Source organism: Dromiciops gliroides, chromosome 1 (genome assembly GCF_019393635.1).
Source record: "Dromiciops gliroides isolate mDroGli1 chromosome 1, mDroGli1.pri, whole genome shotgun sequence".
Lineage (NCBI taxonomy): Eukaryota > Metazoa > Chordata > Mammalia > Microbiotheria > Microbiotheriidae > Dromiciops > Dromiciops gliroides.
Genome location: NC_057861.1, coordinates 254,426,895 through 254,715,252, shown reverse-complemented (window position 1 = coordinate 254,715,252; position 288,358 = coordinate 254,426,895). Strand labels below are relative to the sequence as shown.

At 37.4% G+C, this 288,358-nt stretch overlaps 2 protein-coding genes, 2 non-coding genes and 1 pseudogene across 4 annotated transcripts; 3 read left to right on the top strand and 2 right to left on the bottom strand.

The window, feature by feature from the left end:
• The first annotated feature begins 29,935 nt into the window (after positions 1–29,935).
• On the top strand, positions 29,936–30,751 carry LOC122736499 (annotated as a pseudogene).
• An 18,382-nt stretch (positions 30,752–49,133) lies between these two features.
• Positions 49,134–49,206, bottom strand: TRNAA-AGC. The gene has a single exon. It is a non-coding gene; the product is annotated as a tRNA-Ala (tRNA).
• Positions 49,207–57,948: 8,742 nt separating this feature from the next.
• TRNAA-AGC lies at positions 57,949–58,021 on the top strand. Its single transcript has one exon. It is a non-coding gene; the product is annotated as a tRNA-Ala (tRNA).
• A 6,248-nt stretch (positions 58,022–64,269) lies between these two features.
• On the bottom strand, positions 64,270–98,338 carry MCM4 (minichromosome maintenance complex component 4). The gene is made up of 17 exons (XM_043975230.1): positions 98,242–98,338; positions 97,924–98,030; positions 91,145–91,309; positions 89,572–89,735; positions 88,971–89,072; positions 88,255–88,350; positions 88,041–88,136; positions 85,713–85,851; positions 83,154–83,374; positions 82,500–82,620; positions 81,264–81,523; positions 78,336–78,701; positions 77,871–77,998; positions 76,507–76,714; positions 68,339–68,567; positions 64,942–65,075; positions 64,270–64,601 (listed from the first exon to the last, which is right to left on the bottom strand). The coding sequence occupies exons 2-17, from the start codon at positions 97,994–97,996 to the stop codon at positions 64,509–64,511; spliced, it is 2,595 nt and encodes an 864-aa protein (XP_043831165.1). The 5' UTR covers positions 97,997–98,030; positions 98,242–98,338; the 3' UTR covers positions 64,270–64,508.
• Positions 98,339–99,092: 754 nt separating this feature from the next.
• On the top strand, positions 99,093–273,884 carry PRKDC (protein kinase, DNA-activated, catalytic subunit). Its single transcript, XM_043967385.1, has 86 exons — positions 99,093–99,311; positions 106,166–106,242; positions 106,344–106,436; positions 107,034–107,108; positions 108,301–108,409; positions 109,474–109,586; positions 109,678–109,777; positions 112,274–112,329; positions 112,425–112,455; positions 113,172–113,329; positions 116,117–116,263; positions 116,685–116,849; positions 117,546–117,714; positions 118,276–118,325; positions 120,605–120,733; positions 121,768–121,920; positions 124,040–124,155; positions 124,601–124,760; positions 128,511–128,597; positions 130,001–130,120; positions 130,398–130,554; positions 134,925–135,031; positions 136,074–136,164; positions 136,944–137,107; positions 138,152–138,304; positions 141,163–141,270; positions 142,157–142,383; positions 147,700–147,794; positions 150,966–151,065; positions 152,785–152,918; positions 159,590–159,844; positions 162,474–162,697; positions 163,780–163,988; positions 168,293–168,425; positions 170,108–170,266; positions 174,368–174,571; positions 175,561–175,746; positions 176,291–176,395; positions 177,143–177,310; positions 179,080–179,207; positions 181,388–181,592; positions 182,440–182,618; positions 184,522–184,690; positions 185,006–185,071; positions 187,542–187,614; positions 188,889–189,037; positions 189,841–189,978; positions 190,365–190,484; positions 191,684–191,827; positions 192,515–192,666; positions 193,743–193,874; positions 198,865–198,976; positions 205,097–205,221; positions 205,314–205,463; positions 206,644–206,817; positions 208,004–208,102; positions 210,277–210,484; positions 211,314–211,503; positions 212,248–212,463; positions 216,626–216,738; positions 219,831–219,962; positions 221,095–221,274; positions 224,175–224,383; positions 226,614–226,752; positions 232,290–232,478; positions 233,168–233,392; positions 234,219–234,327; positions 235,573–235,684; positions 238,451–238,646; positions 246,191–246,365; positions 247,362–247,555; positions 249,986–250,166; positions 250,889–251,049; positions 254,545–254,756; positions 255,959–256,046; positions 256,525–256,668; positions 257,886–258,090; positions 259,667–259,734; positions 262,738–262,958; positions 263,444–263,536; positions 267,967–268,056; positions 271,013–271,084; positions 271,163–271,364; positions 271,559–271,747; positions 272,642–272,781; positions 273,661–273,884. Exons 1-86 carry the CDS (start codon positions 99,152–99,154, stop codon positions 273,863–273,865), a joined length of 12,420 nt encoding a protein of 4,139 aa, XP_043823320.1. The 5' UTR covers positions 99,093–99,151; the 3' UTR covers positions 273,866–273,884.
• The last annotated feature ends 14,474 nt before the right edge of the window (positions 273,885–288,358 follow it).

Genomic DNA, 288,358 nt, shown 5'->3' with positions numbered 1-288,358 from the left:
AATTACTAGCTGTATGACCCTAGGCAAGTCACTTAACCCCAATTGCCTCACCAAAAAAAAAAAGAAAGAAAGAAACTAGGTTCATAGTTTTTGTTGTTGTTATTAATGTTTTACAAATGTATGTATGCTTTAAAGAGTGATATCAACAAATTAGGGAATCATAGGAAATGTACCTGTCAAATCAATGAATAAGGAAAGAGTTTATTATCAAACAAGAGATAGAAAGGATGGCAGGAAATAATATGGATAATTTTGATTATATAAAATTAAAAAGGGTTTGCACAAACAAAACTAATGCAGCCAAAATAAGGAGGAAAAAAAACAGGAGATGGAGTTGTTAAGGGCTAAAATTCTAGCTAAACTGTCTAAAATATCTAATGAGTGGTCGCCAATAAATTATAAGCTTTAGCAAGAGTTAGACTTTTAAGCATTTATTAAGGAGAATAAGAATTTGGTAAAGAGAGAGAAAAAGGCCTAGATTTCTATCTATTAAAGGGAGAGCACATTTCTAGCTCCCTTCTCCACCAGAGTCCAGAGGAAAAGAGAGCGAGACGGAGCGCCAGTCTCTTCCTTCCTCCTCCCACTAGCCCGCTTCACTTCCTGACTCCTGGTCTTGCCCTCAAAGACCTTCCCTTCATGGGCAGAACTCCTCTACAGTAAGTATCCAGCAGGTGGCGTTATTCCAATCGTTACAGTCCCCCCTGTTGTTCCTCAAGAAACAAAATGTTTCCTTGACGGAACAGTAAAAACAATATGATAACTATTGCTAACTAATAATATGTGAACAACAATATAGAAAAGGAAGAGAGGAAAGTTTTGTCCAGAGGGGCGATTTTTTTTGTCCTCATGAACCGACGCTTTGACATTAGTCTTGCAAAGGGAGGGCCTCTGCAGAGAATACACGTTACAGATGGTGTATATTATAACAGAAAGAGAAAAAACACAACAAAAACAACAAATCAAAACTGTTCATTTAAAGTCTCTGAAAGTCTTTTCTCAGATGTCCTCTAGGTGTAGTCGTGGAATGGAAGTCTTTTCAGGGGTTGATGTGTGGATGCTGGTAATCAGCCAGGAATCTTTCCTACAAAATTGAGCTTAACACAACTTTAAAATAGCTTTGTCAATAATCAAATCAAACAATGAAAGTTCTCAAAAACATGTCTAAGGGAATTCAGAATCTTAGTTGTTACACATGAAACATATAATAAAACAAAAATTGAACCATTCTTTAAAATTATAATATTACTATAGTCCCCCCCTTATGGAGGGTAATTGAGAAGACAATTGCTGCGATATTAATTATTAAAAATAATTTTTTATCTTTGTTTCATCACTTTTTGCATCATCTGCCTAATTATCCTCATGCCATTATGAGAAATTTAAAAATCTAACATAATTGGTAACAGGTGTCAAGGCCAAATTCAACACTGTATTTATCATGACACCTGAGATAATTATGGGGGTTACCATAAAAGAACAGAGAAATGATGGGATATGAGCATTCCCACACTTGAGCAACATGTACTGCCCATACAGTATGCCAAGCTTAAAATAGGTGGATGGAATATATGTCCATGCCACCGAACATATTGGAAGAAACTGAGTCAAACTTAATCAGATGCATGGGATTGAGATGTCCATGGCATCAGGCATATAGGAGGGAGCATAGAAGCCAGGTGTAGGAGTGAGATGGGTGGGATGAATACTTCCAGCCATCTGTACAATATTGTGGGGAAAAAGAGAATAAAATATTAAACCAAGAGAATCCAACCTCAACATTTGTCAAAAGCCGTTCCCTCGGCCATACCTTGACTTCATGCATGTCTCCCCTCATGTGACAGTTCAGTGTCTGCTCTTGCATGTATTCCTCTTGTGATTGGATGGCATCTTGGCCAGCTGGCATCTGATAACTCAGAATAAAGGCAATTAATGTCTTAAATGATAAGTTCCCATAATCCAAGTCTCATATGGATTTAAAATTGAGGATAATAAATGATTGCAAAAAATGTGAATACATCTTGACTCAAAATATAATATATAATTATGCAACAATTTCAAATAATACCCTTTTTTTTACTTAGTATACAATTACTTTTGTGAAAAATCAGAACATACTTAAATACAAGTTAAAGCACAACAGAATCTCAAAGAACTTTTTTTTTTTTGAAAAAAGAAAACTTTTACAAATGTTCCCCTCTTTTTCTTTTTTTGGGAATATGCTTATCAAAAATAATACTTCTAGAATCAATTTACACTTACCATGGCAACCAATTTGCCAGGGAAATGCTTTAAAGAGTTTGATCAAATAATCAGTTGAGGAAAAAAAAATAACAAAAACAAACAACTCAGAATATGGGAGCACAATACTCCTAGAATTAACATTGTATTATGAAATCAAAACCATGTTTCAAAATTAGATAGATGAATGAATAGAAGAAAATACACGTGGAATAATAAAAGACAATGAAATTCAAACTAGGGAAATCTAAATGAATATGAATTTAATAGTAATAAGAGTACTAGAAAATATAAACTTGATCACATGACTATAAAAAGCTTTTACAAATATTCTCCTTGTTTTAAAAACTAAGTATAAGACACAATCTCAAAAGCATGAAAATCTCTATGAAAATAAACCCATACCATTAATTTCAAAATGTATATGTAATAGCAAAGAAATCCTATGTAACCTCTGAACTGATACTATTAATAATCTGAGTGAATTTAGAACACTTTTGATTCCGATATCTAAAATCCCCAATACTCATATCAATACCTTGCTGCTTACTTCTACATTTCTGTAAAATATATACCCTTCCATGGCAAAAGAAGCGGAGTCTTGAACTATGGTGATTGTCATTCTTATTCAGCTTAAGTTTTTCTTCTTTAACCCCTCTATATTGTCTGTCAGTCTTTTCACCATACAAATGCTTTATAAGATTACTAATTAAAGACAAAAGCAGGTTAGCAAAATTATGAACAAAACGGGCATATGTGGAATTTAAAGAGTTTTCTAAGATTGTCTCAAAAGCACAGCCAGGCCGGGGAAGGGCTGAGCCTGAAGCTGCAAATGCAGGTAGAAAAAGTTGAGCATGCGCACCAGATCTCTGGACTTCCCAGGCAGGGGAAGCTATGGGCTTGGCCATGGGAGGAGTAGAGGGTGGGGTCTGGAGAGGAGGGGAGGGACCAGAGCAATTTGAATCAGACTTGATTTTGAACTCAGGCCTGGATTCCTCTTCCCCCACTTTGCCTCCAGGTGCTAGGGGATTAAAAGCTTCTAGAGGGTGGGTCATTGCCTCCAGGCATGCAAAATTAGAGCAACAATTAGTGTTAGAACTGGGAAAAGCTGCAGGAATCTCTTCAGGTTTCTCTGAAAAAGCATGGTTGGGAGAGGGAGAGATATTTCCTTGTGTGAGTAAGTTGCTGGCTCTTTTAACAAAAAGAAAAAGAAAAATAGAAAATCCACAAAAACAAAGCATTAACATGATCTTATCTCCCATTTGTCTGGTTAAACAGACTAAAATAAAAAATAGGGTAATTAGGGAGTTTAAAAGGTCCATTCGAAAAAATTTAAAGGAAAACACAGCCAGTACACCAGTACTTAGCAGTTAAAGGGAGAGGGAGGGGAAATTTCTTACCCAACCAGTAGATCAGAAGAAGACTGAGGTTTAGCTTTCCTCTTCGTGGTCAGCCATCTGTTAAGGGCTAAAATTCTAGCTAAACTGTCTAAAATATCTAATGAGTGGTCGCCAATAAATTATAAGCTTTAGCAAGAGTTAGACTTTTAAGCATTTATTAAGGAGAATAAGAATTTGGTAAAGAGAGAGAAAAAGGCCTAGATTTCTATCTATTAAAGGGAGAGCACATTTCTAGCTCCCTTCTCCACCAGAGTCCAGAGGAAAAGAGAGCGAGACGGAGCGCCAGTCTCTTCCTTCCTCCTCCCACTAGCCCGCGTCACTTCCTGACTCCTGGTCTTGCCCTCAAAGACCTTCCCTTCATGGGCAGAACTCCTCTACAGTAAGTATCCAGCAGGTGGCGTTATTCCAATCGTTACAGAGTACAGTAAATTTCTCTGATAAAAGCCCTTTTTCTCAAATAATATAAGGAACTGAGGCCAAATTTATAAAAATACAAGCTATTTCCCATTTGATAAATGATCAAAGGATATGAACAGGCACTTTCCAGAGAATAAACCAAAGCTATCAACAGTCACATGAAAAAATGCTCTAATCACTAGTAATTAGAGAAATGCAAATTAGAACAATTCTGAGATACTATGTCACAACTACCATATTGGCTAACATGACAGAAAAAGAATATGACAAATCCTGAAGAGGATGTGGAAAAATTGGGACATTAATGCATTAATGCATGTTGTTGGTGGAGTTGTGAACTGGTTTAACCATTCTGTAGTACAATTTGGAACTAAGCCCAAAGGGCTATAAAATGGTGCCTGCCCTTTGATCTAGCAATGCAACTACTAGGTCTCTATCCCAAAGAGATCAAAGAAAAAGAAAAAGGACCTATTGGTACAAAAAAAATATGTATAGCAGCTCTTTTTGTGGTGGCAAAGAATTGGAAATTAATGGGATATTCATCAGTTGGGGAATGACTGAACAAGTTGTGGTAAAATGCTATTGTGCTATAGAAAATAACAAGCAGGGGGCAGCTAGGTGGCACAGTGGGTAGAGCACTGGCGCTGGAGTCAGGAGTACCTGAATTCATATCCAGCCTCAGACACTTGACACTTACTAGCTGTGTGACCCTGGGCAAGTCACTTAACCCCAATTGCCTCACCAAAAAATAAATAAATAAATACATGAATGAATGAATGAATGAGTGGATAAATAAATAACAAGCAGGATAGTTTCAGAAAAACCTGGAAAGATTTAATGAACTGGTACAAAGTAAAGTGAACAGAACCAGGAGATCATTGTGCACCATAACAGCAATGTCATAATGATGATCAACTGTGAAAGACTTAACTACTCTAATCAAGACAGAGATCCAAGACAATTCCAAAGGGCACATGATAAAAAAAAAATGCTATATCCACTTCCAAAGAGAACTAATGAACTCTGAATGCAGATCGAAGCATACTTTTTTACTTTATTTTTCTTTGATTTTGTGTGTTTTCTTTTGCAAGATGGCTAATATGGAAATACGTTTTCATGATTTTACATGTATAATCAATATATTGCTTGCCTTCTCAATGAGTGGGGAGAAGCAGAAAGGAGGGAGATAATTTGGAACTCAAAATTTTTTTAAATGAATGTTAAATAATTGTTACATATAATTAGGAAATATTTAATGAAAATAAAATATATTTTAAAGTCCCTGTTTAATATGTGTATGTATATACATATGTGTGTATATGTATGTGTGTATTCCTGCTGAGTCACCCCTTTGCTTTTCAACAGTGGATGTATTCAACACCTACTACACCTATCTTGACTTCTAACTACTTTTTCTGTTGTTAAACTACCCTAATAATTCATCCATCTGCCTAAACTACCTCTTATTGTCTATTACTGGGACATTCCAGAGGTCTTCATAAGTTGCTTCCATTTTCTTATATCCCACTCACTTCTCAACTAATTGTAACTTGGCTTCTGTCCTCAACAGTGACTTAAAATTCTCTTCCCAAAATGAGCAACAATCATTTCATTGCTAAATCTCCTCCCCCACCTTTTTTTTCTTTCAGAGTCTAGGACATAATTTGGAAGCCATTTTTTTTCTCAGTACAAATAGTTCCATGCCAGATAAATTGATTCAAGTTAACATTACATGACAAAGTGTCCTTGTTTTATTTTGGTTTATTACTAAAGTAGCATTGTATTCTGAAATAACTGGTGAAATTAAATATAATTGCATTGAAATGTACTATATTAGTGTTGAAGTCACTTCGTTGAACTCTTATACATTGCATATTTGTGTACTGGGTGAATAGTTGCCATAGTAATTCAGTTATGGGAGAACTAGAACAGGTAGGCTTTGACCCTTAATGAGGATGTTTGGTTGGGGAAATATCTATTAATTGGGATTGGGATAATGACAGTCATGATTTTGAAAAGACCATACCATGCTGTGGACATTTTGGGGGAGTTTCACATTAGTCATTCTGTAAAGAAGACAAAATGATAGTTGTACTGTGTGAATAGTCTTAAAATTGAATCATTTCAATATTCCTACACAGATAATTGTTGAGAGGGCTTCTTAGAAACTAGTTATTAAACCCTGGATTGCCAACAAGGAGCTAATAAACAAGTTCAAAGTTTTCATGATGAAAGCTGAATGGATTGAGGACAATATAAGGGATCTACTGAGGAAAGCAATGCCATCCTCAAAATGCTGTGACATGGCCACAACTTTTTATGCAGCTGGTGACACAGTGACAAATAGCAGCAGCAGGTGTTACCTGGTAACCATCTGTAATCAGTGTCCCAGTGGCAGACCCTTAGCCTACCAATGCTTTTACAAAGTACCCTGGGACTCTGTGAAAATCTGTTGTATTTTTCAGGGCGATGGGAGGTATCCATGATTTCTATCCATAAGTGAACAATAAGGACAATGTTTCAAAATGGTGGTCAAAGAGAGAAAGAAGGTAGAAGAGTCATAAACTTGAACTCATAAACTTGATCCCAGGACATCTAATGTACAAGAGTGCTGGAAGACAAACTAGTAAGTAGAACCACCCCTCCAGAAGGGAAAAAGATTTTGAGATGAGGTCAAGGCAGCCTATTTTGGAAGCAGTCCAAATTTTGTACAGCCAAAGAAGCCAAGGTGTTTTCTGTTAAAAACTGTGAGGTAGATGAGTACAGGCATGTGGTATGCACAGAAGAGAATACAGAATAGGTTTGTCAGAAACCTAGTGTTTAATAAATTGCTTGTTGATCCAAGGTACCACTTCACACCCATCAAATTAGCTAACATAACAAAAGAGAAAAATAACATGCTGGAAGAGTGTGGGAAAATGGGTATATTAATATAATTGTACTGTTGGTGGAGCTATAAAGTATTCCAACCATTCTGGAGAACAACTTGGAACTATTCACAAAGAGATATAAAACTGTTCATATCCTTTGACCCAGAAATGCCACTACTAGGTCTGTGCCCTAAAGAGATCAAAGGAAAAGGAATTATATGTACAAAAATATTTACAGCAGCTCTTTGTGGTGGCAAAAAAAAATTGGAAATTAAGGAGACGCCCAATTGAGGAATGGCTAAACAAGCTGTGGTTTATGATTGTGATGGAATGTTATTGTGCTATAAGAAATGGCAAAGTGGATGGTTTTAGAAAAACCTGGGAAGACTTACATGAACTGATGAAAAGTGAAGTGAACAGAATCAGGAGACCATTGTACAGAGTAACAATATTGTAATGATAATCAACTGTGAATGACTTAGCTACTCTGATCAATACAATGATCCACAACAATTCCAGAGGACTCATAATGAAAAATGCTAGTCACCTCCAGAGAGAGTATTGATAAATTTAATGCAGATTGAAGCATACTTTTTTCACTTTTTTTCTTCCTTTTATTTGCAACATGACTAATTTGGAAATGTTTTATTTGAAAAAAAAATGTTTGTGACTGGCTGACAATTTAATTGGACTGATATTAAGCAATTGTAATCTGAGCCATGACTCAGACATCTGAAAGCAGGGAAATGATTGGAGCCCTAGGTTGGGCTTTAGGTTCTTTGATCTAAAGATCTACCTGCTGGGGCAGCTAGGTGGCACAGTACACCGGCCCTGGATTCAGGAGGACCTAAGTTCAAATCCAGCCTCAGACACTTGACAATTACTAGTTGTGTGACCCTGGGCAAGTCACTTAACCCCCATTGCCCCACCCCACCCCCCCAAAAAAGATCTACCTGCCAACTCAACTCTCCCCTAAATACTTCAATAAATAGTGTTCCCATCCAGTCGAGCAGCTAGGTGGCTCCAGTGAATGGAGCACTGGCCCTGGAGTTCAAACCTAAGTTCAAATCTGACCTCAGACACTTGACACTTACTAGCTGTGTGACCTTGGGCAAGTCACTTAGCCCCAATTGCCTCATCAAAAAAAGGGGGGGCAGCTAGGTGGAGCAGTGGCTAGAGCACTGGCCCTGGATTCAGGAGGACCTGAGTTCAAATCCGACCTCAGACACTTGACACTTACTAGCAAGTCATGTAACCCTCATTTGCCCTCCAAAAAAAAAAAAATAGTGATCCCATCTGCTATCTATGACTTAGCATCCAAAAGATGCCTACCAAGAGATCCAGGGTAATAAGATCAGAAATTCAGTCTAGAAAGAGAGACATGCTATAAAAAGCTGGAGTTGCTAGCCCATATGACCTCTAGAAAAAGGGACTGGATGTGATTCTAAGTCAGTAGATGAAGATGGCTATTTTATCACAAAGGGCAGAGCTGGCCATCATCTGTACAAAATTTGCTTCAGCCAAATTAACTATGACAGAGAGAATGGATCAAAGGATTCAGTAAGATTCTGAGAACTAAAGCCATCAACATCTCTAGGCAAATGAAGATAATTATTGTCAAGGCATGAAGGACAACCTGAAGCCCAGCAAATAAATTATTGGAGGACAGACAAGGGAGGATCTGTCTTATCCAGAGAGCCAGAAATTAAGGACAGTACCTCTTCAGGTTCATGGCCAGATAATGTAGGGTGAGGGAGATGACTGTAAATTCCTTGTAAACAGGCAATCCAGTAGAGGGAGTTATCTGGAGTAGTAGTGGGAAAGGATAGTAAAAAGATCATCTCCCACACACAGGGCACCTATGCCTGAAAGTAAGGCTTGAAGAAACACTTCTAGTCTCCTAAATAAGAAGTGTAATTATTCTAAAAAGTGTAAGGAATGGAAAATGTCTATTGTCCATATACATAGTTTTAATATAACATGATATATGCATTTCCAAATTGAAACCATGATAAATCCACAGAGCTTATGGGGAAAATAGTTATGTAGCAATTGGAGTGATGCCACCTGCTGGAGAGTTACAGTAGGAAAGCTCTGCCATGAGGAGAAGGCTTCTGAGGGCAAGCCATGCAGCTTAGAAGGTCAGTTCCTTGGCGTCAGGAAGTGATGCTTGCTTGTGGGTACTGTCTATCAAAGCTATCAGCCAAGGAGCAGCTAGGTGGTGCAGTGGATAGAGCACTGGCCCTGGATTCAGGAGGACCTGAGTTCAAATCTGACCTCAGACACCTGACACTAGCTGTGTGACCCTGGGCAAGTCACTTAACCCCAATTGCCTCACCAAAAAAAAAAAAAAAAAGCTATCAGCCAATTAGCTTGGAGCTCTGGGGGGGGGGGGATGTTCCCAGCTTCACAAGAGGCTTGTGGGACAAAGAAGGGGCGAGGCTCGCTCTCTCACTCTCTTTCGTGAGGACCTCAGGGAGAAGTGGAACAGGAGATGCTGGCTCCCTGAGATAGACAGCCGAATCTAAGCCTCTTTCTCTCTTCACCAAATTCTTATTCTCCTTAATAAATGATTAAAAACCTAAACTCTTAAAATTAAAAAAAAAAAAATTAAGGGGCAGCTAGGTGGCACAGTGGATAGAGCACCAGCCCTGGAGTCAGGAGTACCTGAGTTCAAATCCGGCCTCAGACACTTAACACTTACTAGCTGTGTGACCCTGGGCAAGTCACTTAACCCCAATTGCCTCACTAAAAAATTTTTTTAAAAAAATCTAAACTCTTGCTAAAGCTTATAATTTATTGGCGACCTCTCATTAGATATTTTAGACAGTATAGCTAGATAGCAACTTTACAGTTATATATAGAAAAGGGGGCACAACACTCCAAAACTTTGTCAGTGACAAAAAAAATACAGGAATCTAATAAATAGTAGCAGTTTTATACATGTTAAATGGTTAAGAAATTAACAAATACTATAATAAATAGTAGCCCTACCTGTTATCTCATCTGTGGCCTCAGGCTGCTGTTCAGTTTAAGAATCAGACTATAAAAGCAAATTAGGGGGCGGCTAGATAGCACAGTGGATAAAGCACCGGCCCTGAATTCAGGAGTACCTGAGTTCAAATCTGGCCTCGGACACTTGACACTTCCTAGCTGTATAACCCCTGGCAAGTCACTTAACCCCCATTGCCCCACCAAAAAAAAAAAAAAAGCAAATTAGGCAAGCCACAATTCTAGGAGGTGAGGTGGCTATGGTAGAAAGGGGTGGGGATAGGGGTGGATATGGTACAAACAAGCTCTCCTCCACCCACAGCTCATATTGCACCAAAAGAAACAATAAATATGAAACTACCTTGACAAGGATCTGAAGTTTGCTCTTGGAAGTGAACATCAGAAGGGTTGCAGCTTATGAGCTATTGTTTTTGGTTTTTGTTTGTTTTTTTTTAGTGAGGTAATTGGGGTTAAGTGACTTGCCCAGGGTCACACAGCTAGTAAGTGTTAAGTGTCTGAGGCCGGATTTGAACTCAGGTACTCCTGACTCCAGGGCTGGTGCTCTATCCACTGCGCCACCAGCTGCCCCGCTTGTGAGTTATTGTAAAGTGGTGCAGTTTTCTACATTCTCACTGTTTAAACTGGAAATTCAGGTTATGTTCAAAAAACAAGAGACAGATGAGCATGAGGATGAGGATGACTACAGAGAATTATGGGAAGAATCAAGAAAACAGTACACACAATGACTACAGCATTGTAAATGGAAAATACAACAAAATCAAAACAAAACCCAATGCTGTGAAATCATAATAACCAACTTGGCCCCAAAGAAGACATATGACAAAGAACCCTTCCCTTTTCTGCAGAGGTGGAGTACTATGAATGTGGAACACTACATCTAATATCAATTTTTTAATGCGTTCATGAGTTTTGCTTAACTATTTGTTCTCTTTTTTATTATTTATTTTAAGATATGGCTTCCAGGAGAAAAGGAAGAAGGTATGCATTGCTTCCCCCTTGGTGTACAAAGTTCTACCTACTATAGTAGGAGATATATAGCCCATACGATATGAGATAAATTATTATTAAATAACCAATTATTGGGAAGATCCAGGGGTTTTCCCCTTTCTATCTCCTCATTCTCTTTCTGGGTCAAGTCAGCAGCTGAAGGACATTGCTGATAATGAGATTGGATTAACTGTCTCTTCATTCTTGTTCAGACCCCAGCGAAGTGGGGAAGCCCATTGTGTTCTACTCAGGCTTGACAGGGGAGCAGATTCTTTGTCTAAATGGCCAAAGGTGGGAGTGGTCTGGGAGATGGAAAATTCAAAATCCTCCTCAAAGGCTCTCTTTCCAAGGCTAGGGCAAAAGACAGAGGTCTAGGCCAAGACTAATCCATCCCTAAGTAATTCTTTCTTGAGGGTATCTCTCCATTGCCAAAGCTTGAATTCTCTTGGTTCTAACTTGTTGGATGGTTTCACGTAGGCCCCCAAGGGTGTAAATAAGTCCTTCGTCCAATCTGAATATACTTCCTATTCCACTTAGGTAAATACCCAGGCCTTGTTCACATCTAATGAACAGTCAGGACATGTTGCATACTCTTTGACCCAGACATATACAAAAATATTTCTAGCAGATCTTTTTGTGGTAGCAAAGAATTGGAAATTGAGGGGATGCCCATCAACTGGAGAATAGCTGAACAAAATGTGGTATATAAATGTAATGGAATACAATTGTGCTATAAGAAATGATGAGCAAGCAGATTTCAGAAAAACCTGGAAAGATTTACATGAACTAATGCTGAGTGAAGTGAGCAGAACCAGGCGAACATTGTATACAGTAACCACAACATTGTGTGATGATCAGCTGTGATAGACTTGGCTCTTCTCAGGAATACAATGATCCAGGACTCATGATGGAAAATGCTTTCCAAATCCAGAAAAATAACTTTGGATTCTGAATGCAGATTGAACCATACTATTTTTACTTTTTTTTTTCTTTCTTGAGGTTTTCCCCTTTTGCTCTGATTTTTCTTTCACAATATGACTAATGTGGAAATATGTTTAACATGATTGTATATATATAACATATCAGATTGGTTGCTGTCTTGTGGAGGGGGGAGGGAAGGAAGGGAAGGAGAAAAATTTGGAACTCAAAATCTTATAAAAACAGATGTTGAAAACTATCTTTGCATTTAATTGGAAGAAAATACTATTAAGATTTTTTAAAATGAATGTAGTGTCTTAATTATAGGACTTTATTTTTCACTTAGTATTATATTTTAAGTAAATGCCCCCCCCTTTTTTTTAGTGAGGCAATTGGGGTTAAGTGACTTGCCCAGGGTCACACAGCTAGTACTTGTTAAGTGTCTGAGGCCGGATTTGAACTCAGGTACTCCTGATTCCAAGGCCGGTGCTCTATCCACTGTGCCACCTAGCTGCCCCCCCCCCTTATTTTTTAATGGTGTTACATGAATTATTCTATCTTGGTCACATGTCAGATTCATTATAAAAATGAGTAACAGTTTTGAATAGATCCAAATGATGGTAGTCACTTAGTAGCATCACTCCCAAGGTCTAGTTGCTACATGAAAGAGTTCATGACAAGGCTCCCAATTTCTAGAACCAGGAAATGAAACTCAGTACAGGACAGAGCAAGGGGGGTGGGGGTGGGGGGACTCGGGAATTGTTCTTGAAAGTCTCAGACCCAATCACAGAAAAGTGGCTTATTATGAGGTATCAAACTAACTATAAAATTTAGGTCAAGTCAGGTGAACCCTTATGAAGTACAAACAGGTTCTGTGAGAGAGCAACCCCATTGAACAAGCAAAAATTAGATACAACTTTGTAAGGCTTTAAATAGCTAAACCCTAAGGGGAAAAAATGAGAGTTCAAGGGAATATGAGTTTAAGAATGCTTTATAGAGGAGTCTCTTTCAATGAGGAAAAAAGATTTCTCTCTCTGCCTTTAGTCATGGTGTTCGTCATAGTGTCGTTTTTTTTTTTGTTTTCTTTTGTTTTTTTTAGTGAGGCAGTTGGGGTTAAGTGACTTGCCCAGGATCACACAGCTAGTGTCAAGTGTCTGAGGCCGGATTTGAACTCAGGTCCTTCTGAATCCAGGGCCGGTGCTTTCTCCAGGGCACCACCTAGCTGCCCCCTGTCGTCATAGTGTCTTGCAGAGAATTGCCCAAAGGAAGACATCCCACCTAGCACTTTGACAGATTTAGAGGCACAGTTGAGGGAACAGAGTTACACACTCCACACAAATACAGATACAGAAAAATAGTCACTTGAGGGAAGAAACAACTTCAATTAATAGAATCCTTGACATCAAAGAAGAAAGTGAGATATGGACTCAGAAAGCTAGCCCTGTCTACTGAATGAATATTGAACTGTGAAGATGAGCAGACCCAAGGGACTGAGTTGAGCAACCTGATCAGCAGAGTTGCTGTACCTAAGGGGAACAGCATCAGGACTTTATGAAAAGAGAAAGGACTTCTCAACCTTTAATAGTGGGAGCCGTAAGTTGCCCTTGCCACATGTGTATCCTACAGCTATACTTCAGTACCATTGTACTCTTAAATTGGAATCCACTTTTCCCATGGATGCTTTGCATCTTTTATGGGAGAGTATACCCCACCTTTGGGGGTTGGGAGAAATGTTTTATAGCTATTCTTTTTTTACTATCCCATATTAGTAACTCCCTTTGCTAAAAGTTAATTGTATCTACTGGATACTTTTTACTAGGAAACATACTGTCGAGGGGCTTGTAAATTATCATTTTGAGTAGCTACTCATAGGGTCCTCTGAACCTAAAGTAGTAATTACCTCTAAGAGACCCAAACTGCCAGTACAACTATAAGCTGGGGGAGTAACCCAGAGGAAATGCCACATTTGTAGCATTAAGCCAATTCTGGGATACATGTAAATTATCTGGAAATTTTTCTTTCTTTCTTTCTTTCTTTTTTTTGGAAAATTTTTATATTTATTTTTCCAATTGCTTGTAAAAACAATTTTCAACATTTTTCAAAATTCAGAGGTCCAGATTCTCTCCTTCTCTTCCTCCCCCTGCCTTGTGAAGGCAAGCAATTTGATATAGATTATATATCTTCAGTCATGAAAGACATATTTCTATATTAGTCATGTTGCAAAAGAAAATAGACCAAATTTTTAAAAAAAGAAAAGTGTTGGTATTTTTTTGAAGTGTGTTTCAATCTTCATTCAGACTCCATTGGTTCTTTCTCTGGAGGTGGATACTATTTTTCATCATAAGTCCTTCAGAATTGTCTTGGATCATTGTATTACTGCAAATGGTTAAGTCATTCACAGTTGATCATCATACAATGTTGTTACAATGTTCTCCTCATTCTGCTCATTTCATTTGTATCAGTTCATGTAAATCTTCCCAGGTTTCTCTGAAACCATCCTCCTCATCATTTTTTATAAAGCACAATAGTATTTCACCACAATCATATACCACAACTTGTTCAGCCATTCCCCAATTGATGGGCATGTTCTCAATTTCCAATTCTTTGCCACCACAAAAAGACTTGCTATAAATATTTTTGTACAAATGGCTCCTTTTCCTTCTTCCTTGATCTCTTTGGGATGCAGACCTAGTAATGGTATTACTGGGTCAAAGGGTAGTTACATTTTTATAACTCATTGGCCATAGTTCCAAATTGCTCTTCAGAATGATTGGATCAGTTCACAACAGTTCACAACCAACAATATATTAGTGGCTCAATATCCACTCCAAGTGGCATGAAGTAGCATCTCAGAATTGTTTTAATTCACGTTTCTCCATTCAATAGTGATTTTGAGCATTTTTTCATATGACTATAGATAGCTTTGATTTCTTCATCTGAAAACTGCCCGTTCTTATCCTTTTTTCACTAATTTAATTGGAGAATGTCTTATATTTTTATGAATTTGACTCAGTTCTCTATATAGTTGAGAAATGGGGCCTTTATCAGAGATACTTCTTGCAAAAAAAAAAAGGTTTTTTTCAATTTTATGTTTTTCTTTTAATTTTGGTTGCATTTGTTTTGTTGGCGCAAACATCTTTTAAATGTCATATAATCAGAATTATCCACTTTACATTTTGTAATGTACTCTTTATCTTGTTTGGTCCTGAGTTCTTCCTAATCCATAGATCTGACATGTGAAATACTCCATGATCCCCTGATTTGCTTATGATATCACCCTTTAAATCTAAACCATGTACCTATTTTGACCTTATCTTGGTATTTGGTGTGAAATGTTGATCTATATATACTTCCTGCTAAACTGCTTTCCAGTTTTCCCAGCAATTTTTGTCACCATAGTTCTTGTCCCAAAAGCTTGGATCTTTGCCTTTATTAAATACTAAACATTAGATTACTATGATCATTTACTACTGTGTATTGTGTACCTAATCTATTCCACTGATCCACTGCTTTATTTCTGAGCCAGTAACAGATTGTTTTAATGATTACTGCTTCGTAATTACATTTGAGATCTAATATGGCTAAACCACATTTCTTCACATTTTTTCATCGATTCTCTTGATATCCTTAACCTTTTGTTCTTCCCAGTGAGTTTTATTATTTTTTTTCTAGCTCTATAAAATAAATTTTTGGTAGTTTGATTGGAATAGCACTGAATAAATAGATTACTTTGGGATGAATTGTCATTTTTATTATATTGGCTTGGTCTATCCATGAGCAATTAATATTTTTTCAATTGTTTAGATCTGACTTTGTGTAAAAAGTGTTTTGTAATTGTGTTCATATAGTTCCTGGGTTTATCTTGGCAGGTAGATTCCCAAGTGTTTTATATTGTCCACAGTTATTTTAAATAGAATTTCTCTTTCTATCTCTTGCTGCTAGACTTTGTTGGCAATATATAGAAATGCTGATAATTTATATGGGTTTATTTTGTATCCTGCAACTTTGCTGAATGATTAAGTAGTTTTTTGGTTGATTCTCTAGGATCCTCTAAGTATACCATCATATCATCTGCAAAGAGTGATAGTTTTGTTTCCTCATTGCCTGTTCTAATTCCTTCAATTTCTTTTTCTTTTCATTGCTATAGCTAACATTTCGAGTACAATATTGAGTAATAGAGGTGTTGATAGGCAACCTTGCTTCATCCCTGATCTTTTTGGCAAGGCTTCTAGCTTATCTCTCTTACAGATAAGGCTTGCTGTGGTTTTACATATATTCTACTTATCATTTTAAGGAAAGCTCCATTTATTCCTGTGCTCTCTAGTGTTTTTAATAAGAATGGGTGTTGTATTTTGTCAAAGGCCTTTTCTCTGTCTATTAAGATAATCATATGATTTCTTTTGGTTTCGTCACTGATATGGTCAATTATGCTGACAGTTTTCCTAATATTGAACCAGCCCTGCATTTTTTGGTATAAATCCTACCTGGTCATAGTGGATGATCTTTGTGATATGTTGCTGTAAACTCCTTGCTAGCATTTTATTTAAATGTTTGCATCAATATTCATTAGGAACATTGGTCTATAATTTTCTCTCTGCTTGGCTTTTACTGGTTTAGGTATCAGCACCATATTTGTGCCATAAAAAGGAATTTGGTAGGACTTCTTTGCCTATTTTCCCAGATAGTTTATGTAGCATTGGTATTAATTGTTCTTTAAATGTTTTGTAGAATTTGCTCATGAATGCATCTGGCCCTGGGGATTTTTTTAGGAAATTCATTGATTTGGTTGTTCAATTTCAAGTATTCTATTTCTTCTGGTGATCTGGGTAATTTATATTTTTGTAGATATTCATCCATTTAACTTAGATTGTCAAATTTATTGACATATAGTCAGACCAAGTAGCTTCTAACAATTCTTTTAATTTCCTCTTGATTGGTGGCAAATTTACACCTTTCATTTTTATACATAATTTGGTTTTCTTCTTTCCTTTTTTTAAATCAAATTAACCAAAGTTTTATCCATTTTATTGGGTTGGGGTTTTTTTGTTTAAACAGCTTCTAGTTTTATTTATTAGTTCAATGGTTTTCTTACTTTCAATGTTATTAATCTCTCCTTTGATTTTCAGGATTTCCAATTTTGTGTTTAAATGCAAATTTTAAATTTGTTCTTTTTTTAGGTTTTTTTTTTTAGTTGCATGTTCAATTTATTGTTTTGCTTTTTCTCTATTTTATTGATAGAAGCAATTAGAGATATAAATTTTCCTCTAAGTCCCACTTTGGCTGCATCCCATAAAATTTGGTATGTTGTCTCATCATTCTCTTTAATAAAATTATTGGTTGTTTCTATGATTTGTTGTTTGCCCATTCATTCACTAGGATTGGATTATTTAGTTTCAAATGAATTTTCATCTCTATTTCCATTTCCCTTTATTGAATGTAATTTTATTGCATTATGGTCTGAAAAAGATGCATTTAATATTTCTGTTTCTCTGCATTTGACTGTGAGTTTTTTATGCCCTAATCCATGATCATGTCATGTACTACTGGAAAAAAAAAATTCATTTCTTTTCCCATTCAGTTTTCTCCAGAGGCCTATCATAATCTAACTTTTCTAAAATTCTATTCATCTCCTTAAATTCATTCTTGTTTATTTTATTTCTATTTTTAAATTTTAATTTATTTATTTTAATTATTTTTCCAATTACATGTAAAGATATTTTTTGAGTTCCAGATTTTTCTCCCATCCTCCCTTCCCCCACCCAGAACAGCAAGCAGTTTGATATGTAATACATTACAATCATGTTATACATATTTCCACATTAATCATGTTGTAAGAGAAGAATCAGGACAAAAGGGAAAAAATGCAAGAAAGAATAAACAAGCAGGGGCCGCCAGGTGGTGCAGTGGATAAAGCACCGGCCATGGATTCAGGAGTACTTGAGTTCAAATACGGCCTCAGACACTTGACACTTACTAGCTCTGTGACCCTGGGCAAGTCACTTAACCCCCATTGCCCTGCAGAAAAGAAAAAAAGAAAAAAGAAAGAATAAACAAGAACAATAACAAAAAAGTAACAACAAAAGTGAAAATAGCATACTTCAAACTTCATTCAGATTCCATAGTTCTTTCTTTGAATGTGGAGAGCATTTTCTACCATAAGTCTTTTGGCATTGTCTTGGATCAGTGCATTGCTAAGAAGAGTTAAGTCTATCACAGTTGATCATCACACAATGTTGTTGATACTGTGTACAATGTTCTCTTGGTTCTGCTCATTTCACTCAGCATCAATTCATGTAAGTCCAGGTTTTTCTGAAATCCATCTGTATCATTTCTTATAGCACAATGGTATTCCATTATATTCATATACCACAACTTGCTTATCCATTCCCCAATTGATAGGCATCCCCTCAGTTTCCAATTCTTTGCTACCACAGAAAGAGCAGCTATAAATATTGTTGTACATGTAGGACCTTTTCCCTTTTTTATGATCTCTTTGGGATACAGACCTGGTAGTGGTATTGCTGGGTCAAAGGGTATACACGGTTTTATAGCCTTTGGGGCTTGGTTCCAAATTGCTCTCCATCTTGTTTATTTTTAAAGATTTCCTTTTTAACATAAACAGTGTCTGGGATCTAAAGTAGTACAGGATTCAACTATGTTTCAATATACAGATGCCCAAAGAACATAGATATGACATATGAGGGTTTGATCTCCTAACCAGAAGAGAGTCAACCATTTAAGCCCTAGCTTCTTAAACTGTAGGTCATGACCCCATAAGAGGTAGCATAACTAAATGTAGGGATTGAGAAAAATTTGGCAACAGGAAAAGATTATGTATACCTATTTATATACCTATATACCTAGGGTTGCATAAAATTTTTTTGAGCAAAAATGAGTCACAAGTGGAAAAAGTTTAAGAAGCCTTGGTCTAAGCCACACAGAACAAACAGAGAAATACAAAGAAATACTAGACAACCATAGCTGAACTTATCAGTACTCCACTATGAAGAAACTGTGAGATTTTTCTCCCATACTTTCACAATGAAAGTCACCAAATATCAGCTAATTTTATGTCTGTATAACTGCGATGTTCTGTAGTGCTAACCCAACCTAAATACTCTCTCTCTTTTGAAACCAAGATATGAATAGAGCTAAGTTCATCTCCAGTGCCTTGGCCCTAGCTGGGTTTCACAACTTAGGTACATATTGTGAACAATGCTGTAGAGTTTTCCTGCTCATTGTTCTTACAGCCTCACTGGCTCAACTCCTATCTGTTGATCTAAACCTACTGATTATGAGACACAGATTTGGATCATAGATTATAGATTTGGAGTTAGAATCATAATCAAAGTATCATTTCACAGATGAGAAAAACAGTCTAGAGCAGTTAACTGAATTCCCAAACTCACACAAGGAGTAAGTAGCAGACCTAGAATTTTTTTTTTTTTTTAGTGAGGCAATTGGGGTTAAGTGACTTGCCCAGGGTCACACAGCTAGTAAGTGTTAAGTGTCTGAGGCCGGATTTGAACTCAGGTACTCCTGACTCCAGGGCTGGTGCTCTATCCACTGCGCCACCTAGCTGCCCCGCAGACCTAGAATTTAAACACAGGTCTTCTGACTCTAAATTCAGCACTCCTTCCTGCATACTAGGATTTTCCTTTCTAGGCTTTCTCAAAAAACAGAAATAAAATAGAAAAGAGAGCAAGAGGCTAAAAAGTCATGTTTAACAAAAAAATTGAAACAGAGATACTATACTACAAAGAGGGAAGGGGACACTGAAAATACAATTTTTTGTCCCCAAGATGTTTGGAAGTCATTACTGCCAAAACTTTTTAGATTTGGTCCAGGGCTAATTTCCCCTACAAAAATATAATTACTATAATGAACTCTGGCATCAGACAACATAGACATTCAATCAAAAGCTACCACTCCTGGGGGCAGCTAGGTGGCACAAGTGGATAAACCACCAGCCCTGGAGTCAGGAGGACCTGAGTTCAAATCCGGCCTCAGACACTTAACACTTACTAGCTGTGTGACCCTGGGCAAGTCACTTAACCCCAATTGCCTCACACACACAAAAAAAAGCTACCACTCCTTATAAGGTCAGAGAATGTTCAATGTTTGAGAACACATAGGTCTGTCAAATTTAAAGCCATTCATTTTTTTGGCCCAGAGTGAATTATTTTGAGTTACTACAAAGTGTCTAAATGTATTTCTAAAATAGTAACCGTATTTGGGAGGAGGCCATGGGATGTAATAGCACCATTTTGGGATTCATAATTCCTCTGTGTATAAAGTTTGAGAACAAGGTCAAGGGCAGGACAAGGTCATGCCCTGCTACTCCTTTGACCTCTACTGTTCAGTACACTGAAGAAATTTAAATCCCTACTACCATCTCTCTTTAGTTATGGTAGAATTGCTTTATTGAATATTTTCAAAATAAATTCTGTAGGCCTTCCTTACTATGAAAGGAAGTATATAAGTTAGGAAGTGTGGTCAGGAGGGAAGAGAAATTAAGTTATTTTCCATTTTAGAGATCAGGAGACCAGAGAGTCATATAACCTCAGAAATTCAAGGGACCTCCAAGGTTTGTAAACCTTAAAGCATCATGTAAATATCAGCAATGGTTATTAAGTCAAATTAGCCTTTTTGGCTGCACTGTGCTTCATATGAGCATGTAAACCCCTAAAATATACCCTCCCCTTTTTTCATGCCAATTGCTGTTTAGCAATGTGTCCCTTCTATATTTGTGTAGGACTTTGCATTTTTTCCTATTGATTTTCATTTTATTAGCCTATCATCATGGACCTATCATAGCCTGATAAGCTGCCTAAGGAGGAAAGTAATAACCGTATTCAAGTGTTTGAAGGACAAGCATGTGGAAAAGGGATTAGATTTTTGTTTCTACTTTACCCTATACAGCAAAACTAGGAACAATGGGCAGAAGAAAGTTTCAATTCAATATAAGGAAAGACTTCTAACAATTAGAGCTATCCAAAAGCAATATAGGCCACCTTTGGATATAATAGATTTCTCCTCAATAAAGGTCTTTAAACAGAGCCTGAATGATTTCTTTTCTGGTTTTTTGCTACCTGGGATTCTTGTCCAAGTATAAAATGGACTAAAAGGCCTCTGAGGGCCTTTGAACTCTTATATTTTCTGTAATTATAGATTACAATTCAGCCATCTAGTCTGTTAGCTATCCTTCTCAGTTTTGTGTCACCTAGATATCTGATAAGCAAGTCATCTATGGATCTAGATCTAAGTCACTGATAAAAATGTTGAAAAGAAAAGGGTCAAATAAATCCCTGTAGCACTCCACTAAGTAACTCCCTCCAGGATCACGTCAATCCATTAATCACTACTCTTTAGGTTGTTCAACCATTTCAGAATCAAGTTAATAGTATTACCATTCAGCCATTCTCTCTCTGCTTTGTCTACAAGGTTATCAAAAGAAAATGTATCAAATGCCTGGCTGACATCTAGGCATACTTGTCTCTATTATTCCATTTATCCACCAGTTGTAGTAACCCATCATTAAACCCTCTACTCTCATCAGAAATATTCTTTTTGCTTTGAAGCAGTTATAGTGCTTAAAAGATGTATAAAGGAGCAGTTAGGTGGCGCAGTGGATAGAGCACTGGCCCTGGAGTCAGGAGTACCTGAGTTCAAATCCAGCCTCAGACACTTAACACTTACTAGCTCTGTGACCCTGGGCAAGTCACTTAACCCCCATTGCTCCGCAAAAAAAAAAAAAAAAAAATGTATAGACATGGCCTACACAGGGTCCTCCTACTATTAGATCTTACTTCAGAAGCTGCCCAGGTTTTATACTTGTTTATCATTTCTTGGAAGCTTCACACCTCTCTGGCCCTCTGGATTGTTTTTAAATTTGAGGGTTGGGGCCGCTAGGTGGCGAAGTGGATAAAGCACTGGCCCTGGATTCAGGAGGACCTGAGTTCAAATCTGACCTCAGACACTTGACACTTTTTAGCTGTGTGACCCTAGGCAAGTCACTTAACCCTCATTGCCCTGCAAAAAAAATTTTTTTTAATTAAAAAAAAATTTTTAATAAATTTGAGGGTGATTGATTGGATTCCTGGAATTTGGAAAACTCTCTGTCTATATTTTACAAAGTTGGCCTTGTTTCTGTGGGATTTACAAATCAATCTCCTTTTGGATTTTACAAAGTTGATCTTTTCCCCCTAGGATTTATAGTTTCCGCAGAAGTCTGTCTTGCCAAAAAGAATGAATTTGGGTCAAAATCACACAAAATAGAAAAAAGACTTACCAGTCCTAACCTCTCTGCTGACTTCCACTTTCACATCTCAAACTACCTATCAGACATCTCAAACCGAATATCCAGCAGAAATCTTAAACTTAGCATGTCCAAAATTGAACTCATTATTTTTCCCTCCCTAACTCTTCCCCCTTCCTGTTACTGTGGAGGGTACCATCATTCTCCCAATCACCCAGGCTCACAATTTAAGTATCATCCTGGATTCTTCACTATTTCTTACCCCACCCCACTCCTATATGTAATTGGTTGCTAAGGCCTGTCGATTTCACCTTTGCAACATCTCTTGAATATATCCCCTTCTCTCCTCTGAGATTACCACCACCCTGGTATAGGCTCCCATCTACTCACACCTAGACCATTGCAATAGCCTGCTGGTTGGTCTTCCCTACAACAAGTCTTCCCCTCTCTAAGCCATCCTCTACTCAGCCACCAAAGTGATTTTTCTTTTTTCTTTTTCTTTCTTTTTTTTTTTTTTTGCAGGGCAATGGGGGTTAAGTGACTTGCCCAGGGTCACACAGCTTAGTAAGTGTCAAGTGTCTGAGGCCGGATTTGAACTCGGGTACTCCTGAATCCAGGGCCGGTGCTTTATCTACTGTGCCACCTAGCCACCCCCAAAGTGATTTTTCTAAAGCATGGGTACAATCATGTCAACCCCATACTCAATAAACTCCAGTGTCTCCATCACCTCAAGGTTCAAATTCAAAATCCTCTGTTTAGCTTTTAATGCCCTTCATAATCTGACCCTTTCCAGTCTTACACCTTATATACTCCCTCAAGAACTCCTCCAAGTGCTCTGATCCTGTGACACTAGCCTCCTTCCTCTTCCTCTCACAAGATACTCCATCTCTGACTCCAAGCATTTTCACTGGTTGTCCTCCGTGCCTGGAATGTTTTCCCTCCTCATGTCTACCTCCTGGCTTCTTTCAAGTCGAAGCCAAAATTCCACCTCCTACATGAAACCTTTCCTGATCTCCCCTTAATTATAGTGCCTTCCTTCTATTGACTATTTCCTATTCATCCTGTATATAGCTTGTTTGTATGTATTTGTCTGCATATTGTCTCCCACATTAGATTGCAGGATTCTCCTTTGCCTTTCTTTGTATCCTCTTCTTTCCTTTAGGCCTTTTGGTAATGAGTATGAAGATGAATCTGAAAAAGGGGGAGCCTACCAAGACATGGTGTGCTGATGTATCTGAGGACTCTCATAATGAAACAACAATCACCTATTGCCTCCTGTTATGAACAAGGAAGATCAAATGGGGGGGGAGGAGGTATCCTGGCTGAATTCAGTTTTGAGTGAGGTCTAATTTTATTTTACATTACAACTTTGGCTAGGTATGTATGTTGGTGCATGCATGTGAACCTCACTTCTGATAAGTTTGTCTGAAAGGGATGTGATATAAATTGGGAGAAGTACTTGAAAATTTGATGTGGAAAAAAGGAGTGAACCTAGGCAGGTCACTTAATCTCTGTTTGCCTCAGTCTCCTCAATTGCAAAATGAGTATAATAACAATACCTACCTTGCAGGGTTGTTGTGAGGAAAATATGAGATAATATTTGTAAAGCACAGCACAGTGACTGGCACATAGTAGGTGCATTATAAACACTTATCCCCTTCCCTTAATTCAACATTCTCTGTCAACCCCAAAACTCTGATATCCAGACTTTTGTTCAGGACTAGTAGCATTACAGACTAGTAGAGAATGATGACTTGAAGAAAGTTCAAAATGGATTCTGTTCTGATTCTCCTAAGATTGTGTATCTGGGGCAGCTAGGTGGCGCAGTGGATAAAGCACCAGCCCTGGATTCAGGAGTTCAAATACAGCTTCAGACACTTGACACTAGCTGTGTGACCCTGGGCAAGTCATTTAACCCTCATTGCCCCAGAAAAAAAAAAAAAGAAAGAAAGGAAAGAAAGAAAAAGATTGTGTGTCTGATGAATCACAGAAATACATTATTGTAGAAATGGATAAAAACAAGAATAATTCCTAATGTCAATTAAAATATTCTCTTTTTTAATAGGAAGGAAGGAAGGAAGGAAATAAGGAAGGAAGGAAGAGAGGGGGAAGAAGGGAGGGAGGGAAGGGAGGAAGGGAGGAAGGAAGGGAGGGAGGAAGGAAGGGAAGAAGGGAGGAAGGGAGGAAGGGAGGGAGGGAGGGAGGGAGGGAGGAAGGGAGGAAGGGAGGAAGGGAGGAAGGGAGGAAGGGAGGAAGGGAGGAAGGGAGGAAGGGAGGAAGGGAGGAAGGGAGGAAGGAAGGAAGGAAGGAAGGAAGGAAGGAAGGAAGGAAGGAAGGAAGGAAGGAAGGAAGGAAGGAAGGAAGGAAGGAAGGAAGGAAATTTTTGACACCTTGCCACCCTGGAGGGAAATCTTTTCCCTTAGGCCTTGCTTTCCTGATTGGTGACTTCCTCCTATTTTGCAAAGAATCCCAGCCTGAATCTCACTCTGATCTTCTACTTCTCCTCTCCTCGGGTCTAACACTTTATAAAATGCTATCCAAATGTAAGTTATTATTAATGGTTATTATTACTATTCAAAAAAGCATAAAAGGCAGGAAGAGAAACTTGTGAATATATGAAGATGAGTTTTCAACATGTTGAGTATGAGATCCTGGCAGGATTTCCATGTGGAAATGCTTGTCCAGTGGATACTTAAGAAGTCTGAAGTGCTGGGAAGTGAGGTGGGTGGGCCAATATAGGCAATTTAGAAGATATTTGCATAGAGATGATAATTGAACCAATGAAAATTAATGAGATCATTTAAGGAGAGATTATGGCAAAGAGAAGGCCAAAGATAAAACACTAGGCAATGTATACATTTAAGGGAGCAGGAGAAAAAAGATATCAGTAAGAGAAACAAAGAAGGTAAGAGGTACCTCCTACCTGAAAGAATCAAAAAGGTAGGAGGAGGGGGCAGCTAGGTGGCTAAAGCACCGGCCCGGGATTCAGGAGTACCTGAGTTCAAATCCAGTCTCAGACACTTGACACTTACTAGCTGTGTGACCCTGGGCAAGTCACTTAACCCCCATTGCCCTGCAAAAAAAAACCCAAAAACAAAAAGGTAGGAGAACCACGGAAATTTTTTTTTTCCTTTTCTTTTCTTCTTTTTAGTGAGGCAATTGGGGTTAAGTGACTTGCCCAGGGTCACACAGCTAGTAAGTGTTAAGTGTCTGAGGCCAGATTTGAACTCAGGTGCTCCTGACTCCAGGGCCGGTTCGCTATCCACTGCTCTATCTATCTAGCTGCCCCTTAATATATTTTCACAGAAGTCAAGAAAGGAAAGAGTTTCAAGATGGAAGCAGTGGTCACTTATGTCAGATATTATGAAGATGTTGTGGGAATGTAGTGGGACCCCAAGAAACCTAAAGATCCTAACCCCCACGACCCTGGTAGGCTGATAAGCAATACCAAGATCTGCAAGATGATATGCAGGATATGGATAGATGCTACTTATCCTACTGATACCCCATTATTCAAAGATCCCCTCCTAGTTATCTTACCCTTTCCAGTTTCTTATTGCTTTGTAATTTCCTCCCCTTTGTTTTGTAAACATACAAATGACCAGGTCTCTCCCTCAACTGGGAAGGCTTTACATAGTGATCTGTCCTCTGGCCATATATTCCTCTCTTCTAATAAATCTTTTTATTTTACAGGATTGGTGATGAGCCTCCAATTCTTTGGGTGAGCTACCCCACCCCCCCATCCAGGTCACAAGTCCCCACAACAAAGAGGTCACAAAGGATAGGGGCTGAAGCCATTAAATATGGCAAGTAGGTCTAAGAAACTCTAAGAAAGCAGTTTCAGTAGAGTAGTGGGGGGAGGGGGGAAATGGGAGGGCAGTGTAAAAGTAAAAATATGAGATAAGATTAGGGTATTTTTTTTTGTGGAGCAATTTAGGTTAAGGGACTTGCCCAGGGTCACACAGCTAGTAGGTGTCAAATGTCTGAGGCTAGATTTGAACTCAAGTCCTCCTGAATCCAGAGCAGTGCCTTATCCACTACACCACCTAGGTGCCCTGCTAGGGTATTTTTGTGTGTGTGTGTTTTGTTTTTGTTTTTTTGAGGGGTAATGGGGGTTAAGTTACTTGCCCAGGATCACACAGCTAGTAGGTGTTGTGGTAAAAAAAAATGAGTTTTTTAACAGTCAGTTAGGATAACTGAAAGACGCCAGTTTTTTGAAGGACCACCCTTTCGGGGAAGAGACCAATGGCATGAGCTATGCACACCAGTGCGCCTGCTGCACATGTCAGACTGCCTACTATGCACTCGACTTCCAGGGTGTGAGCTTAAAAGACAAGGAGAGAACGGAAGTGGGGCTTTTTTTCCTGCTCTGCTGGTCTCCTGACTGCCCTGCACAGACGGTCTCTCTCTCTCCAAAGGTGGCCTTCGGTTTTGGTGAGTTTTTATAAGGAATATAGACTAAGCTTAGACTTAAAACGATTTGTATTATGTTTCTACTTTCCTATCCTTCTAATCAACATCACCTTGTGACTACCATAACAATAAAAGGTCTATCTAGAAAACCAAAAGCTTCTTCCATTTACTAGTCTGGGAGATAAATTTAGGGAAAGGTTAAGTAGGGGAGATTTATGATCTAATATCCAATTTTAAATCTCACAGTGTCAAGTCTCTGAGGCCGCATTTGAACTCAGGTACTCCTGAGTCCAGGGCCAGTGCTTTATCCACTGCACCACCTAGCTGCCCCTAGGGTATTTTTTGATTGCTAAGTTTAGCAGTGAAAGAAAAGAAGGAAAGAAGACAATAGTTTGAGGGAATGCCTTAGCTGAAATAAAAAATTTTTAGGCTAGGGGAGATCCAAGAATATTTGTAGGCAGAGAGAAAGAAAGGAATCTCATTCTAATTTAAGCATTTAAGACATTGGCAACTGAACATTTTCAAGGCATAATGAATTATAAGGTGTAGCTGTATTAATAGGTAATTGAAGTTAAAGGTCATTAGATAAAGGTCATTAGAATTTAGGAGAATCAGCAATATGAATATCACATTCATCCAAGGTGATGACGGGATAGGGTAGAGAAGACTGTGAACTAGGCACTGAAATAAGTAAGAAAGAGTGTCTTGGAGATCAGTAGAAGACAGTGACAAAGATAGGAAGAGAGTATAGTTCGTTTTTTGTGAACTTTGGGAGTGATGTGGCTTTTGGATTAAATTAGCTATTTTTTATACTTTCCCTTCTTCGCACAAAAGGGAAGATCCCTAATAGTCCAAGCGATTACTAAGAATATGAGTAAAACATTAAAAGCTCACCTGTGATAAATAGATTTCTTTATTATTTGATAATCAGCCTGGGATCTTAAAATGGGTGAATTAATTCAGTCAAGAACATTTAAGTAGATGAATTCCAAATCAGCACAGTGCATATTCTGGGATGGAAGATGCAAATCTCTTCTGGGGAAAAGGGAAGAGGGTAGCATGCTGTGACATGGACTCTAGGTCTGGAGATAATCATGACCATGACCACAACCATAACTAAAACAGGGTCATTGGAGCCTCGGCCTAGGGTACAGATACCCAAGAAGCATGCTTCTCCCCTGTGGTACTTTCTTGGTCGGCTATGTGCTTCACAATCCTCTGTGGGCCCTGCACAACACAGCACCACCTCTGAAGGTCCCTCTCATCTCCCGTGGCCTTCCTTTTCCCACCCCCATACCTTCCATCTGCCACCTTTATCACTTCTGCTTTCTCATAGGGGTTGAGAGATCATTAACTCTAATGGAATCCATGACTAGATTCACTGGGGGACGGGGCCTTTTAACAGAGCAATTTCAGTGAACCAAATAGAATTCACCTGGGGTACCAGACTTCCTACAGCTCTGACAATGGGAACCAATTTGGACCCAGAGAACTTTAGTTAGAGAAGAGCTCAACAAGTCTAGGTGCCTCCTACTCACATAGTGATATGCCAAGTAGTTTCTTTTATTCGTACTCTGAACTACCTGCAGCCTCTTTCTTTATATTTCTGCAGACTGCTCTTCTTTGTGAATAAGCACTACAGAGCATTCTCATGTAGCCAATTGTGCTTGGCAGCAGAGGTAAGAAAGAGGGGAAAGAGACTAAAATTGAGCACTCATGTACAGTGACAGGAGAAGAAGGAGAAAAGGTAATTACGGATTAAGTGTGGCAAATTTTCTGAACCTAGAGAGTCAGGAGATTTATGGATCAATAAGGTCGGACTCCATAACTCAGATATCAGTAAAGTTTAGACGACAGAAAAAGAAGGAAACCTCTTAGACCAAGACCTGACTCTAGTTCCCTGAATTCTCTGAGAAGTACCTGAGACCATGGGAAACTGCCATCCTCAACAAGGTCTATGGAATGAATTTCAAAAGAGTAGTAGTAGTCATCATGGTGTAACAATTACTAGAAGTCAAAGTTGGGGGTAAAGCATATATTGGACCCCTTTCCCTCACTTTATGAGTGAGGGAGAATTGAAGAAATAGATTCCATTATGAGAGAAGTCAAATTATCATGGAAGGACAGAATTCAGTTAGATTAGGAAGCCCAGTGGGCACCCTGTGCAAAAATGGAAATTTGTTCATGATAGAAAAGGCGTTACACAAATCCAGTTCTAAGGGGGCAGCTAGGTGGCACAGTGGATAGAGCACCAGCCTTGGATTCAGGAGTTCAAATCTGACCTGACACTTGACACTAGCTGTGTGACCCTGAGCAAGTCACTTAACCCTTGTTGCCCTGACCCCCCCCCAAAAAAAAATCAGTGCTCATAAGTGTGAAATATTTTTGAATTGACTGGGCCTAATTTGGGGGGTCTGATGCTATGGATGACTAAACTGGGGACTTTTGACTATTTGGCTACCTGACTTCGTTTAATTTAATATGGGCCGTTTATAAAGTTCCACCACACTGCTCCCAAACTGATAGACTAAAGATTAAGAAGCCTCTTAACCAAATAATCAAAGCAGAGTTTATTTATGAGTTACTATTTAAAATTAGGAATACAGGGAAATAAAGTGTACAACCTGACTGCTTTCCTGTGGTCTCTTTCCACTGCCATCTGTTTCACACCTGCTGCTCTTTGAACTTCTTGAATACAATAAGGGCCTTAGCCGCCTCCGGCCTCAGGGCACGTTATGCTTTCCCTGGTTTGTATTAAGGCCTGTAACCTGTCAGACCCAGCTCTCCTTTTCTGAACCGAACTCTCCTCCGTCCTTGTCCAGGCTCCCCTCTAGTCAGCTTCTCTCCTAGTCCGCCCCCCTCCCTTTTTTAGTCTGTCTCCTTCCAGTCTCCTTCCTCCTCTCTCTCCACTCAAATCTCGGGGCTTTCTTCGCCCCCACAGACCAAGCTAATCCACCAGCCAGAGCTGCAGCTGGGGGGGAGGGGGGTGCTCTCTAGCCTTATGCCTCCGCACAGGCCATCCGGGATCCTTCAGATAGCTCCGCTCAGGTCGGAGCTAGGGGCTTTTTTTTTCCCCCCAGCTGTCTGACCTGGCGTCTTGTATAGCCCATGGGGCTTTTTCACTCAGCTGAAGCTGAGGAGGAGGGGGAGAGACCCTGAGGGCCTAAGGCTTTCTAATCTCAGCCTAAAGGTAGGGTCCCCAAATCAAAATAAATTTCCACATAAGTAAAGGATTAATAGAAAGTTGGAGATAAGGGTCCAGAAGCTAAGTTGTATAGGGATGAAAGCACAGGAGGAAATAGCAGCAAGAGAGATTCCCACCTAGAATATATATACATAAAGGGGTATGTCTGTGGACAGATTTAATATTCCCAAAACTCTTTAAAAGGAAGAGACTGGACCTACAGTGACCACAGGAGAAGATGGCGGCTCCCGGTGTGTCTGGGATGGTCCAGCAGGTATGACGCTTCACTACTTCAGTGGGCAGACCATTTGCCAAACTCATCAGGCCTCCAATTCAAGTATATGGTCTAGAAGGTCGATATGCCACTGCTCTTTATTCTGCTGCATCTAAGCAGAATAAATTGGATGTGGTAAAAAAGGAGTTACTCAGTAACAAAACTTTTGAAAGAACCCAAAACGATTGCTTCTATTATGGTTTTTTGTTGTTGCTGTTGTTGTTTTTTTGGCAGGGCAATGGGGGCTAAGTGACTTGCCCAGGGTCACACAGCTAGTAAGTGTCAAGTGTCCAAGGCCAGATTTGAACTCAGGTACTCCTGAATCCAGGGCCAGTGCTTTATCCACTGCGCCACCTAGCTACCCCGATTGCTTCTATTATGAATCCCCATATAAAGCGTTCTGTTAAGGTAAAAACCCTAAATGACATAATTGCAATAAAGAAGTTTTCTCCCATCATAATCAACCTCATGAAAGTGCTTGCTGAAAAGGGTCGCTTAAACCCAGGAGTCATTTCAGCATTTTCTACCATGATGAGTGTGCATCGTGGGGAAGTACAATGCTCAGTTACTACTGCATCTACTTTAGATGACGCAACTCTTTCAGAATTAAAAACAGTCCTGAACAGCTTCTTAAGTAAAGGCCAAGTTCTGAAAATGGAGGTTAAGACTGATCCTTCAATCATGGGAGGAATGATTGTTCATATTGGAGAGAAATATGTTGATAGGTCTGCAAGAACCAAGATCCAGAAGCTAAGCAGGATTATGAAGGAAGCTGTTTGAAAGTAGCATTTTTCTACAGTTCATCAATGAAACTTCAAAAAATTGTGGAAACAATAAAGTACTTGGAAATTTCAAAAAAAAAAAAAGAAAGAAAGAGACTTCCTAATTCGGGAGAATTCTTTGGATTGTGGAACCCACAGCTCAGGGCCTTTAAGCTCTGGGCTCATACAGCCTATGCTTGATTATATATGTAAGGGGCTACCCCTTACATATATCTTTGACTGCAATTTTCCTGACCAAGAGTTTATTCTGGTAAGTCTCAGAATATGGCTTGTATCTATGCTTCCAAAAAATGTGGGTACTAGAATCTCTAGCTCCTTTACAAGTACTTAATGTAACAGTGTATTAATCAAGTATGGAACAGCCTTTATTTCACCCCCATGTAAAATAGAAAGGGTTCAAGGAACCCATAAATAAATGCAGAAAATACTCACAATGATGCATAAACAATTGATACAATTCTCCTCCTTCTCCAGTGGGTCACACTTTTCCATGATGTTCTCAAGTCCTCCAGACTTAGTGACACCCTATGAGTTATATTACCTTGAGACAGTCAAACTTGAGGTCACTAAATAAGCAACCCACACATTCCGGTTAGTCCCACTTCACTACAGGTTTCTACCTCATCAGGATTTGCATGGCCTTCTTTATTGTTTGAACTCCCCTCAGAGGGAAACTGAACTTGGAGTTGCTAGACAAGCAGCCCCTAACATTCTGGGGAGTTGTGTCTGTCCAAAAGTTTCTTGGTTTCTTGGTTTCTTTCTTTCTTTCTTTTTTTTGCAGGGCAAAGAGGATTAAGTGACTTGCCCAGGATCACACAGCTAGTAAGTGTCAAGTATCTGAGGCCAGATTTGAACTCAGGTCCTCCTGAATCCAGGGCCAGTGCTTTATCCACTGCACCACCTAGCTGACCCCCTGTCCAAAGGTTTCTACAGTTACCCCACCCACCCACACCTACCCTAGTTTGGACTCCTCTCTAAAGGGTGCTAAACTTTGTGCTTCTATTCAGAAAATGCCCTAGCATTCTCCTGAATTCCTCCCTGGATTCCCCTATCAGGGAAACACACTTGGGACTGTAAAATAGAAAACCCTTTTCCCATGAGATCTGTATCTTTAGCACATAATGGAGTGGAAAGTTCAAATCCCTTGCACTTTCATAACATTACTTTAGACTTTTTCCACTGCTTCTTCATTGATTATTTATCCTTGGGAAAAATCATTATTTATCTCCTATATTAATAACCAAGACTGAGTGATCAGTCACATCTCCCAGACCCTCATTAGAACAAGCCCACCTCTCATTATAATATTCATTCTCTCAATACCTGTTAACCAATCAGAGTTTATCGTCACCCTCAGAAATACCCACTATTCCAAGGGCATATCAGCATTGAGTGGGTCCCATGCTGGGGTCTTTGGCATCTGAGAGTGCTACTGACCCTTTTATTAATTATTGCTGATATGATTAATTACCCAAAACCCATGTCTCTCAATTTTGTTATACATCACATCTTCTTTTACCAAGAGACATACTGCTCTCAAAATTCCCCAGGATCCCTGAACTCTCAAACTTGAACTTACTCATTAGGCAAAAACCAAGGTCAGAGTTGTTAAAGAAATCCCCCTTCTCTGACTAGACGGTTGCATTCTGGGAAGATATTATCTAGGAAACCACCCCTTTCCTCCAACTAGGAGTAGGCTCAAACATGACCTTATCCACAAATTTAACACATGTTGGTAAAACATGTCTGCCTCTGTCACAAGGAAGTCATTAATAACTCTTGGCAGGTGGTTAGGGAGAAAACAATACTATAATCTTGGGATATCTCTGAATGAAAGGTGGAAAAGAAAAGGGCAAAAAAAAAAATGCCACTGAGTCCTTGATGATTTCCTTTTATAGGTCAGCACAAATAATTGTCCCTGCCCAAAGATTCTATCCATCTAAGAGTCTGAGCCAACAAATGAGCCTTCTAGAAAGCCTCAAATAGTGAAATTCAGGAGTTTTGGTTAGAGAATACCTCTAGTTTAAATAGTTGTTTTAGTTAGAAAACAGCTTAGGAGGCAGCTAGGTGGTACAGTAGATAGAGCACTGGCCCTGATGTTGGGAGGACCTAAGTTCAAATTTCACCTCAGACACTTAATAGCTGTGTGACCCTGGGCAAGTCACTTAATCCCAATTGCCTTTAAAAAAAAAAAAAAGGAAAGAAAATAGCTCAGAGAGAGCCATTACATATAGCAACAGAGGTGGCAGCAGCACTACAACTGAGCTGCATGGCCAAGATGTGTGACTTCATGGAGGACCAGACTGCAGGGTTCAAGGAGGCCTTCTAGCTGTTTGAACAAATGGGGAATGGAAAGATCTTATACAGCCAGTGTGGGGATGTGATGTGGGCCCTGGGCCAGAACCCCACCAATGCTGAGGTACTCAAGGTCTTAAGGAATCCCAAGAGTGATGAGATGAATTGAAGGTGCTGGACTTTGAGCATTTTCTGCCAGCACTGTAGACCGTAGCAAAGAATAAGGACCAGGGCACTTATGAAAACTATGTAGAGGGGCAGCTAGGTGGCACAGTGGATAAAGCACGGGCTCTGGATTCAGGAGACCCTGAGTTCAAATCCTGCCTCAGACACTTAACACTTACCAGCTGTGTGACCCTGGGCAAGTCACTTAACCCCAATTGCCTCACCCCCAAAAAAAAAAGTGGCAAAAAAAAACAGCATAGAGGGGCTTCAGGTGTTTGATAAGGAAGGGAATGATACAGTCATGGGGGCTGAAATATGGCACACCCTGATCATTCTCTCTGGGTGAGAAGATGATAGAGGAAGAAGTGGAAGTGTTGGTGGCAGGGCATGAGGACAGCAACAATTTGTATCAACTATGAAGAGCTAGGCCCAATGGTGCTGAATGACTGAAAACAAAAGTCCCCTTTCCACAAAGAATTCCCTAACTTTCTCAGTGTGAAAATGATCCTCTTGTGCCTAAAGAAACTAACTACATTGTCAGGGTTACCAACATCCTTCCTTCCCACCTGCTTTCTGCTTTCACCAAATAAATTTGCTAACTGCTCCTGAAAAAGAAAAGAAAGAAAGGCGGGGGGAGAGGAAAGAAGGAAGGAAGGAAGGAAGGAAGGAAGGAAGGAAGGAAGGAAGGAAGGAAGGAAGGAAGGAAGGAAGGAAGGAAGGAAGGAAGAAGGAGAGAGAAAGAAGAAACTCAGACATTTGAGTACTACTATACTATAAGCTAGTTTCCTTTAGATGTACTCTCATTTACTTGCAGCCTTCTTTTTGACATTTCTGTATGCTATTTTCCTTTATGACAAAACACTAGAAAATGTACTCAGATGGTGTGGTATGTTTGGCAACAGGGATAAGAAGGGAAAGATGAAGGCATCAATATGCAGTGGCAGTAGTGAAAGGAGGAAAGGTCTTTCAGGAGGTATCAATGAAAAATCCCAACCAGTCAATTAATTTTGGGTCAACCCCAGTGACTATTACTTACTTAGATATCTTTAGCTCTCTCAATAAGGTGCCAGTGATCATGACCAGGGAAGATCCAGGACCAGGATCATAGGGAGAGGTTTCTCAAAACAGTCCCAAAGCCTCACTATTCTGGAAATTCAATAAGTAGATCAGGGAACTCCCTTAATGCCTGCAACTACATTTCCCAGAAGGATGTGTGCAAGTCTGCCATGTGGAAATATCACCCAGGAAAGAGTTGAGGTAAAAATACAACCAGCCGGCAGTTGAAAAGAAGCTACCAGAGGCACTTGGGAGTGGGAATACATGGATGGTGATATATCTGAGAGGTGTGGGTGTTGGCAGGTGGGGCAAGAGAGACAAAACAAATTCTGCAACATGCAGAATACAAGTTGTGAGAATCAGGTTGATACAGCAGAGATGGTAGAGATAGAAGAGATACAAGTGCCAGGGATAGCATGAACCTAGCCTGGATATTCTTAGGATTTTAGTTTCTGAACGGTCAATGCTCTCTGCTGTACTAAAAAGGGAAGTGACTAAATAAGGAATGATACAGGCACTAATTTCTCAAACCCTGCCATGCATGAATAATCTGACTCTAACCCTCTTCCACTGTTCTGGGAAGACAAAGAACTAGCTCCTCTTTTGTTGTACTGGGGAGATAATAGATGTCCTGATGAATCAGGTCTATGGATTGTCCATCTAGCTACCTATTATGGTCAGGATATTAGCTGTTCTTTATCCATTTTTTCTGTGTACATAGTTAGGCCAAATTCATTTGATTGATTATAGATCTCATTTGAAAGGTTTACGTCTTACTTGATATTAATAATCAGAGAGTTGTCAAACAAAGAGCTCTGTTGTTATGTCTTTGTATGATTTAAAAGTACGCATAAGAACCAAGCCTTAAAGGCATCATTGTTTAGTCTTCTGAACCAAAAGCTTTTTTTGTAATTAAAAAAAATAAATAAACACAGTGGGATCTTTCATTCCCTGTACCTTTTAGTCAGTTATGAGGCTGTAAAGACATGGTCCACTGTAGAATATGCAGACTATTTTTGCAAAAGCCTGTCTACTCCCTTCTCAAACCTCAACAAAAGGTGTCAGCAAATTGTTCTCATAATGATTTACAGAGATAGAAATTGTGTCATGGGTCAGTAGATTATTGATTTTTTCCAACTTTTTGGTGATAAAATATGAAGTTTTTTCTAAGCACTTGGTATCCTCTCCCTTTCATAAATTTTGAGAAAGGATCCCTCAATACCCTCAGAATTGCATCACCTTCAACAAAGGTGTTAGAACTGTATCTATCTACTCCCTTAATTATTATTAGTCACGGGGAAATAATTTTTAGCATCAGGCTGTGATCCTAATTGCTATTCATTAATAAGGAGTGTCCAAAGCTTGAACTTTTTTTCCCACCAAATGCCAGTTCTGCAATGAACGTATGTAACAAATAGCAAGTAGACCTATTTTTTTTATGGTGGGGCTGGGCCCTGGGAACTTTTTTTTTTGTGGGGCAATGAGGGTTAAGTGACTTGCCCAGGGTCACACAGCTAGTAAGTGTCAAGTGTCTGAGGCCGGATTTGAACTCAGGTCCTCCTGAATCCAGAGCCAGTGCTTTATCTACTTCACCACCTAGCTGCCCCGCAAGTAGACCTATTTATCCAAGTCAGTAGCAAAACAGAAATCAGACAAAGTATATATAGGAGAATATATATGAGATAATACACAGAGTAAATGAGCTCCCCCCATAAGGAGCAAGGTAATTCAGTTCAACCAAGAGACAGAGTCTCAGATCTCACCTAAGAGGAAATACCCTCAAGCCTCTTGTATAGTAAACTAGTCATAGCGATGTGATTGAGGTTGCTGTCTCTTCTACATGTCAGCTTCTTCCCAGAGTCTTTCTTCCTTTATGGACGTGTAGAGAGTGTTTTCTCTCTTGACGCTGGATGCCAGAAAACCAGAATAATTCCTCTCCAAAACTCTCTCCAATTACCCCTCTCATAGGTGTAGAGCACTGAGTAATCAGTTTCTACCTGTGAGGAGCATGTCATGCAAATGACCCTTTGAGCCACTGGTTTCACATGTGTTTTGCATAATATGCAGAGTGGAATAAAGACTGTCTTGGGGGGGGGCAGCTAGGTGTCGAAGTGGATAGAGCACCAGCCCTGGAGTCAGGAGTACCTGAGTTCAAATCCGGCCTCAGACACTTAACATTCGCTAGCTGTGTGACCCTGGGCAAGTCACTTAACCCCAACTGCCTCACTAAAAAAAAAAAAAGACTGTCTTTTACTCAACATATGTGTGTATACCTTGAGTGTTTGTATGGGATCTGAAATCCCTTTTACCCACATTTTGAAGAGCCATACATGAACAACAAAATTGGAAAATTTTCCTAGATTAAATTCTTAGTGGGCTTATAACAGACAAAACAATTGTTAGTTTTAGGGTTAGATTCCTAATCTGTTTTTAATCCTTCTAAACCTAAAGCTTGGAGCCCTGGATGAGGGGTTACAGATAATTTGTAAAATCCTCAATCTAATATTTAAGGATCTCCACAATCTGGCTCCTAGCTGCCTTTCCAGTAGCAATTCATATTATTCCTCTACATGTACTCTTTGTTCCAGTCAAACTTGCATGCTAGATGTTTTGCATACATGGCATTTCATCTCTAGCTAGCTGGTTAACTAGCATTTATACAGTGCTTTAAGGTTTGCAAAGTACTTTACAAATATCTCATTTTATCCTCACCAACTCTGGGAGGTACATGCTATTATTCTACCCATTTTATAGAAGAGGAAACAGAGGTACACAGGTTAAGTACCCAGGGTGTACTTATCAAATTTGCTAATGACACAAACCTAGGAGTAATAGCTAACACCATGGGTGATAGAGTCAAGATCCAAGAAGATATTGATAGGCCAGAACTTAGGGCAAATAAAATAGGATAAATGTAAAGTCTTGAATTTTGATTCAAAGAGTCTTTGAATCAGTCTATCGGTATTGAAGAAGTAGATGGAAATTAGTGGATCAAGAATTGGACAGGAGGAGTTTGAGCAGGATTGTACTCTAAGAAATGCACAATTCTTTCAATGATCTCAAACTTTGAAAGCTCATCTACATAACTTTAATAATACTGTGTAATTACCAATCAAGGAAGTATGTGATCTCAGAAAAAGATTCAAATCACAGAAAATCCAGAGGGCACTTGCTGGATATAAGCAGGCTGCAGCATTTTATCATCACTGACTTGTGTGAAAGAATTGATATAAAAGACATCGATGAGGAAATATAGGTCATGAAAAGGAAGTAAGTTGATCATGTTGTGAAAATGTGCTGTTGTCATCAGTATATTATCAGCTCCTTGTCCACAGAAGCTAAATATTACAGTAAAAGAATTGCAACTTAGGGCTCAACCATTAGCAAACTTTGGTGCAGGTACTCCTTTCATTTTGCCATGCACAAGATCCCTGGAGAGATGGGCTCAAACTTAGAGAGGATATATGTTCTAAGAGTGGCTCAAAGTGCTTGGTTATTAGAATTCCTTTTTTCTCTTCATGGAGTCTTCATGAAGTCCCTGTTAGATGTAGCTATTTACCCTTCTCTAAAGTTTAGTGAACTAGTAGAATTCTGAAGATTCCTTTCTTTGGCATGTCTCTCAGCAAATAATGTAAACACCGTCTTTATCCTTTGCTACACCACTATTAATGCAGATGGGAAATCCGAATCTTCTAAACTTTCAAAGTTCATAAGGTCATCCTCTGATCAGTTGGAGGTGTGTAGGAGAAGAGGAAAAAAATCCTACAAACTCTTCTTCCAAGGGAAATTTCCTGGACTATCAGTCAGTCAATAAACATTTATTAAGCACTGCTATATGCTAAGCACTGGGGATACAAATAGGAAAAAGGAGTTTATAAACTAATGCGGTAAAGACAACACACAAAAGAAAGCTGAAAGGGGTAAGAGTAGAAGATACTCAGCTTAGGTGTATGCCTAAAGGAGAACAGTCAGCCATGTGGGAAAGGAACAGATGGCTGGTCTGGGCTCCGCCTTAAATGGAGGCTTTGGGAAGAGCTCTTCAGTCTGTCCCATCCCCATTCCAATCAGAGGGTACGGTGAGAGATGGGTCCCAAAATTAATACAATCCAGCAGGATGGTAATATTCCTATTGGTGAGGTTCCTGGGGGCATGATGGAGAGAAGTTCCAAAATGCAGCTGGGTATCAGACTGGTCCATGGTTTGAAAGTTCCTGCTGGAAATCCAGAGGAGTGGCTGATTCTTTCAAATATTCCCAATAAATTTCCTACATTTCATCTTATTTCATTCACACTTTATTCCAACAAAATTGATTAAGGACTCATTCATGCCTAGTTTCTATTTTTTTTATTAGATGTCTTAGATGTGATTATCAGTCTGGGGGCATAGGACACTTACCTCCTTGCACAAGTATTTTTACAAATTCTCCAAAGAAAATTCACCCAATAGAGAATTTAGAATTCAAGGTTTTAAAGATAAATGTTAAAAATTGTTTTGGGGGCAGCTAGGTGGCTCAGTGGATAGAAGACCCGCCCTGGAGTCAGGAGGACCTGAGTTCAAATGCAGCCTCAGACACTTAACACTGACTAGCTGTGTGACCCTGGGCAAGTCACTTAACCCCAATTGCCTCACTAAAAAAAAGAAAAGAAAAGAAAAAGAAAGAAAAGTTGTTTTTTACATGTAATTGGGCGGGCAGCTAGGTGGCGCAGTGGATAGAGCACCAGCCCTGGAGTCAGGAGTACCTGAGTTCAAATCCAGCCTCAGACACTTAACACTTACTAGCTGTGTGACCCTGGGCAAGTCACTTAACCCCAATTGCCTCACTAAAAAAAAAAAGCAATTACATGTAATTGGGGCTAGGGGCAGCTAGGTGGTGCAGTGGATAAAGCACTGGCCCTCGATTCAGTAGGGCCTCAGTTCAAATCCAGCCTCAGACACTTGACACTTACTAGCTGTGTGACTCTGGGCAGAACACAGAATAAATATAAAGTCTTAAATTTTGATTCAAAGAGTCTTTGAATCAATCTATCAGTATTGGAGAAGTAGATGGAAATTAGTGGATCAAGAATTGGACAGGAGGAGTTTGAGCAGGATTGCACTCTGAGAAATGCACAATTTTTGTTTTGTAAACATACAAAAGACCCTCATTCCTCCGACAAAAAAAATAAAATAAAATAAAAGACTGGAAAGAGAGGACAGACCAGGTTATGGGAGTTTTAAATATGAAACAGAGAAGTTTCTGTTTTAACCTAGAGGCAACAGAGAACCATTAGAATTTGTTGAGCAGTGGAATGACAATCGAGTAGAGAAAGTCTAATCTTCACTTAAGGAAAATCACAGCAGTTGTGCAGAGAAGGCTTAGGAAAGGGAGAAGCTGTACAGAGTTGAGGCAAGATCGATTAGGAGGTCTTCGCAGGAGTCTGAGAGGTAAGAACAGCTTGAAGTAAAATGAGGCAATTCACAGATTTTTTTTTAAATGCTTTCTAAACCTTGACGGGCTGCAAAAATAGGAGTTATCATTACTATTACTTTTTTGTGGGGCAATGAGGGTTAAGTGACTTGCCCAGGGTCACACAGCTAGTAAGTGTCAAGTGTCTGAGGCCAGATTTGAACTCAGGTCCTCCTGAATCCAAGACCGCTGCTTTATCCACTGCACCATCTAGCTGCCCCCACTATTACTTTTAATAAGTAAATATTATTTATTTTTATCACTGATAGAAATTTTATCAGAATCTACTTGCATTTCCTTGACCTTACAGTAAAAAGAAGACTGGCTCTGTAGTCAAAGGATCTGGGTTCAAATTCTACCTGTGACTTTACCTTGTGACTTTGGACAAGTCACCTAGCCTCCTGAGCCTCAGTTTCCCCATATGTAAAATGAAGGGGTCAGGCTAACTGGTCTCTGATGTCTCTTCCAGTTCTAGTCTTAGCAAGGTATTTTTCAATACTTTTTTTGGAATGAAATATATTTTGTTGCAATGATGTTAAAAGCCACTAGGAGGAGCATTTTGATAACTTTAGATTTTTTTAGTTGTAGTCCTGGCATCACATGTTCTGTTTCAGACTGGGATTCATATGCCAGAACGAAAAATTCAACCTAAAAAATTTTCAGTTCATCCAATTAATTACCCAAGAATGGTTTGCAATTCTCTGAAATGTACTGATTTTCTTAAAAAGGAGTATATTTGTCATTTGTCCTGCATATGATACACTGCATTTTATGAATGGCATATTATAACACTGTTAGCTGAAAATGTTTCTCTTTAGTTAAGTTCTTGTTTGGCTCAGTCTATTTAACCTTGAATATACCCATTTTATAAATAGCTTCTTAACTTGATAATTGATTTTCCCCCTCATTTTTGTACTCCTATAGTAGTACTTTGAGCCCACCTCCCCCACCCCCATTTACAATAGGAATCTGGGTTACTGTGACTGTGTTCTTTTCTTCCTGACTATCTGACCATTCTTTCTTAGTCCTCTTGGCTATATCTTCATGCATTCCTTGTAACCACGAGTGTACCTCATGGCTCTCTTCCAAAACCCTCTGCTTTTTTTTTTTTTCTATTCTATCTCACTTAGTGATCTCATTCCACATTCCTATGGTTTCAGTTACCATCTCTAAGCAGATGATTCCCACATGCATATATCTAGCCCCACTCTCTCTCCTGAATCCTAATCTCTCATAATAAACTGCTTATTGGACATCTTGAACCATGAATAGTTGCTGTCTGTAAGGTGGCTAAGATTCTAGCTAGGTTGTCTAAAAATCTAATGAGTGGTCATCAATAAATTAGAAGCTTTAGCAAGAGTTTAGACTTAAGCATTTATTAAGGAGAGAGAGAGAAAGAGAGAGAGAGAACCTTGCCCCTTCTTCGTCCCACAAGCAAACCGGAAACATCACTCACACACACACACACACACACACACACTCCTCCAAGCTAATTGGCTGGTAGCTTTGATTGACAGCACCCACGAGCAAACGTCACTTCCTGACACCAAGGAACTGACTTCCCAAGCCACATGACTTGCCCTCAGACCCCTTCTCCTCATGGCGGAGCTTTCCTGCAGTATCTCTCCAGCAGGGGGCATCATTCCAATTCTTACAACCAGATGGCCTATAGACATCTCACACTGAACATATTCAAATTAGAATTCGTTATATTTTCCCCAAAACTCATTCTTTTTCTCTACTTTCCCAGTAATGTGAAGAACCACCAGTCAGACCACCATTCCAGTATCCCACTTTTGCAACACATCATCTTTGATTTCTCCTTCTCACTCACTGTAAACAGCCAATTAGTTGTCAAATCTTGTTTCTCTTTACATATTTATAAGAGGGCAGCTAGGTGGCACACCACTATGTGCACAGGGCCTGGAGTCAGGAAGATCTGAGTTCAAATTTTACCTCAGATACTAGCTGTGTGACCTTGGGCAAGTCACTTAACCCTTTTGCCTCAGTTTTCTCATCTGTTAAATAAGCTAGAGAAGGAAATGACAAGCCACTCTAATATCTTTGTGAAGAAAATCCCAAATGGGGTTACAGAGAGTCAGACATGACTGAACACCACCACCACCACCACAACATTTAAAAAATAAATCCCCTTCTTTCCACTCACACAGCCACTACAGGACCTCTTCACCTCTAACTTCCACTAGTGCAATAACCCCTATTCGATCTCCCTACCTCATACTACTCCAATTCATTCTTCTACACAAACACCAACATAATTTTCCTAAAGTAAAAGTCTGATCATGACATCCCCCCCCTAGTCAATAAACTCTAGTGGCTACTTTTGGAATAAAATAGAAATTCCTCAGTTTGGCATTTAAAAACTATTCAAAATCTGACACCATTCAACCTTTTCCAGTCTTCTTCCACATTACTCCCCTTTGTATACACTATATAATATGACCATACTGGCCTATTTACCACCCCTCAGAGAGGATATTCAGCCATGTTTTGCACTAGCTGTCTCCCCTTCATGGAATGCTCTCACTCTTAAATCTTGTAAACTCCCTAATTTCCTTCAAGACTCAGCTCAAACACTACCTTCTGGGGGCCTTTCCTGGTTCCCCACTCCAGCTGCTAGCATGTTCCCCTCAAAAGTTACCAATGTGTATCTTCTATATATCTATATGTGTTTGCATTGTAATTGCATTAGAATAGTAAACACCTTGAGAGTCTATTTGCCTTCAGTCATTGCCCATAGCACTAGTATGAAGTATAGAATAAAGAATCCTGGTCAGAATGTTGTGGAAATGTAGTGTGACCCCAAGAAACCTAAGGAACCCAACTCCCAAGGAATCCTTAAACTTTCCCAAAGGGAAAAATATCTCTGTCTCCCACCTCAGGAAGGGGTGTTGCCTAGCAGGACCCTGGTAGGCTGATAAGCAATACCAAGGTCTGCAAGATGATATGCAGGGGGCAGCTAGGTGGTGCAGTGGATAAAGTACTGGCCCTGGATTCAGGAGGACCTGAGTTCAAATCTGGCCTCAAACACTTGACACTTACTAGCTGTGTGACCCTGGGCAAGTCACTTAACCCTCATTGCCCCACCAAAAAAAAAACAAAAAACAGAAAGAAAAAAAAGATGATATGCAGGATATGGATGGATGCTGAATATCCTACTGATACCCCATTATTCAAGGATCCCCTCTTAGTTATCTTGCCCTTCCCAGTTTTTACATTTCCTCCTGCTTTATAATTTTCTCCCCTTTGTTTTGTAAACATACAAAAGACCGGGCCTTCTCTCACTCAGGTGGGACAGTTTCCCATAGTGATCTGTTCCCCTGCCATATATTCCTCTCTCCTAATAAATCTCTTTTTATTTTACAAGATTTATGATGAGCTTCCAATTCTCTGGGAGAGCCAGTCCCCTGATCCAGGTCACAAGTCCCTCCAACAAGACCAGGTTTTAAATCATAACTCTAAAACAATCTTTAACACATACTACAGACAAATCACCTTCACTTACCTGAGCCTGAAGAGAGGGTTAAGTTTTAGATGATTGGTGACAGTGACTGTAGAACAATATGCTTTTGCCAAAGTATTTTCCTCGTCAGTTACATCCTCTTTACTGATAAACAAATCTTTTCTTAAAAAGCCTTGGAGAATGCGGGCATCGATCCCACTACCTCTCACATGCGAAGCGAGCGCTCTACTATTTGAGCTAATTCCCCATGCCACTAAGAGACATAAGCACACAGAACTCACAGTGTTAGATATTTACAGCCATCATGATTCAGGCTCAGGAAGAACCAAAGAACAATCTACAGTTCTACACACAATGATTATTTGAGAACCTGCTATACTACAAAATAGGAAGAAATAGCCCAAGTGCTAAATTACTTCCTTATCATGGAAGGGGTGGTAAAGTGAATGCAATATTCTCCTATTTTAATTTTTACTAATAAAGTACTATTAATTTTAGATTTATACTAATATAAACATACCTTATTATCAAAAGCATTCTAAAAGAATATCTGAATGTGTTGCTGGGCTAAATGCTAACTTGTTTTCAATAGACAGTGTTTGCCCACTGAATAGATAATAACATAGTAATTTACTTTAGGTATTAAGCTGTAAATAGACTTTGTATTATAGTGGAAAGTATGCCATACCTGCTATAAAACTTCTAGTGTTCAAATATTTTCTGTACTGTTGGAATCCCAATCTAACTTCCAGTGAAACACTTAGTCTGTAAAACTAACATTGATTTTAGTAGGTATTTTGTGAATTTATAGCCATTAATCAATCAGCAAATATTTATTAACTACTGTGTACCTTGACCTGTGCTTTGGTTTTATATGTATGTTTAACATCTAAATTGTGGCCGCCTTAAATTAGAAGCTTTAGCACCAGTCCTTGAGCATTAAACATTTATTAAAGCATACAGATATTCCCATGGAGTTCAGAAAGTTAAGAAAAAAGCCTATTTAGCCTAGAGTTCTAGCCTGGTCTGGTTCTTCCTCAAGTCCTCTGCCACAAGCCTGCTTCAATCAGGAACTCTCTCCAGCAAACTGATTGTGGAAGCTTTTTATAGGTCTGGAACAGAGGCGGTCCTTACACACTGCTTCAAGCTGATTGGTTGGCATCATCCAAATCCATTGGTTCTGAAGGTGTTCTGAAGGTGTGATTACAATCCAGTTAATTTGAAGTGGGCTAATCAGCAGTTAATCACTCTCACTTGATTTAATCAGTCTAGATTAATCTCCAGGTGGGTCTTTGAGTATCTGCTAAATCTCATTATTTCATCACTATACACACACACACATACACACATAAATATATGTGTGTGTGTATATATACATACATATGTACAGTGAGAAAATAATTATTAATAATGGATTTCTTGGGGGACCCAGAGTACAGTCCTTTCTCCCCCCCCCCCCCCTCCCCAAGCCAGAAACTCCTGTTCTCCTAGTCTGGGACAAACCCAAGGAAACAAAAGAAATGGAGATAGACTAACTCAGTGAAGGATTGATAGGATCAAACCACACCTACATACCTTTGCCCTTCATCTTTTACATTCTTCTACCTGATGTCTTCTGTAGAGTTCATTTTCATGTAGACCACCCTCAAGTCCTATCAGCCAATGGAACTGAATGATGCTAACCAATTGACTTTGATCAATGTATAATGACTGGCCTCTGTCAAGAGAAGATAAAAATTGGAAGAGGCCAGGAGTTCTCTCTCTTGGCTCTCCCTCTTAGGACAGTGGAGGTTTTGTAGGTCTTCCGAACTCTCTTTGAGACCACATGATGTCTCTCTGAGAGACAGCATGGATCTTATAATTTTAATTAATGCTTACTAGTTGTGTGACCCTGGGCAAGGCACTTTACCCTCATTGCGCTGCAAAAAAAAAATGCTTACTGCCAAAACTGGTGCAATAGCAATTAATTTTAAAAACACAGTTTTAGCCTAATTTTTAAAAACACTATATAGACATAGATATCATATACATCATACACATATACAAAACACTATATATATGAAAAAATGTTTTTAATAAAATTACTAAGATTGATTTTTTTCCTAATAGGTTTATATCCCTGGCACAAATCTAAGGTAACCAAAGCATACCCTTTTTATACGTTACTATAGTTTTTTTGCTAATATTTTATTTATAAGTTTTTAATTGATATTTATTGTCAATATTAATCTACAGTGCTCTTTCTCTGCTTTATCCTTCCCTGATTTTGGCATTAGGTACATACACGTCTCATAAAAAATTTTGATAGAATGCCTTCTTTCTCAATTATTGAATATTGTGACATAGGAAACAGGTATTTTTGTAACATAGGTATCAATAGCTTTTCAGACATTTGGCAGAATTCACTTACAAATATGCCAGGACATAGTTTCTTCTCTATCCCCACCTTCAGCACTTCCAATTGGAAGTTCCTCTTGTTTTAATTCCACTTTTTACAATCGAGCAATTTAAGATCTTTTTTTGTTTGTTTCATTAATTTCATTGTTTTACATTTTTGTAGGGAATCATTTCCTTTCAATTCTCAGTTTTGCTAGCATATAATCATAAATACTAGGTTATGATTAGTCTTCCCTCCCTTGTGAATTAATTGTGTTCATTTTTTAAATTTTGGTATTACAGCATTTCTTTTTTTCTCCTTTTTTAATTAATGAGGGACTGAACAATAATGCCAGTCCTTATTGGCCATCTTCAGCGATGTATGTTTCTTAGGAACCTGTAGTCCGTTATTTCATTGTCAAGCAGTGGGAAGTATCTTTAATCCTTGGTCCTCTGGAATCTAAGTGATCTACTTTGGCTACATCCTAAAAGTTTTGGTATATTATCTCATCTTGTTATTCTCTATGATGAAATTATAGATTGTTTCCATTTTTTGGACCCACCCATTCTTTAAGGTTAAGATATTGAGTATCCATTTGTTTGAATACAATCTTCAAAGAAGGGGCAACTAAGTGGTATGGTATATAGAGTGTTGGGGGCAGCTAGGTGGCACAGTGGATAGAGCACCGGCCCTGGAGTCAGGAGTACCTAAGTTCAAATCTGGCCTCAGACATTTACCACTTACTAGCTGTGTGACCCTGGGCAAGTCACTTAACCCCAATTGCCTCACAAAAAATCAAAACAAAAAAAAAACAAAAAAAAAAAAATAGAGTGTTGGGCCTGGAGTCAGGAAGACTTCTCTTCCTAAATTCAAATCAGGCCTCAGACACTAACTAGTTGTGTGATCCTGGGCAAATTACTTAATCCTGTTGGCCTCAATTTCTTCACCTGTAAAATGAGAAGATGCCAAACCACTATCTCCAGTATATCTGCCAAGAAAACCTAAATGGGGTCTCAAAGATTTGGACACAACTGAAAATGACTGAAGTGAATCTTCAAAGATCCTTTATTGATTAGCATTTTTATTGGGTTGTGGTCAGTAAAGAATTGTTTAATATTTCTATTTTTCTGCATTTATATATGTGGTTTTCATGCTCTAGCAGAGTCAAGTTATGTAAAAATGCTATGAATAGCTGAGAAATATATATGCTACTTTCTATTCCCATTTTATCATTGCCAGGGATCTGTCATAGCTGACATTTCTTAGATCCTATTAAATATCATTCATTTCATTTTTATTGATTTATTTTTGTTAGAATGATCTGAGAGGGGTACATGGAACTAATCACATTATTTCTTGTGCTTTATACTGCAGTCAGACTGGATTTCTGGTTGTTAGTCCAATATGTCCCCACACTTCCCCACTTTGGGGATTTTCATTGTGCTGTTCTCTCTGCCTGGAATACCTTCCTTCTCCTTCCAAGATCCCTTGAACTCAGAGGGTACTTTGCAGCTCATCCATGACACATATTTCTTGTATTATAGTTGTTGTTGCTCTTGTCTTACCTCTCCTACTTGATTGTAAGTTCCTAGAGAAAAGTGTCATCTTTGAAACCCTACAGAATTTAGCATAATGCCATGTACTGTATATATAGGAGGCATTTAATAAATGTTGACAGATAGATAAATCTATATGGGACAGCCAAAACTCCTTCTGTGGAGATAGAAAATATTTCAATATCAATGCCCATATTAAGAAATGATAGGGGGGCAGCTAGGTGGCACAGTGGACAGCGCACCAGCCCTGGAGTCAGGAGGACCTGAGTTCAAATCTGGCCTCAGACACTTGACACTTACTAACTGTGTGACTCTGGTCAAGTCACTTAACCCCAAATGCCTTACCAAAAAAAAAAAAAAGATGATAGGTTAGATAACATATCTTTCTTGAGCAATGCTTCATAGCTCAAGAGTGAGAATAGAGAAAGGTGACAGGTTTATCTAGGGGAGGTGCCAATAATACAGATTGGCATGGGCAGGGGCAAAGCAAGGTGATAGCTATGGCATAAGGTCAAGAATTCTGGGTTTCTAACAAGAGCCTTGTGGAAATGGAGTCTAGGATAGCTAGGAAGAGACTACCCTATAAATAATGAAGTTGCTATACATAAATGTGAGTTGTCAATATCACCATTTAAAAGCAGCAGGATTTTTGTTACTGTTCTTATCTATCCTTTCTTGCCTTTTTCCCCCTTTTGTTCTGACTCTTTTCTTACAACATGACTAATAAGGATATATGTTTAACATGATTGTAATGTATAACCCATATCAAACTGCTTGCTATCCTTGGGATGGGAGGGGGGAGAGAAAGGAGGGTAGGAGAAAAATTTGGAACTTAAAAAATACGTTTATATGTATGTATATGCTGAGGATGAAGAGCAGGTTGAGTAGGAATAGGGGGCAGGGTGAAAGGAATGGAAGGTAAGCAGAAAATATTCAAAGGGATTTTGATATTTAGAAAATGGCCCTTCCCGGATCTGATTCACTGTGCTTAGCACCATGCTTGGTATTTATTAAACAACTGCTAGTTGATTGACTATTCTACTCACTTTTCTCAATTTAGAATGGAGGATGTAGGGGTCAGCTAGGTGGCAGCTAGGTGGCGCAGTGGATAGAGCACCGGCCCTGGATTCAGGAGGACCTGAGTTCAAATCCAGCCTCAGACAATTTACACTTACTAGTTGTGTGACCCTACGCAAGTCACTTAACCCCAATTGCCTCACCAAAAAAAAAAAAAAAAAAAAGAATGGAGGATGTAGAAAGAAATCCTATTACCAACCCTCTCCCTTTATAGAATACTGACACAACGATTTTCTTGATACCTGGGAAAGAAAGAAAGTGAGCTTTCCCTGCTCCTGTTTCCTTTCACTTTTGCGCCAATTTGCCCTGTTCCTATTCATTCCCCAGTTAAAAGAGACAATATTTGTAAAGTGCTTCACAGAATACCAGGCATACATTAGGTACTTAATAAATGCTTGTTTCCATCCTCTTTGACTTCCCTTTCCCCAAATCCCTAGAACAGCTCTTGCTCTTTCTGACTTTGTGGAGAACACCTCAACCATCCTGTTATGAAAGTGCAACTGTATAAATTTAGGTAATAAGCGTGACATCATTATTTTTAAAAAGAACTTAAAAGTACTAAATGCAAATGTAAAAAATACAAAATGCCAGAGGTGCATGGGCAACTGAACACACGTTCAGAAAACCACACTAAAGTATATTAGTTAAGTGTTCTCTTTTCTTTCACAGACATGACTTAAAGTTCTGATGGCCATCTGGAAGATGGAGTTTTAGCCAGGAAATTAATGGGGATGGGGGTCGAGAGAATTGCTAAAATGTCCGAAATCACCTTGTTTCTGCTTTGGGCAATTCAGTCCTGAAAGAAAATGGAAAAATTTGCTAGAAGTGAATGCGAAAGCAGCCAAAGCCAAAGCAGGGGGTAGGGAAATGAAATTAATTTTTAAAATTCTGTTTTCCCACTTCCTTACTTAACCACAAAACACTTGGAGAATGCGGGCATCGATCCCGCTACCTCTCGCATGCTAAGCGAGCGCTCTACCATTTGAGCTAATTCCCCTTCCCGAAAAGTTTGAAAACTGACTTAAACCTCACAGCTTCCTTACCGCCCAGCAGGGGCGGCAGCATGATAGTAATAGATTTCATATGCATTCTTGCTGACTCATTCCACCACTCCGCTCCTCTCTCGCGCTGACTCACAACTGGCTATCAACTCTCCAGCGAGGGGAAAGGAAGAGCTGGAGGAGGGGGAGGAAAGCAGGGGACAGGGGAGAGAGCGGGGCTGGAACTTGTACTTTTCACATTTATGACCTTCCCTTCCCTATCCTTCCCAAAGACAGAATACATGATTCTGCTCATTAAAGTATCTAGGTGTAAAATCACCAGAGATGTATATTCTTCTTCATCTTCTTTTAAATCTCTATAGAGGAAAGCCTTGGGTACTACTATTTTGAATTCACCTGGGTCAAATTAAGAAACAACCCCAGGGGTAGCTAGGTGGTGCAGTGGATAGAGCACCGGCCCTGGATTCAGGAGGACCTGAGTTCAAATCCAACCTTGGACACAACATGAGCTGTGTGAGCTGGGCAAGTCACTTAACTCCAATTGCCTCACGCAAAAAAAGAAAGAACCCCAAACTTAAAAGTGGAATGCAATAAATGAATGGTCTCATCCCAAAAAGATAAAAAGACCTATTTGTACAAAAATTTTTATAGCAGCTCTTTTTGTGGTGGCTAGAAATGGAAATTAAAGGAATGCCCATTAATTGGGGAATGGCTATACTTTAGCCATTGGTGATGGAATTGTATTGTGCTGTAAGAAATGACAAGCAGGATGACTTCAGAAAGGCCTGGAAAGACATGTTTGAAATGATGTATAGTGAAGTGGGCAGAACCAAGAGAATGTTGCACACAGTGAAAGCAATATTGTTTGATGAAGAACTGTGAATGACTTGACTATTCTCAACAACACAGTGATCCAAGACTATCCCAAAGGACTATCAATGAAACATACTATCCACCTCCAAAGAAAGAACTGATATTGATGGAACAGACTGAAGCATGCTATTTTTCACTTTATTTCATTATTTTCTTTTAATCAAGTTTTCTTGTGCAAAATGACAATTATGGTAATGTTTTACATAATCATACATGTATAACCCATATCTGATTTTTTGCTGCCTTGGGAGGGGAAGTGGAGGGAGGGAAAGAGGGATAAAAATTGGAACCCAAAACCATAAATAAAAAATGTTTATTACAAAAAAAATGAATGGTTTCATGCTCTTTTGTGCTTTTATGTCCTAACTTCTTAAACTGTGGGTCGCGAGCCCATCTCAGAACTGAATGTGGGGGTCGAGAAAAACTTGGCAGCAGTAAAAGGTTATGTATACCTATTTTATATACCTAAATACCCGGGGTTGTGAAAGTTTTCTCAGGGAAAAAAAGGTCCCGAGTGGAAAAAGTTTCAGAAACACTGCTATATATGAAGAGCAAGTCTCCAAGCCAACTCAAAAATACCTCTAAGGCTTTCGACTTCAGCTACTCATGGCAACATTGAACCCATTGAACCCACATAGTAGGTAACCTTTGGGAGAGAGAGAATGAACTTCCTGCCCCTTTCCTCTATGATGGCTTGGTGCTACTGTTCAAGCAGTTTCTAGAGATGTCAGACAATTTGTATTCTAACCCCCGGTTATTATTCCTCCATTCCCTCCAACCTTCAGGGATCTCATATAATGAGGCCTCCCCAGGATCACCAGAGGCTCTCAGAACAGCCTCTCTCCACTTTGACATGATGCCTCTCAGGAAAAGTAGATCTAAAAGAAATACCACCACCTATTTTAATACTAAAGAACTTGTGAGTAAAATGGAAAATCCTGGAGAACTCGGGCATGAGCCCTCCTACCTCTCATGTGTTAAATGAGCACTCTACTATCTCAACTAATAATTCCCCTTCTTGAAAAAGTGGAGAAAACTGAAAATTCATAGTTTTACTGGCTCCCAGCTAGCTTTGTCTACTGCTCTCGAGGGCAGCCTATGACTTTAATTATTTATCACTTTTTCACTCTAGTAATTTTTCACTTTGTATAACTAGCCGGTCCATCTTCAGGCTTGGGACACTTTTTCATTCATTCACTCCATTGATCAACAGGTATTTATGAAGCACATGCTATGTGGCAGGTCCTGTGGTAGACTGCAGGTACAAACACAAAATGATAGCTCTTTCCTCAAAGACCTGGCATTCTAATGAAGCTATATAACATGGACACATGAGTACAGTACTTTGAAAATTAAGACAGCCGGGGTTGGCTTTCAAGTAAAGAATATCTGAGTTCATGCCTGTGATATTTCCTGGAATGTGTGATCTTGGGCAAGACATTTAGCTTCTCAAATGTTAAGCAACTCTCTAAGACAAAGTAGTAGAAGTGCCAATCAGCATTGGTAGAGAGAATTTCCTCACCTGGGAATTCCCTATACCAACAAAATCATAGGTGCAGTCCCTATCCCTGTGTGTAAAATGCATATTTTTTCCTGATGCAGATATGTTTTCATCAACATAGGAAATCCCTGATTAGGACTTTTCCTCACCAATGCAGATCAGTACATTCTTTGCAGTTTAAAGTCTAAGGGAATTAAAGTCAAGTCAAATTAAGGCAACAACCACATATTAAGCCCCTACTATATGCTAGGCACAATCATGTACAAACAAAATGGCTGTGCATACATACATATGTGTGTGTATCTGAGTGTGTGTATACAGAGAGAGAGAGAGAGAACCAACAGAGGGAAGGTATTATTAGTATCAAGGCATTTGGGAAAATCTTCCTGTAATGTGGGATTTTAGTTAAGACTTGGAAGAAGCCAGAGAAGTCAGGAAACAGAGATGAGGAGTGAGAGAATTCCAGGTATGGAAATGAAAATGCATAGTCAGAAGATGAAGTATCTGGGGGTTTTTTTGTTTGTTTTTTTGGGGGGTTTTTTTGGTGAGGCAAGTGGGGTTAAGTGACTAGCCTAGGGTCACACAGCTAGTAAGTGTTAAGTGTCTGAGGCCGGATTTGAACTCAGGTCCTCCTGACTCCAGGGCCGGTGCTCTATCCACTGTGCCACCTAGCTACCCCGAAGTGGCTTCTTTGAGGAACATTAAGAAATCCAGTGTCATTAGACTATAGAGTCTGGGGTAGGGGAAGTAAGTTATAAGACTGGAAAGTTAGGAGGACCAAGTTATGAAGAGCTTTGAATGCTAGAACATTTTATATTTCATGCTGGAGGTGATAAGAAAGGAAATGGAGTTTATTGAATGGTGGTTGGTGGATTGACATGGTCAGACCTGTGCTATAGAAAGATCATTTAGACATTTGAGTAGGGGATGAACTGGAGTGGGGAGAGACTTGAAGTAGGGAGACCAAACATAAGGCTATTACAATATACCAGCTATGAGGGAATGAGGGTGGCAGACTGGGCAACAGATTGGTTATTGGGGGTAAGAGAGAATAAGGAGTCAAGGTTTTGAGGCTAGGAGAATGATGGTGCTTTTGATGGTAACAGGAAAGATAGAAAGAGAGGGCTTGAAGGGAAAACTAATGAGTTGTTTTTGACATGTTGAGTTTTAGATGTCTATGAGACTTCCAATTCGAGATATCCAATAAGCAGCTGAATATTTGAGTTCGGAGGTTAGGGCTGGATAAGTAGATTTGAGAGTCATCAGCAAAGAGATGATAATTGAATATATGAGAGCTATTGAGATCATCAAGTGAAATGGTATAGAGGGAGAAGAGAAGAGGGCTCAGGACAGGGCCTTGGTGAACACCTACCCTTAGCAAATGTGACCCGGATGAAGATTCAGAAAAGGAAACTAGGAAGAAATAATAGGTTCAGAAGTCTGACCAGGATGCTTATACAGATAGGTGAAGTAGAATGGATTACAGTCAGGAAAACCTAGAGAGGATAGAGTATCAAGGATAATGGGGGGTTATTGATATTGTCAGAGGCTGCAGGGTTCAAGTAGATTGAGGATTGAGAAAAAGCTATTAGTTTTTTGGGTTTTTTCCAAGCAGGCCATTAGAATTGGCACTTAAGAGATTATTGGTAACTTTAGGTTGTCGTTTTTTTTTTTTTTGCAAGGCAGTAGGGATTAAGTGACTTGCCCAGGGTCACACAGCTAGTGTCAAGTGTCTGAGGCTGCATTAGAACTCAGGTCCTCCTGAATCCAGGGCCAGTGCTCTATCCACTGTGCCACCTAGCTGCCCCCATATTGGTAACTTTAGAAGGAGTATTTTCAGTTGAATGATGAAGTTGAAAGCCAGACTGCAAAGAGTTAACAAGAAAGTAAGTAGAAAGGAATTGGAGACATCCATTGTAGCTGACCTTCTCAAGGAGTTTGGCTACAAAAGGAAGAAGATATTGTTAATTCTGAAAAATAAAGTAATGAATTGCTCACACAAGTTATATGCAAAAAGCTTTCTTTATTCTATTGAGGAGGGAAAACTAGATATGCAGGCCAGAGTCTGGTCTAGGACTGAGGAAACCAAAGGCATTGCCATTGAGGCTAAACCTTGAAACATATAGATGTGACAAGATGAAGAATCAAGCAGCAAGATATAATAGCAGCAGTGAGGTGTAACAGCAGCAGTGTGGCAAGTTTGTCTAGTGACACAAAGTCTGTGCATAGCAGGGTTTCATGACCATGGTGTGGTTCCTACAGGTGTTTGCCCAAGCTCAAGGGACCACCTAGGGCTGGTTTGAGCCTGTTCTGTGGTTTAACTGCCACAGAGTTCATCCAGAGGGTGAGTATTTTTTTTTTAGTGAGGCAATGGGGGTTAAGTGACTTGCCCAGGGTCACACAGTTAGTATCAAGTGTCTGGGGCTAAATTTGAACTCAGGTCCTCCTGAATCCAAGGCCAGTGCTTTATTCACTGTGCCACCTAGCTGCCCCCGAAAGGTAGATCTTAGCAAGCTGTGCTCAGGGAACCTGACCCTGCTAGCAAACATGTTGATTGGGAGAGTAAATCTTGATACATAGGCATGGGGACCATATGTGAAAAGGTATGGAGAAGGAAGATGGAATGACTATAAGAAATACTAGAATGTCTATTTGACTGGACCGCATTGTGTGAAGGGGAGTAATGTGTAATAAACCTGGAAGGACATGCTGGAGACATGTTGTAAAGAGCTCCTTTAAATGCTGAATAATAACTGATATAGTTTGTATTTGATCCTAGAGGCAATAGGGAATCACTGGTATTTATTGGGCAAGGGAGTGACTGGGTCCAACTTGTGTTTTAGGAATATCACTGGCAGCTGTGTGAAGGATGAATTGGAAAAGAGAAAGCCTTGAGGCAGGGAGATTCATTTTGAAGGCTGTTGCAATAGTCCAGACAAGAATTGATGAAGACCTGAACTAGAGTGGTACCTTTTCATTCACATCTTGAATTGCCCCCTTCTTTATCAATGCAATTGTCTTAAGGAGTCATCTCTCAATAAATATTACTTAAATATTCACTTGAGTGACATACAGGTCATCCCAAAAACCTTAGTAGAGTTTTGCTAGTAACCTTTAGCTAGTAAAAACAAAACAAAACAAAACAGGGTGGGGGAGGGCAGCTAGATGGTGCAGTGGTAAAGCACTGGCCCTGCATTTAGGAGGACCTGAGTTCAAACCCAGTCTCAGACACTTGACACTTACTAGCTGTGTGACCCTGGGTAAGTCACTTAACCCTCATTGCCCTGCAAAAAACCAAAAGAAAACACTAAAAAACCATCAACAGTACAAAACTTAAACCACACTAAGAACCAAGACTTTTGGGACATCCTGTATAATCACAGAATTGGAATGGACCTCAGAAATCATTTAGTCACCTTGTTTTATAAATGAGGAAATTGATGCATAGGGAGGTGATTTGCTGAAGTTTACAGGTCACCTTAAGTCAGTACTTAAGCCCAGGTTTCTTTATTGGAAAATGCCAGGCTTTTTCTACTACAGGCATGCAAACTTCTTTCAAGGATCCCAGGATCAAGAAATCTGTGACAGGAGCAGCTAGGTGGTGCAGTGGATAGAGCACCAGCCCTGGAGTCAGGAGGACCTGAGTTCAAATCTCAAATCTGGCCTCAGACACTTAATACTTACTAGCTGTGTGACTCTGGGCAAGTCACTTAACCCCAATTGCCTCACCAAAAAAAAAAAAAGAAAAGAAAAGAAAGAAAAAGAAATCTGTGACAGCCTCAAAGAACAAGCTCCCTGGAGTGGAGTAGCCACTGATGTGGACAAAGAGGCTGCTTGCTCAGGGACCCATCTTTTGGAGCCTTCAGAGCTGGGAGTGGAAGTGGGCTTACATTGATAAAGAATTTGAGGAATAATGTAATGAAAAGAACGCTGGATTTGGAGTCAGAAGAATGAGTCTGAAATCTAGTTCTCTGATTTACTATTTTTGAGACATTAGGAAAACCATTTAAATATCTCTATGCCTCAGTTTAAGAAAACTTATGTGTAAAATGAAGGAGTTGGTTTATACCCTTCTACTCTAAATCTTTTCAATCAACCTCTGAGGTTGACTTCTGGCTGGCTTCACTGAATAGAACTCATCAATCCTTTTGCTTTCACTTATTTAAACCATGTTTGAGATTTCACCTCTTCCATAAAGCCTTCTTTCACAAAATGAAAGCAATTTAGTGAATTCTCCGTCTGCCCCTCCATTGAAATATGTAATTGTAATGATTGGAATGATGCCACCTACTGAGACTTGCTGTGGGAAAGCTCTGCCATGAGGAGAATGCCTCAGAGGGCAAGGCCATGTGGCTTTTCCTTGGCGTCAGTAAATGACGTTTGTTCATGGGTGCTGTCTATCAAGGCTACCAGTCAATCAACTTGAGGAGCCTCCTATTTTCTGGGAGGAGACAGGAAGGAGGAGAGAGAGCCTGCCCGGAGAGCTCTAGCTCTTTTGGGTTCCTGACTTGATGGTGGTGGTGGCGGCAGAGGACTTCACAGGAAATTTGAGGAAAGATAGGAATGCCAGGCTGTTGGAATTCTGTTCTCAATCTTTTTCTTTCTATTTTTCAATAAACCCTTAAAAACCTAAACTCGTTTTATCAGTGATTTTAGTCAGTTTCCCCCAAAACTGGGGGGAACAGATTAGAATCCACATTTAAAATCTTAAATTACACATAATTCCTTTGAATTCCCAGACTTCCCACCTTTGTAGATTTAAATGTTTGTTATTTATCTGCTTATTTAATTCCTGTGTTGCTTGTTCTTGGGCATGTACTCAGGTATTATTATGTATTAGGGTATAAGATTACTAGGTAGAGAGAGGGGCACATTTGTCACCTGATTCAATAAATGTTTGTTAAGCATTTAGTATGAGTTATGGCTTTGACATAATGAGTCTAATTTTCATGTAAGGTTTGTGAATTCAATGCTTGATCAAGTCTTTGTTAAGGAGCTTAATTTTTGTGTTTGTCTCTGAAGCCCAACACAGGGCCTGGAACATAATAGGTGCTTCAGAAATGCTTGTTGGTCAATTGAGTGAATGAGTGAAAAAGTGTCCCAAGCCTGAAGAAGGACCAGCTAGTTATACAAAGTGAAAAATAGCTACAGCAGAAAAGTGACTAACAATTAAAGGCATAGCCTGTCCTCCGGAGTAGTAAATAAACCCTGGTGGGGGCCAGTAAAACTGTGAGTTTTCTGTTGTTTCTCCACCTTTTCAAGAAGGGGAATTATTATTTTTAGTGAGGCACTTGGGGTTAAGTGACTTGCTCAGGGTCACACAGCTGGTAAGTGTCAAGTGTCTGAGACTGCATTTGAACTCAGGTCCTCCTGAATCCAGGGCCAGTGCTCTATTCACTGTGCCACCTAGCTGCCCCAAGAAGAGGAATTATTAATCGAGATGGTAGAGTGCTCATTTAACATGTGAGAGGGGTGTGTGTGTGTGGGGGGGGCTTATTCCTGAGTTCTCCAGGATTTTCCTTTTTGCTCTCCAGTTCTTTGGTATTAAAATAGGTAGTGGTATTGGTGGCATGGGTGGTGCAGTGAATAGAGCACTGGCCTTGGAGTAAAGACCTGAGTACAAATCTCACCTCAGACATTTATTAACTGTGTGACCCTGGGCAAGTCCAATTTTCTCAAAAACATGTGGGGCCATTTCCACTCCTCCAGTCACTTTGCACAGTCTTCTCTCACTTCAATTCACTACAAGTTATGACATCACCCTGATGTCATGGTCCTCTTTGAGAACAAAGAACAAACAACATTTCCTGAGATAGAGGCTGTCCTGAGAGCCTCAAAGACTTCTGTTCTGGTCGGGCTTCTGAAAAATACTGTCTCTATGACCTTGTTCAAGTCCCAATATATGAGATCCTTGAAAGGGGGTTAGGAGGGAACTAGAATGTGACCTGGTAATTTTACACCTTGATAATTTAATGAGCAGAATCACATAGTCTGCCCTTGGTAAGGATGTAGAGGGGAAGGGAGAAAATGTGAAAAATACAAGTCTCAGCCCTGCTTCTCCTCCCTTTCCATCCCCACCCCATTGCCCATCCTCTTCTCCCCCTTTCCACCCCCCTGCACTCCATTCCTTTTTTCTCCTTCCTCCCCTCCCTTTCCTTTACTCCCTTATTTCTTCCTCCTTCTAACTCTTTTTCCTCCCTTTCTCCCTCCCCTCCCGCAGTGGTCACACAGATTAGCCAGCTGTGAGTCAGCCAGTGAGAATGAGTCAGCAAGAATGCATCTGAAATGTGCTGGTGGTTTCACTCAGCAAACCGCCCCTGCTGGGCAGCAGTGAGTTTGAGTCGGTTTCAAAGTTTTTCGGGGAGGGGAATTAGCTCAAATGGTAGAGCGCTCGCTTAGCATGCGAGAGGTAGCGGGATCGATGCCCGCATTCTCCAAGCGTTTTCTTGGTTGGGGCGGAGGAACTTTTCTTAAAAGTGGAATTTTGGGAAGGAAGGGACTATAATTAAGTGGGATCAGGAAAGGCACTCAGGTAAAGTCCCAGATTTGAGAAGGGAGAGAATTCCAGTTCTGAAAATGAAAATTCATGGAAAGGGTAGAGTTTCTTGTTGGAGCAGCCACTAGGAGGCCAGTGTCAGTAGTAAACTGTGAGTAGGCTAGCCGCCCACGTTATGACAAACTTTGAATGACAAATAGAGGATTTTACATTTGATCCTGGAGATGAGACAGTAAGGTGCTAAAGGACTCATTCCTCATTTAAAGCCCAGTCCTTGTGAAGGACAGGGCTGATGATGAGATTGGTCTAACCCTCGGGGAACATTCTTTTGGAACCCCCACCCTTCTGGGAGAGTTTATTTTTGATTAAAGTGAATCTAATCTAGGTGAATTATGGCCCTAAGAAGCATTAGAGTCATGATCTTGAAATTCCCCATTGTTCAACTTGAGTGGGCAGGTCTCATGATCACTTACCTTGATCATATTCTCAGCCAGAGGAACTGAAGACTATTAGCCCACCTCATCATTAATGTGTCTACCCCCTCTTTGAACCCCAACCAGTCAGGGTTAATTTCTGCCTGCTGGGGACACCCACTTTTCCAAAGGTATTTAAACATCCGATGATCTCAATGATTCATCTTTGGTTAAAAAAACCACTGGCCATCAATTTATTATTTACTAGCCTAATTAATAAATTACCCAGAAACTCTCTTAGACTTTTTATTCATCACAACACCCTACCAAATTCACTTCCAAATGCAACATATAGCTTAGAGATGATGAGTATTTAATAGATGGTTTGTATGAATCAGTATTACAGTTGGGTAATGGTTCTCTCTGTGATAATGGTTTGTTTCTGGTACAACTTATTGGCTGAGTTCTTCAGGATATTTTGAGTTCTGTATTTGTGCTGTTTCCTTGCATAATCTACATTAATGGATAAGTCTGGACTCCTTAGGATAACCTTTTTTTTTTTTTTTAAGTGAGGCAATTGGGGTTAAGTGACTTGCCCAAGGTCACACAGCTAGTAAGGGTTAAGTGTCTGAGGTCATATTTGAACTCAGGTACTCCTGACTCCAGGGCCAGTGCTCGATCCACTGAGCCACCTAACTGCCCCAGGATAACCTTTTTGTAGTTTCTGGTGACAATGACCCAGTCCTGAATTGCCATCATAAACTCCTGTTTCCACAAACAAATGCACAGGACTCTGACATTTGTTTAACATTATTTTATCGACATATTATTAGATAAATTCATGTATATATTATCCATAAGGGCCTTTTGATTTAACTCTTGGATTTTAGTCATTCATTTAATCTGGAGTTAAACCACCTTAAGTTACAGTATTTAATAAAAATGTAAATTTTACAGAAACAATGTAAAATCCAATGGTGTATATCTTTACTATTGCTTGGTAAAATGATGTGTTTATTCCTAAAGTATTTATGTATATTTTTTTGACCTGTTTGTCATGTGCCCTAATATCTATTAGTCCCCTTCCTCCAATAGGGAAGAAGAGGTTCTAAGTCCCAAAAGAGGAAGGGCTAATATAACAAGAAGGAGAAAACAAATGAGGTGTAATGGGGAGATAGAGCATGTGTGGATCAGCTTGTGAAGATGGTATCCTCATATGGAGAACATTAGGGAGCTGCTTCCAGGAGAATCACATTGACTTGGAGAATGCATGGACATGCTGTAACTGGTTTTGGTTGGCCTACCACGTGGTTGGGAGGAGCCTTTTTCAATTGGCTGTATAACTGGAACCATTGACTTTAAAAAAACCAAAACACTTTCTTTTTTGTTATATTTTAGTTTCTAAACTGTCTCCCTCCCTCTCTCCCCACTCTGAACTAGAGAAGGACACCATTTGACAGGTATATATGTATATACATGTGAAAAATTATACAATGCATACTTCTGTTGATTTGTTCTTCCTCTGGAGGTGTATAGCATGTTCCTTTGTAGTTGGTTTGAATACTTATAATACTCAGAATAGTTTAGTTGTTTAGTTTTTCTTCAAGCAATATTGCTGTAACTGTATCCAACTTGGTTCTTCTTATCTCTTCATTATTTCATGCAAGTCTTTCCATGTTTTTCTTTTTTTTTTTTTGCAGGGCAATTGGGGTTAAGTGACTTGCCCAGGGTCACACAGCTAGTAAGTGTTAAGTGTCTGAGGTCGGATTTGAACTCAGGTACTCCTGACTCCAGGGCCAGTGCTCTATCCACTGTGCCACCTAGCTGCCCCCTGGACTATGAACTTTAAAAAAAGTCTGAATAAGGTTTGGTCCTCTTTCTCTAAGAAGAAATACATAGACTAGAATAATTTAAATTTTAAAAATTGTTTCTTTCAGTTTTATGCCCAAAATACAGAACACAGAGTTTTCTTCCATATAAGTTAATTTAATAAAGACCACTTGGAAATGCAGTTACTGGTATACATATGTAACAGAAAAATTGTTGATGTGACTGAAAACTGTTAATACCAAATGTAGTGTTTCCTGCCTCTCCCTTAAATGATTCTAGTAATGTCAGAATTTCAGTGTCCTTGCATTCCTATTCTTAAAATAGTTTACTCTTGATTAAGTTGAGCTGAACCACATCCTAAATTCCCACCTTGTGATTTTACCTTGTAAAGGAACCTAGCTTGAGCAGGATCTCAGCTCTTATCCTGTTCATTGAGATATATGGAAGGTTACTAACAAGAGATTTTCTTCAAAGTCTTATGGGATTATTTTGTCTTTTGCTTGCATGCATGGATATGTGTGTTATAGTATTTATTGAAATATATAGGAAATGTGCCTCATGGGGCTTTAAAGCAGAAGAACTGTTTTAGGTACCATATTCTCCTGTAGGTTGCTCTTTCGTGTTCCCATCTCTTAAATATACTTTTAAAATATTTTATTGTAAAGTTATGAAATTTGACAATAAGTAACTATAGCAACATCAAGGCTATATTTCCTTCCAACTCCTTTAAAAAACCCATTTGGCAGCAGATGGTTGAATTTCCTTCTCTAAAGCAGCAAGACTTACAAAGGAACAGTGGAGAGTCATAATTATTTGCAGAATTGCCCATTAGACATAAACAATATTTTATAATAATTATTTTTTCCCTATCTTGCTCAGGCTAGAATTATAGCAGTCACACTTAGGCCCAATCCTACTGCTCTTGATTGGTACAGACACTTGCATATGATCCATTTCCAACCTTGGTCAGTTCACTACTCCTGGGCATGGGGACTTTTCATATTGGTGCCAGACTTAATGGGGATACCTGATCTACGTTAGCCTTAATGTACCTCAGAACTGGGCATCTAGGTGGTACAGTGCATAGAGTGCCAGGCCTGGAGTCAGGAAGATTCATCTTCCTGAGTTCAAATCTGGCCTCAGCCACTTACTATCTGAGTAACCCTGTTTGCCTCAAGTTTCCTCATCTGTAAAATGAACTGGAGAAGGAAATGGCAAACCACTCCAGTGTCTTTGCCAAGAAAACTCCAAATGGGGTCATGAAGAGTTGGACTCAACTGAACAACAAAACCTCAGAACTCCCAAGTTCAAATGATCTCCCAGCCTCAGCATCCTTACAAGGAAGGAAACATTAAGCACCTAATGTATACTAGACACTTTGCTAAGTGCTTTATAATTATTATCTTATTTGATCATTTTACAATTGAGAAAATTGCAGCAGACAGAGGTTAAGTAGCTTGCCCAGGGTCACACAGGTGTCTAAGGTAAGATGTGTACTCAGATCTTAACTCCATACCTTGTGTTCTAGTCACTGCGCTACTTAGTTAACACAGTTCCTGGCTTTTCCTTCTATTTCCTAGGGGGGACCAACACGGCTACTTGCTTTGGCTTTTCTCTGTCTCCTCCTTGCAGTCTCCAACAGAGTTTGGTTTCAACCCCTAATGTGGCTCCTGTGACCTAATTTAGATGTTGGAAGTGAAGCTGCTTTCAGAACTCTTGTGAATTACCCAATCTCCTGCCTTGGCTCCTAGTGTTAAGGCATACATACACTGCCTACTCTGTTTCTTTTTCCCAAGAGGCCAGGTACGGGATCCTGTTGGCTTCCTGGAGTTTATGATGGCTTTTGGTTCCTGAAAATGACCTTTTTCTGAGTTGCCCTCTGGTTTCTGACCATCATCTTGTGCAGTTCTGTTCTGAAATGAAGAGGCAGTTGCTGTGTCTACTTGGTCCTTGATCACTGTTCCTTTTGATTTTTGCTAAAAGGGGGCTAGGGGTGAGAAAGGGGTTGGGCTCTGGGTGATAAATTTCTTAGGTATTAAAACTCTGATCCTTACAGAGAAGTTACCCATAAACTTCCAAATAATGGAGCAGTTCCTCATTAATTGTGTGGACAAAGCTCAAAAAAGCCCCCACCTTTCTCTGAAATGGTTTTTCTCAAAGGAGAGAAAAAAAAACAGCTCAGAATTTGATGTTAAAGAGCATTTGAAAAGCTTCCCTTCTGATAATTGTTTTTACATGTAATTGGGAAAAAAAGATAAAAATAACAATGCCAAATATTCTATGAATATTCAATAAATTCTTGCTGGCTGGCCAGACAAAATAAAAATTTTTGAAAATTAAAAAATATAAGCTTTGGGGCAGCTAGGTGGCGCAGTGGATAGAGCACCAGCCCTGGATTCAGGAGTATCTGAGTTCAAATCCGGCCTCAGATACTTAACACTTACTAGCTGTGTGACCCATGGCAAGTCACTTAACCCCAATTTGCCTTACAAAAAAACCCCAATTTTTCTGTTCCTTAAAACCCTTCACAATCTATCAAGACTTTCCAGACGTTTTATACAGTTTATGTTTCAGCAATATTGGTGTAATTGATGTCATCCCATACCTCTTAGTATTCTGAGCAGCTGGTAGTGTTGCAGATAAAATACTACTTTTGAATTCAGGAAGACCTATTCAAATCTTACCTCAAATACTTGCTGGCTGTCAGATTATTTTTTTTCCCCCAGGGCAATAAGGGTTAAGTGACTTGCCCAGGGTCACACAGCTAGTTAAATGTCAAGTGTCTGAGGCCGGATTTGAACTCAGGTACTCCTGAATCCAGGGCCAGTGCTTTATCTACTGCGCCACCTAACTGCCCTGGCTATCAGATTCTAGGCAAGTCACTTCATCTTTCTTAGCCTTAGTTTCCTAATTTGTAAAATGGGGAATGATAACACCCAGCACATAAGGTTGTTGTACTTCCCCTATCCCCAACCATATAGTATCATATAAATGCTAGCTACTGTAATTCTTCATATTAATTTTTTATGGTACAGTAATACCCCATAGTTATATATCCCAATTTGTTTGGCTATTTCCCAAATGTCCTTTGTTTTTACATGCCATTTTTGAATAAAGTCACCCTGCCTCTTAGTATGAACATTCCCTTGAGAAGCAAAAAATAAAAACACATTACCTATAGTGATATTATTTGACAACCTATGCAATTTTATAACCCCATAGGCCCGATTAGCAGAAGCAATTATTTTCTTCTATGTTCTCTGGGATTTACACTGATTATTACAACTGCTCAGTTCAGCTTCTTTAAAGGGTTTTTTTTTTTTTTTTTGCAGGGCAATGAGGGTTAAGTGACTTATCCAGGGTCACACAGCTAACGAATGTCAAGTGTCTGAGGCCGGATTTGAACTCAGGTCTTCCTGACTCCAGGGCTGGTGCTTTATCCACTGTGCCACCTAACTGCCCTTAAAGGGTTCTTTTAATCTATACTGTAGTACTGTGTACATCCTTTTCTGGTTCTGATTCTTTAACCATATAGAATTCTTCAAAGCTCCCTGTTTCTCTGAATTCCTCTTGGTTACTACCTTGCTACATAATAAAATACCCTACATTTGTATACAATTTCATTTATCCACTCCAGAGCTGATGTTGCAATCACTTTGTTTCCAGTTCTTTGCTGCTGCAAAGAGTATTGATATATATGTGGTTACAGAGAGTTAAGAGGCAATGCATGGTCAGTCTATGTGTGTCCTAGTGCCTTTGAGACATTAAAAAAAAAGGGAAGGCCTTCAGCATATTGATGGATCATCTATTGAAGATTAATGGAAAAATATGAACAAGACCTTCACAGTATGAGGACATGTCAAAGGGATTGTATTAAAGTTTATATAAAGCACAACCTCTAGTAGGACCCATACTAAAAAAGATCAATTTCAAAAGTATAGTGTACAAAGGAAAACTTTTATTTAAAGCATTTCTAATGAACAGAGTTCATTATAAAAATGGATTCCTAATTAACATTTGAAAAACAGATTAGGGCTTAGTACTCTTAGAAATTAGCTATTTACACTGATGGCAGTGCTATTAGCTGACTAGCAAATAATGAAGGAATACCAGTAGTTTTAACTAAAGAATCAAGTGAAACATCTGTGTAGAAAAGCAGAACATAAGTGTCCATATCTTATTTCTTCAGAGTAATCGAACAGTCTTCCCAGTCACTGTCAAGAAGTCATCATCAGCCAAAGCACGTAGAGCTTCTTCAAACATATCTTTAGTAATAGCCTGGGGGAAGTAGAAAATAAGTATTTTCTAAGTCTAAAAACATACAGCCAATCTTACACATAACTGACAAAAATATGTCAAATTTCCAGCTAATTTATCATCCAACAGCATTTATCTTTAGAATTAAATTAACTTTAAGGAGCTGGTTTACAGTTTTTAACATTTTAAACTATTTCTATTAAATATAATTTTTTAAAGAAGTCCTTTTATTTATAGAGCATTTTTGTATTTTAGATTGTCACCAAATTTACTCTTTCCTATTAAATTTTACTACTGAATATGTCTAGCTTTAGAAAAAAAGAAATAAAAATAGAAGTTCCAAAATATGTGAAACACTCACTATGTCAGATTGTCCTCGAATATCTTCAAAGAGTTGCTGGTATTTTAGAGCTGGGGTTTTGCCCTTTGATTGAATAAGCTTCTTCAAAGCCTCAGCTAATTCTTCTTTTCTTTTTCGAGATGTGGCACTCATTCCTAAAGAGAAAACAAAAATGAAAGAAAACCTAGAATTATCTTTTAAATAGAAAAACATAATTTTTAAACTTTTTAAAGTGTAGAGTACACAAACACAAGATAGAGAAAAATTAAATGACTTGCTTAAGGTCACACAACTAATTAGCACCTAAACTGGGACTACACTGCTACTAACAGACATGAAAAGTAATTTCTTTCTTGTTCCTCTAACTTATCCACAATATAACTTTTTATATTTAGATGATGTGTCCATTTGGAACTTATCTTGGTATATGGTTTGCATGTTGGCCTAACTCTAAGTTTTGCCAGACAACAGTCCAGTTTTCTCAGAAAATTTTGGCCAAATACTAAGTCTGTATCTTAGCAGCTTTCACCTACATAATTCTGCCTCCTCAAAGGTTGTAATATAATTAATAGTTAAGGATTAAGGAAAACTATTTGTACTCTTACTTAACTTCCAAAGGCTTGTTTCCTCATTTGTAAAATGAGATTGGACTTTCAGGTTATGTTCCTATGACCTCATTGGCTCAAAATAAAATTAAAAAACTGTTACTCTTATACCATATGTTCCTTTATCTGTGTCCTATTCATTTGACTGTGTTGGCATCAGTTGATCCCAAATTAAACGTCATTCTTTTGTCACTGACCATAAACTTAACATTAACTTTCTCTGCCCAAAGCTTCTACCCCCACCCTAGACCTAACTTCTCTGAATTTCTGCCTGCCTGGATCATACTCAGATGTTTCCCCTACTTTAGAGTAGTCAATAAAAGAGTAACTAAATGAAAAATGAAAAGATCTATAATATCAAGATAAATAATGAAAAAAGGTAGGGACAGTGGGGTATTAGTACTTGTAGACCTCAAACTATATTATAAATCAACAGTCATCAAAACCATTTGGTATTGGTTAAGAAAAAAATAATGGTTGTTCAACGGAATAGACTAAACAAGGGTGAATTGAAACAACAGAACTAAAAAACTCAGTTTTTCATAAACATAAATTACTTAAGAATTGCCCATTTAATAAAAACTGGCAGTCAGACAGAAAAGGGGCTTAGACTAGTCCTATATCCCACAATGCATTCTAAATGGATGTGACCTTAATATTAAAGATCATGCTATTAAAAAAATGAGAGAAATGGAACATATACCTTTCATCACTATGGGTAAGAGAAATACTATTAACTGAACAAAGAAGAGAGACAATTACAGAAGAAAAAAGACATAACTGATTACATGAAAACAAAAAGCTTCTGCACAAACACAATTAAGGGAAGTGGTCAAACGGAAAAAAATAAGTTTTACCAAATTTCTCTGATGAGGGTTTGATGTATAAGACAGGCCCTGACAGTGCCCCCCCCCACCCCAATAGATGGGTTATTTTGATTCTGGCAATAGTAGGAAAGTTTCTACCATCTAACTGTTCAATATATCCAGCTCCTCTAGTTCCACGTGTAACAGGGAAGAGAATACATTTATTAGAGGTGGAGCACATCTGTAATCCCTGAAACTGAAGAATGCCAAGGCTGGTGGATCACTTGAGCTATGAGAAAATTAACTGGGTGTCTGTACCAAATCTGACACCAATACGGTAAGTCCCTGGAAAAAAAGGGTCACCAAACCAATTAAGGACCATTGAACCAGTCCAGATTGAGAAAATGGATGTTAAAGTTTCCATGCCAAGCAGCATTAGCATTAGGACTGTGACTGGCCACTTTCCACTAGCTTTGGCGAGTTAAGGAGATCTAGTTTCAAAAAAACCAAACCAAAACAAAAAACCAAAATCTACACACAGCTTTCCCAAACATTCACATTAAGATTGTTCCTTTCCTAGACTATATTTCCTCACTCAATTTTCCGTTTTCTATGATGTTTAAAATGCAGTCTAGGGGCAGCTAGGTGGCACAGTGGATAGAGCACCGGCCCTGGAGTCAGGAGTACCTGGGTTCAAATCCGGCCTCAGACACTTAATACTTACTAGCTGTGTGACCCTGGGCAAGTCACTTAACCCCAATTGCCTCACTAAAAAACAAACAAACAACAAAAAAAATAAAATGCAGTCTAAGGCTGAACAAGTTGTGATATATGAATGTAATGGAATTCTATTGTGCTGTGAGAAACAATGAACAGGAGTTCAGAGAAGCCTGGAAGGACTTGCATGAACTGATGAGTGAGATGAACAGAACCAGAAGAACATTATACACAGTATTATCAACATTATGTGTTGATAAACTGTGATAGACTAGATTCTTCTCACCAATACAATGCTACAAGAAAATTCCAGGGGACTCAGAATGGAAAAGGCTCTCCAAATCCAGAAAAAAAAAAAAAAAAGAACTATGGAATATGGATGCTGATTGAGCCATACTATTTCTTTTGTTTTCAGTGCTGCTGTTTTTCTATTTTAAGGTTTTTCCTTATTGCTCTGATTCTTCTCTTATAGTATGACTGATGCAGAAATATGTTTAATGTTGTTATGTATGTGCATATATACATATATGTATATGTGTATATATGTATTTGTGTGTGCATACACACACACACACACAAATAATATAACCTATATAGGATTGCCTGCTGTTTGGGGGAGGGAGAAAAATTTGAAATTGGAAATCTTATGTAAATAAATGATGAAAGCTATCTCTACATGTAACTGGAAAATAATAAAATAATTTTATTAAAAAAAAAAATAGGGGCAGCTAGATGGCGCAGTGGATAGAGCACCGGCCCTGGAGTCAGGAGTACCTGAGTTCAAATCTGGCCTCAGACACTTAACACTTACTAGCTGTGATCCTGGGCAAGTCACTTAACCCCAATTGCCTCACTTAAAAAAAAAAAAAAAAAAAGGGAGTCTAAGCAGCTCCTGAATGTGTATGTATGTATTGCATTTCAAAATATGAATGACTTGTAGATTCTATGCAGTTTCAATAACCTATGCATTTGCACCATGCTAATGCTGACAGTGCAATGCACTGTTTAACAAATGTATTCATCCTCCTTTAAAATAAGTTTTTTGTTTTGTTTGATGTTTTGTGTTTTTTTTTTGGTGGGGCAATGAGTGACTTGCCCAAGGTCACACAGCTAGTAAGTGTCAAGTGTCTGAGGCCATATTTGAACTCAGGTTCTCCTGAATCCAGGCCCGGTGCTTTATCTACTGCGCCACCTAGCTGCCCCCTAAAATAAATTTTTTAAAAAAACATGAAGGATCAATTATTCGCCCATTAAATAAATTAAGATTTTTGTCATATATAAACTACAAACCTGTAGTGAGAATAGATATGTCCACAATGCCAGTCCTTGGGTCAGTAGCGGACTGTTTAAGTGCCTCACGATGGAGGCGTTTTGCTTCTTCAACATCAATTGCTTCAACTTTGTTTGAAAATCGCACTTTGGCGTGAGCTTCTGATAAACGTATCAATGACTCCAGCTGTCGGGGATATGCAGAAACCATTCCTCTGCCACTTCCAATCTTCCTCATGTCTACATATGCCTAGTTTGAGGAGAATGTAAAGAAAAAAAAGACCTTGATTATACCTATAAGACTAGACACCAATACAAATTTTTCTACATGAATCATGCTTTTTGCTTCCTTATTAAGTGAAAAGTGGCCCTGGGCCTGGGGGGAGTGCTCTCCCACATTGGAAGAGCTCAAGACATAGTTCTAGGGGCAGAATATGCTGGTTTTCAGTAACCAGTCAGGCTAAGGATAGAGAAAGGCTTAAGCATTGGGGTGTGTGTGTGTGTGTATGTGTGTGTGTGTGTGTGTGTGTGTGTGTGTGTGTGTGTGTGTGTGTATGTGTGTGTGTGTGTGCAGAAGGAGGTAGAGGGAGAGTCACACCGGCACTTTAGGAAGAGAAATTTGACATCTGAGTGGAGGATGATTCATTGGAGTGTGGAGAAACTTGAGGCGCCAAGCCGAGGTGAAGAAGGCCTATACCAGGACAGTGGTGGTGTCAGAGAAGAGAAAGGACTATATATGAGAGATTTACTCTGGTAAAATTGACAGAACTTGGCAACAGATTAGATATGGGGGGTGGGGAAAGAGTGAGGGATTGGGGATGATGCCAGGGTTTCAAGGCTGGGAGGATGGTGACGCCCTCAATAGTTAACAGGAAACACAGGAAGAAGGGCGTGAGGGATAATGAGTTCCATTTTGGACATGTTGAGTTAGAGACATCTACTTTGAGAGACGTCCCATAGGCAGTTGGAGATGGGAGTCTGGAGGATGGGAAAGGGGGGCTGGATAAATAGAGAAGTATCAGTATAGAGTGATAATTGAGTTGAAGGGAGCTGATGAGCTCACCAAGAGAAATATTACAATACCGACAGGGACACCCATCGCTAGTGGACGTGAGTCAAAGGACAGAATGGCCAGAAGACAACCAGGATAGAGTAGTGTCACAGAAACCTAGAGAGAAAAGAGTATCAAGAAGAAGGGAGTGACTGAAAATGTCACAGGCTGAAGAATGAGAATTAAAAAAAAAAATTTAGCAACTTTGGAGAGAGCAGTTTTCAGTTGAGTGATGAGGAACGCATACTGTATAGTTAAGAAAATGGTGAGAGGAAAGGAAAGTGATATTAAGGAGCTGGTTTCATTGTTCTTTCAAAGGCACAAATATTATTCCATGGGACAGTTGGCAATCTGATTAAAAGCACTGTACTTTGATGGTCTGGAAATTCAACTTGGAATCAAATAAAAATCCCATCTTTTTAACACCAAAATTGCTCTAGTGATAGATAGTACAAGGTTAGACTGGTTATTGTAAAACCAAGAGTGTTATCAGAATTGCAATTAAAGCTTTTCCAATATAGTAGAACATACTAGAGCATGTGTGTGCACCACTGGCACAGCTTTCAAGAACCCAGTGTCATCTACATGGCAGAGTAGGAATTTGAATGATAAAATTGTGGGTGGCCCCAGAGAGCAATGGAGAGGTGTATGGCAGGAATACTACTGGAGAAAGAAATGGCACACCACTTCAGTATCTTTGCCAAGAAAACCTCACACATGGTCACAAAGAGTTGGATGACTAAAAAAAATGGTTGACACAAAGAGGGCATAGCATATCACCAACAAGGACTTACATTTGATAAACAGCAAAAGAGGTATCTATCATCCAGGACGTGAGAGGCTGAAAAAGGGGGGCTGGTTTATATAGTAAAAATAAGACTAACAGTCAGACAAGGTGAATGCTTCCCTGGTACCCATGCAATGTTAAACAAATGAACAAACACCAGAGGACAGTTTCCAGTATGTTGGGTGGAAAAATTTATGGGCAGATATGGAAAAGAATTGTCAAGATAAGAAGGCACAGTTGGGCTGTGATCTACACTGTAAAGGGAGTTCCTACATCTATAAGATCAAGTACTGAAGAATCTATTTAAATGACTAAAATCCTTAATGTGTAGCAAAGGCTCTTGAAAAGTTCCACTTGAGAACCTATCTTAAAAATAAAAAGTGTTGAACTCTTCTAGTGGATATATTTTCATTCTTTCTTTATAGTTGGTTAAATTTCTGTCATAGTGCATTTATTTTTTATTTATTTTTCAGATTTTTTTTTTTAATGTATAAGGTATTTTATTTTTTCTGTTACATGTAAAGATAGTTCTCAACTTTTGTTTATACAAGCTTTACAATTTCAGATTTTTCTCCCTCCCTCCCCTCCCTCCACCCTCCCCTAGACAGCAGGTAATCTGATATAGGTTATATCTATATATCTCTATACATATATAGATATATACACACACACATATATATACACATAATAACATTAATCCTATTTCTGCATTAATCCTGTTACAAGAGAAAAAATCAGAGCAGTGATGCAAAACCTCAAAATAGAAAAAAAAACCAAGAGCACCCAAAACAAAAGAAATAATATGGTTCAATCAGCATCTATACTCCACAGTTCTTTCTTTCTTTTTTTTTCTTGGATTTGGAGATCCTCTTCTATCATGAGTTCCCTGGAACTCTTCTGTACCATTGCATTGGTGAGAAGAATATAGTCCATCACAGTAGGTCAACACTCAATGTTGATGATACTGTGTACAATGTTCTTCTGGTTCTGCTCATCTCACTCATCATCAGCTCACGTAAGACCCTCCAGGTTTCTCTGAACTCTTCCTGCTCATCATTTCTTACAGCACAATAGTATTCCATTGTATTCATATACCACAACTTGTCCAGCCATTCCCCAATTGATGGGCACCCCCTCAACTTCCCAATTCCTTGCTAGAAAGTAAAGAGCAGCTATAAATATTTCTGTACATGTGGGTCCCTTTCCCCCTTCCATGATTTCTTTGGGCAAAAGACCTAAAAGTGGGATTGCTGGGTCAAAGGGTATGCACAGCTTTATCGCCCTTTGGGCATAATTCCAAATTGCTCTCCAGAATGGTTGGATCAGCTCACAGCTCCACCAACAATGCATTAGTGTTCCAATTTTCCCACAGCCTCTCCAACATTTATTATCTTCCTTTTTTGTCATTTTAGCCAATCTGATAGGTGTCAGGTGGTACCTCAGAGTTGTTTTAATTTGCATCTCTCTAATCATTAGAGATTTAGAGCATTTTTTCATATGGGAATAGATAGCTTTGTTTTCTTCATCAGAAAACTGCCTGTTCATATCCTTTGACCATTTCTCAATTGGGGAATGACTTGGATTCTTATAAATTTGATTTAATTCCCTATATATTTTAGAGATGAGGCCTTTATCAGAAGCACTGGCCTCAAAAATTGTTTCCCAGTTTTCTGCCTCCCTTCCAATTTTGGATGCATTGCTTCTGTTTGTACAAACATTTTTTAATTTAATATAATCAAAATCATCCATTTTGCATTTTATAATATGCTCTATCTCTTGTTTGGTCAAAAACTGTTCTCCTTTCCAAAGATCTGATAGGTAGACTATTCCTTTCTCTCCTAATTTACCTATGGTATCACCTCTTATGTCTAAATCGTGTATCCATTTTGACCTTATTTTAGTATAAGGTGTAAGATGTTGGTCTATGCCTAATTTCTGCCATACTATCTTCCAGTTTTCCCAGCAGTTTTTGTCAAATACTGAGTTCCTATCCCAGAAGCTGGAGTCTTTGGGTTTATCAAACACTACATTACTAGTGTCATTTACTACTGTATTTCCTGAGCCTAGCCTATTCCATTGATCTACCACTCTATTTTTTTAGCCAGTACCAGATAGTTTTGATGACTGCCGCTTTATAGTAAAGCTCCAGGTTTGGTACCGCTAACCCACCTTCCTGTGAATTTTTTTTCATTATTTCCCTGGATATTCTTGATTTTTTGTTTTTCCAGATGAATTTTGTTATTATTTTTTCTAGCTGTATAAAATAATTTTTAGGTAGTCTGATTGGTATGGCACTGAATAAGTAAATTAATTTAGGCAGTATTGTCATTTTTACTATATTAGCTCTGCCTATCCATGAGCAATTGATATCTTTCCAATTATTCAGAGCTGATTTGATTTGTGTGAAGAGTGTTTGGTAGTTGTGTTCATAGAGTTCCTGGGTTTGTCTTGGCAAGTAGACTCCCAAGTATTTTATATTATCTACCATTACTTTAAATGGAATTTCTCTTTCTATCTCTTGCTGCTGGACTTTGGTGGTCATGTATAGAAATGCTGATGATTTATGTGGATTTATTTTATATCCTGCTACTTTGCTAAAGTTGTTAATTGTTTCAAGTAATTTTTGACTTGATTCTCGAGGATTCCTTAAGTATACCATCATATCATCTGCAAAGAGTGATAGTTTTGTTTCTTCCTTGCCTATTCTAATTCCTTTAATTCCTTTCTCTTCTCTGATTGCTAAAGCTAACATTTCTAGGACAATATTAAATAATAGGGGTGATAATGGACATCCCTGTTTCACCCCTGATCTTATTGGGAAGGCCTCTAATTTATCTCCATTGCATATAATACTTGCTGATGGCTTTAGGTAGATACTGTTTATTATTCTAAGGAAAGCTCCCCCTATTCCTAAACTCTCTAGTGTTTCTATTAGGAATGGGTGCTGTACTTTGTCAAAAGCTTTCTCTGCATCTATTGAGATAAGCATATGGGGGCAGCTAGGTGGCACAGTAGATAGAGCACTGGCCCTGGATTCAGGAGGACCTGAGTTCAAATCCAGCCTCAGACACTTAACACTTACTAGCTGTGTGACCCTGGGCAAGTCACTTAACCCCAATTGCCTCACCAAAAAAAAAAGAGAGCTAAGCATATGATTTTGGTTGGTTTTCTTATTGATGTGGTTGATTATGTTAATAGTTTTCCTAATGTTGAACCAGCCCTGCATTCCTGGTATAAATCCCACCTGGTCATAGTGTATTATCCTGGTGATCACTTGCTGTAATCTCCTTGCTAATATCTTATTTAAGATTTTAGCATCAATATTCATTAGGGAAATTGGTCTATAATTTTCTTTCTCTGTTTTTGCTTTGCCTGGTTTTGGTATCACCACCATATTTGTGTCATAAAACCAATTTGGTAGAACTCCTTCTTCACCTATTTTTCCAAATAATTTGTATAATATTGGAATTAATTGTTCTTAAATGTTTGGTAAAATTCACCCGTAAACCCATCTGGCCCTGGGGATTTTTTCTTAGGGAGTTCATTAATAGCTTGTTCAATTTCTTTTTCTAATATGGGTTTATTTAAGGATTTTATTTCCTCTTCAGTTAACCTGGGCAGTTTATATTTTTGTAAATATTCATCCATTTCATTTAGATTGTCAAATTTATTGGCATACAGTTGGGCAAAATATTTCCTAATTATTGCTTTAATTTCCACTTCATTGGTGGTAACATCACCCTTTTCATTTTTGATACTGGTAATTTGGTTCTCTTCTTTCTTTTTTTTAATCAGATTAACCAATATTTTATTGGTTTTTTCATAAAACCAGCTCTTAGTTTTATTGATTAATTCAATCTTATTAATTTCTCCTTTAATTTTCAGGATCTCTAATTTAGTGTCTAATTGGGGATTTCTAATTTGTTCTTTTTCTAGCTTTTTAAGTTGCATGCCCAATTCATTAATCTCCTCTTTCTCTTTCTTATTCATGTAAGCATTTAGAGCTATAAATTTTCCCCTAAGCACTGCTTTGGCTGCATCCCATAGATTTTGGTATGTTGTCTCATTATTGTCATTCTCTTGGATAAAGTTATTGATTGTTTCTATGATTTCTTGTTTGGCCCATTCATTCTTTAGAATGAAATTATTTAGTTTCCAATTGATTTTCATTCTACTTTTCCCTGGCTCTTTCTTACATGTAATTTTTATTGCATCATGATCTGAGAAGGATGCATTTACTATTTCTGCCTTTCTACATTTGACTATGATGTTTTTGTACCCTAATACATGGTCAATTTTTGAAAATGTGCCATGTACTGCTGAGAAAAAGGTATGTTCCTTTCTATCCCCATTCAATTTTCTCCAGACATCTATCATGTCTAACTTTTCTAGTAATCTATTCACCTCTTTCACTTCTTTCTTACTTATTTTTTGGCTAGATTTATCTAATTTTGAGAGGGGGAGATTCAGATCCCCCACTAGTATAGTATTACTGTCTAATTCCTCTTGTAACTCATTTAACTTCTCCTCTAAGAACTTGGATGCTATACCACTTGGCGCATACATATTTAATATTGATATTACTTCATTATCTATAGTACCTTTAAGTAAGATGTAATTTCCTTCCTTATCTCTTTTAATGAGATCTATTTTTGCCTGCACTTTGTCTGAGATAAGGATTGCTACCCCTGCCTTTTTTACTTTAGCTGAGGCATAATATATTCTGCTCCAGCCTTTTACCATAGTGCATTTATTAAGATCCCGAGGGAGATTGGTAAAAATTACTACACAAATACAGAAACAGAAGGATGCCAGAGTGTACTTGCAAAACACTACTGGAAATTAATTTTATCACTGTCTTCCTTGGTTATGCATGCAACAGTTAAGTGTAAGGTTATTATATAAGTTATACAACTTAATTCTGTAGAAGGATGTCGATATTCACCATCCAACTGGATAGCCACCTTCTAACAGGTTTTCTCCTTGCTGCCCACTCCCATTACAAATCTATCTTTATATTATATTAAATATGTTATAGATTATATTATATTAGATCTACATCTGCTACTCCCCAGCCCTACTTTCTTGCCTCCTTTTGCATATTTTCCCTGCCACCCTCCCCCACTAAATTATAAATTCCTTGAGGGGAGGGACTGCTTTTTAAATTAACCGTATCTGCAGAACTTAGCACAGTGCCCAGCACATAGCAGGCACTTGAAAAATGTTTATTGGATTGGATTATCACTCCTTCCCTTCAATGGATCACTAATGCCTGAATAAAGGGTCATTTTATTTATTTATTTATTTGTGTGGGGGCAATGGGGGTTAAGTGACTTGCCCAGGGTCACACAGCCAGTAAGTGTCAAGTGTCTGAGGCCGGATTTGAACTCAGGAACTCCTGAAGCCAGGGCCAGTGCTTTATCCACTGTGCCACCTAGCTGCCCCTTAAAGGGTCATTTAAAAAAAAAAAAACATTCCAAGCTTTTCACAATAACACTACCCTAATCTTTTATATATTATCTGATACTACTCCCACCTAAAATGTGCTCTACACTCCAGCCAAACTAAGCTGCTCAACAACTCCCATACTTTCCCACCATTGTAACTTTTCTCACCTTGTTTCCTATACTACTTAAAATTCTCACCCATACTAAAAATATGCCCAATTCAAATGCCTCCAGCAAGCCCTGCTCTTGGGTGCTGGTCTTATTACATATAAAACTGTATCTCACATCCTTTTTATTAAACCACAAGTTTCATGACAACAGAGACTGAGTCTTATCTAACTACTAAAAAATAATTAATAGCTCCTTACTACCCTCAGAATAAAATCCAACTCACTCATTTTATAGATGAGGAAACAGGCCCAATGTAGTTAAATGACTTTCACCAGGGTCCCATAGGTAGTAAGTGGCGGAGCTCAGGACTGAAACCAGATCTTCTGACTCCAAATCCAGTGTTCCTCTCACTCCAGTGCCAAAGCACTCTACCTTTTTTTACTTGCCTTTATCACATTTGGTGTCATACTTCATTGAGTATTTATTTCCCCCGCACTGGATGGAAGAGCTTTTTGAGGCATTATTTTCTTTGAGTCTTCCTTAGCATCTAGTATATGGTAAACATTCAACACATACAGTGAGGCAATTGGGGTTAAGTGACTTGCCCAGGGTCACACAGCTAGTAAGTGTTAAGTGTCTGAGGCCGGATTTGAACTCAGGTACTCCTGACTCCAGGGCCAGTGCTCTAATCCACTGCGCCACCTAGCTGCCCTACATATTTGTAATGAAAAAACAATCAAACACAAACAAACAAACCAACCTCTTTTCAGACTCCAAATAGTCAATGTATTACCTCAATTAAGGCCTGGCTTGCTTCTTCACTTAGTCTAGGAGTAATAGAGCTGTGAGCATATGCGATGTAGTCCTTCAGGACCGCCATATCCATGAACTCCTCTTCTACTTGCGCTTCACTCTGGTAGTACAGAGAGACCAAATGGTGGGCAAGGCGCCGGTCATAGGCTTCGTCTTGAGGGTCCAGCATGAGGAAAATCAAATCAAATCTAAAGAGGGTCAAACAAAAATATCTTTTGGATTCTTTTGTTCATCAACACCCACTAACAGGAAGATGCTTTTTTTTTTTTTTAGTGAGGCAATTGGGGTTAAGTGACTTGCCCAGGGTCACACAGCCAGTAAGTGTTAAGTGTCTGAGGCTGAACTTGAACTCAGGTACTCCTGACTCCAGGGCCAGTGCTCTATCCACTGCGTCACCTAGCTGCCCCAAGAAGATGCTTTTAAAAGTTCTTGCTCTTCATTTGTTTTAGGCATGCCTATTAAAATTGGCGATGGAGTCTGTCTGCCACTAAGGAGGCAAGCTGTTATAATTAGGCTCTACTGGGCCTTCAGCATACATTCTGGCCTCCAACTAGCTCCTAAGATTTCATATTCAAGAAATGCTGGTTAGTCAGTCATGCAACAGAGCTAGAAAGTAAACTTTCCCCTGAAATGACATGTTACTATATTACAGACAACAGAAAGATTTAAGTAACAGACACATGAATGTATGTATACAAATTTTTTTCCCCCTCAGTAATGCTTATTTTTTCCCCTCCTGCCCCCTCCCCTTGAAGGGAAGAAAAACAAATATGCATAGTTAAATAAAACAAATCCCAGTGTCAAGCCAAATTAATTCCCATCACGCCTCAAACCAGATTCATTCTGTATCTGAGTCTATCACCTCTACTGTCAGAAGGTGGATAACATAGGAAAATATATTCAACTGTCAAAGGAAAAACATTTATAGCCTAAAATTCATCTATTAATTGTACAAATACTTTTGGCTGGCATGAGAGAAAATGTAGGCTATATAAATATTCATTCTATACTAGAGCATACTTATATTACAGGAAGTCTTAATATTATTTTAAGACTAATGGAGGGGCAGCTAGGTGGTGCAGTGGATAGAGCACTGGCCCTGGAGTCAGGAGGATCTGAGTTCAAATCTGACCTCAGACACTTAACACTTACTAGCTGAACCCTAGGCAAGTCACTTAACCCCAATTGCCTCACCAAAAATAAAACAAAAAACAAAAGACTAATGGAGAATGTTTTAGTTAATGTAAGAAAAAATATTCACTTTAGAAAAAAGGATTTAGCATAGTATTAGAAGCAGCATGTTATATAGTGTATTTTCTAGCATATAAACATCTTTGACAATACCTTGATAATAAAGTATGGGGAAGTTGAATATTTTCAATGGTAGTTTTCTTAGGATTCCATTGGGACTCTATAGGATTAGCAGCTGCTAAGATAGAAGTTCGAGCATTCAGCTGACAAATAATTCCAGCCTGCAAAAAGAAAATAAGTGTGAGTAGAGTCTCACTTATCATGCTGTCTTCAGGACAAGTACTGACTTTTAGGTGACTGAACCATGTTCTCTACAAAAAGGAGGCACATAAAGTAAACAAGAGGCCTCTATAGAAAACATTCAGAAATTTGCCCCAAACCAAATATATTTGGAAATGTTGAGTTTCATCTATAAACGTATGTAATGTAGCTACAAAAATTCATTACTATTTCTGATTGGAGTCAAAAGGAAAAGTTGTACCCAGAGACATTTGTTTCATGTACACAATGATCTACATTTCCTACTGTATTCATTACAGCAGACAGTGGAAGCCATACCTTAGCAATTGAGAGAGTCTGTTGTTCCATTACTTCATGAAGTACTGATCTTGTACTTTCATTCATCTTGTCAAATTCATCAATACAACAAATACCATTGTCACTCAAGACCAGGGCACCTGTCTGTAAGACCAGCTGTCTTGTTTCTGGGTCTTTCATGACATATGCAGTAAGACCAACGGCACTAGAGCCTTTCCCAGATGTGTACTGTCCTCGGGGAACAAGGTTGTAGACATATTGTAGCAGCTGGGACTTACTGGTCCCAGGATCCCCACACAGAAGGATATTGATCTCAGCACGGAATTTGCCCCTTCCAGTGTGACTAAAATCCTTTCTCGTTCCTCCAAACAGCTGAAGCAAAATACCCTAGAGAGAATGTGAGTGAGTATTATTGAGATTTAAATAAAGTACTTGGTTGAATTTTATTATTTTCAGTTACAAAATATCTTATCTTTCACTCATGAGAAGGCAAGAAAAACAAAACCCATTACAAATATACGTAGTCATGCAAAACAAATTTCTGCACTAACCATGGTCTCTCCCCATCCTCCCAAAAAGGCAAGAAAAAGAAGAAAATCTGTTATAGTCTGAATGTTGACTATCAGTTCTCTCTGGAGGTAGGTAGCATGTTTCAACATGAGTCCTTTGGAATTGTGGCAGATTATTGTTTTGATCAGATTCCCAAATCTTTCATAGTTAAGTATCTTTACAATACTGCTTGCTGTATAAATTGTTCTCCTACTTCTGCACACTTCACTTTGCATCAGTTCCCACAAGTCTACTAAGATTGTTCTGAAACCACCCCCTTCATCATTTCTTTTTTTCTCCCCTAATGCAACAAACGTTTATTTTATTTTTTCCAGTTACATGTAAGGGTAGTTTTCAACCCATTATCATTTCTTACAGCACAATAGTGTTCTAATTGCATTCACATATCATAACCTATCATTCCCCAACTGATGGACATTCTCTTTTTCCAATTTTTGCCACCACAAGAAGAGTTGCTATATTTTTATATGTATGTTCTTTCCCTTTTTTTTGATCTTTGTGGTACAGATCTAGTAGCAGTATTAGTGGATCAAAGGGTATACACAGTTTAATAGTTTTTGGGGCTACAGTTCCATATTACTCTATAGAATGGTCAGACTAGTTCACAACTCCAACAGTGATGCATCTGTTCTCCCACATCCCTTCCAATATTTTGTCATTTTCCTTTTTTTGGTCATTTTAGCCAAGCTGATGGGTGTGAAGTGGTAAACTCAGTTATTTTAATTTGCATTTATCTTACTATTAGTCAATTAGAGCATTTTTTCATGTATATATTAATAAGCTAGATTTCTTTGTCTGAAAACTGTCTATTCATAGCCTTTGACCATTTGTCAATTGGGAAATGACTGTTTATTCTTATAAATTCATATCAGTTTCCTATCTTTTTTTTTTTAAGTTTCCTATCTATCTTTAAAAAATGAGACCTTCAACAGAGAAACTTGCTGTAAAGATTTTTTGCCCTAGTTTCCTACTTTCTTCTTCATTGATTTTCTTTGCAAAAACTTTTTAATTTTATGGAATTAAAATTATCCATTTTACTTTCTGTAAGCCTATCTCTTATCTGGTTATGAACTATCATTCCCTTATCTATAGATTTGACTGGTAATTTGCTTATGATATATCACCTTTTATGTTTAAACCACGCACACATTTTTGTTTGTTTGTTTGTTTTATTTTTTTAGTGAGGGAATTGGGGTTAAGTGACTTGCCCAGGGTCACACAGCTAGTAAGTGTTGTGTCAAGTGTCTGGGGCCGGATTTGAACTCAGGAACTCCTGAATCCAGGGCCGGTGCTTCATCCACTGCGCCACCTAGCTGCCCCCCACGCACACATTTTGAACTTATATTAGGTCATGGTATGAGATTTTGGTCCATGCCTAGTTTCTGACAAACTACTCTCCAGTTTTCCCAACGATTTTTCTCAAATAGCGAATTGTTTCAATAGTTGAAATCTTTGGATTTATCAAACATTACATTACTGTGGCTCATTTGTTTCTGTAAGTTGTGTACCTCATTTGGTCCACTGATCAACATCTATTTCTTACATAGTACCAAATTGTTTTGACAATTATAGTTTTGTAGTGAATTTGAGATTAGCTAGTTCCCCTTTCCTATATTTTTAAATTTCCTTTGATATTCTTAACCGTTACCAGATGAATTTTGTTATTATTTTTTACTAATTCGGTAAAATAATTCTCTGGATGTTTGATTTATATAGCATTGAATAAGCAAAATAATTTAGATAATAATTTTTATTATATTGGCTCAGCCTACCCATAAACAATAAATATTTCTCCGGTTATTTAAATCTGTATTTATGTAAAGAGTGTTTTTTAATTGTTTTTATATGTGAACTTTCTCATCATAAAGCTGATAAAGATCCAGGAAAAAGACTCAAGGAGAGATAGCATCAGTGATAGAACACAGCCTAGTACATTATTTTCCCGTGTCTATAAAGATTCAATTTTTTCTTATAAGCATGAGAACAGGTAATCTTAAAGCTATCTTCTAAGTATTTTGCTAAATTTAGGTAATGGTTATCTCTCACCTCACAATAAAAACCAATATTTGCAGGATATCTCACCAAAAATTTGATGAATTAGTATTTTTGTAGCTCGTACACTTTACGTAGCTAGATGGCACAGCTGACAGAGCATTGGACCTGAATTCAAATCTAGCCTAGGACACTAAGTAGCTGTGTGTACCTGGGCAGGTCACCGTACCTGTCTGCTTAAGTTTCCTCAACTGTAAAATGGTCTATTTATAATAGCTCTTACCTCTCCCACACTTGTTGTGAAGCACTTTGGAAACCTCAAAGCACTATTTAGTGTCTATTATTATTATAATAATTCTCAATTCTAAGTTTAAAGTCCCTATATACCTTTTTGATATCTTCATGTTCATAAATGCTTGGAGCCAAGGCTGAAGAAAGTCTCTCATAAATGTCTGGCTTCCTGGAAAGCTCCTTCAGCATTTCCACGCGATTCTCTGAAAAAAGTTTCTGTTCAGCTTCTTCATCAAGACCATGAAGGCGTTTGGCATCAGTCTTACGATAGTGAATGACGTCAATGTGGGTCTTATAGACAGATTTGACGCTGCTCATCCTTGGATTGACTCGAACAGGAACAGCTCTATAGATCCCTGAGGAGAAGCCCCAACAGAATATTAGACAAAAAATCAACATGCATGTTCCTCTGTATATACCTCGACCTACAACCCCCTTCCCTCAATACACATTTGATGAGACAGATTGTACCTGGCAGATCATTTAAGCTACAATTAAAAAGGGAGCTGATGTGTTTGAAGATCAAGACCAACACCTTTCCCTCTTCTTTCCTTAACTGCCTGCAACACCATTCTCATCCTTAGTTCTCTTGGAATCAATGTAAGCTGACAGCCTTGTACATTTAATCCAAGAGAATTAAGGATGAGAATGGTGTCACAGGCAGTTAAGTGATGGCAGGATGTCATCCAAGTTGTCTGATTCATTTCAAACTCCCCTTCCTGGACCAAAGAGCTGTCAAGATCCCTTCCTCCCACAATCAATGTCACTGTGGTATTTTACTGGCTAGCACAAATAATGTCCCCCACCCCCACCCCCACAAGCATCAGTGTAAAGAACACTAGACTAGCCTGGGAGTCAAGAGTAATGGCCTTGTCACTAATTAGCTGTGTAATCTAGGATAAGCCACCTCACTGCCTTTTCTGGAATGGGGCACCCAGAACTGAACAAAATACTCCTGGACTTGATCTGGGCAGGACAGCTGGACCACCTACCTTGGTTTGGATACTGTACACCCATGAATGTAGACTAAATGTTACCTTTCATTGCACTGGATACAGAACTTTGAGTCCATTACCACCCCACCCACACCCCTTTAAAAAAAAACAAAACAAGGAGAGAGACATATCTCTGATCTGGTACTGATTTAAAAAAAAAAAGTCCAAGTGTAGAGATTTACATTTGTTCCTATTGAATGTCATATTATTAGATAGAACCCATCATTCTAGCTTGTTAAATATAGTTTTTATGAATCCTCATTCTGCCTTCCCATTCATAACTGAACTACCCAGATATTTTACTGGTTGTGTTAGTACAAAAGTACATCCCTCTCACCTGTAACATTCACCCTATCACCAGGCTGAACCTTATCAACGAGGTCATTGTGAGCAAAGAGAACTACAGTGTGAGGAGTCTGTCCCGCTGGCATATCCTCAGGAGACTCCTGCAGTTTGATCTAATAAGAGAACACTGAAAATTAATATGTTAATTTTAAGCAAAATTTAAATGAATTATTTCCTTACTCTTAACAGAATAGAGACGGACAGAAGAAAACCAAACTTCCTAAATAGTAAGTGGAAAAATATTCTGTAACCCAAATCCATATTTTAAAAAACCAACACAAAATTAAACCTTTTCATTGCTCTATAAGAATTATAAAATATGAAAGTGAATCAAAATTCCAAAAATTAAAAAGGAATTTTGTTATGACAGTAATGATTGAACAGTGATTGAAAATATACTATTTCAACCACTTAAAAATACTACAATTTTGGGAAATTACATGAGAAAGCATTTATAGTTCTCTGTTAATATTCAAAACTCTTTAGAATTTTTTACTCCACCCAGATCAAAATAAAGTACAACCTCAGAAAAGGAATAATTCTGGGTCAAGACAACCAACTGCCACGGAGGGCAGAGGATTGGGGGTGGGGGGTTGTTTGTCAGGGTCAGAGTAAGTAAGCCAAGCTAACTAAGGCTACAACATACCATCTGTTTGTCAGAAAACATGGAGCGATTGTGGATCAGTGCCATGCTGTGTTTCGTGTTACAGTGCTTGCATACGGAAGGTTCAGCAATCCGGCCACGATCAATTTCAACTCTTGTGGTAAAGGCGCAAACCTGACACTGGAAAAATGCTTCTTGCATCTCTGGAATTAACTGGGATGATCTGATTACCATGCCACTGATGGTAATTAGCTGATCAATATCTATAATGAGGGGAAAGAAATACACCACTGTCTAATTATTATGGTCCTTTATTCCACTTCCTCTCTGGGGGCCCAGGATGCTTTCTCCTTGCACCTCCATCTCTTAGAATCTTGAGTGTCTTTTAAAGCTTAGTTTAAATGGCACCATAATTTCCCTCAACTGCTAGTGGTGTCCTCCCCAAAATTACCTTGTGATTATTTTGTATGTACTTTTATATACTTCATTTTTATGTTTGTATTCTTAGTGCCTAACTCAAAGTCAGGGCTTAATAATTAATGCTGAATAATTGATGTGTATGGGATTGATCAGATTTTCATCTATGAAGAGCTAAAATAAAGGAGGTAGCAGAAGATTAGGAAGTACTCTTCCTGGATTCTACTTCTGAGATCCATTTAAGCAAATTATAAAATTCTAAAAACCAGATACTCCTTCCTGCATTATTTAGATATGAAAAGGCCTTTTCAACTTTGTCAGGACCTAGCCAATCCTACTTCCTACAATGACACCTGTGCAGAGATTAGGGCTTTCCTATGTCTAGGTTAGATTTTATTTTCTGAGGCACATTCTAACATATGAATATTCTATTTGGAACAGCCCCAGCCTTCACTGTTTTGTCTGAATCTGACTCTACTCTTGCGTTCATATGTGTAGATGTCTATAACTCATGTTACCCTTTGTCTTTTCATTTTTTGCTTCCATCCCTTACCCCAAACATTCCTGGTTATCCCTTCCTTAATTTACTCTGCTTTATTAGTCAACCAATCACCCTAGTTTTCCTTTTTTTTCTACATTTAATATGACTTTATTTTGCCAAACACACCAATACTTTGATCATTCACATTATCTTCAAATTCATTCCACTCTCACCCACCTTACTGCTCTATTGTTTCTCCCTGACTCTACTTTGGTCAAACTCTCCTGTATTCTGAATTTTTCTTGAAATAACTGAAAACTCGGTCTGCCCCCGTAGACAATGTTAACACCTGGCTGCCCTTTCCCATGAAATTCTTCCATGTCACCTACTTCATCAAGTTATATTCTCATTTCTCTTCTTTCTTTTTCTTTTTTTTGGAGGCAATTGGGACTTGCCCAGAGTCACACAGTTAGTAACTTCCCGAGGCCACAATTGAACTCAGGTTCTCCTGATTCCAGGGCCTATCTATCCACCGTGCCACCCAGCTTCACCTCACCTATTTATATTCTACCAGTCTTCATCATTGTTCCAATATCTAAATAGCTTCTAGTACAAAAAACAGGAGAAAGCCCTTGGTCTGGCATTCAAAGCCTTCAACAGTCTGGTCTCAATTCATCTTTGTAGCCTTCTCTTCAAACACTCAATTTCCTGAATGGTACCATCCAGCCCAAACCACTTCCTTTACCCTCATCCATAATGCTTGCTTTTCTTCTCCCTGTCTGTTCTAATTCTGGCTACTTCTCAAGGTCCAGCTAATATCCTATCTATAATATGAAGCCATTCCAAGCTTTCAGAGAACTCTCTTCTTCCTCTGAGTGGCTGTAGGTAGACACATGTACAGCTTGTGTATCAGCCATATCATCTCAGCTGTTCAGGGACATCTTTTACCATTTATTATTTTTCACTGTAAAGAGTTTTAGCATTTGCACCAGGAGGCCTGGGTCTGAATCTCACATTAAGCCACTTGCTACATGTGTGACCTCTGGCAAATCCAAAACTTCTTTGGACCTTTGTTTCCTCATCTGGAAAATGAAGGGGTTGGACCACATGACCTCTGAAGGCCCCTTCCAGCTTTAGCTTCTTGTATCGTTATTTAACTTTCATATTTTTAGTTTTTCTCCCCAACTATATTAGAAACTGTATATTTTACATGTTTGTTATGCTCCACAGTATAGAAATATTTTGTACAATGCTTGGTACATAGGTGGCTCAACAATTACTTCTTGACTTGTTTTCATTTGGGTGAGTTTTCTTCACTTAACCCCTACTACCCTGCAAAAAAACCAAACCAAACCAAAACAACAACAAAAAAACCTCAAAGACGGGGCAGCTAGGTGACACAGTGGATAAAGCACCAGCCCTGGATTCAGGAGGACCTGAGTTCAAATCCGGCCTCAGACACTTGACACTTACTAGCTGTGTGACCCTGGGCAAATCAGTTAACACTCATTGCCCAGCCCAAAAAACCAAAAAACCTCAAAGAGAAGAATTTCTGGTTCATCTTAGGATGAGGTTGAACCAAAATACTTAGAAAATCAGCACAAAACTCAATTAGGAAATGGTAATATTATTTGATGATTTTTTACCAAAATGTCTCATTTATTTTCTGTTAGAAGTACACTTTCCAATTATGAAAATGTTACCTTCTGGGTTTAGGTTTCTCATGTTCCTAGTCTTCACTGCATTGAATGGTCGGACTTGAATCTGATGTTCCAATATTGAGTCAGGATAACGATCAAAGAAGATTTCATTGACAGCCATATCAAATGTTGGGATAACTTCCTAAACGAAATGGGAAAAAAAAAAGTCTCTTACAAACACAAAAATGTATTTACATCTATTTTCAAGTAGTATACACAATTGAAAATTTCATGTTAATAGGCTGTGTCACGATTAATAAGTATACAATGGATTGGTGATCTTAATGTGATTTCTTCAAAGGCACAAAATGAAACCAATCTATACCTTCACTGGGAGTGTTGCCTATGCTCTCCTATAAATCCTTCATGGTAAATCTACCCAGCGAATTGTAAATGTTCTTTTTGGCACGATTCTGTGAGGGTCAGCACACACTTGGGTAGTATACTAATCATCATTTGCTCGTTACACAGCCATACCTTATATATTTTTTTAATCATAAAAGTATTTTATTATTTTCCAGTTACATGTAGAGATAGTTTTCAACATTTGTTTATATAAGATTTCCAATTTCAAATTTTTCTCCCTCCCCCCCACCTCCCCTAGACAGCAGGTAATCTGATATAGGTTATATACCAAAGGACTCATGATGGAACCATACTATTTCTTTTGTTTTTCTTTTTTGAGGTTTTTCCTTTTTGCTCTGATTCTTCTCTTATAACATGACTAATGCAGAAATATGTTAAATGTTATTTTATACACACACACACACACACACACACATCTCCTATATCAGATTAACTGCTGTCTAGAGGAGGGGGGAGGGAGAAAAATTTGAAATTGGAAATCTTATATAAACAAATGTTGAAAACTATCTCTACATGTAACTGGAAAATAATAAAATACTTTTATTAAAAAAAAAAAAAAGATTTGCCACAACACTTTCTCTTACATGTGTTGTTGAACTGATTTTACAAGCAATCTATTTAAATATTAAGAAAGGATAATACACTGCTCAGAAACACATATAAACAATATCAGACTCTGTCACATCCAAAAGAAAAAAACAACAGAAATATTGCAGAATTAAAATATTAATACGAAAAAAGGGAAAGAAATTAATATGGTTCAATCAGCCTCCATATCCCACAGTTCTTCCTCCCCCCCCCCCCCGCCCCATTTGGAGAGCCTTTTCCATCATGAGTCCTTTGGAACTTTCTTGTACCATTGTTTGGTGAGAAGAATCCAGTCTATCACAGTTGATCAACACATGATGTTGATGATACTGTGTATAATGTTCTGGTTCTGCTCATCTCACTCATCATCAGTTCATGCAAGTCCTTCCAGGTTCCAACCTTATTTTCTAATTATGTTTCCTGGATGATGAACTTACTCACAACCACTATCTCTCTCTCTCCATTGCTTTTTGTCATTTGCAATTTCAATTCTTTGAAGATTATGCTTTTCCATGAATCTTAGCCATATACATTCAATGGAAGAATTATTAATGTTCTCAAAATGCAACCAAGGTTCCCTCTCTTCAGTTCTGAATTGAGCTCACTGACCATTTACAGTGCTTATCCAAGAGTTTTCTGTCAGTCTCTCTCACACACACACACAACACGTGTGCGCATGTGAGATATATGTATCAGAAACATGTCATTCCATATATATTTCATTCCAGGTATGGGGATATCTTGAGCACTCAGAACAGCATAGGATATGTTTGTTTAGGGGGGCAGTGAGTATAAAAGTCTGGTTAGAGAAAAGACAATGTGGTGGGAAGTGAAGAGGAACTAGGCATGTACTATTTTTTCTAAGAAGTTTGCTAAAGGGGATAAAAACACATCTGATTAGAAATAGTCAATTAGAGGAGTAGATGGGGCCTCATATGAAGGCACATTAAGAGTGGCAAGATGTGACTAAGAAGCAAGAGAAAATAAAGTAACTCAAAAAATACAGCAAACAGCAGCCATTTAGAGTAGGAGTTAATAAATAGCCTCACATATTTCAAGAGCCTGAGGGAATCACTCTTTGAGCAATAATTTATATTACAGTGACATTCTGAAATCACCAAAAAGAAAACTAAAATATGTGTGATATGATTTAAGAACATAATAAAGTAGGTAATACATTTTGGAAAAATTTGTCTTCAATTATTACAAAGACATTTAAAGTTCTGATACCTAAAAACAAATAAAAAAGCACTTAAGAAAATTTATTTGAGAAAGCTATTTAATTAATTTCCTGGAGTTTCTATTAAGTGTGGCTTTAATATGGACCACATAGGAGCAAAACCAAATTCACTTTAAAATAATTTCTTTCTTTCTTACCTGTGGGTAGGAGATAAGTTGTCTGTACAAATTTTTGTCAAATGATTTCAGATGTTCGCAATTTACATTTAAAAATGGTTCCCCAATAACATTGATCTACAAGAATAAAAATGAAAGATAAACAATTACTCACTTAAGCTAAAGTATAATACATAAAATTTTTGCTTGTAAGAAAAAAAACAAAACAAAAACCACCCCCCAAACCTCTGATTACCTCTGCAAGTCGCTGCATGTATAAAGGCTCATTGAGATCTATGCCTATATTCTCTTCTTCTGAGGCCAAGGGGTCAATAAAACGTTGAAGAAATCGCTGAACAATGGGGAAAATATGAAAGAAAATTAACCCAGTATAATTTGAGTAATGAGCATCCCTTAGGTATGTTTTAGGCAGTGTCAATACTTTGCTCATTATAATAAAAAAAAATTTTTTTTTTGGACTTGAGATTTTATTAGCATAAAGAGCTCTCCATGAGAAATTCTCTCTACCAATAAAGATGATACCTGTTCTCAGACTTAAGAGAGGTGCCTAGGACACTAGGAGATTAACTGACTTGCCCACTCGTGGTCACGTAGTCATTTTATATCAGTTGTGGGACTTGACCCCAGGTCTAACTCTCTCTCTACTATACCATGCTGTCTCTCATCAACTTTGTTCTTTCTTTACAGAATAAGCAAATATTAGCAACAAGTAACAGTCCATTTTCTTCATCTCCTGCAAATTAGCACATCTCAATAATGTTAAACCCTCTATGATATGGTGTTTTCCTTAGGTTTGAATGCCATTCAGAAACTTACAGAATTATAGAATTTAGAGCTCAAAGGGACTTTAGTTTGACTGCCACATATTGCCTGTTACTTTCTTATAATGCTTTTAGAGACTAAAGTGTCAAAATGTTCCAAAAATATAGATATTGAACTCAAATAGCTCACCTGAAAGTGTTCTTTGCATGTAGCTACATTTACATCTGTTCCCCAAATCACAAGTTTTTGGCCAAGAGACTGTTCACTTGCAACTGCGTCTTCTGCAGCTGGCTGTTGGAAAGAAAACAAATCCCTCAGGTCTCTTTAGCAATAACTAACACATGGCATCTCTTCTTTTTAAATATTTTGTTTTAAAAATATTTTAATTTATTTTGTTAGATATCTCCCAATTTCATGTAAAAAATTTAAATCTTGAGTTTCAAATTCTCTCCCTCCCTCTCCATCCTTCCCCAACACATTTAGAAGATAAACAAAACATACTTCCATATTAGCCACATTGCAAAAGAAACCACATCCAAGAAACAATCAAGCAAACAAAAAACAAGAAAAGTAAAGAAAGTGAAAAAAATACGCTTCAATTTGCATGCAGAGTTCATCAGATCTCTCTTTGGAGGTACACAGCATTTTTCATCATGTATGGAATTTGGAATTGTCTTGATCATAGTAGTGAAGTCTTTCAAAGTTTATTGTTGTTAAAATATTGCTGTTACTGCAAACATGGCATCTTCTCTAAATTAACCAATGAGAAAAGTAGGATTGAGACACCTACCCCATCAGAGTGCAGATCTACTTGACGACCCTTGCGTGCAGATCCAAGATCAGGTCTCTGCCTCACTGGTGTTCCCCGAACACCACTCCTTGGAGTTCCTTCTACTCGTGAACTGGGAGTACCATATGTCAAGGGTGAACTGAGATCAAATTCAAGAGGAATAGCTACAGAAATCAAAGTAAGTTTTACAATGAGAACTTTAGATAGTAGCATGTCTAAATTGAAAATTAAAAAGTACCATATGTTGAAGGACAATGAAAAGCCCTTAGATTAGGAATTTATTTTGACTCAGGCTATTCTAAGTTTTAGAGGTAATAAATATTTCCATAAAATGACTGATTACCTTTTCAGTAGGCAGTCTTAATTTGTCATAATTCAGCTCTGTACTCAGATCTACTGAGAAGTTTTGGATTGCAGAAGCAAATAGGTCTCAAAACTGAAGGAAAAAGCACTAAAAATGAAGTTCTAGATCTTTACTGTGAAATCACATCATGTTCTTAACGAGCATACAAAGTAATGGTACTGTCTTCTTTGGCCAGAGTTTCATGATAGAGTATTTTTTTGTCAGATAGGATGGTTTCATTTATCATCTTTATCAATAAACACAATTACTTTTTTTTTTTAAGTGAGGCAATTGGGGTTAAGTGACTTGCCCAGGGTCACACAGCTAGTAAGTGTTAAGTGTCTGAGGCCGGATTTTGAACTCAGGTACTCCTGACTCCAGGGCTGGTGCTTTATCCACTGTGCCACCTAGCTGCCCCCCACAATTACTTTTAAATAAAATTATATTTGAGAGATTCATCTTCTCGAAATTCAGAAAGAACAAAATTTAAAGGTAAAATTAGGCAACGTCAAGCGACAATACAGAATCGAGCAAAGTTAAAAGTCAAGGTTCTGTCAGAAATAGTTTATCTTAAAAAACCCTAGACATTTGGAATGGTATTTATACATATACATACTGCTCATCAGATAACAAATACAGACTTTCCTTCACTTTGCCACATACACTGTGGCAAAAAAAAAAGAACCCCTAAAGCTCCCAACCATGTAAGTGTGGCTATAGTATCAACCATTATCTGTTTAGGCCAAAGGCCACATCAAAAAAGAAAGCCCAGGGCAGCTAGGTGGCGCAGGGGATAAAGCACTGGCCTTGGATTCAGATTCAGGAGGACCTGAGTTCAAATCTAGCCTCAGACACTTGACACTTAACTAGCTGTGTGACCTTGGGCAAGTTGCTTAACCCTCATTGCCCTGCCAAAACAAACAAACAAAAAGAAAGCCCAACTATCTAGCCACCTCTTCAATTGATTGTGAGCTTCAACTATGGCTTTCTTTTCCATCATCTCAGAAAGAGTTAAAATGTCCAATTTTCTGTGCTAATCTCCTCTGTTCTATTGGTGGGAAAGGCATGAAATCAGAAAAGTGAGACCACTAAGAACCTAGTAGGTATTTTAATGTTTTTGATTACCGTGACTACTTCAAATATCGATAAACTAGTAACTAATGGCTGAGTCATTCCCAGAATGACCCTCCTGCTGCTTAGGCTAAAATGCAATTCCTTGAGGAATCCTACCTGAAGAACGAAACGGGGGTGGGCTGGAAAACAAGGCATCCTGTGTAGCAGGACTCTGCATATCAGCCCCAGGAGAGGTGGGCATAGGCTGTAACTCTCCCGTGGATGTGGAATCTTCCCGTCGGCGCCTCTGAGATGGAGAGGACTTGGCATTCTCGCTGCGAGCTTTGACACAAAAAGAGAAAGATAAAATGACTCTCCACTTTCAAGTACAAAGTATAAAGATGTGTATTTGTGTGTGTGTAGAAATGGATAAGATCTGCTTTTAAAATGCAAATCTATGAAAAGGCCCCAGGATTTTTAATCACTGAGCAAACTTACATTAATGAAGATTGCAACCTTGCTCCTCAAAGAAAGCAATTTGTCTCTCTGCTTTTTCATTGGCCGTCGCCCATGCCAAAGATGTTCTTCTTCCTACCTGATAAAATTCCTGGTTTCCTTTAAAACTCAGCCTAAGGGGCATTTCATGGAAGAGACCTATTCTTGTGTCCCATCTACCCCATCCCACCTTCAATTCCCCTTGTTCCTAGTCTAAGACTCTCTTCCATTTACTTGGTTTATTTTTTATGTATTTTAGTTATGTGTTATCTTTCCTGTTAGAATGTAGGCATGTAATTTCCTTGGGGGCAAAGGCTGTTTTTCCTTTTTCTTTTTTGTATCCCCCGTTTTAGTATGATGTCTGGCTCAGGATAAGTTCCTAATAAAGGCATTTGAATTTATTGTAGTTATTCTGCACATATTTGTATATGTACCGGTAGTCTCCCCAATCAAAATGCAAACTCTGAGAACAGCTATTTCTTTTTTTATCCCCAGTACCTAGCACATAGTAGACACCTAATAAAATTACTACTCATCGATTCATTTATAACATCATATTAGCGTTGCTTAAGGGCTCAGAGAGGTATGATATGGCTTAAAGTCATAGAGCTAGTTAAGTAGGCTTGATCTTAAATCTTCTTGACTTCAAACTTCAACACTGCATCCTCCAGCTCCATCTCTCTAAAATAAATAGACAAATAACTACAAAGTTGGAATTTTATTTATTATTTAATTGGTATATTTTCTGTTGTATCCTTAGTATGCATTCCATTTCTGATGTCTTAGAATTCCTCTTCAGTAGAAGAAATAATTAGATAAGAAGACCTAGGAATGGGGGCAGCTAGGTGGCGCAGTGGATAAAGCACCGGCCCTGGATTCAGAAGGATCTGAGTTCAAATTTGACCGTAGACACTTGACACTAGCTGTGTGACGCTGGGCAAGTCACTTGACCCTCACTGCCCCGCAAAAACAAAACAAAACAAACAAAAAAAGACCTAGGACTCTGATATCATGAGCCTATAATCTTGTACAGTTTTTAAATTGCTTCTGAATATAAGTACAAAATGCCACCCGAAAAAATACTTGCTGCTCATTATCTTCAATTCAAAGAGCCATAAGAAAATATACCTGTGACCTCTCCAGAGTTTCAGACTTGTACCTCCAGCTGCCTTCAGGGAATTTCTACCTACAAATCCTACTTCATTTATCCTAAACTGAGATGTTCTTTTCACATAAACCTGCTATTTCTTCTCTCTATATGGCAATGACATTTACTTAATCTCCCATTTAAAAATTCTTAGTTTTTCTCTTTGGATACGAGAGAAAAGTCAGTTACCAAACCCTGTTAATTTTCTTTTTGTGCTCTTCAAACGCACTTCCTGGTTACTAAGAGTCAAGATATTCCAAGAGGACAGCTTCTTCCTCATGGGGTAACTGGATCCCCACAGCAACCTGGCTTTAGACAGATGCTACCACTCTCCTGACATGACACTCTCAACTCACTTGGCTTCTATCATACTGCCCCTCTTCTACCTCTTTGATTAAAGACTCCTGCTGGATTAAAATCCAACAAACATTTATTAAAAGCCTACGTGAGGGGGCAGCTAGATGGCACAGTGGTGAAGCACCGGCCCTGGATTCAGGAGTACCTGGGTTCAAATCCGGCCTCAGACACTTGACACTTAGTAGCTGTGTGACCCTGGGCAAGTCACTTAACCCTCATTGCCTTGCAAAAAAAAAAAAAAAAAGCCTACGTGAAGGGGCAGCTAGGTGGCACAGTGGACAAAGCACTGGCCCTGGATTCAGGAGGATCTGAGTACAAATCTGGCCTCAGACACTTGACACTTACTAGCTGTGTGACCCTGGGCAAGTCACTTAACCCTCATTGCCTAGCATAAAAACCAACCAAACCAAAAAAAAAAAAAAAAAACAAAAAACCCAATAAACCAAACGACAACAACAAAAAACGAAAATGAAAACAAAAAACCCCACAAGTACTAAAAGTCTATGTGAGGAGGCAGTTAGGTGGCACAGTGGATAAAGCACCAACCCTGGATTCAGGAGGACCTGAGTTCAAATCCAGTCCCAGACACTTGACACTTATGAGCTGTGTGACCCTGGGCAAGTCACTTAACCCTCATTGCCCCGCCCCCTTACCCCCAACCCCCCGAAAGCCTATGTGCCATGCCATGGATACCAAAAAAAGAAAAAAGGAAACAAGAACAACAAAAACAGCTGGTGTCCTCAAACTTTCAGTATGCTGTCTCCCAAGTGTGAGTCCTCTCACCCCTCCCCCTCAGGAAGATCCTGTCCTGGAACTTCTTGTTTGGTGAGCTCATCGGTCCTCATGTGTTCCATTATCTTTTGTGTGTGTGTGTGTGTGTGTGTGTGTGTGTGTGTGTCAATTGGGGTTAAGTGTCTTGCCCAGGGTCATACAGCTCGTAAGTGTCAAGGGTCTGAGGCTGAATTTGAACTCAGGTCCTCCTGAATCCAAGGCCGGTGCTCTATTCACTGTGCCACCTAGCTGCCCTTGTTCCATTATCTTTTACAGATGACTCCCACATCTATACACCTAGCCCTAATTTCTCTCTCCTGAACTTTTGTGCTTCTCGAATGTGGCATATCCATAAAAGAAAAGTACCTATGCTCCAAACCCTTTCATTCCCCAGCTTTCCTTTCATCTGTGGAGGGTACCTCCTTCCTTCTGTTCACCCAAAATTACAAGATCAGAGTCTTCCTAGGAGGCAGGTAGGTGGCACAGTGGTCAGTGACAGGCCTCAGATACCTGCTAGCTGTGTGACCCTGTATAACCCTGTTGGCCTCACTTTCCTCATCCGTAAAATGAGCTGGAAAAGGAAATGGCAAACCCCTAGAGTATCTTTGCCAAGAAAATCCCAAATGGGATCACAAAAAGTCAAGCACAACTGAAATAAGTAAACAAAAACAAAAAACCAGCAGTCACTTAACCTCTATCTGCCTCAAGTTTCAATTATAATATGGAAAACATAGGCACTTAATGCTTATCATCCTTCTCTTCCCCAAACAAATTTTCATATTGCTGACAGAGCAACCTTTTTTAAAAATACATTCTCCCCCCCCCATTACATTTATTTATTTATTTATTTATTTAAAGTGAGGCAATTGGGGTTAAGTGACTTGCCCAGGGTCATACAGCTAGTAAGTGTTAAGTGTCTGAGGCCAGATTTGAACTCAGGTCCTCCTGACTCCAGGGCCGGTGCTCTATCCACTGCGCCACCTAGCTGTCCTTTATTAGGGTTTTTGTGGGACAATGGGGGTTGCCCAGGGTCACAAAACTAGTAAGTGTCAAGTGTCTGGATTTGAACTCAGATCCTCCTGAATTTACGGTCAATGCTTTATTCACTGTGCCACCTAGCTGCCCCATATTTCCTTTCAAAAACCTTAAGTGGTTCATAGCACTTTGCACAGTATCTGGCACACAGTAAGAACTCAATAAATGTTCCCTTTTTGGCCCACTTAATAAATGTCAAACTCCTTTGGTATTCAAGTCCTGCCATAGTCAGTATCACCCAATGTTTCCAGTCTTATGACATACTACTTCCCTTCATGCATCCATGTGGTCTCTGCAGATGGAATGTAAGCTCTTTGAGGGATAGAGATGGTTTCATTTGTGTCTTTGTACAAAAGAGTGTCTAGCACAGTGCCTGACAACATCACAGGTACTTCCATAGGCCCCTTCCCAACGTACCCAATGGTTTCCTCGTTTTGTTCCCTTTGCTCACATTGTTTTCTCAGTCCAGAGTTTTCTCCCCTCTCATTATCTGTTGATTTTCTGCCCATCTTCTCCATGAAGACATTTCCTGATTCTTTCTTTTGGTAATAACTTTTCTAGGAGTTCTTGACCTGGAGGCTGTTAACTTATTCAATATTTTGATGATTGTAGTTAAATATAATTAGTTTCTGTCATCATTGTGTATATTTTATTTTATGAAGTTCAAAAGATTACTATGAGGAATCCATAAGCTTCAGACTGATATAAAGAACTCCTGCCTTAGGATTTCATATGGTACTTTCTTTAGCCTTCTTTTATGCAGTTATCCCTCTGTTATAGTAATCCTAGTCTTATCTGCCACCTAGCATAAATAACAATGAACAGGGAAAATATTTTATCTCCTATACTTCTCAAGTTATTTCTGATAACTGAATTTCAATAGAATCAATTTCCTTTCTATTTAGTTTAATGCATTTTAAAAGATTATTACGAAAATGGTTCCATGGGATTCATCAGGCTCAAAGGGGGTCTGTGTTCCCCAAAATGTTAAAAACACTTGGAACCTCACAAGATTCTTAATTTAGCCTTTTCTTTCTTTTTTTTCCTGGCATGTATTCTCTAATATTTTTTCCTCAATCACATGTAAACACAAATTCTTAGCATTCATTTTTTTAAATTTCATGTTCCAAATTCTCTCCCATTGTCCTTTGATAGAGATTATAAATGTACGATCATGCAAAGCATTTCCATATTAGCCATGTTGCAAAAGAGAATGCAGACAAAAATAGAATTAAAAAAGATGTGTTTCAATCTGCATTCAGATGCCTTCAGTTCTTTCTCTGAAAGTGGATAAAATTTTTCATTCTAAATCCTTTGGAATTGTCTTAGATCACTGTATTGCTCAGAATAGCGGTCATTCACAGTTGATCATTATACAGTATTGTTATTACAACTGTTGTGTACAGTGTTCTTCTGGTTCTGCTCACTTCACTTTGCACCAACTCATGTCTTCCCAGGTTTTTCTTAAGCATCCTGCTTGTCATTTCTTATAGTGTAATATTCCATCACAATCATATACTGAAATTCGTTCAGCTATTCCCTAGTTGATGGGCAGCCCCATAATTTCCAATTCTTGGCCACCACTATATTTTTGTAGCACAGGTCCTTTTCATTTTTCTTTGTTATCTTTGGAGTACAGACATAATAGTGGCTACTAGCTGTGTCACCTTGGGCAAGTCACTTAACCCTCATTTCCCCGCAAAAGAAAAAAGGACACAATAGTGGTATTGCTTTGTCAAATGGTATATACAATTTAAAACTCTTTGACCATTGTTCCAAACTGCTCTCCAGATGATGGGATAAGTTCACAACTCTACCAAAGTGCATTAGTGTCTCAATTTTTCTACATCCCTTCCAATATTTGTATTTTCCTTTTCTGTCACATTAGTTGACCCGTATTTCTCTAATCAATGACTTGGAGCATTTTTTTCATATGACTATCGTTAGCTTTGATTTTCTCTTAAAACGGGCAGTTTTAAAATTTAGCATTGGAAATTTAGGGGATGCTTATCAATTGGGGAATCACTGAACCAGCTGGGGTATGACCATGATGTCATGTTGTTCAGTCATTTTCAGTTATACCCAACTCTTCATGACCCCATTTGGGGTTTCCTTGTGGAAGATAATGAAGTGGACTGACACTTCCTTCTCCACTTCATTTTAAAGATGAGGAAGCTAAAGGCCAACAGGGTTAAGTGACTTTAGCTGGTTCACAGAACCAAGTGTCTGAGGCCACATTTGAACTCAGGGAGATAGATAAGTTTTCCTGACTCTAGGCCTGGTAATCTATCCACTTGGTCACCTAGCTGCCCAACAAAAGAGACCTGTGTTTCTGCCCCATTTTGAACAGGGGACCTTTCCTGTGTTAGGCAAAGGTGATATACATGGAAACATCCTGTGATGGAACACTACTGTGCTATAAGAAATGACAACGCTTACATGAACTGATGCAAAGTGAAATGAGCAAAACCAGGAGAACTCTGAACACAGTAAAAGCAACATTATGCGATGATCAACCCTGAAGGACTTTGCTACTCTCAGCAATACAATGATCTAAGGCAATTCCAAAGGACTTATGATGAAAAATGCCATCCACTTCTAGAGAAAGAATTGATGTTGTTTGTCTAAATGCGGATTGAAGCATACTTTTTTTTTAGCCAATCTCTACCGTTGCACTTTTTAAAAAAATTTTTTTGAAGTATACTTTCTAAAACTTTATTTTCCAGCGGGTTTTGGTCAGCAGTTTCTTTTGCAACATGGCTAATAAAGTTTTGCATGACTTCACATATATAATCTATAATCAAGGAAAGGGAGAGGAGTTAAATGTAAAAAAAAAATTGTTGCATTTAACTAAAAACCAAGAATCAGTCTGGAAATTTAAGATCTGAGCTCCAGCTCTGGCAAGCAGCAGGCATCTAATTAAAAAAACAACAACACTAAACTGAATTGAAAAGTAATCCCTGCCTTTAATCAAAAACTGGCTCGGTCTGCAAAGTCCGGGTCTATATATGGGACCATACAAAAAAGCAAAACCCCAACGCAGTGGCTCAGGACTCTTTTCTTCCTTACTCGATAAAGCTGTTGGGGGTGGGGAGGGTGCAAGAGGCCGGAACCCGGAGGTGGGGGAGGGGAGACCACGGTCCAAACTTACGCGTGGAAGGGTTGCTGGCCCGGCCGCGCCGGCTGCTTCGGCGGCTAGGGGTCGAGGCGGGAGACGAGGACATGATGAAGAGCGGCCAAGCTCGGAGGGGGATTCACCTGCCGCGAGGGAGGAGGCCAAAGGTCAGGGCTGAGAGACAGACTAGGAGCACACCCGACCCGGCCCCGCCGCGGGAAGCCGCCCTCGCCGCCCACTCCCGGCCTCTAATCCCTTTCTCTCTAAGTTAGTTTCCACTCTCCACCTTCTTAGCTTCACTGGACTTAAATAAGAACCCGACGCCCGCCATCCTTCAAAACACTGGCGGCTTACCTGGCTGGCGAGGACCCCAACACCAGAAGACGCCGGATCCCGACAATATTTCGCGGGAAACTGCGGCCCCGCCCCTAAGGGTTCCCGCCAATCTTCGCAGTCACCCTTTGTTTTTTTTAAAAAAAAGGTACTTCCGGGAGGTACCACTAAGCATAAGAATAGGGGAAATCAATTTACCTCTTTATGCAAACAGTAGGGCATCCGAACTAAACTTTGGCAAATCCCCCCTCCATATTGCTCAGATGGTTTCATCTCAATTTGACCCCGGTTTCGCGGGAATACGAGCGGCTCGGAGCAGACCATTCTCCTATCCAAGGGTTGGATTTTTATTTTGTGTACATACAAATCCGTTTCCTTCAATATAGGAAGAGTGAGTTTTTGGAGGAAAATTTTCTGGCATGACTATTATTTTTTTGTTTCCACTTTATGTCTAAAAATGAATAGATACAGATGCAATTCCATAATCCTCCATCCATAAATGCCCCTTTGAAATTTCAATAGTTGAGTCCAAAATTGCTCTCTTGGATTTAGTTTCATTCTTCCCTGGACCGTACCACTAAGGGTTCTCCCGTTGTGTTGCTTAAATTTCTCTACTCAACAAAACGTATTCCTCTTATTTTCTTAACCTTACTGCTGTCACTATCTTGTTTCAGAGTTTAATCTGGACACCATCTTCAAATTCTCCTTAATTTTCTTGTTCGCGTTACCCTTCCCAATTCGGCCCTTATTCCCTCTCCCCCCTTCCCGCCCGAGAAAAAGGTTACGTCCGACGTCTCAGCCAGTCCTCTCCTCCCCTCGCCGGGTCGTTGCCTCCCTTCCGCTTCGTGATTGGCTCGACCCGAGGTCGTGTTGTGTTGTCGCTCGGCACCCCCGGCTTCTTCTTCTCCGTAGCGGTGGCGGCAGCGGCAGCATGGCCGGCTCCGGCGGCAGCGGGGGGCTGCAGGGCCACCTGCTGCAGTTGCAGGAGCTTCTGTCTGGCGGAGACCCGGGCAGCGCCGCGCTGGCCGCCTACCACCTCATCCGCTCCGTGGGCCAGGAGGGCGTGCTCTGCACCAGCCCCGCCGTTCTGGGTGGGTCCCTGAAGCTTCCGGCCATAGGGCTCCTTGGGCCGGCAGCGAGAGAACATCCCTTCCCCTTTCCCTTCCAGTTCCCCCGCTGGGCCCCGGCCTTAGGGAAGGGCCCGTCCAGCCGGACTCCGGAGAAGGGGTTTCGAGGAGTGTGGATTCCCCCAAAGGCACGTGGGGAACCTGCCCCCCTTTGGCCCCCAGGCCTTGTGTCACTCCCGGACCTCAAGTTTAACTCCTCTTCTCTGTGTCTCAGTGTCTCTGTTTACTAGTGGTTAACCCTGAAGCATCTATTGCTTGGGCAACATTTATCTCTCGTGACCTTTAGGGAAAAAAAAGTCTTTGTGTTTTTAGTTTCCCCCCCTTGAGATACTGGTCATCTATTTGTTCTTTGTTATCGGGGGCAAATTAAAGAATCTTAACTTTGTGGTTAGCACGAATTAGTAAGCGCTTGGCTCATAGTAGGCGCTTTATAAATGATTGCTCCCAAGAAGTGACGTTACTTCTAGGAAGCGGTTCTAAGAAGATTGTTCCTAAGACGTAGAATCTTAGGACCATAGTTCTACAGATGAAAGGGAACTCAGAGATTATCTATCTTCCCCCCCCCCCCTTTTTTCCGTTTCAGGACCTGTCATTTCATTGGTATGGGAAACAACTACCAGTGAATGTGGGCATGTACTGTTGATTTGAGTGAATCAGATGAATATTTATTAAGCTTATTATGTGCCAGGTACATGCTAAACTCTGGGGATCCATAGAAAGCCCCCGCCCCCAAACCCCAACACTTAGGGTTCTTTTTTACCAAGGAATTTACAATCCAGTGGGGGAGACACATGCAAACGACTATATCCAAGTAAGAGAGCAATGCACGGTAGAGGGAAGATAATTTCAAAAAGGAAGTCATTGGACCTCAAGGTGGGGGAACCTGTAAAGACCTCTTAAAGAAGTTGGGATTTGAGCTGACCCTTGATGAAAGCCAGATTGCAGCGGTGGTTAGGGAGAGCATTCCTGGCTTGGGAGGTGTCAGGAGATGATGTGTCCGAAGTGATGGAGGCCAGTCCCTTAGGATTGGACTGTAGAATACAGGGAGTGAAGTAAATTTTAAGAACAGGCCAGGTTGTGAAGGGCTTTAAAAGCCAAAGAGCGTTTTATTTATTTTTTTAAATTTTTTTTTTTTTAGTGTGGCAATTGGGGTTAAGTGACTTGCCCAGGGTCACACAGCTAGTAAGTGTTAAGTGTCTGAGGCCGGATTTGAACTCAGGTAACTCCTGACTCCAGGGCCGGTGCTCTATCCACTGTGCCACCTAGCTGCCCCGCGTTTTATATTTGATTCTGGAGGTACCACACTTCACCACTTTCATTTTACAAAAGCCTAAAATAAGGTCAGGGGGATTAATTAACTTGCCCAAGTGTACAGCAGGCAATAAGGGAAGATTTGGGGTTTGAACCCCAGGTTTAATGATTCTAAAGCCAGTGTTCTTTCTACTGTACAGGGCTGTGTATGGAGCAGTGATGTCTAGTTCTAGTTTTTCTGATTTGGCACTGTCTCCAATGATCTCAGTTGATGTGATGCAATTTTCCAGAAAACAAGATTTTTAAAATTCATGGTAATTCATTATAATTGAATAAATATGCCAGACAGCACTTTTTTTTTTTTAAATCTTGGTGGGGTAGGAGGTGGGAACTAGGGAGAATGATAGTGCTTTAAAAAAATCAAGATAGGATGAAGGAAATATTCCTCCCTCCCCCCCCATTATCTTTTTTGGGGGGGGGCAATGAGGGTTAAGTGACTTGCCCACCATCACACAGCTATTGTCAAGTGTCTGAGACCATATTTGAACTCCGGTCCTCCTGAATCCAGGGACAGTGCTTTATCCACTTCGCCACCTAGCTGCCCCCTCTCCATTATCTTTATCTTTAAACAGATACATTTGCCAAAGTTTTTTTTGGTGAACCTACTAAAACTTTTAGTGTTTATGGGATGAGAAAAAAAAGTTTTGTTCTTTTAACTTTTTTGTCTACTATACTAGTATAAGACTATTGTCAGTTTGCCATTGTAATAATTTTGCACTAGCTTATTTGGAAACATTTATATTTTGGTCCATCAAAGGACGAAAGTCACTGAACATTTCCATTTAAAAACAACTGGGTTCAAAAAAAATTAAATTAAAAAAACAAACAAACAAACAACTGGGTTCAAGGCTTGGGCTTAAATCTGTTGCTGACACAGAGTGATTGTGAATCTGGGCAAGTCACTTAATCACTTGGTGCCACGGGCAACTCTTGCAGAGTAGTTGATATTCTTGGATTTAAAGAGAAAATAACTTCATTGGAAGCTCCCAGCAGACACTCATGAAATCACAGTCCAGTCGGTTCTTAGGGAAAAGCAACAATGTGGACTAGGTATTAATACTGTTATGTGGATTTAGAACTGTTGAAAGGCTAGACCCAAGGAATACTCATTCATGCACGTCGACTTGACCTGAAAGACTATCCCAAGGAATCTATATTTGGTCTTGTGCCATTAAATGTTTTTAACATTGAATTGGATAAAAGGTATGGAAGGTATGCTTATCGAATTTGCAGATCATACAGAGCTAAATGGAGCACCTAACAAATTCAGTGACAGAAGGAAGATCCGAAAAAGTCTTGACAGGTTAGAACATTGGGCAAAATTGAATAAGAGATAATTTTTTTAAAAAAATCAGTTTCATAACCCTTTTGAAATCAATTCTACCCCCCCCTTTCCAGGATCCAATATAAAATCCTCTTAATGGCTTTTGAAACCGTATGTAACCTGGTCTCCTACCTTTTCAGTTTTCTTATACTTACTCCCCTCCACATACTGTGCAATCCAGTGACATTGGCCTCCTTGTTGTTCCCCAAAGAAGGTACCCCATCTTCTGACCCTGGTCGTTTTTACTGCTGTCCCCTCACGCCTGCAATTCTCTCCCTCTGCATCTATCTCCAGGCTTCCCTGACTTCTTTCAAGTGCCAATTAAAATCCCATCATCTTGGAGAAGTCTTTCCTGTTTCCCCTTAATGTTTGTGCCTTCTCTCTCTTGATTATCTCCAGTTTATCCTGAATATATCTGTTTGTACAGGAAGTTTCGTTTGTATGATGTTTTCTCCTCTGGATTGTGAACTCCTTGAGAGTAGAGGACCCTGGGGTTATTGGTTTATTTGTTTTGCTTTTGTCTTTATTTCCAGAGCTTTGTACAACTGTTAAGCACTAAGTGCCTCATAAATGCTTCTTGTCATTTGGGGAGAAGTGTGTTTAGACTGTAGTAAGTCTTAAAAAGATTTGGAGGTTTTAGTGTACTGCTGAATATGAGTAAGCAGTGTCATATAGCAAGGGAAAAGGCTGATGTGATCTTAATTTGCTGTGTTGAGATGCCTAATCTCTACTAATAGGGAGGTCAGACCATATCTGGAGGCTATGTACTACTCCCGTGCCCCACTTTGGGAAGGTAATGAATTGGGAGAGTGTTCTGAGGAGGGTGGTGAAGGGCCTAGTGTTTGTGCCACATGAGGATTGGGTAAAGGAACTTGGAATGTTTAGCTTGGAGAAGGAATGGTTGTTTTCAAGTGTTTGAAGTGCTGCTATATTAAAGGGAGATTGGACTTCATTATTCTGCTTGACCCTAGAAGGAAGAATTAGAAACAAGGGAGTTAGAGTTGTAGAGGGGAATTTATGCTTGCTGGAAAAAACAGACTCATAATTAGAAAAATCCAAAAGTAGGTTAAGTTGCTTGAGATCTTCAAGAAAAGGCTGTATGACTACTTGTCAGGCATGTGGTGGAAAACATTCTCTTCAGCTGTAGGTTGGACTGCATGGCTGTCAAGATCCCTTTTAAAACAGATTCTGTGGTTTTCATTAAGATGCTTCATTAACAACAGAATCCTGTGCTTTAAAAGAGTACACTATTAGGTAGAAAAAATTAACTTCAGGTCTCAAAATTGAAAAAAAGAACATTATTTTATATTCGTAGAACATATTTACTAGCAAAGTTGTTTCATGCTTATATCTTGCTTGTACATTGTTATACATCAGTGAAATCCCAAGAATAACTAAAGGGTTAGAGAATTGGAGTAATGAAAATGATACTTTGTTGCACTTGAGATTGAATCTGGGAAATTTAATAATTGTCCTTGGTCTTGAAAAGGGATAAGACATTCTGCTCAACTATTCGTGTTTACAGGGGAAGAGATTTAATTTAGCTATAAGGAATTGCTTGTCATGGTTGTTAAAATGAGAGTACCAAGGCACTGCAAGGTTGTGGAACTTGTTTCTCTAGAGAATTGTAGCCTGATTTTGGCATAGTTCTACTTGGAAGAAGGGAGCTGGACTTTTAAATAAATGGCCTCTTCAGGTCCAGTTTTATTTTTTTAGTATTTTCTTATACCTACACATCAAAGCTACTGCTTCATTAAGATTTTAAGGAACTGAGAGATTGACTGATATGATTTCACATGTAAAGTTAATAGTGTAGCTGATCAGCTGTTAGTATATATTGTCAATTGAATTGAATAAATGTTTGCTAAGATAAATGGGCAGGGTTTTGTGCTGAGTCAGTGGGGATCCAAACTAAACACAACCCTTGTCTTCAAGGAGCTTACTCTCATTGGTGGGGAGATGTGGCTGGGTAAGGTATACACAAATAAGTGAAAGATAGTTTGGTAAGGCCAAAGAATGAACCTAAGACAGTACTGTAAGACCCCAAGGAAAGAATTAGGAGCAAGTGGTAGAAGTTACTTAAAGACAGCTTTGGGCTTGATGGAAGGAAATTCTAACAATTTTAGTTATTCAAATTATCCATCCCGAGGACTAGGCTGCCTTTAGAGGTGGTGGTTTCCCCTTCATTGGAGGTCTGTAGTCTTTTAATATTTACTGAATAAATAAGTTCAGCATTATATATTATAGACATTGTGCCATAGGTGGCCTTCAAAGTAGATGGTAAGGACACCTGCCAGATAGAACTATTACCTTGAACAATTTTCCCTCCTTATAGTTTGTTAAAGGAACATACTTTAAATAGTTTCCCGTGTTTAATAAAATTTAAGAACTTCACTTTAAAGTGTATTTGAATATAAAAACTGTGATATGTAAATTAAGAGACAACCAAAGTAATGTTGAATGCATGTTTAAAAAAAAACTGTATTTGTGCCTTTAGAGGCAATGGGATGGACAGGCTAGTAAGTGCCCAGCCTTGAGGCCAAGAAGACCTGAGTTCATGTTTTGCCTATGATGTAATACCAGCTGTATGACCCTGGACTTCTCACTTAACCTCCTAAATGTTGTAGATAGTTTTCTAAGACTACCAAGTGCAGAGAAGTTCAGAGATTGTAAGTTACAAAGTGCTGACTCTCTTTTTTTAGGAGTTTTCTCCCTGGGAGTTCTTTTTTTTTTTTTTTTTTTAGTGAGGCAATTGGGGGGTTAAGTGACTTGCCTAGGGTCACACAGCTTGTAAGTGTTAAGTGTCTGAGGCCGGATTTGAACTCAGGTACTCCTGACTCCAGGGCCGGTGCTCTATCCACTGCGCCACCTAGCTGCCCCTACCCTGGGAGTTCTTCTGTACTAATGAAATATCTAAACCAGTCTTTACCTCATCTCTATCCAGATTTGTGTTTTACCTGAAGTTAGCAAACTTTTTTACATTCTTTAGGCAGAAGTAAGAACAATATATGATTATGTGTCTTATTTTTATGTGATATATACAGATATATCGTGTATGTCATGATGCTGCACATTTCTTTGGAGTGCTCACCTTGCGTTTTGGAGAAGACTTGATGTGTTTAATCAAACCTGTTTGACATTTTCCATTCCTAGTGTCCCAGGGTGTCTCCAGTGATTGTACTGAAATTTTTGCACATTCTTTAGAAAATCAAGAAAGCAAAAAAAAAAATTCTTTAAAATTGAATAAGTATAAAGTACATTTAATTTCTTCCTTTTGTCATCATTGTATAGCAGCCTTAGTTTGAGTTTATATTAGGTTTTTTGTTTTGTTTTGTTTTTCAACTCAACTTTATTTTCAGCTCTGAATTCTCTTCCTTCTCCCTTTTTATCCCTTATTGATAAAACGAGGAAAACAAAAACTATTACAAGCATGTATAGTCAGTCAAAATGAATTCCCAAATTAGCCATGTCTAAAAAAAATGCTCCAAGTCCATCAGTGCTCTCTCTGAAGTCTTTTGGAATCATGGTTGATCAAAGTTCCTCAGACTTTCAAAGTTGTTTGTCTCTACAGTATCATTGTTGTTATATAATTTGTTTTCCTGGTTCTGCTCATTTTACTTTGTATGAATTCATTTAAGTTTCAGGTTTTTCTGAAACTTTGCTTTAGATCATTTCTTATAGCACAGTAGGGTCCATTGTATTCATATACCATAACTTGTCCATCCTTTCTACAATTGATGGGAACTCCCATGGTTTCCAATTCCTTGCTACCATGAAAAAAGCTGCTATAAATATTTTTTTCACATAAGTCCTTTTTCTTTTTGAGGTGAAGACTTAGTATTGGTACTTGTTGGGTCAGAGGGTAAGCACAGGTTAATAGCTTTTTGGGCATAGCCCAAATTGCTTTACAGATTGTCTGAGTCACTTCATAGCTCCACCAGCTATATAATAATGTTTTCCCACAGCTCCTCTAGTACTTGTCCTTGATTTTACATTAACCTCCTAAATTTAGAACTAAACAAATTCATCTCTGTAATCAGATCACGAAAATATTAAGCAGTTTGACCAAGATTGTTTTTTTAGTTCTTTCTAACTTTTTTTTAATGCTAACATGCTTCTGCATGTGTGATTTACAAAGTGCTTCCTAGGAATTTTCTTAACCACTTATTTGTTCTTTGTGCAGCCTTAGAGACTTCCTTAATTTTTTCCAAGGAGTTTGGTTTACTTGTATTTATTCGAAAATCTCTAAGCATCGAAGAAGTAAGTTAAATACATTTTTGCCTTCTTTGTATTTTTCTCTATATTGGAAAAGCTCTTAGTTTTCCACTGTAAAATAAATACAGATATCCTTTTTATTATAGTTTCGGGATTGCAGAGAAGAAGCCTTAAAATTTTTATGCGTTTTTTTAGAAAAAATTGGCCAGAAAATTGAGCCTTATTCTCTTGGAATTAAGGTAAGAAAAAAAAAATTTGGTTGAAATTTGCTTTTTGTTTTAAATTATTTTGTTTTCTAAAAAACTAGAACATAAGTTGTTTTTGCTACATTTTTGTTTTTCTTTTTGGGAAATTTCCTCACTTACATATCATTTTATTAAAAATTCAATAACCATGCTATTTTTTAGAGTTTTAAAATTCATTATTTTTGTAATTGAGGATATTTTGAATATAATTTTATGCATAGATGATATATAGATATTTATATGTATGTACACACATCTATTTCTATGTACACACGTGTTTTAAAAATCCTACTAATATGCTTTTGTTCTTTGGCTAGATCACAAAATAATCTGAAAGAAAAGTACATAATGATTTCTCTAATAGGTCAGACCCATCTTTCACTATTTTGTTTTTCAATGGCACCAAGGAACATGTTGTGGTTGTCTGATGTGGGCTTCGTGTTCTGGATTTGAAAATACAGTTTTTTAATTGTTAAAAGTATATTCATGATGTATGTTCACGTTACTTTTCCTTATGATCTAATTTGAGTCATTACTGAATCTTGATTCTTCCAGCTTGTTGATGGTTTTGGTGTCTCATTTTAAACCTAGAGCTTGTGTACCAGTGTTTACACAAAAGATAAAGCTGCAAAATGTAAGATTCCAGCCTTGGAGCTTCTTATTGAGGTAATCCTTTTGTTTGTAAGGGTATTAATTTTATGTCATGTCTATAATTTATGAAGTAGAAAATTTGTGGATTTTTTGTTTGGGTCAGAGGGGTGGGGAGAGCATTGTGATATTGCAACTCTAATGAAAGTTCAATTCAGAAAACATCTCTATTCTCTGAGCTACCATTCCTTAGCACCTGGATAACTTGTCTTCCAATATTTTCCTTAGGGCAGCAGAAATAGGAGTAGAGCTCTTAGTGGAGTAGAGGGAACAAAAAAGGGAATGCATTGAATATTACTTCATTTATTTTTCTTAACCTCCCTGTAGGTGAAAGGTTGATTTAATATGCCTGGGAGTTCCAAAAATTACCCGTTTATTTCATTGTGATCTTTGAGGATCATAGAATTGGAACTAGTTAAGTTTCTCAGAGGTCATCAAATCTAGTCCTTTAATTTTATGGGTGAAGAAACTTGAGCCACTGCCAGAGAGGTTGTGACTTGTTGAAAGTCACATACCTAGTAAGAGGCAGAGACAGAATTTGAACTCAGGTCTTTAATTCCAAATCCAGTACTCTTCCCATGACTGTCTCTCTGAATTCAAGCAGTTGGAGTTCTGGGGGGAGGGGGGTGGTCTGCTCTACTTTGGTTTTAGATATTTGAACCTAATAAGCACTTAAGAAATATTTTTTAATTAGTTGAATTACCATCGAATGCATACTCAAGTAGGTAGATAGTTTCAGGACTCTTCTAGGGTAGTAGCTATATTCTTATCTTCATTTTACAGATATGGAGACTGAGGCTCAAGTAGATTAAGTACCAGAGTAGTGCCAAATAGCACTGAATTTAGAATCAGAGGATCTTGTTTTGAAATCTAGCTTTGCTACTAATTACCTTTGTCACTTTGGGTGAGTCACTTAACAAAGCTAAGCCTCAGTTTCTTTATAAGATTTAGAGTAAGTTGGTCTAGGTGACCCCTAAGGTGTCTTCCAGCTCTCTGCATTTGTGATCCTGGAATTCTCCTAGTGTCACCCAGCTAGTAAAGAACAAGTCAAACATAAATAACTCCAAATCAAGTGCTCTTTCTATGATATCATCCTGTATGCCTATTTCCTCCTTAGAGCCACACTGGTCTTTACCACTTAACTAAATTGTGGTATCTACTTTTAATTCCCTGTTCTTTTCTTTAAAAGTGCTATTTTATGTATTTTCAGTTGCTCAAAACTTTGCGAAGTTCTAGACATATGGAAGAATTCCAACTTGGAGAACTCTTTAACAAATTCTATGGAGAACTTGCTTTGAAAACAAAAATAGCAGATACAGGTGAGAGACTTCTTTCTTTCTTTCTGTCTGTCTGGTTTTTTTTTGTTTGGTTTTTTTTTTTTTTTTTTGCGGGGCAATGGGGGTTAAGTGACTTGCCCAGAGTCACACAGCTAGTAAGTATCAAGTGTCTGAGGTAGGATTTGAACTCAAGTCCTCCTGAATCCAGGGCCCATGCTTTATCCACTGCACCACCTAGCTACCCCCGAGAGATCTTTTTCTACTGAGTTTAATATACTTTAATTAGCTCTAGTAACCATTATCAAGATATATATGTTTAGGTGTATTAATATACAAATATATAAACATACATATATACACACATACACATATGTATACACATACACCTATACATATATATTTCTTATATATATATATATATATATATATATAGTGTGTGTGTGTGTGTATGTGTGTGTGTAGCAATGAGGGTTAAGTGATTTGCCCAGGGTCACACAGCTAGTGTCAAGTGTCTGAGGCCGGATTTGAACTCAGGTCCTCCTGAATTCAAGGCCAATGCTTTATCCACTGCACCATCTAGCTGCCTGCATGAATTTTATTTTTTAAAAATCTCTGGGAAAAAAAATTTTAAATCTCTGTTCGTTTTGAGCAAAACAGGTATATAAAATAAGAAAGTTATTAAGGAATAATTATTTACTTTTTAATTGTTCTTTGGGATATGTTAACTAAGGATTCTTTTAACAGACTTTTTAGGACTTTTAAAATATAATTTTTCCCCCTCTAAAATTGATCTATTGTGTCAAGCTAAGTGTGCTTGTATGTCTTTTTTTTTTTTTTTTAAGTGAGGCAATTGGGGTTAAGTGACTTGCCCAGAGTCACACAGCTAGTAAGTGTTAAGTGTCTGAGGCCGGATTTGAACTCAGGTACTCCTGACTCCAGGGCCGGTGCTCTATCCACTGCGCCACCTAGCTGCTCCCTTGTATGTCTTATTGTAGTTTGATTATTAGGGTAAAACTGAATTTATTTTTCAACTCATTTCTTCATATTTATACATTTTTGTTACTAATTTATTTAAATGTGCTTCTATTTAAAATTTTGTTTTTCAGTATTAGAAAAGGTATATGAGCTCTTGGGAGTCTTAGGGGAAGTACATCCTAGTGTTATGGTGAACAACTCAGAAAAACTCTTCCGTGCTTTCTTGGGTGAATTAAAAACCCAGGTAAGACATGGCATACCTTAAAATTTGAGCAGCCCTTTTTTAAAAAACATGGTTGTATTATCATACTCTGCTTTTAAAATCTTGCTTCTAGATGACATCAGCAACCAGAGAGCCCAAACTCCCTGTGGTAGCAGGATGCCTGAAGGGATTGTCTTCACTTATGTATAATTTCACCAAATCCATGGATGAAGGTATGTCATTCAGTGGAACATTAGTTAAGTCAGTACTATGTCCAAGGGGCTGAAGATACAAAAAAAGAGAAAATAGTCTGTACCTAACAAAGCATTAGGGTTTAGGGGGGACAGGAGCAAGTGGGAATATAACATATGCACAGATAAGCAAATAAATACAATGTAATTTGAGGAGGGAAAATGGTGGGGGATGGATGGAGGGAGGAGTTGAGAAAAGGAAAAGGTTTTGTGTGGGAGGTGACACTTAAGCTGAGCTGTGATACAAGTAGGTAAGATTTCTAAGCGGTGGAAATGAAGGGAGGGAGTGCATTTTAGGCATTGAGGAAACATCTTTTGCAAAGGAAGGGGGACAGGAGATGGAGTGTTGAGTTGGTCAATAGCTGGCAGTCCAGTTTGGCTTGAATGAATGAAAGGGAGGAATATGAAAAGAAGTCTGGAAGATAAATTGGAAGTAGATTATAGAAGTTTAAGTGCCAGATTAAGGATTTTTTATTTTATCTTAGCATTTGTAGAGAGCCATTGGAAATTTGGAGGAGTGAGTGACCTATCTCTTAGACCATTTTGGCAGCTGTATGGTAGATGGATTGGAGAAGAAAGAAGTGGGAACCTGGGAGAGCAATTAGAAGGCTATTATAATAGTCCACATGTGAGGGAATGAAGACCTACACTATGATAGTGCCTGTGTAAGTAGAAAGGAGGGGTGTTTGCAAGAGATGTGGAGGCAGAATCAATGGGACTTGGCAAGTAATTAGATATATGGAGTGTTAGGGAGATAGAAGAATCAAGGATAACTCTGATGTTGCAAAAATGGGTAACTGGAAGGATTGTGGTTCCCTCAGTAGAAATAGAGAATATTCGAGGAGAGGTTGGTTTAGGAAAGAGATAATAAAGTCTGTTTTGGACATGTCAAGTTTGAGGTGCTAATGGGACATGGAACAGACAGCTGTAAATGTGGGACTACCATTGAGGAGAGAGGTTAGGCTAGGATATACATGTTAAAGAATCATTTTTTGCAGAAATGTTAACTGCAGAGAAACTGTAGAGAGAGCAATAAGGACCCAAGAGAGAATGGGAGGGAGTGGTTGGGGTAGGAAGGAGAGGAGAAGAATAGCCATATAGGTAGAATATGAGAGATGAACGGTGGTCCAGAACAAGAAACTAAGAAGCTGCTCTCAGACAAGTAGAAGGAATATCAGCAGGAAGGGCCAGTGTCACAGAAACTAAGGGAATCGATAGAGCTGGTCCATGAGCAGAGGGGACGGTAAACAGTCAGAAACTGCAAAAGGTCAGAGAAGATGAAGACTGAAAGTTTGTCATTGAATGTAGCAATTAAAAGATCTTTGACAGGCATTTTCATTCAAGTGGTGTGGTTGGAAGCTATTCCAAAGTACTGAAAAGTGTAGTTATTTCTAGGAGTTTCAGGTGATAGAAGATATAGAGGATAATTGCTAGAAGGGAAGCCAAGGTCAAATTATGGTGTTTTGTGTTTTGTTTTGTTTTCTGAAAAGGATACAGGAGACCTAGGTCTGTGTATAGGCAGGGGCAAAGGAACCAGTAGATAAGGAGAGAATGAAGATGAGAGAGAGAGAGGGACAAGAAGTGATAGGAGGAGAATGAGATTAGGTGTGTAAATTTGATAAAGGAGATCACCTCTTCATCAGAAGAGGGGAAGTGGAAGGATCGTGGTGAATGACCTTTATTTTCTTAGTAAAATATGAGACAAGTTCCTATCTTTGGGGGCTGGGAGGTATAGGAGTTGAGAGAAGAATTGGAATTGGTTTTGTAAAGAAACGTGAGAGTCAATCAGGAAAGAATGGAAGGACTACTTTGTAATAGCCAAGCCCCTGCTGAAATTAAATAACATTGGTAGTAGACCTATTTGTTGTGGTCATTTGAGGTCCTACAGCAGATAGGAATAGAAATGGAGACAGTAAAAGAAATAAATCATAGTTGGAGTTGGACAAAATTTGATCAGTGAAAGGTCAAGGAGCAAGGGACTCAAGGGTAGAAGACTGTGTGTGCTTCAGCTGCTCACCTCCAGGATTGAGACCAAAGGCAGGAAAGTGAAGCTGGAGGAGAGACTGGAGATGACAGTGAAGACAGAATGGATTTGGGAAGGACAGATCTGATCAGAAAGGGCAATTTTAGAATTCAGGGCTGTTTGAGTAGCACCTTTCTTCTGCTGATGAAATAGGAGGTATGATTCTCCCTGTGGTAATACAGAATAATGTAGGGATGAGAGCCTAGATTATGTAGCTCACCCTAGGAACATTGCTGCTGTACTCCACTAAGGAGACAGAGCTGTTAGCACTTCAGTCAAGTCCTGTGATAAATTACTTTGCATATTCTGACTATTAAAAAGCCCAATAACTAGATGTAGTAGTGATGCTGCTGTTTATTTATTTAGTTACAAAACTCTGAAATGAATAGATAAAAGAAATGAAATACTATTGAAAATACTCATGCTTTGGACACAAGATTTTCTCTTTTTTTTAGATCCTCAAATGTCAAAGGAGATTTTTGATTTTGCACTGAAGGCCATCAGTCCTCAGGTAGGAGATTTAAAGTTACTTTGGTAATCTCTTATTATTTAAATTAATCATGGTTGGAAAGAGTCCATTCATGGCAAATCTTTTGCTTTAAATAGGTTGATCTGAAGAGATATGCTGTGCCTTTAGGTAAGGTTCTGATATTCATTGACATATAAATTGACCTCTTTACCAGGTTAAGTCTTTTTGCAGCCTTTGGGTTATGCTCACAGCATAAAGTAGGTATAACAGTAACAGGGCCAAAAAATAAATATTCATAATAAGTCTGGAGGTGTTTCTGTATTTTCTCTGTAGTAGAGAACCATGTCGTCCATAGCTCTCATTACTTAAACTTTAATAAGTTTATTTTTCTTTTAAGAGGACAGTGACAAAAGCTGAACAGAAGCAGCACATCCTTTTTTACTTTTAGAATTTCTCTCTGAGAGTATTTAGCATTTCCATTAGTTGTATTCTAAGCCCATAGATATTTGAGGTGATCCTAAACATTAGAGATTCAGCTTAGTGTGGTGGCTAGAGAGCTGCTCTTGGAGAAAGGGAAGATCTGGGGGTTGAAGTCCCTCCTCTGATGCATACCTGTGTGGGTGAATCACTATACCTTAGAGGGCCCCAGATAATGCTCTAAGACTATGAATTGCATAGCAGGTGTCAGTCTGTATTGACAGAGACATGTTCTCCCTGGGAACTTCCTTATACTTAAGAAATCGCTGGCCTGATTAAAAAACCAAACTAAAACAAAACAACTTCCAAGTACTGGGACCAGCTGGTGACGTGTTCAGTTTTTTGTATAGTCATGTACATTTCCCCCTAATTTTAAATAACATTTGCATTTTTCCCTCCAATTTCAGCTGGTTTGCGTTTATTTACCTTACATGCACCTCAGTTTAGCACCTGCCTTCTGGACAACTACATTTCCTTATTTGAAATAATGTCTAAGTGGTGTGGCCATACAAATGCAGAAATGAAGAAAGCTGCACATTCAGCCTTAGATTCCTTCCTTAAACAGGTATTGAAATTTCAACTTCTTTTTTAAAAATTGCTTCAAAGAGAAGTAAAGCCCCAATCTGAGTGGTGTCAGATTCCCTTGCCAGGAAGCAGGCCCCTGTTTGGACTATATTAGATGGGAAAAGGAACCCTTCCTGAGGAATGAGGGTCAGGGTCTGAAGTATGAGTGTAACAGGGTTGGGTATGAAGCTGTAATGAAATCAAAGGATCCCAAAGCCTGAAGCTGTGGAGGTCAGGTGGGGTGCCCCTAGAACTGTTTATGAAAAGGCACAGTATCTTCAAATAACTGTCCTTTTATCACAGAAGTGAGTGCTCTTCCTTCTATTTTCTTGATGCCCGTGTTTGTGAAACTTTGAGAATGGAAAGGCAGAACTTGTAAGGTTGCTTGCTTCATTTGCTCTTTGACTTTAGTGTAGTAGGCTTTTTTCCTACATTATCATCTAGCTTATACTGGGCTACAGGTAATGTTGAACCAGGACTCATAGTGGGAGTGAGTCAGGTGTCAGCATCTGATAACATCCAAAGGAGAAGCAGCCAAGAGATGAAGGTGAGAACTAGGGCCTAAGTGAAGGTCTAGGACCCGTTGTCATCAGTCTCCTCTGGGAAGGACAAACAGAATCTCAGGGTTTGAGACTAGCAATGGTTGAGTCATTTGAAAGTTAATGGAATTGGCCATCAGAATACCTGTGAATGAACCTGCTCCTGAGGCTGAAGCTATTGGGCAGCTTTGATGTTTATTTTTTCCCTCCACTTTAGTCTGCGTAGGAAATGGTCACAGGATTTGGGCCTCGAGATGTCTAGGTTGGGCCTACATACAATTGGTAAGGAAAGGTGGAGGGAAGCTGTGACTTCAGATAGTACTCTGATCATTGATTAGGCAGTTTTTATTGAATGTCTTATTGAAAGGGTCAGTCATATGGTAGCCAGTGGGAGCATCTGAGAAAAATTTTGGTGACCAGGTTAGTTAGTGAAGAAAATCAAACAATAAAGATTGAAACACATTGCCATAACCTGAAGACTGTCAAATTTAGTAATACAAAGAAAGGGTTCCCATTTACAATCTGACAAAAATGAATGTTGAAAACTATCTTTACATGTAATTGGGGGGAAAATATATTAAGTGAAAAAAATCTGATTCACAGTTTACCTATTTAAGAATAGATTGTATTAGCCAAATACCTTTCTAGGTCAGGTGCTTGAAACTCACAGGGTTATGAGGCTAGCATACAAAAACCTGTTTAATTCTCAATGTAGCTGAACCATACAATATTAGTAAAGTTAGCCTGTGTCCTGAGCAGGGGAATTGGAAATCATATATTCAGGAGGGAAGAGGAGAAAAAATTGTTGCTTCACCCTTTTTCTGGATGCAAATCTGTCCTTAGTCAAATTTTGAAATATGTGAAATTTATTTTATTTCTTTCTACCTCCTATTTGTTATCCTTCCATTTTTAGTGCCCATTCCACAGGATAACAGTGCACTGATGAGGCCCTACTCTGGCTCCTCTTCCAGGCCTGTCCTAATGCCTCAGTGCCGTGCTGCTTCCTGCACCCCCCCTTCCCCCTCACGATTCCTCTCAATCAAAACTCCTTTCCCCCTCATCTTAGCTGTCTCATCTATGTTACTATAATAGAAACAGAGTGGGAAAGGTCTTAGTGCAACCCCTAATGAAATGAGGAGTACATGTTTCTTAGCACATCCCCAACAAATGGTTATCAAGCCTCTATTTTAAGACCCTTAAAGATAAGGAATTCACTGTCTTTTTGGACAGTCTATTCTGGTTTTGGATAGCTCTAAAGAAGTTTGTTCTGTATATTGAACTGAAATCAGATTCTCTGTAACTCCCACCAATTACTAAAAGATTTAAAGCATAGTTCTTCCACTTAAACCTTTCTCTGGTGCCTTACCTTAGCATAGAGGTTATCCACATCTCTTTAGTGTTGAAGGTGAGATTCCTTCTGAGATAGCTATATCTGGCCATGCGAGGATAAGTTGTTGCCTTGGGGAATACTTACCTCCGAGAAGAGAAGGCTTAGGGACTAACATAATATATCTTTAAGTATTTGAATGGCTGTCATACGGAAGAGAAACTAGGCTTTTCTACTTAGCCACAGGGCAAGGCTAGTGAGTAGAAGTTGTAGGGACACTGATTTTCTTTTGCCATACATCTAGATGGTTATTCCTAACAATCTGAGTTATCCAAAAACACAGTGGGTTTCTCTAGAGTAAAGAGCTTCCTGTCTTTGAAAATCTTCATGTATAGGCTTCATGACTACTTGTTGAGGATTATTGTAAAGGGGATTTTAAGGGAGAGACTAGATAATGTCTTTAGGTCCTTTTCTTTCTTTCTTTTTTTTTTTTAAGTCTTAAGTCCAATAAGTTTATTTTTGAAAATGTACACAAAAACGTTGAACCATTTCATGCATCTTCAGCAGCTGGAGCATCTCCACCTTTGGTGTTCCTAGTATATATCACTTGTGCTCTGTGTTTGGAAACTAGCTTAATCAGACCTTTACTAAGCAGTTCTTGGAAGGCTGCCCTGGCTAGAGAACCCCGAATCTTCAGTCTTTCTGAGACCACTGCAGGGGTGATAAGTTTTAGGTCATTTTCAACCCTGAGTTTTTACAATTATGCGATTGTATAACTTAGGAATGAATTAATATCATAACAATGCAGCACTTATAAAATAAACACGAATACAATTATGTACATTTGAAGTATACAGCTTTTATTTGGAGTTGATATCCCATTCTGATTGAAACATATAACTGGTTAATTATCCAATTTCAGGTTTCTTTAATGGTGGCTAAAGATGCAGAAGCACACAAGAACACACTTCGGTACTTCACAGAACAGTTTTATGGAATCATCCGGAATGTGGATTCAAGTAGCAAGGAGTTATCCATTGCCATTCGAGGATATGGGCTGTTTGCAGGAGTATGCCTCACTGACTTACCTTACCTTAACTTTTTTTCATAATGGTAGAAGTATAGGGAGGAATAAAACTGCTCAGATACGTGTTTTTGTTAATTAATAGTTTGTCACGACATTTGGGATACAAAGTCAAAACTCGAGAGGTTATAGAAATAAACCGATGTGGCTAGAAGGATTTTATTCTAAAATACTCAAATACCCTATAGCAGTAGGTAGAGAATTCTCATGGATCATGTTGGAAGTGCATCATCAATCAGAGTTAACTCATTTTAAATGGGAGGTCTTTCTGTGTATTATTAAATTTGACAGTCTTCAGGTTATGGCAATGTGTTTCAGTATTTCATGTTGTATATTAAATATTGTAGCACCAAGAACATAGTGAGGTGAATAAATAGTAACATTTTGTTTTTTACTATCATTAAAGCCTTGTAAAGCTATAAATGCAAAGGATATTGACTTCATGTATATTGAGCTCATTCAGCGCTGTAAACAAATGTTCCTCACTGAGACAGATACTGTAGATGACCATATGTATCAGCTCCCAAGTTTTCTCCAATCTATTGCAAGCATCTTACTTCACCTTGATACAGTAAGTGAAATATTTATTGTTGTTGATGTTTAGTCATGTCTTTTCAGTCCAAGTAGAATAAGTCTAATCCCTCTTTTTTCTTTTTTTTGGTGAGGCAATTGGGGTTAAGTGACTTGCCCAGAGTCACACAGCTAGTAAGTGTCAAGTGTCTGAGGTCAGATTTGAACTCAGGTCCTCCTGAATCCAGGGCTGGTGCTCTATCCACTGTGCCCCCTAGTTGTCCCCTAATCCCTCTTATAAATAGACAAATACCTATTTGAAGACAGTCATCATACCCACTAAGCTTTTTGTAAACGTCCAGGTTTTTTGTTTATCTTTTTAAAAATGATTCTTTTAGGGGCGGCTAGGTGGCGCAGTGGATAGAGCACTGGCCCTGGAGTCAGGAGTACCTGAGTTCAAATCCGGCCTCAGACACTTAACACTTACTAGCTATGTGACCCTGGGCAAGTCACTTAACCCCAATTGCCTCACTAAAAAAAAAAAAAGGATTCTTTTAGTAGAGTAAGATCTCTCAGAAGCATTCATTTTGCTTTTAATAATCATAGTGACAGAAATAAAATCTAGCAGAGTAAAACTTATATCTGGATAATCCTGTCTTGAATTACCTTAGAATCTGAATTATTTGGCTATAACCAACTATTTTACCTAACTTATTTCTAAGTTTCCAATTAACTGAGATTCCTCTGTCTCTTCTAGGTTCCTGAGGTGTATACTCCAGTTCTTGAGCGTCTAATAGTGGTGCAGATAGACAGTTTTCCACAGTACAGTATTAAAATGCAAACAGTCTGTTGCCGAGCTATAGTAAAAGTTTTTCTTGCCTTGGCAGAAAAAGGACCAGTCCTCTGGAATTTTATTAGTACTGTGGGTAAGTTTAGGATATTTATTTTCCTTTTTTTTATGATTATGAGAAATACATATATACATATTCACATATATATATGTATATGTATACATATTTTTTTATGTATATATATTTTAAATAACTAAAAACCAAACCAGTTGCCTAGTTTGGGAGCTTCTAGGAAGTTTTGTGTGTCATAAGTTATTTGTAGAACAGATTATACTCCTATCATTGGAAGACAGAATCTATTTCTTGCTTAAGGATCCATTACTATTTCATAGAATGAGTTAAACAACAAATATTTATTAAATACTTACTGTGTGCACAGCAATGTGCTAGAATACGAGGAGATGAAGAGTTAAACTAAGAGTTTTTTGCCCTTAAGGAGCTTATAGTAATCTCATATAACAGACCAATATTACTATCAAAAAGAACATACAGCATATTCTCTGATTGGGAATATTGATAATGATTCAGGTAAAATTGGAAAATAAATCCATATCTCAAAAATGTTATTGTTTGTTGACTTTTATTATATATGTTTTGGACTATTCCCTAATTTTTGTTTGAATTTTTTTTTTCTAGTGCATCAGGGCTTAATTAGAGTATGTTCAAAACCAGTCATTCTTCAAAAGGTAAACTGTGAATCAGATTTTTTTTTTCACTTAATAGTATTTTTTCCCCCATTTACATGTAAAGATAGTCTTCAGCATTCATTTTTGTCAGATTGTGAGTTCCAGATTTTTCTCCCTGGCTCCCTTCCCTCACCCCTCCCCAAGACAGCAAGCAATCTAGTGAATCAGATATTTTTAAAAATTAGTTTCTAGAAACTCTCAAATATGTGGATGGATCTTTGATGTCATCATTTTAGGAGTTCCTTCCAATGATGCAGATTGTATTCCTTTCTTTCCTGCTCATTCATGTTCTCCCAGAAGTTTGTCACACGGGAGGTTCATTCACTGTACTGCAGGCCTTCCTTGCTTTTTTTTGGTTTTGTGAGGGTACCAGGGGAGCACTCTGGCTATCCACATGTCATCCCTTTTCTCTTACCACATGACCAGCTTGTTTCTCTTTATGTCATACAATTCTTTAATGACAGCCTCTATTTTTGTTACCCAGATTTGCTTGTTCTTTATATATTGCAGCCTGCTTACTACACCTTTTCCTATGGTCTCTGATGTTCATTCACTTTTAGTTTTTCAAAGGCCTGAATATTCTAGATCTCACTAACATACAGCAACATTGGCAAAAGGATTTTATTGAAATGATGACCCTCTGTTTATGGAAAGCTTGGGATCAGTAAAAGTGCTTTGCAATTTCACAAAAGTAATCTAGTCTGTTATCCTTTTCATCTCTTGTTAGTTTTGGTAACTAACAATGAAATATGTTTGTGAGATTTTTGGTATTTTTTACCAGAGCTGGTGGTAACACTCTACATGATGCCTTTTATTAATTATTAACTATCACAGGCTAAAAAATTATATGATATTTTGAAGAATGGGCAGACTAAAGTATCAAGCATAACTTTATGCTTACTATAAAGACATTTTGACCTTCCCCACCCGAAAAAAAATGCTCATTAGGAAATAACCAATGCAAGAGAATATTTCATCCAAGAGGCTAAGAGTCAGATCAGAATAATGAGAAATGAGGTTAATAAAGGGAGAGGTTATACTTTGAAAAAGTACATTTCATCAAGAAATCTGAAAAAATTTCAGTGTTTTAATATCAGTCTAAAAACCTATGATAGTTTAAAATTTTTTTTAAAGTTCTATTCTTTTTATTCTGAACTTAACACACACACATATTTCCAGTTATAAAAGAGTACCATGCCTTAAAATGTGGATCTCCCTGTTACACAGCTTGCTCTTCCTTCAAATATATAATATATTCAATATATTACTTTCAAAGCTGTCTTGCTTATCTTGGTCTCCTTCTGAACTTCCTTCCATTTTCTCCTATACGTTAAAAAAATATTTCAGGGACCTTATCCCTTTTTTTTTTTTTTTTTGGCAACCCAGTCTCTAGCTTCCTTCTTCCTATAAAATTCCTCCCCCTCCCCCCAAAAAAGAAAAACAATCAACAAATAGGTAGTTAGTTGAAACAAATCCATACATTTGTCAAAAAAACACATCTGATTTTACTTCTTAAATCCTTAAATTAAACCCTTAAACTCCTGTTTCAAGAGGTACTTCATCAACTTTTGGAATTATGGAGTCATGGTTCCTATGTCTTTCAAAATTGCATTTCTGTATACAGCCTAATATTGCATTAGCTTTTTGGCTTTCATTATACTATTGATTTATATTGAGCTTTCATTGCCTTCCACTAAAACCCTTATTTTTTGGGTGTGTGTGTGTGTGTGTGTGTGTGTGTGTTTCAGATGCCTACTTTCTAGTCATACCAATTAAAGTTGTAATTGATATTTTTGAATTTAAATTTAGGAATTTATGCTTATCCTCGTTAAATTTCATTATATTAACAGCCTGTCATTCTAGCTTGCTGAAATCTTTTTGCAACTTTTTTCTCTCATCCATTGTGTTTGCTATCCCTTCCAGTTTCTTGTCATCTGCAAAATTAATAAACATGATATCTATGCCTTCATCTGAACAATTGATAAAATATGTTGAACAGGATAAGGCGAAGGATAAACACCTGTGCTGTTTCACTAGGAGCTCTTTCTAGGGTAGCAATGATTCATTAGTCATTCCTCTTTAATTCTATTTCTTTAGCTTCTTAGAATTTTCCCAATATAGCTATTGTCCAGTTCCTATCTCTCTGTATTGTATATAATGATATGATGAAAGTCTTTGTCTCAGAGATTGTGTTTAATTACATGTTTATAATTGATGCTAACAGTTCCTGTTCATATGATTCCATAGAAAATGGCACTAATATGTAATTTTCTTTTTAGGAGGCCTTTGGTAAAGAAGTTTCTGAGTCTGAAGAAACTGGGGAGGTCAGGACAGGGAAATGGAAAGTACCTACATATAAGGACTATTTAGATCTTTTCAGAAATCTACTGAGCTGTGATCAAATGAAGGTAAAAATAGCATTGAAATCATGAAAAGAGTCCAATATTCTTTTTTTTCTTTTAATAATTTTGAACTTAGAGGTAAATATTAGTAAGATTAATAAATCATTTGGCCAGCCAGGGTACATTATTAAAATAGTAAGTGCTTTGTGGTTTTCTTTCTTTCTTTTTTTTGGGGGGGGGGTTAGTGAGGTAATTGGGGTTAAGTGACTTGCCCAGAGTCACACAGCTAGTAAGTGTTAAGTGTCTGAGGCCGGATTTGAACTCAGGTACTCCTGACTCCAGGGCTGGTGCTCTATCCACTGCGCCACCTAGCTGCTCCTGGTTTTCTTTCTTTCTTTTTTTTTTTTTGGCACGGCAATGGGGGTTAAGTGACTTGCCCAGGGTTACACAGCTAGTAAGTGTCAAGTGTCTGAGGCCGGATTTGAACTCAGGTACTCCTGAATCCAGGGCCGGTACTTTATCCACTGAGCCACCTAGCCACCCCCTGGTTTTCTTTCTTAATGCACATTCTGCACCCTCCCCAAATTTATCTTGATTCCTTTATCTAGTCTTTCACAATTAGCAATCCCTTTATATTCTCAGTTCTGAGTCTTGTCTTATTGAAGACTTCCAAATATGCCATAGTACAGTAATTGCTGTAAGAAGTAAACTCCGGTATTTTATGTTGTGATGGCCCATATCAAGGAAGGATACTGTTTCATTAAATTTAATAGAAATAATAGTTTTTTAAATTTAATAACTAATAACTTGGGGTTCGTTGACTTTTATAAAATTTGTGTGCTTGTTTTTGTTGATGTAACAGAATAACAATTTGGAATAATTCTAAATTTAAAATAACAAATTTCAAAAAGAAAACCAAAAAAAAGTTCAGTCCTAGCTTTAAAAAATTATAGTTTAACTTAGCTTATTTCCATTTCCACAATTTAAATGTTTATATGTTTATATAAGGGATATGCGTTTTACATATTTATAGAAAACTTCTGTGGTATTCACACCATACATTTTGAGGTTCATATTCTTTATTTTTATTTATTCCAAAGGACTCTCTTCTAGCAGATGAAACATTTCTGTTGGTGAATTCACCGTTTCAGTCTCTGAATCGTTTGCTGTATGATGAACTTATAAAATCAGTTTTGAAGATTGTTGAGAAATTAGATCTTAAACTAGAAAAGCAGAATATTGGAGATCAAGAGGTAAGAACTGTTCCATGCTCTTATCTCTGTATCTTCATAAATAAAATGGAGGCAATAATATTTGCACCATCTACCTTGTATGATTGTTTAGAGAAAAGTGCTTGGTAAAGCTTAAAGTGCTATATGAATTCCAGCTATTATTTATTATATGTTAATATATTATATGTTGCATTTTTCTATGTAAAACTTTTATTACATCTTAACATCTGAATATTCAGAGGTTAAAATGACAGCATTTAGGGGCAGCTAGGTGGTGCAGTGGATATAGCACCAGCCTTGGAATCAAGAGGACCTGAGTTCAAATCCAACCTCAGACACTTGACACTAGCTGTGTGACCCTGGGCAAGTCACTTAACCCCAATTGCCCAGCAAAAAAACAAGCAAAAACTCCCAGCATTTATACAATATTTCAAGGTGTGTACAGTGCTTTGCATGTGTTATCTCATGTGATAAAGTAAGAAAAACCTACATATTTAGATTGTTATATTAGCTTAGATATCTAGTGTGAACTAAGTCTTAAATTAAGTGCAGCTGAGTGTGGAGAAAAACATTTAAATGCTTAAAGGTAGTTGCTCTGTATGTTAAAAAATATGTTAGAAAAAGTTTTCAACAACAATAGATTTGTCTGATAGTTCCTACTGTAGCAAGAAGTAATGCTAAATAATTCTCATTTGGAGCAAACTGGATTTATCAAATGAGATAACACATACAAAGCACCGTACACACCTTAAAATACTATATAAATGCTGTTATTTTAAATTTTCTGAATAACCAGATATTAAGATTTCATGAAAGTTTTGCATAGGAAAACATATAATACAGAATTAACATATAATAAATAATAACTTGAATTCACATAGCACTTTAAGATTTACCAAGCGCTTTTTCTAAATAACCCTACAAGGTGGGTAGTGCAAGTACCAGTGGTTTGGTCTTTTCTTCTCAGGCAACTTTGCAGAGGAGAAAGGGGAGAAGATGTTATTTTAATTTTTGGGGGGGGGGTTAGGCAATTGGGGTTAAGTGACTTGCCTAGGGTCACAGAGCTAGTAAGTGTTAAGTGTCTGAGGCCGGATTTGAACTCAGGTTCTCCTGACTCCAGGGCCGGTGCTCTATCCACTGCGCCACCTAGCTGCCCCCCCAAAGATGTTATTTTAAATCAGTGTCTTAGGAGTTGGGAGATTCAGAGGGAAAATTTAGCCATGACATGGTGAGGTGAAGTTTAAAAAAACTTAATACACCTGCATTAAGGTTAATTTAATTTAGAGTAATAGTAATTAGGAAAATGTATGTTTAAGACATAGAAATACATTAAAAGTATGAATCTTATTTTTTAATGCTTCATATTACATTATCTTCTATCACAGGTGCAGGGCTCTTGTTATTAATGGCTAAACTTCTTGTCTTATAGCTCTGATTAATCTGTATTCTTTTTTTTACCCGGAGAAACAGAGACTCTTAATCTATGGTACATAATGACATTTTTATCTAGTGGCAACTCCTTCAAACCTCACATATGGTCCCAGAGTCTTGAGGGAAGGTTTTTAGTGTAAGAGTAAATGCACATTGCAGTTAATTATTTTTGATGACTTGCCTTATTTCTTTGTATTTTTAAGTTTAGTTACATGGAATGATTCTTTATGTCTGCTAGGATAGAACATAGTATAGAGATTGTTCTTGTTCCCACTGTGGCATAATAGGAAAAAAAAAGTACTGAGACTCAGAAGATCTAGGTTGTGTTTTACCTTTGCTATTTGCTAGTTATGGGACCTTAGTGCCATTGGACCTTAGTTGCCTCATCTGTAAATTGTGGTTTTTAGTTGACTTTCAGTTTTTTGATGATGTACTGTTTTTCCTTTTTAAAAAAATTCTCTAATAATGCATTTTCCTTCATGACATGGAAGTACTCCTTGGTTTTCATTAGCTAGGAAACTAGAAGCTTTTGGATCTCAGGGTTCCAGAGAAAGGATGGGACAGAATGGAGAAGGGGGCACCCCTAGGGTAAAGACAGCTCACTGGAAGGAAAAGGTCCAGTCATGCCCTCCTAAACAGTGTTTCTTGGGCCTTCTGTGTAGTAAACAGTAAATATTTGTTGGATGAATGGTGCAATTATTTTTTTCAGGATGAAAATGAAGCTAGTGGTGTGTGGGTAATTCCAACCTCAGATCCAACTGCAAACTTGCACCCTGCTAAACCTAAAGATTTTACTGCCTTCATTAATCTGGTGGAGTTTTGCAGGTATTTTTTTTTTTAACTCTAGTTATTTAAGTGTGAAATGTATCATAATTAGTGGTCACGATGTAGTATAACAATTAGAAAAACATCCAGGGCCTTGTAACAAAAAGAGTACTAAACATTTTAAATCATTTTAGAAGATTGGTCATTCAGATATACAGGAAATTATGATAAGCAGTTAATATAATTAAAACAAAAAAGTCTTGGCGTCACAAAGCCATTTTTCTTTCTATAATTCAAAATAATTTAGAAGTTAGTAAATGGAAGGGGTGACATAATTTCCTCAAAAACCTTCCCCATAGAAGTGTTGATTGTCATAATTATATAATGAAATAGGTATATTTGTTCAAGTTATGTCCCTCATAATTTCAGAATTTGGATAAAAGATACTTATGGTAAAATAAGTTTCCCACATATGTGTTTAAGTATATGTCTTATTTTTTTGCAGAGAAATCCTTCCTGAGAAACATATTCAGTTTTTTGAACCATGGATATACTCATTTGGATATGAGTTGATTTTGCAATCTACACGGTTACCTCTCATTAGTGGATTCTACAAATTACTTGCTGTTGCAATAAGAAATGCCAAAAAACTAAGATACTTTGAGGTGAGACATTTATAGAGGATTTTATTGTTTTTCAAATAACGTAAGTTTTTATATATGATCTATTCATAGCCATTGTCAGTCAATATAATAAGAATTCACATCAATGAAATACCAAACTTGATGAGCTTGTGTGGGTTTCAATTTCTGTCTAAGGCGTCTCTACTGAGTTTATTCTGTTGATGAGCCAATTTGAGAGAGAGAGGGAGAGTATATACATGTATATATATATATATATTTTTTTTTTAGTGAGGCAATTGGGGTTAAGTGACTTGCCCAGGGTCACACAGCTAGTAAATGTTAAGTGTCTGAGGCCGGATTTGAACTCAGGTACTCCTGACTCCAGGGCTGGTGCCCTATTCACTGCGCCACCTAGTTGCCCCCGAGATTATAATTTTTAAAAATATGTAATTATCCCACATTTTGTTCTTAGTTTAGCAATCCTCTCTTAAGTATAATGTTGCCTCTTGTGATGCTTAAAAATCTAACTGATGTCTAAAAATCTAATGTGTGGTCGCCTTAAATTAGAAGCTCATAGCACCAGTCTTTGGGGCATTAAGCATTTATTAAAGTATTTAGAAGTTTGCAGAACAGAGGAGAAGAACAACACGTGTAGTTCAGAAAGAAACCTAGCTACCCTGGTGACTCCACAGGGACCTCCAACCAAAAAAACCCAAAACCCTGAACTCTCTTCAAGAGGAAGCTCCCTGTGGGCCTGCCCAGGCACGGTCCACACACACAGCTCCAAGCTAATTGGCTGGTAGCATTGATTGACAGGACTTACAGGTGTTTCTATGAATAGATGTAACTGCCGGGCGCTAGTCACATGCTTTCTCCTCAGGGTGGCACTGCCCTGGTTCTCAGTGTCTTTCTCAGCAGGGAGGTGGCACTCTTAATTGTTTATGGATAGGAACCAACATGTAATAATTTATTTTGGTTTCAGGGTCATGTTCCTCAGTGATTTTCTATCTGCATGTTGTGGTGTAGATTTTTTTCTCTAGGCAGGAGATAGATGTAAGATTAGATTAGAACTTCCCAGCTGGTCAGTAGCAAAGACTACACCCTTTTCTCCTGGATGTTCTTTGGCCTCTGGATTTTCTTAACACTCTTTTCTCCCAGGACTCTTCCTACTTCTCTGAACTCCCCTTATCTCTTTTGCTGTATTATTTGTGTCATACTTCTTAATTGTGGCTGTATCCCAGGCTCTCTTCTGGGCCCTCTTCTCTCTCTTACTTGAAGATCTTACCACCTCCCATGGATTTAATTATCATTTCTGCATCTGTATATCCAGCCAGTTCTCTCTCCTGAACTCCCTTCAGACACCTCCAGCTGTTGATTAGGCTTTTCTTTAGTTTTTAAAATTAATCAGTCAATACTCATTAAGTATCATTTATATTCCAGGTACTGTGAGGCTATAGGAAAAACATACATGCCACAAATAGTTTTACGTTCTTTTTTTCCCCCCTATATTTTATTTTGCTTTTCAATTGGCATTTATTTTCTCTCTCTCTTACACACCTCCTAATTTAAAAGCAAAAAGCAAAAAAACCCCCTTGTAACAAATATGCATGGTCAGGAAAAAAACACTCAGATTGCCTGTGTCCAACAATGTGTATTTCATTCTACACCTTGAATCCATTACCTCTGCCTTTTAGACTCTTCAAATTGCGTGTTCCACAGACATCTGGCACTCCTACTTAACACGTTCAAAATAGAGCTCATTATTTTCCTTTTCCCCTACTCCCCAAACCTACTCTTCTTCCAAACTCCTCCCAACCCCATGCCCCCTTAGATTTATGTTCCTTGAGAGCAGAGACTGTCTTTTGGACCTTTTTGTGTCTTAATGCTTAGAATAGTGCCTGGCACATAGTAGGCACTTAATAAATGTTTATGGAATTGAATTTTTCTGTCATAGGCATCACCATTCTTCTAGTCACCTATGTTAATTATCCTGGATCCCCCATTATCCTTCATTCCACATATACAATCAGACACCATCTTTGTCATTTCTTATTCTCATAACTGCTCTTGTGTTTGACCTCTTCTCACCCCTCACATAGCCACCACTTTTGTTCAGGTTCTCATCAGTTTTCACCTGGACTGTAGCAGTCCATCCTCTGCACAGTTACCAGTGTGATTTTCCTTACCTGCAGGTCTGACCATGCCACCCCCATGCTCAGTAACTTCCAGTGGCTCTATGTGACCTCTAGGACACCACCCCAGCCTTACTATGCATTATTCCCTTCTTCTATACTATGACAGAGCCACACTGACCTTTTCTTTGTTCCTTATACACAACGCTGCATTTCCCATCTCTGTGCCTTTGTACTGACCTCATCTATGTCTAGAACGCACCTTCTTCACCTCAGTCTCTCAGATGCTTCACAGCAAGTATAGCTTTTTTACTTGATGCCTCTTCTAATGTTTTCACATGCTAATGTCTTCCCTTCCAAAATGATTTTCTATCTATATGTACATGTTGTCTCCCTTAATAGAATGCAAGCCCCTTGAGAGCAAGGACTGTTTCACTTTTGCTTTTAGATTCTCAGCATGTGGCACAGTGCCTGGCACATAGTGGGTACTTAATAAATAAATGATGATTGGTAGAGCACTGGGCCTGAAGTCAGGAAGACCTGAATTCAAATGCATTTTCGGATCTGTAATAACTGTGTGACCCTGGGCAAGTCACTTAACCTCTGTCTAGTTTCCTCACATGGAAAATGGGAATAACAATAGCACTGACCTTTGTGTGGTTGTTTCTGAGGATCACGTGAAATAATATCTCTACAGTGGCATATAGTAGGAACTTAATAAATGCTTATTCCTTTCCATCTTCCCCAATCAACTCTACTACCTTACATCTTCCTAGGGATTGATCAGTGACTGGAAGGGTCAGTGTATAACTGTAGTGATAGGGAAAGAGTCACTTTAGTAGAGTCAACAACCTGGACAAATTTCTTAACATTTTTGGACCCTAGTTTCCTTATCTTTAAATGAAAATGTTGGAAGCCATGGAACTGTAAAGTCCCTTTCAACTGTAAAATTATGATCTTATGAATTCTTTATCTAGCCTCAAAAACTTTAAATTTTTTAAAAATGAAGTTAAAATTTTTCTGAATGAACAAAAATCTTATTTTCTCTCCTCTCCCATTTCCTTACTCCCCAATGGAAGCAGACAAGTGGAGCAGATGGGAGGATGAGAAAAACAAAACCTTTTTATCAAAAAATGCATAGTCAACCAAACAATTCCTTTATTAGCTGTGTTCAAAAAAGGTTTCTCATTTTGTACCCTGAGTTTATTACCTCTCTGATCAAGAGATGGATAGCATACTTCATTTATCTTACATTTGGGAAAAATTAAAATTATATTCCTCTCTGAAAAAGTTGGCAACTTCAGGGTTATAGCAGTCTTTCAGAATATGAGGATCCCTGTCAAAAAGTTCATAGATGTTTTCCTGATAGTAGTTATACTATTTATATTTGTTGATTGAAGAAATAATCAGTAGAAAGCTACTGTAAATTAAGTAGTGCTTTTAGATGAATTTGTATTATATTAATCACAACGGAATGTCCATGTAGAAATGGTAATACATGTGTGTGCAAGGTATTTATTCAGCCAACAGAAGTTGTATTTTTTTATTATACTGAATCATTTAATGAGTTGGGTCCATATGGCAACTTTCTTACAGGTTGGTAACTACTTGGGTATCATTTCATTTATGTATGACATGGATTTTATACTTTATTTGACAGGGACTAAGTCCAAAGAGTCAAAAAACATCTCCTGAAGACCCTGAAAAGTATTCTTGTTTTGCATTATTTGCAAAGTTTGGGAAAGAGGTAACTTTTTAAAAAGTTTTATACAGATACTATGTTAATTGTTGCATAGGAGAGACCCTGACTTTTCAAAGGTTGTGCTCATGGAGTGTAAACTTTCACATGTTCTAGCAGATTGTTGGAGAGGCTTCAGATATTTGACTGGTGAGTGAGAGATATCTATCTAAAAATCACTTAATTGGATTTAGAGAGGGTTATAGTGTTGCGAAAATTTCTAAGTCCGGTGAAGGAAAGAAACAGCAAAGTCTCTAAGCCATAGAAAATGGGTTTATTGAGAGAGTGCCTGTCTCACAATAAAGCTGGTCAGTCACAGGTAGGACCTGAAAGACCCCGAGTAGTGTCACTTGGCTGCTTTTATACAAACCCTAACAGGGCTGTAAAGTATTTATACACTACTAATTTTAGACACACAACATAATCAAATGGGGCATTTCTGCAAGACAGACATACACAAAGTGATGCATATGAGTACATATTTAAAGAAATAAAACTACAGAACATAAGCAAAGTGGGGCTTCCACAACTGAAGTAGGTGGGTCATAGTAGATGACCATTCCTGATTGGTCTTACTCAGGAGTTACTGTTCTTGATAGTTGACCTTATAAGTTGTGGATTTGACTGATAGTACTGTGTGGATTTAGCTAATAGATATGTGTTTGCAGAACTACTTCAGCGTAGTATGTGTATAGCCTTACTAACATCTATCTTACCTAGCCCATTATTATTGACTTAATCTACTCATAAAATATTTAGATATACTAAATCACAATTTTAGTTAATATACTGATTGTTATCAGTATTATTATTATTATTATTATTATCCTAGTTAAATCACTTAAATCCAAGGGGTGGGGAAAATCTCACAATAGCAAAATAGGCTATATGATGATGAATTTTTCATCTAAGGCAAATTTCAGTGGCCATAAATTTATTGAGTTACTGTGATCTGCCTTGGAGGAACTCAGATTTTTAAAGAGCTATTTTCCTATCTTGCTGTCATGATTTATTTTAAAATTAACAACGTACAGAAAAAATCCTAATGTTCAAGGACAGGGTTCTGTTGATTATTTTAAAATTTACTTGTTGAATCCAAGTGAGAATATACCAGAAGTCATTGGTTATGGTGAAAACATTTATACTTTGTGTCCAAATTCTCTAAGTAAGAAAGGTATTAGCTATCTTTTTTTTTCTACTATCCTTTATAATTGTCAGATGACTTACACCTATGGTGCTATCATCTTTCAGCTTTTCTTATGATAATAATTCAGTATTATAAAGAGGATCTAGAATATATTACTAAATCTGCCACAAATAGGAAAAACATTTACTTTTAAGTATGTCCTCAGATGACAACCTATATGTATTTAAACATTATTACTTGAATAATTAATGTTATTTTATTAAAGGTATCAGTAAAAATGAAGCAATATAAAGATGAACTGTTAGCCTCCTGTTTGAATTTTGTACTGTGCTTGCCACATGACATCATTGAACTGGATATTAAAGCTTATGTTCCTGCATTACAGGTTGGTCTCTATATTATAAATCAAATTACATTTTCTTTAAGGATTGCTAATCTTTAGAGAACCATAGTAAATGCAATGCTATAGTCTAACTACTAAGTACAATTTATTTGTTCTCTTTGCTATAGAATTTGTAAGATTTTAATGATGAAAGACCTGGTTGGTGGATTACCTCTCAAATCAAAGCTGATAATATTTCTTTACTTCATATTTTTCAATTTTTCCTTTCTTCTTATTGATTTCCGGTGACATTTACTTTGTTGTATATGTTAATATACAGATGGCTTTCAAATTGGGCCTAAGTTATACTCCACTGGCAGAAGTAGGCCTAAATGCCCTAGAAGAGTGGTCATTGTACATACCAAAACATACAATCCAGCCATATTACAAAGACATCCTACCTTGCCTTGACAGTTACTTGAAGACAGCATTATCAGGTAAGTCAAAGAAAATAAGAGACTTGTAAAAAGAGAATTTAGTAGTCATGAAGTAATTTTTAATATTCTTATTTACATAATTTAACTATAAAGTTTGTTGTTTTTTCACTGTATGGAATAATTATAGATGTAATTCTTCTCAAAGCAGCATAATATAATAGAAATATTACTAAATTGGGGGTCAGCAGGCTTAAGTTCAAGGCCAGAATCTGTCATAAATTAGCTTTTTATTTTTTAAAAATAAATGCTCCACGGGAGAACATTGTACACATTAATAGTAACATTGTGTAATGTTGAGCTGTGATTGACTTGGCTCTTCTAAGCAATACAGTGAACCAAGACAATTCCTTTTACTAGACTTTTAGCTCCTTAAAGTGGGGCACTGTTTCCAGGCTGCAGTATCCCAAGCTTAAGAAGTCCCAGGTGGTATGATTTAAGGAGAATCAGGTTCTTCCCTCGCCTGGCCTGTTTCCTGGTCCTAGATGACCCCAGACTAACTTGCTAATTAACCAGCTTTGTGTGTTGTGGTTGTTAGCTCCGACAAGCCTGTGCCCCTCCCCAACCTGGGCCACTGCTACTCGAGCCTACCTCCTGGTTCTCAGCAGGGGTGTAGAATTCAAGTTCTGCCTTAGCACCAGCATAGACCCCTGTAGTCTCTCCCCTGCCCAGGGCTCAGCCCACTCACCAGACTGTAAGCTTAGTTCCAGACAACACTGGTGCTTCAGCTAATTCAGAGGCTCTGGGGGTCTGCTTCTCTGGTGAGGCCTTCCAGGGACTGGATCTGTGTCAGGGTGACTGTGGGGTTGGACTCGACTCCTGTATCAACACAGCAGCTCCCTCTTTCTGACCTTCCAAGCTGTTCTTGGTTAGAAGATGATTTCAGCACATTCTTCTGTGTTTTGCTGCTCCAGGCATTTTCCTGTGGCATTATTTGGATGTTTTTTGGAGTGATCGTGTCATGAGTTCGGGCGAACCAAGACAATTCCAAAGGACTCATGATGGAAAATGATCTCCACATCCAGAAAAAGAACTGTAAAATCTGAATGCTGATTGAACCATACTATTTTTACCTTTTTTTTTCTTTCTTGAAATTTTCCCCTTTTGTTCTGATCCTTCTTTCACAACATGACTAATGTGGACATATGTTTAACATGGTTGTACATGTATAACCTATATCAGATGGGTTGCTGTCTTGTGAAGGGAGATAAGGAAGGGAGGGAGAAAAATTTGGAATTCAAAATCTTATAAAAACAAATATTGAAAACTATCTTTGCATAAAACTGGAAAAAATATTACTATTAAGATTGGGGAAAAAAAAAGAAGACCCTACATTTATTAAAATGAATATCAGTAGCATTCTTTACTGAAGAAGGAAGGGCACATAATTGCATTTGTTTTGATGTGCAGGTTTTTAGGGTTGTGGAGGTTTTTTGTGGGGTAATGGGGCTAGTTAAAAAATAGTACTTTTATGATACATTTTTGCTTTATGTTTAAAGCTGTGAGATTTTCTTTTGAGCATAATATAAATGTAATCCAAATAAAAGATTGATCTATAAAAAAGTTCCATTTATGATTTTTTAAAATATCACTAACACTTCCCAATGACTTGACCCCTCCCCCACCAGAGGATCTCTCCCTTGTAACAAAGTATAGGTAAGCAAAAGAAATAGCATATTTTGATGACGTTTTCTCATTTTGTACTGGTAGTCCAGTGTGTCATCCAGAACCTACATTTTACTGCCCTTCTTGTGGCCTTTGGAGGGGAGGCATGCTTCATCTTTAGTCTACTGAGGCCAAAATTAGTCACTACTTTAATCACAGTTCTGATACCCTTGAGTGTTTTACTCCTTTACATCAAGTATCATAGATTTAGAACTTAAAGGGAAAGTAAAGATGATAATAGTCGCACTGTCCTTTTTTTATAGATGAGAACACTGAGTTACAGAGAGGTTAAATTGACTGGACAGAGACCACACAGAGAGTATTTGAGCAGAGCCAGGATTTGAACACATGAATTTTGACTCTAAATATACCTCCTTTCACTGAATCATACAGTATTATGGTTACTGAATCAAATCTGTTGGCATGGCTCACTTTATTCTGTATCAGTTTCTACATGTAATATAAATTTTCTTGAATTCTGTATATTTGCCATTTTTTATCGTGTAATAACATTTCATTACATTTGTTCCCCAGAATTTGTTTAGCTATATCCCCAGTCAATGGACATCTACTTAGTTTTTAGCTCTTTGCTGCCACAAGTGTTGTTTCAAATGTTTGTGTATATACCTGAAGCCTTTAAATCTTCTTTGACCTCTTGAGGATATGTGCAACTAGTAGCTTTATCACTGGGTCAAAGGGTTATACAAAGTTCAGTGATTTTTCCAACATAATTCAAAGTTGTTTTCCAGAGCAATTAGAAAAATTCACAGTTCTTCCAACAATGTCTTAACATTCCTGTTTTCCCACAGCTCCTCCCCCTAATATTTAATATTATCATCTTTTGTCATTGCTTATTTAATGTGAGATGAAGTTTCAAAATAATTTAAAGGACATTTTTCTTAACAGTGATAATGGAACATTATTGTTGGTAGTTCTCATTTCTTTTAAGAACTGATTGTTCATATATTTTGGCCCTTTCATATGGGAGAATGGCATTTGTTCTTTATATAAATTCCCTAAATATCTTGAATATATGTCTCTTTAGTAGCCATTTGACATGGGACAAATAATTTTGTTTTTCTAGTGTTTCCTTGTATTAAAGATGAAGGGGTTAGACCATGTTTTCATCTATAAAAATATTAAATATATATATATATATATATATATAATCTAATATATATATATATATTTTAAATTGTAATATAAATTGAGGAAAATCTGAGGAAACACCATTATTCCTTCACTAATGCATGCCTTCATTTAAGATCTAACAAATTGTAACTTCAGCAGTCAGAACTGTTGAATCATTGTGAACCATCATCTACCATTGTACCTAGCACATAGTAGAATTATACTCTGAATTTTTAGAGCTACTATAATTTGAAGTGACCTAAGACCATCTACTCTACCTGCCTTATTGTACAGATGAGGAAACTGAGACCCACATAGGGTGAGCACCTTAACTTAAGTAGTTTATGCAAATACTTAATGTTAGAGCTAGAATGAACTAGATATTAGGTTCCATGATTCTTAGGTTATTAAAGCACTTTATAAAATGTAAAGTGCTGTATACTCTTTGCTTCATCCAAACAAGTTGGTTAGTTGAACAAATGAATGAAAGAAGTTGATAGATTAAAGCTATCAGAGGATTAATAATTTTGTTGGATTTCTACCTACTTAGTTTTGATTGATGTTATTTTTGTTATTTTTTGCTACATTTTATGTAGGTGATCTAGTTGGTTTATTTTATTTGAACTTTAGTAATGTGAGATTAAAAATAGATGTTATGGAGGCAGCCAGGTGACTCAGTGGATAAAGCACCAGCCCTGGATTCGGAAGGACCTCAGACACTTGACACTAGCTGTGTGACCCTGGGCAAGTCACTTAACCCTCATTGCCCTGCCAGAAAAAACCAAAGACAAAACAAAAAAAAAATAGATGTTATGGAAAAAAACAATTTGAGAATAGATTCAAAGGAGAAAAATCATTTGTGGGGGAGGGAAGTGGGCATATTGAAATTTTTCTATTTGGTAGGAGAAAATAATTGGAGGTCAGAGTCAGATTCATTAATCAAATAGAAAAGAGATTATCACAATATATTTGGGAATTAAGACCACCAAATGAAGGGATGATAGTGACTTTAGTTTTGGAACATTGCTCATATGAAATGTATATTAGTGTAGGTGAATATTATTTGTACAGAATTACTAAATGAAAGATTTATAAGCTTCTTGTGATCAGGTGTCGTCATGCCTTCAATGTTCCTTCACAGTTAATGAAGGAAGATTCACATTATTAGTTTTGTTGTAAAATATGAAAGTTCAGATTTGGGGAAAGCTTGAATATGCTTGTTAGCATAATAATGATTAAGAAACCACATGTTAAATTTTTCAAGATTGGTGAAAATTTTAGAATTTCCATTATAGAAAGAGCAGTAAGTATGCAATGTACAAAAAGTAATTTCTTTTTTAAATGAATGTTTCTGGTAGTAGATGTAATAAGTATTTAGTCATCTTGTTCCCTTTTGAACTTATTTTGGTTTATTAATGTAATAAAAAGATTTGTATTCATTTGAAATTTAAATAAGGAAATTACTTTTAAAATTGCAAATTAAGCTCAGAAATTTATACAATATTTTTGCAGACTTTTAAAAAAGAATAGTATGTGAAATGTTTATTCATAATAAATTCTTTTCTTTTCTTGATTAGATGATAACAAGGATAATGAGGAAGTCACAGTGCTTTCTCGTGCAGCCCAGAAAGGGTTTAATAAAGTTGTAGTGAAGCATCTAAAAAAATCAAAGACCATCTTATCAGTAAGTAAACAATTTTTTTCTATTTTAAGCTCTAGTGACCAGAATATGAGTTGGTGATAATCTTGGATTGAAAAAATCACCAACATGTAAATTTTAAAACTCTACTTACACACAAAACACATTAAATAATTCAGTACAGCAATTAATTCATTGAAACTCTAGTAATACGGTTATACTGTACAATAACTACTATTTTGGGTTTTGTTTTTTTTCAGTGCATTCACTCTCCTATAATATAATGGATTGTAATTGAGAATGTAATGTGACTTTCTGCTTTAATTAGCTAGTTTTCATCTTTATATATTTAAAGTTATGGTCCCAAAGCTCACTCATATATAAAGATTGCTTGGCTAACTGTTCTGATGATTGTGGTTTTAAAAATGTTTTGTACCTAAGAAAGTATCTTAGAGATAGGTAATTGAAAATGTTATAAAAAGAATCGACATAAATGACACTACCCATTTTAGATTTTAAATCCTGCAAAAAGCCAGAGCTTATAATGCTAAAGAAGAGAAAACCTAGTACAGAAGATGGCAGCCATTGACTATGCAACTATCCTGTAAACCATCCTGTAAATTTTGTTTTTCATTTTCATTCATTTTATAAACATTTATAATGTGCCAGACACTGTGCCAGCAGCAAGGGATACAAAGGGGGGGGAAATCTGCCCTCAAGGAGTTTACATTCTACAGAATGAAATAATTTGACCTTATTTTGAGTTTAGCAGCTGTTAATAGACTTCTGTGGAGCTATGCCATCTCCGATGCCTGAAAAATGAACATGAAGCTTTCACACTGAAGGATACATTGGTCCCAGGCATCTAGAAGCTAATTTTGCAGTGCCTCGTAAATAATGTTGTGTCTTCCCTACTAAGATACTACATATATATTATATATGACTAGTAAAAGGAACTAAAAGTATTATCACTGTTAGAAAAGTGATTTTCTTTTTCTCTTTTAAAATTCATGTCCCTAATTGAAATGATATTGATTTTTAAATGGTCACAAAATTGCTTTTACTAATCTTTGTACAAACATGAAAGGATCAAGAGATGTCCCTGGAAGCCGTGAGAGCTCGAGTGATTCGGGTGCTTGGATCTCTGGGAGGACAAATAAATAGGAATCTTATTACAGGTAAACCTGTTAAGTTGCTTCCAGATAAATTTAATTTCAGAGAATGCTTCTAAACATATTTGTGCTATATACATTTGACCTACTCTTAAAATTATGGCTGTTAGTTAAATGCTTTGATTGTCTTGCATGAAAGATATTACATAATGTATTACATCAGAACAATTTTTAGGTTGATTCTATCATATATCCTTCCTGGTGGTGGTGGTGGTTGCTTTTAACACAAAATAAAATGAAACCAGTTCACTCTGGTTTCTTTACTCATTCTGGTAATTCAGGAACTTCAATCTGCTTTTTAAAACCTATCCTTGACATTTAGGGAAATTATTGTTTGTCATTTTTGGTAGGAAGTACTATTGTTCATATTATAATAAATAAGCATCTCTTTTTAAAATTGGAACTTCACAATTAAATGTGGTATTTAATAAATATTTTGAAAGTTAAAAAAAAATTGTTCTCTTCCCAAACTATTCCAGCTCTTATTCAAAAAAATATAGTAAGCTGGCAGCAATATTGAATCTTAACAAATTTACCTTGTTGAGGTAAATTTACCACCTAAAAGTGCTTGCAGTTGAAATAATAAAAATATCACAAATAGTTTTCAGATCCTGGTATAAAGTTAAATTTTAGACCATTTAATCCTACAAAATAATTGTATACTACCCTTTTCATATTTATTCAAGCACCTTCTAATGTACTCCTCTTTAATTTCCTAAGTGCATAATACCTAGTCAGAGTTAGAAAGATTATAAATATAAAGTATTTTTCTTAAATTTTTTTAGCTGCTTCGTCAGATGAAATTATGAAGAAGTGTTTGGCATGGGATTCAGAGAAGAAACTGAGCTTTGCGGTACCATTTGCAGAAATGAAGCCTGTAATATATTTGGATGTATTTTTGCCTCGGGTCACAGAACTGGCTCTTTCATCCAGTGACAGACAAACCAAAGTATTTTCATTTTTTTTTTCTTTCAATGATACCATTTTAAGTGAGCTTTTAATGACTGTCATTTTAAAGAGGCTATTTAAAAAGAATCACAAGCAAGCATTTAGGAAAGGGAATTTGTTTCAGCCATTCCATTATAATAATTGTTGTTTTTTCTAACTGTACATCTATCTGAAAACACATTAATTCCCCTCTCCGAAGTAATAATAAAAATCAGATTGTAATAGCAATTGAAAGGGAAAACATGCAAGAAAAATGGCTGGCAAATAATTAAGAGAAACTTTGTTTTCTGGTTATATTTATATTAGGTGGGGGGGGTTTCCCTACCATATTGGCTCTCTCATCTCTTGCAATTTATGAGATGACATGGATAAAATTTACACAAGTTGGGCAGTTCTGCATGAGTTGTTAACTTCTGTAGTTGAAGGGAATTTTTATATCAGTGAGATCACTGATCCTTTGATATATGACTCTAGCAAAAACCCTTTATGGTAGAAATGTAGTATGCTAGGACATATGCAAATTATTAATATACAGATAGTTTTTTAGAGAAAACAACGAAAAAGACAGATAACCTCAGATTTAAAACCTTATATGGTGTCATGGCTATGTTATATGTCTCTAATATGATTCAGGTTCCTTAGTAACCCAAAATGAACAAATATGTACTCGAATCTGCTCAAATTAGATGAATGGTGTTCTTACGAATAAGGAATATGTTAGCACTTGTCACGCCATAAGTAGAATTTGGTATACGAAAAATGAAATTAATGTCTTTGTCCTTTTTAAAACTTTGAAATTTAGAACTTTTGTTCTTTGGACAGAAAAATATCAGTGAAGTGAACAAAGGCAGGAGTTCTACATTTTCACAAAGTATCTCCTCAAATGAATTTGTATTGGAGTCATAGAGTACTCATTCATCTGTTGCATTTTTAAAATTTTGGTTTTGTTTTATTTTAAACCCTATTTTTACAAAATGCTAAACATTTTTCTTTTGACATAGTAGTGGCATACGTGATTTTGATAATTGTTTTGGTTTTATTAAAGATTGCAGCCTGTGAACTGTTACATAGCATGGCTATGTTTATGTTGGGAAAAGCAGCTCATATACCTGAAGAAAAGGCGGCTTCCCCACCCATGCATCAGCTGTATAAGAAAACATTTCCTGTGCTACTTCGACTTGCCTGTGATGTAGATCAGGTAAACAGATTAATTATTTTTAATCCTGAAACTAAGTACCTCTACATATGAACAGAGCGATATCTTCATGTCTGATTTATTTATATAAACTAAAATAATAGAAAGTTCTGTCTTTTAAAAAAGGGTATTTTTGAGTGTTAAAATACAATAGGTTTTTGAAATGAGACTAAGATAGATGTCCAGAATGGAAGACTAGAACTTTTAAAGGAGTAGTGATAATCACCTTTGGGAAAAAAAATACCTGGTTGAAAATAGACTTTCTCTTTTATTCTTTTTATAAGTATAGAAGCAATATTTGAGATTTTTTTGAAGGTTATGTTAGAATGTAGTGGAGATACTGACCTTTTGTGACCAATAATCACCTTAAAGTATGAGCATAAGCAACTTCAATCAAAGCCACAATGAATTTTATTGTGCATATTTCTGCTTCTCAGGGTTTTCAGGGAAAGAGATAAGACTAAGTAGGTAGGGAGACTCCTATTCAATGTAGCATTGAAGCAGAAAAGGAAAAGTGACAGATACTCTTTGGGTAAATTTATTTCTCTGTTAAAAAATTGCTTCAGGAGCTACCGCTTAAATTTTCCGTAGTTTGAATGTAAAAGCTCAGGGAAATTATAATATATCATTGCTTGAAATTCTCAAAGGGAAGATAGCTCAAGAAGGAAGCTTTCAGAAACATTTCTGAGCAATCTTGATGAGAATGTAAAAAAGATTCATGTAGTCAACTGGAGGACCTTAAATCTCTGGAGCCTAGATTTTGAAAAGACACATATAAAAGTTTGAAGGAGGGTAATAAACAGGGAAGTATATAAAAGATTTGTACAAGCCTATAAACATGATGTCAGGAAGGCTAGAGTTGAGGTTGAACTGAGGCTTGTGAAAAATGCAAAGGACAGCATAATATGTTTTCAGAAAAAAAAAACAAGAAAAAAATACTTCTCAGAGAGAATCATATAATACTTTTGGTTGACAGAAAAAACCTCAACTCCTCTTTTATTTCCATCTTTTCAAAATATGACTGGAAGAATAACTATATCCCAAGGAAAGTTGAAACCCTTATCTTTAGGTAATAAGAGGTTATTTAGCTACTCTAAATGAGCTCAAAAGTCTTGCCTGAACAAATGATATCCCAGATTACTACAAGAATCATGAGACATAATTATTTAACTGTTCCACAATCTTTAAGGGATTTCAGAAAAATATTTGAGACAGTGCTGGAAAACTTAGAGATGTGTAAATAAAGTCCCAGTTTTCACAAAGGGGAAAGATGGATTCTTGGAACTGTAACTTAATTTTATTTGAATCCCCATCAAAATTCTAAAACACATTATTAAATTTGATTGTTTTGTGAGTACTTATAATTGGAAATAGTGACCCCCTAGATTTACTAACACCAAAGCATACCTGACTAACCTTATCTTTTTGATCCTTTTGTAAGAGTGGTAGATCAGGGAAATATTGCAAATATAACTGAATTTTGCCAGAGCATTTTACAAAGTCTCTTATGATTTTATAATGGAAGAAGATGGGAAAAATACAGGCTGGACAACATTATGTAATTAAGTACAATGTCAAATGGTCATACTTGATGCATGTTGTTTCTCATGGACCAAGTTGATTGTTTGATCTCCTTCACTCTGGAGGAAATTCTGTTCAAATAGAAAATTCTATCTTCAGCTGATCCACACAGTTTGTAGTCTTTGATCATATCTTCTTCATTTTTAAAAAAACTCAATAACTTAAAGTTGTAGACAGCACATTTACCAAATTTGGAGCTGGCAGGGATAATTAATTTCCTGAATGTTAGAATCAAAATCCAAAAAGATATTGACAGGTAAAAACAGGGCATTGAATCTTCATGAAGTTCAACTAAATAGCAATAAAAATCAGATCTTGTACTCATGTTCATAAAATTAGGAGAATAAGTACATAGTGTATATGGTATGCTTAAATTGTAATTATTGTGAAAAGGAAAGGGGTTTTTGCTACATTACAACCTTGGTGATGTAGTTGCCAAAAAAGTTGAAGTAGTTAAGCTGCATTAGTAAAAGTATAATATCTAGAACAGTGTATAGTAGTTCACTGTATTTGACACTGATCATATCACACTTAGAGTGTACTATTCATTCTGCATATAACATTTTTTGTGGGACACCAATCAACTGGAATATGTCCAGGGTAGTAGAGATAAGGGGCAGAAAGTCCTGTTGTAGGAGGAGTTATTGAAGGAATTAGGCTAAAGACTTAGGAGCACGAGAGCTATCTTCAGGTAGCATGTTCATGTGGAACTGGATTTATTCTATTGCACATTCTAGAGCAGAACTAAAGCTGCTGGGTAGAATTATTAGAGTGATGGAAATTATCCCTTCTACTCTGGCTCTGTTTAAATGACAACATTCTGAAAATGTTTAAGAATGGAGTAACTTGGGGCAGTTAGATGGCGCAGTGGATAGAGTACCGGCCCTGGATTCAGGAGGACCTGAGTTCAAATCTGGCCTCAGACACTTAACACTTACTAGCTGTGTGACCCTAGGCAAGTCACTTAACCCCAATTGCCTCACTTAAAAAAAAAAAAAGAATGGAGTAACTTGCCTTTACCCCATGTCACTTTGACAGATGCTATATACCTTGTCAAAGAAATATTATAGAAGGGCTTTGTGCTTCTGTTAAGGGTTGGATGAAATAACTTCTAAAATGGTATAATTGCATGATTTCTGGGCTGCATATTGCTGTGATGGTATAGTAATAGTTTGACCTATTTGGAAATAGCAAGTAAGTATAGCTATTTCTAGGCAAAATTATTTTAGAAGAATGAGATTCAGGTGTATGTAATGAATATTTATTATCTTATGACCTAGGTGACAAGGCAACTGTATGAACCACTTGTCATGCAACTGATTCACTGGTTCACCAACAACAAGAAGTTTGAAAGTCGGGATACAGTGACATTACTAGAAACCATTCTGGTACATTGCAATTGATTTCTCTGCTTTTTCTGTTGGCCAATAACATAAAATGTATATTTAGACTTTTAACAAATAGATTGTTTAAGAGACCAAAATAATTTCTTTTTCTTACTAATTTTTAATTATGTCATATAGGTTTTAAAATATTTTATGCTATTTAAGGAATTTTAAAAACAGTTTAATGAGTTGGAATGCCTTGTTTTTAAATTTTAAAGTTTTCCTGTGTTGTAAGAAAATATTCACAAACAAGTTAAGGCTTAACCTAACTCATTTTAAAAGATAACTGAAACTGTTGACTTTTTCTTGGGAAAAAACAGCGCTTCAACATGTCTAAAACAGAACTCATCTTCTCTCCCCCAAACCCACTTTTACTTAACTTCCGTATTTCTGTTCAGGACACTTCTATTCTTCCAGTAACCAAGGTCTGCAACTTGGGATTTGTCCTCAACTCTTCATAATCCCAAATATCCACTTATTTTAGTTGCCCAGTCTTATTGATTCTAGGTCCACAGCATCTCTCATTTGTCCCTTTCTCTCAGCTCACACCACTACCACCTTAATTCAGGCCCTTATCACCTCTTGATTGGACTATTGTAATAGCCTCCTAATTGGTCTGTATGAAAGAATGGATGGTAAAGCATGTATTAAATGTTTAGTGTGTGCCAGGAATTGTACTAAGGATAGAAATATAAGCATGGAGCTTGGGGAAAAATAATACATAAAAGGGAGCTAGAGCAAGAGTCACTCTTCTGTGGACCTCAGTTTCTTCATCTGTAAAATAAAGGGATTGAATTTAGGGATTTCTAAAGTTATTTCTAATACTATAATTGTGATGCTATGACAGAAATAAAAGTTTACTGACAAAATAATTTGTCTCTTGTTTCAGGATGGCATAGTGGATCCTGTTGACAGTACCTTGCGAGATTTTTGTGGTCAGTGTGTAAGAGAGTTCTTAAAATGGTCCATTAAGCAGACAACACCTCAGCAGCAAGAGAAAAGTCCTGTGAACACTAAATCACTTTTTAAGCGTCTGTACAGCTTTGCACTTCACCCCAATGCTTTCAAGAGACTAGGAGCTGCACTTGCTTTTAACAATATCTACAGAGAATTTAGGTAAGTCAGCAAAAATTGAACATTACCTTTTCTGCCTTTAAAGAATTACTCAAAGTATTATTTGAAATCAGTAAATTAATCTTGATCAGGGAATATATGTTTGACTATGTAATGCATTATCCTCTTATGCATCATATATGTATTATACACATATATTTAAAAAAATAAATATTGATATTTCTTGTCTTTACACTTAACATTTTCTAATGGAGCCCCGCAGGTTTGATAAAGAATAAAAAAGAAGAAAAAAATAGTTCAGCAGAAGTAACCAACACATTTAAGAAGTCTGACATTAATTTTAGTGTTTTATACTCATAATCTTTGACCTCTTTGAATAAAGTTTCAAAGTGCCCCCTCAGTTGGTCTTCTCTTTGGCTTTCTTGATGAGGCCAAGCTTGGTCATTTACACACACACACACACACACACACACACACACACACACACACACACACACACACGTAATATGTTTATATTTTCATTCAGTAGAAACCTACCTTCTTTCTCTCCCTCTCTCCTCTTCCATTGTGGCGGGGCGGGGAGACCCCAAACAAAAATAAAAACCCTGTTACAAATATATGGTCAAGGGGCAGCTAGGTGGTGCAGTGGATGGAGCACCGGCCCTGGAGTCAGGAATACCTGAGTTCAAATCTGGCCTCAGAAACTTAATACTTACTAGCTGTGTGACCCTGGGCAAGTCACTTAACCCCAATTGCCTCACTAAAAAACAAAAACAAAAAAACAAATTTATGGTCAAACAAAACAAATTTCCACATTAGTGATGTCCCCCAAAAATTTCTCATTCTTTATACTGAATCCTTCACCTCTCTCAGATAAGATAGTGCAGCTAGCTGGTGATACCATAAATAGTGTGTGAGATTTAAAATTGGATACAAGAGCATTAAACTCCCCTTTAACCTTTCCCTTATTTATCTCCCAGACCAGTAAGTGGAAGAGGCCTCTGATCTTTAGTTAGGTCTTTTATTGTTTGGGAATTACAAGGTGATGTTGATTAGAGAGATAGGAAAGTAGAAGTGCAAACAGTCTTAGATCTAAGCTTAGTCTATATTCAGTATAGAACTCACCAAAAACCTGTCTAGAACTCACCAAAAACTCAAGGCCACCTCTGAGGCTGAGAGCCGTGTCAAGAATGTGCTGTTACGGAGAACCAGGCCTAGTCGAACCTCAGTCAGCGTCTGTGTGTGCAGAACAAACCAGCAGGCGAGGAGAGCGGGGGAAAAAAATGACATCACTTCCGTTCTCTCCTTGCCTTTTAAGCTCCCACCCCAGAAGTGGAGTGCTTAGCAGACGGACTGGTGGTTCGTCACAGTCTCCTCCCCGAAAGGGTGGTCCTTCAAAAACTGGCGTCTTTCAGTTATACTAACCGACTGTTAAAAACTTTCACTTTTTTACCACAAGTGCATTGAGCCTGGAATCAATAAAACCTGAGTTCAGATCTGGTTTCAGACCCTTAGTACCTGTGTGACCCTGGGCAAGTCATTTCACTTCTGTCTGCATTTTCCACAACTGTAAAATGGAGATAACATTAGCACTTAACTTCCTAGGGATTTTGTGAGGATTAAATGAGATAACATTTGTCAAATGTTACAAATATTAGTATGGTGCCTGGCACATAGTAGGCACTATATAGTCTAAGAAAGCAACAACAGCACCAGACCAGACCGTCCCTCCAGAAATCTTAAAAAAGAGAAATAACTGTCCAGGTGTCCTCAAAACAGAGGACAAAGTGAAAATAGAAAGAATCCCCCAAATGAAAACTCCCAGTAACATCATAGCCAAAATCCACATCTTCCAGGTCAAAGAAAAAAGACTACAAGCAGCCAGAAAGAAAGAATTCAGATCCCAAGGAGTCATAGTCGGGGTCATACATGACTTAGCAGCTACCACTATAATGAAATGGAGAGGTTGGAATGTAATATTCCAGAATATATAGTCTGTGGGCTTATAGCCAGCAATAACAATCCCGCAGAACTGAGTACAGGAGGGAAAAATGAAACTTTAATGAAATGCAAGACTTCCAGGTATTCCTTTTGAAAAAAACTAGAGCTGTGAAGAAACTTTGGAGTTCAAACATGGGAGTAAAGAGATACACATAAAAGTGAATGACAGATGGGTGATAAAAGACTATTAAGGATAAATTGCTTCCATTCAGTTATGGGGAAATGAAACATGTCCCTTCTAAAACCTGTCATCCTCAAGGGTCATAGAGAGAGTCTGATTAGATATAGCCTAGGAGTTCTGTCTTGATTTTAAGAGTAGAAAGAGGGTGACAGAGGAACACGTTGAGGGGGATGGGAAAAGAAGGTTAGGGACAATTATCTCACCTAATTGCAGTGTAGAAGCAGACATCTGTACGAACAAGGAGGAGGGGATGGTGGGGAGCAGCTGACACTTGAATCTCACTCTCTGAACCTGGTCAGAAGGAAGAATACACACACACACACACACACACACACACACACACACACACACACACACGAAAGGGAAGGGAAGGGAGTAGAGGAAATTAAGGGGAGGGTAAATTTAGGGACAGATTAGTCCTATGAAAAACCAACTAAAGATGTGTAAAAATGTTTATAATTTTTTTTGAAGTAGCAAAGAATGAGAATCTGACAAGGTGCCCATAATTAGGAAATGGATGAAGACGTTGTGGTATATAAATTTGATGAAATACTTTTGTGCTGAACTTGTGTCAGTGGAATGACCAACCAGGATTCCAGGAGACTGATGATGAAACATGTTACCTACCTTCCGATAGAGGTGAAGGCCTCAGAATGCGGAATAAGACAAATTTTTCTTTTGGACCTTGCCAGTGTGAAAGTTTGTTTTGATTAACTCTACATGTTTGTAATGGGTTTTATTTTTCTTGTGTTCTCAATTGGAGAAGGAGGGGAATTGGAATGGGAGGGTGAAAGGTAAATCTTAAGTGATTAAAACAAAATATTTTTTAAAATTTCTTTTAAATTTCAAAAAGGGGGAGGAAGAGGTTTAAAGGACATTTTTATGAATAAAAGATTACCTGAAGTAGAATTAATTGAGCTATCAGATTTGAGAGAAGAATATGATGTCAGTTGGCCAATCAACAAGTGCTTTCAATTTATTAAGTACCTTCTCTGTGCCAGGCATATAGTATGCTAAGTACTGGAAATAAAGGACAATTTTTTAAAACAGTCATCCTGAGAAGGAAGAAAGAAAGCTGTGGGAAAGATGGCATATTAGATATACCATTTCCAATTTTATTTAGCAGGTACACCGCTGTGCCAAACACTGTAAGAGTTTGTAATTCAGAGAGTGTGTTCTCTACTGTTCTGTTCTTGGTGATTACCCTGCCATAGACTAAAATTTTTAAAAAGTAGGATGAATAAATCCTTCTTGACCTTTATATCTAGGTTATGAAAATGAGTAAATAATGTTAAGGGATTTCAGAAATCTTGTTGTATCATTAGTCTTTAGCCAAAATATTAGATTTTACTTATCTTTTGAAGTGGTAACTTATCTTTTCAAACCTCACTAATTTTCTTAAATGAGGTTTATTTTTTCTTAATATGTAATCTTTTGGGGGGAGGGGCAAGGCAATGAAGGTTAAGTGACTTGCCCAGGGTCACACAGCTAGTTAAATGTCAAGGGTCTGAGGCTGGATTTGAACTCAGGTCCTCCTGAATCCAAGGCCAGTGCTTTATCCACTGCGCTACCTAGCTGCCCCCTATAATCTATTTTAAACATTAAATTTTATGCTCACTTTTATCGTAATTGTGTTTTGAGATTTCTGACTTGAATTTCTTTATTGGGTCTTTATTTTTGTCAGGAGAGATCACAGTGAATCCACTCTTCATCCTGTGTAACTCTTAAATCCTCCATAGAGAACTCTCCAAACATATGTGGTCTTTCTTGATCTCTCTACATTATTATACGGGTACCAAAGATGGCTCATTTTCCTTTCTTGTCATATATCCCTTTACTAATATCTTTCATGATGCATACTAGTCATACATATCACTATTACACTTTGGGTCATTAATGCCTACTACATGCTTCTCAGACATGTAGTATCACTGTATTGAAGGCCTTCTTACAAAAGATATGAAAAAGGAATAGGCATACTTTTATAAATGATATTCCATAGCAGGCCAGATAGTCACGTTGATGATTGAAAAATGCAGAAAATAAAATATCCTGCAGTGCCTTTTATTTCTTGATTGTAAAAAAGCAATTGATTCTTTACCCCAAAGTGTTACCTTGAAAGTTCCCTTCCAATCAGATGTTTCCTATTCATGTTATACAATTGTACAGTGATTACATGAAAGATATCATAATCGTTTGATTACATCTTCATCCTTTCATCATAAATATTTAAGCAAGGCATAAATTAAGGAGATGTGCTGCTCACCTAAAATGTTCCTGTCATGGAGAAGATCCAGTTAAGTTTCCAAATGAAAATTGAATTTACTTTATCTTTTAGCTGCTTCTTTTTGTGAGTGCCATTGTAGAGCATCCTAAAGAAGATCCATTATAACTCAGAAGAGTTCAGAGTTTTGTGACACAGGAAAATCTATGAATGTCAGTTGTCTAACTTCTATGATATGGAGTTAGATGGAGAGTCTGTGGTGCTGCCCCTCCGCACATTTTTCTTAGACAAACATTACAGAAGGATAATGAAATGACCTCGCTAAGAGTTGAATAGGAATTTGTGCCATATTGCCTTGGGAAAATTTTATAGAGCTTTGGGGGGGGGGCGGGGCAATGGGGGTTAAGTGACTTGCCCAGGGTCACACAGCTAGTAAGTGTCAAGTGTCTGAGGCTACATTTGAACTCAGGTCCTCCAGAATCCAGGGCTGATGCTTTATTCACTTCACCACCTAGCTGCCCTAGAGTTTTTAAAAACTCCAAAATTCTTCCTCTGAAACAAAGGCCCTTCCCTAATTTTAAGGCAGATGTGTTCCTCATAATATTAAATGGCTCAGAAGTATAGACACTTGTTAAATAAACGAAAAGTGTCTTTTACTTCCTGGTTAGCCCTGAGCTACCTTCCTCATGGGATTGTTGGGAGAATTATATCAAATGCCTATGTCAATGCACTCTATAAACTTTCAAGCACCATGCAAAGATACCAGTTATTTTGCCGTTATTTGATGCATACTTTTGTAATTGGGGCCTGATTTTGATATTTTTACTTTTGGAGAAATACTTCAGCTGCAGAGCTGTGCCTTTTAATCTTTCTAATAATTTACTTAAATTATTTCATTTTTTGGGCTTCTTCATGTTTCTTATTTACTATATTCTCTTTCTTTATTTTACAGAGAAGAGGAGGCTCTTGTAGAACAGTTTGTCTTTGAAGCTTTGGTCATTTATATGGAAAGTTTGGCCTTAACTCATGCAGATGAGAAATCTTTAGGTGAGTTGCATTTAAACTTTCTCTTTTATAATAACCTATTTTCAACATAACAAAAAAATTTTCAGGGGAACATAAGGTAGCCCTTTAAATATGAAATATTGTCTTAAGCTTTATGACAAACATAGTTTTATTCCCTGTAAAAATGGGGGATATAGTCCATGTCTGCTTTATGAGACACTTTAATAAATTGTTTTAACCAAAAGTAATCTTCACTTGGTAGTTAAACTTCTGGGGATAAGCCTGTTTAATCAGGAAGAGACTTTAAAAAGTTTTGTTTTTTAATGGATAAAGTAAAAAAAAAAAGCACTTAAACTTGCCAAAGCTTCAGTTATCTAAAGTTATCTAAAAACTTCACTTATATGCAAAATGTATATTTAAAAAATAATAAACATTTTTATTTAGAATTTTGAGTTCCAAATTTTATCCTTTCTTCCCTTTCTCCCTTTCCCGCTCCCTGAGGTGGTAAGCAACCAGATATAGGTTATACATATGTGCAAAATATCTTAATGGAGTAACTGCATTTTCTCTAACATTCAGCACATTTTATATAGTCACACCTTGTATTCCACACAATATTTCATACATGCAAGGTACAAAATAAATATCTATAATCAAATTAGTGAACTTGCATCTCTCTTCCAGATAAGGGGAGCAAGGAACAGCCCAAAATAAAAATCAGGAAAAAATGTAGCAAATGGAAGAGAAACTCAATATTAATGAGTTGTATGACTTGGGGAAATAAACTAATCTCTCTGAGCCTTAGTCTGCAAAATGAAGGGGTGGGACTAGTGATACTGAAGTATTTTCCAGTTGTGAAATATTATTGTCTTTCTTTACTCAGTTGCCTATAAAGTTATTTTCTCTTGCCTTTATCTTTTATTATACCTGGATTATTCTAATTGCTAAAAAGTGAATCTTATTCACCCACCTAGTACTTAAGCCCATTTCTAAGGTGTTTGTTGGGTTTTTTTGGTTGGTTTTTTTTTTTGGTGAGGCAAGTAGGGCCAAGTGACTTGCCCAGGGTCACACAGCCAGCAAGTGTCAAATGTCTGAGGCCAGACCCGAACTCAGGTCCTCCCGAATCCAGGGCTGGTGCTCCATCCACTTCGCCACCTAGCTGCCCCTAAGGTGTTCTTTTTAATGATTTCCCTTCTGTGCCATAACAGTTTCAATAGCCTATGATGAGTCAGAATATTCTCAAGCACTAATTATGTCAGTGGCCTCTTATACATTTATATCCTTTTGCCACAATCAACATTTCATTCTAATTTAAAATAATATTATCTGTACTGTAATTTTGTCTTGAATAGGAAAGATAAAAATAAAATGAATCCACAAGTGGGGGGGGGGGCAATGAGGATTAAGTGACTTGCCCAGGGTCACACAGCTAGTAAGTGTCAAGTGTCTGAGGCTGGATTTGAACTTCTGAATCTAGAGCCAGAGCTTTATCCACTGTGCCACCTAGCTGTCCCCAAATCCACATATTTTATATACACATTTTATGTCATCCTGATTCTTAGCAGGCTTCAATGCCAAAAGCTTGATGTAGTGCTAACAATTAGCTAGCCAACTTGAGGATGGCAAGTGGAGCCTTTGTAATTAGGCCAGGATGCAGTAGAATCCTTTGTTAGCTTAATGAAAATTCCCATGCATTGATAACAGTTGTCATTTTGAGTGAAATTCTATTCTTTTTTTTTTTTGGTGAGGCAATTGGGGTTAAGTGACTTGCCCAGAGTCACACAGCTAGTAAGTATTAAGTGTCTGAGGCCGGATTTGAACTCAGGTCCTCCTGACTCCAGGGCTGGTGCCCTATCCACTGTGCCACCTAGCTGCCCGTGAAATTCTATTCTTGCTCAGAAACAAAACAAAATGTACAATATTGTTGAAATAAACTAAGGAGACCTCAATTCAAAAAAAATAACAGTTGATAAAACAGTGTCTTTTATAGTATATATATTTTTTAAATTAACACTTGATAAAAGAGTGACTATTAATTCCTGTTTAGAATTTGGGTGATAAATGGTTTGTTTTCATAGGTAAGGCAGTTTGTGAATATCGAGGAGTTATAATGTACTGCAGCTCAGTAGAAGGGAGAAATTTAATACAGCAGCCAAAAAAGCTAAAAGGATCATAGGCCCAGGAGGTGATAATCTTAATGTATACTGCCCTGGTCAGACCATTGATAGACTAATTTTTAGACACTGGTAAGCTGAATAGCATCTAGAGGAAAGCAACCAGGGTTGTGAAGGGCTTCTAGTAAATGTCTTTTCTCTCAGTTTTCCTCCATCCTGGTTTATCTGCTCTAGTCTAATTTGGGGAGAATTGAAGAGGAAAATAGTTAAACTTGTTTATGATGATAATGTTCATTACAATGTACATATAATTTTAAGTTAGTAGCAACTGACATTGCACAGGTTTTGTGATCCCTGAGAAGCCTGTGTCTCTCCCCTATCCCACATACTGAATTAAAATTTGGCTTCAGAAAATTACTACCTGTATGACTCTGGGCAAGTTATTTGACCTTTGTCTGCCTCAGTTTCCTCATCTATAAGCACCAAAGAATTGTTGGGAGGATCAAGTAAACTAATATCTGTAAAGTTCCTTGCAAATCTTAAAGAGTTAAGTGCTAGCTATTATTGTTATTGTTACTGTTTTTACATCTTAGCTTTGGATGGTTGATATTACCAGTATTCCACTTAATACATAAGTGGAGTGTTGTTGTCCATGTAAAACAGCTGAAGTGCCTCTCTGTTTGCCTTAATTCTCACAAACAGGAGAATATGCTCCTTTTTTTCCGACAGTTTGTGGCTTTTTTGATTGAAGGATGGACACATATTATACATTTATTGAAAACTTTTTAAGGTCTGAGAAATACTAAAATCTATGGGAAAAGGATACGTCTCTTTAATAATGACACGTGGGATGATTAATAGGGACACAGTGATGAGCAGAAAGAGTCAGATTTGTCATCAGAAGCTTACATTTCTATCCTGCCTCTGGTACTACAAAGCCAAGATTTTGGGCTAATTCAGTTAACTTATCTGGAACTCAGATAAGGTAGATAAGTTCTGAGGTTCTTTCAAGACTAGAATTTCAGTTCCTGTAATAAAATTACTGTTGAAATTGTTTTTGTGCATGTAGTCTAATAATTTTTTTTGGGGGGGGGAACAGGTACAATTCAGCAGTGTTGTGATGCTATTGATCACCTGACTCGCATGATTGAAAAGAAGCATGTCACTTTAAATAAGCCCAAAAAACGACGTTTACCTCGGTTGGTAATATTCTGCTTTTGTGCTGTATCTTTTTTTTTTAAACATAAAATTGTCCTTTTTCAGCTAACAAATACTAGAAAGGATTATATGGTTTGTGGTATAGAATACTTGGTTTCAAGCTTATTTGACCTTGAGGGTAGATTTTTTTTCTCTTTTTTGCTTGTTCCTTTTCCCTTATTGTGCAACACTAACAATTACAGAATTTGACCGAATTAAAGCAGTTGCTTGATAATTCAAATTAATTTAATTCAACAAACATTTAAGTGCTTACAAGGTGCTATGTACTGATGATATAAAGACAAAGATAGCAGTGCCTGCCTTCAGGGAACTTAATTTAGTGAAAGGGTACAACTTGTACATAAATAAATACAAATCAGACTGAATAAAACACCAATAGCTGGGGGGAGTCAGGAAAGACTCTTATGTCAGAGGTAGATTATAAGTGCTAGAAGTGAGGATGGGACCCTGACTGTACACAAATGAGGAGAAAGAAATAGAATGAAGCCAGGTTTGAGGAAAAGCTCGGTGGCCAAATTTGACCAGAACTCAGAATGTGTAAAGGAGAATAATAGAGAAAAATTGTAAAAAGAAACTAGACTCTGAAAGACTTTGAAGGCCACGATAAGAGGCTTCTATTTAATCTTTGAGGCCATAGGGAATCAGTGAAGATTTTTGACTAGTGGTAGGGCATGGTCACAGGTCTGTGCCTTAGAAAGATTATTTTCGTAGCTGTTTGAAAGATGAATTAGTGAGGAGAGAGGTTACCTAGTGAGAGACCAATTAATAGGCTATTTCTATAGTCTAAATTAAAAGTCACCAGACTTTCAACTTACGGCAGTATTGGAGAGAAGAAGACTGGTAGAAGTCAGTCAGTGAATAAGCATTTATTAAGTGCTTATTATATATGTGGCCCTTTTTTAATTACTTGGGATACGAAAAAAGGCAGAAATATAGGTCTTCCCCTCAGGGAGCTTATAATCTAATGGGGGCAGGGGCAGCTAGGTGGCACAGTAGATAAAGCACCAGCCCTGGATTCAGGAGGACCTGAGTTCAAATCTGGGCTCAGACACTTGACACTTACTATCTGTGTGACCCTGGGCAAGTCATTTAACCCTCATTGCCCCACAAACAAAACAAAACAAAAATAATCTAATGGAGGAGAAAACATGCAAAAAATCATGCATACAAAATACATAGTTCAAATGGAGGGCAATCTCCAGGGAAAGACACCAGCAGTGGAAAAGACCAAGAAAGACCTCCTGTGTACAAAAGGCTGGATTTAAGCCAAATCTTGAAGGAGACCAGGAGGCATAGGGAGAGCATTCTAGGCATGGAAGATAGCTGGATAAAAGGAAGGGAGTCAGAAGAGGCTGGGTGCTTCATTAGATTAGAATTTTGGGCCTGGAGTTAGGAAGACCTGAGTTCACATCCACCTGAGACAATTATTCACTATGTGATCTTGCAACAAGGCACTTAGCTTGTTTGCCACAGTTTTCTCATCTGAAGAATGGGGATAATAGCACCTACCGTGCAAGGTTGTTGTGAGGATCAAGTGAGATAATAATTAGCATAATGCCTAACATATTGTAAACAATATATAAATGTTAGTTATGATGATGATGTGCTTTTTGGGTTTTGAAACATATTAATGTGAATCTTATCATGAGATTAGTGCCAGTAATATCTACTAATTTGTAATTATTGTCTTGTTATTTTAGTGGATTTCCACCTGTTCAAACACTGTGTTTATTGGATCTCGTCAAGTGGCTTTTGGCGCAATGTGGACGCCCCCAAACAGAATGCAGACACAAATCCATAGAACTTTTTTATAAATTCGTTCCTTTGCTACCAGGTACAATGGCAGTGTTTTGCTACAGTATGCTAATTTTTGCAGTGGTATTTAGAGTATTAGTATTTACTGTATGTTTTTTTAAAGTAAATCTATTGACTAAAAGGATCTGTGATTAAATAGCTTCATAAATGGCTGTTGTTCAATGGTGGTATTGAGGAAATTATTTTGAATTTTATAACTTTTAAAAATTAAATATATCAGTTATTTAATTCCACCTTAATTTTCACTTTCTGTAGTCCACTTAATTTTACTTTAAAAATCAAAAATACTCTGATAATACAGTATTCAGCTTTATACTTAGTTAATATCACTATTTTTATTTATTTATTTATTTTTAGTGAGGCAATTGGGGTTAAGTGACTTGCCCAGGGTCACACAGCTAGTAAGTGTTAAGTGTCTCAGGCCGGATTTGAACTCAGGTACTCCTGACTCCAGGGCCGGTGCTCTATCCACTGCGCCACCTAGCTGCCCCAATATCACTATTTTTAATGGAAATAAATGTAGCTATACTGTACTGTTTTAACACGTGGTATCTCTAAATGTCTATATACCACTTATACTTTTAATAAAAGTAGTAGAAAGACATTAATATCCTTGTAGGAAAATACTTAGGTCACTAAATTATATTATTAAAAATGTCTTTCTAATGAAACCAATGAATTTATTCTTCACTCACTGTTAGCATTGGGTACTGTCTATATTACAGGTAAGCTACAACTCAGAAATTAAATCAGTCTTCCTTTTCACCTGAGATATAGAACAAACACCAACAGTTAATTTCATTTATGCCTGCAGTTCATAGGTTTTAGATTTAGAAGGGACTTAAAGGGTCCTCTCAAGTCTGACTCCCTAATTTTGTAGATGAGAGAAAATTTGTATACTAAGGAACAGCATTGACTTTCTAAGGTTGTATTGTATAGGTTGCAGAGACATTATTATGAACCTAGGTCCTCGGACCCCAAATCCAGGAACTTTTCTCCTATACCACACTGTTCTCACTGTGAAAATCTTTATAAATCTTTCTCAAAGGCATCCTAAAGAGGTAATAGATGTTGCTGCATAAAAGTAAATGACTCTTTTTTTTCTCTAAAGGTGTAAAAGAGAGATAGTTTCCATTTGTTGTAGCAGGAAATTAACAAGATATTTTTCTGTTTAAATTGAAAGAAAAAATAGTATTTTAATAATGATCATGGTTTTAAATTTTGTAGTTATTGTTGGTCCTTCATTTTCGAAGAGGACCAATAACATCATGAAATTGGGGTAAAATAATGGATGATAGGTGATATCTTGACTTGAGTGTGAATTGGATTTAAGTGAGGAAGAGTTTACACAGACAAGAAACCACAGTCTTTTTGTCAGATTGTTTCTTCAGAAATAATTTTTGCCTCATAGAGAGGAAATGAATATTAAAGTTGCCTTTTAACCTGTATGAGTTGTTCTACACTGAGTTGTGTTTAACATTAGTCACATAATAAACTTGCATCTAGCTAATGAGATTTCTTCTCTCACCTGCCCATTCTCATCTTTTCTCTGTATTTTTCCTTGAGTGTGTTTATCTGTGTATGTCTAAATTTTCTTTTTAGGGATCTCACCATTCTACCTCTCTTTCCTTTCCCCAAAATGTTTTCTTTTCAAACAATTTTTAAATTGTGAACTTCAACAAAAAGGAGCATTGGTACACATGAAACAGAACATAGAAAGTTGATTCTATATGAAAATGTGAATTTCCAGTTCATCCTGCTTGTTTTTTAAAAATTTTTTTTAAATTTATTTGATTTATAGTTTTTGTTTCCAATCTCTATCCCTTCTTTCCTCCCCCCCCCCCGCCCCAAGGCAGCAGGCAATCTGATATGGGTTATACATGGGTTATATATATGATCATGCAAAACATCACCATATTAGTCACTTTTTACAAGCAAATTAAATCATAAAAAATTTAAGACTGTGAAAAATAACATGCTTCAGTCTGTTCCGTCAATATCAGTTATTTCTTTGGAGGTAGATAGTATGTTTCATCAATAGTCCTTTGGGATTGCCTTGGATCATTGTATTTCTTAGAATAGTTAAGACATTCACAGTTCTTCATCAGACGATATTGCTGTCTCTGTGTAGTGTTCTTTTAGTTTTGCTCACAATACATCATTTTATACATCTTTCCATGCCTTTCTAAAGTCTTCCTGCTTGTCATTTCTTATTGTACAATAAAACAATAATATTCCTTCACCATCATATAACACAATTTGTTTATCCATTTCCCAATTGATGGGCATTCCTTTGATTTCTAATTCTTAGATACCACAAAAAGAGCTGCTATAAATATTTTTGTACAAATAGGTCTTTTCCTCTTTATTGGGATGTCTTTGGGATATAAACCCAAATAGATAGATAGATTGATAGATAGATAGATTGATAGATAGATAGATAGATAGATAGATAGATAGATAGATAGATAGATAGATAGATAGATAGATAGATAGAGGTATTGCTGGATTAGCACAGTATTTAATAAATTGTAGACATTGCTTCCAAAGCTGTACTGCTTTTTTATACTTCTTTCTGAGCTTTCTTCTATTTTCTTTTTTGTTTTTTTGGTGAGGCAACTGGGGTTAAGTGACTTGCCTAGGGTCATATAACTAGTAAGTATAAAGTGTCTGAGGTTAGATTTGAACTCAGGTCCTCTTGAATCCAGGATTAGTGCTCTATCCACTGCGCCACCTAGCTGACCCTATTTTCTTTTGTGTATTTAAAAAATGTTACAGTGCTTCCCTCCTTTTTGTTGCATCATTGTGGTTTACTCTTCCCTTCTTTTTTCCCCTAGTTCCAATTAAAAAACAAGAAGGGGAAAAAAACCATATAACAAACCTAGTCAACAAAAATAAATTCAGATTGGGGTGTCACATCCAGAAATGATTATGTCTGCATGCTACATTCTTTACCTCTCTTAGGAGGTGGGTGATATTATTTATCATAACATGGTTGATCATTGCTGTAGTCAGTTAGGTGGTGAAGTGGACAGAGTGCTAGACCTGGAATCTGGTGTGCCTGGGTTAAAATCCTTCCACAGACACTTACTAGTTGTGTAACCCTAGACAAATCATTTAAACCTCTGTCTGCCTCAGTTTCTTCAACTGTAAAATGGAGATAGTAACAGCATTTACTTAGCAGGGTTGCTGTGAGAATCAAATGAGATGATGTTTTTTAAAGTTCTTACCACAGTGCCTGACACGTAGTGTGTACTGTATAAATGCTTGTTCCTTTCCTCTTTTCCTCCCTCATTTAATCTTTAAATCTTTCATAGTTGTTTTCCATTATGATGATGTTCTTGTACAAATTGTTCTAATTCTACTCACTTCACACTATATTAATTCTTACTGCCCAGTATTCTCTGAAATTTCCTCTTGCATAATTCCTTATGGTGCAGTAATATTCTAATACATTCATATAACACAATTGATTCAGCTGTTACCCACTTGTCTGAGAGGCAATCTAAGGCATCCTTCTTAAGACTAATTTCTTCTCTTTTCTTTTTTTTAACTCACTTTAGTGCACCTTTCAGCATTAGGGAATTTGTTTTGCTTGTAACTATTCTCTTCCACATATTACATTTCCTCTTAATTCCCCCTTTTAGGCTCCCCTTCTACCTCTGTCTGTTTTCCTTAAGTTTAATGGTTTTCTACATCAGACTGTGCTTTTTAAACCCTTTCAGATAAAGGTTCTTCTGATGCTGACCCCCTTCTTCCTATTTACATATTCTTACATGTTTCAATTATTATAAATAGCAAATTCCATACCTGTTATCCTTCTTTGTAAATTCATGTATTCCTTTTCATTTTATCCTCCTTTTTCCCCCTCTAAAAACCCTTAGAGGGGTAGCTAGGTGGTGCAGTGGATAGAGCACCGGCCCTGGAGTCAGGAGTACCTGAGTTCAAATCCGGCCTCAGACACTTAACACTTACTAGCTGTGTGACCCTGGGCAAGTCACTTAACCCCAATTGCCTTGTAAAAAAACAAAAACAAAAACAAACCCCTTAGAACAGAACTTATCCATTCTCAGATCCTTTGTTTTTCTCATTGAACTCTCTCAGTATCCTTTGAAGACATTAAGATGTTGAAGGGACATTTATTTCTTCTCCCTCATTAGAATATTAGCTCTACATAACCATATAGCTCCTTCCAACTATTCAAATAACTTTACCTTTTAGGTTTTCTGGGATTTTGTGTTTGTATTTTAAATTCCTACTCAGTTGTGGTCTTTTCATTAGAAATGCTTGAAAGTTCCTTCCATTAGAAGTCCATTTTTCTTTTTATCTGTAGGGTTATACTCAGCTTTGCAAAGTAAGTTATTCTTGGTAGGAATCCATCATCTTTTGCCTTAGCAATACAGAATTCCAACATCTTTTGTTTTTTAGTAGATGATAGAAGATCTTGCATGTGAATTTAGTTCTCTCATATTTGAACTGCTGCTTTTTGAGTTCATGCTGTCTTTTTTTTCTTTGAGGTTGAAGCTCTGGATTTTAGCTCTCCCTTTCCTGGGGTATGTGGGGGGTGTATGGTTTTTTTTTTGGTGGGAGGGTTCCTTTCAGAAGGTGAGTGGTAGAAATTTTGGAACTTTTGGATACTTTTGCCCCCTGGTTCTTTTTTGTTGTTTTTGTTTTTTGTTTGTTTGTTTTGGGTGAGGCAATTGGGGTTAAGTGACTTGCCCTGGGTCACACAGCTAGTAAGTGTCAAATGTCTGAGGTTGGATTTGAACTCAGGTCCTCCTGACTCCAGGACCAGTGCTCTATCCACTGTGCCACCTAGCTGCCCCCCCCACACCCTCCTGTTCTGCTAGATCTGTAATGTTTTTGTTTTTGATCTCTAGAAATGTAGTGCCTAGGCTTTTAAAAAATTATTATTATTGTTTTTAGGAAGTCCTATTGATTCTTTTTTTTTTTTCCGGGGGGGGCAGAGCAGTGGGGGTTAAGTGACTTGCCCAGGGTCACACAGCTAGTAAGTGTCAAGTGTCTGAGGCCGGATTTGAACTCAGGTCCTCCTGAATCTAGGGCCAGTGCTTTATCCACTGCCCCACCTAGCTGTCCCCCTATTGATTCTTAAATTATCTTTCCTTGACTGGTTTCTAGGTCAGTTGTTTTTGATATCAGATATATCTGAAATTTTCTTCCATTTTTTCCAATCTTTTTGTTCTTGCTGTTTCATGGGGTAATTGATTTCTTTTTGGTTTCTTTGAGTTTTCAGAGTCTTATTCAGGTAAGATTTGCCCCTTTATTTTCTAAGCTTCTTATTATCCTTCTAATACTTCCCTTTCTTACCTGTCTCTCTTCATTTTGACTTTAAAAGATGCTTTTATTTCTTCTATGTATTGACATAGTCTTTGTAGAAAATCCATTTTTCCCCTTGAATCTCTTCTTGTAGTGGTTATGGAGTTTGATTTGCAATAATTTTTTTTTATGCTAGTGGGTGTTTTTTAAAATTTACTTATCATGTATACATGTATATCTTTGTGTATGTGCAAAAGTATATTGGATATTACTCATCAGGATGAGAATGATTTGATCCTGTCAAATATGCTAAGTAGAGGTATTATAAAATTTTTTGGGTCAGTTTTCTATTTTGAGGGAAAGTGAGTAGCCACCAAGGATAATTCCAAGGTTGTGCACTTGGGAGCTTGGAAGGAACATGGTTCTTTCAGTTGAATTCAGAAGGGGTAGAAATCAGATCATGAATTATGTTCTAGGCATTTTAATTTTGAGGTACCTAAAAGACCACCATATGTAAATATCCAAAAGACAGTTGGTGATGTGAGGCCGGACCTCAGAGAGACTGGGAGTTATAAATAAGTTTAAAATATAAATACAATACCATATATAGAATAAATGTATGTATGTGTGTAGTTCTGGGAGTTCTCTGCATATGAATGGTAGTTGAACTCATTGGAGCTGATGAGGTCACCTCTAGAGAGAAGAGAAGATGGCCTGGGAGAATGCCATGGGGTTTACCTATTGTAGGTCTGGTATATAGATGATGGAGCAAGGAATTGGAGGAGTGGTCAGAAGGGGAAGAGAAACAAGAAAGAAGAGGATCATAAAAAGCCAGAGAGGAAAGAGGGTGGTCATCAGAATCAAATACCATAGGGGGGTTTTCCTTACTCTGCCATGCTGCCTCTGTTAATACAATGTATGTGTAAGATTTTAATTGGATGGTTATAGATGGATAGCCCTTGGAGTTGGGAGAACCTTGGTTGAAATTCTACCTCTGATATTCCTGGTTGTGTGATCCTGGCCAAATTTTAACCTTTTAGTGCCCTAAGCAACACTTTAAGTTATAGAACAGTTGGCCATCTGAACTGGTTCGAAGGAGTTTACTTTCCTTGAGTCCCTTGCACTGTAAAATAGCAAGTCTGGAACAACAACAGCAACAACAAAAGAAAGATATATTTATATGTAAAGAGAAAATTATGCAGAAAGCTCTCTTGATAAAGTAATATGTTTATGTCCTTAGGCCTGAAAATAAGGTCTGTTCTGATTAGTTTTATATTCCTAATATATGACAATTTTTATTCCTGTTCTTTTGCTACTTTTCATTAGTCATAATAATTTGATTACAAAAATTTGGTTCCATCTAAAATGTTCTGATTTTGGTAATATTAAACCTTGTTTCTTCCCCTTTTTTAGGCAACAAATCTCCATCTTGTTGGTTGACTGATATTCTCAAAAAAGAAGGCATTTCTTTCCTCATAGACAGATTTGAAGGAGCAGGCAATGTTAGTGGCCATATGTCAGGAATCTTGGCTCATCCTACCCTCTTTGATTTACAAGGACCCTTCACTTTAAGAGCTGTTGTGCAGTGGATGGATATGCTTTTAGCAGCTTTGGAGTGTTACAATACATTTATTGAAGAGAGAGCTGTCAAAGCGCAAGAGATATTAGGTAGGTAAAATTTGTGCTGTGATTTTCAATTTATACTCTGGGAAATTTTTTACTACAATTTAGTCCTACTGCAGAAGCTTAGAAAATGTGGAATAAGTGTGATCCTAGGCTCCAGAGTATTCCGGCAGAGTAGTGCCTGTGGCTGCCAGCCAGGAAGCCTGACAGGCAAGGGCTTTTCAGTGAACTGAACACCTGTTACAGGAGCCTAGCTAAGTTTAGGGAAGCTCCTTGTGAGAGGGTTGGACACCTGCTGGTCAATTTTTTGGCCATATTGGCTCATAAAAACCATATTCTAAGTCAAAAAGGTTTTAGCTCTAGAGAAGGAGGTGGCTAGGTGGCGCAGTGGATAGAGCACCAGCCCTGGATTCAGGAGTACCTGAGTTCAAATCCGACCTCAGACACTTAACACTTACTAGCTGTGTGACCCTGGGCAAGTCACTTAACCCCAATTGCCTCAGTTAAAAAAAAAATCTGGCCTCAGACATTTGACACTTACCAGCTGTGTGATGCTGAGTAAGTCACTTAACCCCATTGCCCCACAAAAATTAAAAAATAAAAAATAAATTGGTGGAGAAGTGCCCAAACCAAAGAAATTGCAGATCCTTAAAGGACTGAATTATTAGGTTACTAGGAATTAAAGGAATCAATGAGAGGAGTCAATCTGGTTTAATTTCTGATGTCATGTTTCCAAAGTTTTAATTTGTGTGACATTAAAGTGTGTTATCAGGGCCCTTTGATTTTTCTCCTATTTTCTATTGCCTTGTGTTTTAATTTGCTTGCATCTTCAAATGTCTTATGCCTTTTAAAAATGATAGGTTAATTTCTGTAGAACTTTGGTCTCTGTGTGTGGCCACTGGTCATTCATGGTTCATATACAAAGGAATATCCTCGTATCTAGCTGAATCAGAATTTGACACATTGACATCTAGGTGTATCACTTAAACATTACTGGACAAAAGAGAAAAAGAGCAAGAAAGGGGAAAAGAGGCAGGGTCTTTATTTTGAATGACTGTGGAAGGAAATTCACAAATCACTGCTTTAAAGCATTGTGCCACTTAGGGTTTCAAAGTACTGAAGCTGGAGCCCACTATCGTATTTTTGACTGAGATGGGCTTCCTATAGGAATGGAAATGTAGAGGATAGTAAAGAGGAATATAATATGGTTAGAAGAATGTAATGTGGTTATATCCCAAAGGTCTTTTTTTCCCCTCCCTTCTATTTCCTCCCACATAACCTATTTTGACCCCTTTTCTTCTTCTTTTTCAGTATATAACAAAACATGTGACTGAGAGAGAAGTAAACTAAAGTGTACTTTAAAAAAAAAATCTGGGTTATTAAGAAATTGGTAGGGTAGATGGTCTGCTGGGTCTTTTATTTACAATGATCCAGAGACCAAAATGTTGAAGAACCACTGTTGTCTTAGAAAGGTTGAAAGGGTACCCCATTTGAAAGACAGTCATTTCATTTAGCCAAAGGACTTCATGATTATAAAAGTAAGAATCATTAGAAGCACTTTGTATTTAAAACTCTTCAGTGACTCATTAATTTACCCTTCTTGCTCTTAATGGTATATTGTGGGAGGCAGCTAAGTGGCGCAGTGGATAAAGCACCGGCCCTGGATTCAGGAGTACATGAGTTCAAATCTGGCCTCAGACACTTGACACTTACTAGCTGGGTGACCCTGGGCAAGTTATTTAACTCTCACTGCCCTGCACCCCCCCCCCAAAAGTATATTGTTGTCACTGAATTGGCAGGAAGTATTTGCTTTTGCGGGGGGGGGGGGGGACAATGAGGGTCAAATGACTTGCCCAGGGTCACCCAGCTAGTAAGTGTCAAGTGTCTGAGGCCGGATTTGAACTCAGGTCCTCTTGAATCCAGGGCCGGTGCTTTATCCACTGTGCCACCTAGTTGCCTCCTGCATTTTCATTTTTTTTTTTTAAGTTAATAGTTTGAAATCCAAAGCCAGAAAACTGTTTTGTAAGACTGGATTGTTGGGGCAGCTGTGTGGTACAGTGGATAAAGCACTGGCCCTGGAGTCAGGAGAACCTGAGTTCAAATCCAGCCTCAGACACTTAACACTTAACTAGCTGTGTGACCCTGGGCAAGTCACTTAACCCCAATTGCCTTACTTAAAAAAAAAAAAAAGACTGGATTGTCTTTATGGTACTTTTAATTACATATTTTTAGTTCTCCATAAAGCTAAAGAAATCTCCACTACAATATAGATGAATGATCACTCATCTTCTGCTTGAAGACCCCCAGTAGAGGGAAACCTTCAAAGGCAGACCATTCCACTGATGAATAACTCTCATTGTTAGGAAGGTTTTTCTGACATCTGGCCTAGATTGTTCTCTTTGCAACTTCTACACCTTGCTTCTGGCTACTTTCTCTTAAGCCAAGTAGAACAAGTCTAATCATAATTCTACATAACAGCTTTTCATCATATAACTGAAGATTGCTAACATGTCCCCCTCCCTTTTACTCCACTCCATCCTCCATCCAAGCTAAACATTCCTAGTTCCATGCTTAAAAAACCTTTCATCATCCTGGTTATCTTCTGGATACACACCAACTTTGTTTTGAAGTAGATAATTGTGTAATAATTGTTTATTTTTGCAATTATTTCTAGGCACAAAAGCAAAGTCTTCATTTTTGAAAGCTGTGGGCTTTTTCTTAAAAAATATTGCTCTTCATGATATTAGAGCAGCAGAAAAATGCTTTGGCACTGGTGTGAAAGGCAACGTGTTCAGCCCACAAGAAAGAGAAGAATATAATTACAGCAAGTGTACAATTGTGGTCAGAATTATGGAATTTTCCTCAATGCTTCTAAATACTTGTCAGGATGTCTGGAAGGTAGGAATACCAAAAAGCAATCTTTTTAATTGATGACCTTTATAATGGCCAATTTATTTATCCTAGTTGTAGGGTAGCATTTTCCAAGTTTAGAATTCTTAAATAAATTGGTTAAAACAAAGCTTAAGTGTAATTAACCAAATAAATGATAATGAAAATTGTAGGATGTTATAGGAGACTAGAATCAAGCTGCAAGGAATTGATCAAAAGTAATATTTCGGGGCAGCTAGGTGGCGCAGTGGATAGAGCACCGGCCCTGGAGTCAGGAGTACCTGGGTTCAAATCCAGCCTCAGACACTTAACACTTACTAGCTGTGTGACCCTGGGCAAGTCACTTGACCCCAATTGCCTCACTAAAAAAAAAAAGAAAGAAAAAAAAAGTAATATTTCAAGAGGATATCTCATGGTTTTGATCATTTCTGGTTTAGCAAAAACTAAAAGTATACAAACTATAAAGTAGTGAGATGTTTAAGAGACAAATACTGGAGTTTATGCATTTAAAGAGTTATCATTCAAAGTTGTCAGCATGGGAGACCATACATTTATTCTAGTGATGCTGATATTGCCCAAACGATTTTTGGAACTCATCTTTTTGAATTGCCTTCAGGGCCAATCAGGTGGTAAAAGGGCCTAAGCTGTTGTAACAGATCAAACTCAATTTTATCACCTAATGATTGAGGTGGATATAGTAGGTGAAAACAATTGAGACAATTTTAATACTTTGAATTTTTTCATTTCTATTCACTAATTGGGTTTAAAGTGATATTTATAAATTACCTATTAAATAAAGGTTTTTATTTAGTATTTCTTGGGTTGTCTTTTAGCAAATAATCATTCTTGAAAGGAAAAATAAAATGAAATTTGCAAAGTATAAAAATTTCCTAGAGTAAGAAGAAACTTAATGTCTCTGAATATTTAGTTTTTTCTCATCATTCTATCTTGTTATATTATATGATCCCGTGATTTTAGAAAGACCCTTAGTTCAATTTTGCAAATATGAAATTAATGAGGTTGCAGTATTATAGAAGGATATTTATAACTGTTTCCTAAACCAATTTATTTGATTTGAATCATTTTTACAGCTCCTTGAGAAGGATTTACTTAACACTTACTTTATGGAACTCTTAGTCAAAACATTGTGTGATCCATCAAGTATTGGTTTTAACATAGCTGATGTACAAGTAATGAATAATCTTCCCAATGTCTGTGTGAACCTTATGAAAGCCTTAAAAAAATCTCCATATAAGGAATCTTTAGAAATCAACATAAAGAAAAGAATAACGCCACAAAGGTAGGCATTTAAATTAAAAATTATAACTTTCTTAGTAAAGGCTTACAGTAAAAATTATTTATCTTATTTATGATGCTGACCAGAGTAGTGTCATTTTTAATGTTTCTCATGACTCAAATTAGTTATTTGAACACTAGGAGAAATTATTTCCTACTTTTTACTGGACATTTCCAGCCTCGCTATTTCACCAGTACATTCAACTAAACAGATTCAAAACCAGATTCATTGTCCTCCTAAAACCTACTGTTCTTTATGATTTAGCTATTTCTGTTCAAGGTATATTTCATGGTGTAGTTTGGCTTAAAACTTTTATCATCGGGGGGGCAGCTAGGTGGCACAGTGGCTAAAGCACTGACCCTGGATTCAGGAGGACCTGAGTTCAAATCTGGCCTCAGACACTTGACACTAGCCTGTGTGACCTTGGGCAAGTCACTTAACCCTCATTGCCCCACCAAAAAAAAAAACTTTTATCATCTTAGATTCTTCTATCTCCCTTTACTCCCATATCTAATGAAAAGGTAAATCCTCTTAGTTCTTCCTTTGCTCAAACTCTTTTTATATGGATCCCATTCTTTCCATTTCCCCGCTAATTTGGTCTTTTATTACCTTTCTCTTATGCTAGTGGTCTCCAATATTTTTTTGACCATCAGTAAAAAATTTTTGAGAACACACCCCCAATGTGTATATGTTTACTTATTTATAAATTACATGTGCACCTGTACTAATAATTATGTATATTATAAAGCTTACACAAAAAAATAGGAATTTGAAAGGATGGGATAAAAATAAGATAGTATTTAATCCTTAGACTCAACAGGGAGCTATTGGAATTTGTAGACTAGATGGGAGACATGATTAAGCCTTCACTTTAGGAAAATTGTGTTGGTAGTTGTGTAGAAAAGGGAGAGATGCTGCAAGGAGATCAGTTAGGCTGTTGGAGTTACAGGCAGGAGGATAACCATGACATAGGGTCATGGTTGTAGAGTAAAAAGTACAACTAGAAGGAAGGAGACAGATATAAAAGATGTTGTGGGGGTAAAAATGAATGACAGGATTTGACAACTGATTGGATAGGTGATGTGGAGAGTGAGATGTTGAAGATGGCACTGCAGTTGTGAACCTGGGTTACTGGAAAGAGATTGGTGCCCTCTGTGGTGATACTGAAGTTTGGAAGAGGAGTGGGAGTGGTTGAAGATAATATAATGAGTTCTGTGATATAGATTACAATTTTTCCATCTTTTTATCTCATTCTGTCCCTCCAAGAACAAAAACAGGGGAGGCAGGACTGTTACCCACCAGTCCTGCCCTCTGAAGGGAAACTTGAACAGCTAGAAGTTGATCATGGGATAGGGAATGGATATGCTGTAGAGATGGTAGTTTTCTCAATGATACCTTTGCTGCTGGTGCTATAGGTACTAGGGATAGTGGTTGGATTATGAGTATCTTTTTGGTGGGGGGTGCAGTGCGGGGCAATGAAGATTAAGTGACTTGCCCAGGGTCCCACAGCTAGTGAGTGTCAAGTGTCTGAGGTCGGATTTGAACTCAGGTCCTCCTGAATCCAGTGCCAGTGCTTTATCCACTGCATCACATAGCTGCCCAGATTATTGAGTATCTTTAGAGAATATTGCCTGGTGTAGTAAGGTAAAGGTTGGGAGATTACACAGTAGAAGAATAGGGCAGAGCCGAGAGAGCCTGTGGGGATAAGGATAGGTTTTGATTATGTTGGAGGCAAGCCATGCAATTGGCTGTTGTGGAGAAGCTGGGTTGCACCCTATCTCTGTAGCCTCCAGTTAGCTGGTCACATATCCCTTGAGGTTAAGCCTCTTCCCCCTTTGGAGGACACTGGCTTAAATTGTTGCAATTTAGAGTCTCCCCCTCTAGTCACTCCTTATTTCCAGTTGAGCATATATGCCACTGCCACATTATTCTAAAAAATGTATCTTTTATCACATAAACTCTTCTCCCTCAGAATGACTTCCCTGTCAAATAAAAAATTACAGTATTTTGCTTAGCATTCAGGACCTTCCATGATTTGCTACTATTGTATAGTCAGTTCTGCTATAACTGACTTATGTGTTCCTCAAAAAAGTACCAGCTGTGCAAAATTGAACAATAAAAACCACAGGTTTATAGGGGAAATGGCGATAGGGGCACAAAGCTCAATAACTTCATCAGTGACACATTAAAAAAAAAAGATAGGACCCTAATAAAAATGGTAGCACACTTTTATGCATGTTAAATGAGGAAATAAATAAATACAGCAGTAATAGTGGCAGTTCAAAGTCTCCAGCTGCTGCTCTGCCTGAATCCAGTTTCCCATGGGCCTAGATTTGTAAAATCTTGGGGAGTGGGGGACGGGACACAAGGAGGACATGATGGACCAGCCCTCTTCCTATTAGCTCCTATTGCACCAGAAGATATGTAATAAATATGGCACTTTATCTTGACAATGACCTGAAGTTTTCTTGTGGAAGTTGGTATCAGAAAAATGACAGTTTTTGAGTTATTATGATGTATAATTTCTGCATAAGCAATCACATATAAGACATCTCAAGATTCACATTAACGCTAGAAATGTTCCCTAATGTATCAATTGAGTTGAAACAAATTCATGTTTTCAAAACAAGTGTTACAGCAGAACTGACACTACCTTTATGATTTTATTTCCCACTACTTTCTTTTATGAATTCTGTCTTCCAATGAAACCGAACCATTTATCCTTTCATATCTTCAGCTTGGAGTTCCAATTCCTTGCCAGTTTTCAAAGGTTCATTTCACATATTAATACTTTAGAGAAGCTTTTCTTTATTTCTGCCTCCCATTTCCCCAGTTGAAAGTAATCTTTCTCTCCTATAAACTTCCATGACATTTTGTATCTTCCCCCCCTAAAATTGGATTCCTGTCCACCCCTGTTCTTCTATAAATACAGTGCTTTATCTTTTCACTTTTTTTTTCTTTTTCTTTTTTTTTTTTTTTAGTGAGGCAATTGGGGTTAAGTGACTTGCCCAGGGTCACAGAGCTAATAAGTGTTAAGTGTCTGAGGCCAGATTTGAATCAGGTACTCCTGACTCCAAGGCCGGTGCTCTATCCACTGTGCCATCTAGCTGCCCCCTATCTTTTCACTTTTAATCTACATCAAGACAACTTTATTCCTACCAGCTCTCTTCCCTTCTGCCTCAAAACCCCACTCTTTGCTTCCTGTTTGTTACCTTCTTCCCTGGAGTTTTGCTTAACTTAGAATTTTAGTTCCTCCTTTTCCCCTTTTTTCTAGTTATTTAATTCTCTTCCTCTTTTTCTCCCCTCAGTTAATCCTCCTTCCTCAGTTTCTTTCATCAGTTTTAAAAATTTCATTTTTTACTTCTTTTTCTAAAAAGCTCTAGCGGGATCCTTCATTCTTTCCTTCAGACGTAACAGAGCTTTACACAGCCCCACACAGGTGTCTGCCTCAAGGCTCTCTTTTCCTCAGTTTTTAGACTGAGTTCTTATGTAGTAGAGCTTCACTGCTATACTAGCCTAGCAAGCTTCTGGCTTTTGGTTTTCCAAGGACCATGGTAAGGTAGAAAGGGGTGCTGAGTTAGGATTAGGGTATTAACCTTTTTTGCTGTTAGCTCATCAGGACTTTGGGTATCCCAGGCTGTGTAATTCTTATTTTGGAGAGGTCACAAACAGCAGAGAAAATGCCTAGTCTTCCACCTAAGCCCTGTGTGTTTTTACTTTATTTTTTGTATATGTCTTACAACCTTTATTAGATTATGCATTTATTGAAGTCTTGAGACTTGTATGCAATAGATATTCAATCTATTGATAATTAATGAAGAAGGGGGCAGCTAGGTAGTGCAGTGGATAAAGCACCAGCCCTGGATTCAGGAGGACCTGAGTTCAAATCCAGCCTCAGACATGACGCCTGCTAGCTGTGTGACCCTGGGCAAGTCACTTAACCCTCATTGCCCTGCAAAGAAAGAAAGATAATTAATGAAGATTATCCAGTGAAATTTGCTAATGAATTCAGAGCCCAAATTGAAAACAGAGACCAATCATAGATAATAAAATACATGCCAAAACTTAGCTACATCTAATCTAGCCACATGCCTGGAAATAGCTGAGCTTTGCCAGGCATTTTTCTCAGACGCATTAGGATCATGTTATATTGCCCACAGATCTGATTCCAGGACTGGTAGAAAGGTACTAAGTAACCAACAATATGCTTGTAAATGAATTCATGTAACATTTTTTCTATATTGTACTGATGGGATTTATTGAGATCAGAAACTAATTTTTTTTTTCCTTTTTTCTTACCTGTCCAGCATTGAAGTAATTTGTGCTGTTGATTTATACAACCCAGATGCTCGATTTGATAGAGCTAATCTGGCTTCTATCCTGTCAGCCTGTAAACAACTCCATAAAGCAGGTCTTCTGCATTCTACAGTAGAGTCTCAGGTAAACATTTTCATGGAAAAGAAATAATTTACAAGTCTGTTGCCTCGATTGTATTGAATTCTTGTATTCATTTGTATCATTTGTCAAGGACCTTTAATATACACATAACTCTGTATATTTCAAGTTACAAAAACACTTAAGGCATTTTCATTTTACCTTGTGAGTGACACAGGTGTACACTCCCAAACAGATAACTTGAACTTATTTTAAAATTAAAGTTTAAAAACTTCAATTTCTGCCAAATAGTTTTCTCTGAAATTATTTGTGTTAAATCACCAGTTGTACTTCTGTAGGTTCTCTATATGAATATTCTGTGCTCATATACAGAATAAGGAAGTTAGTAAAAAAATAATTTAAAAAAAATTTATAGTAGCGTTTGCAGAATTAGGCAACATGGGAAAAATTGACCCTAGAAAATATAACTGAGTTTACATTACCAAATTAAACACCTTGCAAGGTAATGAAACTCATTTGCTCATAAAGAACAAGATATATATTCTTTAAACATTTTTTATTAGTCAGAGTATCATCAACAAATAGCATTTTACATATATAAGGAAGGTCATAAAGGGGAGGGCTATATAGCAAACCTTGAGTATTTTAAAATAAATATATAAACTTGAGTGTGCTTAACCATTAAATCTTTTGCTCGCCTGTGCTTCCTGAACTTAATTTTATTCTCATTTATATTTTTAAGATGTTCCATTGACAGTCTTTTCATTTTGTGTAACTATCACTACATACCCTATGTACCCTTCCTTGTAAAAGTATAGTCAAGTTAAAAAAAATATGTTCTAATGATTGTATCTGGAAATGTATGCCCATTCTACACCTACAGTTCATCTCTTAGAGGTATCAGGCCTGCTTAGTTATCAGTCTTTTGGAGTCATGGTCAGTTAGTGCATTGATCAGAGTTCTTAAATCTTTTAAATCTGTTGTCTTTTATAGTGTTGCCATCATTGTATAAATATGGTTCCTGATTCTACTCATTTCACTCTGGATCAGTTCACAGAAATCTTCCCAGGGTTCTCATTACCTGTCCTTTTTCATAATTTCTTGTGGCACAATAATCCATTCCATTCCTGTACCATAAGAATGGTATAACCATTAAACTTAGATCATAGGTGGTTCAACCATTCCCTATCTGATGGAAAGCCCACTTGATTTCCAGTCTTTCCCTCAAAACAAAGAAGTATTACTATATTTTTGTATATTTTAGACCTTTCTCAATTTCTTTGATCTCCTTTGAGATATACTCTTATAATTATATCTCTGGGTCAGAGAGAATATGTACAGTTTGTTGACTTTTGGGGTATAGTTTCAAATTGCTTTCCATAACAAGTGGACCAGTTTACAACTCTAGCAACAGTTCATTAGTCTGCTTGTCCTCGAACAGCCTTCCCAACAATTATCAATTTCCTTTTCTGTCACCTTTGCCAATCTGATGGATGTAAGGTAGAACATCAGTGTATTTAATTGGCCTTTCTCACATTAGTGATTTGAGGTATTTTTTCATAGGTTTGTTGATAGCTTAGGTTTCTTCCCTGGAGAACTGTTTGTTCTTCTCTTGACAATTTATATATTGAAACTTTTAAAACAAAATACTTTTTATAGACTTTAGGAAAAGTTTTATAGCTGTAATGTTGCTTAATATTTTATTATTGAATATCTGTTTATTTTAGGCTACAGATCTACCCCATCCAATTGGCACTAAGCTCCTGTCTGTTGTTTATAAAGGCATTGCACCTGGAGATGAGAGGACTGCTCTTCCCTCACTAGAAATCAGTAGTAAACGATTGGCAAGCGGACTTCTGGAGCTGGCCTTTGCTTTTGGAGGATTGGTAGGAGAAAAAAAAGTTTTGTAATGCAGTGTATCAGTTACAGAAATATGTAGCCCCTCTTACCTTTTGTTTCTAAAAATAGAGTTTAGCATTCCATTGAGTAGCTGGGATATTGTGGTAAATGATTTCTATAGGAATGAACATCCATAATCCTTCAGAAAATGTTGGTCTTTGACATGACACTGAAATATGATAATGAAAGTTAAATCTTACTCTGGTTTTTTTCAGATGATTTGAAAACACCCAAGAAATACTGTGTTTGTTGTGAGCTCCATGACTACTTCTTACAAAGATAGTCCTAAATTATTTAATTTAGGTCAAGTGTTTGCTTTCCCAGTCCTGTGTGATATGATATATGTTCTGTTCTTCATGCTATTGTCTCCTTGCCAAGATCTGTGCTATCCAACTTCAAGTAATATTTAATGTTGCCAGACTAGGGGTACAGATTTTCATGGAAAAAAATTGAAAATGTGGAAGGCAAAGTAAGCATTTTGTCTTCTTTCATTGTTTTCTGTTAGTAAAGTTGGAAATTTTGGAGTAAAGAAAAATATATAAAGTACTTTTTTCTTTTCCTATGAGGTCTAAAATGTCTTTACAGAGCATAAAATTGCATTGTTCATAACTTTCTTTGCTTCAAAATTTATCATGCTTGGTGTATTAAATTTAAAAGTATCTTATTAAATAGCAAATCCAAATTTACCTTTTAAACATCCTTATTTTTTTAAACTTTTACTTAATTTTTTTTTGGAGTTTTACTTAATTTTACTATTAAGATAGTAGTTCCAAATTTACCTTTAAAAATTCTTATTTTTGTTGCAAATGAGTCTAAAAGCTTATTAACATAAAGGAATCTAGTGTCTATAAAAAGAAAAAAAATTGTATAACAAACAGATTTCTCTTTTTCTCCCTCTATACAATCTCATCAGCTCACATGGATTCAATGAGTATATCTGTACAGGTGATTCCCAGATCTATATATCTTGTCCTACTTTCTCTTCTAAATTCCATTCTTCGATCACCAATTCTCTCCTCAGACATCTTGAACTGACTATCCTGTAGACATCTCTAATTCAACATATGGACAACAGAACTCATTGTCTTTACCCCTAACCTCTCCACTCTTCCTAATTTTTCCTATTGCTCGTGAGGGCACCACAACCTTGTGAACCTCAGGTTCCCAACCTTGGTGTCATCCTCATTTACTTACTCACGTTCATGTCCAATGAGTTTCCAAGTTTTGTCATTTCTCCCTTCACAACATTTCTCATATGCATCCCTTTCTTTTTTTTCTTTTTCTTTTTTTTTTTTTGCAGGGCACTGGGGGTTAAGTGACTTGCCCAGGGTCATACAGCTAGTAAGTGTCAAGTGTCTGAGGTCAGATTTTAACTCAGGTACTCCTGAATCCAGGGCCGGTGCTTTATCCATTGCACCACCTAGCTGCCCTTATGCATCCCTTTCTAATCACACAGTCAGTACCCCACTGCTCCCTCTTACCTGTCTTAAGTCTCCTCCCATTTTGGTCTATCATCCAATTCTCCTAAAGCAAAAATCTGACTATTCATCCCCCTACTCATCAGTATCTCCCTCTTCCAGAATTAAATATAAAATCTTTTGTCATTTAAAGCCCGTCACAATCTACCCCCCTTCCTACCTTTCTTGTCTTTTTATAGTTTTCTCCCCTCTATGCATCTAACATTCAACCACACTGGCTGGCCAGCTTTCTGTTCCTCAAACATGGTACTACATCTTCCACCCTGTACCTTTTCATTGGCTGTCTCCCGTACCTTGGATACTTTCCTTTAAGATTCAATTCAGGGGGCAGCTAGGTGGCACAGTGGATAAAGCATTCGCCCTGGATTCAGGAGGACCTGAGTTCAAATATGACCTCAGAAATTTGACCCTTACTAGCTGTGTGACCCTGGGCAAGTCACTTAACCCTCATTGTCCCACCCAAAAAAGACTCAATTCAGATCCTACCTTCTGGAACAGTTCTTACCTAGTGGCCCATTCCCTCCAGCTTCTAGTGCCTTCTCTTTGAGATAGCCTTCTATTAACATTGTATATATAGTATGTTCATAGTTATTTGAATATTATCTCCTTCTTTGGAATATGAGATCTTTTTGAGGGAAGGAATTTTGTTTTTGTCCTTCTTATTTGTATCCTGAGCACTTAGCACAATGCCTGACACATAGTAAGCTCTTAATAAATGCTTGCTTATTGACTAATTTAGTATACTCCATAAGGTTAAGCAGATATAAAATGCACTGTTTTCTGAAAAAGTTGAGAAAAGAAAAATAAGATAATCCACAAATTTATTGAAAACAGCCTTTTAAATATAAAATTTAAATATGAAATTTTCATTTAGAAATAATAATTTCATTTGATGTTTGAAAAAAATTAATTTTCCACAGAGCTAATTATATTGTAATTAGATGTTATTAATTTCTTTTTTATAGTGGAAAGGGGAAAATAGAGTTTAGTGTCTTCTTGTATACAAACACTAATCCATAGGATATAGAAATTTTTAGTAGTAGCATCCCTCCAAACTTAATTGTAAACAGCCTTTTAGTCTTGCTGGCACAGGGCATTGGACTTGGAGTCAGAAGGCCAAGGTAAGGAGGGAAGAATGAGAGGTAACCACAGCAAACTTTTGGAGACAGGAGATGGAAGAACATAAGGAATCTTAAGTAGGCCAGTATGTATAGAGGACAGTAATGTGTAAGAAGGCTGGAACGAAAGGAAGGTACCAGGCTTTACATGCTTGGGGAACTAAGATTAAGTGACTTAGGCAGGGTCAAATAGCTTGAACCCTGGTCTTCCTGACTCTTGAGTCCATTTCTCTTATCTGTTTTGGCATCCTGCCTTTCAACTTTTTTGATTGTATTTGTATGGTCTTTTTTCTATATGAGTAGTATTAACTAATTTAAAATTATTTTACATAAAACTCTTCCCATTGCATAATTTTTGATGTAGTAAAGGAATATATAGCAATGTATGACAACTTTATGACACATTTTCCTTTGGTGGAGAAAAGCCCTGGGAGAACATACATATTCCTTTCCACCACTCCCACCTCACCCCCTGACCTAACATTTTTCCTAAGATCTTTCCATCTCTGCCAACATTGGGAGGGTGAAGGAGGGGTCTGAGGGTTTAGTGAGGGGAGTTGAATGATAAACTCTTTCCATACTTATATTATGCAATAGAAAAGAAAAGCTATTTCTTTGAAGTTTATTTCCAAAGCTTTGAAATATGGCGATTCTTTTCTTGGACAAAATTATCCTGTGTTCTCCTTAGGAGTATCATATATGTGATAGTTAGGGTGACTGAGTTTCAGAATTCTATAATTCTATGTATCAAACCAGGTTCTTTCGTAGATAGAGATTGAGGGTTGGACTCAATGGTCTTCAATATATTCACTGTAAGTGAAAGTATATCAGTGGCTGAAAGGATCTTTCTTTCATTTTTATTTAGACCATAGATTTTATCAGCTGGATGATAAAATATAAATTTTTTTCAAAAGAAAAAGGTCCAGAATTATATTATATTGTGATGTTTAAAATCTAAATTGTGGTCGCCTTAAATCAGAAGCTTCAGCACCAGTCTAGCCTAGAGTTCCAGCCTGGTTGGGTTCTTCCTGAAGTCCTCCTCCACGTACCTGCTTTAATCAGGAACTCCCTAGCAAGCTGTTTGTGGAAGCTTTTTATAGATCTGGAACAGAGGCGGTCCTTACACACTGCTTCAAGGTGATTGGTTGGCGTCATCCAAATCCATTGGCTTTGAAGGTGTTCTCAAGTCGAGTTCACAGTCTAGTTTCTGAGAACAATACCTTCTTCAGGGATAGCCAGATGTGATTACAGTCCAATTAACTTGAAGTAGGCTTAATCAGCAGTCAGTCACTCTCACTTGATTCAGTCAGTATAGATTAATCTCCAGGTGGGTCTTTGAGTAACTGCTAAATCCCATTATTTCATCACAATATCAAATGCTTAATTTCTTTAGTACTGTTTTCAGCTTCAGAAACATAAATTATTTAAAGATATTTTTCTTAAATTATATTTTTAAATAAAGATAAGTACCAATTTTTCTTACTTTTCGCAGTGTGAAGAGCTAGTGAATCTGCTGTTGAATACAGTAGTGCTCTCTGTGCCACTCTCAGGAACATCTCAGAAGAATCTAATCAGCTTCTCCCATGGAGAATATTTCTATAGCCTATTCTCAGAAGTCATCAACACTGAACTACTGAAAAATCTTGATACTGCTATATTAGAGCTTATGAAATCATCTGTGGATAATGCCAAAATGGTATTGAGCATTTTCTTTGAATAATTATACATAGAAATTGTCACAGATTACCTAGAATATCTTGCATTCAAAAAAACTACTGGTGGAAGTACTTCATGATGCTTCATTTTGTAGAATATTTAGTTTATGCCAGGTTTTTGGTATCAGTAAAATCTGCACCCTGAGCAGACTAATTATTGGGGAAAGATTAATGTTTAGGTTAAAAAAAAAGCTGTTTTTAAAAAATGAAAATGTACATTATTTCTGTTGGTATCTATCTATCCTTATATATCCTATTAAGGTAGAGTAGATCATTTCCTGAAATTTATATCTTCATTCTAAAATTAGCAATAGCACTACCTGTTAGTGTCTGCTACGGAAGATTGTTTTGTGGCTGTTATCAACCCAGAATATATTTGACTTTAAGTAGCCACAGCATGAAAAAATTTTTTTTGGCCCTGTATGCAGAATTGAGCAATTTTTAAACTTTTTTTTTTTTTTGGTCAGTCTTGAGGCAAGAAATACTCCTTAAAAATGATGCTGTGTTATAGTATCAACAACATTGTAAGTTGATCAACTGTGATAGATTTGACTCTTCTTAGCAATACAGTGGTCCAAGATAGTTCCAAAGGACTCATGATGGAAAATGCTCTCCACATCCAGAAAAAAGAACTGTGGAATCTAGATGTAGATTGAACCATACTATTTCTAATTTTTTTGTTTTTCTTTTTTCGAGGTTTTTCCCTTTTGCTCTGATTCTTCTTTCACAGCATGACTAATACAGAAATATGTTTAATGTGATTATTGCACCTATATCAGATTGCTTGCTGTCTTGGGGAGAGGGGAGGGAGGGAGAAAAATTTGAAACTAGAAATCTTATAAAAACAAATGTTGAAAACTATCTTTACATGTAACTAGAAAATAAGAAAATACTTTTATGATGAAAAAAAATGATGCTGTGTTAAAAAAATGTCAATCAACAATTGTAAAAGAAAACATTTTCATTTCAGGTGGGTGCTATTTTGAATGGTATGTTAGATCAGAGCTTCCGGGATCGAGCTGTACGGAAGCAGCAAGGAATGAAATTAGTGGCAACAATTCTTCAAAATTGGAAGAAACTTGACACATGGTGGGCCAAAGATTCTGCTCCAGAAAGCAAAATGGCAGTTTTGACTCTGATGGCTAAAATTCTACAGGTATTTTGCAGTTGCTTTAAAATGCTATTGTATTTATATCTGTATCAAGCAATTTCTTTCTGAAGTTTTTTTAAAATATTGGTGAGATGAAGATAGGTTCTGATGAGCTGCATTTTTAAATTTTGGTTTGGAAATAGCAATATTTGTCATTTTCATTCTTCCCTAGCATGTTATGAATCTTGTATTTGTGAAGTGAGTTGCTTTTCGGGGTACTTTCTGTCTATTTTATTTTAATTTGTAAAATATTTTTTAAAAGTTAATTAAAGGGGCAGCTAGATGGCGCAGTGGATAGAGTACCGGCCCTGGAGTCAGGAGTACCTGAGTTCAAATCCGGCCTCAGACACTTAACACTTACTAGCTGTGTGACCCTGGGCAAGTCATTTAACCCCCATAGCCCTGCCAAAAAAAAAAAAGTTAATTAAAACATAAAAATATATTCCATTTGTGAAATATAAAATATGAGGGAAACATAGGGGAAGTAGTAGTCTTTTGGGAAAGTATAGACACTGTCCAAATTATTATTGTTTATTTTTAATCTTTTCAGATAGACTCATCTGTATCTTGTAGTATAAATCATGGAGCTTTCTTGGATGTCTTCACCACATATACCAGTTTATTAGATGATCCAAAGTTGGGGCTGAATTTAAAGGCAAGTTACGTTTTTTTTCTTTTATATGAATTCTTACAGGATGATGTAGAGAAAGAGAAATTCTTATGGTCTTGGAAAGAGAACTTTGGAGATTATTCAGGAAATCTACTTTTCCACTTTCCCACTTGAGCGCTCTTCAGACTCAGTGAGGAAGGTGGGGTATTACCTCACTCAGGGATCACTCAGAGTCTTGAACCAGCTCTGAAGGTGCAGGCTAGATTCTCTCCTTAGTGTCACAGATCTATGCAGATTGCATAGAGTCTATATGCATTACTAGAACATACCCTGTGAGTTTATAGTATAATCATACAAAATTCTGTATCTATATTGATATCTCTGTGTGTGTGTGTGTGTGTGTGTGTGTGTGTGTGTGTTTTCCTATGAGTTTGCCAAAATGCTAGTTGGTGAATGACCTAAAAGAAGGAAGGCTAAGATTTGAGGCTTTTTCACATTTTACACTTAAAATAAAATTTAAGGATAGAGCACCGGCCCTGGAGTCAGGAGTACCTGAGTTCAAATCCGGCCTCAGACACTTAATACTTACTAGCTGTGTGACCCTGGGCAAGTCACTTAACTCCAATTGCCTCACTAAAAAAAAAAATTTAAGCATTATACTGAGATAATTCATTTCATATTAGCTCATTTTAAGTACCTTTAGCAAATAATAATTTTAATTAATCAGTATCGACTATTGGCCACTTTTAGTAATCATCTCAAATGTCTATATTGCTGATGTTTCCTTAATAGGGTCAAGCTTTGATCATTCTTCCATTCTTTACCAATCTTACTGGGGAAAGACTTGAAGACCTTAAGCTTGCACTTGAAAAGCTTGTGGCTTCTAATTTCCCTATGACATCTCATGAGTTTGTCCATGGAACTCTGAAGTACAACAACTATGTGGACTGCACAAAAAAGGTTAGTAATGAACACAGTTGTATAAATCTGAAATATTGTTTGTTAACTATTTATTCAGTTGCTTTCCTGTTTTTAAAAATGAAAATGAGATGATGAATATAAATGTCACAAAATAGAAAACCATTCTACTGTGATTAGAAGAATAATATTGAATTCATTCTAAGATTTGAAGTAATTCTTGAAGCAAGCTTCAATATTTTAAGATAGTTTTTTCCTTTTCATTTAGTAAGATTAATAATGGGAAGTTTTTATGATACGGGTATTATTTCTTTTTTTTTTTTTTTTTTTTTGGTGGGGCAATGAGGGTTAAGTGACTTGCCCAGGGTCACACAGCTAGTTAAGTGTCAAGTGTCTGAGGCTGGATTTGAACTCAGGTCCTCCTGAATCCAAGGCCAGTGCTTTATCCACGGTGCCACTTAGCTGCCCCCGGGTATTATTTCCAAGATACTCAAGGAACTGATTCAAATTTATAAGAACCATCCCCCTTTTGCTAAATGGTCAAAGAATAGCATTCTCTAGCCATATGAAAAATGTTTCAAATCACTAGTAATTAGAAAAAGGCAAATTAAAGCAACTCTGAGAAACCTTGTACTCATTAGATTGGCAAAGTTGGCAAAAAAAAGAAAATGACAAATTTTAGAGGTACTGTGGTAAAACAAGTATAGTAATGTATCATTGGTGGAGGTATACAGTTTGGGACAAAAGTCAGTAAATTGTGCCTACTCTTTGACTGCAGCAAAATACTATTAGGCAAATTACCCAGAAAGATCAAAGAAAGAGGAAAAGAACTTATAATATTTGTAGCGGGGGGGGGGAAGCAGAAACTAAAGGGGGCTCCCATGAATTGGGGAAGAACTGAACAAGTTATATGTGGTATATGAATATAATGAAATATAATTGTGCTGTAAGAAGTGATGAAGAAGATGGTTTCAGAGAAACTTGGAAAGATTCGTATGAACTGATGCAAAGTGAAATAAGCAACACTAGAAGAACAGTTTACACATTAGCTATAATATTGTAAAAACAAACAGCTTGAAAGATTAAGAAATATAATTACTTCAAAGAATAACCACAAGGGAGGGAAAAAGTAGATTTTTGTTAAAAAAAAACATTTTTTAAAAAATAGTGAAAAAGCAGCTTCTTATATGGTGTATTTGATGGTTGGCCTTGAAATCAAGAAGCCCTTGAAATCAAAAATCCACTTTTTTCTCTGATCTATACTGGCTTTATATTTACATAAAAATAAAGTTATTATTTATTTATCTATTGTGATCCTGGATACACTATCCCAGGCAATTCTCTAAAACTGAGTAACAAATAAATTGCCATTTTATATTGAGGGGATAGTGTTTTTTTACTGGGAGTTCTTCATGTGGATACATTCTCCTGGCTTGTCTCCACCTTCCACCACTAAAATGTTTTTCTGTGCAACTATTCAAACTTTTACTTTCTTTTGTTTTTAAGGCTTTCACAAATATTCATTGTTTTATACCATATTCTAATAAAATGTTCATTTGAATATCATAATGTTGGATTATTATACACATGTGTTGTATGTAATAAAGGCCAGTTTTTTATCTTTTTCTTGTGTTTATTCAGATACTATATAACTTGATAGTAAAAGGTAGTTATAATTAGGGGATAGAATATATAGTAAAGAATGAATGGAAAATACATAAAATGAATTCCTAAAACAAATATTTCTTCATTATTCATGTACAAATAAAAAAGAAATAGTATAATATTATGACCAAAATTAATTCTTTTAGTTTCTAGATGCATTAGAATTATCCCAGAGCCCTATGTTATTGCAATTCATGACAGAAATTCTTTGTCGGGACCAGAGGCATGTAATAGAAGAATTGTTTCAAACTACTTTCCAAAGGATTGCTAGAAGGTAAATAATTTTTTTAATTTATAAAGTGCATGCATAGTTTATTAAATTACATATTGTATCCAATTTTATTCTTACCATACCTCCATGAGATGGTATAGTGTAGATATTTTGTCTGTTTTGCAGATGAGGAAACTCAGAAAAATAAAATGACTTGTCCTGAGGTCATGTGGCTTGTAAGCAGTTGAGCTGGGTTCAAAACCCATTTTCTGTCTCTAGATTCAATTTTCTTTCCAGAAAATTGCTATTGCCTTCTCTGTAAGGTGAAATAATAAGGACCCATCCCCTCTGTTGGGCTATTGTGAGGATCAAAGATATAATGTGCATGAAAACATTTTCTAATTGTTCAGATTTACTATTTAAACTTGAACTATTATGATTATTTTAGTACTTGACGGATCTGTAATTTATTTAATCACCATGGTTACTCTTATTGATGCAGTAACATATTTATAACTTAGTGGATGACTTATACAACTTAGTAGATGCCATAGTAAAAAAAAAAAATTGTCTTGTGACCTAACTGATAAGGAACTTCCCAAATCTTAATGAGAATGGTCTTTGGATAATAGACACAAAGTTTATCCCTGGACTTAGCAATTGAAGCCTTTCTAGATTTATAGGACCTGCCAAAGCATTTAGTCTATTGGCTTAGCCTTTGAGAACCCAGAAGGGTCTCATCCATTTCATGATGAGATATCAGAGTAGGACTTTGATGGAGAATTTTTATTATTATTATTTTTATTGCTAATGATGATTAAAGACAGTTAAAAAGGGGCAGCTAGGTGGCGCAATGGTTAGAGCACCAGCCCTGGAGTCAGGAGTACCTGGGTTCAAATCCGGCCTCAGACACTTAACACTTACTAGCTGTGTGACCCTGGGCAAGTCACTTAACCCCAATTGCCTCACACACACAAAAAAAAAGACAGTTAAAAAGATATTGCAATACAAATAAATGGAATTTAATGTGAAATTTAAAATCTCGCCTGTTGGTCTTTGAAGAAAAAGTGTTCTTAACTAAAGAAAATTAAAGTTTATGAAGACATTTATATAACTACTAATGCAGACTTGGGGAAACTTTAACTTACTTTAAAGGTTACTATACTGGTTCAGAGCTTATAAATTTATAATTTTAGACTTGGAAGAAAGATTGTAGAAATTATCTAGCCCATTACAAGCCTCTGTCCCAACCCACTGATTTTTCAGAAAAAGAAAATGAGATTAGCACTGGTTAAGTGACTTGGCCAAAGTCACACAAGTAGTGAAAGATCCAAATCTACAATTCACGATTCCTGACTCCCAAACTAGTATTCTTTCCATTATTTTAATATAGTTGCTCTAGCTTCCCTTTTCTGTGATTATAGGTATGTAACAACTCATGCTTTTTAGACATAGTTTTTTTTTGTTTATACTCAAAAAGGAACTGGAGATTGTGGTTGCAAAATGTTTTCCTAAAGCAGTTGTTTAAGAGTTAAAAGGAAGTAGGAAGAAGAAAGCTTTAATGAGGAGGCTTTGTGAAAGATTGCTTGAGGTATATTTAATAGGGCTTTGAGGGGTTATAGACATGGTATGTGCATAAATACCTGTGTTATTTGTTGAAACAAAAAGAGATGTTTTGGTCAGAACATTTCTAAGTTCTGATCGCTAAGTGGCACCATCACCTACGGACATCTTCTCTACTAAGTGGACACCATGGTTGTGCAGTACAGCCTCATGTGTCTGACAATGAAGAATGCAACAGATGGCTCATCTATATTGGTATTTTAAATTCTAACTTTTATTGATTGGAATACTTAGGTACATAAACATGTGTAAGTCTTTCACTTTCTCATCTGGACAAAGTAGAACCCACAGGTTGAACACTGAATAATATAATATGATGATGGTGAATTGAACACTGTCTTTGCCATCAGTCTTATTTCTGGATTATTGATGAACAATTTTTCTTAATGTGCTTTTCTCAGTTTCTTTCACTTTACAAAGGAAGAATATGAGGGTAAAGAGAGGGATAGGGACAACTGATATTCTTTTAGGAGCTGGGTGATAATGGCTCTGTTTTAATTTCATTTATTATGTATTAAATGGCTTCTGCATTGTGGTTTTGGGCAGTTTTGTACTGAAAGTTTATAAAGTTTACTTTGTAATTGATAATCCAAAGAGTTAAAAATTCTTGTTTTTCTCAGGAGTAGCTGTGCCACACAAGTTGCTCTACTGGATACTGTGCACAGAATGTTCCAGAAAGATAATCTTTCAAATATCACCCGCCTAGCATTTGTGGATCGGTGTCTCCTAACTCTTTTGTGGCACTGCAGCTTGGCTGCTTTGCGGGAATTCTTTAGTAGTATTATAGTGGAAGCCCTTGACATACTGAAGTGCAGATTTACAAAGGTACCACATACTTAATTAAATATTGCTTATATTTAATACATAGGTGACCTAGACTAATGTTGTTCAGAACGATATATCGTTAATGTTTTCAGCTAAGAAACAGGCTCTATATTGCCCACTAACTCCATTTTGAAAGAGTGTGTGTGTGTGTGTGTATGTGTGTGTGTGATTTCTAACTACTTAGTAAGACCCAGATAACAAATTGTAAACATGAGTGCAATCTTAACATTAACTAGTTTAATTCTTGAGAGTCCTGTACCGTACCACTTGTGGAAATAAGTATAAACAAAGTTACCTGTAGTTTCATTTTGTTCAGTTTTCGCTTCTTGTACACAACCACATGTACTTAATAATAGCTCCTATTTCTATAGTATTGGGTTTGCAAAGTACTTTCCTCAATCTCGTGAAGTAGATAGTACAAGTGTAAATACTCAAATTTTATAGTTGAAGAACCTGAGGCCGAGACTTGCCCCATGTCTTTCCTCACTCCAAGTCCAGCATGCTTTCCATACTGCTTCTCAGGCCTAGTTATCTGGACACCCTGAAATCCATGATGCTACCTATATGATGTTTAATTACTTATATCTCAATTTTTGGCCTTGGTACAAGTATCTGATTATTTGTGTGACAATTGCACCAAGAATTTTTATATTTGTGTTTTTAATAAGCATTGTTTTTTAAATAGCATATGTTTCTGTGTAAACAAACACATATATTCTGAAAAAGGAATAGCAAGGTACTGGTATTGCTATAAATATTAATGTTGATTTTATTAGTTAGATGTTTACTGCTAAAACAATTATACAACAAGACCTCTGAGCTATTTTCGTGTGTTTGTTTTTTTCAGTTAAGTGAATCTACCTTTGATACTCAAGTCACCAAAAAGTTGGGCTACTATAAGATGCTTGAGGTATTATATTCTCGTCTCCCAAAAGATGATGTTCACTCCAAAGAATCTAGAATTAATCAAGTTTTCCATGGTTCTTCCATTGTAGAAGGAAATGAACTCACTAAGACACTTATTAAGTAGGTTTTTAAATTTTTTTATTTATTTTAATTATTTTTCTAATTACATGTAAAGATATTTTTTTTTGAGTTCCAGATTTTTCTCCCACTCTCTCTTCCCTCCCCCCTCCCTAGGACAGCAAGCAATTTGATATAGGTTTAAATATATTTCCACATTAATCATGTCGTAAGAGAAGAATCAGAACAAAAGGAAAAAAACACAAGAAAGAATAAACAAGAACAATAACAAAAAAGTAACAACAAAAGTGAAAATAATATGATTCAGTCTGCATTCAGACTCCATAGTTCTTTTTCTGAATGTGGAGAGCATTTTCCACCATAAGTCTTTTGGCATTGTTTTGAATCATTGCATTGCTGAGAAGAGTTAAGTCTACCACAATTGATCATTCCACAATGTTGTTGATACTGTGTACAATATTCTCTTGGTTCTGCTCATTTCATTTAGCATCAATTCATGTAAGTCTTTCCAGGTTTTTCTGAAATCCTTCTGCTTATCATTTCTTACATTCTATTCCATTCATATACCACAACTTGTTTAGCCATTCCCCAATTGATGGGCATCCCCTCAAATTTTAATTCTTTGCTACCACAGAAAGAGCAGCTATAAATATTTTTGTACATGTAGCTCCTTTTCCCTTTTTTATGATCTCTTTGGAATATAGACTTAGTAGTCGTATTGCTGGGTCAAAGGGTATGCAGTTTTATAGCCTTTTGGGTATGGTTCCAAATTGCTCTCCAGAATAGTTGGATCAGTTCACAGCTCCACCAGCAGTGCATTAGTGTTCCAATTTTCCCACATCTGGGGGCAGCTAGGTGGCCTAGTGGATAAAGCACCTGCCCTAGATTCAGAAGGACCTGAGTTCAAATCCCACCTCAGACATTTGACACTAGCTATGTGACCTTGGGCAACTAATTTAGCCTTCATTGCCCTGGGAAAAAAAAAAAGACCTTCTGCTTTCCAATTTTCCCACATCTTCTCCAACATTTATCATTTCCCCTTTTTGTCATATTAACCAATTAAGTAAGGTTTTTTGGTTTTGGTTTTGGTTTGGTTTTGGTGAGGCAATTGGGGTTAAGTGACTTGCCCAGGGTCACACAGCTAGTAAGTGTCAAATGTCTGAGGTAGAATTTGAACTCCGGTCCTCCTGAATCTAGGGCTGGTGCTCTATCCACTGCGCCACCTATCTGCCCCTTAAGTAAGTTTTTAATTAAGTCCATTTATAATTTACATATACCCTATTGACCTATACTATGAAGAGATGTTAAATTTATATATCTGATAATAAAATGTAAATGCTGACATTTTCTGTGATAGAGTTCTTATTTTTGTTATTGTGAACTTGGATATACTTTAGTTTATTAGTGAGAAGCAGAGATTTTTTTTTGGTGTTTTGGTTTGGTTTGGTTTGGTTTGGTTTTTTTAGTGAGGCAATTGGAGTTAAGTGACTTGCCCAGGGTCACACAGCTAGTAAGTGTTAAGTGTCTCAGGCCGGATTTGAACTCAGGTACTCCTGACTCCAGGGCCGGTGCTCTATCCACTGCACCACCAAGGTGCCCCGAGAAGCAGAGATTTTTCACTCAATCTTGATCTTTCATAAATAATCATATTTCCTATTAATTTTTTCTGATTCTCTTATAGCTTGAGACAGGCTTGTAGAACTATTATTTGTAGTACAATATGAATTTGAATAACCTGCTAATTTTATGTAACTTATGGAATATAATTGTGTAACAAATAAAGCATTTTTCATCACAATATCAACTTGTTATCAGATTAACTGAATATAGAGTGTCACTTTAATGGAATTGAAAGCTGTTAACATTTGAGGCCATGATATATCATTGTCAGAGTGTTTGGTTCAAATGGAAAATTAACTGATCATAATTTGGGTATGTTTTACAGATTATGTTATGATGCATTTACAGAAAACATGGCAGGTGAGACTCAGTTGCTGGAGAAGAGAAGACATTTTCATTGTGCTGCATATAACTGTGCCATTGCTATTCTCTGCCGTGTATTCAGTGAAATGAAATTTTACCAGGGCTTTCTGTTTACTGAAAAACCAGAGAAGGTAGGCCTTTTAGGAGGAACTTACTATCGTTAATATTGTTGTTTATGTCAAATTTCAGGGATTATATTAAACCAGTTAAAAGTATATCTTTTAATAAATTTTTTTCTATAATATTTCCAGATGGATATGGACGAATTTAAATATGTAATTGTTAAAATTTTATTTTCTCTCTTATGGCCCTGATAGTATTGTTGGAAAATATTTTCTTGTAATTAAATACTGTCTGATGGCTTTACATACCTTTGATGAAAAAAATTTCACAGTTCTATCACTTTTCATATTGTTCATATTGTAATTTATTCTTTGTTTTCACAGAACTTGCTTATTTTGGAAAACTTGATAGACCTGAAACACTGCTATACTTTTCCTATAGAAGTTGAAGTGAGTAAAAATTTTCTGTGTTCAGTTTAAATTTTAAAATATTGATGAGTATTTTGTAATCATTTTACAACTTCATTTAATTGGAACCCAATTAATCAAAATTCTCAATTGGATTTTTTCCCTACACTTGACCTTTAGCAGAAGGGCCAAATAAATGATAACAAAATAAAAGGATGTTAGGAATTTGGACAAAAAAGAATTTGAGAAGTTCTGATACTGATTCGTATTCATCCCTTTCCCGTACTTGTGGCATTTTGGTGGATTTTTTACTTCTTCGGTGTAAGAACTCCTTCCACATGGGCGGCTAGGTGGTGCAGTGGATAGAGCACTGGCCCTGGAGTCAGGAGTACCTGAGTTCAAATCCGGCCTCAGACACTTAACACTTACTAGCTGTGTGACCCTGGGCAAGTCACTTAACCCCAGTTGCCTCACTAAAAAAAAAAAAAAAGAACTCCTTCCACTAATGTAATTTAAAACCCCTCTAAGTCTTTTCGTTCTTAGTCATTCTTTTGAATATTTTTCTGATAAATCTTCCTCAGAAGATTTGCTTTATAGAAATCTTCGTAGGCTGTTGTTGTACAAAGATCACACATATCAATTGCTCCAACACTTAAATTAATGTTTTTATGTAGACCAAGTACTGTGCAACTCTTAGCACAGTCTGCTGACTTGTTTATTTGTTTTTGCAACTCTTTAGAAAGTGGGGAGAGAGGGCAGAGAGAGGAAACTACCATTTTGTGGTTTTGTCTTTTTTGTTGATTTATGTGGCTTTGTGAACTTAGAATCACTTCCACACTTTGAATGAGACATTAGAGTAAGTTTTTAATGGAGTCCTACTCTTCGTAATAATAAACAGTGTACAGAATTATATTCCTAAAGCATTACAAAATCCTGAATCTTTGATGAAAAATTTAGGTTTAGTATGTTATGAAGCACATTTCTGAAATATTTCAGTAAAAATGGGTTGAAAGAAGAAGCATTTTCCTGAAGTTTGCCTAATTAGTTGATTGAAGTTTGCCTATAAAGGTCAAGATAGATGAAATAATCAATATGAGACTATGAAGTGGGAGCAGTTAGAGGCTACCAGAGGTCAAACTATAAATCTTAGGTTTCTGTCTTGAAAATCAGGAGTTACCATTCTGATTTTTTTCTAACTTCATTGAAAGCTGTTGATATTTGAGGCCACGGTATATCATTAGGTCTGAGTGTTTGGTTAAAATTGAACATTAATTGATCTAATGATGCTATGGGACTGAGAGAAGAGGAAAGACAAGGAACTTGGAAAATTTACAGTAAACTTAGAAAATTGGGGAGAATTTTCACATAAAAATACAGAGGAACTAATCTAGCCCAACAAGATGAACAGTAGAGTGAAATTCACTCACTAGCTCATCACTAAATTCTTGGTTTGGCATCTAAGAGCCAGCTAGTTTAGCTCATTTCCTTCTGCAGTTGTCTCTCCATCTGGGGAATTAGTAAGGCAAGAGAAACATTCCACTACTCACTAATAATAATGGCTATCATTTATATAGCACTCTAAGGCTTACAGAGCACCTCACATAGGTATCTTGTTTGATCCTCACAACAACCTTGTGAGGGAAGTGCTATTATTATTCCCATTTTTCAGATGAGGAAACTGAGATTGAAAGAAGTAAAGTGACTTGCCCAGGGTCACATGCTTATAAGTGCACAATTCAAATTCAGGTCTTCCTGACTCCAAGTTTAGCACTTTCCATTGCACCAAAGCTTCCCAAGTGAAATACAGACAAAATAACAGTCCATGAGATGAGTTAATTGGAGGACTCCCTAAAGGTTTAACTTTGATAGAGAAACATAAACACTGATTCTCAAGGTTTGTAAATCTAGAGCTGGAAAGAGCCATACATCTAACCCTCTCATTTTATAGATTAGGGAGCTAAGACCCAGAGAGCATCTGACTTGCCCAGGATCCCAAAGTGAGGATTTGAACTCCAACTTGGTGAATCTAAGTTTGGCACTCTCCCTTTACACATCTCTCCCATTGTACCCTTTTATAATTAGACCACATCCGGAATATTTTATTCAGTCCTAGGTGCCACATTTTAGGACAGGTATTAATGAATTGAGGGTCCCCCAAAAAGGAACATTGGATAGAAAAATTAGAAAGAAGTAAATTTTGGCTCAGTGTAATAATACTTCCTAGCAATTAGAGCTGCCTGAAAGTGGAATGAACCAGCCTCAATAACTAGGGGGTTCTTTCCAAGAGGTCTTGAAGCAAAGCATAGAAGATCTCTTATTGAGTGTGTTGTAGAGGGATTTTTGTTTTACGTACAAGTTGACTGGATGGCCTTTGAGATTGTATGTGGTGTGTATTCTAAACACAGGGAATTATCTATGTGAATACATCGAGGATGGAGATAAAATTTCAAGCTTGGAAAATACCATGTGTCCTTGCAGAAGTGTTGATGTTGTCATTTTCTTTATCTTACAGGTCCCCATGGAAAGAAAGAAAAGATATATTGCTATTAGAAAAGAAGCCAGAGATGCCGCAAATGGAGATTCAGGTGAGATATTCTTGAAATAGTGAAAAGTAGCTTCTGCTGATATTTTTTAAATTAATGTGTTTTTCTTTTTCAGTTTAGTAATTTTTTTTCTCTTCCTCTTATCTCCCTACTTGGGGGAAAAAAAAGTAAAAAAAAAAACCATTGTAAGAAAAATGAATGCATCATCAAGAAAAAAATTCTCATTGACCGTATCCAAAAATATGTGTCTTCTTCTTCGTATTGTCTGTCGTCTGTCAGGAGGAGAGTTCTACTAATATTAAAAATTAGAAAGAGATATAAACTGCTTGGACCTCACAGGAATATTTTTCAAGTGATTCCCACAGAAATGTTAAGTGGTCAAGTAGGAGGTCAAAAATTCCATAAGATAAAACTGTATAAGCGGCTCATGTTCTTTAGACAGAATAAAGAATTATTGGTTCTTTTCAGTAAATCTGTACTCATTGGGTCAGGTGACAGTTGATTGTTTTCTTGAATTAAATTATTTTGAATGTTTCCTTATGTGATATGCAAAAATGACAATTTTGAAAGTGATAAAATCAATTTGTTCATTTAAGAATGACTGGAGGGGGCAGCTAGGTGGCTCAGTGGATAAAGCACCGGCCCTGGATTCAGGAGGACCTGAGTTCAAATCCGGCCTCAGACACTTGACACTTGCTAGCTGTGTGACCCTGGGCAAGTCACTTAACCCCCATTGCCCTCACCAAAAAAAAAAAAAAAAAGAATAACTGGAGCAGCTAGTAAAGAGAGCACCGGGCCTGGAGTTGGGAGGACTTGAGTTCATCTGGCCTCACATACTTATTAGCTGTGTGACCCTAAGCAAGTCACTTAACCCTGTTTGCCTTAGTTTCTTCATCTGTAAAATGAGCTGGAGAAGGAAATGGCAAACTGCTCCAGTATCTTTGCCAAGAAAACCCCAAAAGGGGTCATGGAGAGTCAGAAATAACTCAAGATGACTAAAAAACAACAAAAAAGAATGATTAGGTAAAAAAAATCAAATTTACAAAAGAGGGTTCAATTTTATCATCATGGCATATTTGTTAATGGTTTGTGTATTTTACAAAAAAATTTTTGCAATCTTATCAAAAACATAAACTCCACAATAGCTCCTAGAATGACCCGCAAATCTATATGTAAAATACAAAACAGTTATTTGCTAATGATACTTTTTGGCAAAGAAAGATTTTCTCTCCCATTTCCAACATAGTAAATGCTTTTGTTTTATTCATTCATTCGTTCATTCATTCTTTTTCTTTCTTTTTTTTTTTTTTTTAAAGAGGGACCTCATTATTTGTCTTCATTGTCATATATGGCTGACAGCAGTCTGAGTGAGGAAATGAGTCAATTTGATTTTTCTACTGGAGTACAAAGCTATTCATACAGTACCCAGGATTCTAAAGCTCCTGTTGTTCATTTCCGGAGAAGGGTAATAACATTTTAACATATATTTATAGAGAAAAATTAGTGTAAGTATGCTTAGTAAATGATGTGAAATTTAGTATGTGATTCTTTTTATCCACTTGCAATGGAAGATGTATATGTGTGTGTTCACATTAGCCAGAGACCACATGGTATTTTGTTTTTGTTTTTGCAGGGCAATGAGGGTTAAGTGACTTTTCCCAAGGTCACACAGCTAGTTAAGTGTCAAGTGTCTGAGGCCGGATTTGAACTCAGGTCCTCCTGAATCCAAGGCCAGTGCTTTATCCACTGCGCCACCTAGCTGCCCAAACATGGTATTTTGGATAGAATGCTGGGTTTAGTTAGTACTACCCAGGTTCAAATTCTCCATCTGCCATTTCCTGGCTGTGTGATGCTAAATTAAGTCCCTTAATCCCTCAGTACTACAAGCCACTAGTTAAGACTCTTCTCTTGGGGCAACTAGGTTGCACAGTGGATAAAGCACCGGCCCTGGATTCAGGAGGACCTGAGTTCAAATCTGGCCTCAGACACTTGACACTTAGTAGCTGTGTGACCCTGGGCAAGTCACTTGACCCTCATTGCCCTAAAAAAAAGACTCTTTCCTCTCCCCTACCCTCCCCTTCCCTTTCCTTTGATAGGTGGGTTGTGAGATGTATTGGAAGAAGTTTCCATACCCAGTTCCCCATACTTCTTATACTGTACTCTTCTCTACATACACTACAATCTAGGGACACTGGCCTCCTTGGTGTTTTATGTGTTCTTGTTAATGAATGGTATATAGAAATCCCTTGATTTCTTATTTTTCCATAGGAACGTCTTGAATCCACGGTCCAGGATGATGTAATGGAGTTAGAAATGGATGAACTCAATCAGCACGAATGTATGACAGCCATGACAGCCTTGATTAAGCATATGCAGAGAAACCATATCACACCTCCCATAGAAGAGGTATTACTTCATTCCCATATAATTTTCATTCATTTTATTTGTTGGCATTATGATGAAAAATAAGTTCTGGATAAATAAAATAAATTCTTAATTACCTCATTTCAAAGTAATTTCTTATTGTGTAACCAGATTGTTTCAGTCATTTTTCTGTATAATTTTGAGTGTACGTGGGATCATCCAACTAGAGGTAGAAGGGACATCAGAAGGCATCTCTTCCCACCCTCATTTTGTACGTGAAGAAAATGAGACCCCATGAGGAAGTGACTTGCGGAGCGTGTTACAAGTGATAAGCTTTAGAAATGGGAGTGGATTGAACCCAGTTCCCCTGATTCCAGACCTAGTGAATGCTCTTTGTACCATATAGCCATTTTTTAAATTTGTTTCAGGGTTCAGAGCCAACAGGTCTTCCTCCATGGATGAAGTTTCTTCATAGTAAATTGGAAAATCCATCAACACCATTAAATATTCGTCTCTTCTTAGCCAAACTCATAATAAATACGGAAGAAGTAAGTAGTATATTATATAAATTTTTATTTTTATTTCATTATTTAGTACAAGATTTAAACACACTAAATAAAATAAGCATTTTTCTTATATAATTAGAACAGAAAAAAAAGATTGCATATTTTCAAAGCTATCTGCCATTCTTTTCTTACTTTTCCACTCTTTTTTCTCATGTTGGTAACTCCATTACTTTCTCCTCTTCCTCCAAAGAATTGTTTCTAGTAGAAAAGTAGTCACAGTACTCATTCAACTGTTTCTGGAAAATAGTCCATTTTATCTCTGAATCAGTGAGAATTTTATATGCTAGGAATTCTTCACATAGATCAAGACCAAAAAAAAAAAGATCTTTTTGTATAATTTTTGATGCTTGCCTTTTTACTACTCTGAGCAATATGATGTCTAGAAAGCACACAACAGAGTGGTTGGCTTACAGTAAACACAATGATTTTCATTAATATAGGATCTTTAATAATTATTATTATTGCTAACAGTTATATTTAGGCTTGCAAATCCAAAGCACTCTACTGTGCTTTTTTTTGCTTTTTTTTTTTTTCAGGGCAATGAGGGTTAAGTGACTTGCCCAGACACACACAGCTAGTAAGCATCAAGTGTCTGAAGCTGGATTTGAACTCAGATCCTCCTGAATCCAGAGCCAATGCTTTATCCACTGTGCCACCTAGCTGCCCCCTCTACTGTCCTCTTAAACATGGTTATCTAGGGAAATTACCTAAAGATGTTGTCATCTCTAGAACCCTTTATAGTAGTTCTCTTTTGGAATTTCTCGCAGGTTCATGACACTTTTTTTTTCTTCCTTGGGGGTGGCAACAGTTCATCCTTTGGATTTGAGTTTAAAATTTTGAAACATCCAAAAGTCATTAAGAACCACAATTTAGGTCTGCATGTCAGTCAGGTGGAAGAAGGGTTCCTGTGAGTTACTTTATTTTAATCTCTGTAGAAGTTATTCCAGCAATAATATTGTACAAAAAGGGGGCCATTACTATTGATCTATGGTTTTAGTAAATTAGACATAGATTGAATAAAGAATCTTATAAACTGTGAATTTATTTTCTTGAATTGACTGTATTTATGGACTTAGGTCAAATTCGAATATAAAATGTTAACTGTTTGAATAAGTGTTCAAAATTCAATATTGCTTTTTTTAAATAACCCTTTAAATTTTGGTTTAAATTTTTTCTTTTAGGTTTTCCGGCCATATGCAAAACACTGGCTTAATCCTTTGCTACAGCTAGTTGTTTCTGAAAATAATGGAGGAGAAGGGATTCACTACATGGTGGTAGAGATAGTAGTAGTTGTTCTTTCATGGACAAGCATCGCTACACCCAAAGTAATGATTTTATATGTAATTGAATTAGTTCTATGTTTTTGCAAATATCTAATAACATAATTTTTCCTTTTCATCAAATACACTACCATATTGTTAATATTTTGCAAAACAGGTAAATATTTAAAAGGTGAATAACTTAGTCCTAAGGGATTTCATAATTTTAAATTTAATTCTTTTGGTATCAAAAATATTTTTATTGTTAGCTTTTTTTTTCTAACAAAAAAGAGTAAAAATAATAATTGTTAACATTTACATAGTGTTTCAAGTTTGCAATGCATTTTAAAACTACAAGTGATGCCTCATTTATTCAGTATCATTGAAGAGTTATCATTGAAGGATTAAATGTCCCTCAAAATTGACTTTTTTGGACAAGTGAAGCATATTCCTTTCAAAATGAAAAAAATTTTAAACACCTTTCAAAGTATTTCTAAAAAGTTTTATGCTTCTCTGCCTTTGGGGAGTACAAAACACAATTTAATTTTTTTCAATGACTAAGGATAATTTTTATTTCAATATTTCAAAGGTTCATGAATTTGAAGAAAAATACATTCATGAATTGACTTTTGCTTTTTTATTAAAATATTTTAGTATTTAGTATTTATTAATATGTTTTAATATTTTGTATATTATTATTTAGTATTAAATATTTTAAGATTAAATATGACTACTAGTTTCTATATTTTTCAGGGTGTTCCTAAAAATGAACTACTGGCAAATAGATTACTTCAATTCCTGATGAAACATGTCTTTCACCCAAAAAGAGCTGTGTTTAGGCACAACCTTGAAATCATAAAAACTGTTGTTGAATGCTGGAAGGATTGTTTATCCATACCATACAGGTACAAAGTTGGCAGAAGGCTTTTCTTTTTTAAAAAGTTTGTCTTTAAAAAATTAATTACTAGGAAGGAAGTAATTTCTTAAAAGGTAATTGTTTTAGAAACACTTACGCTTGAGTAGAAGGGACAGATATAAACCATGAAACCATAAAGCAGTTGTATTGATTGGGATATTGATTGAGCTAAATCCCTTATAATCCTAATTGCTTTTATTCCATATTATTTGGTTTTCCTTATATAAAGCTCCACAAGTTTAGATAAATATCACATCTTTTTGTATGTACACATACACATGGACTTAGTCTGATTTTGCACGGTAGTATATTATTTTAGTCATAGCTTGGATTTTATTAACACTGTTAAGTTAATCAAGTGAGAGAACTAAAATAAGACTAATTTTTATATTCCATTCCATTTTTATTCTAATCAGTGTATTTCACTATTTGATAATCTTAGAATAATTTTAGAAGTACATGATTCAAATAGAGGAACAGTTCTAAAAACATCTTAATTTTAATAATGAAAATAAATATAACTTAGAGATGAACAAACTTTGTTTAGTTTGAGGGAAGCGGTAGAGAGAAGAAGGGGAGAGAGGACATATTCAGATTTATCAGTATCAAAACACTAGATTAACCTAAATGCAAATCAGTGAAAAGTCAGCGGTAATGGATGAAAAAGGCAGCTAGATGGCTCATTGGATAGAGTGCTGGGTCTGGAGTCAGGAAGATCTGGGTTCAAATGTTTACTAGCTTTGTGACGCTAGGCAAGGCACTTAACCTGTTTGCCTTAATCCACTGGAGAAGGAACTGGCAAACCACTCCAGTATCCTTGCCAAGAAAACCCCATGGGCTGTATAGTCCATGGGGTCATAGTCAGACACAACTGAACCACAAAAACAATGGATTCTAGAAGGATGTGAAGGAAAACCAGTAGAATCATAGAATTTCATAGGGAAAGTTTCCATAAATCTGTGAATTTTCTGGTGAATATTTTTCATAGGTATTTGTATTGTTTCTTTATTTATAGCTTAATGGACCATTTATATGTATTTTTTTTCTTTTGTTCTTTTGTTTCAGGATAATATTTGAGAAGTTTTCTAATGGAGACCCTAACTCAAAAGACAATTCAGTAGGAATTCAATTATTAGGAATCATAATAGCAAATAACTTACCTCCTTATGATTCAAAAAGTGGTATAGAAAGTACAAGGTGAGAATCACATCTGTTTTTTGCATTGATGTTTTTGTTAGAATGTAGTTGAGCCAGCTTGAGCAAAATGGAGTAAAGCTCTTCATTTGAAAATTCTGTGGCAGGGACAGGAATCCAGTATTTTTGCTTTTTTGTTTTTTGTTTTTTGCAGGGCAGTGGGGGTTAAGTGACTTGCCCAGGGTCACACAGCTAGTAAGTGTCAAGTGTCTGAGGCTGGATTTGAACTCAGGTACTCCTGAATCCAGGGCCAGTGATTTATCCACTGCACCACCTAGCCGCCCCCAGGAATCCAGTTTAATAAAAAAATGTCCCTTTTTAACAATTTAACAAGAACATTTAGTGTGAGTGATTATATTGTAAGAATATGAGAAATATTTCAGGGAATTTTATTTTGTAGGAATAGTTTAGTTGGTTCATAATAGATTTTATACCTGACAGAAGATAGGAAATTCTTGATTCCAAATGAAATTTGTTGGTTATTGCCTCATTGTTATTACCTCTTCTGTCTCTTTTCCCAGTCAAACAGAAAACATATATTTTTATAGGATCTTAAAGTTATTCCTCATTTTATAAATGAGAAAAACAGGATCAAAGATCAGAAATAACTTACTTGAAGTCATTGAGTTTAGTTTGAATAAGAATTCTTGTTGGTTCACTGCCCTGACATGCTAAAATTTCAGGTTTAAATGTGCACAATATACTTATTTCATAACATATATAGAAAATGTATGTTATAACAGAATTTCAAATTGTGGCTTATGCTAATAAGAATGATAAGAACTTGTAGAGCCAGGTCTATACTGACTAAACATAGATGGAGAAATGATTACTGTGTGTAGTCACATACATTATTCATTAGAGAATCCTAAATCAGTACTGGATCAGAAAAAACAATAGAAAGATAAGAAAATATGGAGTGCAGTTATATAGCAGCTCAAGTCTACCTAGGTAAACCTAGAAAATGTGAACTGGAGCAAAGTAAAGGCATAAAAACCAGGCTCTGCTGCTTCCTACCAATGGGACCTGCACTCATTAGTTACGTCTCTGAGTCTCCCTCTCCTCTGTGCAATTATAGGGCAGGACTAGGTAGCTCCAAATCCTGTTATCTTGTGACTCTATCACTAATTCTTTTTTTTTTTTTAAGTGAGGCATTTGGGGTTAAGTGACTTGCCCAGGGTCACACAGCTAGTAAGTGTTAAGTGTTTGAGGCCAGATTTGAACTCAGGTACTCCTGACTCCAGGGCCAGTGCTCTATCCACTGCACCACCTAGCTGCCCCTTCTATCACTAGTTCTTAGGGAAGCTCAGTCAGAATACTCAGATAGCTATGAGATTTCATCAGTGTGGATATGATGTCAGATGAAGCAAATATTAGCCTCTCCAGTGGGTCTGCACGTGCTTCAAGCTTTACTTGCTTTCTCATGACATTACAAAGATAACAGTGGAGAACACTGACTTCCTATCACTTACCCTTCACATTCCACCTGAGGCTAGTTCCTCATCTTTTTCACTTATACACTTCTTTGTTTGCATCTTTTTTTCTACTTCATTGTAGACCTCTCTCTTTTGTGTTCTTTCTTTCTTTTCATATTAATGGATACCAGTATATTACTGGCTATCATGTTTAGTACTGTCTGCTCTTCCTCAGATGCTCCGTGACATACTTAATTGTCCTAGAGGGAGAATCAGCAAATTGTTTATTCCTCTTTGCAACTCCCATGCCCTCCCACTCCCCGCTGGCCACCATCCCTCAGCATCCTTTCTTCCTTTGAAGCTGGCTCTCTTCAGAGCATTTGATATAGATTCCGGTGTCAGATAGGTAGGTGGGAGGTGGAACAGTTTTTAAGTTCTTACCATGTGCTAGGCGTGTTGTTAAGAACTGGAAATACCAATAAAAGCAAAAGAGACTCTCCCTGCCTTGACGGCAAGTCAAGGAACTTACAAATTCTGGGGGGGGGGAATGGGGGTTAAGTGACTTGCCCAGGGTCACACAGCTAGTAAGTGTCAAGTGTCTGAGGCTTGATTTGAACTCAAGTACTCCTGAATCCAGGGCTGGTGCTTTATCCACTACACCACTTAGCTGCCCCTGGAACTTACAAATTCTAATCAAAGAAGATAATACATTAAAAGAAACTGGAGGGGCAGCTAGGTGGCACAGTGGATAAAGCACCGGCCCTGGATGCAGGAGTTCCTGAGTTCAAATCCAGCCTCAGACACTTGACACTTACTAGCTGTATGACCCTGGACAAGTCACTTAACCCCCATTGCCCCGCAAAAAAAAAAAAAAAGAAACTGGAAATCCGTGAGATTGGGGTGCTTTATGAAATGACGGTCTAGGGCATAAACTCAACACTCGGGGGAGGGGTCCCAGAGGTGGGAATCATCTCCAGCATGAGGACATGGAAGAGTCCAGAAAGCACCAGGAATAGGTCACAGAGAGAATCACGCATGGAAGGCCTTTATGAAATCCTGGTCATGGACAGAAAACCAACAATTGGTGGGCCCTGGCCAGGCTGTAGAAAAGCCCAGGGAGTCATGAATGGATCTCAAAGAGAAGTGAGAATAGATGGCACCTGGGTCCTCATATAGCAGCCTCTTTTCTCAGTCAGTGCCTGACTCAGAGTCTTCCTTTTATTCCTAATTCCTCTCCTCCTAATGAAGGGCTTCAGTATACACAAAAATTGTCTATATGGGGGAAGATAGGCGTTATTAATGTTTTCTCAGTTTCCTTTTTTGGTCCCAGATTTTTGCTTTGCCTTCTGTATCTTCTGATACCTTCAGAACCAGTCTCTCAGGGCCTTCATAATTGTACCACCTCACTGGGGGCCTCCTCCAGCTACAATGGAGTTAGTCCCACTACTTTCTCTTTGTTTTCTTTAGCGCTTTTTCATCTCTTATTAATACAAAGAGGATTGTGATACCAATGGTGGTGATACCACCGTTCTTTTTTTTTTCCCTTTTTTTTTCTTTCTTTTTTTTTTAATGTATAAAGTATTTTATTTTTTCCGTTACATGTAAAGATAGTTCTCAACTTTTGTTTATACAAGCTTTACAATTTCAGATTTTTCTCCCTCCCTCCCCCCTCCCCTAGACAGCAGGTAATCTGATATAGGTTATATCTATATATCTCTATACATATAGATATAGATATATACACACACATATATATATACACATAATAACATTAATCCCATTTCTGCATTAATCCTGTTACAAGAGAAAGAATCAGAGCAGTGATGCAAAACCTCAAAATAGAAAAAAAACAGCACCCAAAACAAAAGAAATAATATGGTTCAATCAGCATCTATACTCCACAGTTCTTTTTTTTTTTTTCCTTGGATTTGGAGATCCTCTTCTATCATGAGTTCCCTGGAACTCTTCTGTACCATTGCATTGGTGAGAAGAATATAGTCCATCACAGTAGGTCAACACTCAATGTTGATGATACTGTGTACAGTGTTCTTCTGGTTCTGCTCATCTCACTCATCATCAGCTCATGTAAGACCCTCCAGATACCACCGTTCTTGATGGTGAAAACAATTTGTTATAAAAAACAACTTTGTAGATATTTTTGATCTTTTGTCCATTTTTTGTCCTTCCAGACTCATCAGAGATAAGTATGGAAGTAGGTGAGCTAGTCCCATAGCAAAAAAGATCTACTGGTGGACAGCCATAGTACCATAGTGGCATGTCCATAATACTAGGGAAACTGAGGGAAGGCTTTAGTGTTTTGGATGGGTCCTCTATGGAGGATTGATGACAAAGGATGGATAAGAACCACCCGGATTAAGAGTGTGTGGAGAGCTTTTAGGTCTTTTTCCCAAAGAAATCATGGAAGGGGGAAAGGGACCCACATGTACAAAAATATTTATAGCTGCTCTTTACGTGGTAGCAAGGAATTGGAAGTTGAGGGGGTGCCCATCAATTGGGGAATGGCTGGAAAAGTTATGGTATATGAATACAATGGAATACTATTGTGCTGTAAGAAATGATGAGCAGGAGGAGTTCAGAGAAACCTGGAGGGTCTTACGTGAGCTGATGATGAGTGAGATGATCAGAACCAGAAGAACATTGTACACAGTATCATCCACATTGAGTGTTGACCTACTGTGATGGACTATATTCTTCTCACCAATGCAATGGTACAGAAGAGGATCTCCAAATCCAAGAGAAAAAAAAAAAAGAACTGTGGAGTATAGATGCTGATTGAACCATACTATTTCTTTTGTTTTGGGTGCTGTTGTTTTTTTTTTCTATTTTGAGGTTTTGCATTACTGCCCTGATTTTTTTCTCTTATAACAGGATTAATGCAGAAATAGGATTAATGTTATTATGGATATATATGTGTGTGTGTGTGTGTGTGTGTGTGTGTGTGTGTGTGTGTGTGTGTGTATAGATATAGATAGATATATAGATATAGATAGATATAGATATAGATATATAGATACAACCTATATCAGATTACCTGCTGTCTAGGGGAGGGGGGAGGGAGGGAGAAAAATCTGAAATTGTAAAGTTTGTATAAACAAAAGTTGAGAACCATCTTTACATGTAACAGAAAAAATAAAATACCTTATATGTAAAAAAAAAATTCATTAAAGGTTTTCTAAGCAGTTAAAAAAAAAAAGAGTGTGTGGAGAGGCTACAGTCTTCACTAATGATACTCTCAGAAGGAATACCTATACTAATAAATGCCTGGATTCATTGAAGTAAGGGTAATGCTTCACACCGTTTTTCATATATAGTTACGTCATAGTTTTCTATATAATAGGATATTATTGTTTCCAAAAGCTTTCTTGAATAATGTCCAGGATTTTCTTGATGTTTTGGTTCAAGTGCACCTTGGACTTAAAGAAAATTTATTTTTCATGTCTCCTTTCTGCGTTGTGATGAAGAACTTATAGTACTTCATTTTATATGTGTAGTTTGGATCACAGCAAACTATTTGAATGATTTTATACAAATTTATTTTCTTTATTTTTAATTTGTAGATACTTCCAAGCTTTGGTCAACAATATGTCTTTTGTAAAGTATAAAGAAGTGTATGCAGCTGCAGCAGAAGTGTTAGGATTAATTCTTCAATATATTGCTAAGACAGAAAATGTAAGTGAACTTTTATATAAATTACTTTTTCTTTATAATCAGTTATAATGCTACCAACATATTGAACACTTACTGTATAGAAAGTCCTTTTGTAGACACTAAGAAATAGTCCCTTTTTTCAAGGAACTTCTGATTCTTTAAATGAAGAATAAGATGTATACAGTAATCTATATTTTGTGATGTTATGGGGATCCAGGAAAAGAAACACCTAGCCCAGATACCCTAAAAACAGTGCTCATGTAAGTTATGTTACAGGGCCTAACAAAAAATTAAAAGAAAAAATATGATACTAACATGTTAAAGCAGATTAAGACTATATCCCAATACTCACATAAACCCGTATCACCCTTTCTCACTAATGCAGTGTGTATCTGTGGCGGAATTGTGCACATACTTAGAAGAAGTGCAGGCTTTCATGTCATTAGTGCATTCAGGAATATCTGAATCATAGGAAACTGCTTCTCTCTTAACTCTTGACAGTTAGTCCTCATTATTCCAGCTAGGTTAAACACAGTGGATAGAGGGCCAGGCCTAGAGTCAGGAGGACCTAGTTCAAATCCAACCTCAGAGACTAGTTGTATGATGCTGGTCGTGTCATTTGACCTTTTGCCTCAGTTTCCTCTTCTGTAAAATGAGCTACAGAAGGAAATGGCAAATCACTCCAATATCTTTGCCAAGAAAACCCCAAATGGGGTCACAAACACTTGGACACGACCAAATAACAACAAAAGGGACTAGGTAAGGCATAAGTGGCACAGTGGATAGAGTCCCAACCATGGAGTCAGGAGGACCTGAGTTCAAATACGACCTCAGACACTAACTAACTGGGCAAGTCACTTAACCCTTTTTGCCCCAGTTTTCTCATCTGTAAAATGATGTGAAGAAGGAAATGGCAAACCACTCCAGTATCTTTGCCCAGAAAATCCTAAATGAGGGTCAGAGAAAGTCAGACAAAATGCATTTATGAGCTCTTTCAACTTACAGTCATTCTTTTAAATTTATTTATTTATTTATAATTTTTCCCAAGTTACATGTAAAAAACAAATTTTTTTTCACATTGATTTTTTTAAATTTTTTTTTTTTTTTTAGTGAGGCAATTGGGGTTAAGTGACTTGCCCAGGGTCACACAGCTAGTAAGTGTTAAGTGTCTGAGGCCAGATTTGAACTCAGGTACTCCTGACTCCAGGGCCAGTGCTCTATCCACTGCGCCACCTAGCTGCCCCCCACATTGATTTTTTAAAACTCTGTGTTCCAAATTTTCTTCCTCTCTCCCTCCCCACCCCACCCTAAGAAGTCAAGCAATTCAATATAGGTTATACATGTGCAGTCATGCAAAACATCTCTCACATTAGTCAAGTTGTGAAAGAAAACAGACATAACTTTAGAAAGAGGAACTAACAAAAAAATTATACTTCATTCTGTATTCAGATACCATCAGTTCTTTCTCTGTAGATGGATTGCATTTTTCATAAGTCCTTCTGATAGCATCCTGCTCATCATTTCTTTCACAGTTACTATTGCTAACTGTATTGCCCTCCATCCTATTCCCTCCCCTTGATATTTACTCTTTTTTCTATCTTCTTTCACCCTATCCCTCCTCAAAATTGTTTTGCTTTTTACTGCCCCCTTCCCCAATCTGCCCTCCCTTCTTTCACCTCTCCCCCCTTATTTCCTTCCCCTCCTACTTTACCATAGGGCAAGATATATTAATATACCCCCTTGAGTGTGTATGTTATTCCCTCTTTGAGCTTAGTCACTCTTAAAAGAGCATTTATATTATTGTATGTTGAGGGGATATGGGAAAACTGGGACACTGTTGGTGGAGTTGTGGGAAGATCCAGCCATTCTGGAGAGCAATTTGGAACTAAGCCCTAAGGGCTATAGAACTGTCCATACCCTTTGATCCAGCAATACCACTGTTAGGTTTATATCTCAGACATCCCCCAAAGGAGAAAAAGACCTATCTGTACAAAAATATTTATAGTAGCTCTTTTTTTTGGTGGCTAAGAATTGGAAGTTAAAGGAATGTCCATCAATTGGGGAATGGTTAAGCAAGCTGTGGAATATGATGGTGATGGAATATTATTGTGCTATAAGAAACGAGAAGCAGAATGATTTCAGAAAGACCTGGAAAGACTTATATGAACTGATTTATAATGAAGTGAGCAGAACCAAGAGAACATTGTGCACAGTGAAAGCAGTATTATTTGATGAAGAACTGTGAATGACTTAACCATTCTTAGCAATGCAATGATCGAAGACAGTTCCAAAGGACTAATGATAAAGCATACTATCCACCTCCAAAGAAAGAACTTATATGGATTGAACACAGACTGAAGCATGCTATTTTTCAATTTCTTTCATTTTTTAAAATTTAAATTATCTTGTACAAAATGACGAATATAGTAATGTTTTACATAATTACACATGTATAACCCATATCTGATTGCTTACTGCCTCAGGGAGGGAAGGAGAGATGAAATTTGGAAGTGAAAACTATAAATATAAATGTTTGTTATTTTTAAAAAATGAGGCCGCAGCCATTGAGATAACAGAATAGACTTTATCCTTATCTGGAAAAAAAAAAGCATTTAGATATTCTGTGAATAGTGGTTCTCTTTAAGCAAAAGAACTAAAAATCTTATCAACTGACCATCTCTGGGTTGTACAAACCAGACCAGCCAAATTTTTCACTCATCCAGATGCTAGTGTGGCACTCATCAATATAGCTTTTTTTTTTTTTTTTTTTTTTTAGTGAGGCAATTGGGGTTAAGTGACTTGCCCAGGGTCACACAGCTAGTAAGTGTTAAGTGTCTGAGGCCGGATTTGAACTCAGGTACTCCTGACTCCAGGGCTGGTGCTCTATCTACTGCGCCACCTAGCTGCCCCCTCATCAATATAGCTTTAAAGTTGATTCTTTAGGCCAGGCTAACAGTCCTAAATACCAGGATACAAAGTGCTGTAAAGCCTCTTCTTCTTTTCCTTCACAATTCAGAGGTAACAGCAAAGAGCAGCAGAAATTAAAAGCTTTGCTTCTCTTCAGTTCCAGATAGCACCAGCTGGTGACAGAAGCTCCTGACCAGTGAAGTCAGTTTTCTCTCTCACTAATTAGGAGTAACTTAGCTGAAGTCTTCTGTCAGCTGACTACTTCCCTTTGCTATAGCATGGACGGAGCCTCTTCTCTGCTCCAGTGTTGTATCTTTAGTTCTTTTCAGGTTGCTATGTCACTCTTCTCTCAGGTTCTTAACTATCTACTTTAGGGCTTAAAGGAAGACCATCTTGAGTCTTCTTAGTGGCTTGCCTTTCTCCCCATACTTCCCCAATGAAATCTATAGTCCTTTAAAAATTATACCATAGCTTCTAAATGTTTATATGTGTGTATAAAGTTTCTTTCTTTTTTCTTTTCTTTTCTCATTTTCAGTTTTACCCATTTTAGCCATAATCCAAGTTGGTCCACAGTTCTCAATAAGAAAAAAGATCTTTTTTCACTCCCTTATAAAAATCAAACTGTTCCCCATACAAGAAAGTCATAATTTTACATCATTCTCAGAAGTATTTGAGCCTTTATATTCATGCCACAATTCATTGCTCAAATCCTCTTTGAAAACTTTTTCTGAATAAACATGTATCAGCAGTTTTTATTAAATGAGAGTTCTTTTCCTACCTGTTTTAGCTATCAAACTATTAATCTATTAGCAGTGGCAATATCTTATGTACTTTGATAGTTAATAATTTTTTCTTTAAAAATTTTTGTCCTTTTTAGTACTAAAGTGTGCCATTTATCCTAAAGAAGCCATGTACTTTACATATAGAAAAAGTGCTTTATAAACTTTAAAGTTCTATATAAATATTAGTTGTTACTATCATTTAAATATTTGAAGGAATATAATTTGGAAGGAGCATTGTAACTATTTCACTTGGCCATCAAGGGCAGAACTAGGCACCGTGTTACTAAGTACCAGAGTAATCTAGTTGCTGAGTGACTAGAAACAAGTTACTGACAGGTAGCTTTGAGGTTTGATGTGAGGAAGAAAACTTCCTAATAATTGGAATTATCCCAGAGAGGAATGTTCTGCCCTAGCAAGTTAACAGATTCCCCTTTACTACAAGTCTTGAAGCAGAGGCTAGATGATCACTTATTGAAGTTTTTGGAGAAGGAATTCTTTATCAGGTAACTGATTGGACTAGGTAACTATTAAGATAGGAGTTATTTAAAAATATATATTTTTTAAATTAAAAGATAGGGGTTATTTAACATAGGGATTATTAACCTGGGGCCTGTAAACTTTTTTGTTTTAACACATTTTAACAATAGTATTTCAGTATAATTGGTTTCCTTTTGCAATCCTGTTTATTTAAAAACATTCTGAGGAGTCCATAGGTTTTACTGGACTGCCGGATGAATCCATGATACAAAAAATGTTAAATTATCCTTTTCTACTCTCCCTTTCAGCTCTGTGATTCTGTAAATGCTGAGGGTCAACTATAATTTATTTGCTATTTGTGTATTTAAAAATAAAATCTTACCCAGCTGGCCATTCATTATATTGTTCACTCTATATCTGTTATAGGGAGTAACAAAGATCGGTCAGTGTAATGTGAATGCTGTAAAGATAATCTCCTCTTTCAATACTAAAGCTTTTAAGTTTAGAAGCAGTAGTAGTTCTACTCTGATGCCTCTTTGAGGTTATCCTAGCTTGTAAAAGGCTTTTGTTAGTAAAAGTACAAACTGAGGCAGTCTTTACCAGACTAGAAATTCTTTAACTAGGAAATATACCATATTCTTTTGTCCAAAAATGAGTCTCGGGGCAGCTAGGTGGCGCAGTGGATAAAGCACCAGCCCTGGATTCAGGAGGACCTGAGTTCAAATCCAGCCTTAGACACTTGCCACTTATTAGCTGTGTGACCCTGGGCAAGTCACTTAATCCCCATTGCCCCGCAAAACAACAAAAATGAGTCTCTTCGTCTCAATAGTCCTGTCACCAGAAATTTTGCCACTGGGTGAGCATGTCTTTTGCCTGCAGCTATCTACTAAGGCTTACAGAGAATATGGTCTGTGTTGGTGGAAAATGTGAATATCCACTCCATTGAAATCACATCTTTAGAAGTATGGAAGAAGCAAAGACAGTCTTGCAACTTTTTCCCTCTCTTTTGTATTGTGTGGTATTTATTTCTTGAACTGTGTTACTGAGGGATATATGGAGAAGTAACAACTCTAGATATTTTTAAGTTAAAGTTTATTTAAGTAAATGGGCAATTATTTTGACATTATGAGTTTTTGCCAGCACAGTCTATCCAATTTAAAAGTCAAAGTGTAAATTTAAAATTCAGATTAAAGAGAAGTCTTTATATACACTATATATATAGTGTAGTGCTTGCTTAAAATACTTATAGCAAACACTCGAAAGTGAGAACCTAGAATGAAGTATCTCCTTAGTATTGTATTCATTAGTATCCTTATTATGTTCACTATTCACTGGTACCTTCTACTACCAAATTTGTTGCTTTTTCCCTCATATTAGTTTTTCTTAGTTGAAGCAGTATCTTGATGATTAATTGCATACTTGGACCTTAGTTGCATTCTTTTCAGAAAAAAAATCAATGAGAATATTATTTTAAGCATCTTGCTTCTTTGTGAGAAAAAGGTTCATAATTAGAGAACACTTGGAAGTTATTTTCTACCCTCTCAGCATCTCATTCCTTTCTCTTTAATCTCTCTTGTACCTATCACATTTTAACTATCATAATTATTTGTGTACGTGTCGTATCTCCTACTAAATTATAAGCTCCTTGTGATCTATATAGCACCTTAACCCAGTATATAGTACATAATACTATGTGTCTAGCTTCCTCTAATTTCTTAATTTGATTGATTTCCTTAAATGTAAAATTTTAGAGTAATAATATTTAATATACCTATGTCACAGGTTTGTTGTGACGTAGGCAGCTTAAAAGTACTACTAATGTGAGTTATTACATTTTTATTTATAGGTGAGTCCATTAATTTTCATTTATGTTCATTTAAATAGTCCAAAGTATAATTTGTCACTAGTAGTTGACAAAATGGCCCCTTAAGTTTGAAGTGTTTTTCTTTGTTTTAAAGTTTACTTAATCTTCCAGGTGCTGGAGGACTCCGTTTTTGACTTAGTTGTCAAACAACTAAAGCAACATCAGAACACTAAGGAGGACAAATTTATTGTGTGTTTAAATAAAGCAGTGAAGACCTTCCCTCCTCTTGCTGATAGGTAGGATATTGAGTGATGATGAACATTTTCTTGGTTTTGGTGATGGGAAAGTGGTGTTCTTTATCCTCTTTATGAACTATATCTGTTTCAAGGTTTATGAATGCTGTGTTCTTCTTGTTGCCAAAATTTCATGGAGTGATGAAAACATTATGTTTGGAGGTGGTACTTTGTCGTGCAGAGGAAATACATGATCTCTACTTACAGTTGAAGAGTAAGGATTTCATCCAGATCATGAGACATCGGTGAGTAGGGAAGTTGCCATCCATATGTTTTGGCTCATTAGTCAGTGAGTGCATGGAATAGACACTAAAGCATGAAGAAAGTGGAAAAGAGCTCTGATCTGGGAGTCAGTTCCAGCTGGTCAGTTTTAGTCTCAGCTCGACCACTAACTCATTTATATGGTTTTATGGACAAGTCATTTAACCTCTTGGCTCTCATTTTCTTCATCCGAAAAAGAGAATCCCAGAGAAGGTGATCACCAAGGTCCCATCCAGCTATTAAGAGTCTACACTTCTGGGTATGTTGATCCAAAGACAGAAATTAAAGAGTCCTCTTTGAGAGTGTGGAGCAGATGGGGCTTATGTTCAGGAAACATGCCTGTGGCCACTAATAATTTAAAATGGATGAACAGGAAGGCATGTGGGGGATGATGAGCTAAGAGTAATTTTGTGAGGCAGGTACATTGTGATGTTTGCCTAGTTAGTTTAGAATAGTTCTATTTTAAAATTAGAACAAATTCAATAAATACTGAGTGCATGTTATGGGTAAAGCATTGGTATTTGAAACCATTGTCTTTATCATAGAATCCTTCTAAGGTGTTTAGTTTGATGTTGTAATTTATTTGAAAAAAATACATGTTTTTATTATTGTACTTTTCTTTAAACATCTATCACTACCGGTGATCTCTTCCCCACTCCCAGGCCAATAGAACCAGCCCTTATTATTTTAGTTGTTCTTGTTTGTTGGGTTTTTTTGGTGAGGCAGTTGGAGTTAAGTGACTTGCCTAGGGTCACACAGCTAGTAAGTGTTAAGTGTCTGAGGCCGGATTTGAACTCAGGTCCTCCTGACTCCAGGGCCAGTGCCCTATCCACTGCGCCACCTAGCTGCCCCAGAATCAGCCCTTATTAAAAATAATAAAATAAAAGACATTTAGTTAAGCAAAACAAATTTATATGTTGGCCGAGTCTGACAATGAATCCATTATTCTGCACACATAGCCCACCATCTCTCAACTGAGAGAAGGGAGGCATGCTTAACTCTATAAAGTTCTATAAAGTCATAGTTGTTCAGTGTTCTTATAATTCATTTTCAGTTATATAACCCACAATCACATACACAGGGATTCTTAATACATACTTTGTAACAAAGGAAGTAAAGCAAGGAAGATTATAAAACTCATGGTTTTGATATCGTTCATTCTAGAGATGATGAAAGACAAAAAGTTTGTTTGGATATAATTTATACAATGCTAGCAAAACTGAAACCAGTAGAACTACGAGAACTTCTAAATTGTGTTGTGGAGTTTAACTCTCATCCTTCTCCAGCGTGTCGGGAAAAAATGTATAACATCCTGATGTGGATTCATGATAATTACAGGTATGGATTGTTATCAGAGTTCTATTCTATTCTTAATAATACCCTATATTTCAGAGATGATGGCACATTTGGCATTCTATAGAATATCTTCAAGGGTGCTGATACTTTATGACATGTTATAAGACTATTACATAAAGTTAGATTATTTTTCAAGGCAGAGAAACTGTTCCTAAAACGTGTCTTTGTTTAATAACTATGTACCCATTGTAAACAATATACTTAACTCTATTTTTTGTCAAAGGTGAATTGTGAAAGTCTTTCCCTAACTTTATTCTTTTTTTTTTTTTTTTTTGCGGGGCAATGGGGGTTAAGTGACTTGCCCAGGGTCACACAGCTAGTAAGTGTCAAGTGTCTGAGACCGGATTTGAACTCAGGTACGCCTGAATCCAGGTCCAGTGCTCTATCCACTGCACCACCTAGCTGCCCCCCCCAACTTTATTCTTATGATGCTATTTCAAGGTTTGTCCAGAAGAGGGAGGTATTGTTTATCTAGTTTTCTTCTTTTAGGAAATCTGTACATGTGGATGTACAGATATAGATATATAGATAGATATATGCATATGCGGGGATTGAGGTAGTATGCTATCCATCATTTCTTAGAATGGTCAAAATCTATCTCACCATTTATTATAATGGCCCCAGAAGATCCTTTTAATATTTTTATTTTTTTTTCATCTCTGTTCCTATTCTTCCCCTTCTTTTTCATTATTTCTACCACAGCTCCACCTGTCATGATCAGGTAACAGTGATGGTCATAAAAGATGCTTAAAGAGGATGATAGCATGATGTCTGTCATATTTCTTGACAGAACCTTTTATTGATTGCATATGCCTCAGAGAAAGTATGGTTTCCTTGCTACATGGATATTGGTCTTTGTTAATTCTGGAAGTAAATAACCTTTAACACTTCTGTGAAACTATAATCTCATCTACAGGATTACTCCCTCCCCTAATGCAAATTGCATTCTATCCATACCTTCTCTTACTGTGTAATTCTTACCCATATCTGTCCAGAAATCTTTCATAATGTAACTTACTCAACTGGTTGAAGAAAATTCCTTTTAATTTAGTTTAAAACAGCACTTAAATGGAAACTGAGCTGGCAGTTTATTGCTTCAGAATAGACTATCAGTCATACTATTTTTATCTAACCAGGTAAAAGTTAATATTTTTTTTATCTTCTAAAGGGACCTAGAAAGTCAAACTGATGAAGAATCCCAGGAAGTATTTAAGCTGGCAAAAGAAACACTGCTTCAAGGACTGATGGATGAAAATCTTGGACTTCAGTAGGTGATTCTTCTAGAATATGAAAACCAAGACAGTGAAATTAGTTTTGACAGTTGTTTGTCAGTACAATTTATCATAGTTTGAGAAACTTCAGGATAATGGTTTAACAGAATTATCTCTATTGTCTTTTTTCCTAATGTTCAGTTAAATTTAACTTTTTAAGATTTTAAGTATCTTTAAAAATTTTTTATTTTTTGATCTGGATCTGTGATTTCATTGATGTAGAGAACTTCCCCGTGAAGAAGCTTCTACCAATTACAGATAGATATTTATTCTGCAAATTATAATAGTGTTAGAGAGGTGATCAAATTGTTTTTAGAATTTTTACATTTTATCTGTCATCTATAGGGGAGGTCACACTGGGCAAAGAATGAATTTTTTTGTGACAAGGAAGTGAATTAAGATATAAAATTAAAATGTTAATTCATTTCTTCATTAATCTCAGATATGAGTAAAGCTATTACCATGCACATTTATTCTAAATTAGATGTTTGAGGCCTTAAAATTTGGAATAAACCATTATGATAATTTAACATAGAAGCAAGATGATAATCAGGCTGATTTCTTTTTTTTTTTTTTTTTTAGTGAGGCAATTGGGGTCAAGTGACTTGCCCAGGGTCACACAGCTAGTAAGTGTTAAGTGTCTGAGGCCGGATTTGAACTCAGGTCCTCCTGAATCCAGGGCCAGTGCTCTATCCACTGCGCCACCTAGCTGCCCCCTGATTTCTTTTTTTAAAAAAAAAAAGACAAGACAACTTTATACATTGCCTCACAAATATGGATTATATCAAGGGGCCAGGCATTTGGGTGAACTAATTGTCATTATAGCAAAAAGCATTATAATTTATATGGAATTCATTATAATTTTAAGAAGCATTTTGCTACAATTAAATTTTTAACTTTTTGAAAATACTTTTTTTTTTTTTTTTTTGGTTTTTGGTGGGGCAATAATGAGGGTTAAGTAATTTGCCCAGGGTCACACAGCTAGTAAGTGTCAAGTGTCTGAGGCCAGATTTGAACTCAGGTACTCCTGAATTCAGGGCCAGTGCTTTATCCACTTCGCCACCTAGCTGCCTCCTGAAAATATTTTTCAATTGATGTCTTTTGTTACATCACCAAATTTTCTCCTGGTATCTCTCCTCTTTCTCTTCCTCCCAGAGAGTCATCATCCTATATAACAATATTTTTTAAAAGAAAAAGAGGCGGGAGAAGCCTGTAAGATTAATACATCCAAAAATTCTGAAAATATGTGAAATGTACTTACAATATCAATGGACCTTCCATCTTTGTAAAAGAGTGGGGTGGGGATGTTTTCTCACATCTTGTCTTTGGAACCATGCTTATTCTTTGTAATTTTGCAGCATTCATTTTTGATTATTTTGTGGTGGTTCTTTCCATTTCCATTGTTGTCATTTTATATATTGTTTTCTTTACTGTGCTTACTCCATTTTTTATCAGGTCGTAGAGATCTTTCCATGCCTCTTTGTATTCATCATATTATTAATTTCTTATAGCAGGATAATATGCTAATATATTTATGTACCATGGTTTGTTCAGATGTTCCCCAATCTATGGGCATTTACTTTGTTCTCAGTTCACAGAAAGTGTAGCTATAAATATTTTGGTGTATATGGGGACTTATCAGTTTACTTCATTGGAGTATAAACATGGATGTGGAATATCTGGAACAAAGGGTTTGGACAATTTAGTCAATGTATTTACATAATTCCAAATTGCTTTATAAAGTGGTTCTACTCATTTACGACTCCACCAACTGTGCCCTGTCTTCCAACATTGACTGTTCTCATCTCATGTTTTCTTTGCCTGTTGGAGCTGTTTTGATTTGCGTTTCTCTTATTAGTGATTTAAATTAGCCTTTCCTGTGGTTGTTTACAGCTTGCAGTTCTTTCTAGAACTATTTGTTCTTGTCCTTTGCAAGTCTTTATTTTTAATATTAAAATCTGGATTTTTTTTTTAGTTATCCTTTATCTGACATATTGATATGATTTAACTTTTAAACATTTCAGAAAACGAAAGAGAAAATTATTTAGTCAGGAAATAATGGATTGTTTATATTTGCTGATCTAAAAACTTAAATTTCTTTGATTTCATACTGTACAGTATATTACTTTTGGTAATAATGGGTAGCTTTTTTTCCCTTTTTTCCTTACAGATTAACTATTAGAAATTTCTGGAGTCATGAAACCAGGTTACCATCAAATATACTGGATCGCTTACTGGCTCTGAGGTCTTTGTACTCTACTAAAATAGAAATGCACTATTTAAGTTTAGCAACAAATTTTCTGCTTGAAATGACCAGCAAGAGCCCAGATTATTCAAGACATATATTTGAGCATCCCCTTTCAGAATGCAAATTCCAGGTAAGGCATTTGTGTACATGGTTACAAATAAATGTTAATATTAAACTTTTTTTTAAAATGTTAAGTTCCTTTAGAGCAGAAAGGAAAACTACAAAAGAGCAACATATGTGTCATGACATAGTCGTGACTTTGGAATTTGGAAATCTTAATTCTTTTTAAAATGTTATAAAAGTTGAACTAAAATATTTCTGATTGTGTATAAATTTGTTGTGTATATAACAAGACTAGCTAGAAAGATGGAAAAAATTTTAAAACAATGAAACTGATTGTTTCAGATGCTTATTTATACTTATCCCTTCTTGTATAATTGCCAGAAAATAAATTATAAGTTTAATACTAAGCATTTTTTTAAAGTGAGGCAATTTGAATTTGAAGATTCTTTATTTTAAAATCTTCTTAATTAAAAATGACTCAAAAAAGAGTTAAAGTCAGTCATTGAATATCTATGAAGTGCCCCCCCTGTGCTGGGGATATAACAAAAGGTAAGAGACAGTCCTTGCCCTCAGGAAGCTCACTGTCCAGTGGTGGAGGTAACATTCAAATAACAAAAAAGCTACACACAGGATAAATAGGAAATAACTGAGAGGAAAGGCACTAGAATTAAGAGGGCTCAGGAAAGGTGGAGATGAAGAGGGCGGGTTTCTTGGAAATAACACTTTTGAATGATCTGATATCAAGTTGACAGGATGGTATTTTAAGGAGTTAAAGAAAAGCAAATGGAGTTACAGTGGATATTTGCTATTGACAATGTTGAATTTTAAATAATTTATTGTTGATAAAAGGGAAAAACATTACTATTTCATTTCATTTCAAACTTGTTCACATATAGGAATATAATATCGATTCTGATTGGCGTTATCGAAGTACTGTTCTCACCCCAATGTTTATAGAGACTCAGGCCTCCCAGAATACTACTAGAAACCGATCGCAAGAAGGTTCCCTTTCACTGCCACGGTTGATAACTAAACAAATAAGAGCTACCCAACAACAATATGAATTTACTCCTACACAAAATGCAGGTAAATGTCAACTAGATCCCTAATTTTATATGACTCTTTAGTTTCATGTCTGCACAAGACAAATTATATGTCACTATATTCATTTTAATAACTGATATTTGAAAAGAAAAGGTATGACTAAAGTGAAATTAATATATTTAGAAATTAATGAAATACTATAAATAGATAGTTTAATTGCTTTTGTTTCACTACAGATATACACATGCCCACCACTGAATTATTAAATACTTCTCTTTGTTTTGCTTTAGTTAACATAGTTCCAAAAAATACAATATCTAATTTTTAAAAAACTGATTATGTAAATTTGAAGGTTTTCTTTTTGAATACTAACAATTTTCTATTATAGTGGTTATGAAAACAGATCTGTTTTGTAATTATTTGACAAGTACAGTAGTTCCATTTAATAATACTGGTGTAAGTAATAGAATTTTGGAGCTAGAAGGAAGCCTTAGAAATAATTAATCAAATATGTTAAATCTGAAGATTATGAAACTAAAGCTCAGGTTTGCTCAAGGTCACGAAGCCAGTGAGTGACAGACCCAGCATTATAATCTAGATCTTATTCCTAGTCTTAATGCTTTATTCACTATATCACATTGCTGTGATGATATTACTGATACTTAATTTATAAATGATCTTCTAGCGAGCTTTGTCTTTATTTAGTAATCATGGGGGGTTATTGTATGTCTGAATCCAAATAATAATAATAAGCCTCATTATAATGGAGTGATAATTATTTTACAGCTGGCAGAAACTCTTTTAACTGGCTGACTGGAAGCAGCATTGACACCTTTGCAGAATATACAAATCCATCCTTGTCTGAGTCATTGTCTTCTTCCTTGCTGTTTGTTCATAAGAGGACTGACAAACCACAGAGGGCAGCCTTGAAATCCGTGGGACCTAATTTTGGGAAAAAAAGATTGGGGCTGCCAGGAGATGAAGTAGATAACAAGACCAAAGGTAAAGTAATACTACACAACTAAAATACAGCGATTGACATACACTTGAAACTTTCTGCACTCCAGAGCAGTGGTTTGAGTAGAGCATCACTAACATTCATCCTACCTATTTATGCACATACGTTTACTTGTCCATTCAGACAATATACATTTAACATTTTTTTTTCTTAAGCAAATTAAAGGCAGAGTAGCCTTTTATTTATAGAAGGTAGACTGTGAGGAGAAAGTTTTCACAGTCATCTCTTCTTTGCCTCCCTTCATTTTTCTCCTGCTTCAAAATAGCAGCTATACTCTAGAGACTATAAGTAGAATATGCTCATTTTTTTCAAGGTGGATAGAAAATTAAATAAGCTCTTGGACATTAGCTTTGGGGAAAACTTATCTTGTTATTCTCTCCTCTCATCTAAGTTAACAGCCTTTTGCTGCATTTCTTCTCTTTGTTCTTCATGTCTTCTCTGAAAATTATTAAAAGCACCTTCAGATTGAGATGTGGTGGTGTTATGAGGATTTGTTTGACTAAAGATGATATAGCCTACTTGTTTCTTAAAACCATTTCCCTTAAGCAAGTTTTATTTGTTGGTTTTTTTAAAAAAAGTTTATTGGTAGTGAAATATAAATAAAATGAATGTTTTAATAATTTGTCTCATTTTTAGTAAGTAACTTTAAACTTCCCCATCTAAGCTTAGACTTTTTTGTATTTATCATCTTCCCTAAATGTAGTAGAGGATTTGGTTGTCACAAAAGGTGCTGAAATTCTTATGGATTTATTTAAATAATTTGAGGGAGATAGGCGGAGCCAAGATGGCGGAGGAGAGGCTGTGACTCCCACAAGCTCCAGATAAACCCGTCCATTCACGCCCAAATAATGCGGTAAAAATCAAAACCCAGAACAGCCTAATGCACATAAGAACAGAGTGAGACTGTTTCTCTGCAAAAGAGGGCAATTCTGATCACCTACTGATCAGGCTGAACAGCTCAGCGCGCGGTCCGGACCCAGCCAGGGACAGTGCCTCCAACACGTCAGAGTCTTCAGCACCAGCAGCTTCTGAGGCTCCGATCACGGACTGGTGAGGGGGTTCGGAGGTAGGCCGGGGTGAAGTGGAGGCAGTATCTGCTGGAGTTGGGGCAAAGCGCCCTGGGTCTGAACCAGTGGGCTGAATCGAGGGGTGGTGGCCCAGTGGGGGAGGGGTAAAAGCATGCCAAGCTTCCGACCATAGAGAATCAGTTCAATCAGACTTCTGTTTCCGGGTCAAAGAGAAAGCAGCTGTGATTACTCACAAGCCAGGCAGGCTGAGAAGAAGCCCAATCACCCCCTGGGCCACGCTGTAGCACGAACAGTGTGTCCGGGAAGCAGCGCTACACTTTAAGGAGTAAAAAGCCAAGAAACAGTAAGCCAGGATGAGTAGGCAGAGAAAGCAGAAGACCATCGAAAACTTCTTTGGGGGTAAGGTAGACCACAATACATCCTCAGAAGAAGAAGATAATAATAGGGTCAAAGCTCCAACATCCAAAGCTTCCAAGAAAAATATGAACTGGTCTCAGGCCATGGAAGCTCTCAAAAGGGACTTTGAAGAGAAAGTAGGAGAGATAGAACGAAGATGTAGAGAAAGAGAGGAAGGAATGGAAAGAGAAATGAGAGCAATGCAGGAGAGTCATGAGAAAAAAGTCAACAGTTTGAAAAGGCAAATGGAAAAGGAGATTAAAAAACTGTCTGCTGAAAATAATTGCCTAAGAATTAGGATTGAACAAATGGAAGCTAGTGAGTTTATGAGAAACCAAGACACAGTAAAGCAAATCCAATTGAATGAAAAAATAGAAGGCAATGTGAAATATCTCCTTGGAAAAACAGCTGACCTAGAAAATAAATCTAGGAGAGATAATTTGAAAATCATTGGACTACCTGAAAACCATGACCAAAACAAGAGTTTAGACACCATCCTCCAAGAGATTGTGAGGGAAAATTGCCCTGATATTCTAGAAGCAGAAGCTAAAATAGAAATTGAAAGAATCCACCGATCACCTCCTGAAAGAGATCCCAAAAGGAAAACCTCCAGGAATATTGTAGCCAAATTCCAGAACTCCCAGGTCAAGGAGAAAATATTGCAAGCAGCTAGAAAAAAGGAATTTAAATACTGTGGAGCTCCAATAAGGATAAAGCAAGATCTAGCAGCTTCTACATTAAAGGACCAGAGGGCATGGAATATGATATTCCAGAGGGCAAAGGAACTGGGACTACAGCCAAAAATCACATACCCAGCAAAACTAAGCATCCTCTTTCAGAGGCAAACATGGAACTTCAAGGAGAAAGAAGACTTTCAGGCATTTGTTATGAAAAGACCTGAACTGAATAGAAAATTTGACTTTCAAATACAACACCCCGGAGAAGCATAAAAAGATAAACAGGAAAAAGACTTCATGAGGGATATTAAAAGATCAAACTGTTAACATTCCTATATGGGAAGATAATACAGAGGACACAGGTCTGAACTGAATATGAAGGGATGTTATGTTTTGTTCTTTGTGGGGTGTCTTATGTATGGGGCCGGATTTGGGCTTGGGGCCTCCTGGGTCCAGGGCTGGTGCATTGTCCACTGTGCCACCTAACTAACCCATAATGACATCCTTAAAATAGGGTTGAGGTGTAGGAGAAATAGACTGGGGGAGGGGGAAGGGGAGTGATGGTCTGGGGAGAGGTTGTTCATATGAAGGAAACAAGAAAAAAGCTTATGGAGGGAAGGGGAAGAGGGGGAAGGAATTGGGGAGTGTTTGAACCTTAATATCATCAGAATTGACTCAGAGAAGGACTAACATACATACTCAAGTGGGTATAGTAATATATTTTGCCCTGAGGGAGGGGAGGGAGATAAGGGGGGGGGAGGGGAAGGAGGGAAGGGCAGATTCTGGGAGAGAGTAGTAAAAAGCAAAATCCTTTCAAGGAAGGTGAAGATGTTCTGCATAACGGCACAAGTATGAAATATTGAATTGCTTGATTTCATAGGGAGGGTTGAGGAGAGAGGGAGGAAGAAAATTTGGAACATAGAATTAGCTCAAAGACCTTAAACTCATCAGAGTTGGCTCATGGAGGGAATAACATTCACACCCAGTTGGGAGGAGTAATCTATTTAACCTTACAGGAAAGTATGAGGGGAAGAGGGTAAGGAAGGAAGGGTGAAAAAAAAGGGAGTGCAGAGTAGGGGAGGGGACAGTCAGAAGTAAAATACTTTTGAGGAGGAATAGTTTAAAAGAAGATGGAAAATAGAGTAAATATCATGGGAAGGGAATAGGATGGAGGGAAATAGTTATGATGACTTTGCTGGGCTAATACGAAGAAAATTCTTTGTCAAGTTTAAGGTACATTATTTAGGTTATGATGAACAGGATACTATTAGAAAAACCTGGAAAGACCTACATGAACTGAAGCAGAGTGAAATGCACTGTATACAAAATAACAGCAATAGTGTAAGATGATCTGCTGGGAAGCATGTGGTTATTTTCAGCAAGGCAATGGTCCAATATAACCCTGAAGGACTATGAAAATGGCAACCCATCTACAGAGAAAGAAGTGATAGTATCTGAAATAGATGGAAACACATTTTTTTTTCTTTTCTTTTTTTTTTCTTTTTTGGTGAGGCAATTGGGGGTGGGTGGCTTGCCCGGGATCATGTGGCTGGTGGGTGTTGGGTGTGTGGGGCCGGATTTGGGCTCGGTGCTCCTGGTTCCAGAGCCGGTGCTCTGTCTGCTGCACCACCTAGCTGCCCCTGGAAACACATTTTTTAAAAAAATGTTTTTACTCTTTAACAATTCCTTAGTCTGAAGTTTTGGGAGTTTTTTGACTGTTTTTTTCTCACAACCTAGCTAATGTGGGAATGTTTTCCATGACTACTCATGTATAATTTATTTTGAAATGCTTGAGTTCTAGTGGGTGGGGGTGGGAATAGAGGAGGAAGAGAAGTTGGAACAATTTTTTTTAATTGATGTTAAAATAAATTTGTTTTTACATATAAAAAAAATAAAAATTAAAAAAAATTAAGCTTTAAAAAAAAACAAAAAAAATAATTTGAGGGAGATTAAGAGTTTAGAATATGGTATAAAAATTCAAACGGCAATGGGGTGCTTTGCAGTTTAAAAAATTTTAATAATAACTGTTTCTTCCTGTACTTTAGGTATAGATGAACGGGCAGAAATCCTAAGATTGCGGAGGCGATTTTTAAAGGATAAAGAGAAACTTAGTTTGATTTATGCCAGAAAAGGTGTTGTTGAACAGAAGAGAGAAAAGGTTTGTTCTTTTTAAAGAATTTGCTTAAAGATACTGTTGCCAGAGGACTGGCAAGGAAATCTGTTTTCATGTCTTACCAGAGAATTATTATGGAGAAGGCATACATGATGCTGCATATACTGTCAGACTTGGTTGAGATATACATATATCAGCTGGTTTGCTTACCAGTTACCTTTGGTTTTAAAATGTCATGATTAAAATTAAGGTAAACTGAGACAGCAAAGTTCTGAGCACATTCAGTTTCTTGGTAAAGCTAATAGTGAGCAATAAAAAGAGTCGTTAGCCCCTTTGCAAGCCAAAAGACCTTAAATGAAGACTGCTGGATCACTTTTATAGACAAAAGGAAGAGCATCCAAAAAAGAAATAGTAGACAGCATCATAGGTGGGGGAAACAATATGGTTGGTTACAAAGCGTATAGTATCATTGATAGGGAAAACAACACGATTGGTTGCAAAACCTAAAACATCATAAGCATGGGGGACAGTATGATTGGAACACATCCCCTCCTTCCATATTTTCAGTAGGAAATTCTGATTCAAGGACAGCTAGTCTATAGAGAAAACAGGTTTCTTTTAATTAAAATGATTTATAGGGAAACAACTTGTAAATTTAATTCAGAGAAGAATATTAAACTTCTGAACCTATGAATTTCTGAACTCAAAGACAAAGAAATGTGACTTAGGCAGTTACACAAAATATTGGCATTGCTACAGAGTAGAATTAATTAGAAAAATGGAGAAATCAATTTGATTTTCTCAAAGGGAAATTTCTGTCAGTGGGGAGGGGGGCTGGTTCATGGGAATGTAAGAATAATGTAAAAAAGCATCAATAAAATACTACAAAGTTGTTTTTTTATTGAATCTATTTTAACTTTTAATTCACAAATGGTACATTTTACAAATCTGATCACTATTTTCAGATGCTGATTTCCCCAACCTAGTTCACTGTTTTCCAACTAAAATAAAAGAAGCAATAATTGTTATAAAGTTGATGGCATATTATAGATTGAAAAATAAAATGTTTTCAAAATTTGGAAGCAAAAAAATAATTAAAGTTGATTTTTAACTTATACCTCCATTTTATGGGATGTAAATATATATATCTTTAAACTATATTAAAGAAAATGTGAAATGAGAATATAGTGATTTTCTTGAGTTGTGACTATCATTCATATTTTTTTGTTTTTGTTTTTGTTTTTTTAGTGAGGCAATTGGGGTTAAGTGACTTGCCCAGGGTCACACAGCTAGTCATACTTATTTTAATGTTTCTGAATCCAAGTGTGTGGGCTGGTTAGATGATGTTATTCTTCAATTTCAGTATTTCTTATCCAAATTGAAGACCACAGTACCTTCACAACCAAAGCTTGATTTTGTCTTTCTTGCCACAGTCCATCTTTAACAATGAATACTGGGGCAGCTAGGTGGCGCAGTGGATAAAGCACCGGCCCTGGATTCAGGAGTACCTGAGTTCAAATCCAGCCTCAGACACTTGACACTTATTAGCTGTGTGACCCTGGGCAAGTCACTTAACCCCCATTGCCCTATCCCCCCCCCAAAAAAAAAACAATGAATACTGAAGTGGCTTCAGAATAAATGTTGACTTGTTTTTATCTCAACATATAATGTCATGATTTTAATTTCTTTTGAATTCCAGCTGTAGGCTGACTCTACCAGCATTCAACTTTGTGTAAATGGTGTGGAAGTAACTTTTGGTAAAAAGAGATTAATAGAACAAAGTAAAAGCACTATTCTTGACCTAGGCAGACATACACAGAAGGTTAGTATTTGATAAACCTAGAGAAAACAGAAACTAGAGCAACACAATTCATCAAACACTAAGTACATATAATGTCTTTTGCTGTGCTTGGTGCTAATGACATAAAGACCAAAAAAATGAAACACCTCATTCCTTAGTGAAATTATACTCTTCTAGGAGAATATAACATTTAAACATGAAATGCAAAGTTATCTTTCAAAGTCATTCAAGAGGTAAAGATGAGTAATGTATCTCAAGGAGAGAAAAGAGCTTTTCTACTAAACAAATAAGGATTATTTTAGGACAAGATAAATGTGCTTGATTACATAAAAATAAAAATTTTATGTTATATATGACATATAACAGATAAAGCTGATATCATATATATATATACACACACACACACACACACACACACACACACACACACATATATGAAGTTGCTAAAGATTTTTTAAAATAACTCCCAGTCCACAGTGAATAAACAGCAAAGGATTTGCACAAGAAATTTTCAAAAGAAGAAAGAAAAGTATCTGAAATTGGGGGAAATTTTTCTACCTAGCTAATTAAAGAGATGCAAGTTAAAATAACTTTGAGGCACCACCTTATATTCATCAAATTGTCCCTTCTCCCCCCAAAAAAGCAGTGATATTCAGTGCTGGTGGAGTTGTCGAGAAATAAACTGATTTATTACTGGTGAAATTGGAAACGTAGGCCCTTTTTAGCTTATAATCTCATAATGTGCATTTTAAAATTACAAAATAGTGACATTATTAATCCATTAATTTTTTTATCCATTAATTTTTAATCCATTGATTCTTCCATTGTGAATATGCCCTGAAAGTGTTAACAAACAGGAAACAAACAGTTAAAAGATTTTCATAGCTTTATTTTCATTGCAAGCAAACTAAATGTACAAATTAAAGGGGAATCATTAAGTTGGTAATACTTATACTGAAACACCACAATGCAGTTAAGACTGAGAAGTATGAAATACATTTATAATTATTCTTATTTTAAAAATTCATAACCATGGGTTCTTGAAGGGAAACATAAGGTTTGCTCAGCCCTACAAAACTGAAAGGGATTCCTGTATTGCAGACAGATGCTCTCTTTGGGGGCATTTAAGGTTCCATAAATGAAATCATGGATGCTTTTGAAGTACAGAAGCCTAAAAACTTTCCTTTGAAGTTTTATATCTTCAGTTGCTTTATAAAACTTTTATCTTTGCCTGCATTAATTTTTTGTTTTTGAACAGAAGAGGTTTTTAAAAAATTATCAATTGGTTTTATTTTTTTGAATATTTTTTTCCTGTCTTTGAATCTTAATTATGTAGGAGATGAAAAATGAGTTGAAAATGAAGCATGATGCTCAGGTTACTTTGTATAGGAGTTATCGTCAAGGAGACTTGCCTGACATTCAGATTGAATTCAGCAGTTTAATCAATCCTCTGCAAGCTGTGGCCCAGGTCAGTGCTACCTTAACTTCATATTATTGACTAACCATAAATAATATCAAGTGTGTTTTGCATGTGTTTGGGTCTCAGTAAATAAATATTTAGAAGAATTGATTTTAGAAATTTGGATAGGATAGTTTTGTGGTATGTATTTTGAGTGCTAACAGTCAGGATATTTTTCTCATGTTTACAACTGGTTCAATTTCATTGGTTTTATTGGGCTTCATTTCCATAGTATCCAAATCTTACATATACAGGTCTATTTCCTTCCTTTCACCATAAGATCATAGAATTACAGAAATGGAGCTAGAAAGTAAAGTACCTTGGAGATCCTCTAGTTTAACCAGTTCATTTTACAGATAAAGGAACCAAGGCACAGAAATGTAAACTGACTTGCCATGGTCATACAAATCATAGCAGAGCCAGAACTTGAACTTGGTTCTTGTATCTCTAAGTTTAATGTACTTTCCACTCCACCAGGCTAACTCCCTAGTCATCTTTTATCTATACCTCCCTTAACACAGAACCAAAGAAAAGTCTGTTAGGCCATTAATTTACAGAATCAAAGAGCCTCAGAATTGGAAGCAGTCCTTTTTTTTTTTTTTTTTTTTTTTTTGCGGAGCAATGGGGGTTAAGTGACTTGCCCAGGGTCACACAGCTAGTAAGTGTTAAGTGTCTGAGGCTGGATTTGAACTCAGGTACTTCTGAATCCAGGGCCAGTGCTCTATCCACTGCGCCATCTAGCTGCCCCTTAAAGTTGTTTTAATGTATCACAATGTTAGTGTCTGTGTAAATTAAACCAGTGAACTGAAATATAAACGGTTTTAACTTTTAAAATAGATTTGGGGGTGGCTAGATAGGGCAGTGGATAAAGCACCAGCCCTGGATTCAGGAGGACCTGAGTTCAAATCTGGCCTCAAACACTTGACACTTACTAGCTGTGTGACCCTGGGCAAGTCACTTAACCCTCATTGCCCTACAAAAAAAAATAATAAATTTTTTAAAATTCGCTACTAAAATATATTTGAAAGAAGGTAAGTTTGCAAGACATTTCTAAAAGAAGCTCATTATAGCACTGTTGGCAATATATCACTTTTGTATCAGATTTTTGTTTGTTGATGCCTGGTTTTCATTGGTTTTTTAGCGAGACCCAACCCTTGCAAAGCAGCTCTTCGGCAGCTTGTTTACTGGAATTTTAAAAGAGGTGGATAAATTTAAGAGCCCATCTGAGAAAAGAAGTATTACTGAAAAATTGCTTCTGGACTTCAATTATTTCCTAAGTAGCACCATGTTGTTCTTTCCACCTTTCGTCTCCTGTATCCAGGTAAAAATGTACACATAGCCCTTTTCCCCTTGCTTCTGTTTAATGTAAGATAGTGTAACCTCAGCCTTTGTCTCTAAGAATGAATAAGGAAGAATATAGTCCTGTAATATTTTTTAAATGTTTAATTTATTTTGCCCTTGGCAAAGGTAATGGACTCTCACTTACTCAAGTAGGGAATAACTTTTGGGGTTTATTTTGTTTGTTTGTTTGTTTGTTTTAAACAAATAGTGCATTTAAGATAGCATCACGGGGCAGCTAGATGGCGCAGTGGATAGAGCACTGGCCCTGGAGTCAGGAGTACCTGAGTTCAAATCCGGCCTCAGACACTTAACACTTACTAGCTGTGTGACCCTGGGCAAGTCACTTAACCCCCATTGCCTCACTGAAAAAAAAAAAGAAAGAAGATAGCATTACATGATCTCGAGTAAGTCACCTAGGTTTATGTCCACAGATGGCAAGCAAATTACCTGAATTTAACAAAAACAATCTAATATTTAAAAAAAAAAAAGGGAACAATAACTGGCATCTGTGTAGTGCTTTAAAGTGTTTTACAAATGTCATATCATAGCAACACTGTGATAGAGGTCTTATGATTATCCCCATATTACAGCTGATGAAATTGAAACTGAGGTTGAGTGACTTGCCAAGGGTCATATAGCTAGTTAAGTGTCCAAGGTAGGATTCAGACTCATGTCTTCCTGATTCCAATTCCATTATTCTATCCACTGCTTCACTTAGGGGAGAAGATTGTATAAGAAATGGTGAACTTGAATTTATGTTCATTGTTTTTGTTTTTTAAGAAATATATACTGTTTCACAAGGTAGTGACAAATGTTGTCTATTTGTGTCACTTTCTGCTCTTTTTCTTCTGTGTATTTAATTTTATTTTCGTTTATTTATTTATTTTTGCAGGGCAGTGAGGGTTAAGTGACTTGCCCAGGGTCACACAGCTAGTCAAGTGTCTGAGGTCAGATTTGAACTCATGTCCTGAATCCAGGGTCGGTGTTTTATCCACTGCGCCACCTAGCTGCCCTCTCTTCTGTGTATTTTAAATGTTTTGTTGATATCTTTTCCCCTCATCTCTATCAATACACACTAAACTTCCTCCCCTCAATGCCAAGTAGAAGGTCTCCTTTGTAACAAATATGTATAGTCAAACAAAACATGTCAACAGATTGGTCTCAACTCCGTTGCCTCTGTCAGGAGATAGGAAGTACATTGCAGCCTGAGCTTTATGAAGTCAGGTAAAGGAACTCCAAATACCCTACAGTTTGCCACTTTCTCTGCAATTTATAGGCGTGAGTTGCCAGCAGTACTGACTGGTTAAACATCTTGCCCTACTTCACACAACCAGTCTATATCAAAGGTAGAACTTGAACCTAGGACTTCTTGGTTTGATGTCCTGCTCGGTAGCAACCACACCATGTTTCCTCTCCACAAAAACTTGCTCTGTGTGTTCTTGTACATATTGCTTCTTTCTCTCTGCCCTAAACCTACTTGGTTTCCTTAATATTTTATCACCTCGGGGCAGCTAGATGGTGCAGTGGATAAAGCACCTGCCCTGGATTCAGGAGGACCTCAGTTCAAATCTGGCCTCAGACACTTTACACTTACTAGCTGTCTGACCCGGGGCAAGTGACTTAACCTCTATTGCCTTGCAAAAAAAAAAAAATGCAAAAAAAAAACTATTTTATCACCTCTCTAATTTATGTATTTAGTGATTTCAATTGAATTGATTCTTTTTTCCACTTGACCTTGAAATCAAGTGGCTCCGGGTATTCAAGAGAATTCACTTCTGTATCTGGGGGGGGAAAGTCTAAATATTTATGGTGGCTCAGCGCATGTGTTTGTAAATGTGTCCATGTTTTGCTTCACCACATCACTTTTTTGGGCATAGCACATTCAGAAATATGCGTACTTCCAGTGGCCAAAATATTACACTTTAAAGACATTCATCTTAAGTTAATGTAAACATAGCTATAAGCATTTCATCACTTGGTTTCTAATATGTAATTACAATTAGTAGTTTCCCTATTATTACTTCACAGAAATTTTGTCAATTTAATGAAATTATTTTTTTTTAATGAAAGGTACTATACAAATTCAAAATGGTTTAAAATTTTTATTTAATTTTCTTTTATTGAACCTTATATTTTAAACTTTCTTTTTCCTGCTCCAAATTTTCGAGTAGTACCAAAGAATAGCAGAAGCATTTAGAATGAAATTGCTTACACATTTTAATCTGGTCAACTCTCAAATTCAAGTTCTAAAACAAAAATGTCAATACAATAATTCTTATAGTGCTGTAATACAAACTCTTGGGAATAATCTAGGAATAGAAAGAAATTTCTTAAATAACTGTTATTTTACCTATGGTACTGAAGAATGGAGTGGGTTTTTTGTTTGTTTTTTTTTTTAGTGAGGCAATTGGGGTTAAGTGACTTGCCCAGGGTCACACAGCTAGTAAGTGTTAAGTGTCTGAGGCCAGATTTGAACTCAGGTACTCCTGACTCCAGGGCCGGTGCTCTATCCATTGCGCCACCTAGCTGTCCCCGGACTGGGGGTTTTGAAAACATTTTAAGTGCTATTTCTTTGTATTGCTCTCACTTGCTTTTTTGTTAGCATAAAACTCCAGAAATGTGTGGTTCTACTGTTTTGCTCATGTACGAGTTGGGGAGCTTTAAGTGAGGTTCTGCTATGGTAGTACAAAAACAAACGTGTCGTTTAGCAAGTGGAACTTTTAGGAAAAACTTATTAATGAAAGCTCATGGTGTGCAACTTTGGCGTTATTTCTACTTACATCAAAACTTTCTCTAACATCTAATAAAATAGGTTGTTCTTCCAAGAAGATAGATTTTCAGTGCCATGAGCTAAATATTTAAATGTTTGTGGCTTCACAGGAAATGAGTTACCAGCACTCAGAGCTCCTAAGCCTTGACTCACCCACTGTGAGCACCAGTTGTCTAGCCAGTTTGCAGCAGCCAGTAGGAATTCTCCTTCTTGAAAAAGCATTGATTCATCTTGCTCCTGCAGAAGAACCACCATCTAAACGAATGCGGGGAAAACCCCAGCTCTCTCCAGATGTCATCAAATGGATTGAACTTGCGAAGTGAGTATTGCTTGAGAGCAAGGCCTGCGGTTGTGTGTCCAGCACTTCATAAATCTTAGCAGTGATGTCTAGCTCTCTTCGTGAGCATCATTTATACCCACAGGTCACCAAAAATAATTAGAACCTAATCTCATTAGGCAATGAAACACTTGAAATTTCATGTGTGTTCTTGATAAATTCATGTTTCCTTCTTTAGGTGCCAGCGGGTTTTTTTGCTGGAAAAACTTTTAAAACACATTATGGGGCAGCTAGGTGACTCAGTGGTTAGAGAACTTACTCTGGAGTCAGGAGGACCTGAGCTCAAATCTGGCCTCAGACACTTCATACTTACTAGCTGTACGACCCTGGGCAAGTCACTTAACCCCAGTTGCCTTACCCCCCCCTCCCCCCCAAAAAAACCCCCCACACACATTATAACTCTTGTTTTCTTATTCATAGTGGGTTTTTTTTTTTTGTTTTTTTTGGTGAGGCAATTGGGGTTTAAGTAACTTGCCCAGGGTCACACAGCTAGTAAGTGTTAAGTGTCTAAGGCCAGATTTGAACTCAGGTACTCCTGATTTGAGGGTGAGTGTTCTATCCACTGTGCCACCTAGCTGCTTCTAAACATAGTGTTTTAAACTTAATTTAACCTTTTGTTATTAGACTTATAAAAATACCTTAGATTATACTTTATTCTTTAAATGCTGTCACATGCATTATATAACTTCAACTCAGTGATGTGAGGTGTATAGAGATATCTGTAGATGGGAATCCTCATTTGACAAATGAGGAATTTGTAAACCAGAAGGATTAAATATATTAATATATTAAATTTAATAGAGATATTAATTGGAACTTGAACTCTAATCTGATTCTTAGCCATATTTTACAGGTTGTATATACCTATTTATGTCCAATAGGCAGGTGGCACAGTGAATAGAAGTCAAGAAGTCCTGAGTTCAAATCCTTTCTCACACACCTACTAGCTATGTGATGTTGGGCAAATCACTGAATCTCTTGGTTTCAGTTTCTTCAACTATAAAATGGGGATAATACACGTACTACCTCTTTCAGAGGGCTATTGTGAGGAAAGTTGTTTTGCCATTTTTAAAAAGCTATGTGAGGGGCAGCTAGGTGGCGCAGTGGATAGAGCACTGGCCCTGAATTCAGGAGTACCTGAGTTCAAATCTGGCCTCAGACACTTGACACTTACTAGCTGTGTGACCCTGGGCAAGTCACTTAACCCCCATTGCCCTGCAAAAAAACCCAAAGAAAACAAAAAAATAAATAAAAAAGCTATGTGAGTTTTGATCGGCTTTAATTTAGCACATGGGTTTTTTGTGCTTGCTCAGAAATTTTCTTCTTCCTTTGGGTTTCTTAACTATGTTCCTGAGAGGTTGCCAAATGAGAAGTGTTGTGATATGATGTTATATAATCATAGAAGCCATCTGATCTAAGGCATTTCCTGATAGATTAATCCCCTTTAAAGCATCCCCTAATGATTAGCCTCTATTCAAATGCCTCCAGTGGCAGAGATATCCCTAACTAATGAGTCTGGCTGTTGTGCTTTCATTAGTTCTTTGGAACCAAGTAAAATAAATACAATCCCTCTTCCCATGATAACTCTTAACATGTATTAAATTGCCACCATGCCTCTCCTCCAAATCCTTCATTTTTAGGTTAAGAATTCTAACTGGTTTCTTTAATTATTACCTTTTTCTTTTTTGACACTGTACTTAATTAACCTTGACATTGTTAGCATTTTTTCCTACAAGCCATATCATGCTATTTATATATGGGGTATAGAGACCAAACCCCCTACATATTTTTCAGATGACCCACTATCTAGCAATGTCTCACCTCATTCTGTACTTGTGTAGTTGGTTTTTAAACCTTAATATGAGAAGCTGACACATGTATGAATGTGAAAGTTCTGTACATACACGATCCCTCCTTACTAAGACCATCTTACCTACACGTTGCTTGGTCATACTATATTTTTAGAATAATTTAATTGTGTGTTAGGCTCGTAGAAGGATGAAATTATTCTAACGTAATAAAAACTAACGGGAATGTCAGAATTGTAATCATTGTTATACTAAGTAAGCTTTAACTTTTCCTAATTAACGTAAGCGATGACTTTTTCTTCTAAGCCAATCAATTATTATATGATTTAATAGATTTCCAGTGCTATAGTATTTGTTTCTAAAAAAAAATATTCAAATGCTTTTCTTGCTTTTGTCTTTTAAAGGTTATATAGGTCTATAGGAGAATATGATGTTCTTCGTGGCATCTTCAGTGGTGAAATTAAAACAAAGCAAGTAACACAGAATGCATTATTAGCAGAAGCCAAAAATGACTATGCTGAAGCTGCTAAACAATATAATGAGGTAAAAATGAATTAACTATAAATACCTTTTTCCACATATTCACTATGATCATTAGTTTGAGATTTTAGTGCTCTCAGATTCCTTCGTTTTGAATATTCTCTTTGGATTTAAACTATAGTTTAATAGTAGAAATTGGCTTTGGAATAACCAAATTCACATTTATTGCCCTATGATCATTAGTTTGAGATTTTAGTGCTCTCAGATTCCTTCGTTTTGAATATTCTCTTTGGATTTAAACTATAGTTTAATAGTAGAAATTGGCTTTGGAATAACCAAATTCACATTTATTGCCCTAGCATCATTTATTCCTTAAAATAAATCTTTTAATCAGTGATTAGAGGCCAAAACACAAAAACTTTTTTTGCTTTCAAAAAGTTGTCAATAATTACCATGAAATTATATAATTTTCTCCTTTAATTTTAGGCCAAATTATAATTATATAGGTTGTATGGTAGTTACATGTTCAAATGAAAGAATCTTACGGCTGGAAGGGACTTTGAAGGTTCTGTACTTTCCTTTCCTGCCCTGTTTTCTCTCATCACCTATTGAACATATTCAAACCATCCTAAACAAAATAAAAATTTTCTCTTTTCTTCAAAGCCCTCCAGAGGAAATTCCAAAGCCTTTCTTAGAAAGCTATTGTAATGTTTCACAGCGGTCACTGTTAGGGAATTCTTTTCTTATGTTAAACCTGAATTGTTCATTTAGTCCTTTTCAGATGCTTAATCACAGTATGGAAATGACTAGATTCTTGTAGTTGATGTTCTCTGGAGCCTCTGGCAGGTTCCAGCATGCTATAAAGGTTCTGAGCACCATTCCAGCCACAGAGATTATCTGCTTTAGCTAAGAGTGGAGAGGCTCACTACAAAGCGGAAACGCTGACCACTAGTGTGATGCATTCTTTGGCTATGACATCTTGTGTGGTCTTTTCTACTTCTGCAGTAATAGTAGCCGAATGCTAGAAAGGGAGGGAGACAAGATAATGCTAAGAATCCCACAGTTTTTAGACTGTCGACAAACAATAACCTAGTTGTTGTTTCTCTAAATGTGAAGTCCTCCTTCAGTGAACTGATGGTTCTAGAATACCTGAATCATGTCAACACTGATGTTCTCACTGTAAATAAAACCAGAAGATAAAAGGAAATTGAAGAGCAATGGAAAAGATGCCTCATAGGTTTTTTTTGAAGAAGCAAATAAAGTAGTAGGTTTTATCATTCACCTAAAAACAACAAGAAATTCAGTTTCAAGATGTTTGGTGATTTTGTAATGCGGTGCTCAATATAAGTATTTCCAAGAAGATCACCATAAAAATAGTTGTACCAACATCTGTCACAGAGGATGACGAGAGAAATGGTACCACAGATTTGATGAGATGCTCCAAACTGTAGGGACCGATTTTAATTGGGGAGTGTTAGCTAGGCGGCTCACCGCAATATTGGGGCAAGGAAGGAAACCGACAGCCTCCCTCAAGACAGAGCAGGATTTATTTAACAAGAATGAACTTAAAAAAACACAAACAGGATCAGTAGGATTAAGGGAAAGGAAATAAAATGGGGAAAGGGAAATAATACAACCTGAATCACACCACCACCCAGGAATCAGCTGAGAACACACAGCAGCGTCCTGTCACCTTCCAGCTTCAAGCTAGAATGGTGAAAAACCTCCCTTCTTCCCAGCAGACCCCAGGCTGCCCATACACAGCCCCCAGCCAATTGGCTGGCCGCTCTGACAGTCATATGACTGCCCTCACTGGGCTTCCAGTCGTTATAATTTTGCCAGGCCCATGTAGGCCTCAGCAAGTGGTTCCAGCTCATGAGGTTCCAGCGCCGTGCTGATGGCTACAACCAGTGGGTGGAGCATCGTGCTGGGTTTGCGGAGCCCTAGACCAGTGTGCAAGCAGAGGTTTTTTTTAATTCTAGCCAAAAGATGGGGTCATAAAAACCTCATAACAATTCTTTACAAAATTAAAACAATAGTTCTTTAATAATCAATAATTTCAAAGCAGTACAGGCATTGTGGGGAACACTAGTCAACAATCAACAAGCACTTATTAAATGATTGTTCCAGGCACTCTCTAAGTGCTGAGAAAAAACTTGGAATTGCTTCAGGCAGCATCTACTAAGAGAGACATGGCAGCTATTAGAACCACCAAGTTAGAGAATTACCTTGTCTATAAGTTTTTAAAAGAAATAATCATAAGAAAACATGCTTCAGATAATTAATAATAATAGAAATGAAAATTAACACAATTCTGCAAAAGTAGCAATGAGGAAGGAATGGTACTTTAAGATTTCAGATTCTGTTATAAAGCAATAATTATCCAAACTTTTGATACTAGCTGAAAATTAAACATTTGCTTGGCAGACAAACAGAAAATGAAAAATAATAAAAATAAACTTAACAAACAAAAACTGGAAAATAATAAAAATAAACTCAATAAACCTGAGAACATAAAGTGCTTAAGGAAAGTAATCCTTGTTTGATAAGACCTAGAAAAAGAAGGAAATTGCCAGAATTAGGTTTGGTCCAACATATTGTACCTTGTGCCACAATAAGTTTAACATGGATATACAGCCTGAGTATAAAAGATCCCATCATAAAGAAAAAAGTTTGAAGCGAATGTGATCAGGCATTGTTCACAAGTAGGGATAGAGAAACGTGGAAGATAAGTAAGTAGTTTTGCTTATATAAAATGGAAAAACTTTTTCACAATACATCTAGAATAAGCAAAAATATTGAAGAATGGTTGACACGAGGACTTAGATTCAGATCCTATCTCTGATGCTTTTTGTGTGACACTGGATAAGTCACATAATCATTTTAGGCTTTAGATACTCTTCTGTAAAATTAACAGAGTAGTTGGCCTTTGAGGTCCAGCTCTAGATTGTCAGACTCCTTGAGTCAGACATCTTAGTACAGTGCCTGGTACATAGCCACTTAATAAATATTTATTGACTATCTGAGATATCTAGGAAATCAATATAGATATATAAAACCAAGAGCCATCCCCCAAGGGATGAGCAGTCAAGGGATATGAAGAATTGCAAATTATTAACTACATGAAAGATTGCTGCAGATGAAAAAGAATATGATAAATGCAAATTAATATAAACCACTTGAATGTACCTTATACTGAACAAATTGACAAAGATGACTAAAGGTAGAAATAGTGTTTTACGAAGATAAAGTATAGTTGCACATTATTGTTGAAGCTGTGAATTAAAGCAATTTGAAATTATGCTAAAATGTGACAGAAATATCCATTCCCTTTGACTTGATATCTCGCTGCTAGTCATATACCCCAAGAAGGTTAAAAGTGGAAAGAAACCATATACATTAAAATAGTAATGGCACTTATGGTATCTAGGAACTGGAAATAAAATAAATGCCCCTCTGGGGGGTGGCTAAGCAAATTATGGTAGATAAAGGTAACAATATTGCTATTCTATAAGAAAGTACAAGAAGAACTAAGAGAAGTATAGGAGGATTCATGAACTGATGCACAATATACAGAACCAGGAAACAACAGAAATGGAAAATCCACAAAACTGAGCGCTGTAGGTTTGACTAGAGATGAAGTGGGAGGCTGTCAGTATGGAATACTGCATATATTGTTGGATTCATTTGATAAGTTAGTTTTATTTTTTCTCTTATTTTTTGTAACAAAGGGTAGCTCTCTGGTAGATAGATAATATATTTGGAGAGCCAAGTGTTGTAAAAACAAAGACATCAGTAAAATAATATTTTGTTTGCAGGGCAATGAGGGTTAAATGACTTGCCCAGGGTCATACCGCTAGTTAAGTGTCAAGTGTCTGAGGCTGGATTTGAACTCAGGTCCTCCTGAATCCAAGGCCAGTGCTTTATCTACTGTGCCACCTAGCTGCCCCCTAAAATAATATTTTTTTATTAACAAAAGAGGAAAAAATATTTATAATCTTCATGTTTCACCTCACAAATTTTCAAATTAGTAAGGATGACATAATGGGAACAATCTTTTAAAAACGTATTCTTCTATTTATTTACATGCATTTATTATCTCTCCCTTCTACTACCCTATCAAACAATAAGCAAAAAATAAATTCAGATATATGAGATTATAGATCCATCAAAGCATCAAAATTTTTCATACTTTAGTTTACAATTTAATTCTGCGACCTCTTATTTTGTACAAAATGGATGTGGGCTAATGATTGCATGCTATCCTCTACAGAACATGTAATTCTATAATTAAAGCATGTTAATATTACTTCTTTTCTAGTCTGAGTTGTTTTACTTATTTCTGTTTCTTTAATAATAAAAATCATGGTATACTAGAAAGAACCAGATCTTTGTGTCTAGAATTCCAATCCCAGTATCCTACTCTAAAGCTCTTTCCATAGCTTCAATCAACAAACATTTTTTAAGCACCTTTATGACAGGCCACTGTTCTGAGCACTAGACTTACCAAGGACAAATGACTAGTTTGCTTTCAAGGAGTTCACATTCTATGTTGGCCTCTCCTCTGAGTCTTTATTAATCACCACACACAGTGGACAAAGCACTGGCTCTGGAGTCAGGAGGACCTGAGTTCAGATACTGCCTCAGACACTCACTAAAAACTGTGTGACCCAGGGCAAGTCACTTAACCCCAATTACCTTAAATATCCAGAGCCATCTCCAGTCATCCTGATCTATAGCTTGCCACTGAACCCATATAGCTTTGGAGAAGAGAGTGAGGTTGGTGGCCTGGCAGAGCCCTTCCTCACTTAAATTCAGTTCAGTGCAAGTCATGACATCAACTCCCAATGTCACGGATATCTTCAAGAATGAAAAACAAACATATATATATATATATATATATAGCCACCTCATGCTTTTATAGTTGTGAATAAAAGAAACGCATTGTTAGCAGTCTAGCAAAGAGTGGATTAATAGTAAGTACAGTGGCAGTATTATTTTAGAATATCTGCTAACTCTGAGTTTTAAATTATAGCAAAACATTGCTAGCAATAACTCCGAACATAAATATTTTTTGCCATTCTTTTCTATGTTTTTTCCATCATATTGGGGCAGTTTTTCCTTTTCTGCATGTAGAATATAATATAACTTTAGAGCTAAAAGGTCTTTTGAAACTATACAACCCAGCCACTCTTTTTCAAAATGAAGAAACTAAAACGAAAATATTTTTTACTTCCTTTTTGCCTTTTTAGTATATTTCCGATTTTTTCCAAGGTTAACTCTTAAGACCGTGTTAGATATTTGAATAGACTGTTAAATTCTTGAAATTTCCCAGTATTTGACAGCATTGGTAACTCGTCAAAAAAGACTAAGCTACTTGGTTGGTATTCTTTCAGTACATTTGTTTCAAGAGACCCCTTTTCCATTTTCTCTTTTTTGTTTGTTTTCCACTCAAAATCACAATCTTCCGGTTTGTTGTTTCAGTTTCTTTAAGCATGAGAATGTATTTACCTGTAAATGGCCCCACCAATGCCAATCTCTTCTTTTATACTTATCCTTAATTTTTTTTTATAGTTATCTTAGCAACTTTCTTTTCCTAGGCTCTAAATACACAAGAGTGGTTGGAGGATGAACCAACAGAAGCTGAAAAGGACTTTTGGGAACTTGCCTCTCTTGAATGTTATAATCACCTCACTGAATGGAAGTCATTGGAGTATTGTTCCACCATCAGTGTCGACAGTGAAAATCCTCCAGATCTTAACAAAATATGGAGTGAGCCATTTTATCAGGTTTGCAAAGCGCCTTTTTAAAGATGACCAAAATATAATAAATACTTTAATTTGAAGATTCTGGATCCATTATTAAATGTTTAAATCTTTTTTTTCTACATAATTATTTACTTATATTCTATGACTTATTAAAGTCACATCGTTTTTTGTTTGGGAATGTATAGAATGGCCTTCTTTAGTATACTGGACCAGCGTAATTCTTTACCCCTTCTAGTCCTTTCTACATAGATGAAATTAATTTTAAAATGCTATGATTGTACTGATTTTTCTGTTGCTTTTAATATCACAAACAAATTGTTCTTGATTATTAGTGCTAAACATCATTTGCCACCACGTGCATGAAATCATAATCAGATTCAGCTCCTTCAATTATCTTCTTCTGGCCTCTTTTTAGTTATCTTTTTTGTTTCTCTTTGTATATCTTTGGATGTCATGAGACACCCAAACTCTAACGTGATGGGGAAAGATGTTTCTGCATGGTTGTGACAATTATTGTTCATTTATAATGAAATAATCAGGGCCTTTAAAATTTTGCCACTTTTTGAATCGTTAGATAAAGTTATTTAATCTTCGGACCCTTACCTGAGATACTGTCAGAACTAAGTGCTGATTTTATACACACACACACACACACACACACACACACGTACGTGTATAATTAATTTCAGTGAAATTTTTCTTTTCTTTAGGAAACTTATCTACCATACATGATTCGCAGTAAGCTAAAGTTACTGCTTCAGGGTGCCGGTGACCAGTCACTCTTAACATTCATTGATGAAGCTATGAAGAAAGAACCCCAGAAGACACTCATAGAAATTCACTACAGCCAGGAATTGAGTCTTCTTTACATTTTGCAGGATGACTTTGACAGAGCAAAATATTATATTGAAAATAGCATTCAGGTTTTTATGCAGGTAATACAAATATATTTTAGTGTGCTGCTTAAAAATACTACTAAGTGTTATTAACTCCCAGCAAAAAGATTTTATTGGCAAATCTTTGTCCTTATTTCTTTAACATCAGTTTCTTCCTTTTGGTTTCCTCCTTTTTCACTTGTTTCTTTCTTCTTTCTGTTCTTTTCACTTTGTAATTAAAATTCTTTTTTATTCTTTTTTTTTTCTTTATCCATTAGTTCCTGTATTCTTGACTTCTTTAGAATCTTTTAAAACATCTGCTTCCTTGCTAAGATCTACATTCAGAGCAGCTGTATGGAGGACAGTTCTCTGTGGAATAAGATATAGATGGAATTTTTATCCTGTTTCCATTCTTCCTTTCTTTTTAATATTTTTGTTATCTGCCCAGTTTTATGTGCACTTAATTTTTCTACTTAAGTGCCTTGGAATCCTGTGTGGAGGTAGCTATTAGTTATTTCATTGAACTAGGCTTAATAGATTAGTTAATTGTGGTTTGGATCTCTTACAAATCCATCAAAATCAATCAGGTATTCATTAATTGTTTATTATTTGCCAGGCACCAGGAATGCAACAATTCCTACTCATAATGAGCTTATGTTCAGTAGGGGAGGCAACAAATATGTAATAAACATATAAAACATCAATATAAAGTTATTAAATAATGATTATTTTAAAATTTTAAAGGCAGTTATTAGATTTATGAAAGTTTTTTTTAAACACACAAATTCTGTGTATCTGTAGACAAGCCATGAATTTTCATGTTTTAAGGAAGCATGTTGACTTTTTAATACTGTGATTTGTGTTATATAAATACTTTTCTCCCTAGAATTATTCCAGTATTGATGCTCTTTTACACCAAAGTAGACTAACCAAACTACAGTCTGTGCAAGCTTTAACAGAAATTCAAGATTTTATCAGCTTTATGAGTAAACAAGGTAATTTTTTTCTTATTGTCCTTTTCAGTGTAATCTGGGGGAATTTGACATTTTGCTAAGTAGAAAATATATTTATTTATTATGTTCGTGGTGAATCTGAAATATTTTTCAATTTATAACAAGAGTTTTATTGTACTCTTTATAAAGTTAAAGTTTTGAAGTAGTGAATCAAATTTTAAGATTTTAAAAATAAAATTATTTGCAGACTGATGATGCGGCATCCTGTTCTTGTATTTGACTTTTATTGAAATCCTTTTGAAATTGACTCAGTACACATTTAACGGGTTTCTCTGCTTCTAAGTGTCCGTCCCCCGCTCAGTGTCCTACACAGGCCTGCAGATGAAGCTTAATGCACAAATCTGATCATAGTACTACACATATTCTCAAATACCTTCAATCTCTGTCCATTTCCTACCAAACTACATGTTCCTCGATGTAGCACATTAGGCTCCTATAATCGGGCTTTAATCTACCTTTCCCTTATTTTATACTACTTCCTGTCATTTTTTTCATCTAATTAGACTTAAGATGAGCATGTTTCCCCCATGCTTTTGCCCATACCCTCCCTGTATTTGGAATCCCCCTTTCTCTTTTATCTCCCTGTATTCTCCACCTCATCTAAGTCTCTACCTGATAGAATTCTATTTATCCTTTAGGAAGCAGTTTAAATACTACTTTTTCCTATGTCTTTTCCTGATCTATCTATCCATCCACCAGTCATCTCATCCCTCTCCAATTTCTCATAGTACTTTCTTCTTCATATATATATTTTGCATTTTATTTCTTTTCTTGCCTGGCAGTATATTAGTAGATACTTTTAAATTTTGTTCCATTGATTTGACAAATAAAATCAGCAATTAGAGTTTTGAATATTAGTTATGAATAGTTTAGGCTTGATGAGAATTATTGCTTTAAAGGGAAAATCATTAAATACATGTTCTCAACATCACATTGTATTTTTATTTCCATTCCAGTTTTTCTTCCATACAAGAGAAAATATTGGCAGCATATCATTCTTTTAACTATTTTAACTATTTCTTCTTTCTTGAAACAGTTGAATTTTTAAAAAGTCAAAACAAACCGTATGTTAACTTTGAGTTTTCTTTTGTTCAAGAAAAAAGTTTTTTCCTATTCAAGCCAAGAAATTTAAACTAGGTTTATTTTGTATTGGTGTTGACCACCACTTTGTTGATTGGTGCTTGGCATTGGGTTATAAGTGTAGTCATCCTTTCAAATTATTTTTAGGTAATTTATCATCTCAAGCTCCCCTTAAGAGACTTCTACGAATCTGGACAAACAGATATCCAGATGCTAAAATGGACCCAATGAACATCTGGGATGACATCATTACAAATCGGTAAGACAAGATGGTCAGAAGAATTAACTAAAGATTCTTTTCTAAGCTCTCTAAACTGCTATTTTTTAAACTGTATAGAAATTTGAGGTTTGATTAACGTATAGGTATCCCTTGTTGTGCAGATCTTAAGTATTTTTCCTTCTAGCCGAATTTTTCATTTTTTATACATTTTGGCTCCCTAACATGCCAACCTACAGTGTTTTTTCTCCCCTTCTCCCTCCCTCCCTCCCTCCCCTCAGAAGCCTAAGTAAAGAAAGCAAGTGCTTCACCACAATGTTGAAGCTTCTGCTGAATCCCTTGCATCTGAATCCTGGCTTTACACAGGTTTTTGAAAGTGAAGCTGTTTCTGGCAGTGGCAGCATCAGTGAGTAGAATACATAAGAGGAGCAGTATTTGCAGCAGCAGCACATCTACTTCCTTGTTAGCCTCCACCTCCCTCTGCTTCTCTGTACTACATCTAGGGAACAGAACAGAACCAAGGAAACCTCGACCGATTAGTATAATGCCTTCGCATTCAATTATTGTGATTATGATTATATAACCAGTAAGATCACTGAATAGAAACAAGATGGTATGCCTTCCTACTAACATGAGAACAGCCAGTTTTAATTGAGGGGAAAAAACAAACACACACCAAATGGGCCCACAGAGAAGATGACCTCTGTGTTTGGGTCTTTATTTTTATTTTTAATTTATTTAAATTTTTTTTTTTTTAGTATTCCTGCTAACTCCTTAGTGTTCAGCTATCTGGTTCTTTTGTTATCATTTCTAACCATACAGTTCATTCATTTGAGTCCTGTAATTAAAATAGGACTATATACTGAAATCAAAGAAATAACCCAATAACAACATCTACAAAATTCCTCTTGCATCTTAATCACAATAAATGCACAAATTATGTCATATATATAGCATATTAATCATTGCTCTTTGTTTGTTTGTTTGGGTTTTTTTGGTGAGGAAATTGGGGTTAAGTGACTTCCCCAGGGTTACACAACTAGTAAGTGTTAAGTGTTTGACATCACGTTTGAACTAAAGTCCTCCTGACTCCAGGGCCGGTGCTCTGTCCACTGTGCCACCTATCTATCTGCTGCCCATTAATCATTGCTTTTAGCAAGTGGTCACAACCTGAAAATTCTCTTTTTAAGAGTTTAATGTGTTAGACTTTAAAAAAGAGTTTAATGCTTCTTGCTGGGGTAATAGTTTTTATGTAAAACAAGAACTATCAGATTCTTTAAAATATAAATTGTGAATTCACACTCATTATCCTGTGGGGATACAGACAGTTCTTGCTATAATAAATTTGCATTATACAAATTCAAATAAAAAATTTTTTGATTCATATTCCAAAAAGTAAGCACCTACACTTTACATTACTGTGCACATGCTCTCTTCCCCCCCCCCCCCCATTTCTCTCTCTCCCTCTCCCACACTCCCCCCCACCTCCTTCTGCCCCTCAGCCTCCCACACCAGGGGGAAAAAAACCTTGAAGTAAAAACAGAAGAACAGACTCAGAGAGACTACTGCTACCACTGGATTGGGGCTTGGCTTGAGACCACAGAGAGAGGAGACCTTTGCCTTGCTCTGCCCACCCATCTGTGTATCTGGTCCTTGTGTGTCTGTCTTCTGTCCATCTGTGCTCAGAGATGGCATGTCTGTCCCTAGCCCCTGAGCATTACCCATCCTCTCTGTCTTTGTCCATGTCTGCCCCGACACGTGTTCTTCCTCATAGTTCCAACAAGGCCCCCACATGGCTGGCCCCAGCCCCCATGTGCTCCTCCTGCTCTCAATTTTCTGTCCCCAGCCCCTCCATGTGTCCTTGAACTCTGTGTTGGTCCCCTTCTTCCCACAGATCTGTGGACAAATTCATGTTATATGAAAATCACTTTACATAAAGGTCTGCAAAATGATCCACTTCTGTAAAGTGAGAACTGTCTGTATTTTATTAAATCCCTTATCTATGAGAAAGACTATAGTGAAACAGTGATTTTTGAAGATTTGGTCCCTTGAAATGAAAGCTATTTGTAGCAGTATAAGTTGAAATTTTAAAGAGAATGATGAACTCTGAGGTGTGAGAGTTGGAATGACACCCCCTGCTGGGAGGAACATTTTGTGAGCTCTGGCCTGAGGACATAGCCCTGTGGCCTTGGTGTCAGGAAGTGACATTTGCTTGTGGGTACTGTCTATCAATTAGCTGGGAGCTGTGTGTGTGTGTGTGTGTGTGTGTGTGTGTGTGTGTGTAGACGGCCCTTTTTCCTGTTTTCACACGAGGTTTCTGGTTTCTCTCTCTTTTTTGCCTGGGACCTGGCTTGGCTGGAACAGAGATGCTGGATCCCTTAGATAGATAGATCCTTGGCCTCTTTCTCTCTCCTCACCAAATTCTTATGCTCCTTAATTAATACTTAAAAGTCTAAACTCGGGGCAGCTAGGTGGCGCAGTGGATAAAGCACCGGCCCTGGAGTCAGGAGGACCTGAGTTCAAATCTCAAATCTGGCCTCAGACACTTAACACTTACTAGCTGTGTGACCCTGGGCAAGTCACTTAACCCCAATTGCCTTACCGGAAAAAAAAAAAAGTCTAAACTCTAGCTAAAACTTATAATTCATGGTGACCACTCGTTAGAATTTTAATTTTAGCCCATTACAGATAGCAATTTTACAGTTGCTCCAGTTTCTTGGGACCTACATGATGTATCTTAGATTAAGAAAAACTGATAATTTTGTTTCCTTTTATGGTTCTACATTATTTTTTCTTTTTCTTGTATAGATGTTTCTTTCTTAACAAAATTCAGGAGAAGCTTAGTTGTCTCCAACTTGATGATAGTATGGAAGTGGATGGAGATGAAGATGGAAATTTCAATGACAAGATGGAAGTGGAGAAGCAGGAAGAAGACATTTACTCAATGATTAAAAGCTGCAAATTTTCCATGAAAATGAAGATGATCGAGAGTGCTAGGAAGCAGGTACACTTGCCTTCCTCAGTTTCTTTACTACATCCTGGCATTCCAAACACCCATCATTTTTGTTTTTAAACCATAAGGGGCTTTACATTTCTTGTTCTTCATGGTAGGGCTGTGTATATGGTTTTTCCCCCTCTAAAAATGACTAACAATAAGAAAGTAAACATCAGATAATTTTCTCCAGGGCTTTCCTTTTAACTGTATTCTAAACTTCACTGATTTCTAAAAACCACATGAGGTGCCAAGTCCTCTAATTTTCTTGATCTCTAAGCCTTCTTGGGTTGAAAGCTTTTCAAATCCAATTCCTAATTACCTTTTCCCTCCTTTTTGTGTTGCAACTATCTTGATGAAACCTTTCACTTTTTACCTTTGCTGTTCTTTTCGAGTCCACGAGATTATGTCTTTTAGAATTTGTTCCCAAGGGGATACAATAGTATATGGAAATAGCAAGAATAGGTTTCTAGGTAATTGGAAGGTCATAGAAAAGAGTTAGCAAAACAATGAATTGAGCACTGATCTTGGTGGCAGGAAGAGGTGGGTTCAAGTCTTACTCCTGATATAATCAGGTTTTATGACCCTAAGGAATTCATTTAACCTTTAGCAAAAGGTTGGCTGTCCCCAAGCAAAATTGCCTGTAAAATAGAGGATAGAGAGGATTCCATTCTGCATTGATAGAGGACATTGTTCATCAGGATCTCCTTACATCCTGAAGTCAGAGCAAAACTTGAGTCCAAAAAAAGAAGAAAAGGAAAGCCCCCTTTGGAAGTTGGGTTATACCCAGGTTTCACAGTATCTCCAGAGTTTTATGAGACCTAAGAGTTAATCTAATCCAGTGCATACCCGAATAAAAATCCCATCTCCAATATATTGAAATAAAGACTCGTCTATTAACTTGCTCATAGATTCCCAAAAGCAACACATTGGCAGTGGGTAGCATGTTTCGTTGTAGTTCTCTAGAATTATGGTTGATCATTAACACGTTACACTTTTGAATAACTTATCATAAGGAAGTTTTTCCTTATGTCAAACTCTAAAGTCCAATTCTTTGTAACTTGAATTCTTTGCTCCTAATTCTCCTCTCTGGGGAACTTTGTAAGCTATTCTTTGAACTGATTCCTCAATGTAACCACTCCCGTCTAACCTACCTGAGAATTACATCCTTCTTACTAAAACCCCTTTCTCAAAGGTGAGAGTGTCTTATCTCAGCTCTCTGGGCCAGTTCACAGACTCAGCTTCACTCTTTGCCACTTAAAAAACCTCCTGATTGTTGATGGACTTTTGGTTTTCCTAATCTTCATGCTTAATCACTAGTTAACAGAGTACCCTTCCTTTGTCCAAAGGGGAGATGGTGGGAGATGGAGGAACTTATCTAGAGGAAGAAAAAAATTCAACTCAATATCCAAAAGTTCAGAAGATAGTCTCTTATACTTAGGAATTGTTACTTTATTATAATAAAAATTAGTAAATATTGGTAAGTGTTCATAGGATCATAGAATTTAGAGCTGGAAATTCACTTTGGAAATCTCATAAACCAGCACCTTTGTTTACCGATGAGGAAACTGTACGGAGGTGGCTTGTTATTTAAAGGAAATCTTTGGTGAGTCCTATAGTGAAGCAAAGAATCCCTTTGTAATGTGAATAATTACTTTCTGCTTTATCTCCTTTGTAAGGTCAGGGATTTTTGTAGTAGAAGGAACACTACGCTTTGAGTCAGACCTGGATTTTTGTACTGAGCCCTTAGTTCCTTTGTGTATAAAATGGTGATAATAATATACTACCTGCCTTATAGTGATACTGTAATTCACTTTCTTGGCCAGAAAGTTAATCCTAGTGGTTGAGGCAGTGTGGTAAAGTGGAGATGAGCTGACTTTATATCCAGGAATACCTAGATTCATATACCAGAGCGGACATACACTGGCTGCGTAAAGCATAGGCAAGCTAATTAACCTTTTAGGTCCCTAGACAGCTTTCTAAAACTAAACTAGAACGCATTGCCATTCTTCATTTTTCAGATGTGTTCCATCACAGGGCATTCCCCATGCCACTGAAATCATAGTTGTGAACCATCCGAAAAAGTAAAGTTACATCCACTTTTGCTGTTCGTTAGCTCTCTCTGAGCTTCCAGGTACTGCTGGATAATGTTAAAAAAAACCAAACCAACAAATGACGACTAGTTCTACTCTAGATGTAGTGCCGTCTAAATTCATCTGGGCCTTCACTGCTGAATAGCAGTCCTTTTGTTCACTTATATTCATTTCACATTTATTCATTCTTATCCCTTCTTCCTCATCTCTATCACTCAGGTGTCTTCCACCACTATCTCCTACGTTACCTTAACCCCTCTCCCTGCACAAATAATCCTGTTCCGTACCATCTCTTCCAGCAGATTGCCTGCTTTGTCATCCCCACTTTCTCACCAATCTGCCGTCTCTCTCTGTGTACTTGCTGCTTCCATACTGCCTTTAAAAAAGCCACCCCCTTCCTCAAAAAATCTTCCCTTCATCAGTGGATCCCTGATAGCTGTCATCCCATAGCTCTTCTCACTTTCATTGTTAAACTCTTTGAGGTCATCTGTAATCAGCATCTCTGCTTCCTTTTCTAATTCTCTTGTTAACTCCCTATGGAATGGTGGCTTCAGACCTCATTCACAATTGCTATCTCCAAAGTTACCAATAATGTCTTAATTGCCAAATCTAATAACATTTTCTCAGTCCCTATCCCTCTTGACAGTCACTCTCTTCTTACTGGGTTTCTGCAATACTCCTCTTTCCTGATTCTTGTTCCATTCTGACCACCCCTTGCCAGTTTTCTTTTTAGGGTCATCATCCAGGTTGCACCCATTGACCATAGGCATCTCCCAGGGCTCTGTCTGGGCCCTTTTCTCCTCCTCTATTGTTTTGCTTTATGATCTTGTTAGCTCCCATGAATTCGATTCTCCTTCCTATGCAAATGATATTCAGGTCTATTTATTCTACTCTAACCTCTCTCCTGATCTCCAGACTTGTATTTCCAATTGCCTATTAGACATCTCAAACTGGATGTCCTGAGAGATCTTAAAGTCAGCATGTCCCAAGTTGAAGTCATTATCTTTGCCCCTAAAACGTCCCCTCTTCTGAATTTTCCTATTACTGCTGAGGACACCACTATTCTCCTCAATCACTCAGTCTCACAACCTAAGTGTCACCTCAGCTACTCACTTTCTCACCACCTCCCACTCCCCACATCCAGTCAGACTCCAAGTCTTGTTGATTCTATCTTCCTAACATCTCTATGACGTGCCACCACCCTGGTTCAGGCCCTTGTGTCTGGACCATTGCAGTAACCTGCTCATTGGTGTCACTACCTCAAGTCTCCCTGCTCTGGTCCATCCTCTCCTCATCTGTGAAGTTTATTTTCCTCAAGCACAGGTTTGACTTTATCACTTCCCTATTTAGTAAACTTCAATGGCTTTCTGTTACCACCAGCATCAAATGTAAACTCTTCTATTTGGAATTCAAAGCCCTTCATAACCTATTTTCCCCTCCTACATTTCCATTTTTCTTACACCTTACTGTCCCCTACATACTCTTCATTCCAGTGATCTTTGCATCCTCAGCCTTCTTTCTTTTCCTCACAAAAAACATTCCATCTCCTGACTCCATGTATTTTCACTGGCTGTCCCCCATGCATGGGATTCTTTCCTTTCTCATCTCCATTTCCTGTCTTCTTTCAGGCCCCGGTTAAAATCCTTGCAAGAAGTGTTTTCCTGATCCTCCTTAATTCTAGTGCCTTCCCTCGATTATCTTTAGTTTATCCCGTATATGTGTCATTTGTATAAAGTTGTATGGATCTTGTCTCCCTGTTGGCTAACATACTGATTCTCTATCATATCCCACAGTTGATTTTCAAACCTTTTGTTTTTTTCAGTTTCCTAACTCTCTCCTCATCCATCTCTTTTATTAAATAGTTATATTCCGATAAAGCACTGACCCTGGATTCAGGAGGACCTGAGTTCAAATCTGGCCTCAGACATTTAACACTTATTCACTGTGTGACCCTGGGCAAGTCACTTGACCCTTATTGTCCCACCCCACCCCCCAAAAACAGTCATATTCCTTATTGAGAATATTGAGGCCATTCGTCATAACTACCTCAGCTTCCCTCTTCTAAACCTCACAACTTGATCTCTTTCTTTGCCCATCTTTTCACCATTCCCTGCAGTCTCAGAGGTTAGGTAGCCTTCTTTCTCTTTGATCTTGATCCCATCTGCTTCCATTACCTCCTGGACATCACTGCATCAAAAATCCCTTTTCTCTCATATTTAATTGCTGCTTCTCTACTACCTCCTTCCTTTCTTTTTAGAGTCTAGTCTCTCTTATCCTAAAAAAATAAAAAATTTAAAACCACCTTCCCAGACCTCAAAGTATTATCCCATTTCTGCTTTCCTTTACTGGCACATTTACCAAAAAAGAAAATTACTCCTCAATCCCCTGATATCTGAATTTGATTTCTTCCGAATTATCATATCTAATGGCAGTCATCCTCTTTGAACTTTCTGTATCATTGTTTGACATCATTGTCTTGTTACTTTATTCCTTTGGCTTTCTTTCACACAACTGCTCTCTGCTGGTCCTCCTGCCTTTAGGACTGCTGCTTTGCTCACTACTCTTCTTTTTCTTTGAACATAGGCACACCCACAAGGTTCTATCCTTGGATCTCCTCTCTTCTTTCATTAACCTCTGCTTTGGCAAGTTTATCCACTTCTTTGGTTTCACTTATTACCTACCTTCAGAATCATAGAATTTGAAAGTGGCAGAAGATCTCAATGACCATCTAGTCTACCCCGAATGAAGGATATCCCTAATAGACCATATCCCAGAATTAAGCATTGTGAGATTTAAAATTGGATATTAGATCATAAATCTCCCCTACTTAACCCTTCCCTTAATTTATCTCCCAGACTAGTAAATGGAAGAAGCTTCTGGTTTTCTAGATAGAGCCTTTATTGTATACAAGGTGTTGTTGATTAGAAGGATAGGAAAATAGAAATACAGTACAAATCGTCTTAAATCTAAGCTTAGTCTATATTCCTTATAAAAACTCACCAAACCGATTTAGGCCACCTTTGGAGTGAGTCAGACCGTCTGTGCCGCGCCGCCAGGAGTCCCGCCAAGCCGGTAAAAAAAAGCTACACCTCCTCAAGCTGTTTTTGGAAGCTTATTTATAGATCTGGAACAGAGGCGGTCCTTACACACTGCTTCAAGGTTATTGGTTGGCATCATCCAAATCCATTGTCTTTGAAGGTGTTCTCAAGTTGAGTTCATAGTCTAGTTTCTGAGAATTACACCTTCTTAAGGGATAGCCAGGTATGATCACAATCCAATTAACTTGATACAATCCAATTAACTTGAAGTAGGCTTAATCAGCAGTCAATCACTCTCACTTGATTTAATCAGTCTTGATTAATCTCCAGGTGGGTCTTTGAGTATCTGCTAAATCCCATTATTTCATCACAGCATCTAGCTTCTCCTTAAAACCTTCAGGGAGGAGGACTCTACCACCACTAAAGATCACCTATTACATTCTTGCATTTCTCTCATCGTTGGGAAGTTTTTCCTGACATCAAGCCTGAATTTGGTATGTTTGTTTGTTTTTTACGACTTCTTTCCCATTCCTCTCATTCTGTCCCCCTGGAAGCCAAACAGAACAAATGTGATTTCTCTTTCACATAACAGCCTTTCGTATGCTTGAAAACAGCTATCATATTTCCCCTGAATTCCTTCTCCAGCTAAATTTTTCCAGTTACTTCTACTGATTCTCATATGACGTGGATTCAAGGTTCTTCATCATGCACTGGCCCTGGATTCAGGAGGACCTGAGTTCAAATCCAGCTTCAGACACTTGACACTTACTAGCTGTGACCCTGGGCAAGTCACTTAACCCTCATTGCCCCACAAAAAAAAAAAAAAGGTTCTTCATCATCCTGTACCCTCATCTAGATGCTCTCCATCTTATTAATGTCCTTCTTAAACTGTGGTGCCCAGACCTGTGGTGCCTCATCTCCAGATGGAGAACTATCACCTCTTTATTCCTGAAGTTATTCCTCTCAATTCAGCCCAATATTACTTTAGCATTTTTTGTCTGCCACATCATACTGCGAGCTTCCAGGCCACTAAACTCTTTTTCATATACTCTGTTGCCAACCATGCCTCCTCCAATTTGTACTCATGAAGTAGATTTCTGGAATCAAATGTCAGAATTTTAGAGTCATTCCTATTAAATCCCATCTTATGCCTATGACTCCCAAAAGTATATCTCTAGTATGATCTATTTGCTAGGTTCCAGACCCACATTCTCATCTGTTAGCCCCACATCTCCAGTCTACTCAAATTCAATATGTCCTAAAATGAACTCAAAACTTTCCTCTAAAACTTGATTCTACATTTCTATTGATGAGGTCACCCTTTCCTCAGTCATCCATCCAGGTGCCAATTCTCAATCATCCTTCATTTTTTCACTTAAAATTGTTGTGAAACCCTTCCAATTCAGCCTTGGTATTTTCCCCTTTCCATTGCTGTCACACCAGTTCACATCTTTATAACCTCTCAGCTGAATAACTATAAGAGCCTTCTAACTGATTTCCATCCTTCTCTCCCAGCGTCCCCCTTCTTTGCTTCATCTTACACAGCCTATAGTATTCTTCTAATGCATACATCGAATTATGTTCTTCTCAAGTTTAAAAATGTTCAAGGGGGGCAGCTAGGTGGCGCAGTGGATAGAGCACCGGCCCTGGCATCAGGAGTACCTGAGTTCAAATCCAGCCTCAGACACTTAACACTTACTAGCTGTGTGACCCTAGGCAAGTCACTTAACCCCAATTGTCTCACTTAAAAAAAAAAAATTTCAAGGGCTCCACCAGATAAAATGCACACTCCTTGTTATAGCCCTTCACATTCTAACATCAACTTTCTTTCATCTCATCCACCCTGAACCTCTTGCTATTTTCCTGTCTCATCCTGTCATTTCTCTCTTTTCTGCCAGTAGACATGCCCAGGTATGCAAACTGGCTTCATTTCCATGGCCTTGTTGACATCCTTTTTTTTTTTTTCAAGGACCACTCCTATGTTACCTCTTATGTGATACCTTCTGTGATTCCTCACTCCCCAGCTAGATCCCTTCCTTAAATCTCACAGGTCCATCTGACTTCTATGTATTTTCTAATGTGTAATACAGCTAGGTCCTGATTAGTGTGAATAATGAGTCCTACCATACTAGTTCCTATTGCATATTTCCATTGGGCTGGAATCAGTTATCATTTTTTATATACTTAAAACTTGAAATAGTGTGTATTTGAAAACTTGGTATAACTTCACCAAATCCATTGTTCGCATGAAGACCTAGCTGGACAATTATTTGATTACATGCTCACCCTCTATGAGATTATAGGTCCTGGGAGGAAACGATAGCAATTTTCATTTTGTAATTTCTTCAGCTTTTCACAGTTCTTTTCATATGGTGTAGTCATCAAATTGGATTGTTGATGTGGTTTTTAAATTTTTTTTTTATAGAACAATTTTTCAGTTGCCATGAAACTATTAAAGGAGCTGCATAGAGAATCTAAAACAAGAGAGGACTGGCTGGTGAAATGGACTCACAGTTATTGTCGATACAGCCACAGTCGCAGTCAAACACAGAGTGGTTCTGAGCAGATTCTCACGGTGCTGAAAACAGTCTCGTTATTGGGTATTTATATTCTTCTGCACAAGACCTACCCCTTTTATTTTTTTCTTTTACATATCTATAAACATACTTATTCTTTTACATCTCATTTTTTTATCTGAAACTTTTTTCTTTGTGTTTTATATGTTGTTTGACAATTAAGAACTTCATTTTTAGACAGTCTCTAAAACCTGGTGAAAAGTGACTTTTCTAGAAAAAAGAGAAGAAAATCTGGAGCCAAGGGAACAGATTCAGGATGACTTTTAAAACCTGAATCTCTTTATGAAATGAGAATCATAGAACTTTTCCCTTCTTCCTAAAAATGTTGTGAGTCTCGTTTTGGTATTACGGCTGAGTTCTTTAAATTTCTTAGAAGAAAGTGTTGTTAAAAACAAATTCATAATCTTTATGTCCCCTTTGGTGAATTAACCTCTTCTTTTAGCTTTAGAGTACTTAATAATGTGTCCTGTGGAACAGAAAAGGGGAAAAAAATTATTTTTGCTATGATTGCCTACTATACAGCTATTTGTGTCCAGTCTTGTAGAATATTTAATATTATTACTTCTTTGTCTACTCCTACAAGAGCTCCAGATCAGTAAATTTGGTCATATTTTCATCTGTGATTTTATGTTACTTTTAATGATTCTTTACAACAAATATAAGTTATCACTTAATAACTAGTTTGAGCTGATTAAGTGAAAATTTAAACTTTTTTGATTGCAGGTTGTTTTTTAGTTTTAAGGGTTTTCTTCCTCTGGATTTTGATACAGTTATTGTCAATGGAAAATTTTTCACAGAAAACCCAGCTCAAAGTAATTTGTCAATCAATGTGAAATCAGTCCTTAACCTTTTCTGGAAGGCAATCTTATTTAATGTTATTTCATTTTTAGCCAGTCTTATTTTAAATAGTTCTTAAATTTAAAACAATTTCTTGCATCTTACAAAATTAATTATTTTAAATTTATGGGATTCATTTGCTTTTTAAAAAATTAGTTCTTTTTTTTTTGTTGTGTGATCCAGAAGATGAAAACATATCAAGCTACCAAAACAAGAGCAGTCTGGCTTTCCGTAATCAGAACATTCTTCTGGGTATCACTTACAACATCATGGCTAGCGCACTCAGCAGTGAGCCAACTTGTCTAGCCCAAATTAAAGAAAGTATAGCTGAAAACGTTTTAGAGCTTTCTGGAGCCAGTTCTGAGGATTCAGAGAAGGTAAATCATGGTGGGGAACTGAATGTTTAATGTTTTAATACTGTATGCATGCATGAATTTAAGTTGTTTGTTACAATGTAATAGTATAGTTGGTTTTACTAAGTGTTTTCTAAATGTACCTTATAGTCATCCATAACTTAGAGTTGGGGGAGAGTGGAACACCCCCCCAAAAAAAAGACTACAAAATGAACAGCAAAAATACTCTTTGCTAGGGAGCAGCTAGCTAGCGCAATGGATAGAGCACCAGCCCTGGAATCAGGAGTACCTGAGTTCAAATCTGGCCTCAGACTTGACACTTACTAGCTGTGTGACCCTGAGCAAGTCACTTAACCCCAATTTCCTCATTAAAAAAAAATACCTTTTGCTTTTCTTTAACAAAAATTGTGGGTCATGAGGAAACAGCAGAATCTGCTAGAACTTGAATATTTAAACAATGCCATTTTTTTGGCATAATAAAGGAAGTATCTCAGTGAAGTTCAATATAACAATAATGGATCAAAATTTCAGTTCTGAAACTTTTTTCTCAGTCCCACAGATGGAAATTGGCACATATATCCATGTATTATTTCTATGGCCACTAGGAATTTTCAGTATAAAAATTGAACTTTTCAATGGTAGCTCAACTTAGAACAGGCATTCTTAACTTTCTTTGTGTCACAGACCCCTCTGGCATTCTTTTCAAACCTGTGGACCCCTTTTAAGAATAATGTTTTTAAATATATAAAATAAAATACATAAGATTACAAAGAAAGCCAGTTATGTTATAACAGTTTTCAAAATATTTTTTAAGAAAAGTCTTTAAATTTTCTTAACCAAGTTAAGAACCCCTGATTTAGACAGTTCCTCCATAATAGATAGAGCTACTTTTTCTTTTAAAGACTTGGTCTTATTTCATCCCAGCTAGAAGTGTAGCAGCCACATGGGGGCCCAATTCCACTACCAATTGGCACAGAGGCTTTGAATCACTCCAAAATGACCTGGGTCATTTTGCCCTTCCTTAAGAAAGCCTGTTGTCATCCAGTTTCCATATTGGCGCCAGACTTAATGTAGAAACCTGATTGACTTAGCCTTACTGTATCTGAGCTCTCAAACGCAAGTAATCCCTGAAGCTCAACCCTCCACCATCACAGAGATTACAGGTGTGTGCCCCCACACCCAGACTAATAGATCTACATCTTCTCTCTACTCACAGGAGTACCACCACAAGTCAGACCCTCCTCGTTGCTACCTCAGCTATTGTAATAGCCTCTTCTCTGGATTCCTAGGTCTCTGTCTGTCTCTCTCTTGTCTGTCTCTTTCTCTCCCTCTTCCTCTTTTTCTCACTCTGTCCTTCTCTTCCTTCCCTCCCCAACCTAATTTCATATTACTTCCTTTCACACACTCTACATCCCAGCCAAATTGCCCTATATGCTCTTCCCTATAATTGATTTTCCATTTCTTGCTTCTGTGTATCTGCACAGGCTGCCCCTGATCCTCAAATACCCTCCTCATTTTAGAATCCCTAGCTTCCCCCAGGGTTCAAATCATGTATTACCTCCTGTGGGAAGCTTTTCTTGATCCCCTGGTTTTGTCTTTTTATTTTTAGTGCTTTTTCAAATTGTCATGTATATACTTACATGTTTATATGTTTTACTCTCCCAGTAAAACATGTGCCACTTTAAGGCAAAGACTGTTCTTGATTTTGTTTTTGTAGGTGAAGAGCCCCTCACTATGCCATATTCATAAGTGCAAAAATGGTGGTTGACTTTTATGGAATAGAACCTAGTTGTAGCAAATTTTGTTAATAAAACTGTTGTATCGGTACTAGTATAAATTTATTTCAAATTAGAATTTCATTATAAGTCTCGACTAGCCAATAGGATGAATTATGAAATGGGATGCAAAGACAATTTGTGTTTTTATCTAGTTTTTTCATTTAGTATATGAATGGGGTTTTTTGTTTTGTTTTGTGTACCTTGGAATTCTGTAGATCCTGATTCTTTTCCTTTGCTACCACATCTACTTGGCTTCAGGGCTCTCATATTATGCCTCTTTTAAAATAGCCTCTTCAGATATCCTAACTGTTCCTTGTATCTTTATAGTCACTTGTGGAAGGCCCATGTCTTTTAGCTAAGCCGTCTTTGTTTTCAGCCCTTTTCTTCCCCACTTAATGGAAAATAGTATCACAGTCTTCCACAATGAATAGAGGCTTACATGTGGCAAGAGCTGCACTCCTTGGTTACCATTGGATGACAGTTCGCTCAGTAAGATATTCTTCAGGCTGGATTTTTGTTTAATCTTTTTCAGATCTTGGATCATCGTCATTTATGATTTTTTATTGTCAAAGAGTACAACAAAAATTAACTTCTCTCTGTTAGTAGAAAATCCAATATTTTTTTAAAGCGTCAGAGTGACACATCTAGATTGTTTCTTGTTATGATTGAATTCTAGGTTATTGAAGGTCTACACAAAAAAGCGTTTGAGTATCTTTTTAAAGCTGCAAGGAGAGCCGAAGATGAGGTCCAGTCTCGTACTGTTGAGTACGTTGATGTAGCTGGAGTCATAGATGCTTACATGACCTTGGTAGATTTCTGTGACAGACATCTCCGGAAAGAGGAAGAAAGTACATCAGGTGAGAGAGAATCTGGTGAAATGTATTCAGTGGTCATCTTGCAAAATGTGATGTTTATCAGGTGGGAAATTAAGCAAAAAAGTAGCTATTGTTCTTGGAAAGTTATTACACATAGAAGATAAAACTATTTACATAGTGTTATGCTTGGCATATAGTTATTTAGCAAATGCTTGTTGATTGATTGCTTATGCCAGAAAAAAAATGGTTAAAAGTTCTGTAACAAGCTTGCAACTTTCAAAGTGGTCATGACATCCTCAGCAAGAATCTGCATTTGAACAGATTCCACTGTCCCCTTATCTTTCCATGTGCATGGTTTAAGCTTTCGTATTTTCACTTGTGGCTGTGACTCATGTGGTCTGCATCTCCCTCCTGGAACAAATTCCAAAACCAGCAGATGCTCCTTGTGTTCCTTGCCCAGGACCTGATACTGTTTCATTCAGGATGGATAATCTAATTGAGAAGATTTCGGGGGCTTTTTGTTGTTGTTTTTTTTTGTTTTTTTTAAGATTTCATTTTGAGATAAAACCTTTCCTTCTAGTCCAAAAATGTGTCTGATATTTATTGGTCAAAAGAAGTGATAAGAGAAGAAGGGACACCAAAGCGTGGAGCAAGGAGGGGGTTTTATCTTCAGTCAAGTTTGTCATTCTCTGAACAAAGATAAAAATAAGTTAAAGAGTAGAGGTTTTTGGTAACATGTTTTCTTGATTGTGTTATTTTGATAGTTATTAATACTGTGGAGCTGCAAACGTATCCTGCACTTGTGATGGACAAGATGTTAAAAGCCTTAAAATTAAATTCTAAAGAAGCCAGACTAAAGTTCCCTAGACTGCTTCAGATTCTAGAACGGTATCCAGAAGAGACTTTGGGCCTAATGACAAAAGAGGTCAGCAAGTTCTGTTCTTAACACAGTGAACTTTATTTTAAAACCATCCCTTTTATATTTAAGTATATTCATATGGCAGTGATTATTTGGTAGCATTTCCTAATAAACACTTAATTTTGCTTGGTTTCTTCCTGGTTCCATAAAAATATTTAATTTGCATTTCTATAAAATAAATACGTGATCATATTTGCCTTGTTTTCTCTGTGGGTGTTAAGGGAACAATGCCTGAAAAAAAGAAAGAGTAAAGTCGTGAGTGTTTTAGGGACTGGGACATGGATTTTCTGTAAAAATTGAGCTACCCAAAAGATCAGACAGTTGGTCCTTGTGGTTAAATTATAGTTTGTCCTATATACATGGGAGTCACTGCTAAAAAGTAGATTGAATAAATTCAGTGTCATCGCAACAACAATTATTAAGCATTTTCTCTGTTGAAGGCATTGTGGTGAGTGCTAGAGATAAAAAAATGATACTGTCATTGTCCTTAAGAGGGTTATATGACTGTGAAGGATATGACCTATACATAGATATGAGTTCAGGTATGATGGAGGGGTGGGAGGGAATGAGGTAGAGGAGAGTCAGACAAAGTGTTCTAGGAAAACTCAAGGTGGGAGAACATCCTTTTTTTTTTTTTTTTGGCAGGGCAATGAGGGTTAAGTGACTTGCCCAGGATCACACAGCTAGTTAAGTGTCAAGTGTCTGAGGCCGGATTTGAACTCAGGTACTCCTGAATCCAGGGCCGGTGCTTTATCCACTATGCCACCTAGCTGCCCCCAAGAACATCCTTTAAGGTGTAAGATCAGGGAAAATTTCTTAATAAAAATAATAGTCTTTTACCTTTTTATTGACTTCATCCTATCTCTTGAACATGATGACCTTGGCATTTATTTCTAAAATCATTAGTAATTAACACTATTTTAAATGCGGGCAGTTAGGTGGCACAACAGATAGATTGCTGGGCCTGGAATGAGAAAGACCTGAATGAGAAAGGCCTCCAACACTTACTAGCTGTGGGAGTCTGGACAGCTTTACCACTGTTTGCTTCAGTTTCTTCAACTGCAAAATGGGGGTAATAATAGCACTTACCGTGCAGAGTTGTGAGGATCAAATGAGAAAATATTTATAAAGTGCCTAGCACCTTGCCTGGCATAAAGTAGGCACTATATAATTGCTTTTGCCCTTTCCCCCAGACAACAGATTATACACATTTATATTTTTCATCAGTCTTTAATTTACATTTAAACATTTAAAGAAAATCATGGGTGTATGTGTATACATACATATGTACATATATACCCATACATAAAAACAAATGATTTGAAAACCTGTGCAGTCCACACTTGAGAAATCTGACACTGTTCTACATAACTGGTGGGCAGAAGGGTTAGTGGGCCGGAAGAATCATGGGATTGTTGCATTTTAGAGCTCAAAGGTAGCTTCAAGATTTATCTAGTGTGAGTCTCACAGAAATGAAAATGCCGTGTTTCCCCTTGTATTCCCATGAAAGCTGATGACAGAATAAGAGATTACCATTAAGGTCTTGTGAACCCAAAGAAATGGAAGTTTCAAAGTGGAGTTCCAGCTCTGCTGACACATGGGTCCTTTGGGGGAAGACGTGGTTAGGAGAGAACTGTTTGTCACCACCATGACCACTTTTCATATCTCTTTGCTTGTCAGTTCTATTAAGCCACAGGGAATGATGGATTTCTCCATCAGAAACACACTAGTGTCCTGGGTCTTTTCTACAGTACCTTCTTCTCCAGTGATACGCCTGTGCTTTGCTCTGTCCCTTGAAGTGCAACATGGACAGTCCGTTCTGGTGTACAAATTATGTCCTACAGTAGGAGGGAATTTGAGTTTTGGGGCTGCACGTGGTTTAAGTGTGCCTTGTACAGTATCGGCAATGCAGGGTACTGGGAGGACCTTGGGAATTCAAAGATGGCTTCTAAACTTGATAAATTTGAGTTGTTTTTTGTTTCTTGCTTTGCTTTGGATCTGATGTAAATGCTAACGTCCAGTAAGCTGACAAAGCAAGGAGGAGGAGAAAGCAATTTGCATGAATAAAATCTGCTCTCAAATATTGGGTCTTAGGTAGTAATTTCATAAAGGTTTTACTGTTATAATATGTTTTTGGAGAGCTTTGGGTTAGAAGATCAGGGCCCTCACTTTGTCACTAACCAGAAATGTTCTTCAATTTGGGCAAGTCATTTCACCTCTCTGGCCCTTCGTTTAATTATCTGTGAAATTGTGGGGCTCAGCCAAAGGAGCGAGTTACTCTTCAGTTCTAAAATTCTATGATTATACTTCTCTTTCATTGGAAAACATGAGGCTTACACATTGAATTCTGGAAATAGATCTCTAACAGCTATCTTTAACAAGGTGTATTTTAGTAGCACAGTCTCCTCAATTAAAGCCCTGCTCTGTTGCCTCTTCATGCCATGGAAGTCATCCTGGGTTTTCAAAGGCATTGTCAGCTTCGGAATACAGGCTCTGATGGGCCTTACAGAACTTGAAAGCCTAAGGGTATGGGCATGATAATGGATTGTATTTCTACCATTTAGAGGCCAGCCTATGTTCTGGGAGGTTATTCAGTTTTTAGCCACAGCACTTTTAAAAATAAAATAAAAATTTTTTATTACATTTTAGGTTCAAAACTGTCTCCCACCCCTTCTCACACTAGAAAAGGTTACCATTTGATACAGTGTGAGTGAGTGTAAAAATCCATACTTTGCATACTTCTATTTTTTATATAAACTTAATAGTTTGTAAAATTTTATATAAACTACTTATCTACTCTTTGGAGCTGGATAGCATCTTCCTTCATGGGCTTTTGCAGTTGATTTGAATATGCATAATACTCAGAATAGCTTAGTCTTTTGGTTATTCTTCAAACAATATACAATGTTCACAGCAATTCTTAAAGTCTGTCTACTAATACGTAGAAGAATTGTAACCTGTATCATTAGAAAAAATACTTTATATCAGATTACCTGCTGTCTAGGGGAGGGGGGAGGGAGGGAGAAAAATCTGAAATTGTAAAGCTTGTATAAACAAAAGTTGAGAACTATCTTTACATGTAACGGAAAAAATAAAATACCTTATATGTAAAAAAGAAAAAATACTTTCCTACCCTAATGAAATAACAAATCCTTCAAGTATTGAAACAAGTCCACAATGCTACGTTAACATTAAATATTTATGCATGATGATTCTTTTTGAGTTAAAAGTTTGTGAATATTTTGTAACGTTTTTTGGCATCAACATTGTATTTGCAAAAACAAGCACTATATAAATGTTAGGCATTATTATTATTATTAAACAGTATGGGTTTTTTGCTGTCACCCCCATTTAAACAAATAGTATATAAATGTGGTTTCAGTGGAGAAATGGAAATTTGCTTTCCCTAAAGATAAGTATTAAAATAGGGAGGGATTTGTTTTGTTTTTTCCCAAGATTATTGCAGAAATTATTTTAGTGACAGCTTTGTGTGTGTTTTAGATGTCTTCCATTCCCTGCTGGCAGTTCATTGGTTGGATCAGCCAAATGATGGCCTTGCTTGATAAAGAAGAAGCCGTGGCTGTGCAGCACACTGTAGCAGAGATCGCTGATAACTATCCCCAGGCTATCGTCTACCCTTTTATGATAAGCAGTGAAAACTATTCCTTTAAAGATACCTCTGCTGGTCACAAGAAGAAGGAGTTTGTGGCAAGGTGATGTTACAGATAATTTTCTGTTAAAATCCTAGAGACAGTTAAAGATAATGAGCTTGGTAAAATGGTAAAAAAAAAAAAAACAAATAATATCCTGTTTGTAAAATGTTGTTTGCTATGCAGTTAATATAACAAAAGTAGCATGTGGAAAATTTCGGTGACCAAGAATATTGCACAGCCTGCTATAGAATGTCATATCAGTAGAGAACTACTGAATTTTTCCATGCTAGACGTGATTTTTCTTATATGGTTTCTCCCCTTTATCTAAAAGCGCCCTCTCTTCCCCTTGCATAAAATTTCTCCTTTAGACCTGCTAAATCATTCCCGAGTCATGGTATTTCATCTCAAGTCATTGACGGTCATGTGGATAACTAATAGAGATTAGATGGCATAGTTTTTGAAGTACTTTCCTGTCCAGTGGAAAGGCCTCTTCAGAGTTTATCATCACAAAGCCACACTGTTCTTCCTTCTCTCTGTCTCTAAAGGAAGTTAAGCTGCTAACAGTAGTTACTTTTACTAAACTTCTTTTTTAAATTTCATGATATTTTAGCTCCTAAGAATTAAGCTTTTTACTACCAAATGATTAATTGAATTATTTGTAATTTTAAAAGAAAAATAGAGAATGAGGAATTTGGCATCTGGGTTAGAAGTTTGACTGGACTGGGAAGGGACTTGAGGCAGCCACACCAACCAGCAGGCTTTTACAGTGCCTCAGGTATGAGGTGACTGGGGGCTGAACCAAGGCAGTGGTAGTATTAGGAGAGAAGGGCAGATATGCAGAATAAATCTCTTGTGCAATGGATGGACTGGATGTGTGCCATCTGCTCCTGTCTACTACCTGCCCACCTTATGGTTGTTTCTTCTGAACAAAGACAACTAAAAACAAGTTATTTTTTTTTTATAAAATAAGGGAAAGTGGAGACAAATTTAAAGATGAATTATAAATATCAAAAGAGGTTATAATCAGTTTTCAAGATCTCCATTTTTAGCTTCGAGGAACCAAAACACAACACTAAGGTAAATTTTGGGTAAAGAAATACCCTGTACATTTTTTTGCTGTTAGAGAAAAGATTTGCTTTATTCTTTATTCTTGCCTATAACATAACATTGTTAATATGGAAACAAATCTGCTGTTTACAGCAGATAGACGGATCTTGAGAGGATGCTTACCTTCCTAAACTTGGCAATTTCTTCTTTCATAGGATAAAAAGTAAATTGGATCAAGGAGGAGTGGTTCAAGATTTTATTAATGCCTTAGAACAGCTCTCTAATCCTGAATTGCTCTTTAAGGTAAAAAGAAGCAATAGCAATCTATACTGCAGCTGCCAGCTGTGTCATATGCAACGGGGGTAGTAACAACACCATTAGGGATGCCCCAAAACATTGAAATAGTTGTAAGTGCCCACTTTCCTTTCTCCCTCACCCCAAATTATGTAACTTTTTAAAGCATCCTACAACCATTTCTTCACTGCCAATAAATATCTAGTTATTGTACATGATCCTTTACATAGCTATTGTAAAACATAGACTTGGGGGCAGCTAGGTGGTGCAGTGTTAAAGCACTGGCTCTGGATTCAGGAGGACCTAAGTTCAAATCCAGCCTCAGATACTTGACACTTACTAGCTGTGTGACCCTGAGCAAGTCACTTAACCCTCATTGCTCTCCCCCCCCCCAAAAAAAACATAAACTAAAAAAAAAAAAAAGAAATCAGGTAAAATGTCCATTTTGTAATTTAGTATTTCTCCTCCCCCTCCTCTTTCCATTTAGGACTGGACTGATAATGTCAGAGGTAAATTGACAGAAACCCCTGTAAATAAAAAACAACTTGAAAAAATGTATGAAGAGATGTATGCAATCTTAGGAAATCCAGAAGTTCCTGGCCTTGGGGCCTTTAGAAAGAAGTTTATTCAGGTATGTATGTAGAGTTCAGTCAGTTCAATGATAGATCTTTTTATGAGATATTCATTGATGATTTAAGGTAAAAATTACATCTGTCGACTTCCCACCTTTCCTTCAGGTTAGATTCTTTCTTCAGCACATATTCATTCCTTTTATTTTCTTGTATTACACAGGGTAACATATATTATAGGTTGATTGTTAGGAAGTACCACAAAACTATCATTTGCCTTCTGTATTCCAAATTTGCTTTCTCAACTCCATAGTTTATACATGATTTGGGAGGTAGGCCATTATAGTGGGAAGAGCCCTAGGCTTAATATGACCAGAATTCTGGTTAAACCTTGGCTCCATCTCTTGCTGTTTGACCATGAGCAAGTCACTTAAAATCTCTGGGTCTCGGTTTCCTTATTTGTAAAGTAAGGATAATACTTGCACACAACTTATTTCATTAGTTATCATGCCATCTACCCAGACATTGCCCACTTCCTTTTTCAAGCCCTCTCTCTGCCTCATATAACTTAAAAAACCCTTTTTCTTTTCTTTCACTTTTCTCACAAGCATTAGTTTATTTTATTTTGAGATGTCATACTTTTGAATTTATTATTGATTTCTTTCCTACATGGAATCTGAATTGGTCAGTAAGTGCTGTGTGCATCCTCATTAATCTCTTTAGGCTGTTCATTGGAATCAGTAGTCATTATGTATCAGAAACCACTTTTTTAGATCTTCCTACCCTTTGTGGAAAACATTGGTATAATTTTAGTGCATTGGAGCCTTCTTATCATTCCTTTGAATCCTTTGACAGTTTCCCAAAATCTAGAGTGCATGTCAGACTATGCCTGGTTTTTCTTTCCTATCTCATACATACATACATACATACATTTATAGAATACATACATATGTGTGTGCATACATATATGTGTGCGCACGTGTATGATATAGGAAAATTCAGGAATAGTTGGGGCTGTACATGTATGTGTACATATACACACATGTAGATACAGGGTAGTATGGGGAGGAATTTTAGCAGCTAGAGGGATGGGCTCAGAAAATCCTCATGGAGTATACTTGAATTTTGAAGGAAACTAGAGATTCTAAAAGGTGGAAAGTGATTGTGGGTACTTGTAAGAATGTTATTACATTGAAAATGTATAGTACAACTAATTATCTGTGGCATTTTTTCCAGCCTTGAACTGAACATTAATTTTAAGGTAAATTATTCTTTTCAGACCTATGGAAAAGAGTTTGATAAACATTTTGGGAAAAGAGGTTCAAAGCTACTAGTTATGAAACCAAATGACTTCAGAGATATTGCTGCCTCATTATGTAATAAAATGAAGGGAGACTCAAAACTACCTGGGAATCTTAAAGAATGGTCACCCTGGATGAGCAACTTCAAAGTAGAATTCTTGAGGAATGAGCTAGAGGTTCCTGGTAAGCTAACCACTCTGTTTCCTAGATGCTGGACACACATTTTAATTCCCTACACATATTAAGATCTTAAATGTCTGTTAAAGTAAACTGAATTAATCTGCTGCCTGAATAGAAGCTTTTGTTTCAAGTTTTATTTCCTTTTGGGTTTCTGTTGTGTTTTTTCTTAATTCTGAACTTAAATATCATTTCCATATACATGGTAGAATAGAATAAGAGGACTGTATGTGAAACTGCAAGTCCTTATTATAGAAAATTTATTTTTCTTTTAAAATACATAATAAACTCAGTACATAGCTTTCAAAGCTGTCCTACCTGTCTGTAATTCTTTCTGACCTTCCTTTTGTTCCCATCTTTGCATTTAAAAGAAAATTCTTAAATGTCCTCCCTCGCTCCTTCTATTCTTTCCCCCTTCAGTCCCATTCTAGCAGGACTATGACAACAAACCCCACTTGGAGTTTGGGGCGGGGGGGGGGGGGGTGTCAAAACTCTTGTAAAGACATACAGTGTTAGTAAAAACAAATGCCCACGCTGGCCATGTCTGAAAATGTTCGTCTTGTTCTGCTTCTTCAGTCTATTACCCCTCTATCAGGAGGATGGATAGCATGCTTCATTATCCATCTTCTGAACTCATGACTGGCCACTGCATGGATCAGAGTTCTTTCAGAGTTGCTTTTCTTTATTACCTATACATCAGGGAGATTTTAGATCCAGTGAAATATGAAAATTACAGTTTTCTGGTATTTCTAATAATGATAAATAAGTGCAATATTTAAAGTTACTTGGCACTTATATAAAATTGTTTCAGAAATATAAAACTGATAACATGTTATACATTAATGGAGGGAATATGTTGTTATTTAAGGTTAGGTTAAAAATGAATGCAAATCAAGTTAGCTTATTTCATTGGAAAATGCAATGGGACTGCAGCACAATCTTTGTGTCCTTCTGCTAGAAGATGAGCTGAATGATGACCCTACATCCTGGTCCATTTATGAATATGGCATGGCTTTTCTAAGTTAGATTTTTTTTTTAATGAATCTACATAACAGGAGCGTATGATGAAAGAGGTTTTCTGTCTAGCCAGCCCCCATGCCTTCAGTCACATCTCCCGTGTGCCAGAAACCACGCTAGGATCTAGGGATACAAATACTAAGAATAAACCAATCTCTGCTCTCAATTGGATTTTAAGAAAACATCTCAGAGGTTGCACTTGGTTTTGTTTTTAGGAAGTTCTCATTCAGCAGTCCGTGAAATTGAAGCAGCTTAATTAACATCTAGTCTGGTGCTGTCTTCTCAAAACAACCGAATTTCAAACAACTGCCATTTACTTTATGTTGGTATGCTGTATATTCAATACAAGCAGTAAACTGAATTCCAGAGGCTGATATTGACTATTTTTTGCTATGAAGAAAAAGCTGATTCCTATTTTCTTTATGAATTTTTATACTTTTTTACATGTATAATACTGATGCCATATTAGATCTCCTATTTAGATAAATACATTTGAAAAATACAACACTATTTATATAAGAATTTGTTTTAAATAATCCACTCTTTGACCTTTTTTTCTTTTTAGGTCAGTATGATGGTAAAGGGAAGCCATTACCAGAATACCATGCAAAAATAACTGGATTTGATGAACGGGTAAGGGGGCATAAATGATTTTATTTTTCTTTAATTAAGATTTCTGCTATGTGATAGCAGATCCATCTGTGTAGAGAAGTGATATGTATTGAGTTTAAAAAAAAACCTTTAAAATATATGATTTCATTTTATAATAGGTAGTATTTATATAACATTTTATAAGATGCTTTATATATGTTATCGCATTGAATCCTAAGCCACTCTATGAGGTAGGTGCAATTATTATTCCCATTTTACAGATGTGGAAACTGAAGCTGGGGAAAATAAAGTGACTTGCTCAGACTCACAGAGCCATCATTATCTGAGGCAGGATGTGAACTCAGATTTCCCTAACTCCCAGCCCAACCCTGATTCTCTCTGATACCTTCATCCTCACCCCAGCGATATCAGGGAGTCAGGATAGGTAGTAGTGTCCCCATTTTACAGATGAGTAAAGGTTCAGAAAAGTTAAATATGGTCTGCTTCATATCCAGGTACACAGCTAGTAATTAGTCAACAAACATTTATTAAGCACCGGCTCTAGCCAGGCACTGTTCTAGGCACCCAGATCTAAAGACAAGTGAAGCAGCTCCTACCCTAAAGGAGCCTTTTGAGAGAGGACATGTGCATCTGTGTAGCCACAGAATGATCGGCTGCAGGATGGGGTGGGGAGCGGAGTGGAGCCAAGAAGGCTTGCTGTAGAGGGGAGTCCATGAGCTCTGGGGATTCCAAAGGAGCAGAAATGAGGTGAAAGTGTTCTCCATGTATAGAGAACAGTGAAGGCCAAGGGACAGGTTGGCGGTGGAACACTGTGTTTGGGCACTATCTTGAATATCTCGCAATGCTCTGCCCTTTGTCCTTTTCTCCCTTGGCAAGCTTATCTCCTGTGGATTCAATTATTCTTTACAGCTGCCTCTCAAGGTTATCCTGTATACTTCCAGCCTCTTCCTGGGGCTCCACTCTCACATTTCTGACCACTTGCTGGCTAGCACCACCTTGTGATCCAACGACTCCTTAAATTCAGTCCATCCCGAACTAAATTCATCTTTCCAAATCTGTGGCAGCCCCTCCCTTTCTATTTCTATTGATGATACTCTCATCTTCTCAGTTAACCAAGTTTGAAACCTGAGAGTCATCTGTGACTTTGCCTCACCCATGTCTGTGTAAGGGGCTAAAATTCTAGCTATACTATCTAAAATCTAATGAGTGGTCGCCAATAAATTATAAGCTTTTAGCAAGAGTATTTAAGTGTTCTTAAGTATTTATGAAAGAGCATTAGGATCAGAGAGAAAGGTAAAAATCTAACTATTTCTAAGAGACCCCATCATCTGACCCACCATGGCAAGGTCAGGAACCAAAAGAGGAAAAAGCCCTCTGCCAGCATCCGCTTCCTCCTTCATGTCGTCCTCCCAGAAATGGGAGGCTCCTCAAGTTGATTGGCTGGTAGCTTTGGTAGACAATATCCATAAGCAAACGTCACTTCCTGATGCCAACAACCTTGACCACATGGCTTGCCCTCAGATGCCTTCTCCTCATGGCGGAGCTTTCCTACAGTAGCTCTCCAGCAGGTGACATCATTCCAATCGTTAAACCTGTTACATCAAAGCAGTATTCAGTACTACCTTGGAAGTATCCCCTCTTGTCTCCCCTCATTCATCATCCTACTGCAAGCACCCCAGTCCATCATTTTTTGCCTAGCCAGTTATAATGATCTCCTACCTTTCTTTGTGCTTCCAGGCTAACTTTCATGTAGATATTAACCTTATGTTCCTAATGTATCACTTTTATGCTATTTTCTCAGAAATCTTCCATGGATCCTCTTTGGATACCAAATAAAATAGTCACTCTTTATTATTACATTTATGGCTCTTAATCATCTAGCTTCAACTTCCCTTTCTAGTTTTATCTCACAGCCTTCTCCAGCCCAGATGGAAAATAGGCCTCCTTTTGCATCCTGTCTTCTCTTGTTTCTGTGCCTTTGCTCATTCTGTTGTTTGTGCTTTGAATGGAGAATTCCTACTCCCCCTGTGGTACAACCATCTCCACCCATTAAAGTTCCTTTTTTTAAGACTCAGCTCAGGTGTCACTTCCTCTGTAAAGTCACACATGGTTCCTCTAGAAATAATTCTCTCCCTCCTCAAATTTTTCTTTGCACATAACATATTTTGCCTTGTGTGAATTTCTTATTCTTTCTATTCAATTGTAAACTTTCCGAGGACAGAGTCTGTTATGTTGTCTATTTAGCTTTACTTGATACACACTTAGTCATTTTTATGGGATTGAATTGGCAGAGCTAGGACTTAGAACCAGGGTCTTCAGACTCCTTTATGATATATAGGCAAAATAAAATTGGTGATTTTTTTAAAAAGTGGCTTAATTAATTAGGATGCTGACATTTATAAATGAATGATGCATATTTGTGAACAAGTCAAAAGTTTATATCGGCCCATAATCATCAATAGGGAGACATCATTGTCAGCAGTGGCTGCCTCATTAACCTGAAAAGAATGGAAAATTGATGGTAGTGGAGTTTTGCTAGTCCCCAACCCTATATGCTCTTACCATCTTTCCCATTCTCTTGCATGTTACCTGGCATCAATAGTCAAATGAAGGCTTTTTTCAGAATGAAATCAAAGAATTTCAGAATCAAAGAACCTTAGCTTTAGAAGGGATATCAAAGGCCATTCTGTTGGAGAACAAGAATGACCTCTTCAGTGTCCTCAACAAAGGTTCCCCCAGTTTCTCCCTATGGCATCCCATTGAACCTTGAGGATAGCTATGAATATTAGGAAGTTTTTCCTTAAATCACACCCAAATCTGACTCTGCAAAGCCCTATGTGTCATGGCTGTGTGGGTAGCCTAATTGTGGGACTGAATGAGATCAAGTTTCCACTGAAAAATACCCAGTAATTAACTTGAGATTTCTTATCATTGATAGTCACCAGATTATCTGGGCTTCATTAGTGGCCCAATTTGTACTCACTCTTTGGAACTCCATCTAAAACATTTAAATATTTTTGTAAGGTAAAAGTAATGACATCCATCAGAAAGCCCAAGCGCATCATCATCCGAGGCAACGATGAGAAAGAATATCCTTTTCTCGTAAAGGGAGGGGAGGATCTGAGACAGGATCAGCGCATCGAGCAGCTGTTTGAAGTCATGAACATGATCCTTTCCCAAGATGCTGCTTGTAGCCAAAGGAATATGCGGTTAAAAACTTACCATGTTGTCCCTATGACCTCCAGGTAGGAATTCCACAAGGTTTGTAAATCTGAAAAATAGCCAGTTCTGAAATGTTAAGAAAAGAAATCCCTTAATGAGAAAGTCCGACTGATGGGTTCAGTCTTCCTTTCGTTCTTTTGGGCGTCAGCCATCCGATTTCTCGGGCTGTAAACCTGGCAAGACAGTGGAGAGACACTGGGATGTTTTCAAAAAGCAGCAACTTTGACTTTTGTCTTAGGAGAGAGGGGTTACCAGGTCACATGAATTTCTCTCTTGCTTAAATCCCCATTGGATTTCTTTATCTAGACTAGACTCTAGATGAAAGAATTTTTAGCAGGAACCCTCTGGACCAGTGTCAGGAACCCCAAGGGACTCAAAAACTACCAAATGGGAACCAATGAAGCAGAGGAAAAAAGAAAACCCGCTTCTATCTAAATGTTCACGTACATGTGCTAACTCATTGTTTTTAAATTGGAGGTTTTGTTCATACCTCGGATTTTTATTTCAGATTAGGATTGATTGAATGGATAGAAAACACCTGCACATTAAAGGAGCTTCTTTTGAGGAATATGTCTGAAGGGGAGAAAGCCGCTTATGAAAGGTAACACGGGGTTTTACTCGCCCTGATCATTTGGGACTTAAAATCTTAGGTATGTGTGAAAACTTCACATTCAGTTTGTCTTAACAGCATAGACTTTTTCACAAATTAAATTTAGAAATCCTTTTGTTAATCTGACCCACAGTGAATGGAAGTGTTGTTTCCTTTAAAAAAAGAAAAAAAAAACCTGCCTTCTCTTCCTCAGCTTCTCTGATACTGTAACAAGGTACCTTCCCTGGATCAAGAATTCAAATGAAGAACTTGATCATTGTCCTTTGTTCTTTTACTTCCTTACGAAATGACACTTATTTTATCATTCTTCTGAAACGAGTGCAAACCTTCACTCAAGCAAAAGAAATACAGATGAGAGTATTCCTGTTTCATGTAACCTCATGGAGATTTTGTGTTTGTCTCAGGAAGTCCACTTTGACTGGCATCAGTTAAGTCAGGGAAGAGAAGAAAGAGCAATAACTAAATTCTTTGTTCAGCTCTTACACAGAGTAATTGTTTATTCTTCATGTCATAAGAGAAAAAGGGGCATTTCTAAAAATGCCCCACAAATGCCCAACAGTATTGAAAGAATTTGAAAACAGTCACTAATTCTTCTCATCTGTGATTGTCACAGATTGGTGACTGGAGCCAGTGAACCATGTCACAGGTCAAAGACAGGTTCTAAAATGAAATCCTGTGTATATATTTGACCCTTTCTGAGCCTAAGAATCATGTGACTTATCTTTCTATAAAGTGGAAAAACAATATTGACAGAGTTGTTAACAACATATAATGAAAATTAACTTGGCATCTTTTGTAAATTCGAAGCCCAGTGTAAAGAATTTAGGTTGGATAGAATAGGATTTGGATAGGTGAAGAAATGATACATGGGGAAGGTAATTTCTCCAAAAGAAGGAGAAATATGAATAAAAACATGGAGTTAGAGAAGTATTGGGGGGAGGAGGTTTCTTTGTGCAAGAGATGATTATGCACCCTATTTTTCCAGAGGGTTGATGGAGGTGACAAAACTTAAAAGGAAGATTCAATGAGAGTTTATAAGCAGGGAATATGAGTGATATATTGGATAAGAAGGAGAAAGACTGGAGGCAGGAAGACCCCTTAAGAGTTTGCTGCAGCAGCACAGGTGTGAAAAAATAAGGGTCTGAAGTAGGGTTTTGTGTCCTTTGAAAGCAAAGGACACGTACAAGAGTTGTTTTGGCTGAAGAACTAGCAGGCCTTAGTGAGTGTATATATCATTCAAGAAAGGAGCAAAACATTACGCTAAGTATTTCAGCCTGGGTGATTTCCCAGTTTCTATAAATAGCAACATTATTCTTTTCTGGGGGTGTTATGGCATGATTATCATCCATCAGGAATTATTCAAGTACAAGTTAGAGTATGGTGAAGCTTTTCTTTCTGGGTAATATAATTATTAGCCAAGATTACATTACTGGAGCAAGACAATCAGTGTTTCTCTTTAAATGTTTCCCTTTAAGTAATTGAGTTGTCTTCTCCTAAAAGAGAAATACTCAGTCTCTAGAGGTGTTGAAAAGTCTGTCTCCTAAAGCCAAGAATTCTGAGTCTGTCCGACTGATGTGCTGGCTCATGAGATACCAGTCAGTCAGCATCCTTTTGCCTCCACACCTCCATTCATAAAATGGAATCACAATATTGAACTGTTACAGGCAGCTGTAAACATTCATAGAAATGGAAGTGCTTTCCAAATGCAGTATAATATGGCTGTCTTCTACCTATTTAAAAGAAAGACTTTCAATCAGGTTTTTTTTTTTATCTCTGTAGGAACGAGACGAAAGGAAATGAATCAAAAGGTTAATTTAGAAACTGACCTAATAATGAGTCACAGGAAATATGCCATAAATGTATCAAATGAGATAATATTTATAAAGCACTTAGCACAGTGCCCAGTGCATAATAAGGGCTTAATAAATGTTTATTCCCTTACCTATCATAAGTGTTCAAAATGCTAACTTCCCTCATAGTCAATTAACATTTTTCACATTTGTAGAAAAAAATTACTAGTCTTTATAGCAGCAACCAAAGTTGGCTGAGCTTATACAATTCTGTATGTTTCCCAGTGGGCCAAACATTTCACATGATCTCACATAACTAGGAGGACACGTTTTAAATTCCAGCTCTCCAACAACAATTTTTATTTTAAAACAATTAAATTTTGTTCTAATTTGGGCTTTGATATGTGTTTGTAAATGAGGAGGAAGGATAATACTTTAAACACGGTCAAAATAATGTGGAAATGTTTTACATGACTACATATATATAACTTAGATTGAATTGCTTGAGTTCTTAAGGGGGGTGGGGAGGAAGGGAGGAAGAGAATTTGAAACACAAAGTTTTTAAAGTTGATGTTAAAATTTGTTTTTTCAAGTAATTTGGGGAAAAATAAAATTCTAAAAAAATGGAAAAAAAATTTTTTTAAATAAACATGGTCAACAATAGGCTGAACCAACCTTTCCCCCATCCCCGAAATGTCTATATATGTCTTTTTAAAATGGCAGTGTGGAGGAGCACGATACTGTAGTGTCAGCTGCCAGGGGAAGGGGAGGCTGGAGAGCTCTCTTGTGCTCCTAAGTTATAACCTGTAGTGGGCTGTGCTGATTGGGTGTCTACAGTAAGTTTGGCATTAATGTATTGGGCCCCCAGTAGTAAGGGACAAACCAACCCAGGTTGGAAACAGCCATAGGCCTGTGAGTAGCCTCAACCCTTCCAGCCTGATAGAGAGACCCAGATTTTTGTTAAAATGGCAATTTGATACCTTCCTCATCCACTTAAAACATGAGAATATAGTATAATACTGTACCCTTATCAGCATGGCTTGATCTATGGACAATTCTTTTTGAGGGTTAAATAAATTATCCCTAATCTATAGCTAGCTACGTTGCTAGCTGGATAAAATATTTATTGAACACTTTTTACGTGCCAGACACTACTACTGGGAATACAAATAAGGCAAATATAAAGACTATATATATATATATATATATATATATATATATATATATATATATATATATATAAATTTATTGGGGGGGCAATGAGGGTTAAGTGACTTGCCCAGGGTCACACAGCTAGTAAGTGTCAAGTGTCTGAGGCAACATTTGAACTCAGGTCCTCCTGAATCCATGGCCAATGCTTTATCCACTGCGCCACCTAGCTGCCTCCAAGGAGCTTATATTTTAATGGAAAAATACAGCTCATCAAAGGGAACTGGGGAGTGGGGGTGGGGGGTGTCTCTCTACATGAGAGCAAGGTGGAAAAGTAGTTCTGGGAGCTGAGCCATGTTTGAAGTGGGCATGTCTGGCACAGGGACATCTTCTAGTGGAGGTCCTAGAAAAGAACTCACCAGTCAGAGGAGAAGGCTGTAGGGGTAGAGGTATTGCCAGTTCTCTGAGGAGGAGACCAGGAAGTATTTTGGGGCAGCATGGGTTGAATACAATGCAATTATATTAGATTTGCTGATTGCTTATTGCCTCAAGGAGGGGGGAGAGGAGGAAGGGAAGGAGGGATAAAAATTGGAACCCAGAAGTAAATAAAAATGTTTATTACTTTAAAAAAAATTATATTAGGTTTGTATTAATCAGGAAATTATTGAATGTGGTTCTTTTTCTTTTATGGCTATATGTTTAGACAGCAGGATAGAGTTAAAGTTTCTTTAAGAGTTTTTTAAGAATGAAGGACAGGGGGGCAGCTAGGTGACGCAGTGGATAGAGCACCGGCCCTGGAGTCAGGAGTACCCGAGTTCAAATCCAGCCTCAGACACTTAACACTTACCAGCTGTGTGACCCTGGGCAAGTCACTTAACCCCAATTGCCTCACTAAAAAAAATAAATAAATAAAATAAAAAAGAATAAAGGACAGAGGGGCAGCTAGGTGGCACAGTGGATAAAGTACTGGCCTTGGATTCAGGAGTACCCGAGTTCAAATCCAGCCTCAGACACTTGACACTTAACTAGCTATGTGACTCTGGGCAAGTCACTTAACCCCCACTGCCCTGCAAAAATTAAAAAAAAAAAAAAAGAATGAAGGACAGGAACAGCTAGGTGACACAGTGGATAGAGCACTGGCCCTGGATTCAGGAGGACTTGAGTTCAAATCTGACCTCAGACCTTTGACACTTACTAGCTGTGTGACCCTGGGCAAGTCACTTAACCCCAATTACCTCACCAAAAAAAAAAAAAGAATGAACGACAGTATGTAAGTTAAATTTTATATCCCCTATCCAGAATAACAGAGACTAAAGTTCTATAAGATAATAAAGTAAAAGCTTAATTTTTTTAATCACTCCACCTGAGAATGACATCAAACTACATATGAAGTTGTGGGGGGGAGGAGGCCTTGTATTCTGAAATTATGTGATCACAAAGAGTAACTAATTTCTGAATCCTGTTTTTAATTTCTTTTGTTAGTGGATCCAAGGCTCCATATGTGGAATATGGTACTTGGCTGACCAAAATAACTCGAAAACAAGGCATTAGCGCCTACCCATTGATGTACAAGTAAGTGCACTCCTTCCTTTTTAAAAATTAAATTGTTCTGTGATTGACTAATTAATTAACAAGCATATACCAACCAGCATGGACCAAGCACCATGCTAGGCACAAGAGAGAAAAATGAGAGGTTTCCTTACCTCAGGAAGATGACGTGCCATACCCAGGATGTGTCTGTGTTATACACATATGCACAAAACATATGCAGGGAGGGTCTAAGTGGCTAGGGGCTGCCTTGGGTAGTTTCACATAGAAAGAGCTGAATCTTGAAGGAATTAAGGGATTCTAAGAAAGAGAAACAAGGGGAGTGTGCTGCACACTGAGACAATGGCCCATGGAAGCACCAGAATGAGATAGAGCGTGTTGTAGTATAGGAGAGAAAGCAGCAAGGCCAGTTTTGGCCAGACCATAGAGTATGTGAAAGGGAGCAGTGTCTTACAAAGGTAGAACAGTGGATTGGAACCAGGTTGTGAAGGAGTTTGAATGCCAGATAGAGGAATTTCTGTTTGATCATAAAGTTATTAGGGATCCATGAGTTCACTGGATAGGAGAGTGACAGGGTCAGATCTGTGTTTTAAGAAAACCCCATTGACAGCTCTGGAGGATGGATCAGAAGAGGAAAGGTCTTAAGGTAGAGAGAACTATTGCAGAATTCCAGGTGAGAGGTGAGGAGAGCCCACCCTGTGTTGTTGGCATCCATGGGAGTAGAGAGAAAATGAAAGATGAGAGAGAGACCAGAAGATCTGGCAGCTGATTGGAAAGATAGAATGAAGAGTGAGGAGTCAAGGAAGTTTACAGGCTTGGGAGACTGAATCTGTTGTTCAATTTTGGAGTTTGAAATGTTAAGTAAGCAACTGGAGACCAGAGCTCAGGAGAAGAAAGGCTAGAGTTATCTATTTAAGAGTTATCTGCGGGCAGCTAGGTGGTACAGCGGATAAAGCACTGGCCCTTGATTCAGGAGGACCTGAGTTCAAATATGACCTCAGACACTTAGAAGCTGTGTGACCCTGGGCAAGTCACCTAACCCTCATTGCCCCCCCCCTCCATGTAACTGGGAAGAGTTATCTGCATTAGAGATGATAGGTGACCCCATGGACACTGATGAGGTCACCCCGTGAGAGAGTGGGGAAAGACAAGGTCCTGGATAGAGCCTTAGTGGACACCCCCAGGCAGGCATGATATTGATGAAGTTCCAGCAAAGCAGATCAAAAAGGACCTGTCCAACAGGAAGGGAAAGAACCAAGAGGGAGCCAGGAGGAGAGAGGGTTCAGGGAGAGGAGGTGGTCAGGCATTTCTTATTGAAGAGAGGTCAGAAAGGATGAGGCCTGAGAAAAGGTCGTTGAGTCTGGCCACTTAGTGACCTTTGTCCCTTTGGAGACAACATGGACAGTTCTGTTTCTATACATTTGCATTACAAAATTCAGCTCCCCTGCCTGCAGGTGGCAGTGGAGAAGTGAGTGCCAGGTTCCATATCATGGAGCTCATGGGGTTGTGGTAAGGAAAGCCCTGTTTTGTAAGTCTTAAAATGCTGTGTGAAATGTAAATTACTACTACTGCTGCTGCTTCATATTTCTAAGAAAACTGTAGTTATTGTTAAGCATAATGTAGTAGCCTGTTTTTAATGAAAGAAATTAGGTTCTTAGTAGTGTGGGGTTTTTTTGTTTGTTTGGTTTGGTTTTGGGGTTGTTTTTTTTGCAGGACAATGAGAGTTAAGTGACTTGCCCAGGGTCACACAGCTAGTAAGTGTCAAGTGTCTGAGGCTGGATTTGAACTCAGGTCCTCCTGAATCCAAGGCCGGTGCTTTATCCACTGTGCCACCTAGCTGCCTCCAATAGTGTGGTTTAATGCCCATATTTCTAAATTAATTTGCTTTACAGGTTTTTGTTTTTTTTTTCTTGAATATGGTACATTTTAGTGGTAAAATTATTCTTTTAAAAACTTTTTTTGGTAATATTATTCTTTTACATTTTTTCTAAATGTTATTAAATGATAGTCGTTAATTCATTGATTGATGTCTCCTTGGTTCAGAGTGAGAAGGATTGAGGGTCCTGACCTGAAGCTGTTGGGGAGGGGCAGATTCAGAGCATAGTAGGGATTTTTTGGTATCCTCCCAAAAGGACAGAGATGTAATGGGAATCAGTGGCTAGCCAGAATCAAGAAAGTGAAAACAGAGTCTTGGAGGGAAATGGCAGGAAGGGACCCTCTGCAGTGGCTAATACTTCCTGAAGCCCAGTGGGATCTGGGTAACTGGGTTAGGGGAGGAGGGAGAAGCTCTTCTTACCATTCTGACCCATGGATTCCAGGTGGCCCTGACTGAAGGAGGGGCAAGGGACTTGTACTCTATTAGGGAAAATAAGGCATGTATACAAATTACTATACTACAGAGTAGAGTGTGGCGACTCTAAAGGAGAGGCCCAAACAGTGCTTTCCTGTAAAGCAGGCCACAGAACATGAGCTGTTGGGATTTATCATTGTATTTATGGAATAACAAGTTGAAGTTAATGTTATGTTTTTTTTTTCCTATCTATTCAGCAGACGTGATTTTATCCTACCTAGTAAATGATGAGAATTTTTATGTAATTATGTGGAGGCAGCTAGGTGGCACTGTGGATGGGACTCTGAAACTAATTCAAATCTGGCCTCAGACACTTATTAGCTATGCTGTGTGACCCAGGGCAAGTCACTTAACCTATATCTGCCTTATCTGTAAAATGGAGAGAATAATAGCATCTACCTCCTAGGGTGGATAAAATGAGATATTCATAAAGTGCTTTGCAAACCTTAAGGCTGCATAGAAATGCTGGCTCTAGTAAAATAGATTGTGAGCATTACTCCAGGTGAACGGATCATTACATACAGTCATTTGATACTTGAGTTTCATTTGAAGCAAACATTTTAAAATACAAATTTCAAGAATTTCAGTTCTGAATCTCAATTTCAATAAAGTTCTGTTATTTAATCATAGAAAAGCTAATCGTACAGAAGCCATCAAAGTTTTCAGAAACCTCGAGAGTAAAGTACCAGCAGATTTGTTAAGGTGAGTAAATGTCATGTAAATCTTTTAGAAACCTCCTGCCTTTAGCAGTTAATGAGACATTGCTTCTGAATTCTGTAGGAGGGCCTTTGTTAAAATGAGTACAACCCCTGAGGCCTTTCTGGCTCTTCGATCCCATTTTGCCAGTTCCCATGCCTTGATGTGTATCAGCCACTGGATTCTAGGAATTGGAGATCGGCATCTGTCTAATTTCATGGTCAATATGGAAACAGGTGGCATGATCGGGATAGATTTTGGGCATGCATTTGGATCAGCTACACAGGTATGCTTAGAGAACCTTTCAAGTATGGGATGGGACTTCTTTGTGCTATATAGTCACAAGAAAGGCAGAGTTTACATTCTCCTTTATGTACCATACAAATGAGTAATGGTAAAGGATGGTTATAAACTTATATTTTGAGATTTTTAGTAAATATAGTTTTATTTTCTGTATAACTTTATTTTTCTCCTCTTTAGTTTCTGCCAGTCCCTGAGTTGATGCCTTTTCGTTTAACTCGCCAATTTATCAATCTGATGTTACCAATGAAAGAAACTGGTCTAATCTACAGTGTCATGGTGCATGCTCTAAGAGCTTTTCGCTTGGATCCAGGTCTTCTCATCAGCACCATGGATGTATTTGTAAAGGAACCTTCTTTAGATTGGAAGGTGGGTTCTGGTTATTTTGAGGTTTCTACTCTGCCATGTCCTCACTGAAGCATCAGGTTATCACTTTAGGAAAACTTTTACACATTTTTATTGCTTTGTATAGTGTTTTGGAAACTAATATTTAAATGATAAATGATAAGTGTCAGGCTCATCTTGCCTGAAAACTGGCTATATAAAGAACTATGCAAAAGCTAGAAAGTAAAAATCGTCGTTCATGTTGGTTAAGGTGGAGGAAAGGGAAGCTCAGGGGAGATTGACATAGCTGAGTTGTGGATGGAAATACAGCCCTTTTTTTAAAAATTCTGCTTTAGTCATATTGTGAAAGAAGAGTCAGAGCACGAGGGGAAATATAGTCCTTGTGATGTTCTTTCTGTGACATAATGTCTGAAAGTTGGGAACTTAACAATGAGCTTACCTGAATCACATGTTGATCTTTATTTAGTATTATGTCCCCCCCTTATATAACTGAGTTTCTTTGTAACCCACAAAGAATTAAAGTTAGTGAACCTCTTCATGCATAACTAAGCCTATATTTTAAAACAACCTCAATCTACTGAAGCTCATTACATTTATAAACACTGGCATACATTTTTTTTTTTTTTTAGTGAGGCAATGGGGGTTAAGTGACTTGCCCAGGGTCACACAGCCAGTAAGTGTTAAGTGTCTGAGGCCGGATTTGAACTCAGGTCCTCCTGAATCCAGGGCTGGTGCTCGCTCTACTGCGCCACCTAGCTGCCCCTGGCATACATTTTTAACACTGCCTAGTTGTAATTGGACATAGACATCAATTTGTCTAGAAACCATTTTTGAAAGTTTGTTTGGGAATTTGTTCCATGTGACTGTGGTCATGCTCATATAATTGCTAAGCAGAGGAAAAAACTTGTTCTCTCCTAGAACTTTGAACAAAAGATGTTGAGAGAGGGAGGATCATGGACCAGAGAAATCAACATGACTGAAATAAACTGGTATCCTTTACAGAAAATAAATTACGCTAAGAGAAAGTTAGCAGGAGCCAATCCTGCAGTCATTACTTGGTAAGTGTTACTTACTCATTTGACACTTTTTGGATTTTGTGTTAATGACCAAAATTGTCCTTGCTAATTTGAAGAAAATAAGTTTGTTTGAGTTTTTTTAAAACCAGTCTTAAAAGGTGATCCTGAGATTTCTGGAGGGAAGAGGGTGGTTGGAGAAGGTAGAAAGAAGAGTCATTTGACCACCCAAGAGAATACTTTATTTGTATACCACAAAGTTTTCTTTTTCCTTTAGCTCTTTTAGGGTGAAGTTAAGAAAACCTAATAGGTATAGCAACTAAACAGGAAAAATAGAAAGTATTAACTCCTCTTGTCACATCTTAATACCTGATGCTTATCTTTACTGATACTAGGTTTTCACTTCGCAATGCTGATTTAGGCTCAGTATGAAGAAGAGCTTTTCCTAATAGTCAGAGAGAGCCTTCCAAAAACGGCATGGATTGCTTGAGTTTCCCGTGATTGTGGGTATTTGAGTAGAGGCTAAATGATGCTTTGTTAGAGATGCTATAGAGAAGATCCATGCATCCATCAGGGGCTGCATCTGGATGATCTGAAAGGTTCTACCCAACATTAGGAACGATCATCCTGAAATTTCAAGCAAGTCTAAGTGTCTGCAACCCCTTTTCACTTCTCTAACTGGAAGGAGAAAGTTATTCTTTGGAATGGAGAGCAAAATGGCCAGAGGAAAACTTGATGAATTCTGTAGCTTTTGTGTAAGGAGATGATGTCTAAGGTCCTTTCCACTTCTAATGATCCTATGAGTCCATGGAATTGGGCTTGGCGGATTTATTATAAGCGGTGAATGAAGAGATTAGCATAGCACAGGCAGGAATACAGAAAGAAACACATGCATGGTTTAAAATAATGTGGTCTTTATTTCAGTGATGAATTACGCCTGGGCCATGAGAAGACCTCTGCCTTTGAGTGTTATGTGTCTGTAGCTCAAGGAAGTAGAGATCACAACATTCGTGCTCAACAACCAGAGGACGGGCTTTCAGAAGAGACTCAAGTTAGATGTCTTGTGGACCAGGCTACAGACCCCAATGTGCTTGGCAGGACTTGGACAGGATGGGAGCCCTGGATGTAAATCTGTAGAGCAGAGGAAGGTATCAAAGAAAAATTACTTGAAGTTCTTAGAAGTAAATAGCCCCATGTTCCTGAAGCACTGAAGAAAGAAAGCGTCATCTGAACTTTATTTTGTGGAATTGGATATAATTCGTGGTCATAATTAAAGACTGGTGCCGTTGTAGCAGTAAGAATAAGGTTTATAGCAGGACCCACACCAAGGCCAAAGATGAGATGCTTTTTTTAACTATAGATCTTTTTCATTTAAGCACGTTCCAGACACCCACCTGTACCCATTGTGATTTTATCCATTATCATCTTGGGAAGATTCTTAACAAACCAACAAATGAAGTTCAAATTTTCATGTATTATTCAAGCTGGTCATAAAAATGGGAGGTAATGGCCCACCTATATAACAAGACTGGGAAGGGAAAAAAAGACCAAAAGCATCCATTATTTTCTGTTTGTAATTACTGTCCTTTAGCTTTTCTTTATAAATAAAAGAAGAGTAGACCTGGACGAATGCCCTATTTTGGATCCATTTATAGGTTTGGCTTTTTTTTTTCCCCTGTTCTGGCAGATTTACTTAAAAGAAAAAAATCTTTGAGAAAAGTTTGGCCTACATGACCAATTTCTGCTATTCTAATCCATAAAGGAGAAAAGATAAAAGTGCCTTGAGTTAAACATACACATTTACATTCCTCTCTTATCCTCAGCACAAAGATAACTTCAATGAACCCCCCAAGTACACTGACAAATGATACCAAAGTACAAAGCATCTTGTTGGTGGCATATTCAAAATGACTCCACATTTGAACAAATTCCATACTTCAAACACAAAACTGCAAGCATTACAGATCAATGAAGAACTCACTTAGAATTAAGAAGATTGTGTGGGCAGCTAGGTGGTGCAGTGGACAAAGCACCGGCCCTGGATTCAGGAGGACCTGAATTCAAATCCAGCCTCAGACACTTGACATTTACTAGCTGTGTGACCCTGGGCAAGTCACTTAAACCCCATTGCCCTGCAAAAACAAAACCAAAAAACAAAAAAAAAGAAGATTGTGTAATTAAAAATCACTTCTTTCCTTAGCACTGAAATCTTAGCTCCTGTTAACATGTCCTCAGGCCAGTGATGCTTTTTATGGTGACTAACCTTTTGGAATCATTCTTAGATAGGGACTTCGGCGTGAAATGGATTGAGCTTAAATGACTATAGGTATAATAAGGTTAATATTGTACAAAACATTTCTGGCAAGTATGAAGTTCTAAAGTCTATAGATTTAGGGCTTGTTAAAAGGAAATGAATAATACAGGTTGATTTTTTTTTTTAAAGTAGTTTCAACAGAATAATTCAACTTCTCTGGTAACACATGGTGTCACTAGTTAATTCTGGTATAGTCAGATGGATTCCATTATGGCATTGAAACATTTATATTTTGTGAAGAGTGTTCTCAACAAATGACATTTATTCAGCCAAAATATTTTGTCTTTTCAGGAAAAATAAGTGGGATCATGTATGTGAAAATCTACTATGTATATAATCCAGTGGATACTCTTTGCTGCAACATGGAGACAATCAGACCAGAATTTAGCTAACTCTTGATTTGGACTGTTCAAAAAAGACTCCATTTTCTTTAGCTATTGTAATTTTGATTTTTTTCCCCACATATGCAAATGGAACTAAATATATCCAATCCTGATTTTAAATGTTTGTTTCCTGATAATGTTGAGTGAGTTTGATTTATCTGCATTGTGTGAAATCACTGAACTTGTGTCCTACTTTTTACATTTTGTATCAATAAAAGAGATGTCACTTCAAGTTTTACTGTATGAAAGTGTCTGCTATCAAAGATTTCTGCTTGAAAAGAACAACATAACTAAGAGTTCAATTAAAAAAAATCCCTGAGCTGCAGCTTACCTTGTGTTCAAAAACCAAATGTAAAACTCAGTCAAGATGATAAATGACACTTATCACACATTTATGAGGGACATGTCTGATTACTTTGACCTCTAATTGAAAAGCAAAACTTAGGCTTGTTGTTCTTGCCAAACAAGATTATTTGATTTAGCAAATAGTAAAGTTTTACCTGGAGCTCCACTCAATGATCCAATCTCCTGAAAGCTGCCCCAAGACTGATGGCATGGTAAAGTCAACTTCCCCCCAACCAATAGCTCTTAGCCCCTTAGTTTTTTATCACAAGTACCTCATGTTGTAGTGAGAACAAGAATAGTTTACTTAAAATAGAAAGAACTGGGGGGCAGCTAGGTGGCACAGTGGATAAAGCACCGGCCCTGGATTCAGGAGGACCTGAGTTCAAATCTGGCCTCATACACTTGACACTTACTAGCTGTGTGACCCTGGGCAAGTCACTTAACCCTCATTGCCCCGCCCCCCCCCAAAAATAGAACTGTGGTACCAAGAAGTGTCAAATGACAAACAATGAAAAATACATCCAATATTGTCACTTCCCAAACCACCTATTCCCACAGTCCTGACTCCCAGCCTCTCAAGGAACTAAAGCTACCAGTCATGCCCCAGGTTCAATAACTATGCTAGAGCTCACTCTTAACCTACTGAGACAGGGGTGGAGAGTGAAACAACTTTACATCACAAAAAGGGTTGTTCTGGGTGTCCAAGTGTCCATCGTTGGGTGCCACCTGAATGCTAAGACATTAGACAACCCTGCTGTTGCTCATGTGAGATTAGGCACAACCTCACTGAGCCCCAAGCTAAACGTCTGTAAGAAGAACAAAACCTGAAGCAGTCAGTATCAATGCTGTATTGCTTGGAGGATCTTGCCAAGAGACGAGAGGAAGTCATCCTCAAAACTGGCAGGATGCAGCATGACAAGCTATTTTTTTTTTCCTTTTGACTGCTTTCTTTCCTAACGCTTTTTTCAAAAATCTCCTTTCTAGATATGTCCCAATACTTCCACCTGCTGTGGTAAAGCCTCCTGAGATCATAGTGAGCCTCCAAAATTCCCTAAATTTAAAAAGAGGGGGCAGCTAGGTGGTGCAGTGGATAGAGCACCAGCCCTGGAGTCAGGAGGACCTGAGTTCAAATCCAGCCTCAGACACTTGACGCTAGCTGTGTGACCCTGGGCAAGTCACTTAACCCCAATTGCTTCACCAAAAAAAAAAATAAAATAAAAAGAGACCCCTACTAATTACAGTGGGAGAAAGACATTTAGTTTGTAAGGAAGAGCATTTATACTTTTGAAACAAGGTGGGTTGTTTTTTGTTCATTTGCTGTTGAACTAAAGCCTGGTTTTATTGCATCTGCCCCCCAAGTTTTTGGATAAAGCATCAGAGTTTAGCATGCCCTGCAGCCACACGGAATACCTTAGGCTTGCAGGGAGTGGGAACCAAGAGAAAAATTGAGATCTCAAAAAAAAGCTGAGAGATTTTTGCCAGGAAACTGAATAAAAAATGCCATTTTTTCAAAGGACTGTGACTTCTGAAAGGACAGCCGTGAAGGAAGTACATCAATGTGGTCAGCACACTATATACAAATTATATTAGGGCTATGTCAGAAGGAGGCCCCTGTTGTACCAAACAATAACCATTTTAAATAGCCCAGCATTTGTGTTAAAATTTCCAGTGGGTCTGTTGTTTTAACAAGTCTACTGACTTATAACTCATTTTATGTAGCACTTTAAGTGGGCAAAACTCTTTCAGTTGCCCCTTTGGAGCCAGCTCATTGAACACTTGGTATGTGTAAAGCACTGTTCGGAACTGAGGTTTCCAACATGAAATCAGACCCTGGCTCTGCTCTCATGGAGCTGACAATCTGATAGATAGGAATATGAATGAAAGGTATTTAAATACTTTCAGTAGGTAAATGAGTGTAACTTTGTTTTCAGTTAATTCAGAAATGAACTTTGTAGTGCTGTGACATCTTAGGATTTCATCATCGAGTAGGCATTTAATAAGGGCTTATTAAATTAAAGTGTAAATGTGGAACGCCAAGTGCTCCAGTGAATCCTATTCTTGAGATTTCTTGGGATATTCTTTAAGATAGAGAGTTATTTCACAAATAGTTTTGAGTAAAATGTCAAAATCATTTGGTAAACAAGATAAATATTACCATATGGTGCCCTGAAGTGTGATGAGATTGGACCAGCTTGCTCCATTTGTGCTGAAATGGTTTGTCATGTAGAAGTTCACTAAGTAAGGTTCACTATTTGAGGTTTGCTGGGTATAGGAAACTCAAATGCTAATCACTGGATGATATCAGTGATACAAAGGAGATGCCAACCGTATTTGGTGATTACTATTAGGGGACAGCACACCAGAATGATCTATCATTAGAAAAAACCACCTCAATCCTGAAAGGTTACCCCCCTCCCTGGGGGTGGAGGGTGGGGGGGGGGTGATATGACCAACTCTCTGTGAATCTCCATTTTATACCACTTGTAGCAATCAAGTTGAGGGCCTACCTAATTTTTTTTTTTTACATATGAGGTATTTTATTTTTTTCCGTTACATGTAAAGATAGTTCTCAACTTTTGTTTATACAAGCTTTACAATTTCAGATTTTTCTCCTTCCCCCCCCCTCCCCTAGACAGCAGGTAATCTGATATAGGTTATATCTATATATATAGATATATATCTATACACACATATATATATATACACATAATAACATTAATCCTATTTCTGCATTAGTCCTATTATAAGAGAAAAAATCAGAGCAATGATGAAAAACCTCAAAATAGAAAAAAAAAAACCAGCACCAAAACCAAAAGAAATAGTATGGTTCAATCAGCATCTATACTCCACAGTTCTTTTTTTTTTTTTTCTTGGATTTGGAGATCCTCTTCTATCATGAGTTCCCTGGAACTCTTCTGTACCATTGCATTGGTGAGAAGAATATAGTCCATCACAGTAGGTCAGCACTCAATGTTGATGATACTGTGCACAATGTTCTTCTGGTTCTGCTCATCTCACTCATCATCAGCCCACGCAAGACCCTCCAGGTTTCTCTGAACTCCTCCTGCTCATCATTTCTTACAGCACAATAGTATTCCATTGTATTCATATACCACAACTTGTCCAGCCATTCCCCAATTGATGGGCACCCCCTCAACTTCCAATTCCTTGCTACCACATAAAGAGCAGCTATAAATATTTTTGTACATGTGGGTCCCTTTCCCCCTTCCATGATTTCTTTGGGAAAAAGACCCAAAAGTGGGATTGCTGGGTCAAAGGGTATGAGGGCCTACCTAATTTAAAAAAAAAAAAGAAAAGATTTGTGTATTCAAGAGGTTGCCCCTTAGCCCTTAATCAATAAGCTCTGACCAAGTATCCACAAGAATGCACTTTTAGTGTAAGACATGTTCAAAGAATCTTGTGTTGAGGCTTGCAGGAAGTGTAGAATTTGGACTGGTGGAAAGGAGGTTGTGAGGTTTCCGATAGGTAACACCACTAGTATGTTTTGTTACCTAGTGGATGAGGAATATTAATCGTGGAGTATGGATGGGTGGGAGCCAAGGCCAGAAATGAGAAGATTGGTTGGGAGGCTATCACAATAGTCCATGCAGTTGGTAACGAGGGTCTGCGCCAGAGTGATCATGGTTAGAATTTAAAAGTTAGTCATGCAATAGATGTCCCCAAGGTGGAACGTCTAGACTTTAGTGAGGTGATTTGATGTGGGGAGAGGAAAGGCAATCCCAATGTTTTAAACATGGATGACTGGGTAAGTATCACTGAGGGAGAAAGGGAATCCAGTTAGAGGAAGATCCGGATAGTACAGTGGACCTAGCACTGACTGAGCTTGGAGTCAGGAAGACCCAAATTCAAATCCTGCTTCTGATACTTAATAACTCTCATTTGTAAAAAAACAAGGGTTGGAATCAATAGCCTATAAAATCTCTTCAGGCTCTAAATCTATAATCCTTTAAGTTTGGGGTTTTTTTAATGTTATTTATTCTAAGCTTAAATATCCCCCCCAAAGAAAAGGATTTCCACAAACACAACAGAACCCCAGATACTCTGTGAAACTGGATTTCCATTTTACAAAGGGATCTCCGCAAAGTGCAACGGAAGGGAAATTGGTGAGATTGCCTTGGACCTTTCTGCCTGCACTGCACTGCACTGCACTGCACTGCACTTCCAACCAAAAAAGGTTTTTCCTGACTTCATGGTCAGGAGACTGGCACCAGGGACAGAATGTTTGCCCAACACCCCAGCCCTGCAACACTCCCATTCCAAGCCATCAGCTGAGTTAGGGTCACGCACCTTGGACATTCACCAGATCTCTCTATATACATTAAACAATGGAGAGAAGACCAAAAGAAATTTGGAAGGAAGAAGACACAGAGCAGTTTGGGAAGAGATTTGTAGAATTGTATATACTTTTTTTTCCTTTTTTTTTTTTTTGCGGGGCAATTGGGGTTAAGTGACTTGCCCAGAGTCACACAGCTAGTAAGTGTCAAGTGTTTGAGGTCGGATTTGAACTCAGGTCCTCCTGAATCCAGGGCCGGTGCTCTATCCACTGCACCACCTAGCTGCCCCCCTTTTATTTTTTTTTTAAACCAAGTCGTATAAAATGGAGATTCACACAGGACTGGTTGTTTTTCCCACTCAGGCATCTAGGGATACCCTCCTGAAGGGTTGTGGTGGCTTTTTCTTTTAAAGTTGAGTTCTGTTCCTGGGGTACTTCATGCACTGGGGGCCAGGGGCCCAGTCAGGCCCAGTCACTGGCTTTCTGCCTCTGAGGCCTCAGCTGGTAGCAGCTTACTCACTGCACTGGAGTAGCCCAGCCAAGTTGGTCCTATTAGGTAGCAGATATCCCAGCTGGCAGATTGCCTTCGTTGTTGGGGCTCGGGGCCTCACAACTGGTCCGTTGTGCCACTAGCTTGTTGAGCTAGGACCTGGGGTCCTCATCTGCTAATCAGCCTTTAGCTGGCTTGCCCAGACACCCTCTGTGCTTTTCACTATCCACAAACCCTGGCACAGTCTAGCTCCCAGACATCCAATGGCTCCCCTGACCTTGCCAAGTTTACAAGTAGGCAGCTTAGTCTGTTTCATTTCTGATACTCCTTCACCTAAGGCAGGAAAGGATAAGAACAGGGACAGAAGCAAATGCAGGGCTTCGTGCCAACCAGAGTGAAGAGAGAAGGCCGTGGGCATGGCTTCCTTCAGCAACAGCAACTCCAAGGAGCCCAAGATCTCTCTCTCTCTCAAGGGCACATAGCAACGCCTCCTCCCTGGACAGCAGAACAGGACAAAGGGATAAGTGCTCACAGAGGAGCACTGCCAATTCCAGCACAGTAACCAATCAAAAGTATTTCTTTACTGTGTAGTTAGTAGTGTGGAAACAGTCATACCTGTGCACACTCTGAAGTGCAAATCAGGGCCCTCCATTACATTTCATCACATCCATCCAGAGGCAAGTTCCCTATACTGCCCAACTTGCTTTGGCAGCAAAAGCATCCCTATATGTTTTCTGAGGACAGGGCTCCAATGGGCCACTGCCTCAATTATACCTGAATGTCAAGAGACTTCGTTTTCTATAGTAGAGAGCTCTTTAGATTTCATCTCCTTTGAACATGAATGACATTTATCCCATTCATTTGTGTGGCTGCCACTACCCTACAAGCACTAGTATGCTGGTAAATGTTTAACAACCAGTTCCACGGGGAGGAAAAATGCCTAAGACACACTTTTAAGTTTAATTGACATTTAATATTTTCTTCATCATTTTCTTAAGTTTAGACACTCAACAAAACAATAAATCAAGCCTTAATAAAAAAAAATATTATTTTTTTAAATCGAACCTTGATTTGTAGTATTTGTCAATTTTCATGGTATAAAGGCTCCCACTGAAAATTTACCAACTCAGCACATAACTGACTTCATGAGACTGTCTCACATTGTGACTGAGGATAATGCTGGCGGACTCATGAATTAACAAGATATGATTTCATCAGCTGCTGCAAAAGATGATTGGCCATCTTGCTTGATGAACAGCTCTCTAAGGTCAAGGAGGGGGAAAAGCTAAAGCCTCAATTCTAGAAAAAGGATGCTTCATTAGGATACTGACTTAAAGATATCCACTTGAACTCATGACACATTTGGGTTTTGGGGGGCTGGGCAGTATAAGCACTCCACAGAATTGAGCTGTCATTGCTGTCAGTTTGTCAAAGACAAGAAAAGGCAGCTTCAAGTAGAAGTTGAAATATTACTGCTTTTCTGCTTCTTAATGAGTGTGCTCCTTACACATTATAAACTTAGCCAGTATTCTCCTCCTGGGTGACACTGCTCTGTTTTTTTGAATGCAGTAAATAGGTTTTAACCTGGTGGCAAAATTAAATTTCGATAGGTCCACTTCCATTACTGTCCCGAGTGGGGGCAGGGGATACATGTCCTCTTCAGAAAATGAGGTGCAAGGAGAGCGATGGTTGTAAATATTACCAGTGCAGCAGGAAATCCAGCGTGAAGGTAACAGAAACCAAGTAAATGGCCTTTGGTTTAAAATGAATCCAATGGAATGTAAGCTCTTTGAGGGCAAAGGACCATTGTGTTTTCCTGTCTGTGCCACAGCAACTATCACAATTCCTTGAGCAGAGTGGACGCTTGATGAATGTTGGATTGAATTAAATTGCTAACTGTGATTTGGAAAAAAAAAAAAAAAGTGGGTCAGCTTTGCCTGAGTTCAGCAATCTTTTATCTTAGTTACCTTCCAAAGGGCCTAGTAGGGTGATGCACCAAGAGCCGCCCCAAGGTTCTCAAGCTTGGGAAGCTAGGAGTCATTGATAAGTTTCTTATTTATGAGGGTTTCAACTTTGCCCAGATTCACTAAATGATTCACTAAACACTTGCTAAGTCAATATGTGACTCAGCCTATGCAAACAGAGCCCTGAATGTTTGGAGATGACCTTGCTTTCATTTCTCTGCATTGCTTTAAAAGAAGAAAAAAAAAGGTACCTTTGAGTTCTGTGACTTCGTGGGTGTAAGGTCGGTGAGGGAAAGGATCATTTCTATTCACCTTGGAAACCTCTCTTTGTGTTGTCCCCCAAACCTTTGCTTCACAAGTGGCAGGGATTCAATTCATGTTGCTTGCATGAATAACTGATTTGTGTCAAAGGTAAGTTATCAAAGGATCTCAGAACTGCCTACCTGTTTCCCAGGCTAACTTCTCAAGTGTCTATATTGGGAGAGAATGTCTTTTCCCCAAATTATCATTTTATTTTCCTATCCAATATTATATCCCACTATAAATCTTTTTTTTTGTTGTTTTTTACGGAGCTATGGCGGTTAAGTGACTTGCCCAGGGTCACACAGCTAGTAAGTGTCAAGTGTCTGAGGCTGGATTTGAACTCAAGTACCCCTGAATTCAGGGTTGGTGCTTTATCCACTGCGCCACCTAGCTGCCCCCAACCCACTATTAATCTTAATAATTTATTTTTGTTTAAAACTATCCATTTTCTTTTATTTCAATTTAGGTGGCATAATCCCAGGCTAGACCCTTTTGTACTCCATCATAGCTAACATATTGGTGGGGTTTTGGACTGTATTTGTGATTTCTGGTATAGAGTACTCTCAGTGAGGAAACTCCCTCTACCCATGCAGATTGCCACCTGCTCTGGAATTTGTAGTCTGAAAGAGTTGCCTGAGGCACTAAGAGGTTAAGTGACTTACCCAGTGTCACACAGCCAGTACATATCAGAGACTGACTCTGGGGCCAGCTCTAGCTTCATATTCACCTTCTTGTTTCTAACATATTAGGATAAAGTAAATAATTATAAGCATTCTTCATTCTCTACGTTATGCTGGGATTTGCCACTGCCAAGAACAGCTTGACATTTTTTGAAGTGCAAATTTAGTAATAGGTAATAATAATAACTAACATTTTGTTGTTGTAGTTCAGTTGTGTTGGACTCTTTATGAGTCAGTTTGGGGTTTTCTTGGCAAAGACACTGGAGTGATTTGCTATTTCCTTCTGTAATTCATTTTACAAATGAGGAGACTGAGGCAAATGGGGTTAAGTGACTTGTCCAGGGTCACATAGCTAGTAAGCATCTGAGGGCAGATTTGACCTCAGGAGAGTCTGTCTGATTCCAGGCCCTGCACTCTATTCACTGTGTCAGCTAGCTGCCCAACTAACATTTATAGAGTACTTTAAAGTTTGCAAAGTGCTTTTCATACGTTATCTCTGAAACAAAAAAGAATGAAGCCAACATGGCAGAGTGGTAGAAAGAAGTTCAGCAGAGCTCAACCCCACAATTTCTCTGCAGAGAGCTAAGAAACACACCAGATTGAGTGTACTCACACTGAATAATTTTTCCTGTCTACATCAGCAAAGGGAGACAGAGGTCTATGGACACTGCAAATGGGGCCTAGCAAAGAATGACCACATTAAACATTTTGTTGAGGGAGAGACTCTGCAACTGGGCAAGAAGTAGTCCCAGATCCAGCACAGAGGGGCCTAGTCTTGTGCACAGATCCAGGGTGGACTAAGGAAGAGACTTACCTAAGGTCACTTAGGATGAGGGATAGTCACAGGCCCTAGACTTTGTACCAAGCAAAGAGCTATATAGAAGCAATCAGGAGCTGTGTGGCTCTGACCCCAGAAGTGGAGTGGGAATCTCATATCCAGCCTCCAACCTAGTCCAGAGCCTATAGTGGAATAATCAGGGCTGGAAACCAGAGCATAACACTCAATACCACTGGAAAGCAGCAGCAGGACCCTAGAAGAGTCAAGCTCAGTCCAGAAATTCCCTCCAGAAGTGAACAGTGCCCAGTCTTAAGATAAAGTCCAAAGTCAGAAAGTAAACTTAAAATAAGCAAACAAGGGGTGGCTAGGTGGTGCAGTGGATAAAGCACCGGCTCTGGATTCAGGAGTTCCTGAGTTCAAATCCGGTCTCAGACACTTGACACTTACTAGCTGTGTGACCTTGGGCAAGTCACTTAACCCCCACTGCCCCGCAAAAAACAAAAAACAAAAAATAAGCAGACAAACAAACAAAAAGAATTCCACCATAAAAATCTATTATGGTGACAGGGATGCTCAAAAAACAAATCCAGAATAAATTGACTCCAAAACATCTATAAGTAAAGCTTCAAAGAAAAGCATAGCTTGGGTACAAGTTCAACTAAAATGCTTGGAAGAAATGAAGCAATAGTTTGTTAAATGTTTTTATAGATGAAATGAGAGTGCTAGATGAAAAATTAGAAGAGAAATGAGAGTTATAGAAGAAAGAATTGGAAAGTCGGCACAAAAATTACAAAATCTTGCCCAAGCAACAAACTCCATGAAAACTAGAAAGGATCAAATAATGACTCCATAAGACAATGAGAAATGAGAAAATGGAAGAAGAAGGAAGAGGAGGAGGAAGAGGAGAAGGAGGAGTAAGAAAAGGAGGAGGGGAAGAAATAGTAATAGATGATGATGAAGAAGAAGAAGAGGAAGAGGAGAAAAAGAAGAAGTAAGAGGAGAAGGAGAAGGAGGAGGAGAAGAAGGAGAAGGAGAAGGAGAAGAAGAAGAAGAAGAAGAAGAAGAAGAAGAAGAAGAAGAAGAAGAAGAAGAAGAAGAAGAAGAAGAAGAAGAAGAAGAAGAAGAAGAGGAGGAGGAGGAGGAGAAGATCTGGAAAAGTGATTGAGAAGAAATAATATAAGAATAATTGGACCCCCTGAAAGCAATGATGGAAAAAGAACTCTTGTATATTTTTCAAGAAATCATAAAAGAAAACTGCCCAGATATCTTAGAACCAGAGGGGAAAGGAAAAGTACAAAGAATCCTCCAGTCACCTAGTAAAAGATCCCCCCAAATGAAAACTCTTGAAAACATTATAGCCAAGATCCAAAGCTTCCAGGTTAAAGAAACTGCAAACATCCAAAAAGATAAAATTGAAGTACCAATGTGAGAAAATAATGGGATTTGGCAGACACTCAAAGGCTCACCTGGAGATTAATCTAAACTGATTGCATTAAGTGAGAGTGATTGACTGCTGATGAGCCTCCTTAAAGTTAATTAGATTGTAACTACACCTGGCTAGCCCTTAAGAAGGTATTGTTCTCAGAAGAAGAAGACTTTGAACTCAACTGGAGACCACCTTCAAGTCCAGTGAACCAATGGATTTGGATGACACCTACCAATCAGCCTGAAGCAGTGTGTAAGGACTGCCTCTGCTCCAGACCTATAAAAAGCTTCCAAATTCAGTTGGGGAGGAGTTCGTGGTTGAAACAGGCTCGTGGTGGAGGACTTGAGGAAGAACCAGATCAGACTGGAACTCTAGGCTAGATTGGCCTTTTCTGAACTCCACATGAATACCTAGTATGCTTTAATAAATGCTTAATGCCCAAAGACTGGTGCTAAAGTTTCTAATTTAAGGTGACCATACATTTAGATTTTAAACAGCACACCAAGTAGCCACAGTCAGAATTATACACAATTTAGCAGTCACCACTCTGCAGGAACAGGGAGCCTGGAATATGATACATCAGAAAGCAAAGGGTATAAGTTTACAATCATAAATAATCCTACAGGGGCAGCTAGGTGGTGCAGTGGATAGAGCACTGGCCCTGGATTCAGGAGGACCTGAGTTCAAATCTAGCCTCAGACACTTGACACTAGCTGTGTGACTCTGGGCAAGTCACTTAACCCTCATTGCTCCTCAAAAATACCCCCAAAACCACCACCACCAACAACAACAAAAGTAGAGTTAAGGGGGGTGGTGCGGAGCCAAGATGTTGGAGGAAAGATATTAAATGCACAGAGCTCCTGACACAATTACCCCCAAAACAGCAATAAAACGAGCCCTGGAGCTGCAAAACCCACAAAAAGACAGGCTGAGGTTATTTTACAGATTAAAGGGGGCCTTACTGGGCTGAAAGCAGAGTCCACCCCCAAGATCACACCAACACAGACCCCAGACACGCTGTGCAAGAGCAACTTACCCCTGAGCCTCTGAATCAGCTACAGAACCCTTATCTTCTGGAACTAAGCTTATGGTTGGGTGAGAGGGCTGAACTGCTGGCAGGGGTGGGGGTGAGGGTAGGAAATACAGGGTACAGGGGTGTCTTTGGGACCTAAGGAGGAATTTGGCTATCCCACCCCAGCAGGGAACCAGGAAGAAATCCTGAGCCACGGGAGGCACAGGTCGGGGAAGGGCGCAGGCTTGTGGAAGCTAAAACCCACAGCACACATAGTTCTGCTGACTGGTTAATTAGCAAGTTGGCTTAAGGTTATCTTTCGATCAGAGAACAGGCCAGGTGAGAGAAAAACCTGCCTTCCCTCAAATCAAAACATCCGGGACTCTCTGAAGCTTGGGACAGTGTAGTTTGGAAGTAGGGCCCCACTGTAAGAGGGAGTTAAAAGTCAAATAAAAGATGGCAAGATGAGCAAGCAAAGAAAGTTGAGAATTATCTAAAGTTTCTTTAGCAACAAGGAAGATTGAGGTGCACCCTCAGAAGAGGATAGCAACCTCAGGGCCCCTACATCCAAAGCTTCCAAGAAAAATATGAATTGGTCTCAGGCCATGGAAGTGCTCAAAAGGGACTTTGAAGAGAAAGTAGGGGAGATAGAAGGAAGATTTAGAGAGGTAGAGGAAAGAATGGAAAGAGAAATGAGAGCAATGCAGGAGAGTCATGAAAAAAAACTCAACAGCTTGCAAAGCCAAATGGAAGAGGAGATAAAAAAGCTCTCTGAAGAAAATTATTACCTAAGAATTAGGATTGAACAAATGGAAGTTAGTGACTTTATAAGAAACCAAGACACAGTAAAGCAAATCCAAATGAATAAAAAAAATAGAAGGCAATATGAAATATTTCCTTGGAAAAACAGCTGACCTGGAAAATAGATCCAGGAGAGATAATTTGAAAATCACTGGACTACCTGAAAACCATGACCAAAATAAGAGTTTAGACAACATCTTCCAAGAGACTGTCAGGGAATATTTCCCTGATATTCTAGAAGCAGAAGGCAAAATAGAAATTGAAAGAATCCACTGATCACCTCCTGAAAGAGATCCCAAAAGAAAAACCTCCAGGAATATAATCGCCAAATTCCAGAGCTCCCAGGTCAAGGAGAAAATATTGCAAGCAATAGAAAAAAGGAATTCAAATACTGTGGAGCCACAGTAAAGATAAAATGAGATCTAGCAGCATCTACATTAAAGGACCGGAGGGAATGGAATAAGATATTCCAGAGGGCAAAGGAACTGGGACTACAGCCAGAAATCACCTACCCAGCACAACTGAGTATGATCTTTCAAAGGGAAAATGGGACTTTAATGAAAAAGAGGACTTTCAGGCTTTTGTGATGAAAAGACTTGACTGAATAGAAAATTTAACTTTCAAATACAAGACCCTGAAGAAGCATAAAAAGGTAAACAGGAAAACAAAATCATGAGGGATATTAAAATATTAAACTGTTTACATTCCTACAGGGGAAGATAATACTTTGAATTCATAAGAACTTTCTCAAGTAAGGAATACGCAGAGGACACAGGTCTGAACTGAATATAAAGGGATGATTTCTGTAAAGCATTTATTTTTTGTTTATCCT

Bases quoted from the DNA above. Each gene is read 5' to 3' on its own strand.
- MCM4 (XM_043975230.1), bottom strand. From the start codon at position 97,996: ATGTCCTCGTCTCCCGCCTCGACCCCTAGCCGCCGAAGCAGCCGGCGC. The intron at 88,137-88,254 runs GTAATCAGAGGT...TTATTCTTGTAG, and splicing joins ACATGCAGCGACTTGCAGAG to ATCAATGTTATTGGGGAACC. The intron at 77,999-78,335 runs GTATGGCTTCCA...TTCTTTTTGCAG, and splicing joins AGACTCTCTCAATTGCTAAG to GCTGGAATTATTTGTCAGCT.
- PRKDC (XM_043967385.1), top strand. From the start codon at position 99,152: ATGGCCGGCTCCGGCGGCAGCGGGGGGCTGCAGGGCCACCTGCTGCAG. The intron at 151,066-152,784 runs GTTGGTAATATT...TTGTTATTTTAG, and splicing joins AAAAAACGACGTTTACCTCG to TGGATTTCCACCTGTTCAAA. The intron at 175,747-176,290 runs GTATTTTGCAGT...TAATCTTTTCAG, and splicing joins TGATGGCTAAAATTCTACAG to ATAGACTCATCTGTATCTTG.